Source organism: Amphiprion ocellaris, chromosome 11 (genome assembly GCF_022539595.1).
Source record: "Amphiprion ocellaris isolate individual 3 ecotype Okinawa chromosome 11, ASM2253959v1, whole genome shotgun sequence".
NCBI classification, from domain to species: domain Eukaryota; kingdom Metazoa; phylum Chordata; class Actinopteri; family Pomacentridae; genus Amphiprion; species Amphiprion ocellaris.
This window is the reverse complement of record NC_072776.1, coordinates 17,983,632-18,231,804: the sequence shown is the minus strand read 5'-3', so window position 1 is coordinate 18,231,804 and position 248,173 is coordinate 17,983,632. Positions and strand designations below refer to the sequence as shown.

Sequence of the window (248,173 nt, the reverse complement as noted above, 5' to 3'; positions counted from 1 at the left end):
CTAATGAGTTATTGATGCTGGAAGTCCGAATTTGTGAATATCTTTCCAACTTTACTGAACTTGGGGCCACTACCACCTAAGGAGTGATATATTTAATTTTGAAAAAAGCATTTAGCCATACTTAAAGCTTTAAGTGCTTTATTAACACGGAACTAAAAATTTTGTATTGTTTTGTTATCACAGGTTCTGTCTGAAAAGAGGTGGCATCATTTTAAACAGTGAAATCAAACTAATAAAATGTAATGACCAACCAGTGAGCAATACTGGATTCTGCAAAAACATAAACAACTTTTTAAAAAAAAAATCTAAATCTTATCTTAACACAGTTAATGTATTAACTTATTTTTGTGTGTATGCATGTATTTATTGATTTATTTAGTACTGTTAACATATCAGAGTTCTGAGTGAGTTTTTCTTAAGATAGGCAAAGGCCATTTATTGATTACATATAGGCTCTTAAATGTTTATTAAAAACTAAAAAGCATTTAAAAAAAACAACTTAGGCATTTATTGAGTCACTAAAATACTGTAGAGTACAGACCACATCAGCATGATTATAAGCATCCTCTGGTAAATGAACAACCAGATACTGATGTCTCTCACCATATGGACTTCAGGAGATGACTGGGGGATGATAAACTGTGACCTACTGGTTGGGTTCTCTCTGTTCTCATGTTTCTTACATGTTTGTCCCCTGACAGCCGGGTCCTAATGTTTTTTGAGCAACACACCATACTATGACGTTTTTACAATGATGGTTCTACTATGAAACCAGTTTGACATGTTCAGGTGTTCTTTGTGTGAAAACTCAGAGATTTCAGGGATCAGAAGGTGGTTTTCAACTTTCTTTATTAACTTTCTGCTTCAACTTTAAACTAAATTTCCTTCACTAACCCAGCCCTCTGGACTTCCAGTAAGCTGTGTTCCTATTGGCTGTCCAGGTGGCTGCTTGGTGTTATCAGGAACACCTGAGCAGCTCAGTGTCTTCCTGCTTTATTTAGCTGCAGACAAACATTTCCTCTGCTTCTCTTCACCACAGAACCGGGTTTAGCTCCATTGCTTTAGCTTGTTCTTTAGGCGTTGGCTTGCAGCTTCCAGCAGTAAAATTGTCTTTAATGTGTTTCTTGGTGTGTTTTAGGGCTTTGCACTGGATAGTTGTCTTGGTAAATGTGGTTCTTTAGCCACAGTTAGCACATGGTGCAAATGTGTGCAGTGATTAGTGGATTTGGTGCAGCTGAGTTGTGTCTTTATCTTGGCAGTAGTGAGTCTTCAGAGGTTTTTGGTCAGACACATTCTGTATTCTTGTTTGTGGACCAAGGTTGGTTGTCCAGAAGGTAAGAGTTCCTGTCCTGATTCTCTGTTCTCAGAGGTTCTCTGGTAGGCTGCAGGAGACTTTAGCATTTGGGTTGTACTAGTTTGGTTTTTGTATGGTTTCATTTGGACGACTATCTTGAGGCCCCTCCATGTGGTTTAGTGAGGTTTTCTGAAACAGTTCTACAAAGCAACCTGTAGCAGAAGAGACTTTGAGAGTTTTTAGGAAGTTCTGGAGACCAGGCTTTAGAGCAGCAGAAACATTTGTCAGCAGTTTGAGCAGGAGAAGGTGAGCTTCAGAGTAGAAATGAGAAGGAAACCTTCTTGACCCGTGTGGTGAGGTCCTGTACCAAGAGTTTGAGCAGGTTGTGAAGAGTCTGTAGTTCTTTGGTCTGGAAGCACAAGAAGAGTCGACTCATTAAAGGAGAAAACAGGAGATATTGTTGGTTCTTCTGACGCTCTGCAGTTTCCAGTTTCCTTAGACTGAATATCAAGTTTCTATTTTAAATGATTTCCCATGTGAGCCCAAGAAGACTTCAATAAACTCCCTCCATCCCCTGGACACCACATATTTTATTACCATGTTAAATCTTTTTTTTTTTTTTTTTTTTTTTAAATGTTTGAGTTTTAATCATAGTTTTAGCATAGTTTTTCTCTCTTTGCTTGTTTAGTTTTGTTATCTGTGTAAAAGATGCTAAACAAATAAAGTTGAATTGTTAACTGAATAATTGACTAACTCATGATTGTGACAACAGAAGTATTTTAATTGTGATTTAAGGGTTTATTTCATTTTTAAGGTTGGGATTATAATCTTGACAGAAAAAGAAGATGAAAGAAGTAAACTACATAACAAAAAGCAATTAAATCAGAGGAAAAAAATTTAATACAATAAAACTTTTAAAAAGTTTTATTATTAAAAAGATTTAAGAAATGTAAGATGTAATTTTCTAATTAAACAGGTTTAATAATCTAATTAAATGTTTTGCATTTTTAAAAAATGTTTGTATTCTTCTTGTTTAATTGTATTTTTTAAATGTTTAATTATGGAAAATGTTTTATCTGTAATTTTTAATATTTGTATTTTAAAAATTTTGTTTAATTTCATAATGACATGTATTGTATCTTGTTGAATTATCTCATTCAATATTTTGTCTGTTTAATATAATTTAATTGTATTTAATGTTTAACTCTATTAAACAGACAAAATATTGAATGAGGTAATTCAACAAGATACAATACATGTCATTATGAAATTAAACAAAATTTTAAAAATACAAATATTAAAAATTACAGATAAAATATTCTCCATAATTAAACATTTAAAAAAATACAATTAAACAAGAGGAACATTAAACATTTTTAAAAAATGCAAAACATTTAAGTAGATTATTAAACCTTTAAAAAGACAAAACATTTAATTAAAAGATATGTTTAATTAGAAAATTACATCTTAAAGACAAAACTTCAAATAGGAATTAAACAGAAAATACAATGAAGCATTTAAAAAGAAAATTAAACATTAAAAGGTGGTAAAACATTTAAAAAGAAAAACCTTAAAGATTTAATCGAAACATTAAATATTGGGAAAGAAAAAGAAACTCAAACAAGCCGATAAAACATTTGAAAAACAATTAAACATTAAAAAGACAAAACATTTGGAAATCAAATTAGACATTAGAAAAGAATAAAAGGTGAGAAAAGAGCAAAACTAAACGTTTAAGAAGAATCAAACTAAAGACAAAACATTTGAAAAGACACCAGTTAGACTTTAGAAGATCAAATTAAACAGAAGAGACAATAAAACAATCAAAAAGAGCAAAAACAGATAAAGGTCTTTAAACGTTTTCTAGTCTGAAATGAAAACATCAAGTTGTTTCTTCAAACATTTCCTCTTTCTATGTTCTTGGTTTGATTGTGGATAGATTTACTAAGAACTCATTTCAGAAAACTGCTTTCCAGATAAAGTCTACTAGTAGTTGAAGGCATTTATCAAACTGTTACCTTCTGATCTCCACAAACTTTACTGTTCAGTGAAGAGAATCAAAGTTTGTTGAGGATTTCTAAAAAACCCACAGGTGAAGGTCTGAGAAGAACTCAGATGGATGGTCTAAATGTGAAATCAAGACTCATGGTCACAAGTTTTAAGGGTTCTGTTAACCAGAAAGTTCAAACTAACAGAGAAGTACTGAGAAACTTTTAAAATTTCAGTCCTCAGACTGTCTGAAGGTTGAAACTAACAGAGAACTACTCAAGAATTTTTAAGATTTCAGTCCTCAGACTGTGGAAAGGTTCAAACTAACAGAGAACTACTCAGGAACTTAGAAGATATCAGTCCTTGGACTGTCTGAAAGTTCAATCTAACAGAGATCTACTGTGGGACTTAGAAAATTTCAGCCCTCAGACTGTCTGAAAGCTCAGGTCCTGAGGACTCGGGAGGTGTGGAGGCTTTGGAAAGTCTTGGAACTGAGGGTTCAACCCTCCAGCACAAAGGCTGAAGTCCAACCTCCTGAGAAAAACGGTCGAGTCAAGACTCGAGTTAAAAAAAAAACTCGAAAACGAGAAAAAATAGATGATAAATGCGCAAAAAAAAGCAGAATTAGTATCTGAGCGAGTAGCTCAGGGGGATAAGAAGAGGACTACCAACTGGAAGGTCGCAGGTTCAAGACCCGCCACCGGCAGTTTTCTTTCTTTGTCTTTGTCAGGCTTTTGATAAAAATTTAAGAAGGGTCTGGTCTTGAACCAGCGACCTGCAGCTCCATAGGCAAATCCTTAACTCACTGAGCTACAGATCAGATAAAAAGAAATAAATTCGTCGTCCCTTTGGCATCGTAGTTCCTGAAGTGACCACATGGGCAGAGCCAAGGCGGAGTCTGGGTGGAGTCAGGGCGGAGAGTAGGCGGGGAAGTGGGTGGCGTCTCCCCCCTCTACTCCCCCACCTCCCCCCACCACCCACCACACCTTCCCCCACCCGACGAGTTCTTCGAGTCTCCACGAGTTCTTCGAGTCTCCATGGGTTTTCCCGAGTTTCTGGAGTTTCCACCAGGTTGGAGGCAGAACAAGCTGTCATGAAGAGGTGTTGAAGTTGGCCAGGATGGACTGACTTTTTACAGCAACTAGAAGGAAGACGACTAGAAGAGCAGGTCTTTAACCACCATCCATAAAATCCATGGAGTCGGCTCCAGAGAAATGAAAGGTCAACTTTTATCAACCTCCATCCATATGTTCAACTTGATATCTTTACTTTGACATTTTTAGCACCACAAACCTTTAGTATCACACTTTATTATCATTTATTAGGACTTTAATGGAATCCACCAGCAGATTTAGTTTTTGTTGACAAACTTTATTCTTGTCATTGTGGGACTGCAGTATTTAAAACTGTTCCTTCTATTTGACCTCATGTTTATTAGTTTTAGTGGAGAAAGTTATTTTAGTTGTCGATTAGTCTCTTAAAAACCAAGTAATAAATTGGATTAGTCAAGAGGTTTAAATTTCTTACTTTGTCATATTTTAAATATGACAAAAAATATAAAAAATAAAGTGTCTTGAGACAATTTGACCTGTATTTGGCGTTATATAAATAAAATTGAATTCAAATTGTATGTATCTTGTAATGTTGGAGTAATTCAGCCATATATGTTGGAAAACACATTTTCTTTGTCCATTAATCTGTTGATTGTTTTCTCCAGTAATTCATTTCTTGTTTTGGTTTATAAAATGTCAAACCCAAATATATTCAGTTTACTGTCATAAAAACCAAAAAGATTTACATTCATGATGCAGGAATCAGACAGTTTTTCACTTTTTATCTTAGTTTAGTCAGAAAGATAGTTGATAATGTGTGAATCGTTGCAGCTTGTGAGCCGTAGAAGGTTTTAATCTGTGGGGCCGGGTGTCAAAAAACATTTAGAAACAAACATCAACAAAACACTCAACAAAGATTTGAACATCATTAAAGGGAAATCCAACTTTTGCATGACAATGTCTAATTAAAGGACATTTATTTCCAACGTAAATGTGTGATATTCATCCTCTGGAGCTTTCTCTTCACATCGTCTTCCACCTGGACTGGTTTGGTCGGGACCATGTGCAACAAACATTTGAAAAACTGCACTTTAACATCAATGAATGACACTGAAGTTTAATCGCTACATAAATGAGACTGAGTCTGGATGTGCTGCTCTGTCATTAACTCCTAAGTTTAGGGACAGTTCAAACAAAAGAGGACAGTTCAGAGAATACTTGAGAATGAGTTTATTTTGAACAAACATCTCAGACTTTCTGAGCTTCAGCACCTACAGCAAGATATTTTAACAACAAGCAACTCAAGAGATCCAGAAGTTGCAGAGAGTTAGCTTTAGCTGAGCCAAAGAACATGTGGGACGCTAACCTAGCAAACATTTCAGACTTTCATCTGTGAATTCTGAGAAATAATTTCCTATTTAATGACAGAGCTACATATCTTAACTCAGTCTCATTAAAACAGACTCTAATTCAGTGTCATCCATCCATATTAAAGTGCAGTTACCCAAAATGTTTGCTGCATGAGCTCCAACAAAACCTGTCCAGGTAGAAGGTCACTTTGACAAACAGGAAGTGGAAGATTCCAAGCAGATTTATAGAAGGGGGAACCGGACTGTACTAAGTGTGGTCGAGTATAAAGGGGTGTTTTGTGGGTTTTTAAGGCTGATAATGATTATTAGTGAGACATTTGGAGTAGATATTCATTTGCAGTAAATGAAAGTATTTAAAATCTTGGAGTTAAACTTTGAAGAACACAAACTTTAACAGGAAACTTTGTTGATATGTTTTTGTTTTGTTAACAGATGTTAAGTAAAAGGAGTTTTATTCGTGACGTATAACCAATCAAATCACTCCAGAAGACAGAGCCACCACAGGTAGATAAAGGTTCAGAGCCAAAGTAGCGCCATTTTTGAATTTATTCATTACCGTAAATCAGTAAAAAATAAAATACTGATAATCAGTAAATCATTCAGCCCACAATTACTACAATTCTACAATGTGTCTCTTTCCTTTGACTTGTCATTTGTATATATACGATGTATATGATGGCGTTTTTTCATACCAAAGGCTATACTATGATGTTTTCTAAGAGACATACGATGCTACTCTGTTTGTTCTGGCCCTGGGCCGCTGCATTCCTCCTCTGTTGTTTTCTGGATTGTACTCAGCTGCATGCCTTCGTCCACCCGGCCTCCGTTGACTCGTCCCGCCTGCCGTCTCTGGAGCTGAAGCTGGATTGGAACAGACCAAAGTACAGTCCAATCATGATGCCAGCTGCCTCTCAAAAGGCTCCTTCATCTGGCAGGTGGTGGAACTTCTTCTGAGGGGAAGCTGAGCTGGCCCAGCAGAACTCTGGAGATGTGTTCCAGTGGTTGGTGGATGTGTGGGGAGATAGAGAGGGACCTTTGAATTGTTCAGAATAGAAAACAAGGAACCCATTGGTAGTTTTAGTTTAGGGTGCTACTGCGGTGTGTTTTTGGGTTTTAAGAGGTGAACAGGAAGAGTTTTTTTTCATACTGATTATCTTTTACTTTGTTCCTGGTTGGAATGCCCATCAATGTCAACATGAAGTTCACTTTTAGTTCTGTTTATTTATTTTTATTTTACTAACACCCATTTGTTTTTAACCCCCTCACATGTTGTGTTGTTGTAAACTTACTCTTTCAAATAAATTCTCGTCTAACCCTCTGGAAACCAGTGTTTGGACTGTTTTTGTGTTGCTCCTCACCTACTGACAGCTGTGGACTAAAGGCTATACTGTGACGTTTTTAGAGCGACATGCTATACTATGATGTTTGTTGGGCGACACGCTATACTATAGGCTTTTTAAATTGACATATTACTGTGATGTTTTTTTGTTTTAGTTTTTTTTTTGGTTTTTTTTAGCAACATATAAGAATTTGAACAGTTTTAAAAGTTACTACACTTTTACTTGTGCAATGAAATTATTATTCTATGGCATTTTTTAGATGACACATTATACTCTGCTGTTTTCTTGAATTACATACTATTTTGACCATATACTGCACTATGACATTTTTTGAACCACATCATACATGACAATTTTAGGCAACATCCTATCATTTTGCAATTTTTGAACCACATAATAATCTATGTTTTGTTTTTTTTTCTTGCCAACATACTGTACTATGAACTACAGGCCATACTATGTTATTCTTGAGTAAAGCATACTGTACTTTGACATTTTCTGAACTACATCCTATACTGTGGCATTATACACAGAGTGCTTTGGTTACATGTTGATTTATAATCTAGATTTTTTTCTGTTTTGTTTTTTGACGGAATTATCACAGACCTGACTGTGAACACCGTTGACACCCACCTCAGGGAGACGCTGCCTAAGATCTCAAGGCTGCTTGGTCGTGGTCTTTCTGGCGCGTACTCTTCCAAGATGAGCCGGGAAGTTTAACATTGATGGAATGACACCAGGTCTAAGCCGACAGACTTCCAATTCCTCCTCAACCCATAGTCTCTGGGAAACCTACATGGAGTAAGAAAAGTAGACAGAGAAGTAATTAAGTCTGTACACAACATATTAAAAAGAAATCATGCTAATAAATTAAGTACAAAGAACCGAATTCGCCAATATACTGGAGACCAGAGCTATTTAATTTGATAAGTATAACCTTGTTTAGTAACATTTCAATTATTTGAGAGCAGTCCTAAAGAACTGCCTGTAATCCCAATCATAAAATGGGTTTGGAGGAAGAACATAGATGGTAATCTGGATATACATGAGTTAGGCTTTATAACTACTATTGGTAGTATTGGTGGTAGTAATAGCAATGTGACTACTACTAGTAGTAGTGGTAGTACACTAACTACTGCTGCTGATACTGGCACTGCTACTACAACTTGTAATACTATTACAAATGCTGATACTACTTCTACGACTCTAACAGCTGTTTATACTACTACTGCTGCTGCTTGTACTTTTAGTATAACTACTACTGTAATTCCTTATTATCAGGTTGTCCCAATAGCTCTCTAAAACATCTACAGCTGATTCAAAATGCTGCAGCCAGAGTACTGATGGGAGTTAGCAAGAGAGATCATATTTCTCCTATACTGGTTTCTCTTCATTGGCTTCCTGTTAAATCTAGAATAGAATTCAAAATCCTTCTTCTGACAAATAAAGCTCTCAATGACCAACCTCCACCATGTCTTAAAGACCTGATAGTACCATATTATCCTAGCAGAACTCTTCGCTCTCAGACTGCAGGCTTACTTGTTGTTCCTAGAATCTCTAAAAGTAGAATGGGAGGCAGAGCCTTCAGTTATCAGGCGCCTCTCCTGTGGAACCAGCTCCGAGTTTGGGTTCGGGAGGCAGACACCCTCTCTATTTTTAAGACCAGGCTTAAAACTTTCCTTTTTGACAAAGCTTATAGTTAGGGCTGACTGGGGGACCCTGACGGGGTGAGCTGGTGTCTTCATTTGCACAACTGACTTCCCCTCTTGACGTCCCTTTAGTTTGCCCCTAGTTATGCTGCTATAGGCCTAGGCTGCTGGGGGACCTCTCTTGATGCACTGAGCCCTTCTCTAACTACCTTTGTATTTACTATATATACCATTATTGCATTACACTCACTCTGTTTCTTTCTGTGTCCTTTCTCTGAGTGTCCCTGGTCCCAGAACTGGATGCTTCAAATGTGTGGTTGTTCTCCCACCTCCAGCTGCCCATTTCCACCGATCTACTCTGCATTGCCCTTACTATACTTGATTTGCTCATCTACATATTTTTGAATTTACCACCAGCTATATATGTAGTATATTTAATGCCAGAGCCATACACCATAGCAGTAAACTATAATTAGTTTCCATGTTAGTTGTACTTTGCATGTATCATCTGTCTTATCATGCATGTATTATACTGTGTGTTTTATGGTCCTTTTGTCCCCCCCCCCACCTCTCTATCTCTACCTCTTCCCCTCTACCTCCATCCCTCTATCACTACCTCTCTACCTCTTCTGTCCCTCTCAACCCGCCCGGCCAGCAGGCAGATGGGTCCCCCCACATCAGAGCCGGGTTCTGCTCGAGGATTTTTTCCCTGTTAAAAGGGTGTTTTCCTTGCCACTGTCGCCTTTTGGCTTGCTCTGGGGGTCAGGTATATGGGTTCTGTAAAGCGTCTCGAGACAATTTGGCTGTAATTGGCGCTATATAAATAAAACTGAATTGAATTGCTTGAACAACTATACTACAGCTACTATTAATCGTCTGGTATTTGGTTGTCAAGCTGCTAGCTCGCCTTAGCGTTTTGCTAGTGGCTAACTAGTTAGCTCTCATAGACTGGAAGCTCTCAACAAGATTTCATAATGAAAAAAGAGCCAAAAACTATTCTTACCTATGAAAAGTCATTCCAAGTTTCCTTGTCTCAGTCGTACGACGTAGTGTGTAATTGTATGCAGCACAGTGAGCCGGCATACTTGTTTCCGTTTTCACGCCGTCTACATCAACAGAATGCACTGAAACTTTTCCCCCACTAGCTTAGCCTCGCTGTAGCACGCAGCTCAAAGGGGCGTGTCCTATCTACTCATTCATATCTATGAGAACAACGGTGGCTGCACATAAGGACGCCTGACGTTGATTAGCTGCGTAAATACCATTATATACAGTCTATGGTAAATACGTATGTGAATCGCATCATTGGCTGCAGCAGCCAGTCACCGGTCATTCACTGACTCACATTGAAAAATAGCACAGAATGAATTGTTACGTGTTTATTTTATTTACAATTTAGGTTGGATTTTTTTTTTTGTGCGCAGCGCAGATTTTCTGTGCGCGGAGACCGTGACAGCAGTGCGCAATTGCGCACGCGCGCAGCTTAGAGGGAACAGTGGTGGTAGGTGAGCTGCACATTCCAGAGGAAGCAACAATGAGGCGTTACATTTTATAATCTGTTTTAAAGTGTGAACAGACTATCTGTCTGGAAAATAATCTTCTAAATATGTAGCTGATACTCAGAGATATGAGTATTTAATGATTTAATCTACATGTAATTATGTTGCCAGGCTCTTCTTCCTACACATGCCCACAATGTTTTACCTCATTTTCTCAACTGTCAGCCATTCAACTCAGCAGAGAATGAACTCAGGCAGTGATGACATCTGTCAGTCACCCACACAGCCCATCATTACAGGGCTTTGGAGGACACAGTTGTACTGTGAACATGCCCTGAGGCTGTACTGCCAAATGGATGTCCTGTGTGTGCAATGACAGCTGACAGCCTCAGCCAGGTAATGAGATGGTTGAGTGCTACATATCATGCTTCTGCAGTTCTGTGGATTTTCTGGTTCCAACACACCTACCTATGAGCCTGAATGCAGTCTGAATCATCTTCAATTAGCTCACGTTTCCATTTCCTTGAACAGTATTGGTGAGGAGGTGACAAACTAAATAGGAGCTGCAGAAATCAGCCCTCCACAGTTCCTGTGGATAGAACACCTGGCAGCCATATTACAGAGGAGATTAATGGGCTCAAATGATGGGTCATTTGTCACACCAATTGACTGCGGGCAGCTTTATTGTAACATGGGAGCTGATTTTGATCAGTGAAAGAGGATAATGTTACAGCACAAAGCTAAATGTGTACTTACTGTTAATGTCTGCAGCTGGGAAATTAAATAGATTTTTCTGGGGCCTGGAATTTGAATAGCAGCATTAAAAAAAGATACATAAAGCAATTTTACAACACAGAAAAAATCCACATTTAATTTTTGAAAAGTAAATACAGAGAAAACTCCAAATCTTGTTAAAAGCAATATCTAGATTGTGTTGTAACTAAGGGAACAGTGATTTACAGAAGCTTAATCAGTGGTGTTATGTAGAAGAGATTCTAAATGTAAACATGTCTGTTGTCATGATTTTTTTTGAGCTGCCAGATTATGTCTTGTAAATTGGTGTGATTACCATCTGTTTCCTTATGACTGACCGTCGTCAGGTTTATCCAGCTATCCTATTTCTTTTCTTATCCTATGACTCATTTATTGAGTCATTCTCTCCTCCACTCTCAAGCGGTAATCAAACTGAAATAATTATTGTAGCACATTTATATTTATCTTGAGTAATTTTCATTTTCCTTTCCACACAGGCCACTGAAAGGATGACTTGGACATTGAAACTCAAGGAAAAATATTTTTTGAAGTGGTTGCACATCAGTCTGTATCCATATCAGGGCACTGTGTGGAAACTCTGCTTTTTTATTTTGCACAAATAATCATCTCATAAAAGCTGGAGGCAGTACTTTACAACAAAAATTGTAGGAATGCAATTCATTGTGATCATAGGAGCTTCAGCAGAAATCAGTTGGACTTTCTGAAGATGTTTCACCTCCTGGATGAGAGGTGAAACGTCTTCAAAAACCTACAAGAGAAGTCCAGTTGATTTCTACTGAAGCTCCTACGATTACCATGACCTGGATGACTGAGAATCTATACAGACAAAAATTATTGTGCCTTATTTTAAAATGACAGCAATTTATATTCCTAATATCCATCCCAAAGGATATCTCTGTTGGAACAGAGTCCTTAAGTATTGGTAAGAGCCAAGCAGCAACTCCCAGTGCTGAGAAACAACACTGTCTTGAAGTAAAAAAAAAACTGCAGTTCTTCAAATGGCCACTTGAGGTTGGCAACAAAATCAAAGCAATCCACATTGACCCCCATGTTGAAATACCCAACTTTATAGCAAAATGAACATGTTCACAGCCTCACCCAAAAATGCTTTTGGTCTCTATAGATAATTTCCCTGTTTAGAACAACTGTTCAGGGGATGAATTTATATTCAACTCACTCATTAAAACTGTGTTGAAGCTTAAAGTTCTGCATAATTAAGAGCGTGGCCACTTTGGTTAATAGAAGGGATCGCCATAGAAGTGAGCATGATCCATCTTAGTTCAACAAATGCTCCAACAATTAGCTTATTGTTGGATAAACTTGCATTCAAAAGGAGTCAAGCCAAGATGACCACACTGAGCTTTAACGGTGAAAACCATTTATAACTTCATATTGATTGATATCCAGTGAGCGAGGCATGTATGTATTTAAGAATTTCTAACCAAATAATGGATTATTCTTTTTAAGGAAAAACGTATAAGGCACAAAATATTATTCAAATCAGACTATTTTTATATGTCATGTCTGGAGTGGATTCTTTGTCTTAGATAAAGTTATATGGAATAATCTTTTAAAAAATTAAATTAAATTTTTAAAAAAACATGCCATGATCAGCACTTACAATGTGTGATTGGCAGACTATAAGTAAAAGGCTAAGGAGTCTTGTCTTACCATACTGTGTTATATTTGTGATCTGACACACTGCTATTAAGATACTAAAATCTGTGTGTTTAGAGTTCAGCAATGACTTAAATGATCTATAACTAATTACTACTAAACTAATGGTACATCAGTCCTTCCCACACCAATATAAGTGCCTTGTCACTGTATGGATGATAGTCTTTCTTTGAGGCTTAACACCCAGCAATTGGTGAAATCCATAAATTTGAAAATAAGTTTTTATTTTAGAATCAAGTCTGCCTTTTGCCAATGTGTGTTCTATGTTCAGGTTTGACAGTCTGCCTTTTCCACCTCTTGACTCAGTCATGGCATGTTGTTTTTTTTATAAAGCTATTCTTGGTCTTCTTCCTTAATATCTATGGATCTACTATATCCATTAAAAAATACATGAAGGAACTGTCTTTCTACCTAGTATTTACCCCTGCTATCTGTTCCCAGAGCAAGCGCTGAACTGGGGGAAAGGGTTTTTAGGTAATGTAGTGTAATATTTTTTGGGTATGATGTGCTAAAGTAAAAGATGATATAATCTTGGCAAATGCTATTGAACTGATGAGTAGTGTTAAAATATGTGGGTGTATAACCTGTACTTAGGTGTGAAGATAAATCATTTTTTTAGGAGATGAAATGTGCAGTGCTCAAAACATAATGGTGTCTAGGTATTATATAATAATAAATATAATAAATATTATAAAATACATTAGAAACATAACAACACATGAAGGTGCAACATGCATGAAATCTGTCACAGAATAATAGGGCAAAGTCTGAACATATTTTCTGTGAAACATGACCTAATGATAACCTAGTGCACATGTCGTCTGTGAAGTGTGGCCTAACAATGAAATGGGATAACCTGGTGTAAAGATCTGATCACTAGAATTATAAAAGTAGAATGGTGTCAAAACTGTCTCTCTAAAAATACGCCCTATAGGAATGGAAAAAAGACCAACTCTCACAGCATAAAAGATGATGCACAGCTCAGTATATCTGTTTTTTCTTGTGGTGTTATTGCTGAGAACTACTCCTGTATTTTCTGTCGACAATAAATCCTGCTGCTCTGAATGCTGATTTCTCTTGTTGATTTCTTGAAAATCTTTGAAGAAACTTTTTAGAAATTTGAACACGGTCAAGTCTTAGACTCTGGCCCATGATTTGGGACTTAGTTTCCACATCAGCAACATGACCCATTGGCTTGGATTCAGTTGCAAAACTGCCTGAATCATGAAGAGTTGATTTCACTAAATGTATTTAAGGAAACTTTCTGTGGCTTCAAATTTGGATGCACATGTTATGATTGACTCATATTAGTGCTGTATGATCATGACCACACTGATGACTTCTGACATTCACTCATCCATTTTTTTCTCCTTATCTGTGGTCAGGTTGTGGAAAAAAAAATATTTCACCCTCCAGGTATTGCAGGGTTATCACTGTGAAAGGATTTGTGTGTCCCTGTGATCCTGGAAGTTATGTTGTCAGGGACAGAAGCCCCTGCAATGGTCTCTCCAGAGCAAACTGGTCCTCAGGGATGGACCAGACTAAGAGTGATTCAAGGACCTCAAAGAATTCAAATCTCAAGGAGCAGAGCAACCTTGCTCGGAATACGTAGACCCAGGTCCCTTTGTGTGCTGTTGCCTCGATCTCAATGGCATATTTCCTGCCATTGACATGTCACTGAAATGAATTGATTCTTTTCAGGCACACAGAATTTATCAAGACACATTCCATGCCTTTAAAATGACTAATTTTACATTAAAATGTCCTAATAAAATAATCAGTATTTACATAACTGTGGAAAACCAATGATGCATTTTATGTTTAAATAAATTTGTCCTTCTTTTTTATTTGCCCTTTGAGGCGTGTTATTTAGTATTATGCTGTTAGGCTCTGCTATCTGTGTATAAGCTGCATTCTACTGGTTTTAACAACATGTTATCTAACAACAGTTTCTGATCAAGTTGAAGCCAGCCGTGAAGAACAGAAAAACCCTGGATTGTGTCACATAATCAACAATTGGATCAAGCAATCATCCACACATATCATCCTGCTGTGTGAGAGTGTGTGTCTGTATAAAAAGTGAAAACTGAAGGCAATTAAGCTTATGTTTATCTTAAGTGTAAATACTGTCAAACTGAAGTTTAATACCTCTCTTCCCCCAGTCAAACTCACATTCGCTTTGCATGTCATTTTTTCCCCCATGATAGCAGATGCAATAATTCAATCCCCAGATGCACAGTGAAACCAGTGTACCAGAGAAGATAATCAGAGAATGTAATTTGTATTTGTCACCCTCAGCATCCACTCTGACTGAACTGTGTGTGTGCGTGTGCATGTGTTAGAGGGCGGTGTGGGGTGAAGGGTTACCTCAGAGCAGAGTTATTTAGCACAACGCAAATTTAAAAACCCTCTCCTTGCATCATTACCTCCCCCTCATGCTCACCCTCTCACTCTCTGCTGACATGCAGATCAGGTTATTATCTTTTTATTATGGCAGCTATGTAATAAAACATTCCTCTCCTTAATGGCAGTAGCATTGTTCTTGTGCTATTTCACTTCTTTCTCGTCTTCTTTTGCATGCACTAGCTTTAATGGGCTGATAACGTTCACCGTATATCTACAAATGACGGACAGGTTGATCTGGGTATTTTGTGGGGATGAAACATCAGTGATTAGTGTTAATGTCAGTCAGCCCTGAAGCTAGACATTAAGAGATGGATCAGATGTCAAAGATTCGTCTTTGTTCCCTAATTGGCTGTACATGTGTGTATGTGTGTGTGTATGTGTGTGTGTTTGCTCCGTCCATCTGCCTGTGTGTGTGTGTGTGTGTGTGACCTGGTGGGCGTTTGGTGCCAGCTGCTTGTTTCCCTGCTGCTGCTCTGTCTTTCCTCTCCCATCGCTCAGTAAACAGTGTGTGAACATCATCCGCCTCGCTGGCTGATCCTCGCTGTTTCCAAGCTGCATCTCATTTCTTCAGCAATTTACATTCTTACTGGTTCTGAGGGAAATTTCACTGTGCGGCCCTGACACTGTGAGCACCCGAGTCTAAAATAAACAGAGGGAGAAACGAACAGGGTCCTGCTCAGTGGTTCAGGGGAAGGGTTGCCCCCACCCTGAGGTGAGAAGGAGAACAGGAGCGTGGTCATGAGCCGTGCATGAGCGGATACAGGATGAGAGAAGAAGCCAATCAGAGGGAGAAGACACCAAAAAAGCTTGCATGATTTTGTAGTAGTATATAAGTCTGGGTCAGGGTGGAACTAGGCGTAGTCAGACTTCATGAATTAACAGTGTCTCTGTTGCTGTTAGGGAAAGGAGTCTGGACCCAGAATTCTGTTCTGTTATATTCAATCTTTTGTTAAATAAATATTCATAGTGAGACCTAATTATCTTCTCCTAATTGCTTCATCCAATGAACGCGCAGGAGCTATCTCACACATAGTTTATTTTGCTGGTAGACTGGGATCGAGCTCCAACACCAGCAAAACATCGCAGGTCAAGAAACCCCCCAATCCCTCACCACCTCATGGCAACAGCAGTCCTCAGCAGGGTAATGCACTCTGACATACCACAAAAACTGCTCAGGAGTTAACACAGCAGAGGCAAGGTGTTCACCCGGGTTCCACACTCCCCAGATACAAATCTTCTTGAGCATCAGGATATGCCAGGATAAGCCTGATCCAGGTAGGTCCCACCCTGCAACCCACAGGACCCATAGAATTCACTGCCACCATCCCGGCACCACAGGACATCCCCAGAGGTCCTCTATCCATGCCCCACTGGGTCAGAGGAGTTTTAGCAGCATAAAGGAGACTGATACAATATTAGGCAGGTGGTCATGATGTTATGCCTGATCGCTGTATAATCTGAGAGGCAAAACTGAGGGCAAAAAAGTCTATAGATAACCTGCTGCTGATCATGACTTGCAATGCTGTGAGCACTCGGTAACGATCGATGCAACAGCGCAAAGAAAATTCACACATGGGAACAATATCACACTCATTAAACTTAAATAAATGCTGTCAGTATGCCAATGTGCTGGCTTGGGTTGAAACACAAGAGCAAAGCTTATACAGAGGGGAACTTTTACATTTGTCAGTAACTGGGTTTGAACAATTGCAGACCTGAGGGGTAAACTGTTTTTGCTTGACTGACAGACAATCGATGGAACCTAAGGTTGGTAAGGTAAAATCAAAACAGACGTACCTCTTTGTTGCTGCACGTCATTTTATACTACCAGCTTCTTATGTGATGAAGTTTGTCTTAACTGCTCGGCCTGCAGTCACTGCTTTGAACACTTTGGTACAAACAAATGGACACATATGCACCATGTGTGAAAGAGGATGTGCAGTTTATTGTTTTCAGTGGCTGCAAAATTTTATGACGGCATGTATGGTAAACGTATATGCATGTTCAGGTCAATCTGTGTGTGTGTTCAGTGAATGAGCAGATGCATGTAGGCTCACACGTGTCCATGTATGCTTCATAGTGTGTCTAAGAGTAAGTGCCTCTCTGTTTCCTTTGTTCTGCTTCAAAAGCTGCCCACACACTTGTTCCAGCTGTGGGAGGCATTTCATTGTGCTGTGAGATTAGCTTGGCAGACTACAAACACTAATGCATTTAGTCATGCCAACTTAAACAGAAGTCGAAACAATGAATGCATCGCTGTAATTAAATAAAGCTCCAATTCTTCTGCTTTGTTCAACCAGAACATTAATGTCAGATCAACATGCATTTTTCCCATTGTTGCACTTTTACAATCAGAGTTCTGATCGCTGACATGCAATGAATCACTCTGTCAGTCACAAAACTAATGTAGCTCCAGTTCAGCTGCATGGCACATTCTCATACAAATGCAAATCAAACTGCTCTGCATGGTGACAAAAGATTAAATCATTGGACTGAAAGTACATGCAGGCTTGCAGAAAACATGTCAGCAGACACAAACATGGGGTTTTTAGGCATTCAAACGCATACATATCAAACATAGTATGCAGCCCACTCACAACAACATTATGGAAATATAAAAGAGCAAATCCAAACACCACTGTACACATCCAGCAGCAATATGTGAACTGACTGACTTTCCTTATCATGTGTTACTAAAAACTACCGCCAGCTGTCATGCCGTGATCATGTAAGAGCTTTCTCACCAGCTTTGATGCAGAATCCTTTTAAATATATGGAATGTCATGCAAGCACAGTCTCTGTCCTCAGTTACTGATGTGTGCAGACATTTTCAAAACTGGTTTCAATTTTGGTTAGACGCTCCATGTGCTAGGTGCCACAGATCTTAAAGATGGAAGGTCATTTAAGAAATGGAATACAATTCCATGTTTTAACAGAACACGCAACAGGGATCACAAACATAAGAAAAGTAAATGCTTGGACCTAGAAGTGTCAGATTATAAATAGATGTATCTCCACAGCCGTATCAGTGCTGGAGAATGGTCTGACAACACCTCATCATTCAGCTATAGGTGGAAAAAAACTCTCTATTGTTTATGCATTTCTTTAAACCAATCAGAATCATGTTGGAAGGTGCTTAGCCCAGGATGCAGTGATGGTGCCCCTGTAATTATAGTGACAGAGGGATTGTTTTGGTTGTCAATAAAATGGATGATTCAGCGAAAAAACAAAGTAGCCAGCCTTGTTGCACTTCAGAATCTTTGGCAAAACTTTATATTTCCAGTGTGTAGGTTTCTGCTTGGAGATTGGTGTTGTTCCCATAGCAAAGGGGATCTTAAAAACTGTAACACACAGTAAAGGGAAGGAGAAGAAAAAGCAAAATTAAATGCATGGTGGAAGTGACAGGCTCATATCCAAAGTCAAAATAGATCATAAAGATGTTTGTGTTTGAGGAGACGCCGTTACGGCATTGTCCCACCTGAGAGCACATTTCTTTTATTCACAGATGAACATAATAAACTCAGCAGCATATCATTGTTTCAGCACTGCACGGTTCAGTGAATTGCTGTTATACTGCCATGGTTAATGAAAGAAAACATGAGTGAAACAATGACTCCACTAAAACAGTGCATTTACTTTAAGCACTCATTGGAAAACAATATGTCTCTTAGAGGACTTGTTTTGCCTCAATAAGGTGAATTTCATGGCTGAAATTTCTGAAAATGGAAACATGTCTCCCTACTCTACACTGATGTGTAAAATCTAAGAAAGACAAATATTTCTACAAAACATTGCTGCCAGCTGCAACCTCGTAAGCAGTTTATGAGTTTTCAAGAATAGTTTTTTTCTAATTAGTTTCAAAAGGCAAAGTCGTTTCCATTGGTTTCTGCAAACGAAAGTATGTATGCGGAGAGAAGAGAATGATAAAAGACATATTATCATCCAGGACCTGTATCAATCATCTCATCACTGTTACTGTTATCTACATCATGACGGTCCCCAACCATACTTGACGTGAGTTTAACCTCAACATAGAGAGGTTCTCAACAAAACAAACTCTTTTTTGAGGCAAATTTGATATTAGAGTTTCTTGTAAAGAATGTCATTTCTATTTTTTTTTTGTTTGTTTTGTGGTCCTCACTGAAATGCTTTGTGTTTTCCTTGAGACATGACAACCATGTTTACAAAATGCATTCTAGGGATGCACTGGTTAACACATTACTATATGAACCTACTACTGGTCTCAAAGCTCACAGGGTCATATTTAATATTGAATTTAAAAAAAAAAAATTATTAAATAAATTTTACCCAACATACATTATTAATAAACTTTTATACATATACACTGCTTGTCCCCCAAAAAAGTCACACACTCCAATATTTTGTTGGACTGCCTTTAGCTTTGAATATGGCACTCATTCGCTGTGGCATTATTTCGAAAAGCTTCTGCAATGTCACAGCATTGATTTCTGTGCAAAGTTGGATTAATTTTCTGCCAAGATCTTGTACTGATGATGGGATGCAAAGTCTTCTCCAGCCGGTCATTCAGTATATTCAGATAGTCAAATGACCTCCTTCTTTGGGCACTAGCCATGATGAGTGCATCCCTTCATCTGCCTCTCTTCTCACCCTGATGTACCCATCATTTCGGAACAGGGTAAATCTGGACTTATCAGATCACATGACCTTATTCCATTTCTCCAATCTTTATGCCCCATAGCAAATGGAATTCTTTTTTTTCCGATTAGCCTCACTGATCAATGGTTTTCTTAGGGCTACACAGCTGTTTAGTCCTACTCCCTGGAGTTCCCTTCACATTGCGCGCGTAGAAATGCTCTAACTTTCCCTTTTAAACGTAGCCGTGAGTGCTACTGTTGATTTCTTATGATGTGATTTCACCAAAAATTTAATTGATCTCCGATCAAGATCATCCCAGAGTTTGTTCTGGCCACATTTTTTCCTCAGAGATGATGGTTCACCACTATCCTTCCAGGTTCTAGCAATGTGGTGGATGGTTCTTACCCTGATTTTAGTAGTTTCAGAAGTCTCCTTGTTGTTTTCTTTGCTTGATGCAGGCCAATAATTTGACCCTTCTGAGACAGATTAACATCCTTTCCATGACCACAGGATATGTCTTCCAACATGGTTGTTAAAGAAATGAGAAGCTACTCACTGCATCAGCTAGGGTAAAATAAGTTGTTGCAGCTGAAACATATTCATCACTGCAGTAATTATCCAATGGAAGGCTCTTACCTATTTGCTCAGTTAAATCCAGATGGCAACTTTTTTTTGAACAGGCACTGTATGTAACTTATGAAGCACCTCATTGGGAACATTTTACTAATGCAGGGAGAAGGTCCTCTTTTCGCTCTCATTAACAGCCTCGTTCCTGGTTTTATGGATTCCAAAGGATGTTGGAAACATACGTTTGAAATTCTGCTCCGTGTTGAAAAAATTGCATCGCATAATTTCTGCATATTTGTCAGCTGCACATTCTACTATTACTACTCCTTCTGTCTACTACATCGTAAAGGTGTTCTGTTGGATTCTGTTCAGTTCTGGTTGAGAGCTCATACACTAAACTCATTATTGTGATCATGAAGCTTTGTGACTAGTACATTATCATGCCAAAAGTAGCCATTGAAGATCATAACTTTTGTGGCCATACAGGGAGAAACATGTTTAGCAGCATCAAACAACAATTGATTAGTGTTACGGGATACAAAGTGTGCCAAGACAACAGTCCCCACACAGTCAACTCCAGTCTCAGATTTCTGCTCCTGGCTGACAGGACTGGAACCCGATATGATCTTCTGCTGTTAGCTCATCTACGTCAAGGTGCAGCTTGTCATCAAAACCATAAAGACTCGTTATCTGACTTACTATGGCCATCCTGTTATCCCCACCTAGTCTGGCCATTCTCCTCTTTATTGTCAACATTCCCAGTGTTCCCTCTGCAGAACTACAGTGGAGTCCATTCTGATTGAACTTCAGAGACTCTTGAGCGTAAAAATCCCAGGAGATCCACAGTTTCAGAAATACTCAGATTAGCTTGTCTGGCATTAAGAGTTACACTACAAGTCTTTGAGATCAAATATTTTCCCATTGGGATGTTTAATTTGAACAGGAACCAAAGCTCCTGAACTGTATCTGCAGGTTTTTATGCACGAGCCTGCTGCTAAATGATCGACTGACTTGATAATTGCATGAATCAGCAGGTGTACTCTTATCCTGTCAGTGACAATACTGTTTCCTACTACTGCTGTTTTCAGCTGAGAGAGGGTAATTACACTTTTCAGTTCAACCTGTCTGATTTTGCAACAGCCTTTGTCAGTCAGTTATGGTCAAACTTTAAAATAGTTCTTTGGGAGAAAGCTTGCAGCTGAACACGAATATCAGGTACACTACCATTCAAAAGTTTGGGATCACTTAGAAATGTCTTTATTTTTGAAAGAAAAGCATTTTCTTCAGTGAACATTAAATTAATCAGAAATACAGTCTAGACATTGTTAATGTTGTAAATGACTATTCTAGCTGGAAACTGATTTTTAATGGAATATCTACATAGGGGTCCATTTCCAGCAACCATCACTCCTGTGTTCTAATGCTACATTATGTTAGCTAATGGTGTTGAAAGGATAATTGATGATTAGATAACCCTTGTTTTTTAATACCCCCTAGTTTGTTTTTTTATATTTGTCACATGCCCACATTGTGTTTTTTACATTCTAGAAGACACCTTATGAGTGAAAAAAACAGTCATGGCCATGGCTGGTATTTCCGTCTTGAAACTGCAGTCAGACTCGTGGTGTTTCACATGTAACAAACAAATGAAGCAAATCCTGTTGACTTGCAGGGTGGGACTTTCCGTATCATTGTTATTCGTCAGAATTGGTTTGGCTGAAGTACAACCTGCCGTTGTGTAATAGAGAGTAGTTTTACAGTGTTTCAGCAGATTTGTAGGTGAACTGGTGTGCTTGAGCTGCAGCAAGTGGCAGAGGGGAGTGTATAAAGTGTTCCATCTAATCCATTTTGAGGAAGGCAAGGGATTATTTTTACAATAGATAAAACCTGAATATGTAAATTTTACATACCCGCCACGGGGGCAGATCTTTGTAGTTGCAAATATTCAAACGGTGGTAGATGAATTTTTAGGAGTTTAATCAATGACCGGAGGACTCTTCCTTCAAGCACTTCCTCCTGCTTTGAATGGATTTTTTTAAACACATCCTTCTCCTTCATTTCCTCCCTCCCACCATCTGTCTCCGCTACACCCCCCTCACTCTCCCCTGTTTCTCCCTCTCTGTCTCTGGAGACAGACAACTATTGGCTTCAGAGTGCAGAGCGTGAGACTGCTCTGATGAAGCTGCTTAATGTGATGAGATGATACATTTCCACTGCATGGCCCTGCACTAATCAAGACCTATGCACCACAGAATATCCACCTGGTACCTTGCTTTATGTTACCATATGATTTATTTTATCCACATAGATGAAACAAAGATGGAAATTACTGAAGGACAGGTTTGAAACCATAGTGTCACAATCGCAAACTGGACTTTTTCTCATTGAATCACAAGAAAACTTTGAGAAGTAAACTTACTTTTTTGGGCACTGCTTGTTAGGGTCTTATCTCCCAGGCTGCCTGTTGGCAGATTGAAATGTTGCTTGAGGTTCCGCAGGGAGATTGTGAACAAGACAGAAATACACCAGAGCCACATGGGAACGGGAGGAACTGAGTTCCAGGCATTGAAACTGACATGTATTAACATGACCAGCAGACATCTGTAAAGGACATTATGTTATGAACACAAGAGGACAGTAGGAGGCGAGTAGAAACAGTCTCAGTACTCTCTTGCTACATATTCTCCCCTCCTTTTTTGCTTCCTCTTATTTACCTCCTCACAGCTGTTAACTAGATGGATTGTGACTGCAGGAAACATTAAATTATATTCCTCGCTAAGATGCAGTGATACATTTTTGTATATTTAAAATGAAGAGAGCTGTTTTCCCATTGGTAGCTAACTCCTACACACACCTGGTCCATGACAGTAGCAATCAGAACATGACATGAAATGATGAAGAATACTTTAGCTGCCATGGTATTTCATAAGCACCACTGTTTGTGATCACTATAGCTGAGGCTTTAAAAAGTCTTTCTGCATTTTCAAAATAAGAAAGGCAAGCTGATGATACATCTTCTCTGATATGCTAATTGTCGATTTACATCATTGCAGTATGATTCACTCTGCATTCATTGCACCATCTAAACTCAAATTTGAGAATGATTCCGCCTTCCGCTCCGTTATGTGAAATCTAAGAGAGAAATGTTTCTACAAAGACTTTAGTGTCAGTGTGCATCCCACACCAATGACCTCATAAGTAATTTCTGAGGTTTCAAGCATAGTTTGCTTGCTAATTAGTTTCAAAAGGCACAGTATTCCCCGTTGCCTCCTGCCAACATCCTCCTCCTCTACCTGGTTGGAGACACTGCATCATCAGTAGAGATAATAATTTTTGTGAGAAAATGAAACGGAATTGTGAAGTCAATGGAGAAGACGTTCATTTCTGTTGTTTGCTAAAGACTAGTTTAATTTTTGTGGCAGTACTCACAGCAAATGCAGGTGTTTACAGCTGAGAAAATAGAGAGGTTCAGACTGTAGAAATCATGGCGAAATCACTCGCATAGTGTGGTATTCCTTATTACACACTGTGATATGTAATAGACTCTTTCTGGCCGAACAGTTTAACTAAAGTTGCCTTTACACAGGCAACAAATTGTGCAGCTCAGCAAATCGGTTTGTGTTAAAATGACAAATGCTTTACTCAGTATGAGACCAATATTGATATTGATTGTACAATATAACTGAAAGCTCTGAAATACTGACTAAATGGGCCATGTGTGTTTTGGAATGTGTTTTTATTTCAACTCTGTATCCCAAAAAATATGTCACTACAACTAAATTGCATTCACAGTCATGTTTTCAAAGAAATGTAATTTTATTTATTTCCATTCACCATTATTCATACAGTTTTCATTTATTCATTACCAAGGTGACTACTCACCTTCCAGGAGACACCTGGACAGGTCACAAGTCTATCACAGGGCTACACATAGAGACAAACAAGCACACTCACATTCACACCTACAGACAATTTAGAATCACCAATTAACCTGAGCATGTTGGAAGCTGGAAAACCCACAGAAAACCCACACATGCACAGAGACAGCATGCAAACTCCATGCAGAAAGATCTCAGACCCAGGCTGGGACACAAACCAGGGGTGTTCTAGCTCCAAGGAGAAAGCGCTAACCACAGAACCACTGTGCAGCCACAAGTGGCATCACTTGCTGAACAGAGAAGCAGACACAAACAAGGGAAGACTGGTTGAAGCTAAATGTGTTTATTGTCAAGAATGGTGGCGTGCTGGAAGTTCAACCAAACAGAGCAGAGGGTTTGTTGAGAGGAGCCAGCCAGCCAGAGAGGGATCCTGAGAGCAGGAGGTACCAGGCTGGAGGGGAACTGAGGTCTGGAGCTGAGGTGAAAGGCCAGTTTAGAGTGAGCACCACAGGAGTTGACTAGTGCTGGGCTCCATGTAGAGAAAGAAAGGACAACCAGCTAAATGGAGGAGTTGGGGAAAAAAAACAAGCAGCCAGGACAGAATGCTAGATAGCAAAAACTGGTCTATTTTAGCTTGAAGCATGGTTTCACTGACTGGTGGCAAAGTCAACGATCTGGTAGAGTGGAAGAGGCAGAGCTGGGTATTTGTCGAGGTCTTGATCATGGAAGTGATTGTAACTGGTGGATCTCTGCTCTGACTCCAGCACAGCTGTCACCACTGCTGCCTGCAACACACAAACAGACACACAACAAAGACGAGGAGGGAGAGAGAACCGCTAAGGAAGGCTAGTTAGATATTGATAGGGATGTCGGGGGTGTCAGCTGATTTTTACGAAGATCATCAGGCTGAAAAACTCTACTGTCACAAAGAGCAGACAGTCTTTGAACTATAAAAGGAGTGAGAGTTCATCACGTCTTGCCACTCTTGAGCATTAAGGCCACTTGTCAAGAGAGTGGTCTGCCTCTCCAAAGTGGAGCTTCTGTTTACTTTCTCTGTCATGATATAAACAAGCCTGCTCTTATGAATTTCAGCAGGGACATTTTCCACACCAACACAGAGCGAGAGGGGGGACAAAAACACAAGGCAAGAGGTTGGAGATCTTTATACTTCAAAGACAAGACACAATCAATCCACAGAAGATGAAAATCAGAGCCGATACAGCCTCGGTGTGTGTTTCCACTGTGAGATCCATTGTTTGGCTGAGTCTGGGCATTTGTCTGCTGTTAAATTGCTCTGCTGAGAAGAGAACTTATGCGTACATGGATGTGGGTGTCTTTGTTCCTTTTATTTTACGCCATCTCTTCTTTCAAGTTTCATCAGGTCAGTCTCATGCTGCAGACTTCTGTCAGAGTTGCTATACAGTGTCACTATATAAATCACTACATAAATCAGGTGTCAATGCTACAGGAAAGACTGTGTCCACATCTGATTAATAAGTGGAGGTACAGGGAAAGAAAACACCACTATGCAGGACAGGCAAGCAGCAGTTAATTAAATATAAAAATAAATGATCTGTAAAGAAAATAAAATATAAATGCAGCTGAAATCATTAAATGCTGTGACTTGGTAAATTTGCTGATGAAACTACCGTGAAATATTGAATGCATATTGAAAATTTCATCCTTTTGTCACTCTGTTGCTTCCTCTGTCAGGAGGAGAGTGGAGAAAGAGGCAAGGACATTCTAAAGGAAGTAACAATGTAAAGTTACGTCTGAGCAAGTGTAGCCCTCTGAACCCCAAACCCTGTCAGTGGGTTTAAGAGTTATGTTGCCTCAATAATATAAAACAATCATCAGATTATAAACTTTATGACAGGCCTTAAACTACTTATCGGGGCTCTTTATGTGAGAAAAGTAACTACATCTAATGCTATAATTGAAATATTCATCAAGATCAATTTAATCTATATGTCTCATTTAAAAATGAAAAATTAGCTTGAACCAGATTCTATAAAAAAAACAAAAAAAAAAATGCATTCCTCAAAACATCTAAGAAGCCATTAGTGAGTCAGATAGTGCCAATAGCCATATAACAACTAAGAAAAGCACTCAGAGAGTGCAGTGCTCCACCAAGGCTGATCAGAGTAATGTTGCTAACAAACAGACAAACAGACTAATGTACCCCGATCATCACAGAACTCCACTGAGGCTCCGCCTCCTTGGCAGAATAAAAATCAGGTGTTTTCAGTTGAACTGGGCTGAACCTCAGGTTGTTTACACAAAGCAGAGAAGAGACAAGTGTGAAAGTCATGAAATATAAGTCATAAAGTGTCTGTTGCATGTAGAGCCTACATGTTTTACAGCATTGGTAATGTAAGTGGGTGCTCGTAAAATGTTGTAGATTTGATTCCATTTTTTTTTTTTTTTGGTGTGTGTGCGTGAAAAAAGCAAATAAATTCAACTTTTGTTTTTTCAATAGCATTATGCTATGAATCATGTCGTTACATAAGCTCAATATTGAAAACTTTTCTCCTTAATTCAACTTTTTTCACCGATGTACTGAAGTGCTATACATATTTCTTTCAAGTTTGGACTGTTGGATTCAGTGTTTTTTTTTCTTTATTCATCCTTGTGTTCACTTAAAAGGTGCAACACTCACATTTTGCTTGATGATACATTGTATTATTTCTAATGATGGAGTCTCAGTACCTTCAAAAATAAAATCACAGCCCAAGGCAGGGGACTTACGCTGTATAGCAATTCTTTAACCACTGTCCTACGCTCATCTCAGCCTGTTGAACTGCACTCACACGGGTTTATGACCACTTCATGTTAACATATTCATACTATTAAGACACAACACAAGCAAAACACCTTGGGGCAAATATTTTGAGCTTTTTTTTACACCTTGTAGCCCAATCTCCCTGACCTCAACCCACTCACTGTCCTTGGTTATTAAATAATAATAAGTGAATTGTGCAGCATTGCTAGTGCCACGATATCTGCTGCCCTCGCGGTCACGTGTGGACTCGGCATCTGAATCTCCTCAGGTAGCCTTTCTCCTCCATAAATTATTCACCAGGGACAGTCAACTCTTTAATGAGGTCAGTTAGAGTAGGTGGAGAAGGTTATGTCTGGCAGCAAGTCCTTGGCAGTCTTAAAAATGCATTGGAGGCTTGTATTACTGTACCATTACCTTTTCAGCATTAGATCTTGTATATGTTATTAACCTTTGTCGTTCATGCTAATGACAAGATGTGACAGTCAAGATGTGACAGTCAAGAAGTGTCATCCAAACCTGCCTGCACTCAGAGCTGTGAAGTGACATGTACAAAACGACTGTGAAATGATTTGCAAGGATGGTAAATAAGACAGTGTATTGATGCCACTGAGCAGCTTTTCCCATTTTATACAATACTTCATGTTAGGATACACTTTCTTGTTTTTGCAAGATAACCTCATCTTGATCTCATAAAACCTGTTGTATTTCACAGTACCAACATATCTAATTAAACTTTGGTTTAGGACGCTATGTTTGTTATAAGACAAATCCTGAATACGTGGCCCCCTTTTTAAATTGTTAGCATGTACACTACGATTCAAAAGTTTGAGGTCACTTAGAAATGTCCTTATTTTTGAAAGAAAAGCATTTTTTTCAATGAAGATAACATTAAATTAATCAGAAATCCAGTCTAGATATTGTTAATGTGGTAAATGACTATTCTAGCTGGAAACAGATAATTTTTAATGAAATATCTCCATAGGGGTACAGAGGAACATTTCCAGCAACCATCACTCCTGTGTTCTAATGCTACATTGTGTCAGCTAATGGTGTTGAAAGGATAATTGATGATTAAAAAACGCTTGTGCAATTATGTTAGTACATGAATACAATTGTGAGTTTTCATGGAAAACATGAAACCGCCTGGGTGACCCCAAACTTTTAAACAGTAGTGTAAATGTTTTGTTTTTATATGCTAGAAGACATATCGTAAGTCAAAAAAGCAGTCGATGCCATTGCTTTGCAATTCTAAATTGAAACTGCAGTGTACCAGTGATGGTCTCAAAAGCACAGATGCAGATTTCAGGAACTGATCCTGTCAGCTTGCAGTGTGGGGCTTTCTATATCATTATTCTTCTTCAGAATGTTTCTCCAGATAGAACATATTTGGCTGTATTCTAACTTGCTATTGAGGAGCGTGGAGTATTTTTATGATATATGAACCGAGGCCTAGGTGAGCTGGTGTGCTTGAGCAGGAGCAAGCAGTGGAGAGGTGGGTGGAGACAGGAGATAGGGGTGGGGACTTCATAGCTCTGCACACTCTACAGAAATCAACAGTGTAAGTTACATTTTAGCCATTTGAATGCAAGAAATGATTATTTTCAAGAAATGATTATTTTCATGGGAACACCCCCCACCCCTCCCCCCCAGAGATGAGTGTTTATCGATTTAATCAATGACTTTAAAACAACAGCAACAAAAAAATAAAAATAAAAAAATGTGAAATTGTAGCCTAGATTGGCTACAGATAAACTACTATGGCTGGTTTGAATATGGTTTAAGACAGACTGATGCTCTTATCTATGCATTACTGTATCTATAGCACCTATCCTGGATGGCAGGAGGATAGAGTCTTTCCCAGGGTGACAGGGTGGGAACACCTGCGCAGTCTGACACAAGGCAGATAAAGACAATCAGACTCAAATTCCCACCTACAGGCAACTTTTAGAGGGGTTTCCAGTCAAATATGTTTTAGTCCAGATTAAAAACTCTATGTATAGACATAGAACGAGCCATGCAGTGTTTGGTCTCTGGTCGGGGCGTAGGTGTGGTGGTGGTCATGTAGTGCTCAGTTTTGCTACATTAAAATATGGGCACATAGCCTTATGAGGTGAGGAAGGGTAGGCAGGTCTTAAGCAGAGGATAGGATGCTGTATGTTGGTGCTGATGAGAAGGAGAAATGCTGAACTGATTGCACATTTAAGAGCACCATCATGTCCACAGCCAATTATTGTATGTGTTCATGCTTGTGTTGTTCATGCTGTTTGTGTGGTGCCAGTTGTTAATAGCTGAGTCACTGATAACTCACGATATCTAACAAAACACAAGGACGACTTGTTAACGATAACCACAGTCTCAGTTAAATGTTATCAAAACTGGCTTAGCATAACATCATGTGAGCATGTCTATATTCTAAGTCAATCTAATGTCCATTTGTAATTTGTTTTCAGTTTGATTTTCATGATTTCCTGTTTGCTTGCTGGCATTAGTGGGTGGTTCTTACCATGATGAACTGCTGTGGAGTCTACAAGCCCACACTCTCAACTCTTTTTCAGTTTTAACACGAGTGAAAGGTTGCTGCCACATGGAAAAGAATTTGGCTGAACACCATGTTGCACAGCATTAGGGCACTTAGTGAGGAATGATGGTGCAGATGTCAAATAATATGACGAATAAGGGCTTTCATTTTCTGTCCTTGGCAGCAGTAAAATGGATGGGTTGTTGAATGAATGAAAAGCAACGAAAGTGCCAAATTAGAAAAGATGTCAAATCAATTACCGGTGGAGCCACAAACAGCAGGTGTGTTGCAAACCCACACAAGTGTTTTCAATCACTCTGGCCAATTAGACCCCTGCTTAGGTTGAAGGTGATTGCAGCTATTATGGGAAGTATGTGAGGTCGCTTTATGTATTCATGGCAATGAGAAATGTTAATTTGTCCCACCCCAACTGATGTAACCAAGGGGATTCTGTTCATGCCCACACAGTGCTGTGAAGAGGTTTAAGCAGCCATTTTTTTTTCATCCTGACACATTTTTAAATAAAAGGAATGGACAAGAGTGCTGTAAATATGGCATTGGCTTTATGGTGAAAAGAGTGGCAGGACAAGTCTCATACTGACACTCCAAAGTGAATTGATAATAACAGTCCTCCTCTAATCAGTCCTATGGAGACTATTTACAATGCTGTGACACAGCAGTAGTCATGAGAGTGACCACAGATGAAAAGTTTTTTGTGTTTTTTTTTTTTTTTTGCATGAAAAGGTTGCTAATTGAGTCAAATACCCCATGAGTGTTTAAGATGCAGTCATGGTAAGAGCTGGTCAGATTCTCTGGCAGATGATACACTAGTGCATCTTGTACAGAAGGTTGCTAGTGCTATAGTTGTCTTTCCTAATGACCTTACATTCTTCTTCTTGTCTTTCTTTGTCCTCATGATGTTTTCCACTAAAGTGTTTAGGAAAACACATAGGATGAACTTTTCTTAAACACCTAACAGTGCTGAGACTGCAGTCAGGTCACTGCGGAAACTGCAGAAACTGATAAAATCTTGGAATTGAAAAAAGTAAGATAATCTGGCAGGCCTTGTATACCCTCCCACTTTGATGAGTACTTATTCCTGTGTACTGACACTGGAAAGGAAAATGCTGAAAGACAGAATTCAGATTTGAAATTATCTTAAGAGTCTTGACTTGAAACTTGGTCTGGAAGACTGTACGCTTGGCTGACACTTTGACTTGTCTCACATGGCTTGGGCTGTGATCTGGGATTGTGTTGAATGACTTGCAACTTGATTTCGACTTGTTTTCATCTTGAAAGACTTGATATTTTACTTTAAGGACTTCACTTGGGCTTGCCTTAAATGGCTTAATACATGACTTTTGGGTATATGACTCAAACAACTTCTCATTTGACCTAGATTTGTCTAAAACAACTGAAGACTGGTCTTTGATTAATCCCATCAAAGAAGAAGCAAATAAAGAGTAGGGGTGGTTGGGATTCTCGTTGTCCTGCCCTGTGAGACTGCCATATATGCAAATATTGCATATATACAGTGTCTTTGTTTGCTATTGTTCTTTCCAGTCAATATTGCTATTCCCCAATGCTTCGATGTGAAATGGTAAGTGAGAATTGCTACATTCACGAGTAATTACTCAGGATAAACATCGATAAGAAGTCTGTTTTTTTAGCACTGTGCTACATACAGTTTTTGGCTCTCAGATTTTTTCACACTTGAGTAAAAGACACAAATGCTTGAACCACGTGCATTCACTATGACTTAACATATCATTCTTATATGCACTAAGTCATAATGCAGGATTTGTGATTAAAGTTTGACACATCCAAAAGCTTTTTGCACTTTTATCATCTCATAAGACGCATAAAGACTGGTGACAAATTGAATTAAGAGTGAACATAATTACTTTGTAAAGATTTGGGCAACTAGATGAGCTTCAGGGTTCCTTGCATTGATTTTCCAAGTCTCAGGAACTCTAACGGAGGGATGAACACAATTCTTCCAAGAGATATTCACTCATTTGGTGTTTTCATGATGGTGTGGAGAATGCTGTCTAACATTTTGGTGCAAAATCTCCGAACAGGTGTTCGTTTAGATGAAATCTGGTGATTGAGAAGGCTGTCATTGTCGAAATTCAGCATTCAGATCTCGACTGTTCTCTTGGTGTCTGCTTCACTTGCATTCGCCCACGTACTGAGAATATGGTGAAGAATGACTCATCTAATTATATCACTTTTTTCCACATCTCTGTATATCAGTTCTGGTGCACTACTGATATTTCAAATGGTGCATATTTTTTGTATAGAGGTCTTTATGCTCCTGTATATGCTATTGTCAGTGATCTCCGTCTGATCATGTCATGGATTAACATTTTCATCAACCGAGAAAGAGTTGCTCTTCTGTTTTTTGCCTTCGTGACTGAAGCTCCTGCCATCAGTGCTGAAACACCGTTTGTCAAAATCTCATTGATCTTTTTCTCTTGACATCTTGATACTAAATCAGAATCAGCTGGGCCAAGTAATCATTTTTATACACACCACGGAGCATGACTGGATGTCATTTGCTTAATCTTACCATGCAGTGCACCTATGTGGTAACACTTCCATTCATTCCACTCATTTCATCAGTTTCTCCTTTAATTTGTCATGTGTCTGTCAGTGCCAACCCCAAGTGTAACAGACATATCAACCAGACATTTTATTTATCTTTATGATTCATTCATTGATTTTAAAAACCAATCATTAGAAGACACTCCAACAGAAAATTAGACAATTCATAGCAAACATTGCCCTCTATTTTCCAAGAGCTTTTGGCACAAAGTACAAAGTGAGATCATGTTGGGGAAGTGTGGGTGTGTTTTAAAGTGTGTTTTGCTGACAGGCGGGTTACAGGTCAATGAATCTATAAAGGAAAGAGAGCATTCAAAAATATCAATGAAGAAGCAGTTCACACAGCACACTCTACCGCACTGGGAGATCACAAATCAATAGAAACCTAAGATCCATGATACACAAACTGTGCTTTAGGCTATGGCAACGTTCAGCAGGGATGTGCGTTGGCTAACTTAACCCATTGCTTTATGTTCTCTCTGTAGTTGGAACTGTGGTCTTTCCACTGTGAATTTTCTACTCTTCTCGTTTTCATTTTTTTCAACATTTTTGTTTCCTTGGTAAAGCAGGTTTGGAACTGCAGAACACAAAATCACACAAAGAATCTCCAAATTGGGGTCTCAACCCCTGCAAAGTTATGATCTCTTCTCTCTTGTTATTTTCTCTCATCTGTAGAGAACAACTGTCAATCCTCAGTCTGGGACATCCTTTCCTGCATTTTTTCAACTGGTACAGCATATATTATATTATGGAAACATGTTTACATTTCCCGTTCAAGACAGAGACTGAGCTAGAGGTGTGTCGAAAGAATGTGGACATGCAGGATGTCTGATATGAGCAGAGAAAAGGAAATGAAAACTACTTCTACTCCCTCGATATTGTGTTCTTTTGACAGTGACCTGCATGATTCAGACTACACTGAACGATTCAAATACAATAAACATCTGTCAAAATCAGCACATGAAATTGCAGAATTTTCAACTGAGAGAATAATTTAGGGTATTGTGATTTGTTGTCTTGATTGTGTCACAAAATCGTACAATCCACAGACAGATGAATCTCACGTTGTACACACTATGTATATTTACAGTATACCGCATGTATGCACACAGAAAATTCATATCCCTGGGTTCCCTAAGTGAGGTCTGAGTATCTGTCCTGCTGTGTCCTCACCAAGTAAGCCGTGGGTTCCCTTCCTGTCGAGCTGTCTGCTGTGAAAGCTGATGGTATATTCATGGTTTCCAAAAATAGTTGTTAAATTCTTGCATGTGTAATAGCATTATCATCACATCCCAATTTCTTTGCAAGCAGTTTTTCTCAATAAAGTGGTTTTTATATTTACAATATCTTTTCACCAGTCATTATTCTGGTCCAAATCAGATTCAGGTGAGCAATTCAGAAACCCTGTGTTCTGTAAACCAAAGACCTTTCAGTCCATGTAGACGGCATTAATAAATGAGAGCTGCAAAGGCTTCACACTGGTGCAGATGTACTGAAGCAGGATCTAGTTTAAGGTCTCATTCAGCTCTCCATCCCAGTCAGTAATATAGTCATTCTTGTCCTTTTGAAACTCTTCCCAAATGTCAACACTCAGAAGAAGAGATCCTTTGGTCACAGAAGGTGAGAATGGTGTTACCTTAGGGACAAAAAGTACCTCTTGTCTTGAGTCTCAGCCCCCCTCCTTCCCTTCACTACACAATCCCCTCACTGCGTTTGCTCCTCCACACCACCAGGGCTGTCATTAGGAGGGTGACCAGGATGGGCACAACAATGAAGGGACCCAGGATGCGGTTTGGAGGGTCCCTGAGAAGCCGTCCAGACAGCGAGCAGTCGTGGAAGTAGTGCCTGTGGACTCGGATGAAGAATTCGTCCACCAGCCGGTTGGGCCAGAAGCAGTCCATCTTCGAGGCCACCAGGAATGTGCAGTTGGTTAGTTCTCCATAGAGTCTGAATGTAAGAGACACGATAGAAGGCAGAAGTGTTACACAGTGACAGAAAGAATTAACTTGCTATGCCCTAACCACTTAGTAGCTGTTGCTACACATCATTGCACTGCACATCTAACTGTAAGGCTGGCAGATTTTCCCCTCAAAATTTGAATCTGGACATCAGATAGAGGTGGACAAAAGCATTTGCACAAAATCCTCATTTTTAGCCAGCTGGCTGTCAGTTTTGCTGGCTGAAGGCAAAGCTGTTGTAGGCAGCTTTTATTATCTGGATCACATTATGTAATTCTGCCAACAGCTGCCATTAGTTGGTTCAAAAAGCTGTCTATGGTTTACCTGTTAATGTTAGTCTGAGTTCGACTGATAAATGAAACATAATTGATCAGACTGTTCACCACACAGTGGGGAAATTCTTCAGGACAAATGTGATGGTCTATGTGTTAGGGATTTTCTCAACATAACCTGGAACTCAGTAAACTAGCTAGCTAATAGTTAGCTAATGGTATGCTCCTTCTTTGGCTTGGTAGCATCTAATTGCTGCTGTAGGGAGTGAGATAGTTTGTCAGACATGTTTACATTTACAGCTTACATCTGAGCAGATAAACATTATAGTTAAATTTCTTACACTTTCTCTCGTGTTTTTGGTGTCAATGAGGCTACAACAGACACCACTCGCTAAGGTTCTTGAATGAATCTGAATTGTTTGAATTGCTTCAGCATGTGGTTAAATCAAAAACTTGACAGACATGCTGTGCCTAGTTTCAAACAAACAAATGAGCAGTAGAGTAATGTTGTCATAGATTTATATACAATCTAAATTTCCTTTCCTAACAACCAGAGGAGTTTCCTCCTGCCGTCCATTAGAAACATACAGGTTTGAGGCATTTCTGCATTGGCTTGAGTTTTCAGACCTGGAGGCTACACTCGTCTTATACAGAGTTTATGGTACTTCAACTGCAGATCACTTGTGCTGCAACTAAATATTAAGTAGTCAGGTCTTCTTATAACTGATTTATTAAAGTTACACTTTTAAACAGATTTGGACGCCATTAGCAATTAAAACTGGCAGTATTAACACATGATGAACCGCTTAAGCTGATTTAGCAAAACAAAGACTAACATTAGCACATCAGATATTGAGTAACAGCATTCATTGGGAGCCATGTTCAAGCCCACTTTATTTATTTCATCGTCATTTTAGTTCTGTCTGTCTGTGAAGTAAATATGTTTAATGGCTAAATGTTCTACAATGTTCACTAACTAGTCGCCCACTGTGATTGTTGGCCCCGTTGTGTAGTGTAGAGCGGCTTTATCTGAAGTTTTGCTGAAAACAGCTCTCTCCTGCTGGAATTTTGGCTAATGAGACCAGTGAGACTACACTGAAAGAGTACAGTTACACACTATGAAACCAGAAAGATGCTAAAAAGATCTATAAACCCGAGGTAGACTCCTGAGTTGGGGATAATATAAGGATTAATCACCACAAAGTGACTGCTTTAACAAAACATGTAGTCAACTCAATCAGGTGTCTCAAGTAATAAATATCTGCTCTGTTAGTCAATGTACAGCTCATGTTTGTTTAATATTTAACTGCGTTTGATGCTGCACCTCAACACAAGGGCTTTCTTTGTGGAGGGTTTGTAGACGTAAAGAGCTCTGGGCTACTTGGCAAGGCACCAGTATGGCAGAGCACTGTGTGATGCTTGAAATGGCAAGTTCACTGTCTAGGTGTGTGCCTCCTTCCTCTGCTGTTTCCTTGAAGTTTTACAAATCAGTCACAGAAGAGGAACAAGAGACTTTCTGTCCTGCTGCTGGTCTAATGAGTGCTGAGGTTTTAAGGGGTGTTTATGAGTCACTGACTGAAGGAAGGCTCAGCGAAGTCGAGGCAGGCCAGTGTACAGAGAGATGTAGCTGGTTATCAGTTCACCTCATGTAGCCGAGGTTAGGATCAAATTAAACCTGACAGTGTGGAGCTTCAGTGAGTGTGTGTGTGTGTGTGTACACATAGTTCACTGAGCTGCTGAACGTACTCTGTGTAATTTCTGTTGGGCACTATTTGCTTTTAATCATAAACCCTTATTAACAGACATCAGAGGATCAGACTGTGTGGCGGAAGGTCATTCAGCTGCTATACACAGCACTTCTTAAAGAAATGTCAGACTGTATTCCTCACTTTCAGCTCTATTTTAACATGTCATGCATGGTTCATCATGCAGTACTGCTTTCTAATGAATGTGTTTTAAATCAGGACAAGTACAAGGCAAGTGTTGGCTGAAGGAAGGAACTTGTTTCTTTGCTTTATGCATTTGTTACCCATAATGTGTTTTCCAATTAATAAGCAAGAAAGACAGAATTGGCAGATAGACTTCAAGTAGTCAGCAGGAGTGTGTAAAATTAAATTGTCTAATGTATAACAGACAGGACTGTGTGTACCTTCATTCCCCTCTCTCACAGTGACATCCAGAGGTGATTCCACCTCCATGCCATGACCAAGAGAATTACCAAAGGCAGTCTGTCTTAATTCTATACTTAGGAGATCATTATCAGGGTTAAAATCATCACCAGTGTAAGTCTCATGACCAAGCAGAAACCTCCTGGCCTAAAAACTGAAGACAGTGTCAAAGTGCCAAAAACTGCAGTTCCTCAATTGGCCACTTGAGGCTGGCTCCTAAAGCGAGTCAATCCCCATAGACCTCAATGTTAAAATGCCAAATTTACAGCAGAAACTTACAGTCTCGTAAAATAAAATAGCTTTTGTATCTACAGATAATAAACCTGCTCATGATAAAAGTAGAGGGAAACATTTTTATTTAACTCACATTTAAATTATATTAGGGCTGAAAGTTATGCATGTGCTCACTCACTTTCATTCAGTATGTTTTGTTTAGTGCTTCTTCTGTGACAATTCATTAAAAAAAACTACTGAGGAGTGATGGCACTGGTAATTTAACAAATGAGCAATCTTAAGGTTGAGCCGTTTGGTTACATTTAATGCAAAGGACTGCGACTCTTGTGGTAGAAATTACAGCAACATTTTTAAGTTTGAAGCCATTTTGACTACACAACCATTTACAACACAACCAGCTACAACTAGTCCACTGCCTCAAGTGCTTTTTGCCATTTTAAGTTTAGAAACTAGACAGAGACAAGAAGCTTTACTGAAATGGTTCATCTTATTTAGACAAAGAATTAGGACAGCTTCATGCAAGACTTGCTATTATAAACACGAACAGATTGTTTATAATGACAGTGCTCCTTTTTAAAATCACTTTGGGCAATCATATGCTGATCTTCTGTAGCAGGGATTTCTTTTTAAAGGTTAAAGCGTTCTCTAAATTCAAACATGGGGACGCGGATCAGAAACTAAACATAGAGCTCAGGGCAGGTAGAGAGTGGTCACATTTAGTTTGGTGTATAAACCAAATAACAGCATCAGAGCTTCGTGCCATGTTAAAGGACGGAATCAGCCTTAACTAAATTTGAAGTTTTATTTCTTTAACAGCACATTTCAAACAGTTCCAGGATGATGATGATTGGTAGAGAAATCAGCACATACAGCTGATCAAGAGCCTAGAATTCTTTGTGATCTCTTGAGCAGATTCCTCCTCTTACTTCTGCCACAAGAGGAATCCTGCAGATGTGACATTGCAACCGCCGTGCAACTTTTGTTCTCCCCTTCATACACTTGTGAATTTTATGGAGCAGATTACATATCAGCAAGGGGTTTATGAGGAACACAAATCAAGTCTTGCACATCTAGCTGTCTGTCTGAGCATTTTCCACTTTGATCAGTGCTCTGTCAGTGTCAGTAAATGAGGCCAGTTGTTCAATTCATCGCTTTGCCATTTCAGCTGTCACACTGAACACAGCAGCAAAAATAAAAATATGCACGGTGAAGCCTGTGTGGCGACAATCATGTCAAGTGTATTTCAATTTTATTTCCCATAACTGTGTAGCAGATCATTTATCCAATCTCGTTTTTAAAAGGTGGGTTTGAGATTTTGAAATGATTGAGATTCATGCCTATATAACACCAACAAGCATAGGAAAAGTTATCCACAATTTGTAGGTCAGTATGTTAAAAATGAAATGAATACAGCATTGAACATGCAGCTCCTCTCCATTATGTTCCCTTAAAATGTGTAGGCTGGGAAGGAGGGAAAAACAGTGAGAGACAGGCAGCTTAAAGGACTGTATTCACTATAAAAAATATCCTAAATGTTAAAGATAAAAGGCCGAGGTGGCTGAATTAGGCAGGAGCACGCTGTTTTAAGTAGTTTGATGTGGTGACTGAAGGGCACAGTGTGAATAAATAAAACCTGGATAATGAATAAATAAAACTGACACAGAACAAAGCTGCTCCAGTGACTTGAGAAATGACTCAGGACTGTTCCTTTATTGGGCTGACTGACACTCGCAGAGGCAGGTGAGTAAAGCTGACAGATATGAAAATGGATGGATGGGGCACATATAAAAAAATAATGATGCCCTATATGGAGATTCATGACATTTTATGTAGCATGCTGTTGTCATTCCACCAAACGCAGAGAAGCAGCTGTGAGCACTGAAAAACGTCCACAGTAAGACGAAAAACAAACATCATTATCTCTGTCATGGAAGTCATACTGTCACAGGAAAATTAACACTTGGCCAAAGTAAGAAAAATTTGTAGCAGATCCAAACGCAATTTAAAAAAATAAAAAAACATCAAAATATATTTGTCAGAATAACAAAACTCATACCGACAAGCTAAAGTGGAGGAGTGATGCTTCCTGCAGAAACCTTTCACATGCAGCGTAACCTCTTCTGTTTTCCACTGGCTTTCAATATGTCATACTTTCTGCCTGAAAAGGTAAAATGTCACTTTGGAAATCCACTTAAAGTAAAGAAAAATGATTCCCTGCTGTTTTGTATGACATTGCCCTCCACATAACCTCTGAGTCATATTAAATTTAGGAGCAGTTTATATTTAGCAGTGTTAAACCGCTCTTTGAAATTACAATCTGAGTGGCAAACACCCCCAGGGTCCTGCTGTGCTGTTAGTCAGAGTTGAGGCCGGCTCTAACCCTGCGTGAACAAATGTAGCTCCCTCACTCATCTGAATGAAGTCGGTCCAGCTTCACAGCAGGTGTGTCCACACAGTGGGTTCCAGGCAAAAAATGCCCGGTCATCCAACAAAAAGTTGGCTCAGGTTTTTGCCGCAAAGCAATGGGATGGCTTCGGTCAGGGTCACATTTCTGGTGGATTACTTTGTAATCCAAATGTCATATTTGTTCTGTTTGAATCGCAACCATTATGACCAAGATATATTAGCGGCCACGGAGAGCATTATGAAACACTGTGCAGTGTTTAGGCCTCCTAACAACCCACCCACACCAAACGCAGCTGCTTGAAATTTTTGAACACAGCTGCTTTTGCTCCTTATGAAAGTAATTAAAGGTACACTGAAGTGGAACCTGAAATGCAGTCAGTTTAAATGTACAATTCGAACAGCAGAGGTTTGAACGCATGAAGAGAATAAAACAACCTTTAATCGAATTGATTGCAATTACTTTTTATTTCACAGCTGGATGCATTGCTAACACGCTTGTGGCCTATTTCAGGTCCAGACGCACAGTTTCTGAACGCACCAGAATTCAAATGGCAACAGCTATCACATTCTTAAAAGAATCGACTGTGGCATAAGCATTTTTATTATTTTGTAAGCAAATAGTTAAATTTAATGTTAGAAAGATGCATATAATAATAATGAACCCTTTGGTTTTGTACTCCTCCCTAGAAGTCATGTCCATAAGCCATGTCCTTACTACATGACAGACATGTCAGAGCCAAAAAGGATTTCTGTCACCTCTCATCAGTAGAGCAGCAACCTCTAAAAGGGCAGTGAAGTTCAATCATGAATTCATATTTCAAGTCATCACTAAGTTTTCTTTCTTGTGCATCTTGAGTAGACAGTCCAGCCAACCAGCACACACACTGCAACTCCTATTGTGTTTCAGGAGATCAGATATGAGCGGCATTCAGGGGGAAATAACCCAAACATCTCTGATCAACACTGATGCGGCCATTATGCTTTTGTTCATTATAACTGAGGGAAACATCTGATAAGATGAGAGAAACCCCTTGGAGATAAATGGATAAGTAAGCATCAAAGAATTGAAGCTGAGGATGGGAAGATTACAGATGGTTGTCATTTCACACACAGATACAGATCTATTTTCCACTTCTCAGTTTCTACACTTGACCTGGTGTCACTCTTCATCTCCTCTGTCCCATAATGTTCCATCATTTTAAACTGGAAAATCTCCTCAAAGCATTTTCGGATGTCACCCTGTGTAACTCGCATTTATTGTTGAGAAAGTTTCTGCCTTGACTGCTTGGAGGGATCACCTCATGGCTTAAAGGGAGAGATTTCTCCATCTGAAGCATAAAAATCCAAAAAATAAACAGGCCAAGCTGTCACTACTGAGCATCATCAGACACAATCTTCTGTTTATTCCCGCTTTATTATACTACTAACACCACATTCCTTTTCCTCTGTGCGTGCAATTTTCTTTCACACATTAGAGCGAAAATGATAAAATATTTTGCAAAGTTTGAGGCTTTTGGCACTCAAAAACACACACTTGTGCTATCATACGTTTTTGCTCTCTGTTCATATTCTCACTTTTCTTTTCTCTCATTCTCTCTATCAGTTTTACATCAGTCAACATCATGCTGCGAACAGATGGAGCTTTGAGTGTGAGTTATTTGTTTTTGTCACGTGTGTGAATGATTGCAGATATACTTGCATGCATTATGCATGTGTGTTTCAGTGTTTTGTGTATGTTTCTGCAGAGATATAAATTTGCCTTTATTACTTTGTTTAGACGTGTTTGCGTGTGAGCAGATAAGACTTATGTGTGCGTGTTGGTGTGTAAATGTTTGCTCTCTCCACACTGAAGTATCTCTGCCAAACCTGGACACATAAACTAACGCAGATGCTGCACTGGGGTCATTTTGCTGTATTCAGCCAAGCATTTACAAAAGCTGACCTGCTGCTGCTGGAAACACAGAGCAAAATCCTAAAAAATATGCCAAACACAAGGTTGAAATCTGTCAAAAACTGTGATACATGTGTGCATATGAGGTCATTGGCTCATTTCCAGCTCAACAGAGCTAAACAGTAAAGCTAAAACATATACATACTGTGTATCTCAATGAAATGTGCTCTGATGACCCACAACATTAAAACCACCAGTCTAATATTGTCCCTTTTATGCTTCCTAAACAGCTTTGACCTATAGGGCAATGGACATGAGACCTCTGAGTGAGTATTGTGGTGTCTTCCACTGTTACACTGGCAGCAGATCCTTTAGATCAGGGGTGTCAAACACATGTCAAACACGGACCAAAACTGGCCCACCAGAGGGTCCAATCCAGCCCGTGGGACAACTTTGCAAAGTGTAAACATTACAGAGACGACATTAATGACAAATTTTCAATAAAAGTAACTGCTATTTTAAATTTGTCCAGTGTACTGCCACAACTTTTATGCATTTTTTATGAATGCATTTTATTGTCATTGTTTGTAAAGCAAGAGGACAACTTAGCTTTCTTCCTTAATAGTTCCCACTTTAGTTTGCTTCATGTGGTGGTCAGGATTACTACACCGACATGGAAATGAATGTAAATTTAAAAGAATTTCTAGATCATAAAGTAAAACAATATATTGTTCAGTTCCAGATACCTTTGACTAAATGCATTGTGCCTTTGTAGGTACACTGTGATCTGTAAGTTGTAATGTGTAAATGATAAACTGAGGCATAATATTGTTGAAATTGCACTTAATTTTCTTAAGAAATGTAAGAAACCCTAACCCTAAGAATTTTCAATTTGTTCATAGTGTTTTGCAAAAAGACAGCTCATTAAATGTGAACATTTTCAGGATGTACTTTTTTGCACTAAAACAAAGGGAAATACAGGAGATGTTATTTATAGGCTGTTATGCTATGATTTTACTAGTTCTGGCTACAGTAGATCATACTGGGCTGAATGTGGACCCTGAACTGAAATGAGTTTGAGTCTCGCCAGAAGCTTTTTTCAAGCAAATCAAATTACAGTTATTAATCGCCTGTTATAAATATGTCAGTGCTTCAAGTTTCCTGCAGAACATTGTTCACTAAGCAGCATTGTGATAGTCAGAAACACAGCATCAGAACTAAGACAAAGTGTCAGAAGTCAGATGGTTATTCTGAACAAAGAGGAGCTTTCTTAAGCGTCCCATCATGGCTGGATCGAAAGAGGCAGCGCATGAGGCTGTGGAACAATTTGTGCAAACTGGATCATCTAAAAGCAGGATCAGGCAGACCAAAAGTAACAAAAACCAACAAAGGATCAATACATCAAACTTTGTTCACTGAGAGATTGAAAATCACACCACAGATACAGAGTTTACTGAGTAAAGAACACAAGACTCCAATCAGTAACAGTCTAGTCAAAAGAAAGCTTTCTAGTGTCTCAGAGGACATGGAATGTCTCTGAGCAACTTCTCATGTGAGGAAAAAGGCCAAACACTTGGTTTGGGGTAAGACATAACACCATTGCAGTGGATGATGGAAAAAAAACCTCATGTTTACTGAGAGTTAGAGATTAGTTGCAGTAACAGAAGAATTTCTGGAAGGAGACCAGCAGGAGAGAGATGAAACCACAGAGTATCAGACTCAGAGTGAAACATGGTGATGAGAATATTGATGTCTGGGGGTGTTTTACCTACTATGGGGTTGAACGCCAGACTTCAGTGCCATTAAAAGTTTATGAGGCACTTAAAACTAAGAAAGGCAAACATTTCTGACATTACAAGAAGCTCTGTAGAACATTGTCAAATCGTGCTGGGATGACATGGGTTATCGGGTTTCACACATTTGTGGAGTCCATGCAGATAAAATGCTGCAGTTATTAAAGCAAAATGGAGATGGAAAAATATTAATGTATAAAATTCATTTGCATGTATATGAGATTCAACTTCAGAGATTCCACTTTTGTTTGTATTAAATCTGAAGAGAATTCAGAATAGAAGTGATCTCAGACTTCCTGCATCTCAATGTCTAATATATGTCTAGTATAAATGTGCTTCCACTAAGAATGGTCAGAACTGTACCAGCTATCTTATACAGTATATTCCCCTCAAGCCATTTATTTTAAGCAGATCAAAATATGCAATTTGAAGATTCATTTGGTTGGATTTTTAAGGAGAAAATTTGAAGAAATACAATCTATTTTTATATAATCCCTTTTATTTCAAAAGTTTAACTTCTGGACAGATGTCACCAAAAAACTCCATTCCCTGTGGATGTGATTAGAGGTTTCATGCTTATATTGCAATTGTAATGATTTTCTTGTGAGTTGTATGCTTGACCACGACTTGCTTCCAGACTTGTCAGTGATGTCAAAAATTCGTACTGATCCCCACAAGTCCTCTAATCTCAACAGCTATATAGTTTGCTTGTCTCTACCCTTTTAAATAAACACACATGTAGGTTTGTAACATATGGCAGATATTTTTTTTGCCTCTGATTGGTTATGTCTTTGGAATGATCAGTCTCTTATGTTAAAACGCAGTGTTTCGGGTGCCCAGGAAGCTCAACTGGTTGAGTGAGTGACCCATGAATGGGGGCTATAGTCCCCAACACAGTGGCCATGGTTCGAGTCCAACCCATGGCTGTTTGCTGCAGGTCCTTCCCCACTCTTCTCCCCATATTTCCTGTCTCTCCCCTGTCTGCTACAATAAAGACAAAAAAGGAAAAAAAATTGTATAAAAAACTGCGTTTCATAGACCCATCCAACGACCCTAATCTCCTCCTTACATGGTAATTGTGGCTCTACACTTCACGTCTTTACCCCAGTCATAATTACAAAAGACACGAGAGACCACTGCCGTGGTGAAACTTGGTATCCACAGGTTCTTATAAGCTGCTGACACAAGTGGCCTATGGGGTTGTGTTTTTATTGGAGGGCGGTTTACATTATTTCATCATATGGCACATTTTTACAACATGTTGAAAAATCGCATTTTCTTTCGACATAGTATACTATGGCGGTTTTTTTTGCGTCAAAATTCATGATTTTTTTTTTTTTTTAAAGAAACCTTTCTGGAGTGTTTTTGGCAGCCTGCTTTACATTATTTCATCATATGGCACGTTTTTACAACACGTTGAAAAATCGCATTTTTTTTCGACATAGTATACTATGGCGTTTTTTTTTGCGCCAAAAATCATGATTTTTTTTTTTCAAAGAAAACCTTACCATAGTGTTTTCACAGTTTCCTTTACATTATTTCATCATATGGCATGTTTTCACAACATGTTGAAAAATGGCATTTTTCGACATAGTATACTATGGCGTTTTTTTTTGCGCCAAAATTCAAGATGATTTTTTTTTTAAAAAGAAAACCTGTCTGGAGTGTTTTTCGCAGCCTACTTAACATTATTTCATCATATGGCACGTTTTTACAACATGTTGAAAAATCGCATTTTTTTTTCGACATAGTATACTATGGCGTTTTTTTGCGCCAAAATTCATGATGATTTTTTTTTCAAAGAAAACCTTTCTGGAGTGTTTTTCACTGCCTCCTTTACATTATTTCATCATATGGCACGTTTTTACAACATGTTGAAAAATCGCATTTTTTTTCGACATAGTATACTATGGCGTTTTTTTGTGCCAAAATTCATGATTATTTTTTTTTTCAAAGAAAACCTTTCTGGAGTGTTTTTCACGGCCTCCTTTACATTATTATTAAACAGCACTGTTTACGCTGTAACCAGTACAAGAGGAATAAGAAAATAGATAGGTAATAGGAAATGGGACCAGTATCAGACGATATAAAGGTACGACAGGAGCCCAGATGCTGAATAACTATAGTGAAATATGACACAGACAATACAACTAGAAAGTACAGTTGTATTGAAATAAAACAAATAAAAGTTGCAGCTGCTTATTGTACAAATTCCCCATTTACAGAAACACAATTAATAGCGTAGCTCACCGCCAATCTGAAGTTTTAGTCCTTTGTCCTCAGTCCAAATAGTCCAATAACAGTTCAATAGTTTGTTCACATGGGTTGTGTGACACACACCCACAACACAGTTCAACCCTACCTCACGTCACGCCTGTAGGTAGGTTCTTTTGGGCAGTGGCTCGCCATCCATTAATGGAGTTCTTCAAAATGTATTCCAGTAATCCTCAGCAGAATGTAGGAGACTTCAGTTCTCACACTAGTGCAATCTGGTATTGGAATCCAACTCAAAAAACCTGACCTATGGGCAAGGTCAGAATTCAATTACATTTGTGTTTGAACAAAGTAACTGTAAATCATCTCTCATCTCATTTCTCAAGTTATCAAATATAGTACTATTTCACACATTCTGTTCAAGAAATAGCATGACCAGTTTTAACTAGTTTCCCAAGTTAAAGGTTGACATACTGAACTTACACACTTCAGGAAAATTAATTAACCTTGTGCAACAATACACAACACACAAACACACAATAATAATTGTTCACCTTAAAAAAATGAACTTATAAAACATGAATACACCGCGTTTCATCTTCTTTTAACTACCAAACGAACACGTGTCAGAATGCTAACATCCTTAGCATAAGCAAATGTAACTTGCAATGGTAAAAATTAGCATAGCGGCTAGCGCGATTATGTGCCGATTTCAACTCACCGAAGCAAAGCGTCAGACAATAACCGAAGAAATAGCCTCCCCCGGCTCTTATGTTTCACTCTGGAACATGGATATTTGGTCTTCTCATGTTTAACTATTGTACCAACATGAACAGTATATCTCTCCCATACTCCCCCTCTTGCCGCGTGCCGTTCTCTTGTGCGCAACAGAACTTTATTTCAGAGCAACCAAACCCGGGCGGGACAAACAATCTGATTGGCTGATGTGAAGTACATTCACATCAACAATTGGTTGTGCACTCAAGTTTTTACTCAAAGCACACACTCCTGGCAAATCAAATGTACCATGCATTTTAATGCAATTATAACTTCACTGTACATAGTTCAAACTATTTGAATATTTTTAACTATTTTTGTATATAAAAACTATTTATTTATTTTGCTAGAGTTTCAAGTGCCAGATTTTATCTACCGTACTCTAGTATATTGCTTTTTCTAGTAGTCTACTGTGGGCTACAACTGCAATCAGTTCCATCTTTAAGCCTTTCTAGCAAAAGAAAGCAAAATTCAGGGAAAAAAGTAAAAATGAGAATATCTGAGGATTTCTCATCACACTTTTATTTCTAATGATTTATTGCTGAAACCTGTAAAATCATCTGTAATATATATATGTGATATCGGAGATATATTATAGTGGTTGTACATGTCTATCATTGTGAGCAATGGTGTGGCAATACCCTGTAAGTGAAAAATGAGGGGCGCTGGGGAATAATATCATAAGGAAAAATATTCCTGGGCAAACTAATCCTGAATTCCTCTCCAGCTTCAACTAAAATCCAGTGGGACCAGTGAGCTGTCAAAGTGAATGTTTGCAGTATTGATGTGAAGCCCAGAACAAGAAGATGGCTTAATTAGAGCAGAGAAACACCTTTTGTTGTGTGTTCCTCTCAGGGCGGCAACACACAAACACAGACGCACACGCACACGCACACGCACGCACACACACACACACACACACACACACACACACACAGATATTCAGTTTGAAATTAAACTTGAGGAACTGTCACAGACTGCACTGTTTGCAAATGCCAGTTTAATTTAAGCTAATAATAAGGGAGGAAGAATATTCTAAAAAAAATCTATATAAATTATAAAGAACAGCAACAAAGGAAGAAAAAATTAAATAGTGTGTGATTATTCTTTGAATTGAGCAAAGAGAAAAATGCAGAGATTTCCTCTGTCTAACAGTAGGATTTTTACTCTATATTGTGGGGAATGTGTTCCAGTCAGTGCAATGATCTTCAAAAAATCTGAAAAAAATCACACTGAATAAGCAAATAAGAAAATACTCAGGGGCAAACACAAGATGTGAGCCTGATCCTGGTTCTGCTGGAGGTGTCCTGCTGTTAAAATAGTGTTTTTCCTTCTCCACTGTTACCAATATGCTGCTCAAAGCAAACATTTAGATTTGTTGTACAATTTTGAGAACTTTAATTTTTAAATTCAGTAAAGTCATTTAAAATATTTTTGACATATTTAGGATAATCAAGCATATTTGTACAATGTGTGCTATTATAGGATCCTAATCTTAATGTATAAGTTAAGTTGAAGGTAACTTTGTGTGATATGTAATATTGTGGGCTTAACTTAGACATTTAAATAACAAAGTTAAATTTATGCAATAAATAACATTGGACATTAAAACCTGTTTGGCAAATTCACAACTTTATTCTTATTTCTCTGTTGGAAAGCTCTTTGGCTCATCATCTGCTGTTTTAAAAGCGCTGTCTAACGATAACAGTGACTTGACTTGACAAGATAATTGCAGTTTTCTCTCCAGTCTTGTGTTCCTGAAAGACGCGATGGACGAGCCGCTCTCTGTGCCATCATTACTCAGAGTTTGTGTGCTGCGATGACATATCAGGCTAATACAAATGAAAAACCCTCTTAACTGAGGCAAATATTTAAATCCTCGTCCTAATGCTATTAAAGATGTATTGCATAACAGCTGCAGGCGCGCAGCAATCCGGGCAATTCTGAACGTTATCCAGTCATTAGAGCTGTAAAAACATATGGCAATCCATTTCTAATCACCAACTAATCAGCCGTTTAATCACAGAGTTCCACAGAGAGCGAACTTCAGTGAGCTTTCCACACTACTGAGCTCACTGGCTTTATCTGGCCGGGGTTTGCACGTAACCCGATGTGAGCTCACCCAAGAAAGGGTTTTTAAATTATTACAGACGGCTGATGGGCATGCTTGACTGACCGACCAAAATACCCTCGAAAAATCACACAGGCAGAGCAGCTCTTGTTAAACCAAATAATAGAGCTATTTTTAAACTAAGAGCCCACGGTAGGAACAATTCTGACAAGGGCAAAGGGAGAATATTAGTATTGCTGAAAAACACAATATCGGTTTTTGGATTCATTGAGCAAACTATTCGGTGGTGCTCTGATCCTGTACTTATCTCACCCTGGCTGGGTGTTGAGAACAAGTGGATTTGGAGGAATTACTGGTCACCTGACAAAAGAGGTTACCTTAGCTGACAAGGTTACAAAAATCATTATAGGTCTTTTTGGCATTAAAGTAACAGTGAAAAGCTTGCACACACCTAGTCATCCAAGAGTTTTTACTATTTTCTACATTGTAGAACAATGGTGAAGACATTAGAAAAACAATATAACAGCTGGTTGCCCTTGTCAAAAGTTAAGTAGTCGAATTTCTTGCCTTTTCAATGCTTTCAGTTGTGTCGTGATATGCAGCAAACAGCCCGATCTGACTTCCCAAGTAACTCATATTATGGCCAGAACCACTCAACTAAGTAAAGAGAAATGACATTGCTTCAAGACATGAAGGTTAGCCAGTCACGAGAATTTTAAGAACTTTGTAATTCTCTTCATGTGCATTCACAAAAAGCATTAGAACTGGCTCTCATGAGGACCACTCTAAGAACAGAAAGTCAAAAGTTCCCTGTGCTGCCGAGAGTAAGTTTGTTAGAGTTACTAGCCTCAGAAATCACCAGTAAAAGGAACCTTTAGATTAGAGACACGCCAGTGCTTCACAGAGTTCAAGTAGCAGAAAGATTTCAATCAATGACTGTATATAAAGAGGGACAATCCCTTTCTGACATCACCCATAGGTTTCCTGAAGAATACTTTTAAGCTCTGGGCCATAGACTGTCCTGTGAAGCACTCAGCTGTCACTCAAAGCGACCATGCCCTTAATTATGCATAACTTTAAGCCTTAACACGATTTAAATTACATACAAATTCACCCACCAGTACAGCGGTCATGAACAGACAAATTAGGCATAGAAACCACTACTACTTTTTTTATACCAGGCTGTATACATTTCTGCTATAAAGTTGGACATTTTAGCATGGAGGTCTTTGAGGACTGGCCCAGTCTCAAGTGGCCATTCAAGGAAATACAGTTTTTTTCTACCCTCATGTTGGCTTCCTTTTTATGTCCCTGAAGTTGCTGCATGGTCTAAACATCAGCAATTCAGAGGAGACAGTGGAAGTATAACTAAAGGACACCAGTATGAAGAAGAGCCTCACCCCAACAGGGTGAGGCAGATGCTCACCCTCCATGAGACTGGTTCTGCCAGAGGTTTCTTCTAGTTAAAGGGAAGCCAAACACATCCAAAAGAAACTTTGGATTTGTTGGGTTTCTCTGTATAATTTTGTAAAGTCTTCACCTTACTATACAAAAGTACTTTGAGATGACATATGCTATGAATTGGCATTGTATAAATAAAATAAAATTCAATTGAATTGGATGAATGAGGGGCGCATCCCTGCCTTTTCAAGATCTTTCTATATGGAGTTTGCATGTTGTCCCTGTGCATGGGTGGGTTTTCTCCTGGTACTCCAGCTTCCTCCCACAGTCCAAAAACATGCTGAGGTTAATTGGTAACTCTAAATTGTCTGTAGGTGTGAATGCGAGCTAGCTTGTTTGTCTCTATGTGTAGTCTTATGATAGACTAGTGACCTGTCCAGGGTGTCCCCTGCCTCTGCCTAAGTCAGAGGTAACTAAGAAGAGCTTGAGAGCGCCTGTAATATTGACTCACTGAGCTGCAAATCCTGCAGTTAACATTTCGATATCAATTAGAATGCACTGGGTGTACACTGATACTTGACCTTGTGGATTTCAATCATGCATACTGCATGTGTATTTGTTTGCTATGCTAAGCAGCACTGTGATCCCACCACACATGGGAGGAAATATCTAAACAGACATGCAATTCTCCACATCTGAAAGGACCACACCAATCATTTTGAATATTTCTTGCCCATATATTACTGGACATGAGAGCTGACCAGAATGCATTTTATATAAAAAGGTGTCCTTTATGTTTCAGGTAATGTTACCCCTAAGTGCTAAAATCTTTAGTGTCCTCATTAGGGTCACGGGGGTGCTGGATAGGCTCCAGCACCCCCGTGACCCTCATATGGATTAAGCAGTGTATAGATAATGGATGGATGGATGGATGTTGACTTCCTTTTTATGGCCCTGAAGTTGCTGCTTGGTCTCAACATCATCTATTCAGAGGAGACTATGAATATTAGGACTCTATGGCTAAACTGCTGCAAATAAGGTACAATTGAGGGACACCAGTAAGAAGAAGAGACCTACTTGTGCCATAAAAACACAAACTCCCTTTTACCCCACCCAAACCAGTTGAGGCAGATGCTTACCCTCCCTGAGCCTGGTTCTGCCAGAGGTTTCCTCTAGTTAAAGGAAACCCAACAAGTCCAAAGAAAACTTTGGACTTGTTGAGTTTCTCTGCATAATTTTGTAAAGTCTTCACCTTACTATCTGAAGTGCTTTGAGATGACATAGGTTCTAGATTGCTGTTGTAAAAGAATAAAAGAATAAAATTGAATCGAATTGAATGAATGGACATTAAATTTGTGAAATCTGGCACTGGGCCTTATCAGTTCAAGTTCAGGATTTGTGGTTCTAACTACTGTCTCTGTCAAATGATATCTGCATCTGTAGCTCCATGAAGCTAGTAGGAGGGGCCGTGATGGTGACGGTGGTGGGGGTGACACACTTAATTAGTATGACGGTAACATTCTGCAGACCCATCTGGTTTGAGCTGAGTAGGAACCGACGATTCTTTATCACCAGAACAATGAATCAAAACACAGCTCCAGGCTCTGTCAGGGATGTTTAACCAAGAAGTACGGTGATGGAGCTGCATCAGATGACCTGGCCTACAATCACTGACCCAGCTGAGATGGTTGGGATCGGCTGGACTGTAGAGTGAAGGAAAACCAGCCAACAAGTGCTCAGCATATGTGGGAAATCACAATACTGTTCTAAAAATGCAGTTTAGTGAGCTGTTATGTGAACTTTGATGAACCATTTTATCAGTTTACATAGTATAACAGGTTTGTACAAATGTATCATGCTGCAAAAATGAGAAAATGAAGAAGTGTAATATAGATTTTAATATCTACTTTATTATCCACTACAGGGATTAATAATGAAGCACCAAAAATGGGACCTCTGGAACTTCTCTTAATGCATTCTCCTCCTTCTGTGTAATTATTATGTTTACACAGCAAATAACCACTAAAATGAAAGAAACCTTAGTGTTTTTGCAGTGTATTTATGAGCTGTTCTTAATGCTGGAGAAGTTGTGAGTTGCGTTGAGCTGGAGCTACGCTGAGCACAGTAACGTAATAATGTGCCACAATTAGCCGACAAACCCGACAGACAGCGGATGGATGAGCAGATACAGCCTACAGGGTGTTGTGCTACCAAGGTTAGCAGATGGATTGACTAAAGTGAAAGCATATTTAATAGAGCCATACATATTTATAGGCAGCGGAATATCTCAAGTTGTTGGTGTGAAAGTTTTGAGAAAAAGAAGAGCAAAGCTAAGTTTTTTTTTCTTTTCTAAATGCATATTAGTGGTTGCTGTGTTTATTTTTTTCTCTCATCTCGGAAGTTGACATTTCAGCATGATTCATTTAAGGATTTAGTTGACTTTATTTACCTGACTGATTACTGGGGAAATGTTAGTGGGATTTAAATGAATTAACTTTGGGTTGTTTTCTCTTGGCATTTCCTGCTAGTGGCATTTTATTATACGTCAGGTTTAATTTTAATTTCACAGATAAAACTGTTTTTGTTGCACAACATCTTCCAGTACATTTCTTTTGAATGTTTACAATATAATCGGGCTGCATGATTTTGGAACTAACTGACATTGTGGGACTTTGTTTTTCTGTGATATATATTAATACAAATTTTTCTTAAATTTTCACCAAATTACTTAAATAATTTGATTTGGAAACAGTTAATTTGGGGAATTGCTGGTGTGATTTTGTAGGTGAGTACATCTGTATACCTTTCTCATTAGATAGAGACATCCAAGATAATTTTGTGCTTTGGATGGCAGCTTTGTGGTTTGTCTGAATCCTGTTTCTTGCAACAAAATCTCTCCTTTCAGTGCTTCCCTCCTGTTCCTTGCTCATTTTGCTGTGCAAATGTGGAGCCTGTATGCCAACAAACCCTGTGTCTTGTAAGTAAAGTAAAAGAAAAATAAAAAATGCAGTGTGTCCTTTAAATAGAAATAAATGATGTTTTATCAGACAGACTTTGCTTATTGGCTAGTCACTAAGAATTAAAATCATGCGCATTTGTCTATGTCTCAAGCAGATAAAAAGAGTTGTGGCATGATGTGTTAATGAGTTAATTTGACTTACTGTACATTTGATTCGCACATCACAATGTTAATGCTAAAACGATATATTGTGCAGCTGTACAATATATAAAATGAGAGATGCTAGCGGTGTTTTTCTGGTGATGGTCTTGGATATGTATAGCAAAGAACTATAGAGTTTTAGTAAAGAAAACTAGCTTTGGAACACTGAAAGTTATATCATGTATGTGAAGAAGAACGTCTTGTTCTTTTTAAAAGTGACATAGCAGTTATACTTTTAAAGTACCATGATGGACAGTGGGGTGGTAGATAAGTATTTGGACGCTGACACAATTTACGTAATTTCTCCTCCACCACCTGGAATTTGAAAAGAAGCTATCAAGATGTGATTAAAGTCTAGAATTTCAGCTTTAATTCAAGGGGATTAACTATTTAAACATGTCTGTAATTCCTAAACAGCTAATGTATTGCTCTTTTCAAACTTCTTGAATTGTAAAATCTACACTTCACTCACATCTTAATTGATTCCTTTCAGATCCACTGTGATGGTATTAAGAGGCAAGATTAAGAAAAGCATGTCACTGTCCAAACAATTACACTACCGTTCAAATGTTTGGGCTCTCCCAGGCAATTTCATGTTTTTCATGAAAACTCACACTTAACATAATTGCACAAGGGTTTTCTAATCATCAGTGAGTCTTTCAGCACCATTAGCTAACACAATGTAGCATTAGACCACAGGAGTGATGGTTGCTGGAAATGTTCCTCTGTACCTCTACGTAGATATTCCATTAAAAATCAGCCGGTAGTGTATGAACCAGACTGTATTCAAAGCATAAGAGTAATGACACTGGAACTAGTGGAGCAGACAGATTGTTGTGGTCTGTGTAGTTAGCAGATGAAAAGTATACTAGACTCTCTAAAAACCAAACATTAACTTCATCATGCTTTACGTGACAAGGCCTGGAGGCTAGAGAGACTGATTCCTAGATGTTCACAGGAGGACATGACATCGCTCAGAAATTATACCATAATTGTAGATGGATTCACGGAGCCACGGGTTAGAAAATAAGACACAGATCAAAGGCAGTCTTCCACATGCTCGCTGAGAACTGGTCAAACTGACATAGAACAAACTGCAGATGGCAGATGAAAGAAATATCAAAATTGCATGTTTTTCTCCATCACGTCCTGCAGATTTACCAGGAATGACATGTTCTTTGGTCTCTACTGAGAAAACATAATTACACAAAATGGACAAAATACATAACTGTAATCCGTCTAGCGGAGAAGAATGGGAACATATCCTGTGCTTCAAATGAGTGAGCAAACAAATGGTGTCTGTGCTTGTGCTGTGTTTCATTAACCCTTCCTGCTCAGCTGCCAGTCAAAGCTGTTTACCTGCCTGCCCACTCAGAGGCCAAAAGAGAATGAAGGAACATTTTTAATTCATCTCCATTTATCCCATTTTAAAGAATAATGGCTTCACAACACTTGGACGTGATTTTGGACTGCAAAAAGGAACAACTAATCCTCATTTCAGGTCGATGTTTACACTCACTTCATGTTCTGCTAATATTCCTTTGAGGATTAATGACAGTGTTTACTGTGTCTTTTATAATCAGTGTGGTCATTGGATTGAAACGCAGATTAGTGTCCCTTTTGTTTCAGGCTTTTCTATTATTAGAGCTGCAGAGAAGATCACTGTAAAGTGTCTGATGATTAATAATAGAAGATGTGTCTATTGGCCTCAAGACTATTAAACTCTTCCTTTTAAGTGATTTTGGTGAGATATAAGTGACTAATTGAATATGACAGCAGAATAACAAATCTTTTATCTCTTCCTATTTTTTCTCTTCAGTAGCTTTATAATGATCATATCTTTTAATTTAACATCAGGGTCTGTTACATTAAGCACATCACTCTGATGAATTAACTGAGTTTTTGACAGCCCAACTTCCCCTACATGGTTTCTTTCATATGAACAGTGTACACTCTGTAGCTCATCAGTTTTAACCCTCATGTTGTCTTAACATCCTGTACACTCCTCTCGTCCTAAGGGTCAAAAATGACCCGCCTCCGCTGAGTCTTTAAAATGAAGCAGTTTGATTGAATTTTCAACCCAAAATCTATTTTATATGAAGAAACAACCTGTCATGCATCACACACTTTGAATATCTGTGTTTTTCCCTCTTCAGGGGGCAGAAAGACTGTGTTTAGTCAGTGGACACCACTCGTTTTCATTACATCTTACATGTTACTGTTTTCCTTACTAAAGTAGAGGTTTATTATCAATGTTATTGCTGCGAAAGGTGCTGCGTAGGTGAAAATATTTGTTTAGCAAAAGATAGCACTTGTATATCCTAAGAAAGTACCAGGAATGTGCAGAAAGTATAGCTTTTAATGCATTTTTTGAAGACAAACAACAGTGCAGATGAAAGTTGAACTTTTTCTGAGATCAATCAGTAGCACACATAATCTCAGTGTCTCTCTGTGTGTGTGTGTGTGTGTGTGTGTGTGTGTGTGTGTGTGTGTGTGTGTGTGTGTGTGTGTGTGTGTGTGCATGCATGTGTGTGTGTGTTGGGGTTTTAGAGGTGTGTGCGATGTGTGTGTGTTCAGTCCACTGTGACTGTGATTTTAACTGCTGGGTCAAAAATGATCCTAAGACAGTCTTTGTCCACTGGTCTTGTAGAACTTTGATAAAATATTTAAAAAAGACAGTGTTTCACTTTTTCTAATGCTGGGGTCACTTTCAGAAAAGTCATTGAACTTCAAGTTGAAAAAAGGTCATTTAGGGGGTTTTCCCTGCTATTAAACATAGTAGCCAGGTCATTTTTGACCCTAAGACAGCACAAGGATTAAAGGTGCAGACTGTATACAAAAGATGAACTTATGCACTGCGACGTCACCCATTGGTTTCTGGAATAATGATTTAGAAGCGTTGAGTTTGGAACTTAGGCAACATTTTCATTCGAAACACCCACAAGCTGTCATTTACAGGGTGGTCTCACCCTGCCCAGTTTCGGCAACACGCTCGCCGGCCCGATCCTGCCTGTACTTGCCGGTGGTCCAGCTCCGGTTTCCCACCAGCCTTAAGTCAGCTCCGGCTCGTCTGCCAACCCCGGATTCCCCGAGCCTGCCTGCCCTCCTCAGTTTAGCTTCCTGCTTTGTAAGTAAGCTGTTTTGTTAGTATAGTTTTTGATCTGTGGTTTTTGTAGCGCTTCCCTTTTGAAGGTTAACTGAGTTTTTTTTTTTAGGTTTTTACATTTTTTTTCACCTTTTTTGTACTGGTTTAGTTTTTCCCCAACGTTAGTTTCCCATTTTCCCTGGTTTGAGTTTGTTATTGGATTAAATAAATTCTTTTGAACTCTCTGCCTGTCTGTTCTCTGTGTCTGCACTTTGGTTCTCTGACTACTCCCTGACAGATTTATCATCTATTTCACTCCCTTTCATTATAGAAATTGAACATCATGTTGTTTTCAAAAAGTCCTGAAGCTATTGACTGAGACCATAAACTCATCAGGAAAAGGTTTACTGAGGTAAAAGTTCAACTGAGAAGTAATTTTCTCAGACTTCCCTGCAACTTAACTTCTCTTCCCTGCTGGTTGTTAAAAATAATGCAGGTTTAACCCCTTGACGCCTGAATTTATTTACAATGAAACATTTTTTAGTGTGTTTTTGCTTTCCAGCTGATGCTAAAATAAGTGGAGATTGTTCATTTATCTATTACACATATAACATACATACATAGATATATAAAAATAATAACAGATATATAATAATTAGGTCCCACTCCGACCGGTCCTACGAGAAACCAGTGCTTGCAAAAGGTTCCGAGATATGCATTATTATTCTGTGGTACTTTGACCTCACACATGCTTCAGGGCACAAAGAAATATGAAAACCTTAAAGCTAGCTTTACCTTGAGAGAGGAATAACTGAAGTGATGGGTGGAGAGTGAGATACAGCAAAGAAGATTTATGGCTTAAAATGTGAAGAGGTGTTTGATTGTACCAGTATGTGCTGCTGAGCTGACTAGAATCAGAACAAATACTTGAATGGATTAATAGCTGATTCCTCACCACATCTCTGCTTGTTTTGTATAATGGCTCTGGTTCTGTTGACTAATCTGTGTGTAAGTGTGCTGAGACGGACTGATGATGCAGCATCAGCAGCAGCATGTTTTGATTAATCACTTCATGTAGATGCTGCACTGTGAAAGGACCCAACAATAATAGAGGAATGTAGATTTTTTAAAAACTGGCAACACATTTGTACTGATAATGACACAAACATCTATTATATTTTATGCATCCTATTTGTCTACAGAGTCTAGAGACAAGTGGGGACGATTGTTTAAAATGCAGACTCTGAGTGCCTGAATTTTTAAAACAGTGCCAGCAGCATGTTGGAAAAACTTCAAATCCAACCTAGATGGTGACATGTTATCATTCCTGTCTCCAGCTGGAGGTCTTTCCATCTGCCTCCCATCTGCAACTGCAGACTTGTCATAGTTTCCATCTGCTAAGTGTCCTGAACATACCTGAGTGCGAGAAGACCAAAATGATTCATTCCAACAACATTTCTCTTCTGGATCACTACACAACTAAACCCACAAGTGGATACGTGACAACAGGTTTAGTAGCAAAAGTGATGTTTTCACAGCAGGCTTTCATTAGAATAATTTGATTAGTCTCAATATTAAAATGATTATAATCAGTGTGTGAGCAGACTCTCCCCCCCCCACTCACTTCCCATATCAAGAGACGAATGTGAGACAATTAAAAAGCTATTAGTGTTTCTCTGAAGCTGAGTTTCTGCTTTTTTTGGTGTTATAATGCTGCAACCTCACTGTATTTTCCTCTCCCTACAAGGAGCTAAGGTTACCTGCTTATCTGTTTTCCAGCATTGCTTTGGCCTAATAGCAATGTCTTCCTATGTCTTTTGGACAAAATGGCTTCACAGGTCTTCTTTAAGGGCTGCACAGTGGCTTGGTGGTTAGTACTTTCGCCTCGCATCCCTGCCGTCCCGAGATCTTTCTGCATGGAGTTTGCATGTTCTACTTGTGCATGTGTGGGTTTTCTCTGGGTTCTCTGGCTTCCTTCCACAGTCCAAAACCATCCATTATCTATATACCGCTTTATTCTCATTCAGGTCTCAGAGGGGGCTGAAGTCTACCCCAACTGACTTAGGCAGAGGCAGGGGACACCCTGGACAGGTCACCAGTCTATCATAAGACTACACATAGAGACAAACAAGCTAGCTCGCATTCACACCTACAGACAATTTAGAGTTACCAATGAACCTGAGCATGTTTTTGGACTGTGGGAGGAAGCCAGAGAACCCAGAGAAAACCCACGCATGTACAGGGAGAACATGCAAACTCCATGCAGAAAGATCCTGGGAGGTCAGGGACCCGAACCGGGGATCTTCTAGCTGCAAGGCAAAAGTGCTAACCACCGAACCACTGTGCTGCCCAGTCCAAAAAGATGGTTAGAGGTTAATTGGTAACTCTAAATTGTCTGTAGGTGTGAATGTGAGTATGATTGTTTGTCTCTATGTGTAGCCCTGTGATAGAATGGAGACCTGTCCAGGGTGTCCCCTGCCTTCACTCTAAGTCAGCTGGGATAGACTCCAGCCCCCTCACAACCTTAATGAGAATTAAGCAGTGTATAGATAACAGATGGATGGATGGAAGCTCTTCTTAAAGCTTTTCAGTCATGGAGAGGTCGTGACCATTTGATCTGCAGTCACCTCCCAGTGCATTGTCACTGGAGGTAACTAAGAAGAGCTTGAGAGCGCCTGTAATATTGACTCACTGAGCTGCAAATCCTGCAGTTAACATTTCGATATCAATTAGAATGCACTGGGTGTACACTGATACTTGACCATGTGGATTTCAATCATGCATACTGCATGTGTATTTGTTTGCTATGCTAAGCAGCACTGTGATCCCACCACACATGGGAGGAAATATCTAAACAGACATGTAATTCTCCACATCTGAAAGGACCACACCAATCATTTTGAATATTTCTTGCCCATATATTACTGGACATGAGAGCTGACCAGAATGCATTTTATATAAAAGGTGTCCTTTATGTTTCAGGTAATGTTACCCTTAAGTGCTAAAATCTTTAGTGTTGCTTGGCAACTGTGTCCACTTTTCTAAAGTTTGATAACATTGGGGCACCCCATTGAGTCATCAGAGGTTTCAGACTGGATCTGTAAACTCTTCACATTACTAAATAAACTAGGCCACATGTAAGTTCAGACCGAGGTCCCAGACCTGATTTTTTCTGACTGTTGTAAGGGTTGAAAAGGTGTTAAATCAGCCCAAAACTACTGCGGCAGTGTGAGCACGTGGCCTAACCCAATGGATGGATGTAGGAAGAATAAAACCTACATAAAGAATGTTATACTGTGAAAAAAAAACCAATTGATGGTGTGAGCCTTTAAAGATCTCAAATACAAAGAGACACATTGTGAAATGAATGTAGAGGATTATTTCCAGGATGCAATGAAATGACAAACTGAATGTTTATCTGTACACTTTAGTGATGCCTGGAATGCCTCTGGATAGAGGAAAGGTCACATCATCCAAGGACTTCAGATCAGTCTAATATCTAGACCTTTATTGTGAAGGCTGGGAGGTCATTTCGATATGCTTGTCCTCCATGCTGGCTCACTGTCACACTGGTATGATTTGCTGGCACACAAAAAAACTGTAGCCTTTGTAAATGTTATTAGTGACACATGCTTCTTTCCTGTCACGATGTCAAAATGTCTGCTGTGAAAAACAGGCTTATTAAAGTGAACTTTTACACAGAATTCCCGAGTCAGAAGCCTTCATGTGTTAGAAGGATGTCTGTTTTTAAAATATTTCGTGAAAACAGCTGCCATGTGGTTAAATTCTCAAATAGACTCATTAGAAATGCAACTATGTCAGTGGGTTTTCTGCTTTACTCAGGTCAGCGATTAGCACGGTCACCTGCAAGTTAGACTGGGTCATATTTAATGATATATTGTATGATTGCGGCTCCTCCTGTTTGAGATGTGGCAACTTTGTATTGAGAGGTGAGTAACAGCATGTTGACCTATACAGAACATTTCTCTGCCATTTTCTCACGACATGCCAGAATTTGACGGGAGCACGACAATATATTGACAAGAGAACAAACTGCACAACAACAACAGCTGCTTGAGGGACTTTGGGAGAAAAAATGCATTAGAGATGTCACTAAACTGAAAGGGGACATGCAATATCTTGGCATTAGCCTCTATGAGACACTGGGGGATATAATACAGTCGAGCCGAGAGGAGACGAGAGCAAGCAAATGAAAAGCCATTAAACTATGCCGCAGAAAAGATTGTGGAAGGAGCGAGGGAGTGACGGAAGTAGAACAAATGTGACTGAAGAAATGGTGCACAGTGGTACAGTTCCATACAAGATAGTTGACCCCCTTTTCAGCGCATGAAAACGGGGACAGCTATGAAGATAAAATGAAGAGGAAATACTGAACTCATGCTTTAATGAAGAAGGAAGGCAGTCATGCAAAGTCAGTTTGGAATTTCAGCTTTTTTTGTGTCTGAAAACTTCTAAAGTATAATAGAAGGAGGTATATTTTGAGGAAAATACCAGTATTTAATAATGTGTACTGCAGTGACTATAAGAGGCAGTGTTTAGTGTGTTGTAGGGGGAAGCAGAATATAAAGTGAGGCTGATGTGACAGTGAAGAGGACAGAACGGACGAGGAAGCTGCCCTCCTTTTGACAGCTGAGATATAGAGAAAGGTAGGAGGGTGATGTGTACAACTGTCTTCATATAGACCCACAGACACACACAGGGACACGTACACGGACACCAAATGTCATTTGAACTGAATTAGAAATCTCTAGAGGCATCTTGGCCAGAATGCAGCGCTTCCTCCAAGCAGGAGCAACGTCCTCATACTTGACCTTTTTTAACTCAACTCGACCATATTTGACATTTCAGTCCTGCAGAGTCACCAAAAGGTTTTTCTGGACAAGTTTTGTAACACTAGTTTGGTGTTTTGCAATACTTCAGCATTAACTCTCAATAAGCTTCACATTTTTTTTGATCCATATGAACTTTTAGTGTTTGAATACACTGTCAGTTCAAGTGAGGCACTACAGGACATTTTCTCCGAATGATGTCATGTTGTAGACTAATGGAATGGAAACATCTAAAATGTACATTTGGTTATTTATTTTACCACATTTTGTCTTTTTCATATTTATGCAAATGAGCACATATTTAATAAGATAATACCTCATTTGTATATTTGAACATAACATTTCTGAAAGGTGATAACTATTAGTTTAAGTTTTTAGCCATAAGTAGTTATTTCCAAAACACGTATATATAGATCTTGAAAAACTTTTTCCTCAAAATTAGTTTTTCTCAAATCGAGCCAGAAATCTCCACTTCAGCACATATACACCAAATCCATGTTCATTCCGACTTTTATTCTGAAGGGCTTTCATATATCACACACAGACAGACTAGAATTGTTTTTTTTCTAAAACATGGCAAAAAAGTTTAGTTTTTTCTGTTTGTTGACACTGTTGTCAGTTTTATGAAGTAATTAAAATAGATACCCATAATCCCCGTGTAAACATCTTTGCTGCTCATTGGTAAACATAATGAAACAAGAATTTTGAAGCTGGCTTTATCTTATGTGTACATTTTTGTTCTGGCAATTACATGATTTTTGGATATATAATAACTAATTTGAATATTGAGACAGATATTTTCAGGAAACTTGTAATGAAAAAAAAACAATGCTGTATTGGAAATAATGAAATGAGAACGTTTATTGTTGATATCTGTTAGTGAAAAAGTGATTCACTGTTTTCTTCTTCTTCAACCTGCTAAAATGATTATGGTATTAGGGATGTTGTGGGACACGTTCCATGCACAATAATTATTATTTAAAATATTATATCAATGAAAAAATAATAAAAAAGGAGGTTTAAATTTCATTTTAACTGTTTTATTTGAGATTCAATTTGTTCATCAGGGAGGTGGGACAAGAGAAAAAAATGGCATTTTAGGGGGAACTTCAGACTTATTTGGTATTTAAAAGAATATTTTCAAACATTCTTTTCTCCTATTTTTTTAAGATCTGGTCTCGGGACAAGTAAATTTACACAACAACTGGATGTTTTAGTATTTTGTACATGGATTATTTGAAATTTGATGAGTGGGATGTAAAATGTCCTCCAATTTTAGAATGATCCATGTAGTCAGTGTTACAACCAACAAAAATGAATATGCCACAGCTATAATTGCAGCAACTGACTGTGACTGCAGCCACAGTGACAGCTGTCATCCCAAGTCTGCAGTCACAGTAACATATGCAGTCTGTCTTGGCAGCGGTCAGTGAAAGAGCAGCTGAACCAGCTCCTCCAGTTATCTTTCTAAGTTTCAGTGGTGCAGACTTGAACTTGAACAGCCACGGCACCAACTGTTACTGAAGTCACAATCATACTATAATACACAATACTGTATCATAATAAAGCTCTGCCTTTGTCGATGTCTCAGAGGTAAGGCAAAAGTAGTCCTTAAAAATGGACCTGTCAGGGGATCTGTACAGTTCCTCTTTCATTCCTGCTACTGCTGTCTCCTTCACGTAGATTTGAGTCCAAAAAATTAGGGAGTGTTGCTCAGGGTTTAGTCAGATCAATCACACTTAGATACACACTTAGATGCACAAATAACTTTAATGTCAAGAAGAGGAGCCCGCAGGCCAGTTTGGGTCCGTGGGCCATATGTTTATCACTCCTGTTCTAGAGGGAGTAACGATATAGAGTTGCATCTAAGCCATTTTGAGGCAGGAAAATAAATAAATATATAACTTTGATAGACAGAGATGAGTGTTTAGGGGTTGAATCAAAGACGAGAGTGAGACTTTAATAAAAAGAATAAATAAATAAGTGAATAAAAAACATTGTCGGGTGAAACTTTCTTTGCTGTTTTGTGACAGTTCCACAGCTGCTTGTTCACCATCTGTCTTTCGAGCTAATATGACAAGATCCTCTGCATAACTCTAGAACATCCATGTAGATGGAATAATATACACACTGGATAACCAAAGCCCTAAAATGGAAACTTGTGATCCTCTTATGGTTCAGCTCTTTGCTAATGATATTTCAATATTTACCCAAACATAAAGGGCAAAGTCTGTCAAGTATGATTTCATCCACTTTGAGTAACAGATGTTTATATCAGGGACAACTTAGTGCAAAGTACCGGCTCACTGGCTACAAGAGGCCTTGGGTGAGTCAAGAAACTCTGCTTCTTTACCCCAATTAACCTTCCAGCTTGTTTTTTCCAGACCTACTATGACATAGTTGGCTCAAGCCCAAAGCTGTGAGAAACAGTGCATGAGAAAAAGTTGGTGCTTTTCATGAGAGCAGAGAAAACGCTGCTAATGAGAATAAACCATCCCAGTCAAAGGTCAAACCTGTTGAAGATTCGCTTTATTGAGTTTTCTCTGCAAAGTAGCTGATAGTTGGGAGGAGAATTACTCGCTTTCAGTGATAAAACAGAGACTAAGAATGATATTACAAGTACTCAGGGAAGATAGGGGTGAGAGGAGAAGAGGGACTATTTTAAATTCACAGTCAGATGGGAAATAGTATTTATGGAATTGTTTAATTGTACTAAATGATGCCAGTAAAAGACTCTCAAATTGTAAGAGCAGCTCTTATACTGAGTGCAAAGATAATATTAACTCATGCACAAAAGATCTATGTTTACACCAAAGGTATCGAGCTTTTGTGGTGACCGTCTCTGCGTATCCCCTCTATATCTGCCCCTCCATTTTCCCTCCCACTCTCCTTCTCTTCTCTGTTGTCTCTCTCTCAGTATCTAATCAGCTGTTGGAAGACAACCAAAAACGTGGACAATTACAGAGTTCAAGTAAGAAATGAACAAATCTACTGCTTAACAAAAACAAAAACATCTACACTAACATTCAAAAGCTTGGGGTCACCCAGATGATTTTATGTTTTCCATGAAAACTCACGTTGTTATTCATGTGCTAACATAATTGCACAAGGGTTTTCTAATCCTCAATTAGCCTTTCAACACAATTAGCTAACACAATGTAGCATTAGAACACAGGAGTGATGGTTGCTGGAAATGTTCCTCTGTACCCCTATGGAGATATTCCATTAAAAACCATCTGTTTCCAGCTAGAATAGTCATTTATCACATTAACAATGTCTAGACTGGATTTCTGATTCATTTAATGTTATCTTCATTTTAAAAAATAACTGCTTTTCTTTTAAAAATAACGACATTTCTAAGTGACCACAAACTTTTGAACGATAGTGTGTATATATAACAATGTGCAGCCTTAAGAGATCATGCATAATTTTATTATATATATTATATAATATTTCCTGTGTGTGGAAACAATTGAGCTTGAAGAGTTTTGGAATCACATTGCAACCATAATTAAGACATTTAATGATCTTACTGCATTAAAACTAACAAAGCGAATTAAAGCGCTTTTCATGGTCTTATGCAAATCTGAATGTAGATATCATTTCATTTTGCTTGGAAGTCTCTTGTTCTCTATTTGTGTGTGTGTGTGTGTGTGTGTGTGTTTGTGTGCGTGCGTGATTATCGCACTCACTCGACCGTGTCCTCCCAGCTACACCAGCGTCTCTGATCCAGCTCTTGCATGTCCAGTCTGAATTTGGCCAGGCAGAACTCCTCAATAGCGTATTCATAGTCGGGGCTGCATCCCAGCGCTGACACACACTGAGATACTGGTGGGAGAAGAGGGGGAGAAAGGACGGGGAGAAAAAAAAGGGGGGAAAACAAGAAAAGTGTAGTTAGTGCAGAGTGTAATGTATAACTCAGAAGACATATAGAATTTGTTTTTTAAAACTGCAAACCGGTGAGCAGGATGAGCGCACAGGAGACCACTTAAAAGTGAAAGTGACCATAAATGCTGCTCTCTTTTCTCTCAAGATCACAGCAAACTAACCCATTTCCCCATCTGTTGGACATAACACTAAAACACCATCTGCCGACACAGTGTTATCTATATCACTGCCTTACAAGACCTCAGCGTCTAAAACCACAAACACACACACACACACGCACACACACACGCACACACACACAGGAAAGACATTGCGTGCTGAACAAGAACATTTCCACTGACTTCTTGCTTGATATCTTTTATTTTCAGAGATTAACAAGAGAGTTCTTCGGACGTCGAAATGGACGCTTTGACATATTAACTGCAGGACTCTGTGTGCTGGTAAAAAGACGAGAGGACAAAAGACGTAACAGAGCTAAGAACGGATAAAACACAATGAGACTCCGCTGATCCCCGCTAAAGTGTTAAATTGCTGTGGTTAAAGCAATTTATGATAGTATCTGATAAAACGTTATATCAGATAATGCATTATAATCCTCTTAAAGGCATCATTTGACATTCTGGAAAATATGCCTAATCTGCTCTCTTGCTGAGAGTTACATGAAACGAATATTTTCAGATATAAGAGCAAGATATTAGGCTATAAACAGTAGCTCGTTAGCTTCATTTAACATAAACACTCAGGGCACTGTGACTGCACACCAGGAGCCTCAATCTATCACGGGATCCTGCTGGCAATGAACCTCCCATTTGCTTTTAAAATAGCTCCATATTAGTGTTAGTAGCCTAGAGTACCCATTTATTATTCTTATAAGTGGTGGTATTAAGGGCTGGTGCATTTGTATTTGTGTCGATGGGTGGGGGTGGTGGAGAGGCTGCAGGCTGTTGGTGGTGGGCTGGTCTGGGTGAAAAAGTCTAGCACCATTTTTTAGTCCCAGCCCAACACTGCTGCAGTAATTATTTATTCTCAAAGCCTTTTGTCCCATTTTATCTTATTTCTCTTCCTCACGCCACCATTGCAGTTTTTAATCTGCTGTTTTTCATGAGTCTTGCCGCCATCTGTCCTCCTATACCCATCTTTCTTTCTGAGCTATTTTGTTCATCATTTTTCTTATTTTCGTTTTTCTCCAGCCCTCTGGGAGTTTTTTGAAGAAGAAGACGGACCAGTTTGTGCCATTGGATATTATTCAGATTCACTAATATCAACAAATAATATGTGCAAATTTACAGATCAGACCATAAGTAAACATTTGTTGTACTTCAGTGTCTGTGCTTCAGCATATTACATGTGAAACTAGAAGAGAAGTCAAAGAGTGCAATATCCGCCGAAGTTGTTCGTTCCCTCATATGGCATTGTCAGAAATGCAGCATTTGTTTATTTATCAGTTACTGATCTTCAGAAATCACAGCAACATAGAATGTGTAAGTCCGGATAAGTCCGCAGCGGTCGATTTGTAGTAGGATCGCAATCACGATCGGCATCAGGCAGTTGACGTAGTGTTCACTTGTAGTCATAGTTACAGTGACACCGTGCTGCTATCTGGCAATGATACATAAATCTTTAACAAATCCGTGGATCCAGACTATAAGCTGAATCACTGCCAAAATCTCATCACGTGGTCCTTGTGTCATTTCTGACCTTCCCTGAAAACTTCATCCAGATCCGTTAGTCTGCTGCTAACAGACAGACAAGCAGACGGACAAACGTACACTAATTGTCACATAATAACATAAGAGACGCTATATTAAAATACCAGGTGTCAGGTTTATGACTGATGAGGTTCACCAACAGTAAGCAAAGAAACAGGTGTGAGATATAACTCTATTGAAGACCTGCTCAGGTAAAAATCAAGTTTGTTTTTTGTTGTTTTTTTTTTTTTTTTTTTTTTTTACCTTGTTTACATGTCGATATGATGCTTTTCACATGTTGTTAGACATTCCATGTGTAAAACAAGCAGTCAACACCATGGCTGAGTATTTCTGCATTGAAAGTGCAACGTATCGATAATCAGAAACACAGGTTTAGACTTCTAGGGATTCATATGCAACAAATCTAAGGAACCAATCCTGTCAACTTGAAAGGTGGGACTTCTAATATCAATGTTATTTTTAGAATCAGTTTCCTGCTCTGACATGTCTGGCTGAACTACTCCAGTAGTCCAACTTGCCACTGTTAGGGTAGAGTAGTTTTACAGTGTTTGAGCAGAGTTGTAAGTGAGCTGGTGTGCTCAGCTGCAGCGAGCAATAAGGAGAGGATGGAAAGAGAGACAAGGACTTCATGGATCTGCGCATTCTAGAGGAAGCAACAGAGCAGAGCTACATCTAAGACATTTTCGGGCAGGTAGGGATTATTTTCATGGAATAAACTTCCAAATATGCAGGTTTGATACACAGAAGTGGACTTGAACCCCCAGTGTCCAAACTGCACACGTTAAAAAGTCTCTGAACTCTAAATGACAAGAAAATGTTCGAGTTTTGGAATGCAGAGGCACACAGGAACATTCTGTGCACTCAGAATATCCTCGACTGGCTGAGTCATTCACCGGATCGTAATCCAATTGAGCTGCATTCCACTTGTTGAAGATCAAACTGAAGGCAGAAAGACCCCACAGCAAGTCAAGGCTGCAGTAAAAACCTGCATGAGTATCATCAGGGAAGATTCAAAGCATCTGGTGGTGTTTATGGGCAAAGATTTCAGACAATCTTTGAGGACAAATTATGTTCCTCAAAATATTAAATATGACACTTTCATTTGACCTCTTGTGTCTGTGTATTTACTTTTGTGTACTTCCCATTTGGAGACTATGGGCTGTATCTCACACACACTTCTTTCAGTATAGATTTAAAATTCATCACTAAAGCTGAGACTTTTAATGTAATATGCTGAAGCACACAGCCTAAATTACAATAGTGCAGCTGTCAAGAGCCTTGCATTCTGGACTGGATGTGTTTGTATTTATGGATACGTTACAGTGCACAGTGAACAGTGAGGGTGGCACGAAAACAGCTAAACTGCACAAAATGGAGGATCAGAAATATAAACAAATAACTTGTTTACCTTCGTGCAATGAATCTGCCTCCTGCTGTGAGGAGATCAAATATAAAAGGTTTATCTACAGTCTACACAACTCCAACCAAAGACTGTGATCAAAGAGAAAGATCAAGTGCACCTATTTGTGAGAGACAGAGACAGAAATGAAGAGCAACAACAGGAGAAAATATAGATGAGAGTTTGCATATTTTTGTGTCAATCAGACACAAATTGCTGGCAATCCCTGAATTCTAACTAAACAACAAAACAGGACAGCAGCATCCAAAGTGACCCATCAGAGCATTTTCTGATCTGGCATCCCTTTTGCCATGAGTAATGGTTAAGATTACAAAACTAAAACAACTTGTAAAGGTTACGGAAAGATTGAGCACAAATCTGAGCTGGAACGCAAACTCCTGCCTCCCACATGTTGGACTCTCCTACTTTCCACTTCAGTACATAAAGGGCACAGTACTCCCTGTAATGATGATTAAGGGCATAAACTAGGTGTTGCAATGCTGACCGACATAAACTTAAACCCTAAGGACAGGCCAGCCGCTTAAACACAAGCATATCAAACTGTTTGAACAAATGACTGCTATGATTTTTCTGGTGAGTACAGTGTCGTCAATATCCTGCAGAACAGTTTATTATGATCATAAACAGTAATTACCTCTTTCATTCAAACAAAGTGAGCCATGCATTCACGCCAATGCTTGCTTGCGCTTTTGATTAAAGACCAAACTGTCCTCCCAAGAACAAACATCCACATCAGTTGTTTGAGTAAGCCCCTCCTCCCTTTCTGTTACCTACATATTACTTTCCATTGTTTTATTGCAGACAACAACAACAACAACCTCTGTGTCGGCAACCAACATGAATAAAATTTAAAGTTTTATCAAAGGTTTGTTGTTCTTAGCTCCATGCAAGATGATTATGATTGGTTTCAAAAAATGTTTTCCCCTATAGCAGACCAATAATGACATGCAGTCAGACCGCTCTACACAGCACTGTGTCAGTATTGGGGAATGGTCTAGTTATGTGAGACTGACCCCAAAGATCCCATAACTTTCACTAAGCAGCAATTGAAACCCCAACCATGATCTTAAAATAAACCTGACCAAGTTGTTTTATACTCAAACTACCCAAACTACAAATAATTGTGACTGATTGCTTCTTTTGTTTTTGTTCATTTTATACCTTCATTGCTTTTAGACAAGCACCTTTGTCCACCAGCTTTAGGCTGCAAATCCTACAAATCAAAGTTACTGGACTTTCCTTTTTCACTCAACTCGAAACCACAATGTGCCTAAATTAGTGCTATGGCGTTTGACTTTGCAACTAAATGTATGAAATAAATGTCAATAGATGCTCACAGAATAGGAAACGGTCAAATATTAGACTGAAAATGTTGAGATAAACAGCTGCTGTCATTAAACCTTAGCATGACTGAATGGTTTGAATGTACATCACATGGGTGCAAATCCAAGCAGTGACCTGTATTGCATATCATTCCTTTGCTTGCTCTCATTGCCCACATTTCCTGTCTCTTCTCACATCACTAAAGGTGAAAATGCCAAAATAAAAAAAAATTTAAAAACCCAACTAACTTAATTGATATTGGTCTGTTAAAATTCAGTTCAAGACTGTCCTGATTAAAACAGAGTGAGCCTATCAAAATCATGCATGCATAAATTACTTGCTTTTGTTGCTTTAGTGTTCTACGCAAGACAGAGGAAACTTTCTGCTACATTATCCCTCTCTCTCTCTCTCTCTCTCTGTGTAAATTTATATCAGAATTTACATCAAGAACCCCCTGGTGGTAGTAGAGCCCTGAGGCCAACTCTGCACATTCACATAATAAATCTATTCTGTGTGAGGGGGCTAATTGAACGCTGCTAATAAAGGCTCGACTGCCTGCATGTCGATTTATGAGAAACCCTGAAGGTCACAAGGAGTTACATAATAATCTGGACAGTCGGTATCATGCAATCACGTTATCAGTTCTCCTGAGAGCAAAAGACCAGCAGAGGACAGTCACGCTGTAATCAAAAGTGCTAAGTGTGCCATACTATGTCACTTTTAAGCAGATTAATTAATTCTCACATCCTCAAAGTGTCTTTTTACAGCTCAAAATACGGCAAAGATGGATCATTTTACCATGACTGTGTAACACCTGCTTTTTTGACTGCTAAATTGACTGTTTTAGTGTCTGTAGCTTAAGATACAGCTGAGCTGCTGCTGACCATACGCCCTTCAGGAAGAAGACTCTCTCTGTGTCTGACAGTGAGACGCAAAAGAGTTGACAGCTGGTGTTTGCAACTGATGTGCATGGTGAATTTGTTAGGAAACGTTCTGGTTATAAAATCAGTACTTTAGCTACAGCTTGGAAATAGCTCTGAAGAGACTCCCAGCTAACATGTGGTCTTCATGGGCTGCATTTCAGTCCCTATTTCATACTCACTCAGTTGTCTGACAACAGAAACAACAAATCATAACACAAAGACACACAAACAAAAGTTCACACTTCCAAGTTTATAACAACCACAAAACACAATAAAATGGATTTACGCTAACCCTCAACCCTAACCAATCATTGTTTGACCACAACAACAAAATTCACAGTTGACATACTGAAAAATGGCAACATTTTACTTTTGTTATCGATAAGCCACAGGTCAAACTAGACGGGGAGCAGCGTTTCAATGTCTCTCACCGACTGAATTTCATTTTACCTTATCGGATATTTAAAGAAAGACGCTGCTGCCCATACACACTTTGGAAAGGCAGCAGCAGCATCGGGGCCAAAAGCTTTCCATTAGCTTGTCCTCAAACAGAAACAAAGTGGTTCAGTAAGTGTATCAACAGAAGATAACCATGATTCCAGCTTGTGTGGAAACTGCACATTTATCTGTCAGCTGAATGGAAAAACCCATTTGTGTTCGCAAGAAAAACACCTGCCTGCCTAATCTTTCTTCTCATAACGTGACAAAAGGTTACCCTGAAATATCCCAAACAATCTGTGACAAAAAGTTTTTTCTTTCTCAACACAAGTCACCTTGTCCTGCTGCTTAAACACGTGTCTCTCACTGTCAAATCACTTTTATGTTCCAGACACTAACAGTGAGGCAGCCCATGAGAAGTCTGGAGGAAAGGTCATGACCGACTGAAGGTTTTTCCATTTCTACCAGCAATCATGTATTGATTTTGAAGCAGCAACTAATAATAATGTCACCTTGTAACTTCACGTGTCGTGCTCCACTGCACTCTCCTCCCTCCTCATGGAAGAGATAAATGTTGGCACACAAACCAATTTGCAGGATTAGACTTTCAGACTTTAGAGCGTTTCACCAAATGAACTCTCCTCATTACTGTATTATCCCTTTCTGTACTGTTAAACCTCCTTTTCTATGGGATCATCTCTCTTTCTGAACTGTCTCCCACAAAACCTCTTCCATTGTCTGAAAGCTCTTTTTGCCATATTTGTGCTTGTTGACTTGAGTTTTCTTTAAAGCCCGTTGAAAATACCTCAGAGCTTGGGCTTGACTTGACTCGTACATTAAGGAACCTGCTATTCAAACATGCTCTTAGTCAATTTGTGCGGTCAACGTACTTGAACTACTTTTGCTTGGAAGCAGATGTTTTGACGACCTTTGATCTTCGATGCTGCTTCGTCTCTTTTCCGTGTGTGGCGTCTCCAAGAATGCACTGTTTCTTCAGCTTCAGGCAGTTTGTGTACTTCATGTGTGTGTTTGCGAGGCGTGCACAAAATGAAATTGGACTAATACCTCAGATGCATAAGAAACCAAACTCGGAAAAGAACTAAAGGAGCTCAGTACTGAAAGAATCTCTGTATTTGAATTAGTTGGGTTTCTCTCATCTTATGTGCGTGTGCATGTCCACAGTTTTAATCCTCTCTTAATTCCTTTCCTACCCTCTAGACTACCTCAGAGTCTGTATGTGCAGATTAAAATGTTAGTCTTGTGCTCTCATCTTAGTTTGACAGCTGTTGGTCTGCTGCTGTTCCATCAGACTGTGAGCTATCGCCTGTAATCATATCTGGATAGAATGTCTGAGGCTGTGCACCAAGCACAAGATGTGTTTACACAGGTAATTACTATAGAATTAAAGTAAATGGGTTCAGATTTAGTTACCACATATGTTCCAGGACTGAATACTGATAGAGGAATGCAGCAGATGACAAGATTCAAGTCAGATGAAATAAAGGTCTAAATAAAGATGAGGCGAATGAAATAGATGAACCTTCACAGCAAATTTTTTTTTAGTTTACCTTATTTTTATATTTTAGCATTTTTCAAAACTGACTGCAAATGCTGACACTAAAGAAAAAACATTATTTTTTAGTATTTTTTAGTATTTTTCTTCATGTCTCTAGGACTTTATGCAAACATCTTAAAGCATAAAACAGTGATGATCTCATTGTCTTTGTTGTATTTGCAAACAGGTTAGTATCTAACCAGAACAGACACCTTGAAGGACAACCGCACTGAGAAATGAGCATGAATAAAAATGTGTCTGTCTTGTGGCATTTTGTTAAGTCAGAAATGGCTTTTCTCATGAATTTCTAACTTGTTCCTCAGCAGCATCCCACAGTATTACACACAGCAGCATGGGGTTGGCAGAGGGAGCAAGCGTTTGAGAGAAAAATGCAAATTTTAGTGCACTGCTTGATGATGCATTGATGAAGCAGGCTTGGGGCATTTAAAAAGTTTCAGTCGTGGTCATGGAGCACACAGTTTGCTCCCCTGTGACTGGAAGAAAGCAAAGTGAGACTGGAGCATTACAAAAGATGGATGTCTTCTTCCCTTCTTGGCTAGTCAGCAATTTTTCCTCCCACTTTATCTCCATCCTGTGAATTTTATTGTTGGCAAACCTAAACTTTATTCCAAAATCCCATTTCGATCTTGAGTAATTACTTCCCCTGTCAACAATTACAGTGCCTCTACCCAAACATTTTAAAGACCGCCTCTGGTGAAAATCATCTTTTTTACCTTGTTAACGGTGACCATACGGTGTTTTTTATTGGTTGGAAGACACATCATTAGTGAAAAAAACAGTCAACACCACAGCGGAGCATTTCCACTTAGAAATTGTAAGGTACCAATGACAGCCTTAAAAACACAAATTGAGACGTCCAGGGTTTTTGTGCAAAAACAAACCTAAGGAACAGATCCTCTCAATGTCCTGGGTGCTACTTTTCACAGAGAGAACAGAGTTTATAGAGGATACCAGAGATGGACTTTAATAAGGTCTAATGAGAAAAACCACACATATAATTATACTGAGCAATCCACAGCCATCTGTGAAACTCTTATTTACAAAAGTAATAAGCCTATATACATATACAATTCTAAATACAATACTGCAGCACATATGATGGCAATCAGATTACGAATGCCTCTGACATGTAACTGGTTTCCTCCGTCATCCACTCCCAGGGCTTTGATTTTCTGTTCCACCATGATTTCCAACAGCACAATGCACTTACGCTCCTATTCTACATGTGTTTTATTACATTTTCTTCCCAGAGTCAGTGCCACTGGTCTCTGTCAAGGCTGACTAAAGAAAAGACCACATCTCAGGACGTACACAAGAGTCACTTGTAGCTCGAACAGCAGTTCTGGTAGCGCGTCATTACTCGAACAAAGCTATATGGACCTCTTGTATATGGCTTTGTGTTACTGAGTATATCAGTAAAATTTTATTTGAGAACATGTACAGAATTTTTTCATCACGTAACTGCCACAGCTTGAAGAAAAGCACTCAGAGAGCGCAGTACGCTTATGTTTGGAGCTCCGACCATGTGCTCTACTATACCGGTATAATTATTACCCAAATTTTAAACACGCATCACACTTGGCAGACAGATTCAGTTATTCAAAATTTGTAGCAATTTTTAGTTTTACCTTCAAATAATCTGACTAAACTGCACCTTTCTAACACTATGACAAATCATCTTCCTTCTTTTCTTGGACTTTCATTACAGCTCTCACATTGTGGACTTTGGTGATCATTGTTATTTCAACAGATCAAGTTAAAAATAAGATTACAATAACTCTATGTCAGTATAAAACCAAACTGCTGATGCTCTGAAGTCCAACTAAACTTCCTCATAAAAGATAAAATCACCACACAGAGCAGAGCAGCTGCTGTGCCAAAGATTTACTTAAGTCTGACAGTGAATCATGGATGAAAGTCTGTTGGGATCGCAGCCGGTGACTCCCTCCACTGTGAAAGTGACAAACTGGCAAAAAAGGCCAGCAGATGTTTTCTGTCAGAGGCTAAGACTAATTAGGGAGCCAGATCTTATGTTCGCAAATGAACGTCCTACACTCTGCCACTGTTTCCTCTCTTTTCTGTCTCACTGTTGTCATTTTCTCACAATGACTCATAGTGGAGGAAACCTTCATCTTTGGCTTTTGATCAAAATTATTTTTGACCGCCGCTACCCTATCACCCAATCTAACATCAAAACACCCACTTCCTCGACTTTTAAACACATTTTAGTCGTGAATCATATCAGTTCAGGAGGTAGTAGAGGAGAGGAGAGATGTGTTTGTCCTCCCACCTATCTGACAGCTCAATATAGATTCTGTAAAGTTACACAAGTTTTATGCATATTTTAGAAACCCACACATTCCAGTTCTTCCTGTACACAACTCCGTCTATTTGATGTTCAGGCTCAGAAAAGTTTGGGATGAGTATTTCCAGCACTACGGACGATTTAACTTTGCATCTCAGTCTTTCCACTTGGTGCAGCAGAAAATCCGACTATATTTCCTTGTTATGCACTGAAAAACTTGACTATTAAATGTGGTAAACCGCAAGCAGCTGAAGCAGTGAGCAGAAAGGAAAATAAACTTATTGGAATGATGTGCACTACAGTAAATCAGAGTTGATAAATGTACCAGGTAAGGTCCCACACGCTAAACATTAAATGTGTTACAAAAAATACAATCGTTATGATTGGAATTTGCAGTCCTGCAATAAAATAAGATAAGATAAGATAAGATAAAGTTCTTTATTTCTCCCCACTCCAGGGGAAATTTACATTGTTACAGCAGCTTATGTAACAGTAGACATAGTGATAAGAATAAAAGAATAATAGAACAATAGTAATAATATTTACAATATATACAAGGGTGACAGATGAGGGTAAAGTGGCTTAACAGAAAAAATAAAAATAAAGTTATGTAAAGTAATGAGGTTATAATTAGGGCTGGGACTATAACGTGTTAATTTCAGTTAATTAATTACAGAAACAATGCCTGATGGCAGCTTGGATAAAAGCGTGGTTGTGTGCAAATTGTGCAACAAAGAATTTTCTTCTCACTGCAGCACTTCAAGCCGCCCGTATCGCCTCACTGTAAAACATGTTGCTGAGCTAGCATTAGCTACAACAGTCCCGTTACTGGCAAATGGTAGAGCCAGCCCATAATAGACCACTTTTCAAGACATTGACAGTGCTTGAGTTTGCAAATAGTCTTAAAATGTTGAATATAATCGCTCTAATTGCATTTTGAGTTTGCAGTAATCTGTGAATGTAGTAGACAGATGAAAAATGCACAGATAAATATATATGAAACAAACATTTCTGTTGTTTAAGTTCACATATATGTCTATCCATCAACTCAGTCATCAACCAAAATTTATTTGGGATGAAAAATTTTGCTTATTGTGTCAAAAATTGCTAGTTGACAAAAATGTGATTAATCACGATAAATTACAAAGCCTCTAATTAATTTTTTTCATCGCATCCCACCACTAGTTAGAATATAAGATAAAACATAAATGTGTGTAACTAAAAATCAGTGTAAACTTTTGAAGAACGGCCAGCTGTCCCAAAAACAACAAACAATTGATGGTAATAACCTCATGTAACCTTGTTTTGTGTGTGTGTTGGTTGGTTACAACAAAGAATGTCTAGGAATGAAATTGTTCGGATTTTTACCTTACAATCTTCGCGACATATACATCACATATAAAGTGCTGTAAGTCATAGACGTTTGTTAAGTGTGTATTATTTCACATAAGGGTGTAAAACTATTCCTGTTGCCTTCAAGGAAAAAGCTGTGACAGATATTTTTCAGTGGCTGCATAGTGGATCGGTGGTTGACACTGTTGCCTTGCAGCTAGAAGATCCCTGGTTTGCATCCCGGCCTGGGTCTGGAATCTTTCTACATGGAGTTTGCATGTTCTTCCTGTACATGCGTGGGTTTTCTCCGGGTACTCTGGCTTCATCCCACAGTCCAATAGCATGGGGAGGTTAACTGATAACTCTATATTGTACGTAGGTGTGAATGTGAGTGTGATTGTTTGTCTCTATGTAGCCCTGCGATAGACTGGTGACCTGTCCAGGTGTCCCCTGCCTTCATCCTAAGTCACCTGGGACAGACTCCAGCCCCCTGTGACCCTAATGAGGATCAAGCAGTGTGTAGATAATGAATGGATGGATGGATATTGTCAGTGGTATGGTTAATTATACACAACTAAAACGACTTAGTTTATGCAATACTGTGGCCTAATGCTGAGCCGGACTAAGGTTGCTTCCTCAGGATCGGTGTTGGAGACATTTTATCTACTGTCTGTCCTCTACTAGTACACTGTCTGTCTTTTTGTTCTCCTGCTTGGTTCTCTCAGTTACCCGTTGTCCTTGTCACAACTCATGAGTACACCTGAATAAATCAGCAGAATGTAATGTTCCTTTGAAGAGCTGTGGAAAATAGGCATTCTTCACTAGTGGCATGTTCCTGCAGAATGATTATGCACTTAAGCGCAGATATTTTTTCCCCCTCTACTTGTAGCTAAAATGGTCTGTTCTCTGCCTGCAGTGCAAGACAACTAAAGAGAAGTCATTTATGGACACGCACACAGAGAAACATACGACCGTGTGCTCAAAGAAGCTGCTGGTGAAATTGATGAGAACACAGAGAGCAAATTTAACAGTGTCCCCTGTGGAAAAAAAAAAAGTTTTCTCTATTGCTCCAAATTATTGAGACACATTTATTAAAAGATTGTCAGTGCTCAGTAATACTTTAAAGAAAGAAAAAGGGAACTTGTCACAGCTGCTAAATTATCCGTCATCTTAAGTAATAACTAGTCAGTTACAGTTTGAATAGAAGGAGGAGTGTCATGGAAAACACTGCTGACTGTTGCTACAACTTTTAAACATCATGTTAAAAAGTTCCACATTCTCTGGCAATGTGATGAAACACAGCAAAAATAAATCTCTCATTTTCATGTTCAGGATTAGGACACATATAAAAACATAAGAAGCTCTGACATGAAAAATGAAAAAGAAATTAAGATTCTGCACAATTTCTAGGCCGTTAGCAGCCATAAATAGAAGCAAACGGTCAGATTGTTGTGTGTTTTCCATTGAAACAGTCTTCAGATGACAGGTTTAATTGATGAACTCATCAGAAGTAAAACAACTTCCACCCATTGTTCATCTATTATAAATACATAGCATTGTGATGGTGGGAAACATGCCATCAGAGGGAAGTGAAAGTGTCAGAAGTTATTTGAAGCAAAGAGGGGATTTCTCAGCACCAAATCAGGGCTGGATTGAAAGTTTCTTTGGGACAGAATGCATAATACTCTAAAACACTTTGTGGAAACTGGATGAATTGTAACAAGTCACCATCCGACAGACTGAAGTGAAAACAAAATCAAAAGATCGGTATATCAAACTTTATTCACTGTCAGAAAAGCAACTCCATCACAGACACAGAATATACTAAATACAGAACATAAGACGATCAAAAGAAGGTTTTCTAGTGTCTCTGAGGTTGAGTAGCGTCTCTAAACAACCTCTTACAAAGGGAAAGAAGGCCAAATACTTAGGGTGGGCCAACACATAGCAGCATTTCACAGTGAATGATGGAGAAGAGTCCTGTTTACTCAGACCAAATTTGAAATTCATTCCAAAATGGCTTAAGTGACGAGTGGGGATAAGAACACAAGAAGCCCATTGGAACATATCTTGCTGGGGTAACATGGAGAACATATTTGTAGAGTCATGCAGCTGGAGAGATGCTGTCTTTATATTTTTCAGAGATTCACAAGATGGAAATTGTTAAGCTGAAATTTTCGTTTGTAATAAAATAAACAAAAACCGCTGAACAGGAGAACCTTCACTGAAGTCAGACTTTGAACTCACTCTATATAAAATGATTCAATTATGAAGTGTCAGAATTAAAGAAATAGGATAAGTTTGAAATTTTGGTAGATAAGCTTCATTGCTTTATAGTAAACAATCAGATGAGCATATTGATACAGCTCTCACAGATGTTTGTTAAACATAGTTTTTTGCATCAATAACAATAGTTAGTCCACCAAGGAACGCAGCGGAGTCATGTGATGATCGGCGTAAGTTTGTCCATCTGCTTGATTGTCTGTCCATCTGTCTGTCTTTTAGCAACATTACTCAAAAACAGACAAATTAATTTGGATGAAATTTTCAGGGAAGGTCAGAAATGACACAAGGACCAATTGGTTAGATTTTGGCAGTGATGTGGTTTATAGTCTGGATCCACGGATTTGCTAAAGATTTCTGTATTGCAAGATAGTGGCATGGCGTCATTGTAACTATGACAATAAGTGAACACTACGTCAGCTCCCATCAGCTTCCTAACTCATGAAGTTAGTAGCTCATTTCTTACACAGCCATGTTGGAAGACATATCCTGTGGTCGTAGAATGGATAATAATCTGTTTCAGAAGGGTCAAATTATTGGCCTGCATCCAGCAAAGAAAACAACTAAGGAGATTGTTGAATCTCCTAAAATAAGGCTAAGAACCGTCCAACGCATTATTAAAACCTGAAGAATAGTGGAGAACCATCATCTTCGAGGAAGAAATGTGGTCGGTCATGTGATCTGATGAGTCCAGATTTACCCTGTTCCAAAGTGATGGGGGCATCAGGGTAAGAAGAGATGTGGATGAAGTGATGCACTCATCATGTCTAGTGCCTACAAGCCTGTGGGGGTTAGAGTTATGATCTGGGGTTGCTGCAGTTTGTCAGGTCCAAGTTCGGCAACGTTATGTTCCCAAAGAATGAGGTCAGCTGACTACCTAAGTATACTAAAAAATACCAGGTCTTTTCATCAATGGAGTTTCTCTTCCCTGATGGTACGAACATATTGTGAATGAGTGGATCAGGGAGCATGAGACATCATTTTCACACATGGATTGGCCTCCACCAAGACTTCAGCCCCACCGAGAATCTTTAGGATGTTCTGCAGAAGACTTTGCACAGTGGTCCGACTCTCCCATCATCAATATAAGATCTTGGTAGAAAATTAATGCAACTCTGGACAGAAATAAATGCTGTGACATTGCGGAAGCTTATCGAAACGATGCCACAGCGAATGTGTGCTGTTCTCAAAGCTAAAGGCAGTCCAATGAAATATCAGTGTGTGACATTTGGACGGGCAGTGTGTATTGTGACCAATTAAATGATTTTGATCAATTAACCAATTCCTTGAAAACTGTGTTGTACTCTAGTAAGATAAATCATAGGGCACTGAAAGCAGAAATGAAATGTCAAAGTAATTTTTCCATCTGTTGGACAGAGTGATGTGAAAATTCAAAATGCCAGCCCCTGCTGGCCATCCGTTTACAGGCAGGGAGGTCAGCAATTTTACCTACAATTCATTTTTCATGGCTGATTACCAAGTGCTATTTGAAACCAAACAATGGACAACAAACCCAGTGAGTTACTGATGCTGTGGCTTTTTATCACAACTGGATACAACCGATCTGGATGAAAGTGAGTCACTCTTTCAAATTCTTCATCTAGCCAGCAGTGCATGATGTTCATGATGAGCAGAGAGGAACCCCAGCAGCAACGCATCGGCCGCCATCATTACATCGAATAACAGTTTCACCTCCAGCCCTGTCATTCACATGCACACAGATGAATGATTTCCTCCACCTCTGCTGGGTGTAGTTCTAACCAGACAGCTGGAGACCCAGGGGGTGAATTTCACTCCTAACTAACCACATGCCTTAAAGTACTCACATAATTAAATAGAGACATGGGGAGCAACCAAACAATGATTTCCTTCAAAGAATCCTAAATATGAGCAGCATGTCTTCAGTCGCGCACACACACACACGCACACACACACACACACACACACACACACACACACACACACACACACACACACACACACACACACACACACACACACACACACACACACATTACTGGATCCTTCATGACACGACGACTTGAGATGGTTATAAACCCTAACAAGCCCCTCTCTCCTGCCCAGGTTCTCTTAGCATTGTTGTTAAAGCCTGAAGCTGCTACACTGCAATGTGTCACTGCCTCTTGAAAGGTAGCAGCACAAATAAGCCACTGAGTCTGAATACAGCCTGGAGCTACCTGGCTGGGCTCAACATCAGAGGAGACATCCACACAAACACACATGGCGAGGCTACCAAAAGTGGGTGTGTCAGATGGCTCGGCTGAAGTGTTTTCAATTTTAAAATCTCACAGTTACAGCTTTTCATGGGTAAGTTCCAATTTAGGGGTTTTAATAAAGGTTGTAGTTTAGCCTAAAGAGGGTGAAATGTCTTTTCATCTCTCCTTTATTAGTCAGTCTATTTGCCATTGATTTTTTTCCTTATCAGTAAACAGTGACACTAAATATGAGGCAATGCAAGATGTAGCCAGCAGATAATAGAAAATAGAAAATAGCAGTGTTTCACCAGGCCTGATGATTGCCTGATTTTTCAGTCACTTATGGGCGGTAGAAAAAGGTGCAAACACAATACTGACATGTTAATACCTATGATGGGGTTTGAGCTGGAGAGGAATGCAAATTGTTGATGAGATTGGATGAAATTCTACAGTGGACAAGTAAAATTAGAATCAATGATGCAAAGTCTAGTTCATTAAAATAGGACATTTGCAAGCAAGAATCAATGCATTACAGCCCTTTACATCCAAATGGAACATTTCTGACAATGCTTTGTCTTTCCTTGAGTGTCATTTGACTTATCTTAGATTATGAAGGCCTCATGAATTTTGAGGGGCTGACTAACACTAATTCAATATTTTCTAAATAAAGCTAATGTGTTTCTATTCCTGTATGCTCTAAATCATCTAATATAGACCGTGTGCTTATTTTAATATACAATTTGATGTATATTAACTCCTATGAAATTACTGTTGTAAGTTTGTTCACAACAGTATATACTCTTATAAACATGATTGTTGTGATCCTGGCTATCTTAATAAAATCATTTCAGTATTCATGGTTTGCTTCTACCACCTCCTGTAATTGCTGTGTGTTCCATTGTGTTCACCACATTGTCACTAACACTGCCTGTGTGCAGCCTGGTGCTGAGCAAGTATTGTCGTGGGTTTATAAGGGACTTGTCACAAAATACAAAGCTTTATCAAGCTGAGGGAACTGGTGAGTCAGGTGATAATTCTCTGTGAGAAAGCATCTTGTTTTTGTTGTTTTTCTCCCCAATTTTATGGCAACACTGGATTACATAAGCGAATGCAAGGTTCAATGTTTTAAAGGCCTGAGCCACAGAATCAGTTCTGAAGACATATCGCAGCAGAGAGTAACAAAGTTAAACTATCAACATATTCTGCTGTAGCTGCTGAGTTTCTAAAAAAAAAAAACTAAAGAAAAAACTAAGTCCAGCATTTTGACCATGAATGTCTATATATGGAGATGAAACAGCTCCCCCTGACTAACTTCAAAAGCAGCAAAGCAATGGAGTTTAGCGGAACATGTGGAAATGGTAGAAACTACACTTTATGATTAAAATTGCACTCGTTAATTTAGGGGAACCATCCTCAGCTTATCTGAGGAAATTATCAATTTAAGCTAAGTCTCAAAGAGACTTTGATTAAAATGAAGTTGATTAGTCTCATTCTGAAAGTCATAAACTCTGATTTCATTGACCTCCAGTTCCCAAAACAAGGAAATGCACGGTAGAACCGATGATAATTATATACAAACATTTATTAACTAATTCTACGAACAAACACTAAACAACGACATGACAACAACAGACAGTGAATAAATGAAGCAGTTGGTAGAAAAGGTGACGAATTTAGAATGACTTTGTAAATTGGAAAACCAGTTGTAATTTGTAATTCAGCCGTTTAGCAGAAGGAAAGTGATACTTGCATAGCCTTTGTAGCAGAGAGAGGGAGGCTGCTGCAGGATGTGATGCTGAGATGATCTGCTGGATGAGTTGGTTCAGGAACGCAGAGACAAGAAGACACTTTGGCAGGTTTGCATGGCAAAAATGTGCCAAAGTAAAAGCACTGAGAGTCAATGCTCGTAGTGATCAAGGAAGTATTTGCGCTGTTGTAGTTCTTAAGTAATTCTTAAGTCCAGTTGCATTCTTCTAAGAGTTGCATTTTTCTAAGATCCCCATGTTCTACAAGCCCACTCTTACAAGCCCAGTTACAAACCTACGTTGAATTGTTCTAAAAGCCTAAGTTACATTCTTCATAAAGCCAAGTTTTCAAAAGCCCTCAAAAAGGCCCAAAACAAAACTAAAACTAAACTAAAACCTAAACTAAGTAGCATTCCACTTACGTTCTTCTATAGAGAAAGCTTTGGAGCCAAATTCAAATCAGCATCTAACCAATCATGGATGTGTTCCTCCCAGTGAGTGGTGTTGAGCTTCACTGTCCAGGAGAGGTCAGAGGCCAAATACCTTTAAAACGTATTCTTAGTCCATTTCTTAAATGTAGAAATCCAATTGTTCAATATTTATGGTGATCGCGGATCTGAAATAACACCGAATAAATGATTAAAATGACACCAAACACATGTTTATCTCATATAGTTCCTGAGACAGTAATAAAAGGTGTAATCATAAGAATAAACTTACAAATTGGAGACTTTAGGCTACATGAAGGTAAACTTATAACATGGTTAAACACAAAAGCATATACATTCACTAATAACAAGAAAAAGAAGATATAGGGAGAATATATGCTTAGAGTAAAAAGTCTCTCTGTGTCTTTTATGGCTGTGGTCTGTGACAGAAAGAGAGAGGAGGATGTTTGTGTCTCATACATGTGCATCTTCCACAAACACTTCAGATTCAATGTATTCTTCTTCCATCCTGGTCGTGATCAACCTGGTATCAGAAACTGAGTCCAGATCATAATTCCGATGATGGTGCATTTCCTTAATGTTCTGATTTAAACTGTTCTATTCACTCCTATGTAGAAAGTTCTGTGTGTTAGGTTGGGAGATCAGAAGGTCAGAATGCCAATCCTGCAGAGGTGTGGTTTTTCTCACAGTTGACACTTTATGAGCCTTATCAGATTCTAGTGGAGGTAGGAGGCATCCTGTTGTCTCCAAAAGTGCCACGAGTGGTCCTTTATTCGTAAACATCCGATCGGCAGATGTTCCATTTGGAGGTGAATTTTGGGTTCGCTGTCTCCTGAAATGGTGTCTTACCAAATTTACAGCTTTGGGAAAGGGTCTTTGGATCTTCGTGCGTTGCTCTGGAATGTTCTGCTCCTTAGTACGCTACAGGAGCATTTGAAATGTATATAACTTTAAGCCTTCATACTATTCAAAGCGATGAGTTACCTAAAAATTCACCCCTTGTACAGTTGGCACGAACAAAGGAATGATCTATAGAGACCAAAAGCATTTATTGTGCCAGACAGTAAATGTGTTAATTCTGCTGTAAAGTTGCTTATTTTATCACAGCCATCCATCAGGATTACCTTCCTTTGGAGCCAGCCTCAAGTGGCCATTTGAGGAACTGCAGTTCTTGGTATGAACATGTACACTTTGTTTTTCAGCCCCGAAGGTTGCTGCTTGATTTTTACACATGGCATTTATACTTAGAATTCTTGTGCATTTCAAAATACATGCTGAAACAAAAACGGGCATTTTGTGGGAGATGCTTATTCACTTCCCAAAATGCAGCGAGCTAAATGAGGAAACCGATACCGAATTGCTATGCATGGTAAATGTGTAGCAACTATAGCTTAGCATGAAGAATGAACTCTATCATGAAATGTCTATCCTGGTTCTGTTGGAATGTCAATAATTCCACTTAGAACAATTCAAGCTCCCTGATTAACTAACAGGTTGTATCTTGCTTGTTTGCAGTACTCTGTACAAAAACCAAAGTGCACATTCCTTGTAAAATGTTTTATTTTAATATTTTCATGTCTATGTGGACTTAACATCACAGTTTTAATCAGAGAGCTTTTGAGAAGCTGGAAGGCACACTTTGTTGCCTTTGAACAGAGCATGACTGGGTTTTTTCACTTAACCAGATAAGCTGACCGGTTGTTTTTAACAACAAAGGGAGCATTTCCCTAAATGTCAATAATTTCCTCCAAAATGTTGAGACAGAGCTCCAAGACTGCAATTAGAAGTTGGTCTGATACACTGTTAAGCATCGCACTGAGCCTCCAGTCCCAATATGGACTTGCTTGTGTTTACCATGATGCATCTGTGTGGCTATTTGGTGCTCAGAGCTGGCCTGAATTTCCAGGTGGAATATAAAATGAACTGTGCAAAGTAATTGCACGCTATCTCTGTTTGTAAATGTTTACTTTTTTGTAATGGTGGCATGGTGGTTAGCACTTTCGTCTTGCATCTAGAAGATCCTCGGTTTGTGTCCACACCTTCCCGGGATCTTTCTGCACGGAGTTTGCATGTTCTTCCTGTGGATGTGTGGGTTTTCTCCAGGTATTCCGACTTCCTCCACAGTCCAAAAACATGCTCAGGTTAATCGGTTACTCTAAATTGTCCGTAAGTGTGAATGTTAGTGTGCTTGTCTGTCTCTCTGTGTAGTCCTGTGATAGACTGATGACCTGTCCAGAGTGTCCCCTGCTTTCCCCCTAAGTCAGCTAGGATAGACTCCAGCCCCCCAACCCTAATGAGGATTAAGGGATGTATAGATAATGGATGGATGGATATAAACCAGTAGAAATAAATGGACATAAATCACTAAAATATGTTGAATATCTTCATACTTGATGTGACATGTATATAGATTTAGAGATGGTTTAAGTGGTACTATAACTATGAAGATGAGAGCTCTGCAGCACTCTTTGAAAAATGTGAAAAGTGCTGAATAAATGGTATTTATGTTTATGTATTCTAACTTACTGGAACTAATAGGCCCTCTTAGATTTATCATACCAGATTAAATGCCCGACATTAGACCGAGGTAGAATAATAAATGACTGCATGGCTTCTCTCATAACAACAAGATCTGTGGAAGTAAATGAGATTTTTATCACAGGGATTAGGCTCTAGGGTTTGTTAGCCACCCCATGTAAAACCACTTTAATTCCATTTATAATTGATTTGGTGTTTAATAAAGACAGGAAATAGCTATGAAGAGAGAGACAGAGAGAAAAGCAGAAATGAGAGACTGCTGCAGTGTAAATTATATCTCCAGAGCGGGATGTTCCTTTAGAACAACAGTGTGTCACAGACAGAACAGTAAGAACATCATGACGAGGCTGAAACTAGTCTAATTTCACACCTTCTCTTGTCTCCAGTGAAACAGTGAAGACTCATCGCAGAGAAGCTTCACTGTCACATTAGAAGGAGAAGTGCCTCGTGTGTGAGAAATGCTAAAAATAAATGGCATAACATTCAAAAAAATATATGTTTTTGTGATGTCGTGGTTTGATAAGCGCCAGAAATAAAACCCAGACAGCCTTAAATGAGACACACAAACTGAAAAATGATGAGTTTCAAACAGCATATTGGTCGGTGAGCACAACTTCTTTTTCCTCCTTTGAACTACAAATGATTGACGTTGGACATATTCATCCTTTTTTTTAATGCATTTTAAATTACTGTCCACCTGACCCCAAGCAGTAGATGATGATGGTGCTGTCAATCTGGCCCCATTTTCATTTTTGTGTCCTGTTAGGATAAAATACAGATGGGATCTGGTACACTTCTTATACTTGTCCATATTTAGGTCACACTATTTTGAACGCAGCTGTCTTTGTTTTCTTAAGCCACATGCAAATAAGGATCGGCCCTAAGTCAGTCCAGAAGGCGGTGGCACTGCACTGGAAGGTAAAGGCCAGAGGAACAATAATAGTTGCACTTTCATTTAGCTGCAATAACAGTTTAGCTAGCTGGGTAATAACTATTTATAAAGTAACCCATGCAGAGGCTGCTTTCATGGAAAACTCACTGATGTAGCTGCATCTTTGATATGAACATGTGAAAAGTAATTCGAGACTACCAGAACAGGCAGGTCTCACAATAATTGTTTATTAATTTATAAAAAAAAAACTATTTATAATTAACTTAATCCTAGTTGTTCCTTGCAAAATTCAGCACGTGCTGGCAAGAGGTCATTAAGCTGCACAGAACAATTTGTCATGGTGCCCCTTCAGTAGCTAAACTCTGACAGTGCTCCCTACTTGCCAACATGGAACTGCCCACTTCCTCTGGTTGCTAAAATATTAAATGTTAAGAGGTTTTACCCGGTGGTGCAACCAGATACTACAGCTAACCTGCAAACCTTTGTCTATTTTCTAGGGAAATAAACTGGCAAATAAACCTGATCTGGACAATCGTTACTGAAACCATTATAGTATCTTAAACCTACCCAAACAGTGAGAGAAAACTTTTTTAAAAAAAAGTGATAAAGTTACTAGAGTCTAAAAATGACATTGTGAAATCATTTGTCTGTGCACTGTCTGCCACTCAAGCTTGATGTATATTTCACTATGCAGAGGATTGTGGGTCAGAATGGCCAGAAAAGTATGCTGGCTTGCATAATGCAGAACCTCATGTAGTAGAACATCCTGGTTTTTGACATACTGCATTTGACATACCACATGCTAAAACATACTAAATCTTGTTCTGACATACTATATATGTTGCATGGTAATAATGGTAATATGGGTATTGGAATGCTCCATGGTCCCATATGGGACACAAATTTCAGTCTCATGGGTGAAAGCCAATTGCTGATTTATGTCTCCATGCTTCCCTCATACCTCTATACATGGACCTTGAGGCTGTTTCAAACTGCAAACATTTCCAACTAAGTCACAGTCTTTTCTTTCAGTGATAAATTCATTTTTTTTTCAAAACTTAAGTGAGAATACAGTGTAGTTGTATGGGACTGTTATTTGTGGGAGATTAGGTTGGACATGCATGTGGAGCGACAAATGCATTAACACCTTTCAAACATCTTTTCTTGCCAGAATCCACTTTCAGTCTGTGTGAGTACAAGTTTTTTTTTGGTTTTGTTTTATTTTTTTATTTCTGTATATCTGTCTCAGATGTACTGCAGATTCTGCATCTGTCAGCTTTGCCTACAGTCCACCCACTGGCCTAAGGCTAACTTCTTTTCTTATTTAATAATGTGGCCAGTTCAGTCTGCCTCTATCACAATCCAGTGTGCTTAAAATAGTCTTTTATACATTTTGAGCTGAAAATGTGTGCTTGGCAGTCACCAATGTCATCAGGTCTGTTAAAATCGCCAGAAAGATGCTGCAGATCTGTCAACGCTATCTGACACCTTCAAAAAGTCACTTAGACTCACTAGTTTAGATCTGCTTTAGTCACATTTCATTTATTATACTAGTATGTTATGCCTGTTACTCCTGCTTTTCACTGTGACATGCTTTGTAACATCTGCTCTAGTCTAACTGAGATACTCTCCTATTTATAGTTAATCCTCATTAGCTCTTTTACACTGCCAGCATCACATATTCTTTGTTATAGGGGTGCAACTTGGGTTCAGTGTCCATCCTCTCCTTTTAAAAACATTGTGTACATGTGCACACGCACACACACACACACACACACACACACACACACACATACAGGTCTGAAAACACGATACTCCTTAATTGATAGAACTGAAGCGTGTCTCCTCTCTGTGCTCACATTTATTACACACTGCAAACAGACACACCTTTGTGAAACCACATCCCAGACACCTCCACACACCAACACGCTGTATTGTTGCAATTACTGAGGAGGTGGTGCATTGTGTGTGTGTGTGTGTGTGTGTGTGTGTGTGTGTGTGTGTGTCTGCCACATTCATCTCTGTCAAACTGAGTTCCATCCATCACCAACTAATCATTACAGTGAGCAGGGCTTTCAGTGCAGATAAAGGCCTGCCTGGACCGGGTCTCTTTGCTAATAGCATACAATTAATGCAGCTAAAAAGGCACCCGGCAACAGGATGAGCTGCACCAACACAGTAGCATGTTATCTACAAAGACCAGAGAGACGATCACAGGAATGATTATACATGCTGTAATATGTAACTCCCTGAGGAATAAAGACTATTTCTCCTTCCTTGAAACACTTTGGCTCGTGTTTGAGCATTTCAAACAGTTTATACGTTATACTACAACACCTTTTATGTTCATAAAATTATATACAGTCCTGCTGTGCATAAGAAATGTCAGTGCTGATAAATGCTGAAAAAATGATTGACTAATTACAAAAACAAACTGAAAATAAAACTGTGTCAAGTGTCAAATGGGGAGTTTAGCCTCACTTGCTAATTTATTAGGAGAGAATACAAAAAACCCCAGAGAGAGTAGATAAATATTTTGTACTGAACAGCTCAAAAATATGGAAACTACATTTAAGAATAGAGCAGAATAGAAAAGAACAATCCAAACTTGTGCAAAGAGCAAAGAAAATGTTCTGGAAAGTTAGAGAGAACACGCAGAAGCACAACAGACCTGAGCACATAAGGAATAAACTTCCTGTGAAATTTTAATTCTTTGCCAGGAAGTATATGAAATTAAGCTAACAGTGTTACTAATAACGTCATTTGAGACGGAGACATTTAGTCCTGAAAGTGAAACTAATTACAAGAATTATAACATTTGACAGTGCAACGGATGAACTACACACAATGTGAAAATTGCATCATTTTCTTAACTAACTCTTAACTAAAGACTATTAACAGAAGTTTCTCCCTTTGTAATGAATCACAGATTAATATTCAAAATTAATTAATTAATTAATTAATCCCAGCTGATGCTTGGTGAGAGGGGGGGTTCACCCTGAATAGGTCACCAATACCTACCCTTTCTCACAAAAAAGTCATTCCTCTACTAAACTGCATTTTAATTTAGAATTTAAAAATAATAAACCCAATAAAAAAATTCTCCCAGAGAAGATGAAGCTGAGTTTGAAAGAGTCATGAAGTCCATGTTGGAGGTATATGTCTGTTTGGTTAAGTTTCAGCATCAAAACTTGGTTATTCTTAGGAAATGATGCTTTGAGTTCAAATATGACCCTTTCACAACATGTTTGAGATTCTTCTCCATTTTCCAAGGTGACAAATCCCATCAAATATATGATTGGCTGGCTGAAAAGTAAAATAAATGGTGGATATGTTATCAGAAACCTATTAGTGATACATCACAAACAAACATAAAGCATGAGAAAATACAATTCCCTTAAAACATATTTGAAAATACAATTTAGTTGTCTAGGAACGTAATGTTTAGTAGACTGGCCTGTCAGTCCATCACAGGACTACAGAGACGATCACTAACACTTCTACTATGGCCAGTTTAGAATCACCGGTTCAGCTACCATGCATGTCTTTTGCCTGTTGGAGGAAGCCACAGGACACAGAAATGTCCCAACTGACCCACAGGTTTGAACCTTTTTGCTGTGAGGCGACAGTGTGAACCACTGGTACAAATTCACTTTTAATCAGAATTCTCGTGATTCAAGTTCGCGAGGTCTTACAGCTTGTAATTGTTATTCATTTCCAAGAATGAACAAGGTCTGTGGAGACAGAATGTGAGTCTTGATCATTCCTCAAGAGGAGCGGTGCCACTGGATTGGAGTGAGCAGTAAGGTTTCCTTCGATGTGCTTCAGAGAACAGCTGAGCTGCAGGAAACACTGACAGCAGATTGTGACCCGAGTGCACACTAACTAAAGCTGAAACCTCCTGAGTTAGAGGCTGAAGAACAGCTTATAGTCCCGCTTTACTTGTGTGTGGGCAAGTGTGTGTGTGTGTGTGTGTGTGTGTGTGTGTGAGAGAAGCTTCCAGAGAAACAGAGGCAAAAAGAAACACCAAGAGACAGAGAGAATTTATGGCAGCCAAAATAACAAAGGAGTGGGCTTGCGGCGGATGAGTACAATTACACAACACATCAGAAGGACTTTAGAGAGAGGCGAAAGGCCATGCACTGCATAAACACACACACAAACACACACACACACACACACACTCCAGTCTTAATGGGCTGTGATGAGCGGCTGCTCGCACAGAGGCGTTGAAACACACATCCCCACACTGAGTGAGTGTCAGAGCAGGTTTGATTAGAGGTGAGCAGAGGCCTGGTGAAGCCAGCGAGGTGGAGAGAAAAGCTGTAGTCCTGTCAGGATAATTTAGAGAGAGAGGCAGAAAAAAGAAATGAGCTCCTTGCTTAGCTTTCAACATACATGGAGATGCTATATATCACTATGTACCATCAAGGGGATGTCACAGAAATGTGTTGCTGACCCTGTTTTTGGCTACAATAGCCTGCTGCAGAATTAGGATTACTGGGGGGGTGAACATTAGGGCATGTTGAAGTTTTAGTGCATTTTATGAATACAGAGAATACAGGGAACGGCCTATTGGGCTCATACAGAGCGAATTCTGAGCATGAAAGTTCACTGGTGACCCTGACATGTGGTTCACCTTCTGAACCGAAGCAGTTTGTGGGCATTTTTTCATCCTTCATCATTTATAATGCACTGTGAGTTTATTTTCGCTGCAATATAAAGTCCTGTACCTGTACGGAAACAGCCCCACCGTGGCTAGAAGTATAGAGAACTCAGAAATGGCTTTTGTGCAGTACTACACACTTGTCATCCTAACACAAAAAAAGCAGGAAAAAGGGGAGGGAAAAGAAACAAAAATGGATCCTTTTTATTATTTACCTCAGAAAAAATAACACTTTTTCCACTGCGCACAGGTCTTACTAATACTGGAAAAAAGTCTGGCTCTAAATATATTACAAGTTATATTTTTACAACTTCTACAAACTGTGTGTTTTTCACATTATTCTAAACATTACCTGTAGAAAGATACATGCTGAACGTATCTTCCAACAAGTTTCTGACAGCCCTCTCCTCTGTATTTAATTTACTGCAATCCTGTACTTGTTTTATTCCTATAGTATGTTTTATTTTCCATTCAGTCTCTTTGATTTGTTTCCATACTTGTTTCCTAGCTGCTCTGTGTAAACGCAGCCTGCACTTCAGCTGCATACTTCCTGAATTTTCTTCACCTGACTGTTAGTTGCGGCTGAGTCAGTCATGGTTAGTGGAGCTGAGCAACACAAACTTTTTGTTATTTACTGTTTGTGGCTAAAGCAAACTGTTTATTTTTGGCCAATTTCTAAATGAGATTTGTAGAGTAAAGGTATTTTAATAACCTCTTATTATTTTAAGCTTAATTTAGTTAACTTGAGGTATGAGGTATGAAATTTTGACTATTTTTTGAAGTGATAACACCCATTTTAAGCCTGCCAGCTGGTTTTAGGGTTCAGAGGATTCAAGCTTCAAAAAGCTATTAAGCAGATCCTTTAGTTGAGATCATTTTGCATGTATTCATTTAATTTCCTTTCTGTTAAACTAATTACCATAAAAAAGTTATGGAGCACAATCAGTACACTTTAAGGCAAGCAGTAGGAGTAAAAAAATGACACATTGTAAATGATCTAACACAGAAAAGCCCCAACTTTACCGATTACTTTGAGTTTCTCTGAACATTGTACTTAGGTAAATACACTTTTCTCTGTTTTGCATTACTTCCATGGTTGTACATTCAAACAATACATAAGATAAATTGCCAACACATTTATCATTGAATGAGTTGCACATTCTATATATCTTCCAGCGAGCTTCTGAATTGCAGAATTAGCTATTCTAATATCTTGAGTCAACAGATACTTTTCAAACTAAAACTCTGTTTAAGTTCAACAAAAAGGTGCAAGATGACAACCTGTAACTCACTGTTCTACTTCTGTATCTTTTAGCCTCTGTTCAATACTTTTTTAAAGCTTTTGTCACACTCGTGTGAAAAGGATGGTGAAATATGGACTCCATTTCTGTGGAATACAAATAAACAGCTACGTAGCTGTGACTAAGCTCATCTTTTTACTATTCAAATAAAAAAGTGACCTCCTCAATGCTGCCAGTGTCCGAAGGACTCTGATGATGCTGTACCTGTGAAAACACCCCTATAAACTGTCTTTACTATGACTTGATTTCTGTTTGGACCTTTGGACTTGACAACAGAATGAAGTAAAACAAACAACGCACTAATGATGATGGATGGTTTAGTTTACTTCTCTAAAAATACCTAGATGACGCACAACCAGCATGACTACAGCTGCTGACGCACTGCATCACTACATCAACATTTGTGCGGCGGGGATATTAATTCGTAATAGAATCGGTGCCTTTGGTGAAAACAATCCGAAATATGACCAAAGTCATCAAGCATGTTCCTGTTTCATCTGATTCTCCTGGTACACTCTGAGGAGCAGAGCAGTCTTTTGGGGATTTGGGTGCTAAACTTGCTGATTGAAAACTGCTAGTTCATGCACTGATTGGAAATGTCTTTGAGTCGCAGTGAGTTTGGGGGGACTAATGGCTGTATCGCCTCGTGTCGCAGCACCGCCTGCAGCTGCCAAAACCAAACCACTCATCCACTTCAATGCTGCAGTGGAGGTCTCATTAAGTGCAAGTATGAGTGAAATCACAGAGCTGCTGCTGTGTGTGTCCTGTCATCGCTGTGTTTTTCCATGTGTTCCCTGTGACTAATATCTCTCAAATCAATTTAACAGGTTAACACTTTGAAAACACAGAGTTTGATCCTGATAATTGCTGCAGGCTGCAAAAGATGTCTATTTTGTCAGCGCAATCCACCTGGAGGGTGAAATGTTACTACTGTTACTTTAATTTGCATTTGAAATAATAAAGATTTTATACAACTTCGCCTTTTTTCCTTCAGATTATTTTTCCAAAACTACATTCTTCTTTTTTTTTTGCAGGTTCAACAACAAACCTTTCAGTTTAGGGCTGTGTAAACTTCCTGCTGTGGACTTAAGGTGCCTACAGAGGCAGTAAAATGTGCAACCGTAGATTATGTTGAAGTGAGAGGGATGCAGAAACCTCTCCTCGGAATTCTCTGTTCTCTTGTTCTGCCCTAAAACCAAACGGTGGCATAAATCCTTTGCCTTTTGTTGTTTTGTCCAAGTATCTGGTTCAACAGCAGAAACACACAGGAGAGTAAAGACATTATGTAGGATCACACTCACGCCCAAGAGCCTCAGTTTCAGTCTCTTTTTCTCTCTGTTTGCTGTATAAGCTTTGAATTAGGTTGAACTTTACTCCTAAATTTACATAGTAACTGTCAATTTGATGAACCATTATGAAATAACAAATTGAGTTTACATTGACAATTGTGCATGTATACTTCTTTAAGTATTTTTTAAAATGTAAGTAACATACTTTAGTGCATTTTATACATTTCAAATCTCAATTATTGCAAAGTAGGAACTTATGATAGGCTGCATGATAAAGTCACAATAAATGTGCTGGTTTTGTGGTAGTGGCTGCTGGGAAATACTTGCAGTAGCTTTCAGTGCACATTCTGTAAAATATGTCCTGAATGTGTACATCATAGATGTACACTACCTTTCAAAAGTTTGGGGTCACGTAGAAATGTCACACATGGCTCTGCTCTCTGTCTCAGACGTGAACATCTGAGACAAACAAGGAGACACTCCTCTCCTGTTGAGCTGAGCTGAGACACACAAAAGTCTTACAGCAATGATGTACATTCAAATTGTAAACAGTTGTGTTAATTTTTTCTTTTTAGAAATGTCCTTATTTTTGAAAGAAAAGCAGTTTTTTCAGTGAAGATAACATTAATCAGAAATACAGTCTAGACATTGTTAATGTGGTAAATGACTATTCTAGCTGGAAACAGCTGATTTTTAATGGAATATCTACATAGAGGTACAGAGGAACATTTCCAGCAACCATCACTCCTGTGTTCTAATGCTACATTGTGTTAGCTAATGGTGTTGAAAGGTGAATTGATGATTAGAAAACCCTTGTGCTTTTATGTTAGCACATGAATAAAAGTGTGAGTTTTCATGGAAAACATGAAATTGTCTGGGTGACCCCAAACTTTTGAATGGTAGTGTATGTTCACAGAGCGTCGGGCAAATTTTTGCCCGTTGGCTATAGGCCTATGGTTGAGATTAGTTTAAGCTCAGTTTAGGAAAAAAGCAACTCATCTCGAAGAAATAAACATCACTTGTATGCACCACCTAGTGTTGTTCAAAATCTAACAACCCCCCCAGTGCTGCGTGATCAGCAGGTGAATCTGCTGCCCGGCTACATGTTAAAATGCTATTGTTGATCCTCCAGCTGTCACTTTTACTGACACTCTGGAACTTTTGGCTCCAGTGAGAGCTGCTTCACCTTTGCAGTTTTTTTTACAATCCCTGCTGTGACTACAATGTGGCCATTCAACTAAAAAAGCTATGCATGAGTTTGTTGGACATCTTCATGCTGTCTGCTTTACCTGGTAGTTCCATTAATGTGGACAGTTTTTTTTTCCCATTCATGCAGTTATTAGTGCTAATTAAAGTCAGTGGGAACCTGTTGTGGTGTTTTGTTTTTCCTCTTTTCTGGTAAATTCTAAGAATAATGAGTTGTATTAACAGGCTAGAGCCACAATGTGTTGTTGTTTTGGGTATTGGGCCTTTTTGGTGTCTCACCCAGTTATCTAGAATGATATTAACTTATATTAATGCATTGCATATTTTCTATCACATGATCACTACAGAGTACATATACGTTATTGGGTCTTTCAGCTGAGCCCATCTTAACATAAGCAATTACACCTTAATTTAAAAGCAGCACAACCTTCATTGAGTATAATTCTCAAGTACTCTTTCCATCCACTTGATGCATCTCTTAAGTGGACAAACTGTTGCTTCATATGGCTGGAATCAAAGCTGTGTTTTCAAAGCTATCACTTAATACCACATACACATTGGGTTTTACTTGAATATTTTCATTTCTCAGTGAAAGCACAACATGTAAAATTAAGTAAGGAAACGGTGCCAAGTAGTTCTTTGTTCTCTCTTTTTGTAATCACATCAGAGGAAGGCCAGTCTGAGCTGGCTGTTCTGTTAGCAGCATGTCTGAACCAGCATAGGCCACAGTTTTTACTACAAACAGCTGAGATATTGTCCTCTTTAGGTGAACGTTAAATGCGACCAGACCTTCAGCCAGAAAAATTAAAAAAGATGTCAGTGTGGCATAAATGATGTCTAGGTCACACTTAGAAAGAAAACATGGGCACAATAATACAGAGAAAGCAGATGATTGCATTATTAAATACTGTAATTCCATTTACATTTCTATGTGTTCTGAGTGTAAAACAAGAGAGATAACTAATGCCTCAGCTGCTGTATGCTTGTAGCCAGGCCTCATCTACAGAATGCATAATAGCTTGTGTAGAGCTGCCATGTTGGAACTTCATGCTGCTCCCTCATGGCTCAGTCAGTGCCACTGAACTTGAACCTCTACAGCTGATATCATATATTGCTTCTCTGTTCTTAATTCTGTCTTTGTCTTTTTTCCCAGTGCTCGAGACATTATCAGATTCATCTTTCTCCTCCTTCCTTCCTTTCCTCCCACTAATCTGCAAGGGTTGAGTTTCAATTTGTTTATTAGCTGTTCAGATTACCTCTGTAATCTGTTCATACAGGGATGGCAGGCTTCCGATTACGCGCCTGTGAAACGGCTGGTTAATATTTTAGAGGTTACAGTTGACTGGAACTGACTGGTGCTGTAAATGTGAACACAGGAACAGATAAATATGGATGATCCTGTTTTGTCACTCTGGAGTAGCTCCTCCGATTGACAGGAAACATCCATCTGGGAGATCATGACAGATTTTTCCATGCTGCCTATAATTGTGCCAGCATTACTGGCAAACATGACTAATATTTTCTAAATGCCAGATAGGAGGCTGGAAATTTACTCATGAAGTCATCAGCTGTAATTAATAGGTAATGTTGTTATCTGAAGGTACCCATCAGGTTGGACACACATTATCATTATCTCATTCATCAAAGTCTACGCTTTAAATGTGCTTTTTGGTAATGTTGTCAAAATAGTAGAAGTAGAAAAAACATTTTTATAACCTGATCTCAGTTTGGGGGTTGCACAGTGGCGTGGTGCTTAGCACTGTAGCCTTGCAGCTAGAAGATCACTGGTTCATGTCCTGGCCTTCCCAGGATCTTTCTGCATGGAGTTTGCATGTTCTCTCTGTGCATGCGTGGGTATTCACTGGGTTCTCCAGATTCCTCCCACAGTCCAAAAATATGCTCAGGTTAATTGATTATTTTAAACTGCCCATAGGTGTGAATGTGAGAGTGCTTGTTTGTCTGTATATGTAGCCCTGCGACAGACTGGTGACCTGTCCAGGGTGCCTTCACTCCAAGTCAGCTGGGATAGGCTCTAGCCCCCCCGCGACCCTAATGAGGATTAAACAGTGTATAGATAATGGATGGATGGATCTCAGTTTGGTGCAATCAGAGGAGAAACGCTGAAATAACTAAACGCTTCCAAAGTACTTAATACTGCATTTAAACTGTAAGGTTGGACAGAAGAACTAAAAGTAAAAGAAGGATCTTCAACACTGTTTGTCACTAGGTATTGCATACATTGCTTACATTTAAAACCACTGACAGGGGTATTAAATAACATTGAGGATCTTGTTACAATGGCATCTGTCAGGAGTTGGGATATATGAGGCAGCAAGTGAACACTTGGTTCTTGAAGTTGTGATGGAAATAGTAAAATGGACAGTGTAAGGATCTAAGAGACTTTGACAAGGGCCAAACTGTGATGGCTGGACAGCTCGGTCACAGCAGCTCCAGCACAGCAGGTGTTCTGGAGTGTTCCTGGTTTGCACTGGTACTTGTCAAACGTGATGCAAGGAAGGACGACCAGTGAACCGGGACTGGACTATGGGTGCCCACACTGATGTGTGTGGGGGGCAAAGGCGGGCCACTGTGGTCCAATCCCACAGAAAAGCTACTGTAGCACAAACTGTTGAAAACCTATAGCTGCTCTGACAGAAAGATGTCAGAACATTCAGTTCATCACAGCATGCTGCACATGAAGTCTTCAGTCAACTCATGAAGATGCAACCTTCAATGTCGGAATTTGCATCTAATCACCCACTTACATTTTGCCATGAACTCTGTATGCAGTTGCTCCATGTTGTCTAAATACATCCAACTCAAGTTCAAGTAATGCCATGACTCACTACTGCGAAGACTAGTTGCAATTCATCTTTGCTTTTTCAAGTCAAAGTCTAAAGTCTTCACCTTAGTCTTGACCTACCACCTACACTGCAAAAGGTGACTGAATTTATTACAAAGAAAACCGCACAGGACTGCTGTTTTGTTAGAAACAGACTGTGAGAGACTATGCCAAATTTCTGTGTGGTAAATATTAAACTGTTAGTCAAACAACTAAAACTTGGCAACAGCATGAAAACATTCAGCCCATCTTGAACTGAGTCCAAGACCAAGTATAGGACCAAGTGAGCCTGATGATGAAGCTGAAGCAGCAGTGAGCCTTCAATTTTTATATTATAGATGTTCAACTTGTACCCTAGAACAGATTTTCTTTCTGCTACAACATCATAGAACATTACAAAAATGTCTACGGCCTAAGCAGCTCACACTTAGATGGCTCTCAGCCGTATGCACAGTAAAGGCTTTCTGTAATGTTCTGCTTTTGATCCTTATCTTGGCAGTGATTAAATTGAAGAAAAATGTTTCTGTACATCAAAATTGCATATTTTGATGTTTTCCCATGAAAATAATACCATCATGCCTTGAAATGTCTTGGATGTAACTCTATACTGTTGCATCTTCTAGAATGTGCAGATCTATGAAGTCCTTTCAATCCGCTCATCTCGAGCACACCAGCTCAGCACTGACTCTGCCACTGTAAACCCAGTCTGTCTTACAGGGGCAAGTTACTACACTGGGGTAATTCAGACATAAATGTTCAAACCCAAAATTGAGTCTCAGGGAAAATAATTGCATAGAAAGCCCTTCTCTACAAGTTAACATGATTTGTTCCTTAAGTTTGTTACATACACAAACACTTTATGGGCCTGTTAACAAGGTAAAGAAAAGGATGACATCAGAGATTGTCTTTAAGAGCAGTTGAAAAGTAGAACTACAGATGACACCCTTCCACCACAAAGAAAAAGTAAGTAGAACCAATTGAATAATGTTGCTTCTTTTAACCAGTCACATGTATGTGGAAAAGTCTAAAAGCTGTATCAGCCCAATTGGGTGTCAAAGATGGGTGTCAAATTAAAGGAAACCCCAACATTCAGTGTGTTAGTAAGGTGTTGGGCTCTCACATAGCACTAGAATAGCTTTAATGTGCCTTGGCATTAATTGTCCAAGTCTCTGGAACTCCATTGGATGAATGAACACCATTCTTCCAAAACATATTTCCTCATTTGATGTTTTGATAATGGTTAGGGAGAGCGCAGTTTAACACAACAGTTCAGATTCTCCCCTCAGTGTTCTCCTGGGGGGCTGCAAAGGCCAAAACATATGATTCACATAATTTCTATACTCAGCAAACCATTCAGTGAGCCCATCTTGAAAGAGACCACTCATATCAGGGCAGAAATGTTGCATCTAAAGATAAAGGGTTCAGAACAGCTTTCTATTGATTTGCAGTGGCTCTTCCCTCTAAGGGAACGAGTGAACCTAAACCATGTGAGTAAAGTGACCCCCTACAGCTCAACAGAGCCACTGGATCTCCTCTCTGTAGGGGTCAAACATTTATGCCTTTCCTTTAATTTGTTAAAGGAAAAGACATAACTTGCACACTGGCTTTCTGCTTAAATGTAGAAAGCCAATGTGCAAGTTGTGTTTTCCTTTGGATGTACATAAATGTTCCATATATAGCTGCTTTGGTTTGATGAGATGTTTACCATGCAATATGTGTTTCCACTTAGCCATTCAATTGTGTGCTCATGAATATATTTATGTGGTTGCAGCATGTAGCAGTTTATGAGTATGTCAGGATGCTGGCGCATGAATGTGGGCACTGAATATGTTTGAAAAGTGCAGTAGTTTAAGATTTCTTATGATGGAGTTAATTTTTTATAGGAACAACTTACACAAGTTTCCTGAGGGTCCTAATGTTTATGGAGAAGAGGAATCCAGTGATACCATATGCAGCAGAAGCCTAAGTCCAAGTGGGATCCCACATGGTTAATAATACATAAACTTATATTGTATAATAATGCACTTGAGTAAAAGTGTCCAACATTTGGAATATGGTCATATGGTTTCAGTCAGCATGCAGCTGTCTTAGGCAGTAAGAAATGGATTACAACATGAGCATTTACCTGTTTTTAAACTGGTTTCAATAAAATAGTGGGTTTTTAGTTATAATTTTACAAAGAGGGGACTTTTGTTTGAAGGATATTTTCATTAGAAGGCTGTATTAAGTGGACGCTGATAGCACAGCTCAGTGATGAGCTCCAAAGCCGCAGGATTGGTACATGCTCTATGTACCATAATTACATAAAATGAATGTCTGCCACTCAGCCACTATGGGTGTTTCTTTAAATACAGCTGCATGCGCAGATACACAAACACAGCCTCCCTTGTTGACACTTTACATCAACTAAGCATCGAGTGTCTTGCTCAAGGGCACTGCTATAAAAGGGAGAGCATGTCTTCACAATTCACTCCGTGCTTCACGATTGTGTTCACACATGTATGTGAGACTGTATGCACTTCCTCTTCTGTGTTCTTGTGTGCATGTGTGTTTGTGAGACAGAAACTGTCTCTCGTTGTCTGAGAGTGGGTGTCAAGCATGACAACAAACACACACAGGCACACACCGTTTACACACACATGCACACAATGATACACATGCACATTCGCACACGCCTCATTAACTAGCAGTGCCTGAATGCTGCTCATTATCTGCTGAGGCGTAACAGTGAAAACTGGGTTACTGCTTTGCAAGGGCTCACACCTGTACAGCACACAAGAATAAACAAATAAACACACAAAAACCACAAACACATGCACACCAGTCATGACTGGCTATAAAAGTGACTAATGTAGAGAGAAAAGGAGACGGTTTCATTCATCTTTTTTCATATAGCGAACCACTGTTTATGTGTAAAGTCAAATAAGTCCCCTTTTATATTCTGAACACTACTCATATATACAATACTCGTCTCTTTAGTCTTTCTCTCTGTATATTCCCCAGAAGTACAAAATTCTAGTAAACAAAAAAATAATTACGTAGGCCGACTCCATGTCTTGCCTGTGTAGGTCTTCCCAAAAGACTTGCAATTCTAGGCACAAACAGGAACAAGACTTGAGCTTCTCCACAGTCCAGCCTACATTTAAGGGAAATAAAATGATAACCTGTATATTTATGCAAGGTTACCTTTATTTCCATCCACTTGTTGTCTGGAATGTACACATTAAGTTCTGTCTCCAAAATTCTCTCTGTCTGACCTTATTTTCTATAACTTATGTATGTATGTTATTTGTTGGTTAACAATAATATTTTCATGCTTTCATAGCAGAAAATGTATTGTATCATTGTTCTTTGGGGAGAAAAATGGATGATGTTATTAAAATGTGTGAACTTGGAATGATTAATCGTCATCAACTACCTGAGGCAAACTAATTTAAAAACTAAAATGAAACGAAATTAATAGTACATGTGACATGAATAAAGAGTAACAAAGAAAGAGGAGCAGAGAGAAGCCTTGATAACAGCAAATATGAGTAACTATCTTTTTAGTCCCTTATCTCATATTCCTTACTTAGGAATATGAGATAAATGCATGAAAGGTAGACAGAGAGGGGAAACCTGCTGTTAAGAAAAATCATCCATTTGAGGACCTTAAGTGCTATTAAATTAGTTACAGCAAGCAAACAGAGAGAAGTGATGGGTGAGTGCTTTTATTAATCTCTTAATTTCCACATGAGAATTACACCGAGAAGATGTGTCACCAACAGTAAAAGGCCTCTGAAGGTGATGTGGTGGTGATGTCTGTTACCTCAGGTCCCGATGATATATGAGACAGATAAGATGCTAAATCAGGTGATCACTATGGAGCAGTGGGCTATTTGTCCAGATTTACCAGCAACAGGTGTGGAGACTAAACCCGTCTCACATCATCAGAAGAGATGTGTTGTATTATTGAAACTACTGCTCAGATCTGTCATGGTTGAAACACTGACAGAGGAAAAAATCTGGATGGTTTACTGCTGTTTGATACAGAGCATAACTGAGGCAAATGTGCCACTATGACACCCAAATATAGTCAACATTCATTTTAACACCGCACAAACTTCATAGTGGTGTTTTTGCTCCTTGATACACTTATGAGTTTAATTCTGTGGTATGACTGGCAAATTAGCTGCAATTATACATTCTAATTCATATTGCAATGTACAAAACCATTTGCTTTCATTTGGTCCAATTTGGGATTTTCTGCTCTGCCTCGCTCAATTTGATACTAAATCCCCTCCAGTAAATTGGTAAGCTACGCATCACAAGCGACAGAGAGAGGAATGATCAAAAAAACGCTGATGGAAGGCAATTCATTGGCGCTCCAGTGTGTAATTCAAACCGTAAAATACATTTTCCATTTGAAACCTTTCCCGAGTATCCTCCGGCTGATTCTAAATGTGACCTCAGAGAGAGGATTTCCACTGACAAATAGGCTGTGAAAATCAAATCTGTAGTGGTAACAGTAGCACGGCACAGCACACTGGATCAAGGGAATCTGAAGCCGCTGTCGTAACCAGAGCGGAGGAATTAAAGGGCACTAGTTCAAATTCCTGACCTCAAACAATGTGTGTGCAGACTGAATGCCACCAGAAATCTAGTCGAATCCAAGTGTGTCCTCCTGTCTCCTGATGCATTTGTTTTAAAAATCCATGAATCAGGTTCACTCTCAGTCAGCTCTTGTTACTTGAGTAGCAGGTGTGATTTTATAGTAACAATCCTCTTAATTTGGCAAATGCTTATGCAATGGGCTCCGCTAGTATTACAGTAAAGTGGCCGAAAGAACCATGAAAATATTCAAAAATCCCTAAAAGAGACCACCATTGATATAATTACTCCACCAAGGAGCCTTGGTTTGTCTGTTTGTAACACTACTCAAAAAAAGACTATGGATTTGGATGAAATTTTCAGGGAAGGTCAGAAATAACACAAGGACCAACTGATTAGATTTTGGCAGTGATGCGGCTTATAGTCTGGATCCACGGATTTGATAAAGATTTTTGTGTCATTGTGGGATAGCGTCACTGTAACTATGACGACAAGTGAACACTACGTGAGCTGCCTGCTGATGATCACATGATTGTGATCCTACTACAAATTGACTGCTGCGGACCATGGATTTTTTAAAAATTTCATTGGAAATCATACAACAACTGAGCAGCCTTGACGGAGTACTGCGCTTCTGCTGGCAACTTTTGTCTGTGATAAGTAGCATTTCACACAAGTCATCCTTGAAAAGAAACACAAGGATGCTGTAGTAAGATGACATGAACAAGGACTCTTTATATCTCTTCCATGACAGCAAACACAACACACAGTCTTTCCATAATTATTCTGCTTACTGAGGATCATTATTATTGACGAAAGTAACTTTACTGCCTTAAAGCAACATTTTTCTGTAACTGCAGCAACGTGATGGTTCTACTCCCACACCAGGAGAGACTGTTTACCATGATGTACAGAAATGGGCAATGGAGAAGAAAATACTAAAATACTAAACTAGTGATACCACACTGTAAAAGTCCTGCATTTAAAGTATTACTGAAAGTGAAAGTATGCAAATGTCTCTTGTGATTGGTATACTACAATGGATTAATATTACCTGTATATTTATGTAGGGCTGCATGGTGGGGATCAGTGGTTAGCAATGTCGTCTCACAGCTAGAAGATCCCCAGTTCACCTCTCGGCTTGGATTCTTTCTCTATGGAGTTTGCCTGTGCATGAGTGGGTTTTTTCCTCGTATTCCGGCTTCCTCCCACAGTCCAAAAACATGCTGAGGTTAATTGGTGATTCAAAATTGTCCGTAGGTGTGAATGTGATTGTTGTCTGTATATGTAGCCCTGTGACAGACTGGTGACCTGTCCAGGGTGTCCCCTGCCTTCACCCTAAGTCAGCTGGGATAGACTCCAGCCCCCCACAACCCTACAGAGGATGAAGCAGTGTATAGATAATAGATTGATATATTTATCTAAAAGCATGTTTATACCAGTGTAGAAAACCTAACCACCTGATCCTGACAGAATCGAGAGTTAATAATTTAACCTACTTGCTCACAGTGACAATGCTGACATGCTGAAGCAAATAATGTTTACCACAATCACTATATTTTTTAAGCATGTCAACATGATGTACAGCTGAGGCTGATGGGACTGTCATTCATTGTAGATATTTGATCATAAACAAAAGAACTGGACCTGACAAAAGTGAAGCAGTCACCCAAGATATTATTATTCAGCTGGATGGTACATTCAGACATACACTACCAGTCAAATGTTTGGACACACCTTCTCATTCAATGCTTTCTATTTGTTTGTATTATTTTCTACATTGTAGATCAATACTGAAGATTAACACTTCTTTGTTTACAACAAAATTCCATTTGTATTCTTTTACAGTTTTGATGTATTCAGCATTAATCTGCAACATACATAATAATAGCCATTGAATGAGAAGATGTGTCCAAACTTTTGACTTGTAGTGTATGATAAGTGTGTCTGAATAAAATTTTATCCAATTGGTATGTGAATCTCATGATGACCCTAGAGAAAAAGTCAAGGCAGTAGGATTCATCCTCTGGGGATTATGAATGTCTGTGCCACAATTCATGGCAATCCATCCAGTAGTTGTGGCGATATTTCAGTTTGGAGCAAAGTGGTGGATCGACTACCAGACTGACATTTCCATCCATTCGACCATGCCGCTGGCATGGCTAAAAATATCACAGCAGCAAGAACTGCGTGTTTGGTATAGCATAAGATTTTATTATAGCTTCTTCTGGCCTGTACTGTAGCCCTGAAGCCACGAACTGCTGCAGCTGATAAACGCAGCGGTCAGAAGTACACCACCATGCCTCTGAGAGACAGCTCCATGCCTCAACCACTCCTCCTTCAAGTCTACTATAAATAAAATGTGCTACTATTTGACCAGCCTGCTCAGATAAACATTAGAAGAAATCCCTTTCTGGCTTATCGTTGGCTTTACATGACTGCGTGTCTAAAACTCTTGATGTTGTGGATTTGGATCCTGCACGGAGCTGCTTTGACATGTCATCATGTGGAGCAGAAATGCCACAAGAAGGAAAAAAAAAAGGAGCCTGATGCACTGGTTGAGTGAACCACAGCGACAGGCTCACTATGGCGCTGTTATGTAAGGTTAAATGTAATATATGAGAGCAGTGGCCCAGATAAATGGCCTGTAAAATCAGCTCTATGCTTCTCACTGAGAGACCTGATGTCTTGAAATGTTTAAGGAGGAACAGGAGTTATGTTTTTGATTCCATTTTTATAATGGAAAAATGAGATGAATGACACACACATACACTGCTACTCATGTCCTGTATTAATGGCACAGTCGCACACCTTTACGTCTGAACAGAGCAGCCAGAGACTTCAAAATAAGGCTTTCAGAAGACACTCAGTCACAGGCAATAGGTGATTTATTATTTTTTAACAAGGAGGGGTGGCCCAGTGGGAGCATCCCCTGCTCCCACACACATTTATGATCTTATAATAGCAATTATACCTATGATTTAATAGAATTCTTGTTCCTGTAGGCTTGTTCTTCTACCGTATGTGGACATTAAGCACTTAAATAAAGCTTGTTTTTCAGATTTGATGGTATAAACTTGACCCTAAAAAGATGTAACCATGCCAGCTCAGATGTGTGGTCAGATATTTTTTTTGCTCTAATCTCAGATAACATCAAACATCTACAGTAAAAACTACATTTCTGATAGTCATGTCTCCACTACAGTACTTGTGCCTTTATCGCAGGTGCATTTTCAACAGCACAGGTTCTTCTCAGCGATCATATGAAAGGAATACTATACTGTAGGAACACTAAAGGCAGCAGTGTGTCTCTGTGATCCTCTTTCTCACCCACGACTACATGTCTTGTCACTTTGCTCATGAAACTGACGCTTCACTACGCTCTTCATAGTATAGATTTGAGCATCTGTAGTATATAGATTAGAGAATATTATAAATCCAAGACCAAGCTGACAGAAGGGTGGTACTGAGAGAAAAAGGCACAATTACAAATCTGTCAGCTACTTAAGCACCAAGGACAGCAGCATGGATGTATCAATACACAGCACAATTAGGCTGCTGATATTTCTGAACCAAGGCCGGGGCCATGGATTGTAACTCACACAATCCCAGTCAGATAAAGGATCAATGGGTCAGAGAGACTACACTAACGTAGTTTACTAAACAACCCCTCTGCCCTTGTGGATTTCAGTCAGTATGTAAAACAAAACTCAAAACTTAACTTGTTCTTTCTGAGCACTTATATATAAATACTCCTGGGAGCTGATTACACAAGAAAACATCCGACTATTGTCAATATTTGTATTAGATTTAGAAAAATGTACTTGAAATGATAGATCGAGAGACGGTTATCTGTAGGTCTGGAGTGACATTTGACTCTAAATGACTGCTAATGTTGCTCCATGTCAGTTGTGTAAATGGGTCACTGTTTGGTAGGTGAGTCGTCAAACATGTTGCACTGCTGCCTGAACAGCCCTGCCTTCCAAAAACTACATTCCTTTTCAGCTAAACTGCATTTTCAATGAGTTAAACATGTTTTCTGAGTATGTTTGTTGGTATCACAAATATGTTTCAAATCAAGATATCTTCACCGTTTACCTAACTGCTTCTCTTCTGCAGCAACCAATCATATTTAGACACGATGGGACTCATCATCTTGGAGAATGAAGGAGACTCTTCAAACATGCAGGGAAAGGGTCATACTTTAACCCAAACCTAACCATGCAGTTTTGGTTCCTAAACCTAACCAGCCAGAGAATGAAAACAAAACTTAAGAATGCTGATCCCACACAGGACACCAACCCTGGTGTCCAGGGTGAAAGTCAAGTTACTTACTTATGCCTCCATCCTCCCCACTGCCTCTGTATGCAGATTTTATGTCGCTTTCTAAGTGGAAGCATTTCTTCCGACTCACACACAAAAAAGTTTCTTTCAAAACAAAATCATGTTTCTTTCAAAATGTAAATGAGAATGTAAATTAGCTGTATACAGATGCCATTTTTGGTAGACGGCACTGGCTTTAATCACGGCAGCATTCTGCACCCAATTAAGCCTTTCAGTTGCTTCACCTTATTTTCAGCTTAAAACTTAAAACGAGGAAATAATCACAGAGAGAGGTGTTTGCACTGAACATTTGAAACCATTCATTGCTGAACGTCAGCCGGTGTCATGCAAAAATCATTCACTGTCAGCATCCCTGTTTAGAGCGTGATAACTGACAGTAACCGAGCTAAAATAATTCCAAACACGCACATGCAAAATGGGTGGTCTGTTCATTAAGAAAGCACTCGTGAAAAGACACACGGTGGTCCTCCAGCATAACCAGTGATCTAAAACTAATTGGGAGGAGCAAATCATTGCCTCTGTTAGCCCTGGTGAAGCCAGACACTCAGCACCTCTTAAATAAATCTCCTAAAACTGTAGGCACGCAAAAAAGACGCTTGTGCTGCTCATCAATTACGGCTGGGCCTTTAGGCTCACTAATCCTCTCAAATGAGTATGAAATCGGCTCTTTAGAGAAAAGTTGAAAACTACCTTCTCCGCTGGTAGGCGCGTATTGATTGTAGTGCAGTAACTCTGCTACAGGGGGTTTGTAAAGCGGAATATTGAAAACAGCGCATAAGCAGATCTTTGGTCATTATTTGAATTTCCTTCAGTGGGTTTTACTTTCTTGAAAACACCTCAGTTAAGCATGAGCCGTGTTATTGTTTTGTCAGTTGTCTGACATCTTGTCTGAGCAGAGGAAGCGTAGAAGGGAAGTTATCTAATATTACACAGGAATATTAAATAACAATATGAAAAACAGCTCCATCAAACGGAGGCATGGCTACTTTGTTCTCTGTCTTCTCTTCCTTTTATCCTTCATTCACCATCCATCTAATTAGCCAAAGTCCGGTGGGCGGGTCTTTTCACACAGGATGCACACAAACAAACACGGACAAGCACACCGTACATACACGGACAGAGTTATATATCAGTGCTATTAAAACTTTCAGTATCCAGCCCCTCCTACCTCATTTATCTCTCTCTGTCTTGTTAGAGCAACTCTGGCTCACACTGTCCCCCATCTCTCTCTCTCTCTCTCTGTCTACTGATTTATGAAGCTTCTTCAAAACATCCCCTCGAGTCCTTCACACACCAGAAATACGCACTTTGTCCACACAGGCAGCAAGAGCCCAGTGCTTTTACAAAATCTATGCCATGTTCTCCTGGTAGTTGAGAGCTTAAGTGGGGACTAGAGCAAAAAAATTAACATTACTGTCTCTGGTGGCAACATCACAGGCTCCTGAAAATGTCTCTGTAGCAGCTGGGGGTCAGCTACCGCACCCCCGTCCTGCTCTCTTCTCTTCACACTGCTGCCTTTAAAAAAAGATCCATGCCTGCTGGGGTTGTAGGATGTGAGCCAGCCGACTACAACACCACACTGGAAAAGTAACAGTTCCATAGTGATGCAAGTTACATGTATCTGCTCAAGAAAAATGTGGCATTTCATCCTCAGTAAGCCTGCATCCGATCTGCTGTCTCCTGCTCATGCTGATAAAACCTCTAGTGGAAATACACGAGGACGGATTGGGCTTCTTTTCTCGTCTGCTTGAAAGCAACGCCTTCCTGTCGTAGGTATGTTGGAAATTTTGTTGGTTGCTCTAAACTTTCCTCCCATCTTGATCTATCCAGACAGGATGGATGGCTGAATCCAATGTACACTCAAATTGCATTTGTAACAAGAGGTCATAAGAACGCAAAGTGAAATGTAATAAAAAAAAAAAATCCCTCATTGTTTGTGGCACATTTGTACATTTCTCAGCCAGAGCAAGCAGCTGTTTTCAATGATAGAGTTAGAAAAACCTACTTTACACTAGCTATTCAGCACCAACAAAAACACAGTCAAAGCTGGCAACCAGCTGGTGAAACAGTGTGAAACATTTAGCATCCTAGACCAGTTTTATTAAACTCCCTTGTGGATATGCATGCAGAAAGCAGATGCACAGTTGTGACATAAATTTTACTTCCCCAAGTACACAAGTGTTTACATGGACCCCTCCATACATGTGCATGGAATACGTAGATTCCAACCCACTGTGCATGTACAGAACATAAGCCCTCATTATACTCTCTTGTGGATGCACACACAGACAGCTGTGGATACCATGGACACAAGGTTGTTGCCATTATACTGCTTTTCTAGTCCACTGGACACTCGCTTACATGTGCATACATGCACAATGAGTCGTGTCCACTCATGAACACTGTGGTCGAGGTTAGATGACTAGATTTAACTGATGCTGACCCTAGCAGACATAAAAACTATGTAACACTGGCTATAGGGTTCCAGCAGAATCCAAGCAGACTAAAAGTAGTATTATATCAATAACTCCACAAGGGAATATAAACAAGGGTTCTGTGGTCAGGTATTAGAGCTAAAAGGAGATTGAAAGTTGGATTTACAGTACATTTGCTAACTGGCAACCAACATCCATCCATCCATTATCTATACACTGCCTAATCCTCATTACGGTAGCAGGAGGCTGGACTTAGAGTGGAGGCAGGGGACACCCTGGACAGGTCACCAGTCTGTCACAGGGCTACACATAGAGACAAACAATCACACTCACATTCACACCTACAGACAATTTACAGATACCAATTAACCTCAGCATGTTTCTGGACTGTGGGAGGAAGCCGGAAAAAACCCACACATGCACAGGGAGAACATGCAAACTCCATGCAGAAAGATCCCAGGCTGAAGCCAGGACGTGAACCAGGGATCTTCCAGCTGCAAGGCCACTGTGCAGCCCATCAACCCGCATGTCCCCCATGTAAAACTTACTGCTCTGCCAGGGAACGTGGCAGAGTTATGTGTTGGTTTGTCTGTCTGTCTGTTTGTCTGTTAGCAGCATTAATCAAAAACGTACTAACTGATCTGGATGAAATTTTCAGGGAAGGTCAGAAATGACACAAGGACCAACTGATTAGATTTTTGTGGCAAATAATGTCGATCCACGGATTTGTTCAAGATTTCTGTATCATTGCGAGATAGTGGCATGGCATCACTGTAACTATGACAACAGCCGCTGCAGACCACAAATTTTTTAAAGTTTTCATCCATTGGAAATCTTACGACTGAGCAGCCTTGGTGGAGTACTGCACTCTGAGTGCTTTTCTTGTTTTTACTCTGCTCAGTGATGGCATAATTTATCATCTATCGCTCCTAGACTGTTCTTAAAACGGCAACCTCAAATTAAAATTAAAAAAATAAAATTAAAATGCCTCATGATAATCAGCACATACAGATAATGCATCCAAACTAACGCCCAGACGAGCAAAGCGCACACCCACCAAGCAAACATTGCCAGCCAAACGTTGTTTATTATAAGGTCTCCGTTCATTTTTCTGCCATCAAATGATGTTGGTTTACGTTGAATTGTAGCTTCAGCAGCTTGGAATTAAGAAGACCTCTTCAGAATTTGCAGCCTTTTCAGGCTTCAACTTCCCTCAGTCATGTTTCCCTGGACAGTTCGTGTTGTGCAGCCCTGGCATTCACATGTAGGCTTGTTGCTTGGACACAATAACAGCAATAAACTTCCAAATAACTGCCTGGGTAAAGATATCCACTTGATTTGGCTCGCTCACACTGCTGTCTTATGTAGCTTCAGCTGGGGATCACTTCATGGCCTGCAGGAGAAACGACTGTTTTGGCCAGTAGGAAAAAAACGTACATACAAGGACTACCAACCAGGGACCCCAGGGACAAGAACACATAACAAAATACTAGCTTAATTCTTTTCAAAATGTTCTTCAGTGTGCAAGTAATGTCTTCTGAAAAAAAAAAATATATATATATATATATATATATATATATATATATATACAAAATAGACAAAAATAGATACATCTCTTTTATGCAAATTGCAGCTTTTATCCCAAGTACAATACTCATTAGCACTTAAAAGATGTTTTACCACTGAACCCTGTCATTTTCAGTCATTTCAAAAGAATATTCTTTGTTATAGTTACATTTCCTATAAAACATTTTATCATGAAACTATGCATTGTTTTCTGACTTGTTTCTGAGCATCATGTTATTTTAGGTGCCGTATTTAGGGGTGTACCCAAAGAAGTTTGTGTCTGTCTTCTAAACATTGCAGATTAAAAAAAAAAACACTAATTGAAACTGTAATAGAAAATAATTATAAAAGGTTATTGGGAATGACTAACAAAGTAATGGAAAATTTTATTGATAGAACAAAGCATTCATAAGATACAAGAAAAAAGCGTAGCACTCGGGGCTAAAGGTTCCCCAGTCAGAAGGAGGAGGGTAGAGACGGAGTAGAAAGTATCTGAAATGAAAGTTTGTTCAGCTGTGTTTCTAAAAGCCTGCTTGATCCTGATTTAAAACCACCCAAATAAATTTTATTAAAATGGTCTTTTCTTTCAAGATATTTTTTTTTTACTCTGGAAGGGATGTATTAAAGCCTTGCCCCAGATATATTAAACAGCCCCCCTGCTCTGACTGCGTTGGGGTCGAACATACATTGTCCCGCAATTTAGTCTGAGCCCCATACTTTAGCTGCTGTAAACCGAGTTAATCATTTTGATTGCTTACAGAATATTCAGTCATTCTGTTCAAACTGTCGGAATTGCCAGATGTTTTCCCCTGAGCCACAGAGCATTTCCCTTTTTGTCATTTCACCTCTGTCTCCTGAGGGACTCGTGTGTGTGAAATATTTCAAATGAATTCAAATTGAATCCTGAGCTGTCACATGAAAGACGATCAGGTCAGAGAAAGAGGATTAAAGGATCTCGATGTGCCATTCCCTTCATATGCACTGGAAAGAGTGACAGAGTCCTTTCCTCTTATCTAAAACGATGAAATGACCATGAAAAGTTAAAAACTGATCCTGTCATCGGATGAAAGATTCTGATGACTGTTGGGCCATACCTATGTACTGTATTAATTTAAATTAGGCTAGAGATAGTTTTTTTAAAGCAAGTAAGACCGACAGAGTGAATAAGAAAAAAATATCCAAGACAGATGAACGAACCAATTGAATGGGAATTATTATTTGGGATCTTAGAAAGAAAAGTGCTTTGGAAAAAGTGACTTTTCAGAACAAAACTTTAGAAACTGTCACTTTAGTCGGGAAAATTGTGAAACGGCAATAAGGCAACCTGGTGTTACTGTGATGACTCATAACTTTCTCTCTGTAAATATAGAGCACCTACATGCAGCCTTTGTTACAGGAAACAAAGGGCAAAGAGCAGAGAAAACTCGCACGAACACCTTTTCCAGAAGCGCCACAGTGTGTATCTTCTGCAGTTTAGTGCGTTTCCAATATTTCAGCTGTGCAGATGTGACTTCTGCTTTTTTTTTTGTCATAAATGCTGAAAAGTCCAACTTCAAAACAACCAAAGCGAGGACAGTCAGTATATTTTTGTTGCTCTCCACGATGCTAAATGCTTAGTTTGGGGTTTGCAGATGGGGTTCACGTTACAGTTCAGCTCAGGGTAAAGCATTTAGCGGTTAGCATTACTGTTGCAGGCTGAAAAATGAGGCCAAGTCGACTGAATTTGTTCATAGGTATAAAATTACAAGCGCTGCAATGTGTGTGTAATGTGTGTGCGCTTAGCAGAAAAAGAGAGCAAACGAACAGCGACTGTTGTGCAAACTGATCTGAATCGTGATGCACTCAATTACTGATTAATGTGCTGAAGTGCATTTGAGTGATGTGACCGCTTAGATTAGAGGGGAAAAATATAAGATCTACACGGTCAGTGACTCTTTAAACTGAATAAAGTGATTCATATCAGCAGTGCATTAATGATTTCCACTTCTACTAGAGATGAGTTTAAAGCAAAAGAAAAAAAATGCAGTCCAATCTTTCTGTGAAATCATTTTAAAGACGGTAAAGACGACTTGCTAATACATTTTATTTTGCTGCCACTTTTCAGTCGTGCAAATCTGAGTTAGATGTGCAAAAATGCACCAGATTAGGGGACGGGATGAGTCCAACCTATTACTGCCGTGCAGTAGGGCCTTTTTTTATGTGTTTTACGACTGTTTGTGTAGCTTATCATGTGTAATGTCATGTGTACAACAGAGTCCAATACTGTGAGTGAGTTCCTGTTGAGGCTGTCTGCAAATATGCACAGCCCTATCTATATTTAAACAGCATCACTCTCTAACAACCAGGTTTCCACTCAGCCCACGGGTGTGGCCGATCATATCAGAAATAAACACTTTTGAATTCTGACATGGTTGGACAGTGTCTTACAAACAAGTTCTGACGGGCCATTTCCCGCCACTTAGCAGTCATGTGGTTGGGCTCTCTGCAGGTCACTGGACAGTTTAGCCACAGATTAGCCCTCCAAAAATGACAGTTTTCTCAAATTTTGATACAGAAAGCTAACTCTAACCATCAAATGTCACACTGTGGAGTAGAGGAATAAATTTGGGACTATGCATTGGGGGAAAAAAAAGAAGGCATAAATGCATATTTTTATTCTGTCTGCATTCTTTAACCTTAACCCAAATGGATCAGGAATGGGGTAGATGGCGATAAACCTAAAACAACATATCTCACATCAGTCCAGTCATGAAGCAAGGACTGTAACATCTATTGTTCTCTTAAACCCAGAGGACCTACAAAAACACATTTTGTTTAATACCATGCTGACCACCGATGCATACCATGAGATTAGTTCACAGAAGACTAATTGCTATTTAAATTGCAATCAGAAGTTTGGAAGCTTCCAATGTGAGCTGCTTCACCAAGCAACAGGTTTGTACAGATCATTTCAAAGAGATGCATACATATTCATTTTAAATCATTTGTTGTTTTTTGTTGTTGTTTTTTTAGACTGAATGATTTACATAAAATAGCCAGTGTCTCTTCCTTGAACTGATGATTCAATTAAAAAGTTGCAAAAAGTTGAAACAAACTACAGCCACTTCAGCGAGAGGATCTCTAGAGGGGCCACCATCAATGTTACATTACAGTACATTGAGAGAAATCCAGTCTTAAGGGGGAGTTTTGTGTTTTAAGCAGATCTTCATCTTTGTGTTTTCTGTTTTGTTTTTTTGTAAATTGTTTTGTCAGTACAGCTATAAAAATATATCCCATAAGAGAAGAGGAAAAAGCTACCTGCTGTGTGAGCTCATTTTCACTTTGCTCGGTCAGCATGTGGTAGAATACAAACGTATAATCATCGTAATAAAAGTGTCACCTGTGATGTAGTGAGCAGGTTTAGTGTGTTATTTTGTACACTTTGGACAATAATAAAGTGTGTGAAAAATTCTTTACTGTTCATAGTAGCAAAACTAAAAGCAACTAAAACTTTAATAAAGCATAATGATCTATACAAAGATGGTGCCCCGTACAAAGTCAAAGTCATGTATTCTCAACCATGTATACACTTTGTGATGTGGAATATTCCTGTCTAAAAGCTACAACAGACTCTTTCTTTTGCTCGGAATATCATTACATAGACTTTAATAGTTCTGAAGAAAGAAGACAGTTAAACGTTCCAACCAGACCTCCCACTGGCCTCAAGTCCACCCTGAAGAACACCACTTCCCAGGTACACCGCTATGCACTAGTTTAAAAAAGATTACTGTGTTTACACACCACACAAGCTGGTAGCTGCCCCTGCTAATACTATCATAAATTTTATATCATAGTCTGTCATAATAAACCCACATGTTGGCTCATTATTGTAATAATAAACTGAGCTAAGTGTTTTATGGGCTGCGCAAGGAATACAGGTATTAAATCATTTTAGAAACACATACAAGCCACTGGCACTGAGAATTTAACAGATTAAAAAAAACATAAGAAACTTCTCATCCGTGTTAGAATAAAACTATGATGGGGATGCTCCTGAGTGGCTCAAGCTCAAGTGCAACATTTCACATTTGTTTACTCTGATTTTCGTGTATTTTGTTAAGCCTTTTTGTATTTTTGATACCCAAGTCATAGTATCTTCGTTACACACATCAATGCAGCCACAGTGTGTGAGACTCACCTATGATGAACCACAGGAGCGTCTGTTTGTGCGCAGCTGAGCCGGTCAGAGGAGCCATCCTGTCGCTCTCCAAACGATCCGCTCACTGAACTTTTGGGAGGGAAGTGAAGGGACCAAGAGCTCAGAGAGTAATGGGTAGCATCATAAGCGACTGCTGGTTAATAAATCCATGTAATGCGGCCGTCCGGTCAGTCAGCCGCAACACAAGCCTCTCCTGTATCACCTTGCGTAAACTGCTCGGGGGAGAGCCAAGACTCGTCCTTGTTCCTGCTGCACTTCAACTCCCCCCGAGTCCTCCTGTCACCGACCGTATGTCACCCGCACATGAAACATATTGAGTCGTAAAGTAGGTAGCTGTCTCTTTTGGAGGAATCCGGAAGGCGCAACGTGAAGAAGTGTTGGAAAGTGCGCTCTGTGCGCAACGGGACGCACCAGCCTGGGACCGCTGGAGCCGACTGTGGAAACTGTGAGGGTTCACTGCCTCTCCCGAGGACACGGAGGGTGAGCGGCGGGGACCCGGGATAGACCCAAACATATTAGAGAGCAGAGAGGGGAGGTGAGGGCGATCTGGATGAGGGAGGAGGCGCTGGACTCGCTATGGTACTTTTCCATTGGTTGATCTGGCACATTAGAGAGCCCAAAGCGGTCTGACAAGAAAAAAGAAAACTTGAAATAAATTATACGTTAAAAAAAATAAACATACAGGAGACATCTAATATATAGTGCGAACGAAATTATTGAAAACTGCCGTGACCAAGGTAAAGTTAACTAAAGTCAGTTTAATAGAAAAACTGCTGATGATCACTTTTGTATTCTAGTTTATATTTTTAGAGCTGCTACAGGTGATAAGTTACTGCATCCAATATAGAGAAGTTATATAATACCTCATAAGAATGGTAAATAGTTTGATTCCTCATAATACTGAGTAGTGCCGTCCACCTGTAGCAGTAGCAGGACAGGTGCAGTGTCTGGAGCTGTGGTTCAGGGTTGTCCAACAGCGCCATCTAGCATTTATATGAAGCTTTACAGAGAAACACTCAATACAAGAGTTGTTACTGTTTCTTTGGTATAATCGTTGTCTTTCTAAACGTTTCTCTGATAACCTTTATGCATGATGATGAAAAATGGACTTCAGTTATTTCATGCTGTTTCAACAATATGACAGTTTTAGTGTTTTGTTCTTTTTTATCTGCTAAACTGTAGCAATAAAAGGGATATACAGCTTGTAAACATAAGTATTCACATTTTGACATGGGTTTAGATGAGATACACTTCATCAATCCTTCAACAGAGGGATGAAAGAAGCAAGCAAGGATTAGAAACAGTACAATAAGGTTAAAATAAAGATATAATTTCAGGATCATTAAGATAACGTACAAGGCGTGATGAATTTACATTAAGATAAGTACAGCTATGACCTGGTTACATACAGATATGTTCAGATATGGGATGGTGAAAAGAATAAAATAGAATAATTCACTTCACTACCTTTCAAAAGTTTGTTTTCTATGACGACTCACACTTTTATTCATGTGCTAACATAACTGCACAATGGTTTTCTAATCATCAGTTAGCCTTTCAACACCATTAGCTAACACAATGTAGCATTAGAACACAGGAGTGATGGTTGCTGGAAATGTTCCTCTGTACCCCTATGGAGATATTCCATTAAAAACCAGCCATTTCCAGCTAGAATAGTCATTTATCACATTAACAATGTCTAATATTTCTGATTAATTTAATGTTATCTTCATTGAAAAAAATGCTTTTCTTTCAAAAATAAGGACATTTGTAAGTGACTCCAAACTTTTGAACAGTAGTGTATAACTGCGACCAGCAGCCTATAGTCATCAGTACTCCCTTGTACTGTTTTATGTGCTTGAAGACACATAATGAGCAAAACATCATCGGCCAGGCTGAGCATTTCCTCTTTTAAACCACAGTGTACCAATGACAGTGTCAGAAACAGATCCAGCGTTTCATACAAAACAAACCAAAGGAACCATCTTGTCAGCTTTCAGGGTGAGATTTGTATCATTACATGGCTGATTTTGTTTCAGTATTACAACTTTCCATTGTGTCTCTTAGAGTAGTTTTATAGTGTTTGTGAAGGAGTCAAAAGTGAGCTGCTGTGCTTAAGCTGCAGTGAGTGTGGAGGAGTAGGTGGAGAGGGAAACAATTATAAGGGATTATTTGTCATGGACAAAACTCGTAAATATGTACCTTTAATAGATAGAGATGAGTTTTAGGGGTTAAACCAACAACTGGAGAAGTTTGTAGTTTAATGTACATTTTGTGCATATTGGGCCAAAAAAAGTCCTTTGATTTAAGCAAATATTGTTTTTCCTCTTGCAACACAATCATAATACTCTATGTGGTGTCCTTTGAAAGTATGTTCTCTTTGTGCATAGTCTTTTTTGCCTTTGTTGTGTCATTTGAAGTGTGTAAAAGTTCTCCCTCTTTCGCTGCAGTGCACTTTGAGACCAGTATGAAAAGTCACATTCATTTGTAGCAAAAAGTCTAAAGCTCTCACCTCTACATGAGCTTTAGTTAACTTCTGTCGGGCAACTTTGTGTACTTTATTAACCAGCCTACAGAAGAAGCCTAGAGACAGAAGAGCAGATTTTCTTCTCCGAGACTCACAGATAAGGTCAGTCAGGAGGGTCATGTCACTGGAAAAGAGGGTTACAGAGGGTCAGCATAGTTTCCAGGGAACAGAACAGAGAACAGCTGAACTTCAATACATCAACCACAAAAAAAAAAAAAAAAAAATGAGGTAGATGTCACTGAATTGATGACTGTGTTCCCCTTGTGCTTCTGCTGAGGATAAAAAAAAAGAAAAACTGATTAGAAAAGACTCTTGGAAAGTATTAATACATCATATTCTGACAGCGACTTTGACTGATCATCATGATGCACAGAGAGGTTTTCCCCAGAGATAACTATTGCTGCTCACAACAGTTTTCTTTGTCTCATCAGAAATAAGTACCAGAAGGATAAATCAGTCAAAGACAAATGATCCTGTCCAGTTTGTGAAGAACAGACAGAACGCAAGAAAAACAGGAATGTTTCTGGGCCTGATTTTTGCTCCTCCTGTTGCGGTTTACTCAAACTCCTGAAAATGAAGTTTTGGCTAAACAGGTTTTAGTATATGGAACATACAAAAACAAAGGCAAAGGCAAAACACTGATTTTTTTTTAACATCTGGAAATCAGTTGTATTGCTAGAAATTGTTAAGAGTGATTTATTGTAAATACAGATTTCAGCTCCTTTTAGTGTTTTGCAGACGCCTTGAAGTGAAAGATCTGTCTGTCAGCAGATCATCTGCTCTGCTCTGGCTTCAAAATCACTTGAATTGTATTTGTGACAAATCAATGAGAAAGTCAATTCATATGTAGATCTTAGAAGTGAGACAACCACGAGAACAGATAAAATACAAAGTTAAGACTGAATTTCATTAATAAGACAAATTCGTGATGTTGTCAAGAGTTATTTCTAAGCCAATCAAATTCTCGTTACTGTTATCTCAAGAGAAGATCATTTCAGACACATAAAGGTCAGAACAGTGAGAGAAAAGAAGAGAATTTTCAGATCTTACATTGCGATCGGACTAACACTTGAGGCAAGCTGAGCTCAGTTATATCTGGGTAATGCAAGGCAAATCTATTTGTGTAGCACATGTGATACACAGAGGCAATTGAAAAATATTTATATAGCATGAAATGTTAAAAAAAAAGAAATACATGTCTAAAAAGAAAGAAAATGACAAAAAAGATATTTTTCCTAAACTTAAAAAAATAATAATTCAAAGATTTAAGAAAAGTGAAAAAAATTAAAGATATAGTATAAAATAAATACTAGAACAGCAGAAGCACAGACCAGTTTAAGTCAGTATTTATGGCATACGTAAAAGCGGCACATTATTTAAAAGCAAATAAGAACCGTCTTAAGCCTTGTCTTAGAGATGGCTACAGGTGTGGCATGTTTTGAGAGTCGGTGATTCCAGCAGAGGGCAGCCTAATGGCTAAAAACCATTTCACCATGGTTGATTAGAAGTCTGAGCACCAATGACTGAACAGATCTGAGAGACCTGCCCAGGAACATTTAACAAAGTTCTGTAAGTTGCTGATAGAGAAAAAGTTGTGTTAGAAAAAAAACCACCCTGTGAAAAGCTGCACACTCTAAGACAACAAACAGGACCGTTCAAAAGTTTGGGGTCACCCAGGCAATTTCATGTCTTCCATGAAAACTCACACTTTTATTCATTTTCTAACATAATTGCACAAGGGTTTGCTAATCACCAATTAGCCTTTCAACACCATTAGCTAACACAATGTAGCATTAGAACACAGGAGTGATGGTTGCTGGAAATGTTCCTCTGTACCCCTATGGAGATATTCCATTAAAAATCAGCTGTTTCCAGCTAGAATAGTTATTTACCACATTAACAATGTCTAGACTGTATTTCTGATTCATTTAATGTTATGTTCATTAGAAAAAACTGCCTTTCTTTCAAAAAAGGACATTTCTAAGTAACCCCAAACTTTTGAACAATGCTGTATTTGGTCTCAACAACAACAAAAAAGAAAAACCGAACACAAATGTTTACAGTTTGAATGTACGTCACTGCTGTAAGACTTTTATGCGTCTCAGCTCAGCTCAACAGGAGAGGAGTGTCTCCTTGTTTGTTCACAATTGAGACAGAGATCTTAAACGCAGAAATATTTTGTAGCATGGCCTATCAACACTAAATATTGTGATAATACATTTTTGTAATTTGCAGAACGCAAACTTTCTTTTTGTACAGAGGTCAGTACAAAGAAACCTGTGTCTATACAAGAGCTGTATCTAGTCTATGAGGAACTGTTCAAGAACCACGATGACAGATTATCAGGATTGTAGCATGAATGTCACTGAAACATTATATCAATATGTTAATAATAAACAAGACTGGATATATTCTACTAGGAATGTTCATGCTCTTTATATATTTAGCTTCCACCCCTTTTAGGTTTACTGGAGCTTGATGATCATGTTGTATATCATTCATGAGTTCAATAATTGCTCATGCAGTATATTTCTCATGTACATGGTAAACCAGGTGTGCCCAGACCAAAACTAACGTCAGGTAATCAGCATAAAAAGATTGTTTTGCCTATTAACTGTTGAAAATGGACAAAAGCAAAACTAAGCAAAACACTGATATGTTTCACTTTGTTGTAATGTGTCACGCAACCAACAGCCTGCTGGCATTTGAAACCGCTGCTCGCCTGCCCGTCTGTCTGACTGTCTCCAAGGCAACCAAGTGTAAACGTACAGCAGGACGCATGCAGGACGAACAAGAAAGAAGGAGAGGAAACACTAAAGTGGAGGGTGTGTTGAAAAGGATCAAAGGTTTGCTTGTCAAATGTCCACAAAAGGTTGGATAAGACAGACGCGTGGATTGGACGGAACGGGGTGCAACAAAAGAAATCACAGTAAGTAAAGAATAGTTGATTTTACATTCTTTTGCAGTTTAGGATTGTTTGTCTTCTATTTAAAGCTGCTGACAGTCAGCAGGAAGGAGGTGAGGAGCAACAATTAATGTCCAGAGAAGTGTCTAAAGTATCTTTAGAGCTTTGACAAGGCATATTTCTGATTTGTTAAGAAATGATACTGCTTTTAGCATGTTGATATGCTCATGAAAATAAAGAAAAAACATTAAATGAGAAGGTGTGTCCAAACCTTTGACTGGCAGTGTATACTATACAGCTGTTCTGTTACTTTTGTCAATCATTAAACAGGAAAGTTCAGTTCTCAGAGATGCATTTTAACTCACACACACCATGCACACACACACACACGCACACACACACACACACACACACACACACACACACACACACACACACACACACACACACACACACACACACACACACACACACACACACACACACACACACACACACACACACACACACACACACACACACACACACACACCCACACACACTTGGACTGCTGACAAATTCCAAACATTAATTTAATAAGGCATCCTTATAGTTGCACAGGTCCACATTGTAGTATGTCAAAAACTATTTATAAAGCCTTTATGTTCTGCTTCTTACTGCTAACTAGGTAGATGTAAAATATTTCCAGGAGCTACTGCATGCACATATGTACACCGTCATCAGCGGACAAGCTCATTTACTGCGTAATGATGCATATTCAGGTGTCACACCTGCTGGAATAATGTGAGACAATGCTTCCTACCATGGCCTCTTTGCAGTCTCTGCAGGGAGCAGCAGATCACTAGAGACTGACATCACAGCGCTAACATCACACAAATCATCACACTAACATACAGACTGCCAAAGACAGCGAGCTGAAAGATCACTGCTGTGCTCCTTCCTGTCTCATTTATTTATTTTTCCCCATAATAGCAAAAAAACAAAAAAACAAGTCTGGTCTGACTCACTGCTCAGACGCTGTACTTTTCATTGGCTTCTGTTCACAAAGTTCTGACTGGGAGTCTGTGAACTATGGAGGAGAGGAAGAAGAAAGAGAATGAAGATGAGAAGCAGAAAAGGAAGCTGGAGGAGGAAAGAGAAGACATGGTTTCGGTGGAGAGACGCGAACCACAGATGGAGCTGCAGGCGTCCAACACTGAGGATGACGAGGAAGAAGGAAGCACTGCTCTTATCACAGCCTGCCGTAAGGGCTTTACTGAGGTAATTAATGTATGTGTTTGTGAGAGAGACAAAGAATCTGGCATATTGATGTCTTCTGTAATTGTGATTTAGCTTTGGTATCCCAGCTATTAGAATATCCAACACCAGTACAGTGGAATACAGTGGAAAATTCCAGGTTCCAGGTTGTGTCATTTGTGTTGGGTCACATAACACACAGTGTTTTTCCTTTCAATAACAATAACATGAGATCCAGGTGGCTTAAATCTTGCTATTAATGCCTCAGCATCCTCTCGGGGAGGCTCGTTCAAAACAAGCATGACTTCATGAAAACATAGGAGAGACACTCCCACTGTGATCTCCAGGGGAATTACATAAGTTACTGAATTACAGCTCGTATTTAGTAAGGTTTGATCTTGAGATGCTTTAGAAATTAGACCCATGTACAAGGTTTTTCCAAAAAAAAAGGGGGGGAACAAATGTCTAACAGTACAAAAATGAGAACCAACAGACAGAATTTACACATTTATAAAGCCTCTTTTTTTTATCAACCCAAGACATGTCAGGTAAAAGTCTACTAAACTTCAACTTATTTACTGCGTTGTTTTTCTTTTTTTCTTTCCTAACAGGTGGCGCAGCAGCTACTGAGGACTGGGGCTGATCTAACACTGTGCAACCACAGACAGCAGACAGCGCTGCACGTCAGCTCACCTGAGCTCCAGGGGAAACTGGTGAGGTGGATGTCAAGGCCTCATCTTCCCCTTCAGGCACAGCTGCTGCAGGCTGCCTGGCAGGGAGACCTGCACTCTGTTCAGCACCTGTTGGTTAGCATTCACCTCACACACACACACACACACACACACACACACACGCATGCACACACACACACACACGCACGTGCACACGCACACGCACACGCACACGCATTCCCACTCGAGTGGATTTCCCAGATGAGTGAAAACAACAAGAGCAAAAACAATGTTTACTGTTATAGCTATAGGTACTTTTTTAATCATCAGTGTTGTATAACTTTGCTGATTTATTGATTATAATGTAACTTATGAGGAACTTGGACAGTGTGTTGCTGTGTGACTGACCAAATTAAGTGTTGTGTTTACAAATTAAATATTTTTTTTAAAATGTTTTCATAGGAAATTATTTTAGTCCATTTTGACCCAGAACACAAGAGATTTAGTTTATCGTCTCAGCGACACTAAAAACAATGGTAAGATAAATATGGTTTAAGGTACATTAAATATCAGAGTATGTACTGTATATATATTATGGTTAGAGGTGAATAATAAGTTACTTAGCAGATCATTTACATTTTATCAGATGATAAGTCGTATTTGTTGTGTGTGTTGATGCATTCATAGAAGTTAAAGTTGACATACAAACACTAAAAGTAAGATTTTGTTGTTTGGAAACATTGGACATGACAATACATTCCTGATTATAATCTGGAGTCTTCAGTCTTATTGTGTCCTTGTGTGACTTTGTGTTACTGGAAATCTGACATTCATCCCCAGGTGTAGAAGTGAGTCTAAACCGCCTGCACTAGTTGAAAAAGAAAAGCAATTAGAGAGCGCAGTACTCTGCCAAGGCTGCCCGGTCGTTAAAAGATTTCTGACGGATAAGTCCCAATAAGTCTGCAGTGGTGGATTTATAGTAGGATCGCAATCATGTGATCATCAGCAGGCAGCCGACGTAGTGTTCACTTGTTGTCATAGTTACAGTGATGCCATGCTGCTATCTCAAAATGATACAGAACTCTTTAACAAATCAGTGGATCCAGATTATAAGCCGCATCACTGCCAAAATCTTATTATGTGGTCCTTGTGTCATTTCTGACCTTCCCTGAACATTTCATTCAAATCCGTTAGTCTGTTTTGGAGTAATGTTGCGCACAGACAGATAGACAAACAAATGTATGCCAATCGTCACATAACTCCACCGCGTTCCCTGGTGGAGTAATAATATGTGACTTTGTGTTTTTCTCTGACAACTGAATGTATTGCTGTAGCAGATGATTTTTTAGGGGTTTTAAATAATAAATTTAATGTGTTCCTTATCCATCAATCAAAATGCTCACTAATGGGCTTAAAAAATCAATCAGTTTACAAGTGGTGAGGTCCTACAACAAAGATCACATATTTCCCATATTGGACAGAAACTGCAGAGTTATCTCAAACACTAGAACCTTGTCTGTAAAACATATACATCTAATTATTTTTTGTACATTATTACTTTCCTATGCATCTGTGACTCAGGTTTGTATGATGAGTGCTTCTGTGTGTGTTTTGTGTCTCAGACTCACACCGACAGTGTGGATGTGAATATTCCAAACGGCGACGGTGTGACAGCTGTGATGCTCGCCGTCAGGGACATTGACCTTTTTGAGGGCATAGCCACACAGTTGCCATGGGAGCACAGACCTGTGGAAGTGATGAAGGAACTGCTGGGACTTTCAGCGTAAGAAAGCACATATACATACTGATGCATAGGAAACTCACACACACAACTTTTCTGGAGACTCAGAGGAGTGCAGTGGCTTCAACACAATATAGCTGACTGAGACTGGAACATCAAAAGAAAATAGAGGTGCAGAGGAAACATACTTTTCAATATCTACAGCTCTCTCCAGGGTTGAAATATAGATGTGTTCCATCTGCCTTTAACTTTTAATCAGTGATCTTCAGCCACGAGACCACAACGGCTGCTCTGCTCTCCACTACGCTGCTCACATCAACAGCTGTCTGACGGAGGAGATCATTCATATTCTGGTGGAGGCTCTAAATCACACAGGTACACAGTCGCACACGCACACACGCACGCACGCACGCACGCACGCACGCACACACACACACACACACACACACAGAATGTATCAAAGGTTGAATGGACATACAAGTTCTGTCATGTACAGTTCAAAGCTGCTAAAGACTTGAAAGCAGTCACGCATTCTGAATATGACCTCAGTACAACACAGTGGCAACTTCTTAACCTTTAACTTTTAGTTGTGTCACCTCTCTCATCATCATTTTACACAAGTCACAAATAAAGCTCAGACTAACTGGATGTACAGGACTTCTAGAAGCCCAACTCGAAGACATCAGAAGTAGAAGAAGGACCAAGATCTTTACATCTTTATCATCAAATCATCAAAGTATTAGCATCAAAGTACATAAAAAGCAGCTAAACCTAAAGTACACATTGAGCAGAATGGCATGTTTTAAAATTAAAGGATTAGAATTATTGATGCATTATTGTGTTCTTTGCTTTAATATTGAAACTAGTGAAAATGGAATTAGTTGAACTTACCTGCTCTCTAGGTTGGAATTTACATAATAATTTCTTTAGTATTTGACTTTGCAAAGCAACTAGTAACTACACTCTCTGAAAAGTACAATTTTTGTCTCTGACTTGCAGTGGAGTAGCAGTATTAAGTAGAAGAAAACGGACATACACACATAAAGTACAAGCATCCCAAGATTGTACTTCTGTGCAGTCCTTCAGTAAATAGTTACTTTCTGCACCTGGCAGACAGATAAAGTCAGCAATTAGTTTTGTACACAGTGGAGAATTCACCTGCTAAAGATCCAGATATTTCCCTCAAGTGCTGGTGGATACCAAGAACGGATCTGAAAGGACAGTGAAAAACATTAAAAGTGAAAGAATGCTGCTGTTGTTTCAGGTCTAATGTATGTATTTGTTTGTTTAATAAGATGGTAAAAATGGCAGTGTTGTATTCACAGCTTTGTATTCACAGAAATGTCTCTTAATTGGCTTGAAAACTGTGGGATAATTCTGCATTTCAGCCATACATGTGACCTGCTTTGGTAAAGCAGGGATTATTGAGTTACGTTGCTCAGAATAATTATAATCTGATTAGATTTTGCTGTTATGAAAAGTTTTTCTGATGATCTTGTCCACAAACTCTGCAGTTTTAGACTGTAGTGTTTTTTTTAATGCTGTTTTCTTCCCATTCAAATTATATATCACCTGAAAATAAAACTATTCTAAGTAACAATCAAGTTAGACTCCCGGTTCATTCGTTTCTGTATTAATGCCTGCAAATGAACTAAAGGTAAGATGAAATGGATTCCCAGTCACTCACTTCCTTGTGTTACTGGTTTTCTGTTGGTTACTGGTTAATTCATCAGTTACTTATTACACTGTGTGTTTACTGTGAGGTGCACATGTGGCATATGTGTAAAAGCTCTAAATACATTCTCCTATTAAAGACTGTGTTTAAGCGCACACACACTTTCTTATTTTCTCTTTCACACACACATAAATGGCATACCAAGTTCTTTCATAATCCTGTTTTTCAAAGTAAAACCTCTGCAGTTAAACTCAAAGCCTGCACTTCTGTGGGAAGGCATAAGAAAGGCTTGTTTGTGTTTATGTGAGGACCACTCTGCTAAGAGCCTTCATGAGTACATGGGTCAAGGATGGTGATACAGACAGGACGCAGACAGGATGGATAAACAGACATAAAAATACAGATGAAGGTAAAAAGAGGGGTTTTTTTTTTTTTTAGACTTTTCTGCTGCCTCTAATCCCCCACCTTGTGTAAACAGCACACTGAGCACAGGGTGCAGGGGTGTGGACCTAAATGTGCATTTGGAGTGTTTCTGCTGGGAGAACGCAGGTCGATTTTTCTTTCTGCACTTGAAAGGCTACGTTTCTGTCTGATTTTGTGCAGATGCTGTCCCTGTGTCACCCTTGGTCCATGACAAACACCCATGCCAAGATCTGGACTCAGAGTTTGGAGATTCAGACATAGAGGTGGACATTGAGAGCCTTTATCCTAATCAGTCGACAGCAGCCTCTCCCACGCTGACACCGACCCAACAACACCACTTTGTTCTGTACAGCCACACTGGGGTAAGTGATAAAGGCCAAACCACTTTAGAAGAAATACTGAGAAATGTCACCTTTATATCCAGATGTCAGGGCTCCCATCACTCGTTTTCTGAGCTTTGGGAGTGAGGTTGTATTTGGTGACTGATTCAATTCTCCGGACTTTTAGGGAACAACACACTATATACAGATAGCAGCCAAACCCCTTATGATTCACAACTGAGAAATTGAAATTGAAGTGCAGTTAAAGAAACATCCAATTAGTTCCTCTTATGTGTTTTAAATGATTTTACCTACAGTTTGACTAGCATAGTCTCTGTGATTGGTGTTGTATTGGTTGTGTGTGTGTGTGTGTGTGTGTGTGTGTGTGTGTGTGTGTGTGTGTGTGTGTGTGTGCGGTCTGTGAGGTTCACTCATAGCAGCAATGTGGCCGTTGCTCTCAAACAGCCACAATGAACAAACACACAGGCAATGAGTGTTGACCCAGAAGACAAATATGTGCATCAGTAATTGACTGTGTGTCTGTGTGTGTGTGTGTGTGTGTGTGTGTGTGTGTGTGTGTGTGTGTGTGTGTGGCTGACACTTAGCTGTCATACTATCCTATCGTGGATGTCCTTACAGAGGGGGTCGACATGCAGGCAGCTGGTTAGCTGGAGGGGAAGAGCAGGTGGTTTGTGGAGAAAAGCTACAGCATCCGTCTGACACACTTAGTTGTATTATGTCTGGCTGTACATTACCCTACTTAACAAAACACTTTCTACAGAAGGTTTTCTAATATATCCAAATGCAATCCTCATACCAGCTTTAATAGAGGCTAATCCCCATCTCTTAAAGTACCACTAATAATGCTCCAGTCACTTGTTGTAAACATTACCAATGGAATCTAACAGTTCTGAAATCAAACGTGTGCCTTTGTGGTTTGTTAGCACTAACAGTTTTTCTTGTAATCTCTGCTTGCTTTGTAGTAAGCTTTGAAAACTCATTTAGTCTTTCATTTAATGAGAAAGCAAGAAATTAAAATATTCATGCCTGTAATCTCTCAATCTTTAGGAGAGACTACAGGCATAAACGTCTTTATATTTCATGTGCTGGTCAGTTTGTTGATGATGATGGCTTGTTGTGTCCCTGTGACATGTCTTCTTTTGGACAAGTAGAATCAAAATGGCCAACCTACATATTTAGGTATTTAATAGTCTGTTGGACATTCATGAAAATTTCTGCATACACAATGAAATAATGTTCATTTTTGTATTTAAATATTTTTTAAAATTATTTTTGAAAATTGCAAGACAAACATTGCAAATGTACGGAAATAACCTTTGCATAGCCTCAAAGGCTTTTTAAAAATATGCTTCTCCTCAGACTTCGTGCCATAAATTGCCACTTTCGAATAAACGTAAGTTTGATATATGTAAGTGCTACTAAAGATTTTCACAGAGTGCTCTGCATGTCGGCCACGGTCTGATTTATAGAACATGATATTTCTAAAACACGATTCACATGATTTTTTGTTTGTTTTTTTTCTGGCTGTAGAAAGTCTTTTTAATTTATGGACTAATCTAAAGTCATATCAAAAATCTGCTCAGTGAAAAGTTTCATCTTCAATATCCCAATAAAATGAATTTTGAAGCTGTCTGTTGAAATTTATAAAGATACCTAATTTACAAATTGAAACATAAAAAATTTAGCTTAAACATCAGAAACAATATTGTTTTAATGTAAGTAATCAACCAGGCAAGCTTCATGTTGATACACACACACACACACACACACACACACACACACACACACACACACACACACACACACACACACACACACACACACACACACACACATATATACACATACATACATACACATACATACATACATATATATATATATATATATATATATATATATATATATATATATATATATATATATATATATATATGTATGTATATATGTATATATGTATATATATATTCTATTTTCTCACCTGCAGTGTCTCCCCTTCAAAACAACATTGTTTACTCCAACTTGAAAATGTTTTATTTTACTCAGTTCTTAAATTTGAAATATATTGTAGTTAAATTCTGGCAGCTACTTGCACACTCCATCTCTTTTAGGACTGGAACATGTAAATAATGAGTCGCCTCACCTCTGTTCTTTTCAGGAAGTGCTGGAGCCTCCAGGGTGTCCTCCTCTATCTGACCATCACAAAGATCTCAGCCAAGGTAGGGGCTCTGTCAAAGACTTGGAGATATTGAAGTCATATTCTCTTTTTAAATGGGGATGAACATTTATGTCTTCAGTCTTAGAGGATTAAGGTGTTACAGATAAACTTAACAAATACAAACCAGCACTAATATGTTAGCCAGTGTTTAGGTGATGTACAATGTGTGCCTTGGCTGTCAGCTGACGACCTGACATTGACAAAGAAAGATAATGGTCAACATCCCAAATAGGCCGAGAGATCAAATCCTCTTGTACAGAGAAAGGAGGGCTGAGGGAGGCGTGACTGGATGGGAGGGGTCTCCTGCACAATACAACCTCTCAGCTGAGAAACCTGCCTTCACCTTAGCCTCAACAGCATGGTTTAGACACACAGAGCGGAACAGGGGATGTTAGAGAGGATGGCAGATACACCTCCGTTTGACTGAAGAATGATGGTGTAGAAAATTATTCAAAATAAAAGTGTACTGATTAGAGTCTTAACCAAGAGTAGAGGGATAAAAAATCCTTTAAAGTTGTCTCAATATGGGAGCAGAGTGGACTAACAGGCTTAGAAACAGGTAATGCCAGTTGTTTCCTCTATAATGAGCATTAATATGCTGAATGTGAATGTTGTGCTGTTGTATATGTTGCATTGTTGATGTGGAAGATAGTTTATGAAAGTTTTACTGACCCAAAAAAAATGTCATAAGTTGCATAGTCATCAAAGCTTAGTGCCGTTGAGTGGCTTTGAAATCTAGAAAAAGATCATATTTATCGCAAGTTAAGAATTCTTTGAGTAACATTGTTTTTTTCTGTACCAGTGATAAATACACAACATTATCTGGCTTCTGCCAAGCCAGAATTATGGAATGTAACTTATTGTACACTACTGTTCAAAAGTTTAGGGTCACTTAAAAATGTCCTTATTTTTTAAGGAAACACATTTTTTTTCAATGAAGAAAACATTAAATTAATCAGAAATACAGTCTAGACATTGTTAATGTGTTAAAAGACTATTCTAGCTGGAAACGGCTGATTTTTAATGGAATATCTTCATAGAGGTACAGAGGAACATTTCCAGCAACCATCACTCCTGTGTTCTAATGCTACATTGTGTTAGCTAATGGTGTTGAAAGACTCATTGATGATCAGAAAACCCTTGTGCAATTATGTTAGCACATGAATAAAAGTGTGAGTTTTCATGGAAAACATGAAATTGCCTGGGTGACCCCAAACTTTTGAACGGTAGTATACACAACTTTAAAGTGTGTAACAGTGTGTGTTTGTGTGTTTCTGGAACAGATAAGGGGATCCCCCACTGTTTCCAAAATGCCATGGAAACACTGAGAGACATCGGGCAAGCCTATCAGGACACAGGGAGGGGGAACAGGTGGGCACGGTGAAATCTCACAATCTCTCTCTCTCTCTCTCTCACATACACACACAATATACACACATTCTCTTTTTGCAATATGTATAAAACACAGAGAAAATCATTGGCAAGCTGATGACAGCACTGACTGCTGGAACCACATCTGTTCTTATGTAACCACAAACAGTTGCTTACACACAAACATTTAATGTGTGTACAGTCGACACAAACACACAGTCTCTTGTATACGCAGTGGTCTGGTTGACACATGCATCTTACTTCTACACCGACAGTAGAATAGCATCCTATCTGGTTACACTCACAGACCTGTATGCAGGCACCTGTCACCGTGTCTAGAGGACAACCTGTTCTACCCAAACAGGTTCCAAACACACACACAGGGGGAGAGAGGGCCTCGGTGAATCAGCCCATTGTCTGATATGAGCAGCTCTCACCACTGAGTCAAGTCCAAACTCTCCAAGGAGAATAAAGGTCTTTGAGCTGCTCTCTAATTTCATAGCATCAGCTTCCAGAATTAGGGAAAGATGTGAGACTTTTTTGTACTCAGCACAGGGAAACAAGACTCCAAGGCATCTGTGATTGTCCTCACTTATTATTGTTTATGAGAATTTCTCACCTTTGCTCCAACAAACTCCCTTAAGTACTCATATACATACTCCCTCCACATTGACTATATTCCTCTGTTTTCCTCTCCTCTCTTCAGCAGAGGTATGTCTCTGCCCAGTCTGAGCAACAGCAGCAGACTCTGGGGTCATGGAGATGCTGCTCCGACACCTGGCTTGTTGAGCACCAGGACCTCCTGCCAGCCGGTACCTCCCACACACAGGTACGTGCACTTGCTTGACCTCAGTAGCTTAAAATGGTTCTAGCAGAAAATATCACATCACCCAAACCTTGATTTCGCTCCATTGGCTCCCTGTTTACTTTAGAATTGATTCTCGACTGGGTGCAGATCCAAGTCATGTAGCATAAATGTTGACCCCATGTGAGGCAGCTCACAGCCTCAGATCCTCAGCTGAGGCCATTCTGGCTGCTCCTAAGTGGAGGGATAGATCTAAAGGTACTTGACCTGCCTGATGAGATAAGGATCACAGATTGTTCAAAATCACTTCTTAAAACCCATTTTTATAGACTTTCTTTCATGTGATGTTGTCTCTTTATTGCATGCACTTTTGTCATTTCTTATTGCTTTTATTATTTTATTTGTATGTCTTCATGTTTACAAATGCTCACTAATGCTGTAAAGAAAGGTATCATCATTATTATTATAATTCTTATTATTATGTAAGCATTTTATACTATTGAAGAACACCAATCAATAGCAGATAGCTGGATTGGTACCCTGCTTGTTACCATCACCTTAAAGAGAGCGGAGAGGTGATAGGACAGAAAGCAAACATTAAATATATAGAAAGAAGGATCTTTTTTGTAGATTAGTTCTTTAATAAGATAAAATAACAACACATATGTTTCTGAGTAACTTTAAATAACATGTTGTGGACCTAAGCCAAAGTTTCAACCTAATGTGTGTCAGGTTTGGTTACACTTTTAGTCCTTCTTCAGAATGGCTCATGGCCTCACGTATTACACAAGTGATGAAGACAAATGTGTAAAGAAACTCTTAATTTAAAAGGACTTTTCAAACTAAAAATATTTGATGAACAATGTTAAAATATAGTAACAATCTTTTTTTTGTCATATCTGTAACGCTCAAATAAACAAAAAAACTCCCAAAAAACTTCAGATTGATTTTGACTTGTCCCTGACAGACGTAGAACCAGAAGTATGGTTGCTGCCTCTCCACCCTCTCACAGTCTGCTGTCTGTGGAGCCCAGCCAGCTCAGCCAATCAGCCCCCAGCATCATGGAACCACTACTGTGTCCAAACACTATGATGCAGGCCAGAGCACACATCCAGAGCCGTATGTACATGTACAGCTCAGCGTTTGATGAAGCATGTTATTTTGCTGGTGATACCTGATGGTGGCTGTCATTTAAATGTTGTAATGTCTTCCTGTTTGCAGGACTTGCTTCTCAAAATACTGTAAATGAACAAAAGGTGAGTTTCAACCAAAAAAAAAAACAACTCCCTACATCAGCTTTTCCTATAGTTTTTTTTTTGTCAGACTTACATTAATTTTTCTTTTCATCCATATAGTAGTCTGTCTGTTTCGCTAGTCAAAACCCCTGAATTATGGGCTTCCTGCTGTTTTCACAGCCTTTCTTACCAGTTCTGCGAACTCCCAAGCTCCTGGCACCCCTGGATGGTCGACCCAGAGCCACCACAGTACTAAAGCAACGTGTTCCCCTGAAGCCCATCAGTCAGAGCCCCCTCTGCTCCAGGACCCGGCTGAGGAGAGAGAGGCTGTCCTGGAGCAGCGGTCCTCCAACCACTAAGGCTGGCAGCGAAGAAAGTGGGTCCAGCAGCAGCAGCCAGAGTTCTATTGACCTGGAGGATGAGGATGATGACAGAGATATACATGAGAGACATTATGACGACAGAAATCTGAAGTTGTTTGGAAACAGGTTGTTGCACCATTCGAAGGATGTAAACTCCTCTGAAGCTGATGTGGTTGGGGAGACAGGGCTGCATTTCAAAGCTGAGCCAAGGATGAGTCATGTTCCACTGAGCCACAGGTCAGCACATAACCTGGAGGGAGACCTCATCAATCATACAAGTGGTCCTCTCAGCACTGAAAAAGCTATGAGCTCTCACTGTGAAGGCAAAATAACCAATATGAATATTACAAAAGAGTCTGTTGACATTGAGGCCTCAAAAATGCATAACTGTGCCCAAAAAGGGGACCTCGGGACTCTTGCTAAAGACTCTGTGAATAATGAAGTACCTATCACGACAGAGAACAGTGTGGACTACACAGCAGAGTCTGAGACTGAGATGAGCCACGGAATTATATTAACTGTGAATGATGACCAAGATGATGCCACTGTGAGCTCTGAGCAGCATGTAAAACAGAACAAGAGGGATTTTTGTCATGAAAAAACGCAGGTAGACAAACCTATTGATTGTAGTGCAGTGGATGCAAAGTTAAAAACCAGAACTGCTGTGGGGAAAACTCAGCTGTTTCCTGCAGCTGTAACTCTAAATCTGTCCGATGTGGATCCCAAAAGAGACGAGAAAATGTTTAAAGCCTCAAAGCCTGCCCGAAACAAGGAGAAGCGAAGCAGCATGAACTGTGACCTGAGAGCAAATAATCAAACTAACCAGTCCTTTAACATACAAGCACATAAAGATCGAAGCAGCCCCTGCTGGAACAAGTCCAAAAGCAACATGAGGTATGCCTCAGTTTCCACTCAGGTGAAAGATAAAACCAGGAAAAGCCCTGAGCTAGCTGTGAGCAGAGAGGCCACTGTAACTAAAGTCAAATCAAAGATGAAATCTGTTAAAGGCGCTCACTGTAACACCAGCACACCATCACCACGAAAGAAGCTTATTGATCATCCAGAGTGCAAAAGAACAAATCCTGAAAAGCTAAGCAGCAACATAGCTCAACAGCACACACCAATGAGGGAGCTGAAAAGTGCCCAGAAGCTGAAGAAATCCTGTGTAGGCGGGAAAACACCAAGATCTAAATCTGCTGCGGACTTAATCACCTACAAAGACATGTTTCAGCAGATACAGAGTGGGAATGAAGGACCAGCCATCTATGAGATGTTTGCTGGTCCGATCTATGAAAACCTCCGAGTTTCCAGTTCCTGTGAGAAAGTGGAGAGACCAGTGCAGTGTTCTCCATCTAGAAAGACAAACCAGAACCATAAAGTCAAACACAGGCCACTGAAACCAGGACAGAGTAAGCTAAGGAGAAGCCCAGGGGAGGCCATGGTGGTTTCAGCTAAAAGCAAAGCAAAATCTGTGTCATCCAGAATGAAACCTCACCTCACACCTGTGTCAAACAAGGACACCTTCAAAACAGAGAATATTCCTAAACTAGAGGCTGAATTAGTTCTTACAAAGGATGTGGACATCTGTCATACCAGTGCTGAAGACAAGGATGAAGGTCACATGTTGTCTACCATAGAGGAGGCTCTGTCTAGATATGAATCTGAAACATTAACATCTGATGGCAAAACTCTGACTACACCAACGGCTTCTCCCCGCGCTAAAGATTATAGCAACATGCACGTGAATAAACAAGAAACAACTGTAAATTCGTCAACAGGAAACCAACCAGTTCCTGAGCCCGTCTTATCTCAGAGCCCTCAACACCCAAAGATCAACACATGGACGTCTTCTAGCAGCAGCAGCCACACCTTTATGTCACCAGTTTACCAGAAGTTTCTGGAAGAGGCGGGGGACGGGCCGCTCACGGATGAACTGCTGCAGTGTCTGGCAGAGGAGCTGATTTCATTGGATGAGAGGGATGTATCTGTAGGCCCACTTCCTGATCACCTGGAACACAGTGGAAAGGAGTCCAACAAAGAAGACAGTCCTGAATCTGGATTAAATGCATTTCCTGAGGTAAACTTTTGGAAGTGCAGATTAGTGTCATATGTGTATTAGTGTAATATGTCAAAATTACTTTCACAACTACACATTTTTAGACTATATAAAGCTCATTAAGAGGAGAAAGAGCTATAAAACAGGGAGGGTAATTTTTCTTGTCTGGAGGTCAGTTTGACTTTTTTATTTAAACTTCTATTTAAATGTTCTTTAACAATGAAGTAAATAACTCATTATATATTTTTTTTCTTTGCTGATTGTAAGATTTGAGAGACAAGCCCATTACACAAAGCAACAATGGGCATCCACAAATTGCTCACAATTCACAATCTCTCCACTTTTTACATCCACATAGATTCACATATACTGAGTTTTTACAAATCATCACTTAAAATAATGACTTAAAATAATTGTTTGTGGATGCAAAGCACAAAAGTAAAAGAACCTGCTTGCAAAATATTGGTGTTAACAAGGGCTTAAAGTACTTTATTTAAAGCTAAGGAGCTAAAGGCACATGTAAATTAAAAAAAAAACCAACTGTGAGGCTGTGGTAGAAGTGACAGTTACAAATGGTAATTGTTTTGAGACTGTCATTGGTATGCTGCAGTTTCAAGGTGAAAGTACTCAGCCATGGTGTTGATGCCTAATTTCGCTTATGATGTGTCTTCCAGCAAATAAAAAACACCATATGGGCATGCTAACAAGACAAAATACGTCTTGGGGGGGGGGGGGTATCAGTGTAAAAAGTCTTTAAACTGTGAGAGCTATGACGATTTACCTCGTCACTTAATGAGTTAACATTAATTTGGGCGGAGGACAGCTTTTGAAAATGGATTTAGATCTTTTTTGTTGTTGTTGTTTAGTTATGTCAAATTAAAATTTGTCTCAACTAATTTGCTAATTATCCTTCTGTGTGTATGTTTGCAGGTTGTTCCAGTGGACAGCTGTGCTCTACTTGGTTCTGGGTTGGTTGTAGATGGCACCATCACATGGACAAAGGGTGAAGTACTCGGCAGGGGCGCCTATGGAACAGTACGTCTGCTAATGTTTAAAAATGCTGACAAAACACTGAAGCAGAGGAAATTATGTTGTTTGCTGTTAAGAATTACCAATTGCTCTGTGAGTCTTTATGACATCTTACCCTCTTTGCATTATTCTGAACATAGTGATCTACTCATACAACGATGCAATGCAGGTTAATCCTATATAGATATCCAAATCATCTACAACTGAAGGTATAGATGTTCAGCCAGCTCTGGCTAACACTGCTCTCTTACCAGGTGTACTGTGGCCTGACCAGTCAGGGCAAGCTGATCGCCGTGAAGCAGGTGAGCCTGGATTCCTCTGACCCTGATGCTGCAAAGAAGGAGTACAATCGTCTGCAGGGGGAGGTGGAGCTGCTTAAAACTCTTAGTCACATCAACATTGTAGGCTTCCTGGGGACCTCACTTTATAAGCATGTGGTTTCGATCTTCATGGAGTACATCCCAGGAGGATCCATTGCCAGCATCCTTCACAGGTTAGCTGTAAATCAGTTGACTGCTCAGCATGTCTCTATTGATGCACAGAACTTTTTTAAATCTGTGACAAACTGTAAGTGTCTTTAAAACATAATGTCCTCTACTGCCCTTAGATTTGGTCCGCTGCCAGAGCGAGTTCTGGCTCTATACACCCATCAGATCCTGGAGGGGGTGGCCTACCTTCACCTGAACAGGGTGATTCATCGGGACTTGAAAGGAAACAATGTCATGCTGATGCCAACTGGTGTCATCAAGCTCATAGACTTCGGCTGTGCACGACGTCTAAGCTGCTTAAACTACACGGCTTCTAACAGTGGAGACCTGCTCAAGTCTGTCCATGGCACACCGTACTGGATGGCACCAGAGGTAAATATGAGTCCATCCAGGCGGTCCTGTGTTTTTTAAGTCTCATGAGCTCAATGAACCTCTTTAACCTTGTCTGACTGCTCTTTCATCTTTCCCACGCTATAGGTTATCAATGAGACAGGATATGGCAGGAAGTCGGACATATGGAGTGTGGGTTGCACAGTGTTTGAAATGGCAACAGGGAAACCACCGCTGGCACACATGGACAAGATGGCTGCGCTGTTCTACATCGGGGCTCAGAGAGGGTTGATGCCCTCCTTACCGGACGGGTTCTCAGATAATGCCAAGGATTTCGTAAATATCTGCTTGACAAGGTGAGATCTGTTGTCCTGTCTTTTGAGCACATACATAAGTTTATCTTCTCCTTTTTAGGGCATGGCAACTTTCATAACCTTACTATGAAAGCAATTATATTGATTTAAATGAAAAATAACCGATTTACATATATTTTTTCTTATTCATAGGCATGCTCATGTTCCTAATTTTCTGAAATTTTCTCTTAACCTTAGTGACCAGGGGCTACGTCCATCAGCTGACCAGCTGCTAAAGCATTCGTTCATCCCAAAAAATGAGACTGATGTGAGCTCTTGGGAAACGCAAAAGAAGAAGCGCTGTGGTCACCCACAGGGACGGTGTGGTTAAGCCAGGAGTAAATACGTTTAAGAGGACATTTGATGATTTTATTTATGCTGGTGACTCAAAACACCCAGTAAGTTTTTGCTACAAAAAAAGGTTTAACACCTATCAACAGTAATGCAGTAATAGTGTTAGGACAGAAGTTTCAAAAAGAAAGCACTTTTATACATTTCACTTGGTACAATAATAGAACCTATAAAATGTGAATGAATAGATGCCAGATTTTTGTTACATATTTGGATATTTTCTATAGTAATCTTATGAATGTGCCAATTTTATACCTTCATTTTAAATCCTTGAAGTGCAACTACAGGCTTCTTGTGCTGCGTGGTCAATTTAGGTTTGAAAAAAATCTATACTGCAGTTTAACAATGAATCATGCAAAGTGAACTATTTGTTAGCTTTTAATTTGAATCAGTGTGGAATCTGTTTAAAATCTGTGCTCAAACAACACAGCATGGGCAACTTTTAATTAAATGCTATTGCATAGGCATTTCTTTATATTCAATGTTACAATCAGCAGAAAAAAGCTGTTTTTACACTGAGTTTGACAACATGGATCAACATTACAGTGTGTGTAATAAAATGACAAACAACCAGAACTTGTAGTGTATCAGTGTAGTGGCAACTTCGAAGTTTATTCGTAATTTTGAAATGAAAAGGGGGTGGGAGTGGCTGATGCTCATTTGTCTAGAACTGCCATGGTTCTGTGCCCAACTGTATATCTATAACTAGGGTACAAGTAATCCAGCCTCAACCATTTTATGTATTTTTCACACTTTAGAACAAATGAGTACCCTAATCAGGAACAGAGGGGACAGGGTAATGTCAACATTTTAAACAGAGAGTTTGCTGTATGAAACTAATGTAACACTGTGTCTGGACAGGCTGTAGATGGAAATTCAACCAATTGGATGAGGAAGTCAGAGACACAAAAACCTATCAAGCATGTCTACATTGCAGATACTTGAGGTTTCCTATATATCAGGGAAGTCATCTTGCATACAGCCAATAAGTCACTGCTCTAACACTGAAATAAGCCAACAGGTATTTACGTTGCATGAACAGTAACCTGTTCATGGTTGATTGAAGAAATGTGTCCCCTTTATGGGCTGACATCAGAGGGGCTACAGCTTCATGTCATGAAATGTCTGATGCACTTCAAAGTAATAAGGGTTATGTAAACTTTAATAGCACACTAGTACTGTCCGTATCAGCTTTTTTTGTTTGTTTTTTTGAGGCACAACCTTTGGCATCCAGCTTAAAGTCTACTTAGAGGTCCAAAAATTAATTTTTGGTACAAATTGCATCTCTCTGATGTGATAAGTAGGTGTTGGATGTGCCAGTTGCTGAGGGAATCAACGGATATTTCCTGTGATGGAAACCTATAGTACATCACTGTCTATAGCAAGGCTGTAAGAAGCACACACCACTGGAATGCTGCAATCATTCACAAGATGATGTCCAAACCACTGATCAACAAAATAAAACTCTTTTATAGGTATTATAGTTATCTTGTTATACTTACAAGCAGCTCCAAACCTGAGTAGTCATGGTATAGCTTTTTCTTTAAACATACAAAAATGTATGTACATTTATCTCCATTTTCTGTAAACAGCAAGTAAGCACTCTCCTTTTAAATCCCTTTGATGATTGAAACATGCAAATCATATGCACAGTACTTAAGTATAAAAAGAAACCAAGACAAGAAAGTAATGGAAGAGATGAAACTTTACACCTAAAAAAATATCTGCATCCAACAGTACTAAATGGAATGCCAGCAAACATAAACTGATTTCATCTCTAGCTGTCCACTAGCTTCTTCCATACAACCGCAGAAATGTGATTCAATTAAATTACTCATTTAAAAAAAAAAAAAAAAAGGAAGAAAATGAAGTAAGTGCACCGTCCATGCTTTTCATGTTACTTGTAATACTTGTGTTTTCCCATATGGAGATCTGACATGTAGGAAAGGGACTTTTTCTCCTGATGGAAACTCACACTCAACCCTTCCCTTTCACAAACACACACCCACCTTCGCACATTCCGAGACCTATTTGAGGAGGAAGGATAACCAAGCAGCAATTTGACACACTAACAGAAACACAGGACTGAGCATCACAGCCCAGAGATGTGACAGTCAGGAAGCATAATTTTTTTCACCTTATTTGTCTCTCAGAAATCGAGAAGTCCGACAATACTTTTTTTTTGCCTTTCAATAAAGGGTTTATCATCACATAAAGAGTTATTTTCCTAGGGCACTTAACAAGGAGGTGAGCATAGTCTGAGCTGTGGGTAGTTTGTTGCTATTTCCATGTGCTGGCCATGGCTGCAGAATTGGTGGACTCAGTGTCTCTGCTCTCCCACTTCATGTGGCGATTCACTAGGAGGGTACTGCTGAGAGGTCCGCAGCCCACCTGGGTGTGACAGGAGGAGGGGAGGAAAAACAAGAATGAGGAGAAGGAGGAGGAGAAGGAGGGTGGGAGGGAAGGAGGGAGGTTAGCCATAGAGCTGCAAGCCAGATGAGACACACTGCAGTACAGGAGAGGAGCAAGGAGGAAAAAGGGGGGAAGAAAAAGATGAAGTACCTGCAGTACCACTGCCACTCTTGGAGATTTTGCTCACTTTGGAGCAAGAAGTGGAGGATGAGGATGAAGGGTGGTGGTTGTGGCTGGCCTCAGGGTGTACCCTCTTGCGTGAAGAAGACAAAGACGTGGATCCCGGAGGAGCAAGTGTCGTCCCTTCCATGCCGACCAATCCTGGAGGCCCCCGTGGCAGGCCTACCCCACCACCTGGGCCCTCGGCGCCTCCTCGTCCATTGCCACTGTGCAGGTGGGGGTTACTGTGCTTGTGGTAGTGGCGATGGGGGTTGTGCTCTGCTCCACGATGCTGCTTCTCTTTGCTCACCACTGGGCTGGAATGTTTACTTTTACTGTTGTTGTTGTTGTTGGTGGCTATGAGTTCATCTGATGAGTTGTGGCGCTCAGATGATGAAACTTTTATCTTCATCTTCAGTTCGTCTTTACTTGGTTGTCCACTTTTATCCAGCTGTGAACTGCCGCTAGACCCAGGAACAGCCAGACGGAGTTTAATTGAGCCTTTGTCCCGTTTGTCACTGTGATGGCGTCTATCTTGCCCTGAAGTTGAGGAAGGAACTTTAATTTTCAATGGGGAGGCAGTGGTGCTGCCACCGCCACCATGGGATGTTTGGTGCGGCTGCAAATGTTTTCTATGTTCTGCTTGGCCCGTGGTGGATGGTGCATAGGTAGAGGAGGAGGACAACATATCCCCCCTCACTTCAAAGTCCATTACTCTTTCATGCTGCTCCTGCCTACGTTTCTGTCCAGAGCCAGCCAGCTCTGCAGCATGTTTCTCTCTGTATTTGTCTAGAGACAGCTTCTGAGCTGGAGAAGGTTGTGGTGGAGGAGGTTGAGCTGGTGGAGGGAAAGCAGACTGTTTGCCCACACCACTCCCACCAGTTGCTTTTTGTTCTTGTTTGATGGGGTTGAAATCTACTGTTTTCTCAGTCCTGTACATAGGCGGTTGCTGAAGCAAAGAGGAAGTGGAGGTTTGCAAGGACAGTGTCGGCTCCTGGAGAGGGATGCTTAGGGGTTCCTGTTTTATACAGGTGGAAGAGTACTCTGCTTGGCTCTGGTTGCTCTGGGGCCATTCACTATGGCTCCCTGGATTGTATGTGGCAGTCATGGCGTCCAGTGACAGAGGTCCTCCTCTGGACTGGCCAGGCATGGGCACAGGGAAGGTGGCGCTTGCTTTGGAAAAACTTGGGTTGGAAGAAGGAACTCCAGGAAGTGTGCCATCGCCCTGGTCCTGGAGCATTGAAGGCCCAGCAAAGGAGGTGTCCGTCAACTGGGCATTTTCACTCTTGGGCTTTTTGGCAGCCTGTGTTGCCTATAGGTAAGAAAGATTGGTAAAGTGAGGCAGTGTAGAGTATAGGTTCAGGTAACTAACCTTTTTCTGATGTTGAATAAGGGCAGTGAGTAAAACAACTGAAATGGCAGGTTTTCCTTTGCAGCACATAATTCTGTAAGAAGTATTTTACAGAATTTTTACAACCCCCTTTTCAAGCTCCCTTTGCACAAAAAGTTAGGACACTGTAAGATGCAAATAATAACAGACTGACAACTACATTTAATTAAAAATTATACAAACAACAATTAGTTTAACAATTTAAGAATAACTGTATCAACCCCAATTTGCAACAAATAAGGGGTTAAATCATCTATGGTCCATAACATGAAAAGATTCAGAAAATCTGGAAAAACCTCGGTACACAAGGGACTGACACACTGGCACCAATGTATTGAAAACAGACATGATTCTTTAACAGAAATCACTGCATGGACTCTGGAACACTTCTAAAAACCACTGTTACACTGTTACTGTAAACACAGTTCATTGTTGCACTCACAAATGCATTTATCAACACTACAATGTAGAGAAAAGAACATCCCACGATTCAGGGTTACAATTCCCTCTGCCTTCTCTGGGCCTGAGCCCATTTAAGACAGAGTGAGGCAAAATGATAATAAAAAAGTCCTGAGGTCTGATGAATCAGTGCACAGCTCAAATCTCCAGATGTTATGGTATGAAGATGCATATGACATGGGTAACTAAAATATTTGTGAGGGTACCATCAATACTTGATATATAAACATTGTGGAATAACAAATGCCAACATCCAAATACCAACTTTTTTGGAAAATGTCTTGCTGATTTCAGCAATTTTGCACCACAAAAGCATGGCCGCAAGTAAGAGTCAAGATACTACAATGGTCCGCCTGCGGGTCTAGGCTTGTCAACCACTGAAAAAATGTGTGCATTATCAAAAAAATAGAGCAAAGAAGGTCCTAAAGTGTTAAGCAGCCATATTCCTATATAAGTGAGAAAAGATTTAGCTTTCAAAACTATAGCAGTCACTGTTTTCAACTCTCAAACACAGTGTTAAAGAAGACATTAAAAAAAAAAAAAAAAAAAAAAAAAAAAAAGTGGTAAACATGTCCCAGTTTCAATTTTTCTGAAAATACATTGCTGGCATCAAATTTTTCCAATAAACAAAAAAAATCTCAGTTTCAACATTTGATATGATGTCTTACTGTACTATTATCAATTTGATGTATAATTTAAATGTTTGTGTATCACTGCATTTCATTTTTAAATCACATTTAACCAGGTGTCTCAAAGTTTTTGAAAATGAGTTCACAACGCCTGCTCTCATGGCAAACACAACCCTGGGAGCACTCTTGTCTGGAGCTCCCACAGCTTGGCCACATACGGTATATATATATGAATCTCACAAAATGAGTGCCCAGCTGCCAGGCTATAAGGAAGGTGGTTGGGGCTGCTTTGCTGACACTGATCCACTTCCTGTCACTCAAACAGCTGGCTCACTGTACTTTAACTCGATTTAGCACCAGTGCTCCATTGACAGTTCTTTTGTAGACATTAAAGCTGCAGACGGTAACCTAAAGAATTCTTTGGTGGGGAGGGAGAGCCAATAGGGAGCCTGTGTGCTAAGACACCTAAAACCAACCTTTATTAGGGACTAGGGTGTACATTTATGACCCCCGTTGTACAGGTATTCAAACACTTTCTTGTTAAAAGACCGCATCTATTTTGTACATCCTGAACAAATAAAAGTGAAATTATCAATCAGTCATGTCCTTTCAATGCATGACAAACATAACAGAAAGTTTCCTACCCTCCAGTTGCGTATCCTCTTTAACCGGCTGGGCGTCTTCTCCAGAATTTGCAGAAACTCATGCGTCAGCTCTGAAAATACAAGATATAACTGTTAGACCATTCAGCCGCTTAAGGTACACGGTGCAACTAATATCATTCACACATTTGAAAAGTATTTTATGAAGCTACCCTTGGTAAAAATGCTAAACATAACTATAGAGCAATAAATTAAAAAGATAAAGGAGACATGTTGATGTAAATGCAACGGACTGAGAGAGCTTATTGTATTTGAATATTAGTCCACCTAACAGTTGTTCTTTTTAAAATGAAAATGGCATTTCACTTTCAATTAGTAGAAAAATGAATTGTAGTTTGAATTGTGACTGGAATATTTTCTTTTTACATAAATGGAAGATCAGGTTTTAATATTATCCATTGTACAGTGGGGTACTACTTTGAAAATTACATATCCAACAGCTTTCCAATGTATCATGGCTACAAATACATTACAGCACGTTCAAAGAAAACACATAACTGCCATCTCACCATCAAGCAACTCAAGAGTGACGGAGCTGTCTACGTATTCCCACCAGTGTTTCCCATCAGTAGAAACTGGGATCTCCCAGTTGGACCATTTACACGCCAGATGGATGCATACACAGGCAATCACTGTGGGCTTGTACTGGAGGCAGAAGGTAGTGAGGTGCAGACTGTATCGTGAGTGAGTGAGTGAGGGTATATAAAGAGTATTATATGTGAGGGTATATGTATGTATGTGAGTGAGTTGATTCAGGCCAGGTGCAGTCAAGATCGATCCCACATGTGGAGAAAAGAGAAAAAACACAAGAAGGAGCAGACAGTTTTAATTTACTGATAGAATAAGTTGCAAGAATTTAGCATAATTGTTCAAAGATAAGCTACTTAAATGTGTTGACAGAGTAGACCTGATTTAATAATGCACCAACATTTATTTCAAACAATTCACTTTACAGCCAAACATGGGTGATTTCTCTAATACCTTTATGATGTATGTGTAATAAGGACATGATCCTTGGTGTGCTTGCACTTAGGCAGTATTAGTGCCATGTGACAATTTAACAATCAGAAAATTTGACTGCTGGGGCACAAAACAAAAGTGAGGGAAGTGAGGCAGGGGACCACGTGTAATAACTAAGTGTAGTCTGTCCACTGTGAAACATACTGACCATGAGGCCACCCATGTGACAATTACATCACTGCACAGTTATCTGACAAGGGGCTGCTCCTACAACCCTATCTGCACGGGCCCCTTTCCTCTGGACTGCATTCAAATGGATAAACCTACAGATTTCCAAATCAAGGTATACAACATAGTAGTGGTGCAGCCAGTATTAGGGGGAATACTGCAGAAGTGTAAATTAAGTACAAGTGCATGGCTAAATGACTCTAGGGTAAATCCTAATTGAATATGTACCGGGTAACACTGTTCTGTAGCTGCGGAAAGAGTTCAAATATATAAAGTAGTTCACACATGAACAGGAAAACATATTCTTATCTCAAAAACAACAAATAAAAATTGGAAACTGACTACTATCCGCCAAGTAATGATGGTAAAGTTACAAACTTCCACTATAACATTTCAAAATTACCACCAAATGATGTAGTTCTTAGTTACGAATGTGAACAAAAGTTCATCTTTTGTGAACTACACATAATATGTGCTGCTTGTACATAAGCACCATGGTTGCTTTTTTAGACTGAAAATCAGCTTTCTGTGATCATCTCAGACTCTTAAATCATGAATATGCTCTTCCAACATCAATGCACAGAAGAAAAAAATTCTCAAGGAAAACCTTCTTCATAATATAGTTAAATTCAATAGCACTTGACTAGCACCAGCATCTTAGCATACAACTGTCTAAAAACAAATGGTCATAACTTAGCATCATCGCATGATAAAACACATTTTGATAAGGGCCAGATGGTAACCTTGTACAACAAGACAAGTACAATGTCTGGAATCTAGTGGTCTGATAATGATGGTTTAATACAAAAGGCTCAGTCATGGCTGAATTGGTTGACATTTCAAAATCATCTTAAATGGATTCATACTTGAATTAAATTAAAAAAGTTACAATTGTGGGTCTGTGACCAAGTTAAAATATATATTTGTATAGGTATTGAAGTCACAGGTCACACCTTTCACTCTTTCTAAGTGCCAAAGCATTTAGCATCATTCACAGTAAGCATCCAGACATTGTAGAATAATTTAAAGTTCTTAAAAAAATTTACAATATTACCAATTGCTTCCACTAACACCTACTTTAAACAGACCCTTTAAGGACCCAGTTTTTTTTTTGTTTTGTTTTTTTCTTTTAATAAAGAACTTGTTAAGAGGGACATCTTGCTTCCTTAATTAGGAAAAAATCATGAGCACTAAATACACTTTTGCTCAGCACACAAGATGCTAAATGGCTTAGATATGAAGGTGACATTTTGGGTTTTTCCACAGGAGGAGTCAGCCATGCTAAGCCATGCTGTGAACGGAACAAGTGATTTTCCATTGCACCAATCAGCAACGTAAAGTTGTTTACTTGAAACACCTATGAAGCCTTACTAGCCCAATAAATGCACTACATTAACTAATTTTCACCAAAGAGCATTTTTTTTTTAAAATCAGGGCTTTGTTTAAGACACTATCACTAGCTGGCAGTTTTTGACAAGTTTTCCCAAATGAAGAGTTGCTGTTGAAATGCATTCATTTGATTTGTTCGATTTTTTGTTTGCTCTTGTATCAACCTGCTATGGAGATCCAAGAATTTCATTAGTATTAGTACAGACTACCAACTTTACGGTATCAAACCATCCTTGCAAGGCTGCAGTGGAAATGCATATCATCACTGATCCCGACTTGGCTTAGCACAGCATGGTTAAAGTGGACCAACCCAGGCTAATGGTCAAACTTTGATATTCTGAAGGTCCTTAATGGGTCACAACTTTACATTGAGCTTATATGAATTAAATGTATGAAAGAGTGTTGGAGAGCTAGGAAAAAGATATGCATTTAAAGACAAGCAATTGTTACAAAAGCTGAAAAATATTTGAAGAGAGAATGAATGTAAACAAATGAATATGAAAAAGAAAATTTTAAAAATTAATCTGCGGTACTTACCGGAAGAACCTCTACGAGAAATGTTTACATCTGTGAAATCTTTAGCTGCTATTCAGGCTACCAAAGTGTCTTTCTTTTAGAATTATGCACTTTTTCGCAACCGAACAAACATGTGGGTTTCAAGCGCACCACTACACTTCACATTTTGCATTCAACCCATCTGTGCCAACACGTGGTCCCTTGTACAATACACCGCACTGCGACTGGGGCCGGTAACGCTACAAGCCACCATGTCCCGCTACCTCTGAAGGAGGCAGGGGAGCTGAGGGGAGGAGGCAAGCGTCCCAACAACCACCAGTGCAAGTAGGGCCCGTTGGACACTGAAAGGGTACCCTGCATTACAGGAAGCTATGGTGTGCAGTCAAAGTGCAACAAAGGAGGGGCAGGATAACAACCTGTTGGTAGCCATGAAATAGGAAGTCTGTGCCAGATCCTTGCTTGCTGTAAAAGAGAGCAAAAAAGAGAAAGACAGGGGGAGGGAAAAGTTATTAGAATTTCATCAAACAATATCACTTTACTATCATGAGGACAGGAACACAACATTCACCATTTTTAAGCTGATTTCCAATGCACTGATTAAGCCAAGACCAAGACTGGACGCAAGCTGATGCAACATTTTGGAAACTTTCAGCAAGTTGCTATGCCATTTTACAGTCATTCAGACTTGCAATAAATAATTCCAAATAAACTGAAAAAAAGAGAAGTTGTTGAAGGCTTTGTTTAACAACAAAACAAAGTTCACTGCACTATAAAAAAAAAAGCAAAAAAAATCTCAAGCTACAGTTAAAGTGCAACAATCTCCGTGTTGTGTGACCTCACAGGACATTATAAATATGCCAACCAGAACCACTGACTTGACCATGTCAGCCCCCCAAAAAATATTTAGAGAGGTAGGTTTTGGACACAAATGAGAAATGGTAAATTCTCAACCAAGAAAAAGAAAGGAGTCTTGGACTTGGCCCAATAAGTGTAGGTAAATGTTGTCATTTAAGTAAAGTCATACGAAAAGCTCAAAAGGTCATCAAACGAGCAAGGTATGTGGTCAGGTAACCATTAAATCAGCAAGGTTTTCACCCCCCTCCCCACCCATATCTGAGGTGGGACAAACAAGAGCAGAGGGCACAAAGAGCAAAGAAGGAAGCCTCTACCTCGCACTAGCTGGGAACATTTCACCACATCAGTGTGTGGGTGATCAATAGTAATTTCAAAGCCTGGAACAAAATACATGACAGGTGAGTTCAACACAGACACAGTTGTGAGGTGACATGTCATTTTATGATCGAACAGATAAATGTAGAAGTCCATTTCAAGCCACCAATTCAGACTCTTGGGCATATCTATATCATAAATGTGAATAGTGGCAATTTATGGTCGATTTTTCAAAGTGTATTACACATCAAGTGCAACTGACTCAACACTTTCACTCTGGATGACAGATTTCTTAATATCAGATGTAATCAGTAAGTGAGCCTAAACTGTTCTCGTCATAAAATAAAATGCTGCAATTGTGAAGTTAGAGGTAGAACTTGCAACGGTTTTATTAGTACCCCATTTCATGATAATTGTCAGCATTTGGAGAATGACATGTCACCTTTACATGAATTGAAATTGAAAATATACAAGTGACAAGATAGCCATAGCGTAGATGCTAAAACATATCAGTCAAGCTGTGATAAAAAAAAAAAATTTAATTCAACAGTGATCAATAGCACTACTCCCTTACTTACGATTAACCAAAGATAATGAATATGATAAACAAAGCGCTCTCAAGTCATCCACTCCAGTCACCACTACTTACCTAGGGTCTGCAGAACTATGGATTCAAGCATCACCAGCTCTTGAGCTTGCTGGAGGTATGCCTAAAGTTTGATAGACAGTCATTACAACACAATTGTAATGAGTCTATTAATCTATCCCCCTAACAACTGATTTCAAATGGCCAAAATGCCAAATAGAGAGGCTCATTTCAATACTTATGCAAGCCTTGTTAGGTGTAGTTGTGTGGTACACACCAATTGCAGGCCAGAGGAGGAAAAATAAGGCCGAATGTGCAGGGCAAGGGAATGTGCCAGCCATTTATACATAGCGAAACCAGGACCGCTGAGACAACAGGTTTGAGAGCCATACAATATAAAGAGTTACCCAAACTTACATTACTTTTTGTGTCTAGAGGCGATTCTTGCGGGTATAGACAAGCATGTGCAACTTTGATCACATGTTCGAGTTTCCGAGGTTGTTCTTCCACTTTTGCAGCCAAGAATAGGGTGGTTGGAGATATTATCTGTATAAAAACAGAAAAATATGTACATAAATACTCAAACTACCTAAAGTTTATCTGACGTGATAATAGGTTGCAGATCAATGACAATTATATTTTGGAATACTTACATTCCTGTGGAATTTGGTGAAAGAGTGGTGCATATAAAATCTATGCATGTAAACAATTGCCGTATTTATTGTTAATTGAGAGCTGGTTTGTGGGTTCAGGAAAAGTTTGAGTTTGCTCAACATCACTTTACATTGTGCTGCAAAGTGCAGAGTAAGGAACGTCAACCCTTTTCTGACATGGGATGTGCAACACAGATGGCTTCATCAGTGACAGACAACAACTGGGTCACTTTTCCATTAACGTTTCTCACAGCTAAATTCACACATACCCCAGACACTGACAGGAAAGCCACGGTACGCTCATCAAGTGAGACTGGACACTACATCAATTAATGTCCATAACAGTGCAATAATAAACAAACACTATTAATCTGAACTAACAGTAAGCTTATCAAGTTATCCAAATAACTAACAGTCTGGTATATGTAAAATCTCCCTAATCACTGATAATTCTGTCCATGTGTGACAATAATGTAATGACTACTTTATGTACAGAAAAAAATATGGCAACAGCTGTGATGGAGCTCAGGACTGAGGATGGTAGCATCTAAAAATTTATTCACCTGCAGCTTATAAACAGCACATCACTTGTCTAAAGTGAGGTAATATATGTCTTGCCATTAGAGCGTCGCTTGGATAGATCCTGTCTTAATGTCAGGGACTGTTTATAATTTTAAAGAGTTAATCAGTTTACTGGTGCTGCTATTCCACGTGCACAAATGTGCACATCTCCCTTGCTGTGGAGACACTTGTATGGATGTTGCTGCAGGTATTTAATCAATTCAGCAAAAAAAAAAAAAAATCCAGTATTAATGTATAACTGGTGAGTATGATTAATCTTAACAGTTTCTAAAAAAAAAAAAAAAAAAAAACTCCAGTAAAGTTCTATTTTTATAGACAGTTTGGTGTGTAATGGATTCGAAATTGTAGAGCTTCAGAGATTTTGGCAAACAACTGTGGAAATAGCCTTCCCTACATCCCTTAACACGACTCGAAATACCGTTGCTTGTGTGTGCCAACCCGTTAACGTGACTGTGACCAGGGCGGTAATTCAGACAGGGAAGGCGATACGATGAGTTTCCGTCAGATTAACGTAAAGCAGTCTAAATTTGAAAGGGATTTAAGTTTTATGCGTTTATATCAAGCCAAGACACGCTTCACCATGCAGCTGTATCGCTGGACAACCGTTTGAAATGAGTTAAGACGGAGAACATGAAGGTTAATAGCCGAGCTTGTATAGCATGATACGTGACTTACGCTAGCTTCATATAAATCACATTCAGTCTGGTGGTAGGCCAACATTACAAGAAATTGCATACTTTAGCCTACGTAATCTAACAAAGCATTGTTAATCTATCAGAATTGTTGCAATTGTATTTCAGTGGACAAGGGTCTATCGACAGCTTCACACTCGCCTAATGGCCTTTTAGACGCTAAACCTCAGCTAGTAAGCTAGCTAGCATGCACACTACCACATAGCCAAACGTAAAACTATAACATTGAGACACCAGACTAAGGTTGATATGACTTAATAGCATTCAAATATCACGAAAATAACGCACACAAAGTGAAAATTCCCGTGATTCACTCCTAAACCTCGGCAGTCACTTCAAATTTAGCTAACGGGCCCGCAAAAACCGTGAGCTACCGCCATGTCTACCTACAGTCTGGTCGAGGATAAGTTTGTTTACAAAGGATACACGTTGAGCCTCTGGCCCATGTCTTGGATCAGATTCGCCGCTTGTTGTCGGTAGGAGAGCTCCCGGTCTGGTTCTACTCCACTTCGGCGGGACGGCGTGCTTTCGAGTTGCTCCCGGGTGAAAAACCATTTCGACGAAGATCCCCGGCACGCCGCCATTACTTTGTAACGTTCACTGAGGCATCGAGAGACCGGAGCTGACGTCAGTGTCGCACAGGAAAACACGATTTCACAATAGGGGACGGTGTTGTCTGATACCGACTTTTATTTATTTATTTGCCATTTAGAAAACGTTTACTAACATTTGTAGAAATAACAATGTAGGATACATGTCACAAGCCAGCGATGTGTAACTACATCAAAATCCAGACAAATTATTTGCTTATTACTCAGCCAAAAATAACCTGCAGGGAAACAATGTTCTTTAAATCTTCGTTTTTGAAGAATTTTGCAATATCGGTTGTAAACACAACCAAGGAAGTCTGAACCTTGTAAAAACTTTCAGGGATCATTCATATATATATATATATATATATATATATATATATATATATATATATATATATATATATATATATATATATATATATATATATATATATATATATATATATATATATATATATATATATATATATATATATATAAATAAATATACATATATATATATATATATATATATATAGAGAGAGAGAGAGAGAGAGAGAGAGAGAATGTTCCCTGAAGATTCCTGTTTTCCATGGATTAACTTTCAGTTAAGGCATTTTAATTTCACAGTACAGCAATGGCAGTTGAATCTGTCTTGCACTGTTCTGAGACTGATTTGAAGTGTTTTCAGTGGACAAAGAAGATGAGAGATTATTGTAGTGTTTGCCAGAAAAGATTTTCTGACAAACTCCCTTGATTAGGTCGATGATATGGTGTCACTTTTTAAGCAGCTAAAGTCTCTTTATTGTTAAAGAGCTCGTCAAGTGAAAATCAAGTTTTATACCTTGTTAACATGTCCATGTGCTGGAAGACATGTCATGAGTAAAATAAGAATTGAAACCATGGCTGAGCACTTTCACCTAGAAACTGCAGTGTACCGATGGCAGCCTCACAAACATTGATTCGTACTTCAGAACCAATCCTGTCAACTTGAAAGGTGGGACGATTTTTTATCACTATTCTTCTTTAGAATCAGTTTCCAGCTTAAGCATGGATGGCTGATTTTTCCCAATATTAGAGCTTGCCATTGTATAACAGTGTAGTTTTACAGTGTTTGAACAGAGATGTGCTACAGCTGAACTGGTGTGTTTAAGCTGCAGTGAGTGGTAGAGGAGGGATTGTAGGAAGAGTGGGGACTTCATAGGTCCATACTCTAAAGATAACATCAGTACAATGGTACAAGTAAGCCCTAAGAGGAGGGATCAGGTTTATGCAAAACAAGCTTTAAAATATGTAATTTTTTTACACGCAGGTGTGTTTTTGGGGTTACATCCCATGACGGAAGATAAACTTTAAAAATCAAAAATGTCACATTATCAAGAAAAAGCCATCAACATCGTGTTTATTTTGGGATATGTTTACGCGTGTCAGAATTGATTGCAAATTGCAAATATCCCTAAAAATACTGAGCAGCAGGAGTTTTTTGCTATTCTTCAAAGTCAGTGACAACTATTATTTCATCAAGTTTTTTTTTTTTTTTTCAAAAGCGCTTTTTTAATGATAGTGATAACTGTTGTTTCAGAGGATGTACAAGAATAAATATTGTAAATACAAATATAAATTTACTGTATCCAATCAGAACACTGCATTTCCACAACTGACTTGCAACCATGGTAGCCTAGGGACTGTATTGTAATATTAACATTTTTGTTTAGAGCTCAGGTGCTATGATCAGCACTGTGGCCTTACAGCACCCGCTGGTGGAACCTGCTGCTCAGATGGGACCTTCATGGGCTGGCTCCATGTGCTCCACCTTCTCCACACAGTCCAGAGATGTCTGCATAGCAGATTAATTGCTGATTTTAAATCAGCTGTAAATATGAGCATTCAAGGTTGTTGGATTCTTTGTGCTGGGCCTGCAATGGCAACCAGTCCAGGATATGACCTCTCACCCAATGTGTCTGCCTTCTGTGACCTTCAGTATAAAGCTGGCATAATGGATGTTAGATATTCAGCTTACAGAATGTCTTTAGGCCAGTGATTGCTATGTGACCTCTCACAGAGATGGAAAAAACACTTATATTTACAATATTGTGATCATAAAACAAAATCTGATATAATTTAGAGTGATCACAAACTACCCTAGGGTACTTTCTATATTGAGGTAGAACAAATGAGGCAATTCACAAAATCATTAGAGTGAAATAATTATTTTGTCACACTAAACAACAATACAATTGCTTGTATCTACTGTACATTCTAATCCAAAGTGCTTTTGAAATCATCCAAATATGAATATTTGAATGAAGCCTTGGCCCTTGATCACTGGCAACTGAAGTTGATGTTTCTCTGCGTCATGTTACACAAACTGCTCTCGTTTCAGTCCCAAAAATTCCAGTGCATTTCCAGCAAGCAGTTTTTCCTGCAACACAAAAGAGTACTCATCATATTAAATACTGGACTGGGTATTTAGTAAGAGCTTCAAAATAACTTCAGTCAGAAATCAGTAGTGTACACACAAAAAAATGTGAAAACTAGCAGAAATAAAGCTGTTCCTTTACATCTGTTGTGTGTGTGTGTAATCCCTTCTAACATTCTAACAAGGCTGTTCTCTGGCCTTTTCTCTGCATCGTAGAAATAAAGGAGAGGAAAGAATTGTTACCTTTAATGTGCCATCAAACTCATCCATTGACTCAATCAGCGATCCAGGCTGCAGTTCACCGAGGGGGAAAGGATAATCTGTCCCCAGCATCACTTTATCCTGGAAGATGAATTCATACATGTGAAGTTAGCCAACTAATTGAATGCTGAGCACATGAACAGTAAGTCTGTAAAAGTGTTGAAAGCAGAAATAGCGCCCATCATCAGTATAAACATTTCGAAGCATCAGTATTTCCACAAATAAGAATAGCAAAGTGCCACTTTTAAATAATCCAGGTACAGTTTCTGTATCCATGGCAAGGCTAAAGTGGTTTTCCAGAAATAACTGCTGAAGGGTTATTTTCACCTACACGTTCTCTACATTCAAAACTGCCAATACTCCCTCAGTGCCACCTTCTCAGACTACCAATAACTCATGACCTGTGTGTTGAGTGAATGATGAATAGAAGCTCACTTTTCCAATAATATCAACGAGCAGCTTGAGGGAGGTGGGATCATGAACCAGGGAGTCGGTGTAGAAAGATCCGAGGTATTTCCGTGGACTGAACATGTTGTCTACTGCACACAGGTCAGGGCGGACTTTGTGGCCATGTTCAATTCTACCGATGGTGAATGGGAAAGAGCCACCTGTAAGCAGAAAAATGAACACATTGAAGCTCAAACGACAAGACACAGTGGCTTGTTTGATTTTTAAATTGGACATGAGGTAAACATACTTTGTAACTGATGCTCAACTGTTTATATTATTCTGCTAGGACAATATAGTAAATGCAATTTATAGGCAAGATCCTGTGTGTTTTGTACCTCCGTGAGCAAAGCAGACTTTGAGTTTTGGAAATCTCTCGAAGACACCTCCAAATATCATTGAGCAAATAGCCATCGTTGTCTCTGAGGGCATTCCTTTGAGATAGAAAAGATAACGTTTGAATTATAAGGTAATATATGTGGACAATAAACTAAGCCCCAGAAGTTCAATAAAGACTTTTTTGTCACCACTGACTATAATCACAATAGATTAAATATGATGTGAATGATAAAATACTCAAAGAAATCAGCTGTGTTGGGGGCAAACAGATAGGGAAATATAGTGACATGGTTCTAATAGCTTCATCAATCCTTATAGGAGGCAGAGTATGATATTAGTGCAATGGTTTTGCAGTTGGTTTGGTGTGTTATCCACAGATGATTAAATATGGATCTACTACAATCACAAAATCATCACTTTTTCATGGGAGAATTGTTTTTATTTGCTATTGACTGGAGCGGACGTGATATTCAGTATCTCCTGTTTCAACTCCATATCCCTCACCCACCAGCCAAGGCAGCCAATACTTAGCCATCCTTCCATCTGTCTGCATGTCCCAGGGGTGGACAAATATGGAGCAGCCCAGCTCCTCTGCAGCCTGGATGGACAATAAACACATCAGTTTTTCTCAACAAATGCGATTTTAAATACAAACGGATGTCATGAAATGTAGGCACGACGGCGAATACTGACAAGATGAAATCATATAAGCATGCTATCATTATACACTGTCTTACAGCAAAGAAGGGGTAGAGTTCTGAAGCATTGAGGTCCCAGTTGTTGATATGTGACCCAATCTGCACCCCAGGGAAGCCTAGCTCCTTCACACAGCGCCTCATTTCCAGGACAGCCAGGTCAGGGGCTTGCATGGGCAGAGTACCAAGACCCACAAACCTCTTGGGGTGGCTACGCACAGTTTCCGCCAAATTATCATTTAAAAGGACACAAAGATCCAGTGTGTCATGAGGTTTGGCCTGTAATGCAAAAAGGAACACAGCAGACAAATGTGGCAATGAAAATGACATTTTTGTTTGTTCTTTTTTTCCCCCATTATTTTTGTGTTCTGAGTTGAAGAAGACCAGCTTTGCTGACAACTATATCAACCACTGTGGTATTGCACAATTTGCACCTTTTCTAATAGTAGAGGGTAGAGAGCTCACAGTTATTTAGGGAACAGTAAACACCGCCCTTTCAGGCCTGAAGCACACAGCAATAAAACATATTCGTTGCCTTGTTTTTGATTAAATTTACCTGTACATCGTGTGCACTTACCCAGTAACTGAACATCACAGGGACAGTTGAGAGGGCCTGAACTGAGACGCCTGAAAATCATTAACAGAAGAATCGTGTTTAAACACCGTTTAACTAAAACAGCAACAATCATGCATCATTTGTACATGTGCTCATTACCATGTTGATCCATGTCCCGTATGCGTGCATTTGCATCCCAGCAGTTTTCTTGTATCACTCGGAACAGCTTCCCATCCTTCATCATTTGTGCTTCACCCTGAATCACAACATTAATACCATCACAGCGCTAACTGAAATGACTACAAATGACATGTCCAGTGTCTCTTTGTAGGATAGTCTTGGCAGATTTTTTTTTCCTGTTCTTGATTATAAGATTTTCAAGTATATTTTTGGATTTAATATTATTTTGAAGTACAGCCACATGATGGCAGCAGACAGTTGATTCTTAATGGAAATGTTCCTATCTGGGTGAATCTACACCTGAGTTACAAAGAGGCTTAGAGTCCTCGTAGATCTTATTTTAGCATTGCCATCAAGACTTTTAATCAAATATTCATCCCCAGCGCCAGTTAGGTTTGTGCCACATTTAGCTTTTAATCCATGAGCACAGTCTGCTGCTACTAGGAGCTCAACCAATGTCTGACGCCTAAAGTTGCATCGGTTACACAGCCACCAAGCTGCTCTGTGTTCCGCTGTGTTTGAAGTGAATCATTCCGCTGATGCAGTGGCATCACGCTGAGTTCTGCAGCTGCTCACGTACCCAGGAGCAGCCTGACAGGTCCACAGGGTGGAGTGCACCCAGGATGAACCTGCTGTGTGCCCAGCAAGGTACGCAGTGCAAGTACGTAAGTGCTCCCTGCACCCTGACTGTACATACACAGAAAAAAAAGGAACAAACAAGGCAGTGACTCACCTTGCAGTGATGGTGAAGCTGGACAAACCCATCATATCCATATCTCTGAAGCATATGCAAAACACATGATTAATAATTGTATAGTTTTGAAATTCCACATATTTTATGTACCGGATTGTGTTGCACTGCTTAATTTTGATGTGAAATCTCTGTGCGACCCGGCATGGTATTTCTCATATATATTTCTCATACATTGTGCTATCCCATCTGTGAGGGTTCAGTCATGATCCTTCAGGACTATCCATTGGATCACTAAAAAGGAATGCCTTTTGAGGCTGTTGATGCTTTTGCATACAGATGAAGCTGGAAATAATGTACGTGAGAAACATAGCCAGTAAAGCCCCATTTCATATCCATGCAGATCAGCTGTACGTGTACTTAGTTGATGCCACTGAGGCGCTTCAGCTTTTCAAAATGCAAGATGGGTCTTACAGTCTTGTTTTAAATGTGAATCTGTGCCTTTGAGTATCTATTTCAGAGAAGCCTGCTTTAAATTAAATGTGTCCATGCCAGTTCAACAGTGGAGTTGATTTTAGGTTAACTTCAATGTTTAGAATAAGACTCGATGCTGTCTTTAGCAGCTCCAAAGACAAACTTAACATTGCTTTATTGACCTGATACCTAACATTATTTATTCCAATTTTCATCAGAGCTTCTTACAAACATGATTAAATTTTTTTAGACATTCACTACAGAGAAGGGTACATTCACTCCGGTTGTAAAACATGGTCAGATACAATGTGACTGATGTTACAATTTTTAAAGTGCTTCTCTGGTTGTTGAATAAACCATTAAAAAGTCATTTCTGTGTTAGAGTTACAGTACATATTTTTGTGTTTTCTCCATTGAAATGCTCCATTTTTGCCTGAAATGGTTTAGATGTAACTCTACATTGTTGCTTTGAATGCTTATTCCACCTATAATATGTCTTCTGGCATATGGGAAACACCATATGGACACGTCAATAAGGTTAAAAAAAATAGTTTCACAAGATGCTGTCTTATATGCCCTGATTTGTTTTTGTGCTACAAAAAGATGCTTTAATTTTTCACCTGGTCAGAATCTAAAAGCTGTTTATACTGACATGGAAACAGTGGTGATATACAATACTATGACACTGTGAAATTACATTAATCCTGGGAACTTTTATCTTCCACGAGTTTTAAACCGAACAGCCAATGAAAAAGTGAAGTGATAGGCTGCTGCACAACCTTCATACAGCAAAACAGACATGTACAATAGCTACACGTCTTTTCTTGTAGACAGGTAGACAGAAAGGAGGATACAAGTAAATGTTATTGTCATGCGAGGACGCCAGGCTGCAGACCGTGTCTCTTCAGTACTGGAAATCATTATCTAAAGCCAGGCCTACACGGTGACAAAGCTGTAAGAGCAGGAACAGATAAACCAAGGCCAGAACCTATTGATTAAAGTTTAACCATCCATAGAGAGCACAGATTTATGGAGTGAGCTGTTAAAGTCCTCGTTGACAAGTCATTGGGAAAAGTCTATATATTTTATCTTACTGGCTTTTAATAGTCTTGAATTCACACTCTGTCTGCCACATAAATGATACAGACCGATGTGTCTTCGAAATCCACTGAACCACTCAGACTGAGACCTTGTCTGTAGATTGTGAGGATCTGCTCAGACTGAGGCTCCAGGTATAAAAAAGTCTCTTAGATCCTGAATGAACTGGCAGTTCCTACCTGCTTCAAGTCGGGCCACTCCTTTGGTAAAATATGATTGTGAATATCAACCTTCATCCTTGTGATTGCTCTCAGGAAACCAGAGAAGTTTGCTGCCCAAGATATGCTGCAATAACTGTGTGTAAATTCACTCCCCGCCCTCAGGCAGAAACCAATGACCGACAGGTGACTGGCTGCTGCTGTTATTTATTACCTACTCTATTAAACAAGCAGAAAGTCGAATCCTGAGTCTGGAGGGGCTGTTGGTGCTCAGAAAGTTGTGTGATTGCCAGCTACATTATTTATGCACTAACACCAACACACACAAGCTCATAAAGCAGCATGTCTTTTGGCTACATGCCTAATGCTGAGTCAGAGTTTGATGCTTTATTCATTGTTTTAAGATGTCACATTATGATTGCACCTGGATGTCTTTTCTTGCAGGTATTTGACCAGGCTGGACAGATAAAAACCACAGACTGACTTAACGCTCATAGAATAAGTAACAGACTGACATTTTATATATGGATCCTTGTTTTTTAATCACTTTATATTCTCAATTACGCACAGCTCTGCGTGGCGGCGCCATCTGGTGGGTAGTAATTAGTGTATCCTCAGGTAAAATTTGGAAAGTAGACATTAGGTACAGCATAAGGTCATCTGTAGTAACAATGTAGAATTTATGCATTATGTGCTGCTTCTCTGGTGATCTGTGTAACTTTAGTTTTGGGCAGAAAGTCAAACTGTAAAATGCTTGAGTAATTCAGGGCAGATGTCACTGAGTATTACATGTAGCGGTTCTGTAGGGGAATTAGATGCTGAGTTATGAGAGGAGGAGAAAAGGAGGGAGGGGAGGAGGGGAAAACAACTTGCTGGCACCGCCTGCCACATTCACAGCAGATCTCAGCAATTTATCGCATCGTCGCATCTAACCCTAAACTGTCTCTAAGTGGCTCAGCCGGGCAGGGTATTTACATTGTGCCTGCAGCGCTGACTTCTCACAGAGGGAGTTGCTTCACCACTGATGCTGGGGAGATAAATCCGTTATCTCCCATCTTCTCTTATCGCCATCTCTTCTTTCCCCCCCACCTTGCGCAAGTGAGTCGACACCGGTGGCTTATTGGACGCGCTGGATGGCTGCTGCGCTTAGCGAACCGGTGTGAATCTTCTTTTCTTTTCATCGTCCTCACCTTCCTCTGCCTCTGAGACTGAAAAACTAAACAACAAACCGCAGCAACAATGACAGACCAGACGCCCCAGGAGTCCTACCCTGTCCCGGAGCCGACTGTTGTGGATCCCTGCCCGGCCACGGTGCGGAACGGCCAGTGCGCCCCGGATGGCTTCACCAACCACAGCCACCAGCAAACCAAAACCCCCACCGAGCCGGAGTCCTTCACCATGGGCCAGGAGATGAAAATCACAGATAGTGTGGAGGGAGAAGGTAACTTCAGACGTCCATGTCATGTGCTGGATGTGTATTTTAAAAGTTATGGATGTTCATGTGCGTGTTCCTTCTAGTGTGAGGTATTTTTAGCCTGCTCCCATTTGAATAATATATGATAGTCATACATCAGCAGGATTCACATTGGAGTACATGAAAAGTTAGTTTCGAAGCTTTCAAATCTGCCTCTAGACCCCCAAAGCCATTCATTCATTCATTCATTCATTCATTCATTCATTCATTCATTCATTCATTCATTCATTCATTCATTCATTCATTTGTTGTGGGCTACTTTGCCAATGTGAATTCAGTTATTCTTTGAAACATGCAACTCAAGGCACACAGAGCCTGCTTTAAGGCTGGATTCAGATACTAGTCACATGCATGTCCAACAAACCTTTAAGTGAGCATTTGCATCTGCTTAAGCATTTGTGTGCATGTGTGTATGCATGTGTCCGTGTGTGGTTTTTCACTAATATAAGCCCACTCATTATCTAATATGTGTGAAATGTGTAAAACAGAACATACCACAGTGGATAAGAAGAGGGCCTCAGTTACACAAGACATGCTAAGCCTCAGTTTATAGGTGTTTAGTTTAAGTTTATTAGTGCTTTGTGTGATTAGTCGATCAGATTTTGGGGGAGAGTTGATTGTTGTTGTTCACAGATATTGTTTCTTCCTTAAGCTTGAAAATGATACTAATGTGACTGAGTATGTCTTGGGTGGTTAGTGAAATCTGAAATGGTTTTTGTATTCATGGACTAAATTGTCAAGAGGTGGAGCCTTTGTTCAGTGCAGCTGAGGCTCATAGACCAGACTGCGGACTGTAGAACTAGGGAATATTTCTTCAGCTGTATAAATTGTGTTCTGTGGATGTAGATTGCCCAGACTAACAAAGATGCTGTTTCTGGTATGAGATGTTGTAGCTGATTTTTCCAATTGTCTTTTTTTTTTTTCGCTAAAAAAACCTGAATCATGTTCACCTCCATTGTATTGGTGACATTTCAGACTTGTTTATCTTTGTTTGTGTATTTTCCTTCTGGTAATTTGGACAAAGCAACATTTTAAATCAATTTGACAGGAAAACACTTAAAGCACTGTGTAGATCCAAAGGACAATAATACAACACCACAAATATATAGGCATATATCACATTACACTACAGTGGCAGGCCATTTTTCATTTCTTTTAAAAAATGCTATTCAAATTTTCTTTTAGGAAGCACCCATTTTCACACCGGCCCAACTAAAATATCAACAGTGACTTAGTGTAGTATAATAAACTAATACTATATAGTATCCTAGTATAATAGAGTTTTCACTATTAGACCAACCCTCTGTTGCCTTCATTTCTATTTACTTAAGTGATTAAACAAGTTCCATGCTTGTTGTAATGCCACTATGCAACATATTCTTGCATGCTAGAAGCAAAACTGAAAAGTCCTTATAATAATCCACTTGATACAGGAGAAAAATATTGCAATTCTCTGGAGGAAATAATAGTTGGAATTACATTGCTGAAAATAAAAAGGTGGTGACAGCTCTGATGGATTCATCCTGAGCACGAGCACTTTGTTCCCAATGATTTCAGGGAGTATAAATCTGTGCAGCAGCTCAGGTGTTTGCTGTGCAGAATAGAGCTCAGTTGGCTTTGTAAGATCACAATGATATGTCAGAAAATTAAAATAATGATGTCATTTCTCCTGTGTCACCAGCGTAAATTGCCCAAAGCCTTTCTATCAATTCGAGGATTGTATTGATCATGCTGCCATGTGATGTGACAGCAGTTTAATAAAGTTGATGAAAAGAAGGCAACATTTTACATTTGTTTGTTCAACGTCAAACACAGAATAACAGATTTCAAGAGTTCCATGTGAGCTCTGGTGAGCCCAGTTGTGATGCTATGGTAATAGGTTTTGGATTATTGCCAAAGGCTGGTATTAACTTATTTGCCTAATCCGCCTTCTCCAAAAAGATCACAATGAAAGATAATACAAGACAGATGCCATCAGCCACTTCTGGTGGTTTTCACGAACTTATTACACCACCAAGAAACGCGGCGGAGTTATGTGACCATCGGCGTATGTTTGTCCGTTTGTCTGTCTGTGCGCAATATTACTCAAAAACGGAATAACGGATCTGGATGAAATTCTCAGGAAAGGTCAGAAATGACACAAGGACCAAGTGATTAGATTTTGGCAGTGATGCAGCTTATAGTCTGGATCCACAGATTTGTTAAAGATTTCTGTATCATTGCGAGATAGCATCACGGTGTCACTGTAACTATGACAACAAGTGAACACTACGTCAGATGCCTGCTGACGATCACATGATTGTGATCCTACTACATATTGACCACTGTGGACTTATCGGGACTTTTCCGTCGGAAATCATGCAACGGCTGAGCAGCCTTGGCAAAGTACTGTGTTCTCTGAATGCTTTTCTTGTTAAAGATGTTTTTATTTTGTAAATTACTTAATGACGTGCCACTTGGCAGTTTTCTAATTTCTTAAGAAGGAGAGTAAGCACTTTAATTTAATTGTAGACTTTATACTCAAGAAATTGTGTTTTATACTCAATCCAAGTTTCTGATAACAACACTATGAAATCAGCAGTTATTTTCTCGGGCCCGACAAATCGCCTCTAGAGCCATAGACATCATAACATTGTAGATGTTTTACTATAAATTCACAAGGCTACATAGTATAAGTCGTCCAATTTGAACAACTATATAGAATCATATACAGTCTCCTGTGGTATAGTATGATGTTTTATTTACCCATCCATTCACCCCAACCTCTTCTCATGCTGTTTTTGTGGCTCTTCTCTTTAGCTTACTATTTCCTAAACTATGACTTTGATTATAATTACTGCAGCTAGTAAAGGGTGCCGCCACAATGACAATAGCTAATATACTTCCTGCACAAATAACCTACAGGGTCATAAACTGATGGAGTGCGCCTTTAAATGTATCTGATCAGTTGTGTTTCTTTACTCATGATATCAGGTAGGGCAATATGAATAAAGGTCATTATACAGAGATATTAAAGGCTATAAAAGGGGAAGAACTTTATTTTAAAAGTCAAGCCACTAAAATAGATGAAAAGCAAAGTCAAAGGTTAAAGAAACATTTAAGATCAATATATTTTTCACATTCACAGCCTCCCTTCCTATCTCCTGCCCCCGCTTTCTTCATCTCTGTCTGATTTACATAAATGTCCAAGCTGTTGATGTTAGAAAATGTAATCTATAAAAATATCTGTCTATGTTGCTCAGGTGTCACACATTACGTGGTGTAGTGACGTCAGATGGAACCACACTAAGATACACAGTACTGCATTAGGAGCAGGCTTTCAGATTATTTAAAAATGTAATTAATTTATCTCTTTCAGGTCACGCTCCTCCCAGGAGGATTATATTCACTCCTGTGCTTCCTTTGTACATGTGTATGGGTAGTGTGTAGTCGGCCTTTTCAGGCTGATGTTCATTATTTTTGGAAAAGAAAGGTGTGAAAGAGACAAGCGTCAAGAGGGACACACACAAACACACACCCGCACAGACCTGTGTGTGAGTCACATACAGACGCATGAGGAGATGTTGAGCACATGCCTTCTGTCTGATCCCCCAGCCGGGAATCATGTGAGCAAAGTGATTTACCATGCTGTCTCACTTCCCCCCTCTGCCACACACACAGCCACGCATACACATGCTGCTTTAGCAAAGTTTTGTAACGCAGTATTTTTAGCTGTTCTTCCAAATATGAAATTTAGACACCGCATTGGTTTCTCTTCAGTGTTTTTGATTAGCCTCTATTAGGTGCTAAATGTTCAATTTTGTGAAATGCAACAAGATATACACTGGCACAGGTATACATGGGTAAGTAGTCTTAATCAGTTCTTCAGTTGTGAACATAAAGCATTCATTTGGCAGTTATTAGTGGGTGGGGTGAACATTCCTTATACTTAAGCTTTCCTGAAGTGATCTGACCATTTATAAGCTACAAACTTAGAGCCATAGGAAGTCATGCTGGCGACTTGTAGCTTATCTGGCAGTTTGTTCAGGTTGTAAGATAAGTGTCTTGACATCAGGACAAATAACAAACACAATACGTAACATAACAAGACCGTTATTGCTTGAACGGATGCACATTTTAACATACACATATTTTTTGTTTCTATTACCGTAAATACAACATAAACCTAATTCTAACATTAACCCCGAAAGCCTGAAAAAGTGTGACCTGGCCAAAATGTCGTCCACACAAAGATAACTAGACAAGTACGTACACACACACACACACACACGCACACGCACACGCACACGCACACACACACACACACACACACACACACACACACACACACACACACACACCCACACACACACACACACACACACACACACACACACACACACACACACACACACACACACACACACACACCCAACATACACACACACACACACACATCACAGTCAGGACGCTAACCTTAACCAACTTTAGGATAACCTCAAACCAAGCCTGCATTCTAAAAATTCTTGGACCTTGTGTCACCAGAAGGAACATCTGCCCAAAATGTGATGGTGTAAATCGATTTGTGTCCTCACAAAATGAATACAAGTACACACCCACAACAAACACACACACATGCAGTATGACAGCTGACTTAATTTGTCCTGGCTGAGGCCTTCCGGATGATTTTTGGCTCCCTTTATGCCTAAGCCATGTGATTTTCACGATTTTCTTTCTTTTTGTGTCTTCAAAAAAATCAGTTCCAGCTAGAATAAACAAAATTACACCAGCAGCATGGTGAAAACCATTGGATGAATGAGTTTGTCCAATAGGCAGATGGCCTGTTTTTATGTTTTCCCCTTACATCAACACATTTATGTGTTTTCATGAAACCAGTATGAGTGACAGTGAAAGTTTTAATTACTCCACAAAGGAATGCAGTGGAGTTATGAGACGATCGGCGTACATTTGTCTGTTAATCTGTCCTTCCGTCTGTGCGCAACATTACTCAAAAACGGACGAAAGGATTTGGATGAAATTCTCAGGAAACGTCAGAAATGACACAAGGACCACCTCATTGGATTTTGGCAGTGATGCGACTTATAGTCTGGATCCATGGATTTGTTAAAAATTTCTGTTTCATTGCGAAATAGTGGCATGGCATCATTGCAGCTATGACAACAAGTGAACACTATGTCATGCATTTTTGGATCTTGGCCATATTAAAGAATTAAAGTCAGGATTTATCAGCCTTTACTGTTTGAACTTCTCTCATTCTCCTAAAATCTGTTTAATTTTTAGATCCCAAATGTATGCACATCTGAAACTGTCTGATTTGTCAGATATCAGATTCTGCCTTATCTTATCTCTTTGGCACCACTGAGAATACATTCAGTCATCTGCTCTGTTCCGTCAGTAACAGAATAAAAGCCTTTTTATTCTATTAAACCACAATGTGGCTTTATAAGCTCTCTGACAGCAGTTGTTCAGTCTTTGTGAAGTGCATATATATGGACTTTTAGCACATAGATGTGTTGGAACAGAGACTATTAGCTATGCCATTGTTTTTAAGGATGTTATGTAGGTTCATATTTTCATCAGTATATGATTTTACATTAGTTGTCATAACTTAGGCTTGAATTGATTGCTGTCAGGTTTAAAGATTTAAGGTTCAAGTAAGATTGGCTGGTTTGAATTTGGGTAGATGTACAGTTTTAGGTTCCAGGTTCCCTGCAACCAATGTCTCATCATGACAAAATAAAAAATTATGAAATATATCTGGGGGGGAGATTGAAAATGAAGATTTCTGCAATATTCCCAGTAGCTGAGTTCATTTTAAGCAAGTGGTTTACATCATGGAAGCCTTTTTTAGATTTTTGTAAATAGTTCTTTTTAATAATTTGTGACTTGAGTCCCACACAGAGTCCCACTGCAAAACACTTATCTCAATGAGAGAAAATATAATACTAGTTGTGTGTACAGAAATGGCTTCAACATCAAAACACTTTGCAGCTCTCATACACAGTTACATTCTCATTCTATTTTAAATACAAACAACAAAAAGCATAAAGGATTCAAGTTTAAATCTAAGATGTCCTACTTATTTGAACTTCGAAAAGTAAATTCGGTTTCTGTTTTTTATTGTGCATAAACTACCCCTAAATGAAGGAATTAAAGTAACTTCCAAATAATGAACACTGAATTGTTTTGTAATCATTTGGTACAGTCGGTTCAGAGGTTAAAAAGCTGAGAGTTGTTTTTGCCTTCATTAGCTCCCATTATCTACTTGTTTTTGTAGCAACTATGACAGTCCTCGAGACAAATTTCTGCATAGAATGATGCCCAACAGCATTAAAATCTCGTTTGGATGTAAAAGTTCAGACTCATAAATAATGCATGAATCTGCAGAGTCAGTCCTCACATTTCATGACAATGAAAGCGCTTTCAGCAGTTCAGAATCTGGGCTGTTTGGTCTGTGACTTCAAGCAAAGACTTCTCACACAACAGGCGGTCTGTAACCCAAGGGCGCAGGTTTGATCTCCTTGGAAGTTTTGTTTCCCTTTTTTTGCTTATCAACACTGAATCATGGTCAGTCTCTTTGGCTGATTTTTTAAAAATATAATTTACAAAAAAGACTTTTATGTTAAAGGGAAAACTGGTTTCTGCAAAGTAATGTCAATGAATTAAAAATATAAAATGTAAATTAAGTGATTGCACAAGTTTTCACCTCCTTTAAAGTGACCCACCTAATTCAATGCAAGTGCAGCCAGTTGGTGCAAGAAGTGACACATTTATGAAATGGAGACCATCTGAATATAGTGAGTGTGTCAAATGACTGGAGTATAAAGACACCTGTATCGAAAGGTCCAGTCACTGATGAATCAGTACCACTGGCTATAGCTGCACTATGAAGATAAAAGAATACTTATTGAAAAGTGTAAGTCAGGAGATGAGTCATACGGCAAAGTGGCAGTGAATACTTTTACTTAAGATCTGTATTTACATTTAATGAAAACCATACACTGTAACACCAATCAAAGACTAAAAGACATAGCCTCTGTGAGGACACACTGGAATTATATAATATGGCTGCTCAAAAATTGGTAGAATGGTGCCCCAGTATCTCAACAGGTTGAGTGGTTGACCCATTAACAGGGGCTATAATCCCCGACGCAGCAGTTTGAATCCAGCTTATGGCCCCTTGCTGCAGGTCCTTCCCACTTTCCTGTCTTCCTCTCTCTACTGTCCTGTCAATTAAGTTAAAAGGTAAAAAAGAAACAGAAAAAAAAGAATAAAAACTTGGTAGGGACACGTAACTATATGATCTATATGGAAGCCTACACCCTTGCATTAAGAAATGTATGTAAATTGTTAGACTGGTCACCAAGGAATTATGTGACGATCAAAGTACGTTTGTCCGTCTGTTTGTCTGTTAGCAACATTACTCAAAAACAGACTAGCAGATTTGGATGAAATTCTCAGGGAAGGTCAGAAATGGCACAATGACCAACTGATTAGATTTTGGCAGTGATCTTGCTTATAATCTGGATCCACGGATTTGCTAAAGATTTCTGTCTTGCGAGATCGCAGCAAGCGCCACTGTAACTATGACAACAAGTGAACACTACATCAGCTGCCTGCTGACGATCACATGATTGCGATCCTACTACAAATTGCCCACTCTGACTTATCAGAACTTATCCGTCGGAAGTGATGTAAGGAACAATTGATTACATTGTGGAGGTGTTTCCGAATCCCATCACATCCCGTCTCCGCTACATATTTAGGTCACGCGATTCGATATCCACACATAACATACACATGCATAACACATGCTTGTGCTCACCGCAAGGTAATTTTTTATTAAAGATTTAATTTGTCAGAAATTATACAACAACTGAGCAGTTTGGTGGAGTACTGCACTCGCTGAGTGCTTTTCCTGTTCTGCATATGTATTAAGTCTGTTAGGTTTGTTAACAAAGTCTGGTTGCTATTTCTCCAAATGTAATTGTAGCATAAGACAATTTTTCTCACCTTATCTAAAGAATCCTTGACTTATTTATGTCAAAGACTTTGAATAAAAATTGATGAACCTTCTATGACCTCACCCAAAGGTTTTTCCAGACAGCAGTTTTGAAGCTCAGTGTGCAGACTTTGTTCGTCACACTCTTGGCAGTGCTTGACTCTTCTGAACTTCTGACTACTTAACAAAATGAGCAAAGAAATGGAGCGTTAGTGGAGCTGAGGCAGTCCATTCTATCTTCTGTGGTCCACGGACTGTCCTATGATGGCACCCACCCACCAGTCAAAGCAGGCACACCCTTAATTATGCATAATTTCAAGATTTAGTACAGTTTCAATAAATTAGTTAAAGAAAAAAAATCACCCCTTGTCATGAACTGGGAATTAGCAATAGAGACCAAAATGGTTTATTGAACCAATCTGTAAACATGTTTATTTCTCCTGCATAGTTAGACATTTTAACATTGGTATCTATGGAGACTGACAAGTGGCTGTTTGAGGTACTGCAGTTTGTGGGACTTCCACATTGGCTTCATCTTTTTAGCTTGGAGGTTGCATTTTGATTTATAATCACTTTTATCTTTAAAGACGGTTCATTTAGAATATTAACCGATATTTTTGTATTATTTTGAGGGACTGCTACATTGTGTTTGTGTTACATTACTTCGATATGGTAAGGGCTATTTGTGATTTACTGTGGCTCCTGTTCGAGTTCCAATGAATTCTGAAGGTCAGTGAAGGAAATTAAACTTGAGAAGCTCTCCCAGTGCTATGCTTCACCCATAACCTATAATATGCTGTAGAACAAGGGTTCCCAAGTACTACACAAGCTTTGTGTCCCTTGGTGTAAATCCACTTTGATGTTCTTGGTGTTCTCTTGGAAGGTGATAAAGATTATCTCACAAGGAGAATGTATGCAGGGTGGGAGATGTTAATTAATGTTTAAAACAGTAATAATTAATATTGATAAGTCTACTGGGCTTCTAAAAGTGAAGTCATTATAATTGGTACGTCAACTCATCTCTTCTGTGTTCTAGTTGTTCGTGGTTGTTTACATTCAGCTTCACCCTCCTTTGGTTTTAGGGAATTTGAGAAAATGGGTGTACAGCGTTAAATAGACTGGAAATTGCTGGACACGTCAGGGACTCTAGAAGTTTTAATACTGGAAATCCCCACCTGAAAATGTATGTAGCAACAACCTTGATGCAACAACCCATGCAAAATTCCACGTCATGGTCATTGTAATGTGTTTTTTTTCTTCTTTTTTTCTGACCTGTTTTGTATATTATGTATTCTTTTCAATTATATTACAATAACCATGAATCACATTGACTTGAAAGGACAAGGCACCCCAGTTTTGTGAAATTGATCCTGAATCCAGAATATAATTTCTCATCCTTTATCTATACACTGCTTAATCCTCATTAGGATCACAGGGAGCTGGAGTCTATCCCAGCTGACTTAGGGTGAAGACAGTGGACACTCTGGACAGGTCACCAGTCTGTCACAGGGCTACACATGGAGACAAACAACCACATTCACATTCACACCTACGGACAATTTAGAATCACCAATTAACCTCAGCGGAGAAGATGCAAACTCCATGCACAAAGATCCCAGGCTGCAAGACAAAGGTGCTAACCACCAAGCTACTGTGCAGCCCCCTCATACAACATGCTTAATTGAAATAACAGAATTTTAAACCCAGTGTTTCTGAAGACAGGGATTTGTGAGTCTCAAAGATGAATACACAAGCTCGTGCCTTTAAGCTTCAAACTTTTTCAGTGAACCAAACTGATTTTTCAAGGTTGAGGAGCGTTAAATTCCTTTTAGATGTATTTATAGCTCATGTGAGCACTCTGGCTGCCTGGTATGATCTCACAACAAAACATTGCACCACATGAATGTAACACAGACAAGAAGAAAGATGAAATTGTTTTAGTAATGAATTTAATGTCTCATTGCAGGTCTTCTGGAGAGCAGCATGCGCCTGAAGCCCCACGAGGCTCAGAACTACAGGAAGAAGGCACTCTGGGTGTCCTGGACCTCCATCGTCGTCACGCTTATACTGGCTGTGGCAGCTTTCAGTAAGCATTTAAAACACACATTTTTAAGCATATGAGATATTTGAGTACAGTGCCATGAGGTGTTTTTGACTAGACTGTGTAGTTGTTCACTTCTTTGCTGACAAAGAGAAAAAACTGAGGGTTACTTTGTTCTAGAGAGGTTAAAAAATGCAACTGCTATATTTGTATTTGCGTTATTTGTATTATATGAATTCATAGGGGCTGTTTCTGATTGAACTTATAAAAACGAACTAATACTCAAATTCAAGCGCAACTGGACAAAAACAGAGACATTTGTTAGACTGAATGCTCTATTTCAAGAAGAATATAAAATGGTCCATGAAAAATTGCAGATAAAAGAAATACTACTTCCACAAATTCCAAAGCTAATATGCTTTGACGCCATGTTATTAATGGATTTCTTCGGTGTGTTTAGACCAATCGCATACGAGGCGTAGTTGAAAGCTTTGTCAGTTAATTAACTGACGAAAATTGACTAATTTCAAATGATTACCAACATATTGCACACATTTTTGAGTTCATGACGACATAGTTCATGTTCCTTTTACCCATGCCGACATGGTCAAGCATGGCTGAAGTTCAAGCGAATGGATGAATTACGACAATTAATTTCAGAAGCAGAGCAGTTTTATTGTTCACTGCGGAGGGGTGCTGCAGTTTCATTGTTTTTATTCAGGAAATTTGGTTTGAAGCCGCATATATTGTAAAACACAGAACACTATTGATTCCCCACTAGTCAATTTGAGCTGAGGAAGCCTCTTGGACGAGAGGGGAACGTTTTCAAGAACCAGAAAAAATCGTATCGAGTTGCTTTTTACCCAGCTACTTAGAAATACCATGACCTTGATGACTGAAAATTTACACTGGGATTTTGATGCCTAAAACTAGGCAAACAGCAAGGAAAAACAAAGCTGAAGTCGAAGAATAATGGTTTCACATGGGATGTTTTCACCCTATTAAATATTTGTGTTTTTTTTCATTCACTGAGCTTTTATCTGATGTATTTTATGTTAGCTGGATGTGTCTAGTTTAATATTTGTGATATACCTTTCACTGTGTTGATACTCCTTTATTAGGTATTAGACAGGAATTCATTGTACTTTAATTAAATCTCATGTCCTCAGATTTGTAAGATTTTTTTTGGGTGGTTTTCATGACTACAGATACTGTATATGATATTGTGAAAGGATGTAGCAATAGTTTCAACACACATTTTGTCATCTACAGGATGTCTGGCACATGCAGTGCAGTTCAGAAGGGGATGTTGCTTTGTCATTCTGGCTAAGCATCAGTTTCAAGTCACGATGTGTCCTAATCTATTCAAAACCTTTGTTTAATCCGTGATGTGCTGATGAAGCACAATGTTGTGTTTTAAGCAATGCAGCTGCTTTAAGCTTTAAGACAACTAACAAGAGAGACTGTAGTGGTTAATATAAAATAAGTTCTTATACATGTGTTGTGACAACTGGTCTCAGGATTTGAACTGATCTAGTCAAGAGCCTTTAAACAATACAAATCTAAAACAACCCAGTTTTTATACATAAAATACAATAAATGGCATATATTCAGGCAATAACCATTAGGAAAAACTCCCCAAAAGTTTTAAAATGATGCAAAGGGAATTTACAATAAAGCTTCATATTTTAAACTGATGCACAAATAAAGGAAACAGATTTTCAATTAGTTAAAACAGTGCAGATGTTATGCTCAGTATAGTGCATTCAGTCAGTCACAGAGGAATAAGCATTTAAGGTTAAAATGTCTAACAAAAAGAGAGCAAGATGAGAAATGGTGAGGAATGGAAACTTTGTGTCCTCACAAGTTCATGTTCTTCAAACCCAAGTGAAAGTGTGACGTGAATGCTGGTTGACTTTCAGTTTGTGAATAGTATTCCTGTTGTATTTTTCATTCTTTTCAAGTCAAACCAGTGCAAGGGAGAATGAAAAGAGGCCATGCCGAGGAACAAAATATAGAATGTTTTCCTGTGTATGTGTTAACATTACTCGACAGAGACTGAAACAGAAGAACACGATGACCCACAAAAATATGAACCACAGAAACTGAGGTAGACAGAGAGAGCCTGGCTACTGGGAGACCAAAAGACAAGAACAAGAGAATGGAGGGATTAGGGGAAGAGAAGTGTAGACAAGCTAACCTCCACCAGTCATAACTGCAGTCTCCAGAGGACGAGTCAGGGCACCGGGTTAGGGAATTATAATATGAATGCTGCCTTCCTCTGATGCCACACAGTGCGGAGTAGAGGGAAGAAAAACAGAGGGGTTATATATTTAAGTAGTAGTGGGACCAGAGAGAGGGATGGATAAGGAGGAATGAAGCTGAAAGGTCAGATGGCACCAGGAGATGAGGCAGGACAGGGCAGGATGAGTCCTGGCAGGCAACAGCAGGGATTTAGCGGTTGTGATGGCTCAACTTTAAAGAACACCGGCGTGCCGTTTCCTCTGCTCATGCCCTACTTTCTCTCTCTCTTTCTGTCTCAACATCCTTCATCTTTTTTATCTTTACACCTTGTCATCTTATCTTCCGTATCGTCTACTTTGTTTACCTCTTGTTTACCCGTTTCCTTACCATATATTGTTCCCACTTTGCTCCTTTTATTTTTTCTCTGTTCCAAGATATGCCTTGTTGGTATAGTCAAAAGACATTTTGTGTCTTGTGCATAGCTTTTTAGTAGTTTTCTTCAAGTGGACATGTTTAAATAAAAAAGGCTAAAAGTCAAAGTCTTCTCTGTCTACTCATAAATCTTTTATCCCTTTTCTGCCAACCTTTTTTAGGTTTTGCTCTTTTCCCCCTTTTCTTCTTCTCTATCTCCCTTTTCCTCCTCCCTCTAAGGAAATCTACAAAGATCCTCCGGCCTTCTGTGACCTTTAGCAGTATTTTAACATTTAGAAGGGATGAAGGTTCAAACCAATCCTCTTCTGCTCTACTTTCAATTGTACTGCCTCTTGAGTGTCTCTGTCATGAATAGCTGTGCTGTGTTAGCTTACAACCTTTCATGAAAAGCTGTCCTTTGGCGCCTGGCTATTCACTTGTGAAAGTGGTACATCAGACAGTGGCCTTATCAGACATATCAGACTTAGACCATGAGCAGAGACCACACTTCAAGAGGTAGGAGCAAGTATGTATTGTGCAGTACAGATAGCTTTGAGCTGCCCAGCAGAGTGTGAAGGAATAATTACACGAACTTCGTGACTGACAGGAAACCACAGGATGACCCAACAGTTCCTCGATGCACTGATCGGCAGGGCAACACTCACAGACAAGGATCCTGATAGTGCATTTCCAAACGGATGATATGATTACAAAGCAAAATAAAAGAAAATACTTATTTTGATTATCTGCTTTGGATGCAACAGAGGAAAATCCAAAGTAATACTGCAGCACATACTACCACACTCCCACGCATGTTTATTTCTGTTGTTTTTTCCACATATATAAGTGCCTGAGACACAAAATGTCCATCCAAGACGATACTAGATGCACTGCAACATTACATTTTACCGTATACTTTTGCATATGTGCCAGTATTGTATTATCTAAGGTTTCCTCATATATGAAGAAGCCACAGGTTTGAGCAAAAATTGTACTTTTTCATCAGCACTTGACAAGTGCAATAATGATTGAAAACAATATATACACCACCCTTCAAAAGTTTGTTGTCACCCAGGCAATTTCATGTTTTCCATGAAAAGTCGTTTTAAGGTAGTAAGGGATTCTTTCATTTAAAAAAACAACAACAAAAAAACAACAAAACATTAAATTTTGACACTCTGAATGAGTTTTTAGGTGTTACTGGACATTCTACATTGAAAATGGACACATCTGATCCTAATTTTTGCACATAAAATATCTGCAAAGCAAAATTCTTGAACATTTTTAAACCTCTATTGTTTATATCCAGGCTTCCTTTACCTCTTTTCATGTATGTTCAGATGGGTGGAATAGTGTGACACCATTGGCAGAAATGTGTGTGTGCTTGTGTCTTCTTGTGCAATTCTACAAAAAAAACACAAGAAGGCTATATATAAAGACAGGTGAAAGCTGACAGCTGAAAAATATGCAAAAACAAAGAAGAAAAACAAGAACAGCACAACCATATTGTAATTATTTGGACAGATATCATGATTGCAATATGTGACACAACTTAAGTGGGAATGGTCATTTTTACTTTGCTTTTTCACTGAAAATAATAGATTATACAAAGCTTGTGATTTTTACTGCTGTGTGTACCAAGCAAGCCTGTTGCCTAACCTGTGAAGAGTTTGATATGTACACTGCACCACCATCCTTCTTTTAGAATGGTATTTTGTGACGCATTTGACCTTTAGCAATAAAAAATTGCAGCTCCTGTAATTTGGATATTGCCCTTGGCTATATTGGATAATATTTTGATTAACTTTTTAGCCTTAGTTGGGAGCATCAGCTGACTGAAAGTGTGATGCATTAATATATAACAGACAGCTTCAAGCCATGTAGAAAACACATCTTTTTGTGGCTTTCATCCAAGATATGAAATACAAATGATGAAAAGCTTAGACCTTTTAGATCTGTTCAGTTGAAACTCAGAGAAATGAAACAGAACAAACATGTTCCAGTGCCTCTTTGCACTGGAACACGTGCACACTAAGTCTGTGCTGACATATATACAGCACTGTCTGATTTCAAATCAAAATCAAAAATCAAATCAAGCTTTATTGACATTTAGCTGTACATACAACAGTAGTGCAGGCAAGATGAGAGAGTGTTTCTCCAGGATCCAATTTAAGGCAATTAAGTTAAGAACACCCACACTTATGCAATCACACACATACACACCCCTCCCGCCCACACACACACACACATACACACACACACACACACACACACACACACACACACACACACACACACACACACACACACACACACACACACACACACACACACACATCCCTAAGGTGTCGTTTAAAAAGAAAGAAAGACGAAAGAAATTGGTAAAATTGACAAAATTGGTAGTTGCATTGTTATTAAATGTCCATAGTAGCAGCCTGTGATGTAAAGTGCACAACAGTTGAAGTGACCTTGTGGAATGATAAATAATTTGAATACTGAAAATACTAAGAAAATTAGGTTAAGGTGCAGAAGTGTGTGCATGTCTGGATCAGCAGTTCAGCATTCTGACAGTTTGTGGAATGAAGCTGCTGATCAGTTCTTGATCAGATCTCTGCAGTTTTTCAGTGTTTGGAATTAGAAATTATGACCCCAGGAACAGGAATAGGAGCATTTGCATTGTGTTTATGTGAGGCATTTGTATTGTGCTTGCTAAGCAACCACAGGAGAAGCTGTTCCATATTCAGAGAGGAGAACAGACGGCACACCAACAGGAACGATTTTCAGATTGCCTTACAGGACTTCTAGGAGCAGGCTACAGGCCTGCACACTAATAGGCTGCCACATGATCAATCAGTGTTGTTGCCAGCAAGCATTTAATGTTTGAGCAAGGAGAAGATTGTGCTGGGAGGGAACGAGAGAGGGACAGAAAGGGAAATAAAGCTGAGATTGAGCAGGAGATAGAAAAGGAGAAAGGAAGATAGAAAGTGATAGACGAAGATGGGAAAAAGTGGGAAAGATTTTGAAAATAAAGAAGCCAGAAGTGTAGCAACAGCAGGGTAGAAACAATGAGAACATAAACGAGGAAGAAAGTGATGAAAAGACTGTGAAAGATTAAGATAGAAAAAACTTAAAGGGAGACAGCAGGTGTAAGAAAGAAAGAAATGTGGCATTTAGCTTCTCCTTCAATCCTCTCGTTTTCTATTTTTCTCCTGTGTTTCTAGTTTGCTCGAACGTTCTTTCTGTCGCTGCAGTAGAGCTGTAATTACTCAGATTTAACCCAGATACATAAAGTAAAAGCCCAACATGGTTATAAATAAACCATCATTTTATGGATATCTATTTGTGCCACAACTTGGGAGCAGTGGAGATGAATAGTTGAACCACAGACTGTGCAAAAGTTGGCTCCATAATACAACTTTCATGGTAAGAAGACCATGATTAAAGCCTCGTTTGACTCTCAGACCTGCCTGAGTGCTGTCACAGGTTACACTCTGGTCGTCCCCATTTAGACCCACGTCAGTGACTGAAACTCCACGTATATGTAGATTGTCATCTCATTAATCTTTAGTTGTGTGAATGTTTACAAGAGAAAATAGTCTAGATCAATATTTTGTGCTTGTCAGCCCAGATTTTTGTTTTCAAAGAACACTTGTTTTTATTTTGTGATCTTCCATTTGTTACTTCTGCTTTCATTCAACAAAAGTCTTGATAAGATATGAAATCAGTATGATAGACACTACTACCGTTCAAAAATTTGGGGTCGCTTAGAAATGTCCTTATTTTTGAAAGAAAAGCATTTTTTTTTTCAATGAAGATAACATTAAATTAATCAGAAATACAGTCTAGACATTGTTCATGTGGTAAATGACTATTCTAGCTGGAAACAGCTGATTTTTAATAGAATATCTACATAGGGGTACAGAGGAACATTTCCAGTTACCATCAGTCCTGTGTTCTAATGCTACATTGTGTTAGCTAATGGTGTTGAAATTCAGATTCAGATTCATAAAACATTATTTGTCCCCAGGCAATTAAAAAGGCACATAGAGCAGGCAGTGCAACAATGACGTAACAAAGAAATAGGGATAAATATATATATAAATCTAGAGCAAGTAATGTAAGAATAAAAATTAAAAAAAGAAAAGAAAAAAGACAAAAAACGCAACTTGGTAACATACTAGTGCAAATATGTCATACTGGTGCAAATACGAATGAAAAGTAGGTGCAATATGGCAATGAGGTAGATACAAGAATATATCAAAGTAGATATAAATTGCAGAGTGCGAAATGGCATAGTTCACAGAAGGTCCATGTTAAAGTCCGTGTGTGGTGGAGGAGGGGGTGTTATGGTTTATGAGTTAAACCACAACACAAAGGCTAATCGATGATTAGAAAACACTTGTGCAATTATGTTAGCACATGAATAAAAGTGCGGGATTTCATGGAAAACATGAAATTGTCTGGGTGACCCCAAACTTTTGAACGGAAGTGTATGAATTATGCTGCCTCTGTGACTGCCGTGTCTGGAGACATTGTTCATATGCCTCTCTCATTACTGTGAAGGAGATATCCCAGTAACACCTGGAGGGAAGCTCTTTAAATTTAGCAAAAACATTCACTTTAACTCAGAGATCATCTGGTTAGTCAGCTTGTCAAAGGTCAGGGTCACTGTGACCTCACATCTGTCTCATTCTTGTGAACATGATAAGGATTCCCTGGAGGGGAGCTTCATTGCACCTGGCGCAAATGTTCATTTGGACTGATCTGATTAGGATTTGTTTAACAAAGGTCAGGTTCACTGTGACCTCACATAAAGCATTTTGGCAATAACTTAGGAATTCATCTGCTAATTATGACAGTTATTCACACAAATGTCCAGCTTTTAATCACGAAAAAGCATATAAATGCGATGAAAAGTCACTACATATTTTTGGCACTTTGTGTCATTGCATATTATGTTTTCAAACACTCACCTGAACACCTATATAACATGTTATTATAGCACCATAAAATAATGCAGAAAAATTTTAATATCACACGTTATAGACATGATGTGACATAAAATGTCGCTAAAATGACAGACTACTTATATACAGTCAATAATATAACATTAAAATGTCTCACAGAGTAAAGTGAAGTGATGATGTTATATATCCAAGAGATCATCATAGTATTCAGCAAATACCAGTGTGATGGAGTCAGATCTGTTCTGTTTGTTGTTATTGCGCCCTAGTGGTTGTTTTGTATATTCATTCATTTTTGTTACCTGAGGAAAAGAGGAAGTGAGGTCATGCTCATGAGGTCACTTCCTTCTAATCTCCTTCCTTGCCTTTAAAAGCCAGTCAGTGGCAGTCACACCTGTTTTGCATCTGTTACCATCCAGACCTTCACAGTTTGAAAACGGCATCATCTGTAAGTTCTGTTTGTTTTCTTATTATGAAAGCAACATGTGTGTATTATTATTAGTTTGAAATGTCATTTGCGAACAGGTCATCTAAGATATCGGTTGATTTCATTTGTAGGCCACGTGTTCTTTGTGATGCTTTGGATTGTGTATGCCTCTTAATCAGTATGTTTGTAGGAGATGTTTGTTTGCAGATTCATTAAGTTAAGAAATATTTTTTTGGTGTTTTGTGAACACGTAGTCTATTTATATGCGTTATACTGATGCAATGTTTTGTTTATCTCTGGTTTTGTTTGTAGTTTCACACTTTATCCTGATTAAACTACCCAACTGAACCCATGGCCTGTTCCTTGGAGTTTGATGAGGAGAGTGTTTAGCTGTCTGTATAGCTGAGTAAACGTTCATGGGGACAACACTTAGCGAGGACAGAACAACCAGCAATCATTCAACACCATAACTCAGGAACAGAGCGTGACCTTATTTCACATTTGGCTGGATACTGAGCTGGTGACACTAATCTTGGTATCCACCTTGAAAATGTGCATGAATCTTCTGTGTTGCGAGCTTGAAGATGTGTGTGAAGCATCTAAATGTTAGAATTTGTAGCTTTTTTTTGGCAGCAACATTCATGTACAAAGGACCGTCTACTGTCATGACTACAGCTTTGTGTTCTATCACAATCAACTTTATTCACCCGATTTGAACACATGCGTCTCTCAGTGAACTTAACTGTCATCAGTATATTCATTATGTGAGTCTCACTGACATGGTGTGATATGCAGCTTGACTGGTTGAATGATTCAGGTTTATCAGATGTGTAACCTGCCTCTTTAAGAGTTGTGGTGTTTTTGATCACCAGTAGCACCATCAAACAGGCTTTTCTCATGTGGGTCGCTGCTTTGTTTGCAAAACAATGCAGATGCCGATGACACAATACACGGTCCTGTTTATGGTTTTACAATTTCCCATTCATCTGAATTTCTTGCTATAATGCCAAAAAATGCAGCATTGTGCCAGAAAAAACAATGAAGCAGATGTCTGTTAGCATGTATACAGAGCAGCTTTCAGAAGTTTTCAGAAAATCACCTTCAGCTTCAAGCAATTTACTGAATAACGCTGGTTGTAAATGTAAACTTTGTTTACAATAGGAATGCACAGGGCATCTTATACCATTAGATGCACAAATAAGTAGATCCTACACTCTTCCATAAGTGGGTCAAAAATGACCCGTATAAGAGTCAATGTGTTTTTATGCTATTTTTGAAATTTTTGTTAAGAATAATTATTTGTATTGTTTGCTTGCATTATATTTTTGTCCACACAAGAATGATTTTATGTTTGAAATATGTTTATTTTTCTCTTTATAACAGATTTTGAACATTTTGATAATTGAAAAAGAAGAATTTTACACAGAACAGCAATAGAAGAATGTCAACACCCATTTTGTTGACATTTTTCCAGTCTTTTCCTCCAGCTGTTGCTACTCTCTTCCTCCAAGTTTGTGTACTGCATCACTTCTTGTATGATGTCAGTGATAAAGAGCTTGGGGTAGCAATACAAATATAATTTCTTTAAAAGTATAAAAGGTAACTTAAAAATTTGAATTGAATTATATCAAAACATGTTTTTTGAGGAACTGGAATATGAAATGACAAAAAACTTTTCATTACAAAAACAACCTCTCTGGGTCATTTTTGACCTACTTTTGCATATAAAGGTTAAATATGACGAATGCATGAGGAATTTGGTTACAATGGTTTCACTGCTCCTGTTTATTTGCAGCTGTTTTATTTTTTTTAATCTTCAATCTGATGGCATTTTGTGAGTATTTGGTAACGCTTTTCATCAAAGAGAAACTGTGTTTTAAAGAACACTTATGAGCACATTTGATCACAAGACCAAAACCAGCTATGAGGCTGAATGAGCTCCATTGTTGTCCAAATAGTAAAAAAGCACATCAATGAGCTGCAGCTTTGTACTGGGTGAGAAGTTCATTCATTACCCGAAACCCTGCTGCTGTACATTCTTTTGATTCACTTGTACATACTGACGCCGTAAACTCACTAGGGCACCAATTAATCTGCAACTGAAAATAGTCCCTGCCAAATACGTTGTTCATCTCTGATGAAGTAAAATTTGAAAACCCTGCAGCATCCTGTTGTTTTAGAAAATGACTTTTTAAATAATGGAACTATGTATGTGTGATCCATTTAGAAAGATCAATGAATTCAGGAGAATCAGATGAGGCTATATGGAAAATACCAAAAGCTTATCTAATCCTTGGTTTGTGCTCTTCATGAGCTTTATTTGCAATAAGAAAAATATTGAATGGCACCAGCATTAAAAACAAAATGTGACTTGAAGCATTTCTTACTCAGATTACTGAGACAGATGTCTGTATCTATGACAAGCCTCAGGATAATCACACTTTATAATGGGCTTTTCAACACTGTGATGCTGCAGTATTATCCTTTATTTGAATTCAGTTGTGGTCATTAGAGACGTGTATCATGACTTTTTCTGCTTTCACTATCTCATTTACTAGATCTAAAAGAACAACCCAGCCGGGGAACAAAACAAATGATGAACCACAGATTGCCGTGTAAACAATAGAGATGTTTGCATCCAGTTGTATAGTTTCTGTCTGGTATCTGCAGGCCATTCATCATATCTGGGCAGACGCTGCAGAGACACAGTCGTGCCAATGTACATCTCTCTCCTCTCCCCTCCTTCTCCTGCTCCAGTTCTGCCTCTCTCTGCGCTTTACTCCCTCAGTCCCTCATCTCCACCCACTTTCCCTCCTTTCCTCCTCTCCGCCCAGATCTCCTCCTTCTTTAGCTCCCACTCATCGTGTTCTACTTCATTTCCTTCCTCCCTCCACCTTAAACCCAGCACCACCGTCGCCTCCACCTGCTGTCTGTCTCTGGGTAGAAAACACGATCATTTATTCATTTGTTTTACCTTCATTCCCTATTGCGGCCTATTTTTACGGGTAAATGCCGATGTGTCAGCAGGGAAGGATGGCTAAGCTGTATGCTGTCAGACTTAGAAATTCACGTAATTTACTTCTTCATGATAAACGTATTAATTATGCATTTATGCTTTCTCTTTGCACACTTTCTATTTTAATGTAGCTGTCCAGATGTGCATTGTTTTTGTGATTACCGGCTGATTCTAATAATCAGATCAGATTTAATCTCTTGCTCCAAATGGCCATTGTGTGTCACTGGATTTTTGGCGACAACCAGCAGCCTTTTTGTGTCACCCTGTTGGTCACTCCTAAAATGTCAGAAATATGTGCCATTGCACAGCTGTCGCTTTGAGGTCAACTCGATTGCTAAAGCACATCATGTCAGTGATCTGGGCTTTCAATCCTGAGTGAACTGATCTAGCACTTTTCATGCATGAACAACAATTCAATGGAATATTGAAACAACAATGTCCGTGTAGATGAACATAACATGCCAAAGTATTGACCTGCCAGCCCTCATTGGGCTCATCAGGATCATGGATATTTGCATTCAGCAGATGGAGTAGTAAGACGTGTGTTTGTTTAGTTCACCTTTGGGCATGCAAGTGAGGTGTTTGTGTAAATGTCTGTGCGTGAGACAAAAAGCCTGAGTGAGAATGTGTTTTTGTGTGTGTATATGTGAGCCTTGGAATAGAAGCAAACTAATGAATTTTTCCTTCACACACCATCTTCTTTGAAATTATTCATTTACTTCAGTGGTCTGGGTCCATTTTCATTCCTTCCTTTTATAACTCTTTTCATGATACTGTTTGTTCAGCTTTTACCATTTATTCCGTGTCTGGTGGAGTTGCATATTTCTTCACTATAAATAATGTGTTTTACAAAGATCAGGAGGGGACTTGTCAGAAACAAGTTCTCTAGTATCTGCATGTTGACTTGAGTAGTAGTGGAACCTTTGCTTTATATGGCGGATGATGGTAGGGATGTACACCAGCCAGCCACAACATTACAACCTGACAGGTGGAATTATTGGTTTCAATGCAATTTGCTCGGATATATTGGGTATTAACTTTTATTAGGATGTTACTTTGACATATACCACCCAATTAAACATTGTTCTATGCCAAGCACAATCCCACATGACCCATCAATCCCCCTACCCAGCAGGAAAATGTGCCCTGCAACACCACAAAAATTATTCAGAAAGAGCCAAAGAAATATGACGAGAAGTCCAGGACACCGATCCAGCCTGCAAATTCCCAAGATCCCAATCCAAACACCGCTGTGATGTGATCCACACCACCTAAAGGATCCGCCACCAGTGTCCCCAAAGGTCCCATGTCCTCAAACAATCATAGCTGTAAGGCCAGTAGTTTTAATGTTGTGGTTGATCGGTGCAAACAAATAGTATTGGGATCCATTGTTTAAATATGAGCACATAATGTGTTTCAAATCTGAGTTTTGCTGCTCAGGATAAAGCTTGAATGTTGTTGCACAAGTGGTATTTTAACTTCATAATCACTGCACTTTGCACTTTGTGCATGGGATTGTCGGTATATAATTTCAAGAGAGCCATTTCCAGGACTGCTGAATTTTCCCTCAATGACCATTTTTAAGCCCAGATGTAAAATGTCTCGAGCTTCCTGTACACTACTCTATCAACTGCTGAAAGAGAAGCCCATTATTATGTTAAAAGACTGCTATTAAAACTGAAGGGCTATTGTCAGATGACCTAGGGCTTCGGAGTGTGTAATTTGCCCTGATTGTGCACGTTCTAAGTATGAACTGCAGACATATAGATCATACACATCGAAGAGGAGATCATAGATATTGCTCTCCTTACTGACTTCTCCATATCTACTCAGTATTTATTGACTACCCTTGTCATTCCTCAGATAATCCTGATTGTTCGATGATTTCGACTCAAACAATGGCAAACAGTGTAGAATAGTGAAGCAGGTTAAGGGCACAGAATGGCTGTTTGCTGGAATGTTAATCTTGTTAAATGTTAAACATCTCATTCTTTGCTGTGTCTATGTATTGTGTGGTGAAGAGGATAATGTTCTCTTTTACACCCTATGATTTGATGGCATGTGGTGAGACTGTATTTGCCATTTATTAGCAATTACATGTAGAATGGTAGCTGGTCTGTCTAAGATTTCCTGACTTCAGCAGCTTGGTGCACCACTGTGTAGTATCTTAGTGTTGACAGAATGGGGACAAGGGTGCTTTGACTTCTCATGGATAGAGTGGGGTTACTGAGGTGTTCACTGCTCTGCATGGTTTCCATTCACAGTGATGCATCATTCCATTATTCCTACTTTCTGTAGCTTTTGAGTTGAAACATTGTATATTATATTTAAAGAATATGTCCAGTGAAAATCAAGGTTTTAGGCATGTTAGCATGCTCATATAGTGTTTTATATATGCTAGAAGACATGAGTGAAATAAGTAGTCAAGACCAGGGCTCAGTATTCACACTTTGAAACTGAAGTGTAACAATGACTCAAAAGCAGATTCAGACTTCCCGGATTTGATATGTTGCAAGCAAGTTTGGACAACTTGTGGGGTGGAGCTTTTCATATTCTTACTATTCTTCTGCGGAATTTTTCATTGAAAAAACTTTACATATGTAACTTTGATACACAGAGATATGTTTTAAGAATTTACAGAGGGACTTTAACAACCTATCAAATTCCAATTATGAAACATCCTGATTTTGAAAAGTGGTCCAAGTGTGGTTTTACAGAAATTGTTTAGTATGGCTGGAACAAATTCTCAAGCATTTATGGGGCAAGTTTAGTTCTGGTGTGAATACACTTGTTCACTATCAAAGAAACAGGCCGAAACAGCTTAATAAGACTCTTGGTGTGAAAGCAATGTTAAATACAATGCTGCTGCAGTTCTATACTGTATTTGTTTCTATGTTAGCTAGCAGAGGGTATTGTGCAGGTTTAGCTAGCAACGGGCCACCATGACAAACACTTCTGTAGTGGTTAATGGTGTCTGGCTAAAGTTCACACATTCAAAATGAGCAGCTGTAGCAAACGTCATGTAGCTGTTGTAATAAAAGGCCCATCAGCATATAGAATAATGTCTATAGTACTATTAAGATTGATGCCGATGCTGACTGTAAGTTGAGATAATTGTTTCAAATTTGCATCCCTATGCCCTAGATCTTATTATATAAAGCCATTAGAATCAGTTGCACTTGTGAGTTGCAGTGTAGTTCTACAACCACAAACTATCTGCTTGTCTGATGATAGTTCTTAAACTGTCAGCATACAGTTGAGTGTTACCACGTTATGGTTCCACGCTGTCACCATAAACAGATCCCCTGCTATTCACACTCTCTGAAGCTCCTCTGAGCTCAGCAGTGAGGTTGTCTTCCGCATTCTCAGTTTCTCACACCAGCTGCCTCGGTTACATCTCCCCTCCTTCTCTTCAGCACATAAAGGCTGCAGGCCAATTATGTACACATACATATGCATATATACGTCCTCACATGACGGCGAATGACGTAGGGTGAAGATATGAATCTATTTCTTAAAGCAGTAGAATCAGAAGTATTGCAAGCAGACAGAGTCGATAGAGTAATGATAGTTAACTGAAATTACAAAAATAATAACAAAGAGCGTGATATATTGTACTGTTATGTAGCTGTTGCCCTGAAAGGCTCTTGCTGCTGACTTCAGTGATCATATTTATTTAAGATATGACCTGTTAGTTTTAATCAACAGTGACTGAAGGGTCCACTGGGTGTTTGCTTGGGTGTGTGTATGTGCATGAATCTGGATGTATCAGACTTTGTGTGTTTGGAAGTGTTTGTACTCAGGCCTTTGTTCTCTAAGTCATTTATGAAATCTTTATAAGGCTGAGGATAATGTCAGAGTTATAAATCACAGTGTTAATGCTTCCCCTCTAACTAGAACACCCATTTTTCTTCCTAGTCATTCTCTACATCCATTAGTGGACTGTAGCCAGGCCTTGTTCACTAATTATTTTTTTTTCCCTTATTATTATTATGTACTCACTGTACACTACAAGCCATAGACATATTTAAATTCTACGACCTGAGCAGAGGTGGACATAAAATATTTAATATCTCTCTCTGTGATCTCTTGTTGAATTCACACTTTAAAAGTATGTCACAGGGCTAAATCTAGTTCAAAACCTCGGCAGTTATAAGGCTGAATATTGTTTGATTGTTTTTTTTTGTTTGTTTGTTGATAAGATACATGATTTTCTTTCAGAAACCAAAACTTTCTTTACAACGTTCATATTTTCTATGAAACTATAAACCTAAACATGTAAAGTATCAAATGCTTAGAAAATATATGACAAAGGAATGACTTAAAAAGTCTACATATCTGAAAACACATTCATTGCCAGGACTATTTTTGATACAACGTAGTATGCCAAACAGGCAGTGTGTGGAATTTATGTGGATTTGTGTTTACCAGATACACAAGAATTTGATTTAACTTTGCATGAGATCTTTGAAACGCTATAAATATGAATGTATCCATGGTTGTATGAAAATGAGGATTAGTATGTTTGAACTGCAGTTGCTTGGTTGTGTCTGTCTAAGTACAAAGCCTTTGAAAAATGTGTGTTTGTGTGGGTGTGCATGTGTGCAAGCGTGTGTGTGTGTGTGTGTGTTTCCATACAATTTACTGTACTGGGGGTCCTTGATGTTCAGTGGAAACCATGTGGTCATGCATGGTGTGTTACACAGCTTCAATCATCAGTGGGATCTTGTGATTAAACTAAATGAATTATGAATACTGAAACAGACAGACATAGAAGCTCATGTGTAAGTTGTGCAACATACAGCTCGTTAACAGCATGAATCAGGGCCTCTCTGATTTTAAATCCTGCTTTTCAAAGCAGAAATGTATTTGAGCATTTCAGACGCCTTCTAGAAAATTGCTTGTGTGTTTTTTTTGCATGTGTCCAGCTTGTTTAGTGTTTTACTGTATAACACTGAAAGAAATGCAAAAGTTGAAGTGGGGCAAATTGGGTCAAAACTAGCTTAATTAATAACGTCCTAATTTGAATATGCTTTATCTGGAACTGAAAACACTGTATTCAGTTACATTTTGTGGCACTTCGTAATGAAGCTTCACCGTCTTGTTTACATTGGGATTCCACGTTTCCTGCTGTTGTCAAGGTAGTTCTCTCCGTCTCAGCATCGCTGCTCAGCCGTGTACTCAGGCTGAATGGATTTCTGTTTAGGGTTCACACTACATTAACCGTCTAATCCCACCTGTAGTTTGTGACAGGCAGTCAGATTTTACAACCGCGCTGCCTCTCGGTTTTGACATGGTTAATGGGCCAAAGTGGCTCCATGGCAGCCATTACAATAATTCAAGTCTCCTGCTCTGTGGGCCTAGGCTTTATCTGAGTACATGATGGTGATGCAAACATGAACAGTGCGATTGTTTGGGGTATTTTATTTGCTCAGATCAAGATGTGAGGCTGCAACAGACAAGCTTAACCACTCTCCTTCCATAGTCACATATTTAGCCTGTGTGCATTCATCTCTTGTATGATCTTTATGTACACAGAAAGTTGAAAATCTAAAAATCAGAGTTTACGACTGGAAAAACAAGCATGAGCAGTTTTAGATTTGGCGGTAGTGGATATTATAAGTGTGGGTAATGTTTCTGGAGTGCTTGTAGTGACCAGTTGGTACTGGTGAGGTGCACAGTCGCTCTCTGCAGTTCTAAAGATGAAGCCAGCGGTGATATCTTACCTCACTGCAGCAACACTACACTATTGATCCCCTTCTCAAGAGAAATTGTTTTGAAAACCCTGCAGGACAGATGCAGAGTAAGAGATACTATATTTTCCACCCAAGACATACCAAGATCTAAGGTATATACCTTGAAGATTTTATTGATTCCAGTTTTGAATCTTTGTTGCCTATCATCTTTATCTTTCAGTGTGTTTACTGTGATTGCAAACAAAGATAAAAGATGTCAAATAAGAAGAATAAATGAATAAAAAACTGGTTAGATGGAAGGTATGAAAACACTGCAGCACAGAAAAGTCTCAGAAACAATGCTGAATAATGTTTCATTGTAAGCATGGGTTTGCACAGTGCTCTTTATAAGTACCTCTCTGACACACCTCACCTTGCTGCTGATGTGTCTGAGAAATCTGGGTAGGCTTTTTTTTATTTATTTTTTATCAGAAGCTATGGAGTGTTTTAACTGTGTATTTGCTTGGCTGTCAAAAACTCTCTATCTGCAGCATAATTATAGGACAGCCTCTCTAGGCAGCCTCACACCATCTTTCATCAGTCGGCACCACTTGACTATTTTTACCTCTAACTGATGAGCCAAAGAAGTGAGGTGGTGCAGTGTGATAAGATAAAAGCATCAGAGGAGTATGTGTGCATCCGAGTGACAGTCAAAGTGTGTTCAGGATATTTCTTGCCAGTTACACAGCGAGGTTGTAATGTTATACCGATCTAGTGTCAAGGTGTTGTGTTTCAGAGCGAGGTTAAGCAGGCTTGTGCTGAAACAATTGCCAGTTAATCCGAAGCTATAGAGGAGTTGATGGTGGGATGCTAGTGTGCTGATGTGTATGATTGTAACCATCTTGATGTAGTGCATTTGCATGTAAACATTAGTTAATGACCAGTATTGGACACATTAGGATTTTGTCTTAATGGCACTAATCTAAAAGTGCCAATGCACATGTTCAAAAATTGATGGGAAACACTGATATATGTAAAATAATTTGTTAAATAACATCTAATTCCTCATTAGACATTCTTAGAATTCATAAATATGCAATTATTTGTCATCTCAAAAGTTTAATCACTGGATACACTATGGTTCCCACACCAGATTTTGATTTTGCACATCACACAATAGACTTCCAAACTAAAACTCAAGTTTATTTTGTTTTCTGCACATTGAAGGTCAAACTCCCAAGAGAAGAACTGACCTAATAGCTAAGTGGTTATGGTGCATGCCACATGGGTGCTAATGCCCTGAACAACGAGTCCCTGGTTTGATTCTTGGCTCAGGATCATTTTCCTGCATGTCATTCCACTCCTGTTTTTGCTTTCCACTGCCACTCTGAAATAAAGGCATAGAATGCCCAAAAAGATTGGAGGGGGACATTAAGGGATAACCAGATTTGTTACAAGTTTTCCCGAGAAGAAGATGAATGTCCCAGCCAAAATTTGTAGCAAGTCAATTGTGTTAATGTTGAGATATTTCACTGGATCAGCCAAAATTTGGACATGCTGCTTGTGTTAAATGGACTGTCATTTGGATTCATGTTCTGCAGTCTCTGAAAGTCTGTCCTAGTTTTAATAGCATTCAGTCCAATAGTTGTTGAAACATTTCAAAACTGCAACACAGAAAATGTTGAGCTCATAGAAACACCAGAGGAAAAATTGAAGGGATCATGAATATCTGTGCAAAACTTAACGGCAGTTCTGCCAATAGTCGGGAACAAAGTGGTGAAGCGACCAATTACCACTGTCATCCCTACAGTCATGCCTCTAGCTTAGATGCAAATTTGTCTCTAAGCTCAAACTAGTGACAACATCATCATCACACATTATTTTGTCAAACTCAGTGTGTAGTATGTGAAATCGATAGAATTCCACTTTAATAGGTGCCATAAGGTATTGTAGAAGGGCCAGTTGAGGTCAGTCAAGAGAACTGTAACATAACAAATGATGTTAACCTGAACTGCACTGCTTGTTATACCCATATTTTGCCTATTTTGCTTTTCTGTTCCTCGCACTTCACATCGCAGCAGCAGTCTTTCCATTCACCAGGATACCACTCACTGTAGCTCATCAAAATCTGAAAAAAAAAAAAATCTTGTTAAATTTCACTCCCACATTCAACTGTACAATTTATGAATGGTTGAAGCATCTAGTCTTTATAATGGGCTCTCATTGAACAGCAAGCTACTTTCTTGCCTCATGCAGTGGGAGAACAGGCAGTAAAACCCCCAGAGCGTCCAACAGCAAGTTGCCCTGTGATCAATGGTAAACTGATGCGTGCGATGGATCCATTACCAAGAGGCCTGGGCTTCCTCATACAGCAATTTGTTACCTGGGAACAGATTATATGCTGGCTAGGGTGGCCTCAGGGAACAGGGACTGGGAAAGCCTAATTTTCTCCTCAATGTGTGAATGTTTTATTGAGCCCTGTACTTTGAGCCAATGGAACACGTAAATAGGATCGGAAGAAGGCTATAAGAGGGAAGAAAATACAGGAAAGAATGGGCAAGTCATTTATCTTCATTCCATGGGGTGATTTCCATCTCTTCCTTCATCTTTTTGCTGAGCGCTGAGGTAAAATTGGCGAAATCAATGCCAGCATCTTACGCTCACTCTCTGTGTTCTTACAAACAGAGTTAGTCCTGTTAAGCTTTTATTAGGAAGGTAGGGAGGGGAGAGCAGAGGGAGGGTGAGAGAAAGGCCGGGTACTCGAGTCAAATAGAGCATAAGAAGGAAAATGAGAGGCAGGAGACAGAGAGGGGAAGAAGTGAATGCGTAATGGAGTTCAAAGTGGCAAGAAACAAGAAGGGAATCAAGAAAGCTTATCCTGCTGCCAGTGGAGCAGCTCAACCAAAGGTGCTAAACGGCAGTGGTACCCTTCTCAACATTTCTAGGAGTTTTTCTTAGAGTATGGTGGTATTGTTTTTTCTTTTGGCAAAATCCAGATAGCTAAACATTTGAAATTGAACAATGGCGGTGGCTGATGGTGAGTTCGACGGGAGTTCAAAGATTCAGTAACTGAATAGTGCATTCAAATTAGATGGTGTCCAAAGCTGCAGGTATTGATCTGGCAACCGCCTTTGAATTACAATATGCTTTTGCACTTCTGTGGTTGAAACAGTTGTAGCCTGACCTTCAAGTGAATCAATCTAACCTTCAGTTTGACCTTCACTGCTAGCTTTTAGGCCCTGTAGTCATTTTTTAGTAATAAAACATTTAAAACTAACTAAAGATACTGTTCCAGTCAGACTGCAGGGAGAACAGAGGTGAATATTCGTTGTACATGCTACCTGCTGAATGAACATTCCCTGGTGTACTTCTCCACAGTTTATCTAAAATATTTTTGGCAGTTTGGGGATCACTGAATCATAGGATCCTCTTCATGATCTCTGTAGAGACAGCAGCCCACCACCCACTCATGCCAGGTTGGTATATAAACAAACCCTCCTCTGTGCTTAAACCAGTCAAAGACATGTCTTGTGTCGGTTGCGTGAGGCAGACAGATAAAACAGAAGTAGTCAGACTGAGTGGGTAACATGCATGACAGCAGGATTTTAGTAGTCAGATAAGTAGTCAGCATTTATCTGCAGATTTTGTTTAGATATAAAGCAAAATGCATGCATCTGAGACTAATTATGCTTCACATGTGCTAAATGCACCAGTGCAGCCTTGTTTCCAGGTGAACTCATATTGACTTCTCTCTGGATTACATCTATGGTGTAATTTGAACCACAGAGATTACAAGTGTCCTGTCTATGTCCGTATTCTCCAAGCAGAAGGCCACATTCACGACCACATCAGGTCAAATCACACATGCACTTGAAACAGGACACTAATTTGCACTCAATTTTCAGCCACTTCTCGGCGAGACAGCCAGAGCTACTTAGATTATGCCTGTGAGGGCCTTCACCCATGTGTGAGTCTGTGAGTGTGTAAAAACATGATCCTGGCTGATAAACCAAAAATAGATTATTTCACAACCTCAGTAGTCTTTTATACCAGTGACTCAGGATGTTTTACTGAACAGACAGCCTGCAGAAAAGATGTCACACTGCACTACGACACTGATCACATTATGTATTGTAGGTCTGTGTGTGTGTTATTTCAGAGGTCTGTCGTGATAAAGGGCTGCACAGTGGCGTGATGGTTAGCACTGCTGCCTTGCAGCTAGAAGGGTCCAGGCCTGGGCCTGGGATCTTTCTGCATGGAGTTTGCATGTTCTCCTTGTGCATGCGCGGTTTTCTCCGGGTACTTCAGCTTCCTCTCAGAGTCCAAAAATATGCAGAATTTAATTGGTGATTCTAAATTGTCTGTAGGTGCGAATGTGAGTGTGATTGTTTGTCTCTATGTGTAGCTGTCTGATCGACCGGTGACCCGTCTTCACCCTAAATCAGATGGGATAGACTCCAGCCTCCCCTGGGACTCTAATGAGGATTAGGCAGTGAATAGATAATGGATGGTTGTTGTGATAGGGCTGACAAAATGCAAGCAAAGTATGTGCTGGCATGACCAGGAGAACAATTATCATTGAGCCTCAGCCTTCCCACCGTTTTACCTTCTATCTCAGGAAGAAACAGCACTTTGAATCATTGTTCCATAAAATGTCTGTTTGATCTCGCTTGTTTCTGTCATGTTGACATCTTGTCAGGTCTGTACAATGGTGCACGTGTTACTCAAGGTGCATGTCAAATTTATTTTCTGTCAGCTTACTTAATGCACAGAAGCAAAACAGTAAAAAGATCTCAGATGAAATCCAAGTCATCAGGTCTCCCCATCTGGCTGTAGATGTAGCTCTGAAAGCACATCCAGTATATACAGTAACACCGTCACACTCACTGAGAGCAAGCACATGATAAGATCTCACAAACGACTTCAATTTTCAAGATCAGAGCAGAAACAGCACGTCACCAGTCTCATTGGAAGTGTTATTTGTGAGGTGTGAGATTAGTGTAACTCAGTAATTGCTAACCTGTTCATACATGTGTGCTCCTATGTGACCATCAAGTTATCACATGCTTTGTTTTGTCTTTGCCTCTCTAGTGTGATCAGTAAAATATCAGCAAGATATGTCACCACTTCTTAGAACATAATGGACAATGTTTTTAATGAAAGCAATAATTGGACATAAGCTGCTATTTCCTCCAACCAACTTGTGGATAAAGTTTATTGTTATTTTGCTGGCTAGCAACTAGATTTGTCATTTTTTACTCAATGAGTGTTTGTAGTGGCTGAAGACAAGAAAATATGAATAGGAAATATACTGAAATATGATCAAATATATTTAAACAAGCCAAAAAATGCAGGATTTATCACTGCTTTTATTGACAACTACTACTGAATTGTTCACATCCAAGGAATGTTTTATAATGTCAAGATCTGTAGAGGTAAATCCCACTTTGCAGATGGCAACAAGCAAAAAAAAAAACAAAACACTAAAAGCAAGTGTTAAGTATTCAGGAGCATGAATTTTGGGATTAGATATCAGACAGATTTATACTTGTTTCACAAATTTACATTTAATATGGTATTAAGTTCTCATCAGGAATAGTATTAACCAAATTACGACTTTGGCTATAATCCACTTCTATATATGGTAACGCATGTTTAAAAGCTACAACTACATGATGTAACAAAAACGTGACATCTATACGATGAATTTATTTAAAAGGAGCCACGATTCCAGTCTTTTAACAGTGTTGTGACAAGACGAGCTCACAGTCAAACATACCACTCTTATCTGTTTCATGTTATTTGCTGTAAACTCTCTCAAGGCGTAGAGATGAAGGCTAACAGAAAGTGACAGCACAGAATCAAAATTGATGGAAATAGTTGCTGGTCATGACTCACACCTCATTCATTTTTAAGCAAGATGAAACAGTGTATTGGGTGCAGAGCTGTTTGAATGAGTGAAAGTGGGCTGCAGCTGTTCAGCTGAATGTGGGTTAGCTCACGCTGACACCGACTCTTTCAACAGAGTTGTATTAAATTCCCCAAAGCAAGAGCATTTTCAGACAAGGTAATGGATAGGATGTTTCAAAACAGATGTTTGAGACATAAAAGAGACACTTAGTCACTTTCCTTTTTGTCTGAGACACACATGAGAATAGAGTATTTTGGGATCGAAGAAGATTTTGTCACTATATCATCATCCCAAAAGCTTTCTTAAGACCTAATGTGATATAATATCTTCTTGGTTACGTAGCTTTATATCACAATCTGATCGTTGTCTTAACTGCAGTTTCAGCTGTAACGGCTTCAATGACTTTCCTCTGCTGCCAAACACTTCTGAGTCCAATACATCACACAGTGTTTTCAACTGAGAAGCCTATCAGCGCCTTCTGTGCTGTTGTTACCACGGTGAATGATGATGAAACAGGAGGATCGTTGCCATGACAGGCCTGTTTATCACATTGTGTTTCCAGAAACAAGTAATCCTTTCATTTTGTAGGATGTATATCCAGGAAAACATACATTACAAGCCCCCTTACATCACCCTCTCATGTAATTGTATCATTTCAAGATCAGGAGACATAGCTTTGGTAACTGTTTCTCAAGGCATTCTTCACTTTCTGTGAATGCTTGTTTACTGGCCTCTACTGGCTTGAAAGAACTATTGTGTTGTAAATAAATTATTTCTCATGTAAGATGAGATAGAAGTCCTCCTGTGAATTGTAAATATTCTGAAGGATTTTTCTGCTGTTTATGTCATGAAGTGTTTCTGGTTTGAATGTGAACTCTATTGTCAGCCCTATTCTCTATGATGCATCATGGCTGCTTAAAATTTTGATTAAATGCGCCGCCTGGACAATCTTCACAGCTGTGACTTGCTCTTACTAACAGCATAATTTGCTTGACAGCCGATTTCTAATGCACATTAAATAAACCAGAAACCCTTCCTTTAAAATTTCTTAGATTTGTTACAAACATGAGCTCCTGAGGTGTTTTCTTGTCCCTTCAACAGTTTGTTGTCTTCTGAAGGACATAAGATTGTTGTTTTTAAGTCTGGAAAAAAAAAAAATTAACACCAGAAAAGACAGGTACTCCGATAGATAAATCTCCATGACTCTGAGGTCACCAATTAGCAGCTGCCGGGTTTGGTTTTTAGTTTGTTTGTGTTACATGTTGGGTTGCACAGTGGCGTAGTGGCTAGCACTTTCGCCTTGCAGCAAGAAGGTCCCTGGTTCGCGGCCCGGCTTTCCCGGGATCTTTCTGCATGGAGTTTGCATGTTCTCCCTGTGCATGCGTGGGTTTTCTCCGGGTACTCCGGCTTCCTCCCACAGTCCAAAAATATGCTGAGGTTAATTGATTACTCTAAATTGCCCGTAGGTGTGAATGTGAGAGTGATTGTTTGTCTCTGTATGTAGCCCTGTGACAGACTGGTGACCTGTCTAGGGTGTCCCCTGCCTTCACCTGAGTCAGCTGGGATAGACTCCAGCCCCCCCCCCGCGACCCTAGTGAGGATTAAGCGGTGTATAGATAATGGATGGATGGATGGATGTGTTACATGTTATCCTAATGAGCAATCGGGGAAATTGAGGCTAAAAGAGACAGCAATTTTAATGCGGAGGGTAAAATAATGAAACAATTCTGTCTGTTAATATTTAATTATCATTATTTTTATTACATTAATTATTATTATTAGAATAATAATCTCTGTTAATACATGTCACAAGTGCAGGTATATATTAGCAAGAATAGCATGTATTGGTCTTTTTAAGTGTCAATATTGTGCACATACACTACCATTCAAAAGTTTGGGGTCACTGAGAAATGTCCTTATTTTTGAAAGAAAAGCATTTTTTTTTCAATGAAGATAACAGTAAATTAATCAGAAATGCAGTCTAGACATTGTTAATGTGGTAAATGACTATTCTAGCTGGAAACAGCTGATTTTTAATGGAATATCTACATAGAGGTACAGAGGAACATTTCCAGCAACCATCACTCCTGTGTTCTAATGCTACATTGTGTTAGCTAATGGTGTTGAAAGGCTAACTGAGGATTAGAAATCCTTGCCCAGTTATGCTACCGCATGAATAAAAGTGTGAGTTTTCATGGACAACCTGAAATTGCCTGGCTGACCTCAAACTTTTGAACAGTAGTGTAAGTGCAGCCAGTTGTTGTTTGGGGAAGTACTTCAGTGACTGTGTGGTTATTTGTATGTTTGGAGGTGGTTTTGGGTTAGTGGTGACGTGCAGCCGTTGAAGAACTTGTAAAGGTTTTTTAGCTGTGGTTTAAGTAGTTGTTTTTGACTGAATTAAAACAGATTTTGTTTCTTTCTCTCTGTTTTATTGCTCATAACTGTGTGACTGCATCACATTTTTCAGGTTTTCAGCTGTAAACCAAAAGTGTTCAAATGCATAGTAATTTTTTCAGCTTTTAAATTTTTTATAACATTTTTTTTTTTGCGCAAAATATCACAGTAATTGACGTTTGACAGCTGAAGTAGTCGTTACATCTCCCACTGACGGCAGCCCACATTGTATTTGTGTGTGTACTACTGTGTGCATGCTTCTGTGAGTATCTCAGGGATCTATGTCTGTCTCAGTGTTTCAATTTAATTATGCAGAACAGTCTCCGCAGAGCTCATTATTAAACTGCAGGGGAAATGCGTTGTGGTCAGAGCTGCGTAAGAGACTGTAAATTCGGTTAGGACTGAATCCTTGATAAACAACAACAACACAGCACTGTCTACCCTGCTCTCTCAACTTATGATAAATATGCACACAAGTCGCACTCATACAGTCCACATATGGATGTACAGATGAAAAAAATCATCATCTGCAAACACACCCACACACACCGTTCTGCTATCACTCTTTCATGCTGCCACTTTGTCTTTTTTTCTGTGTTATGTCTGAATCAGCACCTTCTCAAGGTCAGTAACAGAGACTTACATACTGAATGCACTAACAATGGCACACAAGGGAGTCGATTTATTGTCCTCCGAAACTGTAGAAATAAAAGTGAATTGTTTTGTTTAGCAAATAGCAGCTGTTCATAATGAAGGTAAAACGCTGTTGTCTCAGCTTATACATTATCTGTAAGTTGTATTTCTGTGGAGCCTTGTCTCCCAAAAATCACTTTTCGAGACAACTAAATTGCATTCTGCGTTTGTATTCTTACATTTGCCCATGACATGCACTACCGTCCAAAAGTTTGGGGTCACCCAGGCAACAAACATTTGAATAATAGCGTAGACCCTCAAAACAACAATAGGAGAGACAAAAAGCTTCAGAAAATGCAAAATTTGACATTACCACAGTGTGTCTCATGTGATACAGTGATGCAGTGGTAGGCACGATTGGTCAGACTGCTGACTGCTGGTCAGCTGAGCCTTCCTGAATGTTCATGTTCTTCCTGTGCCTGCGTGGGTTTTCTGTGGGTGCTTCAGTTTCCTTCCACAGTGAAGCGACATGCATGATAGGTTAATAGAATTGGCTGTAAGTGTGAATGTCAGCGTGTGATTGTCTCTTTGTTAGCCTCATGATTGACTGTTAAACGGTGAACCCTCCTCTTGCCCGATGTCAGCTGGAATAGCCTCCAGCCTCCCAGCATCCTCTGTAGGATAAAGTGCGTCTAACAGTTACATGGAATGGACATATGGAATGTGTGCTATATCTACTCTGCTGACTGCATTGAACGAACAACGCTGCCGCTTGTCAGTGCTACTGGAATTTTGCTTGTTTGACGGTCACCATTAGATCATTATCTCTGAGTGACTACAGTCAACAAACACTATCGTAAGAAATAAGAACTTACTGCACGTCTATTATACAGAAGGTGATCTGGACCTTCTGTTAACGTTCTCTTTGAGTTGTGATGAGTCTCACTGTTCACCTTTTACATTTTACCGGCGAAAGCTTCACACAGCTCATTGCAGTTTGTTTTATTCTCGCAGCACAAAACGAAAATGTTCTGAGGCAGAGGTGTCAGGGGAAATTCACTGATAGTGATGCAAACAGAGGCTGGTGAATTACTGTAGCACTCAAGTGCATGCAGGATCATTGAAGAAAAAGAGGGGGAGAGGGGGAGGGAGAGACATACATGCAGGTAGTGTAGTGGCTCAGGTGTCTTGCAGAACTCCTGATGCAGAGCTAAATGAGAGATCAGTCAGACTCAGGTGGATCCATTCTGCCATAACGTCATGTGCATGTTCAGTTGGTCTTCATTTGGATAACGTGATGTGGAGTCTTTATCTGACTTTGTGCCACTGTTGTCTGAGCAGTTCAGGTTAACCCTGCTGTTGTTCATTCTGTCCCCAAACAAAATCTTTTGCCGTCATATACTTTTATGTAAACAAGGTCTATTTGGCCCTAAATTCCAAAATGAAAGGAAAAAATTGTGGTAATGGGTTGGACTGAAGTAAGACTAAATGTGCAACACAGATTTGATTGACAATTACATTATATGCGTTAATCATTTTTGACCCCAAAGGGCAAAATATGTATGGCAACTGGGAGGACATTACGAGGGTTAAGCAGTTACACACTTCAGTGAAACTTCTTCTGGTCAAAGCTAACCACAGCAGCTGTCAGGTTTGGCATAATGAAGCGGCATTGTTCCTGCTAATTATTGCTCGGTGTTTTCCTGACAGGGAACGCTGGAAGTCTTGAAACGTATCAAAGAAAATAAATTAGTTAAGTAAACAGTAAACAGTGGGGAGATTATTTTATGCCACTGCCAGCCAGAGAGCTGAAGGACCCAGTGGAAATACTCACAGCACTAAACTTGAGTTAGTTAGTTTGTTTGTTAGAATAAGATGGCGAAGTATAAAGGCTAATGAGTGCAGGTATTCAAATAAAACACAAACAAAAGAGTTTCATAACTTTTAATGTTCTGTTGTTTTTGTGAGACATTCTTTTTGGGAAGAGGAAAGTTTAATAATGGTACTTGTAATGTTGTGCTAAAACAGTGCAGTTACACCATGTTTGCATCATCCATGTCAGCTGTATCTCATGGATCTGAATAACATTCACTTCAGGGCAGCTGTCTAACCCAGCTATGCCACAGTTCTGGTTTTCTTCACACTTTATTTGTTGATCTATAACCATAAAGCCCTGTTTTCCACTTCAAGCTCATAAATCATGCGACTGCAGTGACTGTTTTTTAAGGGAGTAGTAAAGTGGCCTGTTGGGGTAATTGTCATAATAGCTGCATTGTGGTGTTCTAGTCCTCAAGACTCGTCTTGGTTTAGAAAGCCCCTTTTGAAGGTCTCGGTGTTTTCTCAGAATCAACCATATTTTCACCCAGTCCTGCCGCTGTCTCAAACAAAGACAACAGGGTTTTATATCAAAACCTCTCGGTTTAATTGTTCCTGGCTGCAGTACTGCCAGATGGCAGCTTTCTCCTGGGCAGACACAGTGACTCAAATTAACAAACTTTCTGACATAACAAACTCCACTCATTGTCCACTTGTTCTGTAGCTTCTGACAGCCTCACACAGTCCTCATCAGCAGAGTTTCATCAGTTGTAAATGTAGATAATTATATTTTGACCACTTCTTGGGCTTCTCATCCATGCTCACTCGAAAGGTTTAGCCAGTTCCATTGTTTTAGAAACCAAAATTAGCAGAATAAGTAGACAAATAAGACTAATTTTGGACATTTTATCACGCTGTCCTTGTTTTTAGCTGGGAAGGCTAGGTTTTGTCATAGATTAAGCATAAAGATGATAATTAATTAACCTTAACATTGCATGTTGCATACAGTACAGTATAATTCGGAGACTGTGGCAAATGTGCTGTAAAATATATGGTTGAAATCTACAGGTTGCCTAACTGTTTGGAACTGGTGACCTGTCTCAGGGCAGGATAAGGCAGGCATAGCTAATGAATGGATGGACACAGCTATATGTCCAAGGGCTAGTCGGCTGGATTTAAATGGAGATCTAAATTGGAATTTCCTTTATTTTTTAAAATCAGCTGTGCTCTGATACAACAATATTGACAATAACAGTGATTTAAAAAAAAAAAAGCAATATTGCCATCATGTTAATAGTACACATATAATGATATTATACAGTTATGATAACAGACTCTGTCCATTTCGTTTTATCAGTATTCTGAAAGTAATTTCTTTGCCTAAAGAGAGGCAAAACAGACCATGAACAAAGTCATAGATTAATTTAACTGATGCCATTGTTAAATTTTTTATAGACATTGCAATGTTAGTATAGGGAAAACCAGACATCCTGCAGTCCCATGATATAATTTATTTTGATTTAGTTTCATCTTCTGTTCTGTGCTGTAGTGGTCTAATGTTAGCAAATTATGTGCAAGCTGGCAACAAAAACACAAACAATAAGAGAAAAGAACCATTCTGGAAGGTGCTGTTTTAACAGTTGGAAACCTGCTCAGTCTTGGCAAAAGGTTGAACTCCAACAAGTGCCGCTTGGTGTGAGACTGTATCTCGCACAAAAATTCTTAGCCAGCAAACATGATCTGGAATGGGAGGAGAGAACATTTTGAAAGTATTTGAAAGTGATTCATTCTTCATTTAATATCTTTCCTTATTTAATGATGCCTTTAATTTTTCCTTTGTAGAAAATAGCTATAATTTAAGAACAACAAATAATCAAGGGTTATCGTACGCAACTTAAATATATCATTTATGCCATTCAGGATGAACATCTTTGCTGCAAATGCTTCAGTGGAACTCTCCTTAAATACTGTCCACAGCGGTCTCCATCTCACTTCCATTCAATGTTTAGTTCAGTTCACTAAATTTGTTTCTTTGTTTCAAATTGAAGCCATAAACTCCAGTGCATATGTGGTTGGAGAATGGTATTTGATTGTTTGTTGGGATTTGATTAGATGTTATGAAGTTGATATTAGTAGGAGGAGAGTTAAACCCAACTTTTTAGAAGCAACACAGTAAAAATCATTCATAGTTGAATATTAAATAAAAACTAAAAACTATAATTGATTTAAATGTGGCCACTGTCCCCTTCAAACTAGTCTTCCTTTGGAAAAAACACACTGCCCACGCTAGTAACTGGAAGTTCCATTCTTAAAGTGTGTCAACAATATCTGAGGCACACACTGGATCTTCTCCATTGTTGGCGAACGATGACCCTTCAATTTGAATTTGAATTTTCAGGAAGAGGAAGAACTCATAGGGAGCCAAGTAGGGTGGGTGGTTGTTTGCAGCAAAGGTTCCCCTTCAGATACCTCAGGACTCTGACAGCAAAACTCGGCACTGACAGTCTCACTCTGGGAGATTAATTCATGGTGCACACCCACGTTAATGTCGAAAAACAAAAAGGCATGCTCCTGGTGTTTTCCTGACCTGATGCAGCTTCTTTGGTCTGGTAGGCTGCTGGCTCTTCCACAGTGAGAACTGCTGTTTGGTCCCTTAGTCTAATTCTTCCATGAGATAAAGTTTGGGTCTTCCCAGGCCTGCTGATGCAGATATGTCGCTCCTTCTGCAAGGCTACTGTACAATCTTATGTGGTCATTGGTCAAGCCACCTCTAGCACAGGTCCTGATATTGATCACACAATATCACATGGAATTCTTATTCACATGAGTTCTTGTTTGCTCCTGTTACATGTGAATAACTTTTTTTTTTCAGTTTGTGCACAACAGGAACAAAATCTGTACTCTGTGATCAAACCTCATGTAGTATTTTTTTTGGGATTATTTAGACAGAAACTGATGCTTGGATAGATATATATGTAACACAATTGACTTATAGACTCTTAATTACTCTAAAAACCCGAGGGAAGCCAAGTCATAGTCAGTTTTGTTAGATTATCCTTTAAACAAATCATTCTGTGATGCAATCCATCCATCCAAACTAATACCATCCCCTCTGCTAAGCTACTGAACCGGTTGTCCCTGAAGCGCAGCTGAACATATTAACCAGTTCTCTGTCTCTGAGTGGAAACCTTGAGAGGATAGTTTGTTTGTGGCTAATGAATTTCCACATAATACTGTCACATTAGTTGCCACAAGATGTCCTTTACCCAACTGCGGCCCAGTAATTCCGCCTGCTGTGAGAACATTAAGAGGAAATGAATAGTCAGTAGAAATGTCTTTTATACCAACATTACACATTTATGACTCTGTGGGGTTCTGCAGGACTGTAAATCATGCCTAATTGTTAAGCATTATGTCGAAATGACATTGTTATCACTTCTTCAAAGACACTAGTGTCTAGTCCACTAGTAAGATTTCTCTCTTGACATTGAACCAAGGCAGAGATCTCCTGCCGTAGGTTGGAAAAGCCTTGAACTCCACTGAAGGTTTCTTAAGCTGTTAAACCATTTCCAGGATGAAGCTCTTTAAAATCTGCAGGTGTGTAGGAAGCATTAGTCCAATCAGCTGTGTGCTTGTCCTAGCTTAGCTCCACATGAATCCCGGTGAGTCCCCAGTGCCAAGTCTCTCGCAGATGGCACCTCCCTCGCTGTGCCCATCGACTGCAATTCTGCCCTGCTACAAATCAATACTGCTGGAAGAGGGCTGACAGAGCAAGAGAGCAGGGAGCCCGGGGGGGAGGTGCCAAAGTGAGGGAGGGTTAGGACAGGGAGGTTAATGTAGGGAACAAGAAATGGGAAGAGGAGTGAAGGAAGAAGACAGTGGAGACAAATTAAGAAGCAAAATCAAAGGGATGGAAATAGATGGCAGCAGTAAAGAAGACAAAGGGAGGCAGGGAGGGAGTGTAGAAGGGCGATTAATGGTACAACAAAAGTGGGATGAAATGTGGAAGAGGGATGGGAAGGTGAAGACAACTGCAGCAAAGAGGACAAGCGAGAGACAGAACAGGAGTGCATAAAGGGAAGCAATGGTTTCTCTCGAGAAGACAGAGAGGGACAGAGCAGGCCTCACAGGAGACAGAGGGAAAGGAGGACACAAAAAGGGAGAGGTTAAAAAGAAAGGGGGAGAGGGAGGGAGGGAGGGAGGAAAGAATCCCAGTTGGGTTTTCCGCAGGGTGAACTCAGCCAGAGTGCAAGCCACGGTGCAGAGCTGAGCTGAGCTGAGCAGTAGGTCCTGAATTATTAAACACAATATTTTGCAGCTGAGCAAACGGCCGCAACCAGTCGGATACGTCTGCTGAGGAGGCAGGGATAGTGTTTGTGTGTGTGTTTGTGTGTGTTCTTTGCTTGATCTATAACTTGAGCTTTGCACTTAATGGTTTTAATTTCTGATATTTAATATGCAAGGGCTTGTTGCTTTGAGATGCTTGCTTGTGTGTGTGTGTGTGTGTGTGTGTGTGTGTGTGTTTGTTTGTTGCATGTGAAAGGTCACCCGAGGGTGTGCATGTCTGTTTAGAGCTGCTAATTAACGTTGAAGCAACGTCCTGAGGGCCTTAGTTTTAACTGTCTGCCCCGGTGGAGAGCATCCAGCAATTTAGGAATACACACACACACACACTACCAGTCAAAAGTTTGGACACACCTTCTCATTCAATGTTTTTTTATTTATTTGTATTATTTTCTACATTGTAGATTAATACTGAAGATTAACATTTTTTTGTTTACAACATTATTCCATATGTATTCTTTTATAGTTTTGATGTCTTCAGTATTTATCTATGTACAAAATAATTAAATAAAAATCACTGAATGAGAAGGTGTGTCCAAACTTTTGACTGGTACTGTATACCTACATGGCAGTTTGGTAATGGCTTTGTACACACAAATACTCCCGATTTACACTCGTGCAACCCTGTCTGCCCAAAATTGTGTTTACATATCCCAAAATTATCTTCCCAGAAGCAATAGTGATTGTAAGGTTAGTGTGTTTAGATGATTCATGTATTACACTATATATTGTGACCATACACAGTGCAAGTTCATGACACCAGAGACTGAGGTTTGTATCCTGATATATGGGTGAGGTTCAGCCAATAAGAGCTCTATGGTTAATGCAGGTAAAAGATTCTGGTTTCAGCTCAAGGTTAATACACATGTTCGGTGTTTGGTCATTTAAATCATCATTATTTTTCGAACGCCGTGGTCTTTACCTATCCAAGTGGCCAGTGCCTAAACATACCCAGAAAAACGTTTAGAAATGCTGCAGCCACTATGACTGGATATTAAAGCAAAATCAGCTGCTTTGGTGGAAAACTTTTCAGTGTACATCTTTTGCTAGACACATTTGCCAGTTGTTACTAAACAACATTTCCTCGTTATGTTAATAGAGAATGTAATTAGGGTTTCTTCAAAATTAATTTGTGGCTCTAAATTAGTTATATAAACAGAACTTATAGGAGGCAGGGTGATTTTAGGTGTCTTGTATTCAGGCTAAATCCAGATTTCTTTTTGGCTTTTGCATCTGTTTTGAGCTTCCTGGTTTACAAGCAAATCACAGTTGGTACTGCTGCAGTTTAAAAAGTGATCATAATACTCCTCACACTTTAGGTACCAAGCAGTCTGACCCACTGGATGTAGACTTCAGGTGTAGGCTGTCACGCATTTCATACTGCATTCTTCTCGCCTTGCACTATCTGTGTTTAACTGTTTTCAAAATTGTCTCGACTATGATAACCTCCCAATAGCGACACGCAGACTGAGATTGGATGAGCTGAATGAAGATGTGGATGCTACTTTAAGGCAGGCCTGTTTGTTTATTTCTGTCAGTTAACCATTTCAATGACGGCGCTCATCTCCATGCTCTATCAAAACCCTGCAACACTATTCTGCAGGGGCACCATTGCTGCATCCTGGGCTTAGCACCACCCAGTTTGATTGTGATTGGTTTTAAGAAATAAAAACAAGCAGGGAGGTTTTTTTTTCCCCCCAAGTAGCAGAAGGACAATGAGGGGCAGCAGACCATTCTCCAGTGCCGACATAGTGCCATTGAGACAGGACTGGCAGGTAGAAACTGTGGAGAAACTAGTATTAAGGTGGATAAATCTCGTTAACAGACTTCAGTTCATATGTGTGATCAGGTGTTTGCTGTGATCAGATAATAAAAATTATAAACAAAGAAGAAAACAACAATAGCTTCTTGTACCCTCTTCATGATTGTATGTGTTGATAGGAGCCCTGACCCTGTAATTTGCTCTTTCCACTTACTGACCTACAGCAGTTACATTATTAGTGAGCATCTTCAAATGAATGAATTCACACATTTGGGATGTCTGCATTTGAACCTATCTGCTTGTCTATCCATCCAGAAACTTTAGTTTGGATTCACACCATTTGTTGTCTTGCATTTTTTTCATCCAGTACTCGATGAAGCTACACAAGTGTCAAAGTGATGGAATTTTTCCACCTATGAATCTGCACAACCTCAGATAATGAAGCTGAGACAACCTTCTCCACTGAGTCCCTGCCACACAGTTTAGGCCTTGACAGGTGTATTTGCATAAAAATCTTGTTTAGTCCAACCTTAATGACGCATAATTCCTCCTCTCTGTCAGCTCTCTTCCTTCTATGTCCCCTCTCTGTTTCTTTGTCTCTTTTCCGTCCAGCTATCTTACGCTTTCCTTTCAGTTTTTTTGCTTATCTGCCTCTTCTCATGAAAGTAAGTGAACACAACCATACTTAAAACACATTGAATCCCCCTTTGTTTTTATCTTGGGATCATTAAGTGGTTTTCCTCAACTTCAATAAGTGCGTCTATGGGGAGATTTTTTTCAGAGATGAGTCACCTAGATTAGATTGGAAGCTCAGAGAGTCATTGATTGGCAGCGTATGAGTGGCTGCTACAATCTCTCACCCACACTGTGTTTCTGTCTCCCTCTGTCACTCTACTTGTCTGTCCATCTGCTGCCCTCCTGCCTCCATCTCATCCCTCCTCCTCATTCCCAGTCTCCCAGATTATTCCTTTGCTCCTCGTGATGTAATTGAGTTTCTCATCCCTGAATTGAGCTCTTGCCCTTGAGGAACAGAGAGTGGGACGTAATTACTTTGCTATTTGGTTGCAAATGATTCTACTAATTCAATACGGACTTTCTTCATACAGTCAGCAGCAGGGGTGGTTTGATGGATGATGGAAAGGAAAGCAGCCGGTGTAGATATTACCTCTCTGGACCAACTGGACCCATCAGTAGACAGTTAGACAACGATTAAACCAATTCGTAGTAGCGTTACGATCACAGCTATTTCCGGAATAGTTTTAAACCAGATGTAAGAACCGCTAGCTTTAATACCAAGTGATTGCTGGCTAGTTTTTGTCCAGGAGAATGTTCTAGAGATTACTGACAGAGGTAGCATCATTCCAGTGGTTGGGACGAAGTATCTATTTTTTTTATTTACATTTTTTATTTTTATGCAAAGTTGGATATTTGTCCCTCTTTAAAAGTTAACTGAAGAATGGCTAGTCTTTACAGTTTTTGTAGCTATTCATGTTCTTCTCAAGAGCACAGATCCATCGGCTATAGCTGCTTTTTCCTGTTGAGTTTCACTTGGTGCTGGAATCTATCCATCACAAGGCTGTAGCCAAGAGAAAGACAACCTTGCATGCTCTTACTTACGGCCAATTTAGAATCACAGTACCATGCATGTCTGTGGACTGTGGAGGAAAAATGCCAGAGCACGCAGAGAAAACCTACACAGACACAAGGAAAAGATGTAAATTTGTATGCATCTGAGCGGCATGTTCGAACCCAGAATCTTTGCGCTAACACTCTGGGTGATGACCACCTATACAAATAAACATTACTGACTCTGCCTTATCTCTAACCCTGTGTGAACATTGTACCTGTTAAATATCTGTATCACTATGTTAGATTCTAGTGCAAAGCCCCACTGTTCCACAAATTCCTGAGTACAAGATGAATATTGTATGCTTATGAGAGGATACCTTCTCCTGTGTATTTGTGTGCTTTGAAAACATGTCAGTCTAGTCAACGTCTTTCAAAGGGAAATCCTGCCTCCCAAAAATCACAACTAAACGACATCGTAATTGCGTTAAAAGTGAAATTTCTTTGTTAAATTTGTTACTAAGTTCACATTAGGAGGTTGGAGGGCTGCTAATACCAGACGTTCAACCCAGTAGACTGAGCCCAGTAGTATTGTGTCCCAGACGGAATCAATACTTCTTAAACACCAAAACTACTTTTTTTAAGTTTAAAACAATAACACTTTAACAGCATATTTGAACCTAGTCTTCCGTTTTCTGGGTTACCAGGGTGATGAGTCCCATCCCATCAAATACACTACCAGTCAAAAGTTTGGACGCACTTTCTTATTCAGTGCTTTTTATTTAATTATTTTATACATTGTAGATTAATGCTGAAGATATCAAAACTATAAAAGAATACGTATGTAATTATGTTGTAAACAAAACAGTGTGAATCTTCAGTATTGATCTACAATGTAGAAAATAATACATAAAAATAAAAAACATTGAATCAGAAGATGTGTCCAGACTTTTGGCTGGTAGTGTATACCTACATGGCAATTTGGTAATGGGTTTGTACACACAAATACTCCCCATTTACACTCATGTAACCCTGTCTTCCCAAAATTGTGTTTACATATCACAAAATGATTTTCCCAGAAACCTTTTGATTGGTTCAAAAGGAGCGACAGTGAAGCAATGCAAAAAATGGCAAAGATATGTTGATTTAAAACATATTTGTAATTAATCAAATGTAATATGTGAGAAAGTATATTTCCCCTAAACATAACTGATGATGCAGTTTAGTTGTACAGGAACATAATTTTTGGGTGATGAGGCTCCAGAATGGTTTTGATTTGCCACATAGAAAATATATTAAGCAGAAACTGAAGGAAACATTTTACAAAATCACTTATGGAGCAGATATATTTAACGTACATTGTACGCTCTTATCATGTTATTTTTATTTATGCACATCGCCTCGAGCAGCAGACAACAGCTACTCCTAAACTATTAATAGTTATATCTGTATTATTCAGTAAGCACTTCTATTATGACTTGCTCGCTGGTGCTCAACACCCCCAACGGTTCAAAGTCTGGTCTGGAACTGATGTCTGATCAGATGCTGCTTCATCTACATTCTGCTTATAACCAGGGCCAAGGGAGCATTAGTGAGAGAGAGAGACAGAGTGAGAGAAAGAGAGAAAATATGGGTGGGTTAGTGTTGGCACTGGCCCCAGTTCTTGCATAACTCACTGATAATTAGGTTTTTACTGTTGCCAAGTCGTAACCATTGCTACAGCCATAGCTATGCAGGTGTTGGCAGGACATCTGAGCGGACTATTAGGAACATGACACAGAATAGAATAGTCTAATTTTTGGTATTTCTGCACACAATCACCTTATTTGGAGACAGAGCACACAAACAGTGAAGTGTATGTAAATGAAGTTTCATTTAATTGGTGGTTTTCCTCCAGTACATTTCACCCTCCTCTCCTTGCTTCTCCAGACACTATGTGATCCTTACATCCACATCTTTCTTCCTGTCTTCCTAATCAGCTTCTGCTTCTCCGTATCATTCTCCTTTGAACATTTCCCTCTTCCTCATAGTTCCTCCTCCTTCTCGTTTATCTGCTGTTGGAGGCTTCCTTCTTTTTCCTCCCTCTCCTGCACCATTTCCTCCTCCTCCTCCTCCTCTCCTTTCCCTCCTTGTTTCCCCAGTCTTGTTAGCAGTGGTCATGCATGCTTGCCTCCCTGATTAACTAACAAACCCAAGGATGTTACACAGAACAGTGTCTGCTCGCCTCGAGAGAGGCATCGATTTGCTGGCAGGCGGTAACCACACAGACGGCTGGCACATCGAAATGAGCTTGAGAGCAGAAAGTGGAAAAATGAATAACCGCAGAGAGAGAGGAAAACCGACCATTTTCACATTACTAGCTTCATAGTGGAAAGAATTCCGTGTTCCTGTCCAGATGACCATGCATACAGAAACACTTCTCTGTGGTTTTTCAGTAACTGCATATTTAAATGAGGGCAGACATGAAGTAAATGACAGTATGAGCTCAAGGTGGTGAGGAAACTTCCCAAATTAGTTCCTAGATGAACGACACGCACACAGATAGAGGACATCTGTTCTCCCAACAACTGTTTAAATTTAAACACAGCAGAAAAAAGACCGCCTGTGTCCAATGTGTGTGTGAAAGTGTTCATTACCATGTCGGCTTGCTTTTGAAGACAGAGGGTCAGATGTATTATACAGTGGCAAATTCAAAGAACACAGTCAGAATCATGTGACCTGATTCTCCCCAGAAACAGTAAATATTTTTGATGAATTTTCCATTTCCAGAAAGTTTCCTCCAGCTTTGTTTGTCCCTATCAAGTAAGTCATTAGGCCTACATGCAGCTTTAATTTTTTAGAGGTGACTTTAAACAGTGTGTTGTAACATTTTTGCATTTTTCTTGTATTAGAAAATGCAGCAGATTCAGTAAGAGCTGTTTGGTTTTCTGGCACAAATCACCACCACTGATGTCCTATTAAGGTTGAGTTTGTGTGATATAATGCTCTTAAGTTATAGCCAGTATTTTCAGAAAATCTTGACTTTTAAGTTGAAATAGGATGACGTGGTTATCCCTGATCACAGCAACGCTCTAGTCCCAAGTTTAGAATATAAACACGTATGGACTGAACTGTCTTTAAAGAAAAGCCATACATCATCAGTCTGTTACTTAGCGTGATTTGAAGATATGCCACTAAATACCAGATGAAAGCAGTGAAACTGGGCTAAACACATGACAGTTTATGGGTCGGTGCTTCCCAGTCAGCAGGTTTCAGCTCTGAACACTTATATCACAGACTCTCTTGGAATGCAGACGGTCACACATGGAGGCTTTTACATCCAAAAGCCAATTATCTTGGAGTTCCCCTTGCAACCACCATCACTAAATGCACAGATCCCAGTAAAGACAATGCAGAGAACCTTTGGGCTTGAAGGATGAAAGAAAGTCTCAGTTCACTTTTTTGTCGCAGTTTATTCATTTAAAAACTACTGGCTCTTCTAGCAAACTAACAACCCAGAAGAAAGGAGCCCCTGAGCAAAGCAGTGAGCATTAAAAATGGTTCACCAGGGTGGGATTATGGTTGTGTGGGGCAGGTCTCTGGAGTTGGGGCTGAACAACTTAGTCATCAAGGGCTTAACATGTGTCAGTTCAGCTTTTCTGAATGGCATCATACACTTACTTGCTTAGAGTTCCACATGTGCACATGTAATTTGAGAATTTGAGGTGAGGTCTTGTTTTAATCAGTTTGCTTCTATTTTTGTTTTGAGACAATTGGAGATTGTCAACTGTATTATACTATGGATCCCTTGTAGCTTTTATAAGGACTCAGTAGACACAGATTGTTTCTCTCTGTTGTAGATCTATAGTAATGTACCGATAAATCAGGAGTTTGATTTTCAAAGGGCAAAAATCCAAATTTCTAATGAAAAGAACATTTGCAGTCATCATCAGTTAGGCCCTTTTTAAAGCAGCAATCTCTGTTAAACCTAGACTTTTCCACATACTTGACTTTGTTATACCAAACATTATGACTCACAATGACACAAGGATTTGGAATTAGAGTTGTGTTTGTTTCCGCAATTTTTCCAATATGCTGCCAATTTCACACGCACACAGCAGGAAGTCTAATCATGAGTTTAAAGGCTGCTGGACACAGTATAGAAAGCACAGCCAGACGCTAAATCAATCTGACACAGCCAAATGTGATTAGCTGAAATCAGATCAACAAAGTCCACATTATTGTTCTGTTATGGTTTTAACTGGATAAGAAATAACATTATATCTTAACTGGCTCTAATATAGTGATAAACTGCGAGCTTAGTGGTTTCAGGATTTGAACTTTAGTTCGTGAACCCAGCAAATATTTTCAGATTATCTCCTTAAAGTTTGAATTTTATTATAAAATATGGGAGTTTAACACTCAACCCTTTGCTGATGTTGAAATTCAGTAAAAGAAAACATGTTTTCAGGGGCTCTGTGGTTAGCACTGTTGCCTTGCAGCTAGAAGATCCCTGGTTCGCATCTCGGCCTGGGATCTTTCTGCATGGAGTTTACATGTTCTCCCTGTGCATACCTGTCCAGGGTGTCCCCTGCCTTCATTCAGCTATTGAGGATTAAGCAGTTTATAGATGATGGATGGATGGATGTTTTCAGGGCCAATTTAAAAAAAAAAAAGTTTTACTTTTGTCCTATAGACCTTTGTAGCCTGATGTTTGTTATTTTAACTCTCTGGCTTCCTTCATTTATCAGCTATGCTAATCATTTCACCAAGAACACAACAATTTTTCACTACATTGCTCACAATGGACTGTGTGTAAGTCTGACGAACCTACAAGCCGCTTACAGCTACATTTGACGCTGCTCAAACACAATATGTTGACTGAAGAAAATATATGAAATCATCACAACAAATCTCAAGGTACAGAACCAACAAAAGTACAGCAGACTGAGGAGTCGCCGCCTGTCTGACTTCCCTGTGTTGGGTTTTTGGATCCTCGGTAAGAGTTGGCACACTCCAAGTCTGGCTCTGTTTCTGGAGTCTCCAGATGGGTCGGACGCCTGGTTGAGCCCCAGATATTCCTGAACCTTGTGTGAGAGAGAGAAGATAATCACAAATGAGGTGTGTATGGTGATTTCTAGGACTAAGTGAGGCACAAGTTGTGTTTCTATAACGTATTTTTATGTACATTTTGAGGAATCGTATTGCAAGAAGTTATTGGAAGCACTGAGATTCCCAAAAATAAGTTTTTCATGCTCTCTTGAAGTGGTAATTCATTTTATAAGAAAAGAGCAACTGAGCATAATGTAAGAAGGAAACACTGTTTTTTAAATAAATTCTAACATCAAACATTTAACTCACATGAGGTGTTTCCATTTCTTTCCTCGCGTTTGCCTCCAGACAGCATAAAACATCTCCAATAGCAGCTGAAACAAAAGACTAATTGCAACTTTTCTGATAAAAGCCGCTCCTGGAGACTTGTCTCCATTTTTTTCAGGCATAGATGGCAAAAGTTTTGTTTGTGTCTTTAAATTATTGGTTTTGTTTCTGGCTTCTTCTACTCTGTTTATTACAGCCATGCGTAGCGTAGCCTTTACTGCCACCTTCTGATTACTCTATGCAGCCTAGTTTATTCACTCCAACATCGTTAATGGAAACAAGCCTAATTTGCAGCTCCTTTTTTTTGGATATTTTGCCTCATTTTTTCCAAAAGTTTGCCTCAAATTCATTTATATGAAAACCTGGCTGCAGAGAGTGTATATGTGTGGGCAGTCATGTGTTACCACCCAGGTTGATTAGTACCAGTTGTCTTGTATCCAAGGTCTATCTGGGACTGTCCTCTCCTCTCCACTCTCTTTAGTTCCTCCTTTCTCACTTTGTCTTCATTATCTCTCTTTTTATCCCACTCAGCTTTTTTTCCTTTCTTCTTCTTTCTTATCCTCCCTATTTTTCTTCGCACTATTTCCCATGTGACATAATTATGGTTAAGTTAAAGCTGCTCTTTTCTTCACACTAAGAAACATAAAGTTACGGTGTTTGTAGCATAGTGTCATTTATTAATGCCGGTCAAACATGGCCACACTTACTGTATGTAGCACTGTGGAGCAGTGAGGTCTAACCAGAAAGAATAAAAGGCCTAAAGGCCGCCACTGAAGTAACACTGAGACCAGGAGGAAGGGCAGGAAAGAAAGTGATCCGTGTGGAAGGAAATCAGAACGGGAGAGAAAATGGAGGCCAGGAGGAAGACGGGGAACAGAGAGAGGAAGAAGATCAAAGCTTGTTGCTTGTTGTTCGAGTTCAAACCAACTCCCAGTTTGCCCTCAAATCTCCTGTTACCATGGTGATTTAACTGCCGATGTGGTGTCCCAGGAGACTCTGTCCAGAAAACACAGGGAGAGAGGAAATCACACAAGGACAGGCAGAAGGACAAAACAGCACAGGTGTGCTAGAGAAGAGCTGCACTACAATGAATGTACAATTCCCTTCATTCATTTCATGAAACGTCCATGCATTCGGTCAAGCTCAGTGTGGTTTTCAGTTAGTTTTTGTCAAGGTTGTTAATAAATGTTTCTTCCTGCAAAACAGCATTAAATGTTGCTAAACTTTCAGAAAACAAATGTCATGTTGTCAGTCAAGTTATCAGTGAACTCTGATATTGTGCTTCCAATATCACTCAGATCGACACATATGTACACTACCATTCAAAAGTTTGGGGTCACTTAGAAATGTCCTTATTTTTGAAAGACAAGCAGTTTTTTAAAATGAAGATAACATTAAATTAATCAGAAATACAGTCTAGACTTTGTTAATGTGGTAAATGACTATTCTAGCTGGAAACGGCTGATTTTTAATGGAATCTCTCCATAGAGGTACAGAGGAACATTTCCAGCAACCATCACTCCTGTGTTCTAATGCTATATTGTGTTAGTTAATGGTGTTGAAAGGCTAACTGATGATTAGAAAACCCTTGTGCAATTATGTTAACACATGAATAAAAGTGTGAGTTTTCATGAAATTGAAATTGTGTGGGTGATCCTAAACTTTTCAACAGTAGTATATGTACTGTTTTTCCATTTACACATCAGGGCTCGTACTATGCTTCAACAATGTAGGAAGTGAAACACAAGCATATACAAAATTTTGCACTGCAGCAGTCATTATTTTAGTATTAACAATAGTGTTACATGGAAGAGGTTGCTGTTTCCATGGACAGTTATTATTATTGTTGCTAATTAATATATTCTTACATATTTGCCATATCGATTATGAATAATAATATCAGTGTTTACATGTTGTTGTGCTGCCCTCAAGTGGCCAGAAAATCTGATTTAAATGGTCGTTCATGTTAAATTGACATGAAAAAAGTAGAAGTAATTTGGTGTTGTATGCACTAAATTTTCACTTATTTCTCAAACCAATATGTTTGCATATATTGAGCCAACACTGGATCTGGATCAGCTTCAACTCGGGGATTTTTAGTGAATCTTTACAGATTATTGCTACTACCACATGTTTGGACAGTACTTTCTAGCGCTAGTCTTTTAGAATCTTTTAGTGTCAGTTTTATGTACACAAGACGGGTTGCTGAAGCATAAAATGCAACAACAAAACAATGGAAAAATGCCTCGTTCATATAGTTAATAGCAGCAATTTTCTTTTGATTATCTTAAGCTTCTTTTGTCTTTTTATCAGTCAGAGTAGCTTTTTATTTTGTTGTGCTCATTCAGTACCAATAAAGTTGACAGAGCTTCTCTAGCATTGTAATACCTTCATTTGGCATTATTTAGTTGTTGTCTTTGCGCAGCATGTTTATTTAACATGCCAGATCACACAGTATGTGCACATGAGTATGTATTGTTAATATAACTGCGAAGGCATTAAAAGAAAATGCTGCTTGGATTTGGCTCAATGACAAAAATCACTAATGTCACTGCTCTCTCTCTCTCTGTGTCATTGTCTATGTCTCTCTCTACAGCTGTATCATTCATGAGACACAGCGCGTCAGCCTTTGGATTTGCCGTGAGTTTCAGCTCTCTTCTCTCCCTCCATTTGCATTGATCAATTAGTCATAAGTTGGGTCTTGGTGATTTATTAATGAAAGCTGGTATGAAAGTGTTATTGGTCCCTTTGTCTCCAAGGTAACAGGGCAGAGAAGAGGGTCTGAGCAAGGAGCCCAGGTTGAATGTCAAAAAGCTTTTGTTGTGTTTGCTAAACAGATCTGCAGGCTCTCACCAGGAGGACACTTCCTACTGGTTCTTATTATTTGGAGGAAATGATTGAGACTGTAATTAGTTTAAAAAATATGACTTAATAACAGTGAAGCGAAAATTAAAATACCCACGCCCAAGGCCAGTGAGGGAAATGTGATTAGCATAATGTGATTAAAATATTGTAACCCGTAATCTGCAGTGCTAGCTATCTCCTTATTAGAGATTGGATTTTAATTAGCAAGTGCTTGGCTGTCTATGACAGATTTAATAAAGTAGTGAGAAGGAAATAAGTGGATATAACCCAATGTAGAGAGGTTAGATCGTGCAGCTGATCATCGGTAGCTTTAGCTGCTAGGATGTTGAAAGTCAACATTTTCCTTTACATTTTGTATAAATTAAATGATAGTAATCATGCCTTACTGTGTCGTTCAGTGTCAGAGAAGATAAGACCTTTTTGTTGTCTTTAAGAAAGGTTAACTTCAGAATGAAGCACAAAGTTGTATTTTGTGTTGATAAAAATGTTTTTCACTTTAGTTTTCCTGTGGCAGTAAAACATTGACACCAGTTTCTCAGTTAAAGAATACAGTTGAAATGTTTCACACTAGCAAGCTTTAATTAGAGATCTACTACGACATTGTGATTGATACATAACCTGAACAGATCATTATTCTATTCTGTTGAAATACAATATTATTAGGTGCACTTTATAAGCTACTTGTTCATTATAACATCACAGGATTTTACAATGCATGTGTTATGCAATTAGATTACTGCTCTGGAGGCTACAGATACCACAACACGTTTCATGTCATGGTGCAAGTAGTTTTCAGACGTTTTATCTTTCTTTCTCTGCTTGACTTCTTGGTCCCTGTTTCTGGCGTAGTTTGATGCCACGCTGGACGTCCTGTCATCAGTCATTGTCCTCTGGCGCTACAGCAATGCAGCAGCTGTGCACTCTGCACACAGAGAGTATATGTGAGTACAAAACACAGTGCTGACTTTAATTAATGTTTGATTAATAATGAATCTGTGCACTTCTTCTACATTACATCTCTCCACATGCACTAAAACCAGAGCATCTGCATTTCACTGTATGCATTCATCTGTTCGCTCAGTCTATTGTATAGTTGATTTATGTTTTCATTTCTCTTTCCTCTCTTGCTTTTTCCTTTACAAATCCTACCTCTGCTGTAGTGTGTAAGGGCTTCATCCCACTGCCTTACAGTCCAGTTATTTCTTGCATTTGGGCGATTTGTCCAAGGTATACAGTTCACCATTTTTCTGAAAAATAGAACAAACATAGCAGTTTCATTCTAGTCTCAGATACAGAAAAGATGGAAGTAAGAAATGTGATTTATTCATTTCTTTTTGGTCAACAGAAATAAAAGATACATCCATGAATCCACTTTTCTGAACTCCCAGTGTCTGCAAATGGACTGTTTGTATTTGAGTGTGTGAACTCCTGTCTTATTAGGTTTTTAGTCATGTTGGATATTCCCACGTGGATTAAGTGATTTTAGAAAGCCCATTTCCTAGTTTTCAGGGTTGGGAAGTGCAACAGCACATCCTAATTGAACAAAGTGACGTGTTGCTGTATATCAATGCTACACACAAGCCTGTTAATCCATCAGTTTTGAGGCTAGGTGTAGCTCAGCTGAGTTCATCAATTAACTGTCAGGCTGCACAGGGCCTTGTTCGTCTTACACCTCTGCTTGGCTCAGAGGTGTCGCAGGTGATGAAAGACCGAGCTGCCACTTTACCATCCATTAACACTCACGCACTCACACACCTGAACCTGTACAGGCATTATCGCACACAGATCAGATTTTTATCCAGTCTTGTCAGGACTTGCTGCTGTATGTGGCCAAACACACAAAAACATACACATCAAAGCACACAACACAACATGCTCTAGAAAACTGGAACAAAAAAAAAATGTTTCTGCATGAAGCGTTGTTGCAAAGAGAGGCAGAGTTTTAGGCTTCCTGGAGGTTGGCATATGTAAAGAATGAGACTGGAAGACTTAGAGAGCTATTTACACACAGGTATCACAAATTTGGGGGAAATTGAGTAACTTCTGTTGCCGTCTTTTGATGGAGAATGAAATGAACCTTGTTTTATGTGGCTAGACATTCCCAATTATATTTTTAGCTACTTGGTGTGCAGGTTGGCAGTCTTGTTGGTATATCAGGTACTTTTAAAAACAGGTTTAGGGTTTAAGTAGTTTGTGGCCATTTTTTTGCCCCCGTCATATTTTTCCTCACTGTGAGCTCAGGTTTCACTGCAGTATAAAGTCCTGCATGGAAATAAAACAACCATGAAGATGGAGAGAGAACTAAAAAGGTCTTTTGTGCAATACAGCAAAATTGTTGTAAATGATTTTAAAAAAAAAGGGAAAACGGTTAATTTCTGTGATGATTAAAATGCAGTAAAATTATAAAAAAGGGATAAACCAAATAAACCAATCAAAATAAATCACATTTGTAAGTGCCCAAAAGTGTTTCAAAGTCTGGAAAAAAAAAATTGGGGCTCTACATACAATAGATAGCTTACATTTTTATTTGTTTCTATACTTGTCTCGTCTCCTGGAGGTCAGGCAAAAAAAAACCAACATATTTTTATCACATTTGGCAGCAGCTGAGTCATTAATAACTTATCACAGTTATGCAGACGATACACAACTTATTTGTCTCTGTCACCAGACGACTGCAGCCCAACAGACTTACTGTGCCAGTGTCTGGAGCAAATAAATGCCTGGATGAGAAAGAATTTTCTACAATTAAATGAAGATAAAACTGAGATTATTCTGTTTGGAAGCAAAGAGAAAAGGGTCGGCATTCGTTAACATCTTGAGACTTGGACTCTTAAAAACACCAACAAAGTTTGTAACCTTGGAGTGTTGATAGACTCAGATTTGACTTTAAACAGCCATATCAAAGCTGTCACCAAAGCAGCTTTTTACCAACTCAAAAATCATCTTTGCACTTTTAAACTTTATTTTTATTTTTATTTTTTCTGTTAAAAATTTTGCCACCCTTGTATATATTGTAAATAAAACTGCTGTAACAATGTAAATTTCCCCTGGAGTGGGGAGAAATAAAGAACTTTATCTTTTATCTTATCTTTAAAAAACATCAACAGAATTAAAAGTTTTGTTTCCCAGAAAGACCAAGAGAAGCTCATCCATGCATTCATCACTAGTAGACTGGATTAATGTAATGGTATTTTCACAGAACTTTCCAAAAAGAGCATTAAACAGCTTCAGCTCATCCAGAATGCAGCTGCTAGAGTTTTAACCAGGACTAAGAGATGTGAACACATCACACCACTTCTAAAATCTCTACACTGGCTTCCAGTCAGTCACAGAATAGATTTTAAAACCGTACTGATAGTACAAATCCCACAACGGTTTAGGCCCAGAATGCATCTGTGATATGTTCAGAGAATATAAACCTAGCAGGGCTCTTAGATCCAAGGACTCAGGTCAGCTGTTCGAGGCCAGAGTCTGGACTAAACATGGAGAAGCAACATTTAACTGTTATGCTGCAAACAAGTGGAATAAACTACCAGTGGAGATTAAACTTTTACCAAATGTAGACACTTTTAAATCCAGGTTAAAGACATTTCTTTTCTCATGCAACTATGCATGAAATCTGCACGGTGTAACTATCTGCACCTCACTGTAATGCTCTTAATGTTTTATGTAAAGCACTTTGAATTGTCTTGGATATAAAGGGTGCTATACAAATAAACTTGCCTTGCCTTCTTAGCTGTGTCATTGAGCACATATTTTTTAGTGTTTTACAGAATCTGGTTAGGTCAAATGATTTTTATGTATTTATTTTGTTAAATGTTTTCTAAAATAATGAATTGTAAGTTCATATTTGGTTCATTTTCCCATCAGAACTGAATGTCAAATAATTGGTTAAAGAATTCATTGGAAACCATTGAAAGGGTATAATGTCAGTTCTTTCTTTTTTTTCCTTTTTTTTTTCCAATTTCTGGCTCTGATAGATAAAGGGAATGTGTTTTTTTTTTTTTTTTTAATTTTGTTTTATTTTTTTGTATTTTTTTCTGTTTTTAAACCATGCTGACGACTTTTGGGGCACAGGGGGTTTGGGGCTCGTTATTCATTCATGTCCAGTCTTCTGTTTCTTATGGAAAACATTTGCGGGTAAAACGAACTTGACTTGATTTGTGGGTCAACGCAACAATTGCAGTGACTACAAATGCTTTATTTTGAACGACCACCATCACAATTGGAAAAGGAAAATCACCACTTCCCTGCTCCTGTCAGGATACTGTTGTTTCCTTTCTGCAGTGAGATAGATGAGAGAGACAGAGAGATGCTGTATCGGAGCCAGCAGATGCATCAAAGGAAGAAAGACTCTTAAGGACTGTGCATAGGAAAGTGTCATGTATCCCCACCCTGTAAAAAATACTTATCCCCTGTATTTTTTAATCAGTGTGCTGAGAGAAGTTGCCACATTGGTAGCACACATTGCTCCAAATAGAGTGGAAGCAGCCTTCCAGTTCCTGCCATAAGCAGAAACTGTACTGTTTGTCAAAAATGACTCCACATTTGGCATCACACATGGTGGATTCTGCCAGAGAAAGTGTCATGTGGCTAAGTTTATTATTAACCTGTGTGAAATTAACTGTAATTGAAAGGAACTGGTGCATCACTGCCATATCACTGATAAGGTTATCACTGTCTAAGGTCTAAGGATGACATGGCTATAGTTAAAGGTAGGTAAATACAAGTTAAAGCAACAAGGCCTGGGGAAACCGTCTGCTCTCCTTTACGCCTGTTTAGGTCATGCTTTGGTTTGAACTTCATGTAACATAATCTTCTTACTCTTGCTCACGATGCTAACTGAACATTCTTCTTTCTGCTTGTGTGTCTGCAGAGCATGTGTCATCCTTGGGGTTGTGTTTGTTCTCTCCTCCCTGTGTATCCTTGGAAAGGCCATCCACAATCTGGCTACCGGGATGCCGCCAGAAGTGGTGAGGCTACACACACATACACCAGCCCACCTGCACTGGAATTTATTCATATAGAACAGCATTTGACAAAAAATCCCTACAAGAGTCAACACAATTACTGTGTGATATTTACAGCATGTAGTTTGGGTTTCAGATTTGACTTGTCGCCATTGGAATTGCAACCATATCTACAGCATACATGTGGTCTTTGTGGTTCTACATTTTGAGTTTACACAGCAAGTGGTGATATCAGGAGATTCTTGTCATTGGTGTGGCATTGGAGGACTGCTAGCTGATTAAAGGCCCTACTTTATCCATGCAAGCACAACAACAAACATAAAGCAGTAGGTCCTGGGTGCATCCACTGTGTGGCTGCTTCCAAACCCACCTGCTGCTTTGGTTCATGTGAGTGCAGTAGGACAACGTGCAAAATGGCAGAATGCAGCGATTAATAAATACACTCTGAGCCAGTCACATCCCTGATCTGATCAGTGGGAAACAGCTGCGCCAATCACGCTGAAGTGTCATATCAACAGCTCAACAGATGGAGAGACTTTCCTCTGATGAAGTCCCTGATCAGGGTTTCTCACATCAGGGTTACTTTTTTCTAATTCTGAAAGCAAAAGCCACAAAGGATATCATGCTCTATTATTCTGTTAAAGTCTTTCACAGGATCCTCTTAACACATAAACTGAATTTAACATGGAAAACATGGCCACTTTAAAACAAATAAAAATGATGCCACACTGTTAATTCTTTGATTTCTGTTTACAATATAAATTTTTCAATTGATTTTTAATGCAAGGTTGAGGTGGTTTTGGAAGGTTGGCCAGTGATTATGCAGCTTTCTCTGCCTTAGGCTTTTGTATCTGTATTTCCACAGCAGTGTAAACAATGTGTTTTTGAGCAAAAGGGCAAACACAGGGGACTGTGTGTGTTTTCACAACTCAAACCACAACACGTACACACACTGTACACACATGTTTACAGGCAGCACACCACAAACACACACATATTTGTATAGCCTGACATATGGATATTAAATTGTAATGTACAGTGTAGCGCTTGTACACAGAGCAACACACACATAAATCAGCACAGTGAGGTAGGGTTTCTTTTTATAGCCCTCTGCTGTAGTTCTTCTGACGTCAGAGGTTCTTGTCTCCCTCAACCTGACTTTTGTTCATTTTTTTGTCTTCGACACAGACACACACACGTTCTTTCTCTTTAATGTCAACGTCACTCCCCCCGCCCCTCTCTAGAGGTGTGAAGACTATGAATAAGGTCCCAAAATAGTCTCATCTTTCAGTTGCTGGGGTACAGCCCAGCTCTTCCATCATCACACTGTTTGGGGAGTACCACACTGCATCCTTTCCAGTTCTCTGCTTTTGAACCCTCTTATTTGGTTTGTAAATGATTTAACTCTCACCATCTGTCCATTTCACTAACCAGTGATGCCAAAACACAAAGAGGAACGGCAGATTTTTTACACTCCAAAAAACTCCATTGTCTTCAACTTTCTTATTATGTGGCTTCAAAGTTTCAAGTTACGCCCATTGATTTAGTTACAGGCCCAGCAGTGTTTCCAAATCCCAAAATACCTTCACATTTCACCATTGATGTTTTGAAACCTAGCCCAGCTTACATTTGAATTTTAAACTTCAGCACTGAGCTGAAAAGAAATGTGGGACTGAGGGCGGCAATAAAATCACGGTAAAGTTACCTACTGGAGTTTTCTTGTAGACAAATAAAAATGCATTTATGTTAGTATACAAGGTCCTACTCTCTTAAATATATAGAAAGTATTGTTTAAAATTTGGTTAGGCTTATTCTTCTGTGCTCTTCCTGGAGGGTTGTTAATGTGCCTTTTGTTATGCATGTGAACAAAATTCATCTGAAAAATTTTACATGGCATCTTAAAAATGAAGGCAGTTATCTTACACTTGTCTAATATACACAGTATTTATATATATATATATATATACATACATATATATATATATATATATATATATATATATATATATATATATATATATATATATATATATATATATATATATATATATATATATATATATATATGTTTTTGTGTCTGGTTGTTTTGATGTCAGTGCTCTGAGTGTGATGGGTCTCTGGATTTTGGCAGCATGAAGGAGATGTACACAGAACTGCGCTGGTTTTATTGTTATGGCTGATGGTGTATATTCAAAGAGTTGGGGTATTAAATTTAGCAAAATGAGAAACAGCAAACAAAGATGTAAATGTGAATGGTAAAGTGAGGGTTTACATTCACTTACTTGCATGTAGGATTTAAGGGACGGATCAATGTGCATTATGCAAGTTCAAATGTGAATCTGCAATCATCTGTTCTTGACAAAGCAAGTGTGTGAATCTTCTTGAGAATTTTCCGTGCAGTGTTTGATGGTATAAAATTGAGTAATTCAAGCCACTCTGACCACAAATCAAAAGAGATAAAGCCAGAAGAAGAGGTTAGAGAAGCAGGTTGAGGCCAGTAGCTATTCTTCAAACTGTGTTTGATGCTCCAGTGCTATTATGTTAATAGAATCTGGGGGTGTTACGTCTCAGAGGATCTTCCTGACACTAGCAAGAGCCTATTACCACTGTCTGTTTCTTTGACATTCTCGGTTTCTTTCCTTCAGCATCTCTTTCATTTCTTCATATCTTCTCTTTCAATCACCACTTTTATCTGGATTTAAACCTTGTGCATAGCTATATATGTATTTGCTCTGATAATCTCTGCCCTGTTGGTCTATCCAGCTTCCTGTGGTGAATGATTCTCAGCATGTAACTTACATCTAATTAATTATCAGTTTACCTACGAGGGATTTCAGCCATCTGGCTCAGTCTTTTTATGTAGAAAACTGTAACTGGCACTTGGCCTTGGCTGTATTTGTAGATGCAGGATTGTGAAGGACAGAAGAATCTCATCTTCGTCACATTTATCCAGTTGCTCTTTCTTTGCTATCTCATTCATTATCTTTTGCTATTCTTTCTGTTTCATTGGCTCCCTTGCTCCTCTTTCAGTATTATATCCATACCTTTTCTCTATCTTTTCCCTCTGTCTGCCTCCATTATCATGACTATCTCTGCTGCTTTGTCCATTTCAGAAGCTTATTATTGTCATACCTATAGCTTCCATTTCTTTGTATCCACCTTCGTGCTTTTATTTGGCAGAGACATGTCTTCTCACTGAAGTCTTCATCAAACAGCAGTCAGAGGTGATTTATTGCACCACAAGTGATCTGTTTATGCTCTCTCTTTGTGTGCGTGTGTGTGTGTGTGTGTCTGCAGAACGGTGTGTTTGTGACTGAGCTCGAAGTGTAAAATGAAAGGAAATTGGATTCAGTGATGAATCTGCAGCCTGGATATGATGTATCTCAATTGATAGTGTCATTGTCTAAACTTTGCTGTCCGGTTTCTTCTTCTGAGTGGTCTTTTCATTTGCATGTAAATCCAGCGACCTGAAGAAAGCCGCAGTACCCCGTGTGTACTGTAAAACGCTGCTACCTTGAAGTATTGGGCTGTAAAATCATACTGGGTGGACAGAGGGTGCAGAAAATCAGGAATCCTGATTCGTGTCACGTCCTGGGTTGCTGCTCTCATGGCAGGCTGTCTGTGTCTAGAGCCTGATTAAACACAGAGAGCTGAGATTGGCTCCTACCACCTCTGAGCATTAGAGAGAGGAGGGGGCAGTACATAGCAATGCAACAAATTTATACATACAACACAGTGATACACAAACTACTTTCCATAAAGGTCTAAATAGGGAATCACCTAAAGAGAAATAAAAGAGGGTCCCCTCTTGTCCTTTAGTGCCTGTTGAAAACATACTATATTTATACAGCAACTGCTAAAGACTACATGGATTACTGTGAAGCAGAGGAAATACAGTTGACAGCTGAGAAATACTGACCATAAACCAATAAAGGAGATAAATGCATGAGAGATAAATTCAATAATAACCTACAGTGCAGTCAGCTTTCCAACATTTGTGTCAAAAGTGGTCAAAAGTAGCCAACTTTAGTCAACGCTTCTTGTTCATCTACTTCAAGTAAACAGCAGTGTGTAGAGGGCAAGGTTAAAAAGGTTACTGTATCACAATTAAGGCCTCAAACTACACAGATGCACAGTGACTTACCTTTAATACGGAGTATATGCTCATCACAGAGAAAAATGCAAAAACCGAGCCTGTGACCAGAATCCCTCCCTATTATTGTACCATATAGTTCATCATGTATTTACTATTTCACTGTGGTGTGTCAATTCTGAGTACAGTATATTGTGTGTAAATTTTACATAGATACACTACCAGTCAAAAGTTTGGGGTCACCCAGACAATTTCATGTTTTCCATGAAAGCTCACATTTTTATTCATGTGCTAACATAACTGCACAATCAATTTCTAATCATCAGTTAGCCTTTCAACACCATTAGCTAACACAATGTAGCATTAGAACACAGGAGTGATGGTTGCTGGAAATGTTCCTCTGTACCTCTATGGAGATATTCCATTAAAAATCAGCCGTTTCCGGCTAGAATAGTCATTTACCACATTAACAATGTCTAGACTGCATTTCTGATTAATTTAATGTTATCTTCATTGAAAAAAAAAATGCTTTTCTTTCAAAAAAAGGACATTTCTGTGGCCCCAAAGTTTTGAACGGTAGTGTGCATATCATTAAAAAATCTACAGTGTATAATAAAGAAGGCATATACACTTCCTTCTGCTAACACTGTAGAGTTACATGCCGTTTCATAAATGCCTGTCAAACAACTATTTTCCTGCTATAGGTGAAGTCGGCTGAGGGTTTGCTGGAATTACATCAAGTCACCTAACTTGATGATGTTTTAACATGATGCAGTGTTCTGCTCTTCTTCTACCCAAACAGCTGCAACAAAACAAGATGCCAATTAAGCACAGTCTACGCTCGCACTGAAATTATCAATCAGTTAATTAAGTAATGCAATAAAGCAACATAAAAGCATTAAATAACACTCTGGTGCCAATTTGAATATCTCTGGGTTTTCTTTCTGTATATGACAGTAAACTAAATATTTTTGGATGGACAAAAAAATAGTTTTCAGACAAAACAAGGCATTTGAGAAAGTCGGAACCTTGGATTTTAGGAAATGTGTCACTATTTTTTATTGTTTTGATACAGTACAGTATATACAGCAAATGTGAGGAAAGAGAACAGGACAATGGAATGCAGTAAGGGAATCGAACTGGGGACTTGCTCCTGACAGTATTTAGCTATCGAGTGGCCTTTATTGCTTTTTTCTGACTAAATAGACCAGACTAATAATCCATCATTTAAAAAATATGTGTCAGATTGACTAACAGTTGAAATATGTTAGTTGCAGGTCAAGTCTTCACACCCACATAGTCCCTTATCAGACAAAGTAAGTAAAATCACAGCTGCGGGTGGAACCAAGAGTAGTGTTTTTGGTAAATAAAGGGTGTCCCTAAAGTCTGGACACATAGGAAATCTTATTAAATGTACTGTTTTTGCCTCCGCAGATTAAATATGGCTTTGTTGAAAGAAGAAAGGGTTGAACTGGTACTTCCCAGTGGACGCGAAGGATGGACATATCAAAAGATAGCAGATAAGTTTAATGCACGTCATCCAAGGAGGATTCCACTTGACTTTTCCACGGTGGCAAAACTAGTTAAAAACTTTAAAGGGACAGGCAGTGTCATGGACAAACCCCGTTCTGGACAATCAAATGTATAAGCCGAAACTAAAGAATTGGTCATGGCTAAAATTCAAGCTAGCCCCAAAAAATTACTTCCCTAACCCTAACCCTATCTTTGGATATGTCCATCCTTCACATCCACTGAGAAGTACCATTTCAACTCTTTCTTCTTTCGACAAAGCCACATTTAATCTCTGGAGGCCAAAAAATTATAGTTAATGAGATTTCCTATGTGTCCGAACACATTTGGGGACACCCTGTACATAGTATTTAAGGCTTGATAACATTAAATCATGTTTCTAGATTCACCTAAAAAAAAAAAAGAGAAAGCAGGTGAGGACAACACTGTCACCAGTTTATATGTGGCAGCAGAAAAACAAGACACTCTTGCAGTTTTACTCTTGCAAGGAGGGCATAGATGAGAAGGTCAGACAAACAAAAAGCAAACATGTACCAGCCAACCCAGCAGCAGAAATACCCAGAATCAGTTGGTATGATGAGAAGCACTGGAGGTTTATACAATCTTACTGTGAGTGTCTGTTAGAGCTATAAGTTACTTATGAGTCTTTGCTTTTCTGATTCCATTCATGTGCATATAAATCTAACAAACATCCAAGTGGAGTTTAACTTCTTGGCAATATTAGTATTTTGACACCAGCCCATATTGGTTGGCGAGCTGACTGCGAGGTTTAATATTATGCAGATATGATATATACAGCCCAGCCAAAAGTGTAGAGTGGAAAGTCTGACCTGACAAATAACAATAGAGACATGCTTTTTTTCCCACAGATGTGTCCTTCACTATCCCAGTTTCTCTCGTCCTTCTTCTCTCCTTCTTATTTCTGTCTCTCGTTCCCTGTTGCGGGGCCAATTAAATGTGAAAGCTCGATACTCTGGGGTCAAGTGTTGGTTTCTGCTGAGTTTGTTTGAGAGTTCAGTTAAAAACAAACACGCCAGGCCCTCGCATCCACTTGGAGGAATCATCTGCATGACCTTGGGTTGATGCACCAAGTTAAATCTGTATACATTAATAATGGTTGAGCTGACAGACGCTTTGTGGGTCATTCTGTCTGACTGTAAGTGTTGCTGCTGCCTTTTAGTGCCTGCCTTACAGCTACAGTGGCTTTCTCTGGGGTTTCGTAGTGATGTTTCTTTTGCTTTCCATTCAAGTTCATCTTTTTTATGTCATCTTACCTGTGCGTACTATTTGCTTCCTGTTTTTTTTTTTTTTCACAAATACTGACCTGTGCCCATATATTCTCTCTCTCTGCAGGATGACTTCCTCTTCAGCGTGTCCATAGTGAGTGGGCTCACATGTGCTGTGTTGGCTGTGGCCAAGTTCATGCTGGGAAGAGTGCTGACTAGTCGGGCACTTATCACTGATGGTAGGACGGACGCACACACACGCACACACACACCTCTTTTGCCAAGTTAATATTCATTATCTGTGTTTCTTCAAGTCTTGCCTGTAAACTGTCCCTAATGGGCTCAGTTTAGTCAACCACACAGAACTGACTGTCTCACTGTTGAATGATAGAATGATATTGCATATAGGCACAAACAATAGCAAAAGTTATTATAATAATAATAATAATAATAACAAGTGGTAGGGTTAGAATTAAAATGATAAATGACCACCAATACCAACTTTTTGATATTTAAAGACCTGATATGCTTGAAATGCTTCCTGGTAATACTGAAATTCTTTCACAGCTATTTTATTGCTCTTCCTATATTCTTTTACATGAACTTTAGGTATCAAAAGTCAAACATGTTTTTATATGTAGAGTGGTATTATTATATATTATGTATTATTATAACTGATGCAGTATGCTGTCAGAGCCTCTTCAGTGTTTTAGCTGGTCCAGGAGGAGGGAACATTGATTGTTTCATATGCTGTCGGTAGTTTACCTTAATGTATAAAAGTATATTACATTTTATACTCATTTAAAGTTTTCAACATCCTAAAAGTAAAACAATTAGAGACTCTAAATGTCACACAGTGAAGTGAAGTTAAAAATGAATTATTTCCCTCTAAAACTTTGTGGAAAAGTCAAAGACCAATTGCTAGAGGCTGGGTTATCATGAAGGCGATCTAACTTTAAACATAAAAATGGGTAAACTAGAAAGGAGAGGATCTAAAGACAGAGAACGCCTGCATGTGTTTCAGTGCGTGAGAGTTGCTCACACAACTGCATTAAAAGCAGCAGTAGGTTAAGACCTACTGTTCACACATACGTGCACAGCTGGATAAAAGCACAGCACACACACTGCCTCAAACAAACACACTGCACACTGCTATCCCCAGGTCTCAGAACACACAGGGCATCAATCCAATAAACCTGAGGTTGCTGTTCTCCGAGCCTAGATTTATTTCCCACAAGACTATACACTTACTGCAGGCAAGACAATAACCCACTGTGCTAGCTTTCACACTAGGAGAAATGTAATTATAAAAAAGTACATTCACTGTACAGGGTAACTCAAACACAGTAGACGTAGCATTAACATAGTCTGGAGGCTTTTCAGCCTTTGAGGGTTTCTAAAATGACAAAACGATTCAAAAATCTTTCTCATCTGCCACCTGCTTTAGTAAAGGACCAGCTTAAAGGAACACTTTATTTTGAATATATGCTTATTTGCTTTCTTGACAAGAACTACACAAGAGGAGGCAACCCAGTGGCTGAGTGGTTAGGGCATATAAAACATGGGCTAAAACGCCCTTAGTCTCCAATCCCAGTTCAACTACTGGTCACTACTGGTGGATTTTTTGCTGTCCATCATTACCTTGCTCTCTTTCCCGCATCTACACTGTACATCTAATAAATGCAGAACCCCACAAAAATCATGACTTTGAAAGAGTTCCATGAGATGAAGAATACCATTCCTCTCATTTGACTGCTTGTACAGATCAAGCGAATGGGTTAGAATGTTCGAATGTGTGAGCTTTAGAAATAGTGGAACATACTTGGAAGTTAAAAGAAGCTTTATGTGAGATTTAAAGAGTACATTGTAAATTTCTTATCATGTGTACATTTATTTATTTTGACCAGTTCATTTATGAGATGTGTATCAGAATATGTACACTACTGTTCAAATGTTTGGAGTCACTTAGAAATTACCTTTTTTTGAAAGAAAAACTGTTTTTTTCAATGTAGATGACATTAAATTAATCAGAAATACAGTCTAGACATTGTTAATGTGGTAAATGACTATTCTAGCTGGAAACGGCTGATTTTTAATGGAATATCTACATAGAGGTACAGAGGAACATTTCCAGCAACCATCACTCCTGTGTTCTAATGCTACATTGTGTTAGCTAATGGTGTTGAAAGGCTAGTTGATGATTAGAAAACCCTTGTGCAGTTATGTTAGTACATGCATAAAAGTTTGAGTTTTCATAGAAAACATGAAATTGTCTGGGTGACCCCAAACTTTTGATCTAAGGAGACCACAGCTGTAGCTTTGTATTTGCTAATCAGACATGAGAATGGCATCAACCGTCTCACTAAATATACAAAAAGAAAGTGAAATAAATAATTACATTTCTGAGAAAGTCAAACTATTCCTTTAACACACACTGGACACTGTGCTCAGATAAGCATGTTACTGCTCATGTTCAAGTCTACGTACCGTTTTTCATGTTAACATCTGTGTTAATTATTTGATAAGTTACGATCAGGCTCACAAGTAATTGGTTCATACAAGATCACTATCATGGTTCCAACAAGCACAACATCCTTGTTGTATTGAACTGTATTGAACCGTTGATCCTTTTCAGGGTTTAACTCTATGGTTGGAGCTGTCATGGGATTTTCAATTCTGATCAGCGCTGAAGTCTTCAAGCACCACCCAGACGTCTGGTTTCTGGACGGCACCATGGGAGTTCTAATTGGACTCATCATTTTGGCATATGGGGTCAAGTAAGAGCTAAACCAACAGCAGGTTCTATATAAAATGTTCCACCTTTTCTATTAGGCACTGTTTATGTTGTAACAATGCTAGACTCACATGTAAGCTTGGCAACTCTCTATCAGCCAGAGTGATGAGTGCCGACAAACAGGCTGAGACTAATTTCTGCACATTTCCCGATTGTCGTATAATCTCTTGTTCCTGTCCCCGCAGGCTCCTGAAGGACATGGTGCCTCGTGTCAGACAGACGAGGAACTACGAACGCTTTGAATGAGAGATGTGTGTGTTGTCCAGATGAGCAGGTTCAGACACAAACACACACACACCCACACACCTGGGTGCCTCCTGCCCTCTTCTCTCTGTCTTTCATACACACTTACACCCACATTTCATCTGCACATTCACTGGGAAGCTTGTTCCCAGACATACAAACATGTGAATATACTGTATATACATATATATGCATATGTTGTATATAGTGTACATAGTACATTCAGAGATTCATACATGTAACACGCATACACACATCTGAGCGGCTCCGAGAGAAAAGGACACGATTGAAGACCTACTGGAAAGAAAGCACTTCAGTTAAAGATTTTCTTACTTTTCTTCCCTTTCACTTTTTGTTTATTAATGCACCAGTTTAGAAAGTTTTACCCAGAAAGAAAAAGGCTAAAGGGGTGACCAAAACAGAAGAAATGCTCAAGAACTGCTCTGGATTTGTTCAAGCGGGATAGACATTAACTGCTGCTAAGATGACTCCATTCACGCCATCACAGATTTGAAATCAAAATGTAAAAAAATGGTGTAGCTTTTACTGATATTAGCCAAAAATAAAATGTGTTTGTTTTCACAATGCCATTTCCATCATAAATGAGCTATTTAACAGCTTTTTGTTTTTTAATGCCTCAGTACCGATTCAGCATCGCCAACTAATTAATTCACTTGTTTATATTTCATTTCTAGTTATTGTCAAGCACAGGTGTTTCCTTTGGGGGCGGGGGAGAAAAAAAGGAGTTCCTATAAAAACCTCACCAGCCTCCTCACATCAGTGCAGCCTCTCTACCTCCTAGTTTGAGAGAGAGGAAGGAGAAATCAGAAAGACTATAAAGTATATAAGCAGTGCTGAGTCAGCAAACGCTGCTTCCTCTGAAAAGCACCAGCGAACTCAGTGCGGCCAGCCTTGATCTGTACACTCTATATCTAAAGTTAACCAGAGATAGAGAGGACAGGAGGCACTGAGGACAAACACTTGCCATCTAACGAACTGTACAAATCTGAAATTATTTATATTACATTGCTGCTGCACTGTATGTGATGTGCCCAAGCACAACTTTAGGAGCAAACCTTCCCTCTTACACTGCTGTTTGTTGCTTATAGATAACCACAGAGCCCATTTCTACACAAGTAGCTAAAATATAAAATGAGAAATTCTTTCAGGGTATTTAGCCTGTTCTTGTCTTAACTACTGTATCCGACCCTGTTTAATTGCCATATATTGTACATTTCTTTTGTTCTGTTTGCAGCAGTCTCACTGAAATCTCACTTTTGCCATTTACTTGAAAATGTTTTCCAGGCAATAGCTAGCGACTCGAGAATAGTAATAAAGTTTTTGTAAAGGTAAGATTCCTATACCATGTGCAATATTCATATTGTTCATCGTTTTCTTAAAGAATGTTGTACTGAGCTGGGATATTTATTACTTTTATTCATATCATTTTATTCATAGTTGCTCATTTTTTCCTCATTTTGACTGAAAATTTGACATAGGAAGGATAAAACCTGAGATGAATCTAAGCACAATGACAACGCTAAAGCAGCCTGTAGGAATATCATTTGCAGAGGCAGTGTTTTCTCTGTCTGCTGACCTGCTTGTTACTCATTTGTTCTGCATGTTTCCATCGTCATCTTGCATTATTATGTGCGATGAACAGAATGTAAATACAAAGCACACAGTCTGTAAATATGTTTATTACACTGTTTGGGTGCATAAGTAACAAAAGTCACAAGTAGTCATAATGCTCTATGGCTGACATGGGAGTAGACAGCATATAGTTAAAGTGCAGACTGATCAATGTTGCGTATAGTTAAAACTCTGTAGTGTGCATATTCTGTAAATGTTGTTTTACATATTACTGTAGATTAATGGTGAAATGAAATGAAAAGTCTTACTGTAAGTGAAAATCTCTGAGTTGACGTAGGTGTGATCTGACAGCGCTGTCCAAGGCTTAGCTGTATTTTAGATTACTTTAAAATTTAAAAAGAAAAAAAAGAACATTTTAAAAATTTGGGTTATAACTGGCTACAGCTACAAATGATCTTCTGGCACAAACCAGTATTAGTTTTACTGAACTTTACTGTGGATGCCATGAGCTCAGATGTGAGATCACCTGTAATATTTTTAAAGCAAACTAAGGATTTGAAAATCACAAAGAGGAAAATTATCAGTGATCATTTCGGAGGATACTTTTGTATAACAGAAGTACCAGGATTTGCAGTAAGATTCATACAGTACTAAATAAACTTCTAGAAATAATGCATAGATGCTGTGTTAGACATAAATTGACCACCTGTGACAACAAATTTTCACACTCTCAGTTGAATGAATTAAACTGAACTGGTCCACTGAATGTGGATCCATAATGCAACTGAGCCCCCTTGTGGTTGTCTGATGACAATAGTGTTAATTAATATTCAGATGTCTGGTTCCAAAAAGAGAGAGTCTAAATTTATCCCCAACAGGAGACAGTTACAAAGCCTTGGGCAGCGGCTGTGAAGAGGCCTACATCCACTCTACACTGTAATTATTAACTCTGACTCCACATACTGGACAAGGTGTGAACTTCTTGGTATTATTTTTAGTTTCATTGTGTGAAGAAAATGAATTAGTTGTAAACTGAAGGTGCGATTCACCTCGCACCACTTCAACTCACCAACAGCACACTGATTTGTAACGTTTCCCCCCTCTTTAATGCATAGAAGACAATCTTTACAATGACTTCTACTAGCGAAGCACAGTGTTTACATGCTGAGACCACCACGTAAGGCACAGAACAAACTCATTCTAGCTCAGTCTTCGGTATGGTATGCTTTGCTGTAGCTCTGTTGCTCATATAGTAAACTACTGTGTCAGATCAACTAGAGGCTATTTTGATCTTTGTAACAAAATCCTTTCTACCTCTCCTCTTTGCACTTTGTTTTGTTTCCATGTGACTTCTCTCGTGCACATTCATGCTTGTGAAAATTTAGGCCAGGTGCTGCTTCCATAGCCCTGTCGCTCTTATACTCCTTAGTAATGCGTTAGTGCAACAACTAAATGCCAAAAAAAATAAGGTAAAATGTGACTGTAATCCCATGATCGCTACAGTTTGTATTTAATTCATCTTAAATGTGATTTATTTTTTTTCCCCTCTCTTTTTGCTTCTCTTTAAACACAATTCAAGGTTTGTGGAAAAAGGAGCCCTGAATGGTGTATTTTCTGTTATGTTGTTCAATTAAACCTGTGACTAATTGGCAAGTGGGAAAATATCTGAAACTTTTCATTATTTCACTGAAACAGCTCAGAAACATGTTCAATTCTGTAGCGTGATGAATTGTGCCAAATCACTGAGACCGTTTGTCAGCTCTTCTGAAATGCGTGTATCATTCTGGTGTGCCTGTAATGATGAATGGACTCCCCATTAACACCCTAGAAAAGGCATCCGACCATCCATTCTACCAAATTTCACAAAATTATGATAGCAATACTAATCATTTCTCTGTTGCTGTAGGCTTTGCATGGGCTTGTAAAAACCCTGACAGTTTCATTGGTAACAAATGCATTGCAGTCACACACACTGACACATGCACACATGCATACAAAACACAGATGGAAATACTGTATGTAACTAAATTTACAATACATCTGACTATGTAACAGAATTATTATTTGTCTGTTTGTACAGTAATGACATCAGTGGTATTACAGATGATGTAAACGCCATTTATTTATGTAAAAGACCAATAATGAGATATCTCTTTGTCAAAGAGAAAAGTTTTATTGATTAATAAAGTTTTATCCTGCTTAATCATCAATGATGTCAAGATGTGTTTTTTTTTTTTTATAAACAAAAATATTAGCAACAAATGCAAATTGGATGAGAATGAGGAGATAGATAACAGTGAAAGATGTAGTAATCACTTGCTTACAATTAGAACAAGCAGCAAACCAATCTCAGCACCAATCCCAGTTATGTCATGAGTCGGTTTAGGTATGGGAAAACAGAAACTAGTAATAAAGTGTCTGTGCACTTTAGAATCCATTCTAAAATTATTTTATTTGTGTTTAAATCCTTAAAAGTTCTTGCCCCGCAGTACCTCTCTGAGCTGATTTTCCCCTATACTCCTGCTTGGTCTGTCAGGCCATCAGATCAGCTGCTCCTGTACACACCTAAATCCAAGCAGAAGCTCAGAGAGGACAGAGCCTTATCTGTGGTTGCCCCAATTTTATGGAATAAATTGCCTTTGCACCTTAGACAGGCCCGTTCACTATCCATTTTTAAGACTCATCTTAAAACACTTTTACTCCCTGGCTTTCCATCCAGCATGAGTTTCGGATTTTTTTTTTTTTTTTGTTATAGTACCTTTATTGTGTACTTCTGATTAGATTTTTTTATTGCCTTTGTGTGGTTTTATTTGTTTTTAGTGCTTTTTTGTGTATTTCTGATTTTATTTGTTTTTGGTGCCTTTATTGTGAATTTTTGATTTTATTCGTTTTTAGTGCTTCTATTGTGTATTCCTGATTTTATTTGCTTTGTTCTGGATGTACAGCACTTTGCTTCAATCTGTGGTTGGTTAAAGTGCTATAGAAATAAAGGTGGATTGGATTGGATTTAAAAAAAATTATGAAATTCAACTACCAGCACCTATAAAAACAAATACACCTCAGACAGGTGTAGAAAATGCAGAAGTGAACAAGATATTACTTTGTTGCAGTTGAGCTCTATTCACACACAGGTTAAGAAAAATGTAATTTTTCACCTGTTTTTTGACATGATAATTTTAAATGTATGTGTAATGACTAATGCACATCTTAATGTATTTAACAAAAACATTACTAACTAATACCACTACATTTACATCTCCTAAGATTAAATTTGACATTTTTCAAGTGCAGAAAACTGCAGTTATTTGAACGACCACTTGAGGCTCACTCCAACAGCGAGTCAATCTTCATATACCTTCATGTTAAAATGCGCAGCTTTATAGCAGAAATATACGTGATTACAGCCTGGTAAACAAAACAGTTATGGACACTGTGGCTAATTTCCGAGTTCTTGACATCTGAGAAGGGGTGAATTTTTATCTAACTGATCTGATAGAAATTATATTAAGGCCTAAAATTAATCATAATTAAGGCTGCTTCAAGTGATAAGAGGGTGTGAACACAATAACAACAGCAAAAAAACAAATGTTATTGGTTCAGTAAAGCGATTTTTTTATTTAGTGACAGAATTGACACAAAAGAACAGTAATAAAACAAAGAAACAATGCTGGTGAGTGCTGCTAAATCAAAGAACCAAATAAAACCAACCGGAGCTACAAGTCACATGCATGAGTTGCTTCTTCACTAAGTTGACAGCAGGTAACTGAAGTTACAATGAACACCAACACAAAGACACAAGCTGTATCAGGGCTAACTGTTCATGCTAAATTCCAGTCAATCCAACTGAGAGATTGGTTGAGGATTTATAGTCTCCAGGTGTGATGCTGGCTGCAGTTGGATGGGTGAAGGTGTGGGATAATGGGTGGTGGCCCAATCAGACAAGTTGGGAGGCAGGGAAACCAAGGGCTGGAGTGCAGGTCTTCAACTCCAGGCTATTTGGCTGAGATGACTGGCAGCTAGAGTTCTGGAGCAGGCGCTAAAACCAACCATAGCTGGGCCTACATAGGTCATCTCCCCACACAATGGCTTCAGAACTTGATATAGTCTCTTCATTTACTATAAAGTCAGCTTTCCAGCCCAGTTAGAAACCCATCTTGTAGTGGCAGAACAAAAATCCCAGTTATTCCCAGAGTGAACAGTCAGACATAAAACCCCTGTTACCTGTGTTCTGCACAGAAACAGCTATATAGCAATAGTGATAAAGTGGAATAAAAATGTCATGATTCCAAGACACAGGTCTGTTTTTAAACACTATTTCAAGTAATCTTCACTTTACTTCCATGTCCTATAGTAAAGATTCCACACACCTCACCTAAAGGCATGGAGTAATCAGTTTGTGATCTTTTAGTCTACATATTCAGTAAAACCCCCTTCACCCCCAACCTGCAAAAGGCCAAAATCAAACCTGGAGACCTCCTGCTGCTAAGCCAGATGGAAATGGTTATGTTGACATGAGGTGCTGCTGCTGCTGTACTTTGATCCTGGGATAACCTTTATTGTATTGCACAGACAGTATACTGCCTAATACAAAGGTTTCTGTTGTCTATCCAGTAGTTAGATACATGCCTTGCATAACGCTATCTGGTCCTTAATGTAGTCTCGACAGGGGCAGATGCGAATCAGGGACTGGTCCGATCTCACACAGCTGAAGAGTAGAGGGTCAGACTGGAACACACAGTGTTTACTGCTGTTTAAGTAGGCTGGATACACCAAATGACCATCAGAAAACTCTGATGTTTGACAATCTACACTGTACCTGTGAAGAGAAACAAAAAACTGAAGAAATATGGATGGACCAGTGCTGTTTTTCAACTACTTGCAAAAATGTGTTTTTTCCACATTATTCTCTTTAAACCTTAATTTTTTCCAGTTGAAAGCAATGTTCAACACTAACAGAAACTATTAAAATATTCTAACTTTTAGTTATTTTATATACAGTTGGCTCTTGGTGATTATAAAAGCAAACTCCAGAAGGTGCTAAAAGATTTCCTGTGTATTTAGAAGTTTCACAGAAGCTTCAAATTTTCATGTTTTTCATTAATTTTGCTAAGCTGCAGCTAATTTTATAATTCAGGATATGAAAAATAAAAGGACGATAAATTTGCTGTAACTTAAATTAAGGCTGATCAATGAGGTCATTTAAATAAAGATGAGATATATTGCTTTGAGAATATCTGTACAAAGCAAACAGAGCTCTAAAGATTCTATGCTCTGACTCAGTGGAGTTAAATCAAATCTAGTCAGTGCTAAATGCCCAACTTCATTGGTTTTACAGGTGATAATACTGTCTTCCTGCAGTGTGAGGGGTCCTTCCCACAGTTTATACAGGCAATGATAACAGTTAAAAACTGCGTAACCAGATTTATGTGTGTGCTTATTAAAATGTGCAGACTTACTTGGCAAGATTCTTGACACTGTTAAGGTTTGGGAAGAATGCAGGTTCACAGATCAGGCCCATCCTCTGGCAGGCCTTCTTACAAGAAGTACCTGCCTCCGCCTTCACTACCTGGAGTGCACTCAGTGGGGGCCAGCTCCTTGTGCTGGAGCAAAGGTCCTAAAGCAAAAATTAGAACAAGATAAGTGGATAGGAAAACAATCTTCAAACAGTCCCTCTTCCCAACCTCCCAGTCCATGTTCTCCAACCTGTTTTTCAACCAGGGTGTTGACCCTCTGGAGCATTCCTTCACAGCTAAACTCATAAGGAAGGTAGGGCTCAATCTGTAACGGGCAAAAATACAAAAAGTAAAACTATAGTTGTACCAGAAGACTGGAATGACATCTGTAAGTTGCAGAGCAGTGAAGTGAGGTGTAATGAAATACCATACTGTACAAAGAAGACAGACACCATGTTCAGAAAGTACTTACAGTTTGATTGAGTATAGCAGTGAGAGCTCTCTCTACTTCTGTTTCGTTGTGTATATCTACCATCCATACGTAGGGCTCTCCTATGGCCTCAGCATAAGGATGCTGAGATGTCACCTGCGCCAACACATGAACCGTAACAACAAATATTCTGAAAAGTGCACTTACTCATAAATAGGCATAATTATTTGACCAAAGACAGTGAAATAGACAGTGAAATGAGTGATTGTTGCACAGGTATGTTAGGAAACATGAGTTTATCCAGTAGAGGGCAGAAGCTTATTACAGCTGACATTGAGGTAGAGGTTGGTACACCCTGGACAGGTGTCAAGATCATCATAGGGCTACATAAAGAGACAGACAACCATGCATGCTTGCAGTCACACCTACAATGTACACTACCAGTCAAAAGTCTGGGGTCACTCAGACAATTTCATGTTTTCCTTGAAAACTCACACTTTTATTCATGTGCTGACATAATTGCACAAAGGTTTTCTAATCATCAATTAGCCTTTCAACACCATTAGCTAACACAATGTAGCATTAGAACACAGGAGTGATGGTTGCTGGAAATGTTCCTCTGTACCCCTATGGAGATATTCCATTAAAAATCAGCCATTTCCAGCTAGAATAGTCATTTACCACATTTACAATGTCTAGAATGTATTTCTTATTAACTGAATGTGATCTTCATTGAAAAACTGCTTTCCTTTCAAAAATAAGGACATTTCTAAGTGACCCCGCACTTTTGAACGGTAATTTATGTCTATGGACTGTGTGAGGAGCACAATGTACCACCGTACTGAACCAGAAACACTTAGTTTTACATAACATATCATAGCAAATGCCTCAGTTCTGAACTCGACCACTGACCTCTCTGATGGTGGGCTTTCCTTTGAATATCTCTGAGTTCAGGCTGCTCAGTGGTGGTTGTATCTTAGGGTTCAGGAAAGCACAGCCATTGGCTAAGGCTTCCAGAGGGGCGGGTCCTTCTAATGGTATACCCAACCCCACAAAAACCTACAGCAGACCCCATAGAAAAAAGAAGACAGATTGGAATATTTCAAAGGTACAAAAAAAATTAAATATTAACTTTTGAAGATGTATATTTTTAATAATGCATTCCTTCATTGTTGCCACATGTTGCCAGCCAACAGCTGCACAACAAAAGCTGGATTCTACACGGAGTGTACATAACCCATCGAAGGTGGCAGAGACTTCATGCCTTGTTAATTTTAACAGCTTAGGAATCGTACTTAATGTTAATTCTTCATCCTGATTCATCTTAACTTTATCCCAGCTACAAAAATATTGTAAATAGGCTGCCTTTTCATTTGATCCAAGTGCTTATGATCTATGGTCTAAAACTATAAAACAGCTTATTGTTTTGAAAGTAACAAACACAAAACATCTGCACACACTTCTTGGTGTTATCAGAAACATCAATTTTACCTGCTTTAAAGTATACAAAGACAGAAATAAATTCCTCTTTTTAACAGTACATGATTTTGCCATCAATTATTGAATGCAAGGGTGTATTCAATATACAACATTAGGCTTTACAATGAGGAAGCAAGCCCAAAGTAATCACACCATAAAGGTAAATTTACGTGAGATGCGTGGAACACTAAGGGTTTGTGTAAACCGATTTTGAATTAACCACTTGTTGCCTCACACTCACCTTACTTTGTCTCAGCAGGGTCTGTACATCACGCCCTTTGATAATTCCGTGGTTCTTCACATAGCTTGGAATTGCAGCAGTATTGTCAGCCGTCCCATGGATATCCAAGTACTTGTGTATAACATCCACATAAGCCTCTTTACCCTGTAGAGTAACAGCAGACAGAGCAAAGGGTGTCTTGCTGAAGATGCAATGACCGTAACCCATTTAACCCAAAGTATTTTCAAGGCATATAATGACGATTAGAACTTGTCTTCCTCTTCCTTCATCTTCTACTACTGCACTGTTTCTCCTGCTGTTACCTGCCAAAATGTGGCTCTCTTTCCATACACGAGAGCCTGGTTCTGTCTCTTGGTAGACTTAAACTGCTCTGATTCTTTGGAGATTAGCTGGTGCTGCACCACAAAGCCGAGGAATGTGTTGTCTGGTGTATGAGCTGCTCAAAATAAGGCTGGCATCAATTAAGGTAGACAAAAAAAAAATATTCTAGAAATATAAAATACAATAACAAAAACTTCCATGGTAGATTATCAATCATGATAGAAACCTAATTGTTGAAATCTTTTATCAAAACACATTTAAATAACCAGATTAGTTGTTAGAAACGTTCAGGTGGGACATACGGAACATGGTGTAGAACTGCAATAGGGTCATGTTCAGGCCTCCGAATGGACCATGTAGGTGGTGCTTTGTGACCCAGTCTGGGTGATTGAAGTCTGGCTCAGTGCCAAAAGTATCCAAAATACGAAATATACACCTGATAAAACACCAACATACACACACATCATACATATTAAGTAACACAGATACAAAACAAAGCATTATTTTATCACTTATTTATAAAAACATTGACACTAAACCACTTCCATATATCTACCTGTCTGTCTGTCTTTTAGAGTTTCGGACACTGTTGTTTTTCTTCCTATAAATATAATCCATCATATTCATCAGTTGATTTTCTCTGCTGGTCTTCTCTCCTCATCATTTAATTTCTGTCCATACAATATTCTATCTCTGAACTTAATTTTTTCTCTCAGTGAAAGTGTAACAGAATTCTCCCTGAGCCTTGAATTATTTTCAAAAGTACCCAGAATGACCACAAGAGGGCAACATTGCTTGTGCTTCTTTTTTTTTTGGACTACAAACATGCTCTATTTGCAATATACTGTACAAGAGTAAGGGATTTAGCCAGGATGCAAATCACAAATTCGCCCTAGTTTTCAGCCTAATCAAATATGGCTTTGTTTTATCTGTAAAAACATCAGTGAATAAAATTTCATTATTTTATGTGTCATCAAAATATAGTTATTGTGGACGCACACTTATGTGCACACACATTTTTCAAAATACTGTTCAGACAAGATCCTGATACTCACTTATATTTGATCCAGGATGAGCCAATTACTTCTTGAATTTGTCGAAGGCCAACGATGTCTGTATAAATCAGGTTTGGTTCCACTTTTGAATGTTGAGGTGGGCAGCCATTTGTGTTACCTTGTAGAAAACTAGAGACAGAGAGAGGCAATCACACAAATGCATACACAAAAACACAATAAATTCAGAGGAAATAATGGAATGAGTTGAAATGTAGAGTGTGTGGGTGAACAGTACTGGTACAATTAGAACATCAGACTTGTTTATCTGTCAAAAGAGTAAAGCCACTGGCTTACAGTGTCACATTTGTCTGTTCAGATTCATTTACCACTGACAAAGCGACAGAAGTGAGCATACTCACGCCTTGAGAGCAGGTATGGAGGCAGAAAGGTGAAGATGGTGACCCAGAATATAAAGCGTGGCGATAAGGTCACTCCACTGGACTTGCTCCCCAAGTGGGCCACCGCTAAAGGCATCTTCTGCTATGTGTGTGCCCGATTCATCTGTCAATGCACCAGGATGCACCAGGATCTGGGGATGAAAGCAAATTCATGGACAAGGGGCAGCCTCAAATGTTGTCGAATTTCCCTTGTGTGTGAATTTAAAAGCCTTCTAGACATCTAAGTGGCTGCATCTGATGACGCAGCTCCTACATAAACAACAAGAAGTGTCCCTCCAGTGTGATTGTGATGTGTATTTATTCAGAAAAAAAAACATTTCTACTAAAGTCTCTACATCTATTAGCTCGTTTCTAATGTTCAGCATTACTGAAGTTCTTCCATCCATCCATTATCTATACACGTCTTAATCCTCATTAGGGTCACAGGGGGCTGGAACCCATCCCAGCTGACTTACAGCAAAGCCAGGTCACCAGCCTATGACAGGGCTACATATAGAGACAAACAATCTCACTTGTATTCACACCTACGGACAATTTGGAGTCACCAGTTAACCTGAGTATGAGTACCTGGAGAAAACCCACGCATGCACAGGGAGGACATGCAAACTCCATACAGAAAGATCCCGGGAAGGTAGAGACGCGAACCGGGGATCTTCTAGCTGCAAGGCGAAAGTGCTAACCACCAACCCACTGTGCGCCCCATTACTTGAGGTATATGAAATCATTTAATAGATGGGAGAGAGGCAGGCAGCTCTAAAAGCATCCTCTAACAAAACTTTAAGATGTGTCCGTCCATTCCATGTGCCTCATTATGAAACTATAAATGTCACATTGGCTCTATATGATATGAATGGATTGGAAATCAGCTTGGGTAAATCAGGTACAATATATTAAATGGCACCATACATTCTAAACATTGCACATGGTGCCTGACAAGAATTACGAACTGTGTCAGTCTGAGGTGTTAAGGCCAATTCTTGCTTTCATCTGCATGTCTGCAAGGGTCAGTAAGGTTATGTGCAATGAAAATTTCATCATTCACTCTCAGCAGATCACTGACTGCACATATGCCATGAAAACCAGAAAGCTTTTAAACAAATGCTAGTTATATGGAAAAAAATCATAATTTAAAGATTTTGTCAATTTAATTGAACTGACTCTGCAGGTGCTTTGATTTGCACATATTTTCCACTCAGTACGAAAGAGTTGGGACACTTTCTCACTACAGTAGAATCACTGCAAGTTAGGGAGTTCTTGATTTCGTATGTTGCTTTGTGTCTTTATGCAGACAACATTTTCATCTTTGTGGATTCTAATGTGCATTTTACTCCACCTACCCCAAAATACTCAAAAATAAGGTCCTGACTGATTTATACCACAACAGATTTAGCAACTAAGACATAGCATGGTGTCAGTTAGCAGCTGACATGCATTACCTGTTTGGCTGTCCGCTCTGTGAGGTTGTATTTGGCTGACAGAGAGCGACCAGCCTCCACCCAGACCTCTTCCATACTTCGAATTCTTTGATGGATCCAGTGCAACTGCCTCTTGTTTGCCAGAGATGGGTAAAGACCTTTTAAACTTTCCCTTACCACTGCAGGGTCCATCTGAAAAAGTGAAGACAACACAAGGGATGATGACTTGTTTTATGCTCTCGCACTTTTGGAATTTATAAATGTACATGTCGCTGCTTCCAAATAGGCTTAACAGGCCCACAAGTTCTTGTCAATGCCACTACTCCAGTTTGAGTTAAGTATGCCATTTGTGACTCCTCATTCAGATCGATTTAAAAAATGCAAATGAATAACCATTTTCTATTTGCTTTTTCAACCATAAAGGCTATTTTCATGCATTTACAAGCCTTTCAATGCAAGAAAATAATATAGACAATGAGCTTAGGAGGCAATGTAAAAAATGCAACAACTTCAAGAAAACAAATGTGCAGCTCCAGAGTTCTGCTCTCATAAACACAGATAGTTACTTATAGAACAGGTCTTCAAAGGTCATGTACCTATCTCCTATACAACACACTCCATACCCTGTACACTACATCACATCTATCACATGCACTCATACAGTCTTTGCCTTTTTCTCTGAGTTTTCCACCACAGCTGAGGGGACCACTCGACCTGGAAGCACAGGACACCAGGACTCTATCTAACACAAGAAAGAGGAGCAGTTAAACCAAATGAAATTTAATGTAACTGAGCGAGTGTTTTGTGTGTTTAAAACTAACTGAGTACCTCACTGAGGTAAATGAAGATGGAAGGCAGAGACCCATTCACCCCATGACGGCTGTAGCAAGGGTCAGTCCTCCACATGTTCTTCATCCACTGGAACCCCAGCACACCACAGAGGCCACAACAAAACACAAGTTCATAACCAGCACAGTGCTCGACATAGTCAAAATGAATTATAAAATATGACAAGTTATTACAGAGCAGGTACAGGTTAAAAACAATCCCCAAAGACCTACCAACACTGTCAAGGCAGCTATTGCATGAGGAGTGCTTTTTGGAATTTTTTTTTTATTTTTTATTTTTTTTTAAACCAGAAAATTAACATTCTGGTTGGTTTTACAGTATGACAAAGAATTATCAATCATTATGTGAAAATATATTTATAGAAATTACAGATATTTCAAATATAGGTTACAAAAATGAAATTTATTACCTTCAGTTTCTCTTTACAGTTTGGATAACCGTCCATGGGTGGCAGTGAAAAGTTTTCATCTTCTTTCATTTGCTCAGCTAAAAACAAAACAAAACAAAACAAACAAACAAACAAACAAACAAACAAAAAACAGAACTTTTCTTGGTTCAGAGACGTCCAGTGCCTTTTATTAACACTGAATGGAAAACTCCACAGATAGAAGCCAGAGACTGAAAAATTTGTCTGAGTTTTGATCAGGCAGTTCATTTCTCCGCTCAAGTGGCCTAATCAAGTAAGAATTAAGTGAGAAATAATATCAACAACGTAAATGTAGTTTAAAAAAAAAATTGGTTCTTTTTTTTATGTCTTGATTCAAAGACACGATGAAGAAAGCACGGTTTAACCAACTGCTTGAGTGAGCAGCTTTACTAAATTCTCATTGGATATCAGCTCTAGATTCGTCTCTTCTTCACCATTCATTCAATAAAATCCTCTGGGAATATAGGTTAATTATTTCTATCTATTATTAAGTGCTGATAAACTACAGGTTGATATTACCAAAGTAACCACTATACTGCCAGTGTTAACAGTCATTGCAGAAAACTTAAAAGTCTGTCTAGCCTACACTAAAATCAAAGGTTGTACACAAAATATTCAACGCAGCATGCAAATAATCTTTTCTGACTTAGAGCTAAAATAAATTATCTCATGTCTGTTGTTGGGGTTTAAAAGGGTTGCATTTAGCCAACTAACTATGCATTAAAGGTTTTTGACCTGTTCTGCTGGTGACAAATTCTCAAGCATTGAGTTACTACATGATGTAAAGTACACATAGTTGTCCATGACCTGTTATATCTGCTCATTATCATCTTCAGTATCCTTGGTTGATTTATAACATTCATTCTGTTGTAGAGGTGCCATGTGTTGGAACCACAGTATTTCTACATAAAAAAAAAAAATCTTATTAAAAAAAATGGTGGAATTTAATAAACTATTATAAGCCTAGTTTCTAATTTTGTGCAGTATATGGTAAGAAGAATATTAATGATGGTGAGTTTCTCTAATATTCTGATATACTGCAAATGCCATTGAAAAACAGAATGGACAATAGCATGTACAGCAGCTTGGAGTTTGCTGTGCACAGACTTGGCAAGTCAGTGAGTGAGTTGCCATGGCTGCTCAGTCGTATAACTTCCGACAGGTAAGTCCTGATAGTCCGCAGCAGTGGATTTGTAATAGGATCATAACCATGTGATCGTCAGCAGTCAGCTGACGTAGTGTTCAGTTGTTGTCATAGTTACAGTGATGCTGTGCCGCTATCTCACAACGATACAGAAATCTTTAATGAATCCGTGGATCCAGACTATAAGCCTCATCATTGCCAAAATATAATCAGTACTTTCATTTGTTTTATGAAGTTTCCCTGTCAATACTTGACCTTTTAGGTTGTCTGAATTCATCACTTACAGTATGTGCTGATACAAATGTATTTGCTTTAAACTATGTCCTAGTAGATTTTTTTGTGTGTTGAAACCAAGCATTACTTTAAAAAGCAATTTTACCTGCTTTTATTTGTTGGATTTCCTTCTTGTCTTTCTCCACACATAGCTTCAGAAATTCCTCCAACTGTGACACTTGTTGCTGCAGATAGGTTTTATCAGAACGCAGCTCCATAATCATCTGATCCTTCATTTGCCCTCTTACTTTTTCTGCCTCCATTTTTATCTGCAATGCCTGTAATTCTTTGCTGTCTTTCACATCATCCTTGGGAGAGCCTGAGCGAGACAATTTGAGTCAAGAGAATATACAGTTAGCAAATATAAGAGCGAATCAGTTTTGGATTAAAGGAAATACCACCTCGATGAATAGTTTGCATATAATAGTTGTGTGATATGACTCTGTGGCATGTGTGTATTTATATGGCATAAAAAAAATTGTCTTTAAAGAGCTCACAATTAGAGGATTTTATGGTGTCCAGGAGATTATTCATAAACTTGCCAAATATCTTCTTTATGTCTAGAAAAGAAATAGGTGAAAAAAGCATTTAAAGAGTAAAGAAACAGGTCAAGTTAAAGAGGAATGTTACAGAGAGTTGAATCAGAGATTATGATATCTCTGGACAATATGCCTTTTAGGTAGAAGATATCAAAGCATAAGAGTGAGAAAGACTGTTCTGACTGAAAGAGTGTTGCACAAAAAACAGGTTATCACTACCTCATTTGACCAAATTACAGGATTTTATCCACCAATTCATTAATCTCAGCCCTTGCTTGTCATCTCTTTGCTTATGAATATATCCTATTTGATTGTCTACTGTAAGTGAACAAGCTATCCTTAATGCAATGTTCCCCAGCACAGCAAGCACTTAGAAAGGCCTACTCATTCTCTATTCAAATGAGCTCCCCCGGTGAATGATGCCTACTTCAGATAAAGCTACTGGAAGCACTGCACCAGCTCCACTGTTCGATAGCTATATGAGGCTGTGTATGATTACTTCTACATCATCATTTATCCCCCTTTTTTAAATTATGTCTGTGCTCTTCTCTCACCTTCAACCCCACTTGTTTCCATCCACACTTTCAGACTGTTGTCATGGGTCACACCAATGCTGTTTAGGTTACCTTTAGTCTAAAACCAGTTAAGACAAACAAGATGGGGTGAGAAGTAGAGATGTCACTTGACCAAAAACCTAAAACACTCCAGTGTAAAATAAATCAACTGTACTGGTCTGCATTCAAATTTTTTCTTGAGTAAAAGTATTCAGGTATTATCACTGAAACATACCTAAAGTATAAAAATAGATTTAGTCACTATGTAACAAAGAAAGTCATGTTCTTTTTTTTACTTTATTAATTCTAAGGCATCATATTTAAAGAGAATATTAGCCAACTGACAAGCAGGCAAAGACCCATTCAGGGCTACTTAAGAGGTAGTCAGCGGCTTCTGATGATAAGAAAAGACTCCATCTGGGTGCCAAAGTAGCTGGAATTCACTTCGGAACCCTCTGGACGAATTGTCCACAGAAAACTGTCTTGATAAGGTATCTAGTTTCACATTCTGGGAGCCAGGTCATTGGGTCAGGGTCAGAATCTAAATCTGCTGAATTACAGGATCCAACGGACCTGCCGGGAATTTAGTCTGTTGGCTGACTAGGCATACTCAAGGTTCTTGTGATCAGTCCAACATTTGAAGAGCTGTTCCACTCTCTCTAATCAGTGCCTCCACTCTTCGAGGGAAAGCTTGACGGGTAACAGATCTCTGTTACCACTCACATTGTTTTTTAAGGTGGGGATAGTTATCAAGAGAAGAAAGCGCACAAGCGTTTGTTGTCTGAGGGCAAGCGTTGAGACAGGACTGCTCCCTGAGAGGCATCAACTCTGACACTGGAACTGAAGGCTTGATCAGGCTAAATGAGGAAGGGAGCGCAGATGAAGGGGTCCTGGAAGGCGTGAGTGGCTTCGGAGGTTCAGCATAATGGTCTGGAGGTGGAGGTCAGGGCAGTCAAGAGTACAGCAACCTTACTGTGGTAATGAATGACTAAATATTCAAAGTGGCCCTTTGCAGAGCCTGATAAGGATGCCTCCGTTCAACAGAAGCCAGCTGAATAACTAACGCTTCAAGCAGTAGGTTGAGTTTTGTAAATATGGTAACACCATGCAGGGGGCAAAATGTAGCGTTGATCAGGGTAATGGGTACTTGTTTTTCACTGTGATATTGCTCAGGCCACAGAAAGATCAGGAAGAAGATCAGGGGACAGAGCTTAGTAAAGACAGTGAGCATGACAATGGGATAAAACTTCTTCTGTGATCCAATCAATGTGGGGCTTATGCTATTGCAGCCAGGGGTAGCCCAGAACCAGTGGTGCCGCCGAGTGATCAATCAGGTGAAAGGTGATAGTCTTACGATGATTGCCTGCCAAAATGAGGGAAATTTGAACAGTCTTGCAGCTCACTTAAGCCAGGTGTAGTCCGGGCCATTAGAGGTGGGAACAGTGACAGGGTCGGGATTTGCATCTGTTTGGCTAGGTGGCTGTTCACAAAATTCTCTTCAGCTATGGAGTTGATCAGGGTGGTTTCTGGTATGGACTGGGTCTGCCAACAGTGGGAGGCAGACAGCTGCAAGTGTTGAGGGGACATCTTGGAAGTTCGACTCACCAATGTCCCCACAGTTAAAGGTGAGTTGGCCTTTTTGCTGGTCGAGTTGGGCAGGTGGTGATCAAATGGCCTATTTTGTCACAGCACAGACAGGTGATAGGTGGTCTTTCTCCTGCTGAGTCAGCTGGGCTTGTCCGATCTGCATGGGCTCTGGTTCTGAACCAGAAGGTTGGGTCAGGACAGTGGCTGGATGCACAGGGCCTGTGGTGCGGGAAACTGTCATCCGCAGGGTTTGTTCCCTCCATCATTCCTGGAGGCAGTTGTCCAGCCACATGGTCAGAGTTCCGGGTTGCTAGTTCATCTTCAAGGCTGAGCTAACCAGGACTGAGCTAACCAGAAAAGTCAAAGGCAGGACAAAGGTAGAAATGTGCACACTGCGCATCAACACAATTAATACTACAATACGGCGACACAACAGTAAACACAAGCACAACACTACACTAATAACCCAAGAGGCAGCTGGGCTAAACTTAGCTGCCAGCCAGATGGGGAGAGAGGGTCAAGGAATGTGGATGGAGGAGGCATGGAATGGAGAGACAGGGAGGGTCACAGAAAAAAGTTATTCAACGTTCCGGTGTTGTGTAGTGGTCTGAGCAACAGCAGAATATGGTAATGTTGGAAAAAATTATAAAAATAACAGAAAATATCTGTAAAAATAATATTACTTTGGCTGATTTAAATAGTTTAAAAAGTAGTGTAATTTTACTGTCAGATGCTGTAAAATAAATAAATAAATAATTACCATTTGTGTACAAACTGGAGGCTGAAGTTTGAATTAGACTAAACATTATTTAGAATTTTTCAGTCCTTAATATGCATAATTCTTCTTTAAAATACTAGAAGATATCTGTAAAACAATCTTTGTCATTTGCCATTTTTTACCAATTACTATTTGTAAAATTACAGATATTTAGTGTTCAGTGTTGATGTAATTTACCATTTTGACAGTTTTTTGTTTATTTTGTTGTTGTTGTTGTTGTTGTTTTGTGCCAAAATGTAAATTAATACTTTTTCTTAGATTTCCCTACTAATTCTCTGTAATTTACCAAACCAGGAAAAAAAAATACAGTAACAGTAAACTGTTCAAAAGAATTCCAGCTAAAAAGTGTCAACAGACCTTTGCTTTTTGCAATGTTGACAATGAGACTAGGTTAAGACAATGAATAAAGATACAAACCAGGAGGAGATATGGCAGACTCAGACACCAGATGAAACCAATGCCCAGCAGCACAGACACCACCTGGGTTAGAAAGTGCTTTGGTGCTTTCATGACTGACAGAGCGCTGGGGATTGGGTGGTACGGGTGGTTTTAAAGAAAAAGAGGTGATTTTACATTAAATGCAATGTTTTCTACATACATACATTACAATTACAAGGAATATTAGCACTATGATGAGTACTTATGTTGTTTGAATTCAAGTAACTTATGACAATAGGAAACATTTCTCTACTTAATACACTTTGTTTAGCACAAACACAGATACATTTTTGAAACTGTATAATAAGCTGCATTTTAATTGTCATTTAACTGCATTCTCTATCTAAATTGGCACAGCAACAAAGGACAAAACAAATCAAATGCTTACCTTCAGAGTATTGGTCAATCCAATGCATGAATGAACAGAATGAGTGGGATTATTTTGTAATCTGTACATACAATCCTTGGCCTCTAGACTAAAATGCAACCTATAGACAGAATAGCTGAGGTGTAAAGTGTGTGACACAGGTACTGTCATACTTAAATTCCTCTCAGTGTGCTGACAGGCTTGTTTTGCACATTTTCAGTGAGATTAGGTGTTCCCCCCATTGGACCAATGGCTGAAACCGGTTCTCTTTCTTCTTGACATCCAACGACTCTATTATGTTGAGCTGAGGCTGTAAAAACAGTGGCTGTCAGTGCTTATGACTGTGCTGCTGTCTCATACCCCTCACCCTTTGTAAGCTCCAAGCCACTGCATCACCACAAACAAGTTGTTTAGTTAAAGGTTTAGTCACACATCTAGAATAAAAAAAACATTGAGGGTAGAATGAAGGGGATTAGATGTATGTGAGGAAAGAGGAGCTACTATAAGAGCAAGCTGCACTGATGGACAGAAAAAACAATTGATGAGGAAGCAAAAAACCCAAAAAAGAAATGCTAAATGCTGAACTAATTAATGCAGAGTGAAAATTATTTATGCCCCACCTTGTTTCTGAGCTGTAGTGCTTTCAGGAAACCAGGATTCAAAATGTCTAATTGTCAGATATGAAGGCTGTGGTAAGGGAAGAATTGGATATGTCTTTTCCAGAAAAAAACAATCTGAAGTATTGTGTAATCAAGCTGAGCACATTACTGTAAGAGATCCTTACTGCAAACATTAAACATAGTAAGTGTAGCATATGTGGGATTGTTTGCACTCAAGCCTCCCAAAGTCACTCCTCGAAAACACATGAACATGCATTACTTGAGGACTACAAAAGGACTAATGAGAGGGAGAGCAGTGGTGGGGAGAAGAGTGTAGCATGGTAAAATTACCTCATGTCTGAAAAACTCACAAAAAAACTAGATCACATTCGCAAAACATCCTGTTAAGTGTCAGTACAGAATGACATAAGTGGTGTAGCATCAACCAGCCATGATCAACTTTAATCAAGGTTTCGCACCACAACCGACTGGAAGAAAACAGCCCAAGAAAATTAGCATTGAAGAGGCAACAGATCATCTGGTGAAATTTCAGAAGTTCCGTGAATAACACTATTTCATTCAAAATACTGCAGTGAATTTAACATTTTTAAGCAAATTATTTATAAGGGGATGTTTTCATTGTGCTTCAGTCATGTCAAAGACTTGAGGACCATCTGAAGACCACCGAAGGAGGCTCTCAGCCGTATCTTCTTGCCAGACGGTCTTCAAAAGTGGAGGTTTCCACCTTCTACATTGTCTTGGACAAAAATCTGTTCCAAGACAACTGACTGACATGGTCCAAAAACTATGTCAGTCATGTACATCCTCAGGGACTTTTGATGTGAGCTATTTAAGTCTCATTCATCTTAATAAGACACATGCTTCAATTAATATTATATGTGTGCCTAATGAAACTATTGCCAACTGTGACAGAAGAGCTCTGATACTAAATGAAAAAAGTATTTCAAGGACAAATGGGGCATAGTGTAGCCAGTTGAACCACACATTGGTGTAATGATATGGTATGATACCAGACAAAATAATACAACTGGGACTTTCAAACAAGTTGCTGTCAATGATAAATTCATCTGTGTTCCCATTCTAAAAACATTCCAGTTCATTTTCATGAATGAAATGAGAATTTCTTTGACGGAAGCTGCTTTAAAAGTCATTCTTTTTTTTGTTTTTAGTTCTTAGATTTTCTCTCCAAATGCAAATATACTATGATGAATTTGGATATGCAAATCCTCTTGGATAAAAAAAAAAAAGTATTCATAAAGTTGGCTACCTTTACTTCTTTTACTTCATGCTCACAAACCTTCCTCTGAATTCTGCCCTAAAGAACATCCATTTTGGTATTGTTTGATGAAATGTGGTGTTGATGAAATACTGAAACCTTTAATGCAGGACTTAACAATACTTGGAACTGATGGGGTTCCTGTTCCATTTGCTGAATAACCTTGAATAACCTGTGGTACGTTTGCACAGATTACAGGATATAACTTAGGCATGCATACCATTCTTGGGTTCTTTGGATATGGACGTGATTTCCAATTTTTTTGTTGTATCAGAAAATTGTATTATCTCATTTATCTGAATGGGATGCTCGTGATGTTCTTCTTCCCTGTTTTTATGTTCTTCAGGAGGAGTAAATTCAACAGTTTACTTCATGTTGCACAATGTTGCACTAATCAGACAGTGCTGTTATGTTTTTATTGTTGTGACAACTAAATCTCATGCAGTGTGTATGTTATTGACTGTTTTATACAACTTAGGCTGCACTGTTATAACCTTGGGGGTGGTTTAAATGTAAATGATGCTCTTTTAAATAAAACACGTGTTGTGAAGAGTACATTGCAGCAGTCATTTTTATATAAAATATATGAATAATATAGAATTGCTAACTCTAAAAAAAATGGTTGAAATACATATATTTTAAGTGTTCCTCCTAACACTGGTAATGAGTTGATATTTAAATCAGCGCAGTTTTAGTGCCACATATACTCTTTAACAGATTAGAACTTTAACACCTGAGGAGTACAATTTTAACTCAGAAAAGGGGTCAAGATTAACACAAAAAGAGTAGTTATTTTTACTCCGCTCTGGAGTCTATGCAATGGTCACGCATGTACATCAAAATTGCGTTGCTTTTGACTCACAGCAAGTTTATTCCAAAAATCTGAATTTTCTGTGTAATGTTACGCCTGA

At 39.1% G+C, this 248,173-nt stretch overlaps 6 protein-coding genes across 15 annotated transcripts; 2 read left to right on the top strand and 4 right to left on the bottom strand.

Moving 5' to 3' along the window:
• Positions 1-32,092: 32,092 nt before the first annotated feature.
• On the bottom strand, positions 32,093-121,299 carry LOC111574178 (receptor activity-modifying protein 1-like). Its single transcript, XM_055015085.1, has 5 exons — positions 121,135-121,299; positions 116,286-116,424; positions 113,753-114,399; positions 63,992-64,127; positions 32,093-33,966 (listed from the first exon to the last, which is right to left on the bottom strand). The coding sequence occupies exons 3-5, from the start codon at positions 113,808-113,810 to the stop codon at positions 33,711-33,713; spliced, it is 450 nt and encodes a 149-aa protein (XP_054871060.1). The 5' UTR covers positions 113,811-114,399; positions 116,286-116,424; positions 121,135-121,299; the 3' UTR covers positions 32,093-33,710.
• Positions 119,077-136,357, top strand: map3k19 (mitogen-activated protein kinase kinase kinase 19). Of its 5 annotated transcripts, none has more exons than XM_055015084.1 (17): positions 119,077-119,229; positions 120,254-120,465; positions 121,053-121,247; positions 122,735-122,895; positions 123,113-123,228; positions 125,132-125,313; positions 127,451-127,511; positions 128,794-128,881; positions 129,591-129,710; positions 130,654-130,805; positions 130,908-130,942; positions 131,102-133,360; positions 134,270-134,374; positions 134,623-134,861; positions 134,976-135,228; positions 135,334-135,542; positions 135,738-136,357. In XM_055015084.1, the coding sequence occupies exons 2-17, from the start codon at positions 120,277-120,279 to the stop codon at positions 135,868-135,870; spliced, it is 4,497 nt and encodes a 1,498-aa protein (XP_054871059.1). In that variant the 5' UTR covers positions 119,077-119,229; positions 120,254-120,276; the 3' UTR covers positions 135,871-136,357. The 5 variants fall into 5 exon arrangements, with proteins under 5 accessions (XP_054871059.1, XP_054871056.1, XP_054871058.1 ...); XM_055015081.1 differs by having other exon boundaries at positions 129,588-129,710; XM_055015083.1 differs by having other exon boundaries at positions 119,095-119,229; positions 120,178-120,465; positions 129,588-129,710.
• A 983-nt stretch (positions 136,358-137,340) lies between these two features.
• Positions 137,341-148,999, bottom strand: ccnt2a (cyclin T2a). 3 transcript variants are annotated; one of them, XM_023291837.3, is made up of 10 exons: positions 148,804-148,992; positions 147,104-147,185; positions 146,868-146,996; positions 146,514-146,574; positions 145,864-145,926; positions 145,111-145,156; positions 142,111-142,274; positions 141,584-141,654; positions 138,453-139,773; positions 137,341-138,281 (listed from the first exon to the last, which is right to left on the bottom strand). In XM_023291837.3, exons 1-10 carry the CDS (start codon positions 148,959-148,961, stop codon positions 138,211-138,213), a joined length of 2,166 nt encoding a protein of 721 aa, XP_023147605.2. In that variant the 5' UTR covers positions 148,962-148,992; the 3' UTR covers positions 137,341-138,210. The 3 variants fall into 3 exon arrangements, 2 of the variants coding, with proteins under 2 accessions (XP_023147605.2, XP_023147604.2); XM_023291836.3 differs by having other exon boundaries at positions 137,341-139,773; positions 148,804-148,993; XR_002747372.3 differs by lacking the exons at positions 137,341-138,281; positions 138,453-139,773; positions 141,584-141,654 and having other exon boundaries at positions 142,134-142,274; positions 144,716-145,156; positions 148,804-148,999.
• Positions 149,000-151,143: 2,144 nt separating this feature from the next.
• Positions 151,144-156,410, bottom strand: acmsd (aminocarboxymuconate semialdehyde decarboxylase). The gene is made up of 10 exons (XM_023291839.3): positions 156,289-156,410; positions 154,580-154,624; positions 153,826-153,922; positions 153,688-153,737; positions 153,153-153,389; positions 152,920-153,013; positions 152,415-152,510; positions 152,065-152,237; positions 151,612-151,710; positions 151,144-151,371 (listed from the first exon to the last, which is right to left on the bottom strand). The coding sequence occupies exons 1-10, from the start codon at positions 156,343-156,345 to the stop codon at positions 151,309-151,311; spliced, it is 1,011 nt and encodes a 336-aa protein (XP_023147607.2). The 5' UTR covers positions 156,346-156,410; the 3' UTR covers positions 151,144-151,308.
• A 717-nt stretch (positions 156,411-157,127) lies between these two features.
• On the top strand, positions 157,128-229,828 carry tmem163a (transmembrane protein 163a). The gene is made up of 8 exons (XM_023291843.3): positions 157,128-157,708; positions 167,710-167,829; positions 210,901-210,944; positions 212,019-212,110; positions 216,046-216,142; positions 223,116-223,227; positions 225,624-225,765; positions 225,968-229,828. The coding sequence occupies exons 1-8, from the start codon at positions 157,507-157,509 to the stop codon at positions 226,026-226,028; spliced, it is 870 nt and encodes a 289-aa protein (XP_023147611.1). The 5' UTR covers positions 157,128-157,506; the 3' UTR covers positions 226,029-229,828.
• Positions 229,829-231,215: 1,387 nt separating this feature from the next.
• Positions 231,216-245,528, bottom strand: LOC111582951 (alpha-1,6-mannosylglycoprotein 6-beta-N-acetylglucosaminyltransferase A-like). Of its 4 annotated transcripts, none has more exons than XM_023291841.3 (19): positions 245,388-245,528; positions 244,979-245,084; positions 242,197-242,275; positions 241,601-241,663; positions 241,210-241,422; positions 239,669-239,745; positions 239,239-239,328; positions 239,081-239,152; positions 238,432-238,602; positions 236,957-237,126; positions 236,598-236,726; positions 235,845-235,978; positions 235,524-235,657; positions 235,222-235,365; positions 234,414-234,560; positions 233,544-233,657; positions 233,322-233,396; positions 233,075-233,232; positions 231,216-232,434 (listed from the first exon to the last, which is right to left on the bottom strand). In XM_023291841.3, exons 2-19 carry the CDS (start codon positions 245,069-245,071, stop codon positions 232,233-232,235), a joined length of 2,265 nt encoding a protein of 754 aa, XP_023147609.2. In that variant the 5' UTR covers positions 245,072-245,084; positions 245,388-245,528; the 3' UTR covers positions 231,216-232,232. The 4 variants fall into 4 exon arrangements, with proteins under 4 accessions (XP_023147609.2, XP_035813865.2, XP_035813863.2 ...); XM_035957972.2 differs by having other exon boundaries at positions 231,216-232,343; XM_035957970.2 differs by lacking the exon at positions 241,601-241,663.
• Between the last annotated feature and the right edge of the window lie 2,645 nt (positions 245,529-248,173).

Excerpts from the sequence above, each read along its gene's own strand:
- LOC111574178 (XM_055015085.1), bottom strand. The coding sequence starts at position 113,810 with ATGGCTCCTCTGACCGGCTCAGCTGCGCACAAACAGACGCTCCTGTGG. Across the intron at positions 64,128-113,752 it reads GCTCCTGTGGTTCATCATAG|TATCTCAGTGTGTGTCAGCG; the intron begins GTGAGTCTCACA and ends TTCTCCCACCAG. Across the intron at positions 33,967-63,991 it reads AGCTGGGAGGACACGGTCGA|ACTCTATGGAGAACTAACCA; the intron begins GTGAGTGCGATA and ends TCTTACATTCAG.
- map3k19 (XM_055015081.1), top strand. The coding sequence starts at position 120,277 with ATGGAGGAGAGGAAGAAGAAAGAGAATGAAGATGAGAAGCAGAAAAGG. Across the intron at positions 121,248-122,734 it reads ACTCTGTTCAGCACCTGTTG|ACTCACACCGACAGTGTGGA; the intron begins GTTAGCATTCAC and ends TTTGTGTCTCAG. Across the intron at positions 134,375-134,622 it reads GCAGGGGCGCCTATGGAACA|GTGTACTGTGGCCTGACCAG; the intron begins GTACGTCTGCTA and ends CTCTCTTACCAG.
- ccnt2a (XM_023291836.3), bottom strand. The coding sequence starts at position 148,961 with ATGGCGGCGTGCCGGGGATCTTCGTCGAAATGGTTTTTCACCCGGGAG. Across the intron at positions 147,186-148,803 it reads ATGGGCCAGAGGCTCAACGT|CTCTCAATTAACAATAAATA; the intron begins GTATCCTTTGTA and ends CCCACAAACCAG. Across the intron at positions 145,927-146,513 it reads CATAGTTCTGCAGACCCTAG|GCTTTGAAATTACTATTGAT; the intron begins GTAAGTAGTGGT and ends ATTTTGTTCCAG.
- acmsd (XM_023291839.3), bottom strand. The coding sequence starts at position 156,345 with ATGAAGGTTGATATTCACAATCATATTTTACCAAAGGAGTGGCCCGAC. Across the intron at positions 154,625-156,288 it reads AGTGGCCCGACTTGAAGCAG|AGATATGGATATGATGGGTT; the intron begins GTAGGAACTGCC and ends CATATGCTTCAG. Across the intron at positions 152,238-152,414 it reads AGTCTGCTTTGCTCACGGAG|GTGGCTCTTTCCCATTCACC; the intron begins GTACAAAACACA and ends TTCTGCTTACAG.
- tmem163a (XM_023291843.3), top strand. The coding sequence starts at position 157,507 with ATGACAGACCAGACGCCCCAGGAGTCCTACCCTGTCCCGGAGCCGACT. Across the intron at positions 210,945-212,018 it reads CGTCAGCCTTTGGATTTGCC|TTTGATGCCACGCTGGACGT; the intron begins GTGAGTTTCAGC and ends TTTCTGGCGTAG. Across the intron at positions 225,766-225,967 it reads ATTTTGGCATATGGGGTCAA|GCTCCTGAAGGACATGGTGC; the intron begins GTAAGAGCTAAA and ends CTGTCCCCGCAG.
- LOC111582951 (XM_023291841.3), bottom strand. The coding sequence starts at position 245,071 with ATGAAAGCACCAAAGCACTTTCTAACCCAGGTGGTGTCTGTGCTGCTG. Across the intron at positions 238,603-239,080 it reads TGGAAAACTCAGAGAAAAAG|ATGGACCCTGCAGTGGTAAG; the intron begins GCAAAGACTGTA and ends TCACTTTTTCAG. Across the intron at positions 235,366-235,523 it reads AGAGAGCCACATTTTGGCAG|GGTAAAGAGGCTTATGTGGA; the intron begins GTAACAGCAGGA and ends GTTACTCTACAG.